This window comes from Peromyscus leucopus, chromosome 7 (assembly GCF_004664715.2).
Source record: "Peromyscus leucopus breed LL Stock chromosome 7, UCI_PerLeu_2.1, whole genome shotgun sequence".
NCBI classification, from domain to species: Eukaryota; Metazoa; Chordata; class Mammalia; order Rodentia; family Cricetidae; genus Peromyscus; species Peromyscus leucopus.
This window is the reverse complement of record NC_051069.1, coordinates 112,494,548-112,782,905: the sequence shown is the minus strand read 5'-3', so window position 1 is coordinate 112,782,905 and position 288,358 is coordinate 112,494,548. Positions and strand designations below refer to the sequence as shown.

At 41.1% G+C, this 288,358-nt stretch overlaps 7 protein-coding genes across 11 annotated transcripts in view; 4 read left to right on the top strand and 3 right to left on the bottom strand.

Moving 5' to 3' along the window:
• Positions 1-1,041, bottom strand: part of Ccr3 (C-C motif chemokine receptor 3) — a 12,580-nt gene extending 11,539 nt beyond the window's left edge. For both annotated transcript variants that reach the window (XR_005092061.1, XM_037208081.1), the window contains exon 1: positions 9-1,041. The gene's annotated coding sequence lies outside the window, so the exon portion shown is untranslated. The remainder of the gene's footprint in view (positions 1-8) is intronic.
• Positions 1,042-33,671: 32,630 nt separating this feature from the next.
• LOC114685948 (C-C chemokine receptor 1-like protein 1) lies at positions 33,672-43,391 on the top strand. Its single transcript, XM_028860580.2, has 2 exons — positions 33,672-33,894; positions 40,654-43,391. The coding sequence occupies exon 2, from the start codon at positions 40,721-40,723 to the stop codon at positions 41,789-41,791; it is 1,071 nt and encodes a 356-aa protein (XP_028716413.1). The 5' UTR covers positions 33,672-33,894; positions 40,654-40,720; the 3' UTR covers positions 41,792-43,391.
• Positions 43,392-54,954: 11,563 nt separating this feature from the next.
• On the top strand, positions 54,955-63,594 carry Ccr1 (C-C motif chemokine receptor 1). Its single transcript, XM_028860583.2, has 2 exons — positions 54,955-55,541; positions 61,197-63,594. The coding sequence occupies exon 2, from the start codon at positions 61,256-61,258 to the stop codon at positions 62,321-62,323; it is 1,068 nt and encodes a 355-aa protein (XP_028716416.1). The 5' UTR covers positions 54,955-55,541; positions 61,197-61,255; the 3' UTR covers positions 62,324-63,594.
• Positions 63,595-132,602: 69,008 nt separating this feature from the next.
• Xcr1 (X-C motif chemokine receptor 1) lies at positions 132,603-152,163 on the top strand. 3 transcript variants are annotated; one of them, XM_037208080.1, is made up of 4 exons: positions 132,609-132,705; positions 146,981-147,085; positions 150,055-150,590; positions 150,705-152,163. In XM_037208080.1, exons 2-4 carry the CDS (start codon positions 147,064-147,066, stop codon positions 151,086-151,088), a joined length of 942 nt encoding a protein of 313 aa, XP_037063975.1. In that variant the 5' UTR covers positions 132,609-132,705; positions 146,981-147,063; the 3' UTR covers positions 151,089-152,163. The 3 variants fall into 3 exon arrangements, with proteins under 3 accessions (XP_037063974.1, XP_037063975.1, XP_028716417.1); XM_028860584.2 differs by having other exon boundaries at positions 132,610-132,705; positions 150,055-152,163; XM_037208079.1 differs by lacking the exon at positions 146,981-147,085 and having other exon boundaries at positions 132,603-132,705; positions 150,055-152,163.
• A 1,870-nt stretch (positions 152,164-154,033) lies between these two features.
• On the top strand, positions 154,034-245,532 carry Fyco1 (FYVE and coiled-coil domain autophagy adaptor 1). The gene is given in 19 exon segments (XM_028860586.2): positions 154,034-154,723; positions 170,099-170,249; positions 172,800-172,906; positions 174,503-174,628; positions 182,063-182,169; positions 183,532-183,650; positions 183,653-183,674; positions 186,216-186,306; positions 187,362-189,728; positions 194,050-194,142; positions 194,577-194,695; positions 197,923-198,090; positions 201,601-201,750; positions 202,378-202,589; positions 205,912-206,056; positions 223,860-223,955; positions 236,936-237,146; positions 239,055-239,164; positions 242,509-245,532. Coding segments are annotated over 18 exon segments (4,374 nt in total). The 5' UTR covers positions 154,034-154,723; positions 170,099-170,194; the 3' UTR covers positions 242,585-245,532.
• On the bottom strand, positions 213,287-218,761 carry Cxcr6 (C-X-C motif chemokine receptor 6). Its single transcript, XM_028860588.2, has 2 exons — positions 218,575-218,761; positions 213,287-215,053 (listed from the first exon to the last, which is right to left on the bottom strand). Exon 2 carries the CDS (start codon positions 215,051-215,053, stop codon positions 214,004-214,006), a length of 1,050 nt encoding a protein of 349 aa, XP_028716421.1. The 5' UTR covers positions 218,575-218,761; the 3' UTR covers positions 213,287-214,003.
• An 8,043-nt stretch (positions 245,533-253,575) lies between the features above and the next one.
• On the bottom strand, positions 253,576-267,850 carry Ccr9 (C-C motif chemokine receptor 9). 2 transcript variants are annotated; one of them, XM_028860587.2, is made up of 3 exons: positions 267,455-267,850; positions 260,691-260,735; positions 253,576-256,207 (listed from the first exon to the last, which is right to left on the bottom strand). In XM_028860587.2, exons 2-3 carry the CDS (start codon positions 260,709-260,711, stop codon positions 255,116-255,118), a joined length of 1,113 nt encoding a protein of 370 aa, XP_028716420.1. In that variant the 5' UTR covers positions 260,712-260,735; positions 267,455-267,850; the 3' UTR covers positions 253,576-255,115. The 2 variants fall into 2 exon arrangements, with proteins under 2 accessions (XP_028716420.1, XP_037063973.1); XM_037208078.1 differs by having other exon boundaries at positions 260,691-260,732.
• Positions 267,851-288,358: the final 20,508 nt, after the last annotated feature.

Here is a 288,358-nt window from a genome sequence, read left to right as displayed (position 1 = left end):
AACAATACCTGGTGATTTTTGCTAAGCTCTTTATGAGTCCAGTAGTAGCTTAGGTCTCACTGACGATAAAGGAAGATAACGTTCGATCACATACACCAGTCAGGTAGTAAACAAACACAGCTTCCTGTTTTAAACAGGCTAGCTTCTCAGGTTTTGCAAAATTTCAGAAAGATATCAACTTGTTACAGTTCTTCCTTTTTGTTATTTACTGTGCATACTCAGTTCTCAGTAGAGTTATCTGGTTTGGACACTGCTGACATTCAGCAGCTATCTTGCAGGCTCTTTACCCATTTGGCACTGCTCATTTTTGATATGAAGTGAGGGTGACAACTTCCCAATAAATATTGCTTTGACCCATGAGCAGGCTGGCAGAAGAACAACATGGGGATTTCCCCATCAGGGAAAGATGAGAACAGCAAATTTGCTGGGAGCAACTAAAGATGATGAGGGCAAGCACATCAGTAAAGGTTTTGGCAATTCATGAAGACATGAATTTACATTTCAACTGTCGTTCCATAGTTGCATGACCTCAGGGTAATCACTGAGCCAGCCTTGCTGTACCCTAGTTTTCTCCTCTATAACTGCAATAGATATTTATGTCCTAGAACTGCCAGGAAGTCAATTAAGACAAACCTGGGAAGTTTCTATGTAAAGTGTAGAGCTCAATCAATGTAAAGTGTAGGTTGAATTCCACTGTGACATACCTTCCCAAGGCTGGGAACATACCAATACATAGGGAAGGTATGATGTGTTGATATGCCCAATGACTTAGTGTGATGCTAGATACTAGACCATTCACCTAATATTGATGGGAATAGTGCCAACTGTGTGGCATAATCTCTGATACTGACTAACTACAAGGTTCAAAGCACTCTCAGTGGAGACCACTGTTACTATTTTAACATAAACTAATTTAATCCTAAGAGTCTGCTCCTCTGGAGAACCTTGATTGTTTTAATCTGTAGTGTATTTGATACAGCGTAAGCACACTGGCTAAATAGCTTTCCCTTTGTGACAATTTCAATGTAAAACACAATTCTTATATCAAAAGGACTTGCCTATAATTTATTCTGGAGACAAATATGAATATCATGGGTTCAGATCATTATAAATAACATTTTCAGAGAGTAAATGGTTTAATGAGGCTTTTATAGTTAGAGAACAAAATTAAGTCATAAGTAGAGGCATTTTTGAAATATACTGGTGAGAATGTCACATAGGCAGGTTACAGCAAAGTGGGGAAAATGCTGCTATAGGTCTCAGGTGTAATTTGATGACATACTTAGCTTACAGATTGATGAAAGTTAGGATCTGTTAATGAAATCCAAAATGTTTCTCACCTGATAGTCACAAGAATGCTAAGTCAGACACAGAGATTTGCAATTAATTATTAAAGGCACTAAGATAGGCCAAGGTGACATGGCTCTAGATCTGGAACATTCTAACTCTCCACAATTATGAAGTTCTAACCAATCAGTCTTGTAGATAGAGGCTTTTTTTTTCCTGGGAACTTCAGTTTATAGCAGTAAGAGCTTATACTTTATTACTGAATGACTAGACTCAGAACTCATCGTGTGTGTGTGTGTGTGTGTGTGTGTGTGTGTGTGTGTGTGTGTGTGTGTAGACATGTGAGGGTGCTTATGCACAAGTTTATGTTTATGCATGAAGTCTAGAGATTGATGTCCTGTGTCTTCTTCAATTGTTCTCCACCTTACTTTTTCTGACAGGGATTTTTTTTTCTGGACCTGGAGTTCACATGTTTAGCTAGACTGACTGTCGAGTGAGCTCTAGGGATCTGCCTGCCTCTGCCTCCCTAATGCTGGGATTATAGGTATATGCCACCATGCTTGGCTTTTTATATTGGTGCTGAAGATCCAAACTCAGGTCCTCACATTTACATGACAAGCACTTTACCAGCTGAGCCATCTCCCCAGCCTCTCAGTCTCATCTTTACCGCTCAATAATGACATGAGCTTAGAACTATGAAACTCTGTGTGCTGCAGCTCTCTTTGTTAAAATGACGCATGCGTGCTTTGCAGCCATGATTCATATTTTTCATTATTCATGAGAAATAAATGAGTTGGAACTACATGCTAACCTGTGTGTATCAATTGATTCATGCCATAGGTTTAAATTCTAGTATAACATACTGTGTTCTAAATGAATGTATGGAACACCACATGCAAGTTCTTAGGAGTTCAGAAAACATGTCCATGTGGGTCAATAGAACTGGAAAGTTTTTTTCACAACAAAGCTAGGGTCTCTAACACACATAGAACTTCAGGTGGTAGAAGGAGGGAAAGTTTCCAGGAAAGGGTAAATAGACTTTCCGCAGCCAGGAGCTAGCAGGGCTTATCCTTGTAAAAAGTAGGCATGCAAATGACATTAGGGAGCAAATATACATGGGTCCTGGTACAGGGACTCAAATGTCAGTGAAATATACAAATGTATCCATATGTCTATGTCTATACATCCATTAACCCATCCATCCATTAGGAAAGATGCATATTCAGAAGCTCTACTATCCAGCAAATTCAGAACCACCAGAAGGTCTGTTCCATGGCAGATGGAATTAAGTGGTACCACTGTTGCTATTTCACTCCCCACACTTACATCGAGTTTTTATCTCTAGATTCAGTGAGACATCAACAAGTGGCTGATGATATCTCAAGATGGACGTGACAGAGACAAAGGGCTTGAAATGGAGTACAAAGAGATAAAATTGAATATTGACCTTAACTAGATTATAAATAGCTAAATAAGGTGGAACAAATTTTATAGAAATTGAGAAACTGCTAAAGGTTTTAGGTAACAAAATGTTTGACAGCTTACTTTAGTCACTTAATACACACAGGTTGGCATATAGTCCCAACTCATTTATTTCTCATGAATAATGAGAAATATGAATCATGGCTCCAAAGCACACATGTGTCATTCTAACAAAGAGAGCTGAGGCACACAGAGTTTCATAGTTCTAAGCTCATGCCGTTATTGAGTGGTAAAGATGAGAAACTGAGAGGTTGGGGAGATGGTTCAGCTGGCATCTCATCTAGATCTGTGTTGAGAATTTTCAAAGCATTTCTACAAACATTTTATGACAATAAAACCATACCAACTTTTGTTATACTGGGGTTATCATCTTCTCATGAGTGCCTCCATGGGTCACTCTATAGTGTACACAAACATTTCTTCCTGGAACTGTGCAAAACACCGAAAGGAGAAGCAAGATCTGGTAACCATCTAACTGCAAGTAAAGGAACCACAATCACACATAACTAAATAGTGAGGCCAAAATTCAGATTGCTTTCTCACCATTAGTGTGACAAGATGCTACAGACTCAGGACTAGTCAAACTAGACATGTCACCAGCATGAGATACTCAGTACAGTGGAAATTATAGCTAAAATGGAGCACAGGGCAGAGACTTGATAAGAAACTCCCACTGTCAAATGATCCCTCTGCAGAGAAGAAACTAAGAAACTGGAATTACCAAACTGTAGCATCTCCTTGAAAGTTGTAGAGATTTTAGAAACATTGGGAGATTTCTGTAAAGACGCTACTCTACAAGATTTTTGAAAGGTAATTAAAAAATGTTTTTAAAGTGTCTTCACTTAGATTTCTAGACTATGTAGGGAAAAAAAGGGAGAAAGAGGAAACATTTTCTGGCTCTTGAAAACAAAGTTGTTTGTTTTTAATATCCCTAGTTCTCAACAGTTCTTCAATTAACCATGTTTCAATGTTTTTATTTTTTATTTGTACTTATTTTGGTGTACAATTAAATAAATGTGACAGCGACATACATCCTTGCAATACTACCATAATTAAATACAGAGCACCCCCAGCCCTTTTGTGCATCCTCACTGGAACTTTCATGCTAAGCTAGCAGGAATGCAAAATGGTAGAACTGCTTTAAAAATGAGGTAGTTCCTTGACTTCTCAACCCTTAAACACCTTTTTTTTTAAGTTTCAAATGGTCCTTGGTTTTTGTTTGCTTGTTTTTTAATTGATTCTGATCATGGTTTCTTCTTCTCCACTCCTCCCAGACTTTTGTCACCTTCCCCTTTCTTTAGAAAGCAAACAAGCAGGCAAACAAAACATATTTTTTAATTAAAAATACAAGAAACACACATACATAACAAAACCCATAGAAACACAAGATTGGAAACCATAATGCATATACAAAAGACCAGTAAAGCAAAAAATGTCCAAACAAATCAATATGAAATTTAAATTCTACAAAAATAACATTGAATTCATTTTGTGTTGGCCATCTACTGTTGAGCTCTGGGTCTAACCTGAAGTGTGGTTAATATACCCAGTGAAACTCCTTTGCAGACTAGTTTTTCCTTTGCAAGCAGGTGTCAATCGCAGATAACATTTTGGTTAGGGGTGGGAGCCTGTGCCCACTTTCCCTTCTCAGTGGTAGAACACCATCTGGCTTGAACCTGTGCAGACCCTGTGGATACTACCACAGACTCTGTAAGTTCTTATCTGCATCAGTCCTGTTGTTTATGAAAGACACTGTTTCCTTGGAGTCATCTATCCCCTCTAGCTCTTAAAATCTTTCCCTCTACCTTCCAGATAGCTCCCTGAGCCCTGACGAGAGGGGTTTGATGAAGAAGTTTCATTTAGGACTGAATATTTTAAGATTTCTCTGTACATTGTCTGTTGTGGGTCTTTTCCTTCGTTCTCATCTACTGTAAGAAGTTGAGTCTCTGATGATGGCTGAGTGAGGCACTGATTTATGGGTACAGCAGAATGTCAACTAGCATCATTTTATTGCTATATTCCTGAAGCAGAACAACAATATTTGTTTTTTCCCCTAGGCCTATGGCCTATCCAGCCTAAGGTTCATGGCCACCTTGTCCTCAAATCCAATCAGAGAGTAGTTGGTTACTCACACAATGTCTGTGCCACCATTGCACTGGTATAACAAGTCTTGAACTGAGAAAATAGTTCAGTAAGTAAAGTGCTTGCCTCACAAACACAAGGACCTACATTTAACTCTCTGAACCCACATAAAAATGCTACACAGTAGCATACACTTATAATCCAAGTGTTATATATATATATATAGAAAGAAGGATCTCTGGGGCTTAGTGAGTCAGCCAGCCTAGACTAATTGGTAAGCTTCAGGCCAATAAGAAATCTTGTTTCAAAGAAAGTGTACAGTGTTACTGATGATGACACCCAAGGTTGTTCTCTAGCCTCCACATGCATGTACATACATACTGTAAAAAATAATAAACATAATATGGGTGGAAACAATAAAAATACATTACATAAATGTATGAAAATGTCTAAATAAAACTCATTTTGTACAACTAATACATATGTCTTAGTTACTGCTCTATTACTGTGAAGAGACACCATGAATACTCTTTTAAGATACAAACATTACCTTCATAGCTGGCACCAACTCAGAGAGTCCTCTATCCAAGAACCATGATATTGTCTAAGATAGTCTTTCTAAAAGTATATGTCATGGACTCATGAAATTTAAAGGAGATTCTCTTATATACTGTTGAGGAGAATTAACTTTGTGGAGATACATGATGCATTAAAATCCCTAAGAAGTCTTGTAGTAATAAACCTGTTTAAGACTTGGAGGGAAAATATGAACATCTCAAACAACTTCCAACACCCTCAAGACAAGGCTCCCTAGGAACCTCTGAGAGGTACTGGTTTTATAAATAGCTGAACCTAGTTCATATAATCCATACAAAGTGCTTTGGTCCAATAACCTCACTTTGTTAGAAATCCTGGGTTAGTAGAAGTGATCCTGCTGACTCTATAAGGATAAGGAAAAAGTGATTCAGAAACTTAGTAACTGCTACCAAGAGAGAAAGGCTGGCTCTCTTTCCTCCACTGTTTTATTATGGGCAGGTGGTGTCTGCCATCCTTTAGCTAAAGATGGCATCAAACCCAAAGGGAAACAGAACCCAACATTCCTTTCTGAAACTGAGAGTGGTTTATACTCTAGAGGCTCTTTCTAAACTTTCTAATACTTTCTAAAGTATCTGGAGCACTTATTTTGGAGTTGCATGCTTAGGACTCTTAGCTCACAGGGAAAACTAAGACAAATGGGAAATCCTGGACAAGATCTTTATACTCTCCAACCTTTCAATTATCTGTGCCACTTTTACACTAAAGCAGAAACATCTCTGGATAAAAAAAATCCCAAATCACAATATCATAAAAGACAGATTAGGTTTATAGGCGAATGTAAAGAGAAGGCTAACCTTCACTGTGGATCTGATGGTGTATATATGTAATCCCAGCATTCAAGATGAGTTTAAGGCTAACCTAGGCTATATTGAGGCTCTGTCTCTAAACACCCCTCAGAACTATGAAAAAGCCAGAACTTTCTTGCAGGAGAACCCAGTTCAAGCTGTAACCTTGAGCATGTGAAAGGAAGTAATTGCTAAAGCAGCAAGGAGAGAAACAGATCAGGGAGAAGTACAGTGCTTCCTTTGATTACATCCATTTTCTGTCATACAGCCCTACAGAGAAGAATTTTATGTCTACTTGAGACAGAAATGTTAGGATCCAGTCAAGATTTGTGCTTACTATATTTTTTCCCAAGAAAAGCAGTGAAAATTTTATGCAGATACTCTTATGCTTCCCCAATATTTCTGTGTTCCCCCTGTGCAAAGCACTCTAGCCTCTATGAAAACAAAAGAGCTGCAGCAAGTCTTACAAAAAAATTAAAAAAAAAAACCACTTTCCCACAGTAGGCCACTCTGCAAGAAAGACTAAGAATGTGGAAGTTATGCTATTATTTAGAGAAGCTGTGACTTTTGTATGAACTTATGATTTGATGATATCCCCATGCCTGTGCCTACCAGTAACTAAGCATGGAGGGGCTACTCAGTAGTATTGTTTGAGCAGAAAGTGTTCACCAAATAAGTTACATATTCAATGCTGGATCTACAATACAATATTTAGAGGCAGGGCTTTATAAGGAGGTGGAGAAGTGATTAGATCATAAGGGCACTGACATAATCAGTAGATTAATTTATTAATAGATTTACAATAGAAGGGCCACATAGGGTAGGGAGTTCAGAGAGTTCATTTCATTTGGAATGATGTTTCTCACCCACTCCCAAAACTAGACTAGGAGCTTCAGAAATGCATCAAAGCTTCTGCTCTGAGCAAATAGTGAATGAATTTTAAAATGTACTAAGGTGGCTGCTCTGAAAGACAAAATAAAAGAGCCAATGTGAAAGTGATGGAAAAGGGTATCAGTCTTGAATTCCAGGGGTGTGAATGCAGTCAAGCTAAGGAACTACACAATGACCAGAATAGATGAGGGCCTGAAGAAGGAAGTTTAGGGACTATCCATCCTACCAGAGATGCTGCCCAGTAAGCCTGTGAGGTAAGTGCATTTGTTTTTTACAACTTATCAGAAGAGGAAATGAGGCAAACTGTTAAGTAACAAGCCAACAATTACACACCAAGATAGGACTGGGGTTCAACTTGGAACAGTTTAGTCTGTCAGGTTCCAGTCCTCAGCCTCGAACTGCCACATGTGCTCCCTCAGTGCAGCTCTGAGCATGTACCAGGTGAAAGGATGAATGTGTAAGTGGCATGAGGCTGTGTATGACAGAGTGTTCTATGGGCTCCCAGACCTCCAATGTCCCAAGACCAAGTACCAAACAATTATTTTCAAGTTGGAACATTTTTGTTTTAATTCTACACTTATATTTTTTTAAAAATGATTAAAATTTGCATGTGGTGACTTTATTATAACAAAGAATGAGTCCTCTTTCCAGAGGAGAGAGTGTGCACATTGGCAATTCTCTGCTGCATTCTCTAGTCCTTCTGTTCATTTCTGGATGGCTTGGTCTCTGGATTATTGGGATCCTAGCTAAAACATGGAGCTAACTATGTTATTTTTTAGAGTTATTAAAATATAATGAGTACACACCAAATCATATCATTTAATCTCTACAGTTTAAAAAAATCTTGACAACTTCTCTTAGTTTGAGTTTCTATTGCTCTAATAAAATATCATGACCAAAAGCAACTTAGAGACAAAAAGGTTTATATCATCTTACAGCTTCTAGTCCATTATCCAGGGAAGTCAGGGCAAAAACTCAAGCTAGGAACTAATGCAAAGGCCATGGAGGAATAGTGCTTACTACTGGCTTGCTCTTCATCTCTTGCTCATCCTGGTTTTTTGTTTTTGTTGTTGTTGTTTTATCTTTTGTTTGTTTGTTTGTTTTGTTTTGTTTTTGAGACAGGATCTCTCTGTGTACTGCTGGCTGTCTTGAAATTCACTACATAGACCAGGCTGACCTTGAACTCACAGAGATCCACCTGAGGTATGTGCTACCATGCCTGGCTCAGCATGCTTTCTTATAACATCTAGGACCAACCACTGCTGCTGTGAGGACCAGCCTTCAGCAGCTCAGGGATTGGCAAGAATCCACAGAGTCAGCAAACTAAACACTCAACTTGATTTTAATATCTGAGAGAGTAAAACTTAATTCTCTGAGGCCAGAGAGGGAAACAAAACTCTCTGGGGTCAGTGTCGAAACACACACACACACACAGACACACACAGACACACACACACACACACACACACACACACACACACACACACACACACACCTCCACCATGTCAGGACCTCACCAAGGGTGCTGATGAATGGCAAGCCTTCTGCAGGTCAGAGAAACTGAAGAGGAGATGCAGAATAGGCAAACTACTGGACAAACAGACACATGAGGACTTTTCTGAGGGCCAACACTTAGTTCTTTATTTTATTATTCTTTCTGCTGCTTATTCTACTCTATTTTTCTTTCCTGTTCTCCTACCCCGATGCCTCCCTTCTGTCTATTGTTAATTTTTTTCCTTCTAACTAACTTTATTTTTTCCCTTACAGATTACATACCCTGGAAAAATCTCTCAAGCAGTATAAAAATTATAATGTGATTACATTCTATTTTAAGTGAATGATTACAATGAATACAAGTAAAAAGCAATATGTTTTCCATATTCCTTACATGAATAAACATTTTAAATATTACAGGTAAAAAACAAGTTGTCACAAGAACCCACATACATTCATCTCCAAGCAACTTGTTATAGATTAACAGAGTGTAAGCAAGCAAGGCATTTTTCTCAGTCAGTTCTTTTGGTGGCAGGCTGCATGTTGCAGTTACAAAGAAAGGACCAATTAGTTTATTATTTGTCTCAAAAGATAATCTTATTAAAAAATCTTAAAGGAATTACAAATCTGAACTTGTATGTATGAAAAACAGTCAGCTCTACTTTAAATCCTCAGGGTGCATACCCACTCAACAGTTTTTATATCAGGAATCTGAGGTCAGAAATGGGTACAAGGAATTAATCATCACCCTTGGTCACCAGCCCATCCTAGCAAGAAAGGTACATCAGCCAGCAATAGCTAGACTGTCATTGTTTCTGCTCCCTGACCTTAATGAGTCCCTCACTCAGCTATTTAAAGTGTGTCCTTCTGGATCTAGAAAATATCATCCTGAGTGAGGTAACCCAGACTCAGAAAGGCAAATATGATATGTACTCACTCATAGGAGGATACTAGAGGTGGAACAAGGATGACTGGACTGCTACTCACATCACCAGGGAGGCTACCTGGAAAACAGGACCCCAGGAAAGACACGAGGATCGCCCAATGACAGAGAAATGGATGAGATCTACATGAACAACCTGAACATGAGTGGGAGTAATGAAGGGCAAGGGTTGAGGGAAAGAGAGCCTGTGGGAGCGGGAGATCCCAGCTGGATCAAGAACAGAGAGGGAGAACAAGAAATAGGAGACCATGGTAAATGAAGACCACATGAGAAAAGGAAGAAACAAAGTGCTAGAGAGGCCCACAGAAATCCACAAAGATACCCCCACAATAGACTGCTGGCAATGGTCGAGAGACAGCCTAAACTGACCTACTCTGGTGATGGGATGGCCAAACACCCTAATAGTTGTGCCAGAAACCCCATCCAAGGACTGAGGGATCTGGATGCAGAGATCCATGGCTAGGCCCCGAGTGGAGCCCCGGGAGTCTAATTAGCAAGAAAGAGGAGGTTTATATGAGTGAGAATTGTTGAAACCAAGGTTGGATAAAGCACAGGGACAAATAGCCAAAGGAATGGAAACACATGAACTATGAACCAAAGGCTGAGGGGCCCCCAACTAGATCAGGCCCTCTGAATGGGTGAGACAGTTGATTTGCTTGATCTGTTTTGGAGGCATCTAGGCAGTGGTACCAGGTCCTGTGCTCATTGCATGAGTTGGCTGTTTGAAACCTGGGGCTTATGCAGGGACACTTGGCTCAGTCTGGGAGAAGGGGAATGGACGTGCCTGGACTGAGTCTACCAGGTTGATCTCAGTCCTTGGGGGAGGCTTTGCCCTGGAGGAGGTGGGAATGGGGGGGGGGAGCAGGACGGGGGAGAACAAGGGAATCCGTGGCTGATATGTAGAACTGAATGGAATTGTAAAATAAAATAAAAGGAAAAAAAAGTGTGTCCTAAACTTTAAATTGTTTTTCAAAATTTTCTACCTCAAAGCCATTAACAAAAACATCTTAACCTAACCTTAAGTCATTGTTTAAAGCTTTGTTTTAGCTATAATGCACACTGAAACCTGTGAACATACCTCCCAACATTAAGATTAAAATAATGAGCTAACTGGGCATCTGGGACTCAATTGTTTTTCTTAATCATTAACATAAGCCACAGTCTATAGGGCTACTCAAGAGGAACTAGCTGTGTGACACTTCCTTGTTCTTATTTTCTATCCTCTGCAGCCCCTGCTTTACCTGAGGTGGGAGCAACACTATAGCCTACGTTTCCCTGTACTAATTTTATCACTAAACTAACTTCTATCAATAATCTCTTACTATGTTTGTTAGAAACCCTTAATCATCAAATTTCTTTTTTTATTTAAACTATCACTATCATTGTATAAAATCATTCCTTCAATTAAACAGTACAACTTAAGAGGCAATCATCACCATAATAACCCACAGGTAAAAATGCCCAGTAGAATGGGATATTTCCATGAGATAATCACATTGAAGGCAGTGGGGTTCCCCCTACACCCATTCACACCATGCCAGATAACAGAGAAAAATGGCAGTGGCAAAGATGTAAAGGCACAGCAGCAGCAAGAGACATTCTGGAGCAAAAGCCCTCAGAGGGGCCTTGCTTGTCCAAAATTCACCCATCAGAGCTTTGCTTCCTGGTGGGCCCTCCTCCTGAACTTCATTTGCCACCTGCTGCTCCTCTGGTATGGCCCCAGCAGTCCACATATGTAGATGTAACCCACCGTCTTATTAAATAAGAAACACAGAACCAATGCAAAAAAGAAAGCCAAGAGGTCAGAGCTAAGAGCTAAAACCTTACCCTTCCTCCTGTGGTGGTCCTACTTCTTCGAACCAGAGCTACTTCCTGTGTTAAAGTCTTTATGTAGAGTTTCTGTTCTGCCTTCTCATTGGTTGTAAACCCAACCACATGACCGCCTCATCACGGCCTGTCTGTATAGACCTCCAGGTTTTCTATGATTGGTATTGAGATTAAAGGCATGTGTATCCAATACTGGCTGTGTCCCTGAACACACAGAGACTTACCTAGCTCTGCCTATCAAGTGCTGGGATTACAAGCATACGCCACCACTGCCCTGCTTTCCTATGGCTTGCTAACAGCTCTGACCCCCCGGGCAACTTTATTTATTAACATACAAATAACATTTTAATACAAATATAATATCACCGTATTTCCCCTTTAGTATTTTAATAAAAAGAAAAAAGGAAAAAGCTTATAACTAACATAAGAAAAACTATATACAAAAGTACAATAAATATATACAATATATACAAGTAATAAATACCTAAATAATGTATAGTTCATTTGTATTTGACAAATTCAAAGAAAATAATTCCGTTATCTATCCTATCTAATTCACTTTCTATCCTAATTAATCTTCAACTATAACTAACTAATCTTCAACTCCCTCAGAGACCCAAGAAGGAAATAATAATAGCTAACAAAAATAAAAACAGGAAGTACATGCAAGCAACTTCCAAAAAATTGTGAGTTGACAGAAACAGCCAGCTACTTGGACAGTCATCTGAAGTTTCTCCGCAGTGTTGGGGAATCATCTTCAGCCTATAGGCTTAGCATATCTGACAGACTCATTTGTGAAGTAGGATGTAAACAAGAACAACAGTTCAACCTCACATTGGGTGAGAGCAGTCTATTTACCAGAAACACCTGAATTCTACTAGTGTCATGTCATGATTCAGGATCTTAAATCCTGGAAATTGTTGATTATTGGGGAAAATTATAAAGGCCACTCCACGTAGTTAAAAGGAAGATTTATTTAGTGGATGACTTACAAATGAAGGAATGGATAGGTTGCGGGGGTCTGGGAAAGGTGTATCGCAATCCAGCGGTGTTCTCTGGAGCTCTGCACAGTCAATCTCCACCGTCCAGGGTCCAGGCGCAGAGAGCGCGCCCAGCGAGAGCGCTCGCCCATCCAGCTCTCGGGTCTCCAGCACCTCCCCTCGCCCCGCCTCATAGGCGTGACAGTTGCCAGAGTCTCAATGGGGGTTGGAACTTCCAGATTCAAGCTGGAATGGCTACCCACTACAGTTGATGTTTTTTGAATTCAGTTGTCCATTCTTCTTGGCTGTGTGTGTGGCTTCGTCTTGGCCTCCCATTCTTCTCCACATCCCTCTATTAAATGCCAGTCTACTGTTGAGAGGTGTGAGCTTAGTTACTCTTCAAGAATAACTGTTTCAGCTGCTGTTCTACTGCACATCAGAAGCCATCGGCCCACTGCCTGTTCAGAGGTCTTAGAAGAAAAGGACACTGTACCTTTTCTGGATTGCAAAGGCCACTTCGGGGATGGTGCCATATTGTCCTGGCCTCAGAGGATGCCTGTTGTTAAAACCACAACCACACTTGTCTTGGCAAGAATCAGTAGTCCTTTGTTTCATGTTCTGTCTGTTCTGTTTGTCAGCAGTTGATTAGAAGATACTTTGTTTTCCAGTGGCTAACTTTTGCCATAATGAAAGTTAACTCCATATGCAGTTTCTTCAATGCCCATATTTTCTCTGAAGTAGATTGGTACTGCCAGGAGCCAACATGTCTCATAGTCATGACAAAAAAGAAAAATTTTCTAAGTTATTAAAACATTTTAAATGCCATATTCTGTAGATCTCTGAAGAGTTTGAAGATAACCTGTCTATCTAAAATATATCTACTCAATCTTGAAAACATACCTAATATGACTACAAGTTCTATTATAATGTCTAACTACTAACTTTCATTTCTTTATATCCTAATAGTTGGTAATAACAACATACAAGGATCAGAAAATTACTTTACATTGTTAAATCAATGGTATAAGTACAATTAGAAATATACATATAGTATTTTCTAACAATATCAATTTTAATATATATAATTTGTATACAATAAAGTATTTACATTTTTCTTTTCTTTTCTTTCTTTTTTTTTAAACAAGAACCTTAAATCTAAGGTTCTTGATTTAGGTGCTTAGCCCTTTTCCTAACCCTTGACAACAACTTGTAACCAACCCCCCTACTCAATGAAAATTATCCCAGACCCAAAACCCATTAAAAGACCAAAAAAAAAAAAAAAAAAAAACCCGCCCCACACCACCTCTTTGGGAATGTGGGTGTCGTATTCTTGAAATTGCTTCCTGCTGGGTATAGGTGAAGGTATCTTTATGCTGAAAAGAAAAATTTTAGGTTAATTGTCAAATTCTAGGAAAGGTAACTATATCCTTTGTTATACAGTCTGTGTAAAATGCTAAAGTTCAGGGTTTATCTCAAATCCTTATTCAAGTAGTCTTTGAGACTGGATCATCTCAGCTAGCTCTCTCAAAATTGCTCTGAGCACTTTGTAGTTCAAAGCTGATCTATAGAAGATGTTTGTCAGCTTAGTGATGTTATTATTGTCCACGTAGAATTGTTGTTGTTGTGGGGCCCCATCTTCTTCCTGGAGACTTCAGTTGATGTTAGGCCTGGCCATGAATTCCTACAGAAAACTGATAAGAGACTCAAACACAAAGACATATATATGCAGCTAATTGAAGCCTTTTTTCTTTTTAGAATTAGTTAGTACTCTATATGATCATTCATATCTTAACAAAGTTTAAAATGTATATATCTCTCTATATATCTATCTTGTAAATTTGATATAAAATTCATACTTTAAGAAAAGTTTAAAGGATCAGAATAGAATCAAAGAGTTGATATTAGTAATAGAATAGTCCCTTAATTAATTTGGCTTTTCTCCTGTCCAATAGCAGAAGATGGCTCTTTTCTTTTGGCATGATACAGGGAGTTTGCATTTTCCTTTTAACAACATGCTTGAGTTTAAAGAAGGAGAGAGCCATTCTCCAACTCCAAAGTCAGCTTTAAATTTTAATTGAACTGGGACTATTAGAAGACCAATAGTGTTAAATCTTTAAAGAAAAGCCGAAACAAACATTTAGGAAGACATAAAATTTTTTAGATGATATACCCATACGCCATTTCACTCTGTTTCTTGGGATAGACGATTTGTCCCTTTTCTTCAGTTGTCTCATTTGTCCAGTGTTCTTCAAATTCCTTAACCTTCATTCTTCTAAAAGACAAAACCAAAAACCTTTCCCCAAGGTTTTTTGGGGATGTTCCTTTTGGGCAAGTTATCTGATTAAATGAAAAGGAGTTTAAATTGGATGTTCATGCTAGTTGATGAACTATCACCTCCTCTAATTAAGAGGTCTCTCTTGTTCAAATCAAACCTTTATCAATTTTAATGGTACCCACAGCTTACCTCGTCCCCAATGTAACACATATCCTGGTTTCCATTCTGAGGTTAGCACATCCTTAAAGTATATAGGCTGATTTAATTCTGTAGTTTTTTCTATTATCCAATGTCTCTCTGCAGCTGCTGTTCCTTTCTCATTGGCATTGAGAAAATTCAAAGTTAATAGACCATTATGTAGTCTATTCCTGGGGAGTTTTGTTACTCCTTTCTGTTTATTTAGCATATCCTTTAAAGTTCTGTTTGATCTTTCTATAACTGCTTGACCTGTAGGATTATGTGGTATACCTGTAATATGGTTTATATTATAATAAGCAAAAACCTGTTTCATTTTAACAGAGACATATGATGGAGCATTGTCAGTTTTAATTTGTGCAGGTATACCCATGATGGCCATAACTTCTAGCAAATGAGTGATTACAGAATCAGCTTTTTCAGAACTCAAAGCAGTTGCCCATTGAAGTCCTGAATAAGTATCGATGGTGTGGTGTACATATTTCAATTTTCCAAATTCTGCAAAGTGAAACACGTCCATCTGCCAGATTTCATTCCTCTGAGTACCCTTTGGGTTACATCCTGCTGGTAATGGCGTTTGATTGTAGAAGGAACAGGTAGGACATTTCTTTACTATTTCTTTGGCTTGGTGCCAGGTTATGGAAAAACCCTTTTTTAAACCTTTACTATTGACATGATGTTTTTTATGAAATTCTGAGGCCTCCAGCACATTTCCTATCAATAATTTATCAATCTCATCATTGCCTTGTGCTAGAGGGCCTGGCAGACCAGTATGGAATCGGATGTGAGTTATATATAAAGGATGACTCCTTTTCCTGATTGTATCTTGTAATTGAATGAATAGTGAAGTTAATTCTGAAGCATCAGGGATAAATTCTGTAGTCTCAATATGTAATACTACTCTTTCAGCATACTGAGAGTCAGTTACTACATTGAGAGGATCTGAAAAATCCATTAATACCAACACACATAGCGGTAGCAAAGACCACTGTGGGATTGGACCCACTCACATTAATTACCAATCAAGAAAATATTTCACAGGCTTGCCAAAAGGCCAATCTGATGAGGGCATTTCCTCAATTGAGGCTCCCTTTCCCCAAATGACTCTAGATTATTTCAAGTTGATATAAAAACTAGCCAGCACACAATTGTTTACAACTGTAATGATTCTTACTATAAACAAAGAATCTGTCCATCACACTAGGACATTCCTTACGTGTGGTGATATTTTATTTGTATGTCAATAAATAAATTTTGCCTGGAGAACAGAAGACATAGCAAGCCACAAACACAAAAGTCAGGCAGTGGTAGCACACACCCTTAATCCAATCACTTGGCAGGCAGGGTCTCTGTGTGTTCAAGGACACACTAGGGAACAGCCAAGTGTGGTGACACTTGCCTTTAATCCCAGTACCAACCATAGAGACCTGGAGGACTGTATGGACAGGCAGTGACAAGGAAGTGATGTGGCTGGACTAAGAGCCAATGAGAGGGCAGAACATCAAGGCAATAAAGGCTTGGGTAGACAGGAAGTCACTCCCTTTCTAGTAGCTGCAGAGCTGGAGAGGTAAGATTGGTGGCTATCACTATTTCCCTAATCTCTAAGGCTTTCATCCCTATACCTGGCTCCATGTTTTTTATTTAGTAGGACCATTTAGAAATTCGTTTAGACTTACGTTTTTTCATAGACTATCCTCTTTTCCATCTCAAACTCTAGATAACTACCACTTTCAGTCCTGAAGATAGGATTCCTTAACATTTAGTGAGCGTTACCTGTTTCAGTTTTACATGGCAGCCTCCCTCTCCAAGGTTATAATTTCTATACTAGTTAAGAGAATTCTAGGTACTATAGCAAATAAATTACAAAATGTAAAATGGCTTAAATATATAAGAGTATATTTATTGCTCATATAGCACTAATGAGGGTTTCTAATTGGTCAACAGTCTCTGCTGAGCATTATTTCAGAGATCAAAGTACCTTTCATGATGCAATTCTGGCATCACAAAAGTCAGTATGTAAGACCACATTTTTTTAATTTTTGTTTAAGAAGAAAAACTTTATTTTGGCTTATGGTTCCAGAGAGAGAATCCATAATGGCAAGGGAAGCATGGCAGAAGGTGACTGGAGCTAGAATCTGAGAGATCACATCTTGAACAACAAACACAGACAGAGAGAGTTAACTGGATACAAAATGAGGCTATAAACCCTCTAAGTCTTCTCCCAGGAACTGTACCTTTTAAGGGTTCCATAAACTTCCCAAACATTACAACAAAATGCCTTTTGCTTTTGTTTCAACTAAAACTTTTTAGCAGAAAAGAAATTGAGCATGCCCAGAAGTATCACTGCTCACCATTTTTATGATACAATCTGAATGTTCCCATGTGACATTTTAACTTTTTAGACATTTACTTTATGACTTCAAGCTAAGCATAGCCAGAAATGTGTCCCCTTCTTGAAGTGTGGCCTTAAACTGAGCATGTGCCTGTCACCCAAATGCTTTCTTATATGTGTAGTTGTAAGATGTTCTGTGTCCTGCCCGGCCCATGGTCGGGACAAATCTTTTTCACCCACAGTCCTGCAGCTGCTTATAAAATAACCACTCAGCAGCTTAATATTAATTACAAACAGTATGGCCTATGGCTAAGAATTCTTGCTAGCTAGCTCTTTCATCTTAAATTAACCCATTTCTATTAATCTATGTATTGCCATGTGGCCATGGTGTTACTGATCTACTGCCATGTTGCTCCTTGGGCAACAGACTGGCATCTCCTCTGCCTCTCCTTTTGTCCTCCTGTCTCTCTCTTGGATTTCCTGCCTGGCTATAACCTGAATCACCATAGGCCAGAGCAACTTCTTTATTAACAAATCATAGCAACACATATTCACAGCATACAGAAAGACACTCCACAGTACTTCCCCTTTTCTGTCTAATCGAAAAGGAAGTTTTAACTTTAACATAGTAAAATTACATATAATAGAACAGTTACTAAGCAAGAATTATACTTATAATATCTAGTTTATTTGTATTTGGCAAAATTAAAGAAAATATTCTATCATCTATCCTATATGTGTGAGTCTAAAGTTTCATATTTAATTTATCTTTTATCACAACCAAGGAAAATTATAACTATAACTATCTAGCCTTCAATTACATCAAAAAATAAAGAAAGATATATTACCTGAGTAAACAGGAAGTACATTGCAAGCAACTTTCATAATTCTAGAAATGACAGAGACATCTGGATGCCTGAACAGTCATCCAAAGTTCTTCTGTAACATTGGGGCATCTATCTTTAGCCTATAGGCCTAGAGTCTCTTGCAGACTTTTTAGTGAAGCAGGAAATTTGAAGGACTGTCTTGCCTATTGTCAGTTCATCAGTTGCTTCTCCCTGTGTCCTGCAGAATGTCTGGCAGTCTCCTCTGTGAAGCAGGAACCTAAAGGACCATCTTGTTCTGTTTAGGCAAAGTTTAGTGGTCACTTTTCCATGGGTCCTGCATGTCCAATCTATATAACATACTGTCAAGCAGTCCAGGCAAGAGCAGTTTCTTGCCCAAATGGCCAGTTTTGCCAAGAAGAAGGTAAACTCCATATGGAGTGTCTTTAATGCCCACCTTTCTCTTCAAAGCAAATAGGTGCTGCCAGAAGCAGATGTTTCTCATTGTCCAGAAAAGTCTAAGTTCTTAAAACATTTTAAATGCCATATTCTGTAGGTCTTTGAAGTATTTGAAAATTACTAATTGAAATATGTCTATGTATACCCAGAAAACTTAACTAACATGACTATAAGTATGATTATCATAGATGACTAATTATTAATCTGTATTTCTTAATTATACATTACAATTTTAAATGAGTTGATAGATATAATATCTTAAACAAGGGTAGAAATATATACAGTATAACAAAATTAACTTTAAATTTGTATCAATAAACTAAAATCAATAGCAATGTAAAATATTTTAAACAAGTTGTTGCTCTTTAAAAGTAGATTCAGGTGGTGGTGGTGCATGCCTTTAATCCTACCACTCAGGAGGCAGAGCCAGGCAGAACTCTGTGAGTTTGAGGCCAGCCTGGTCTACAGAGTGAGATCCAGGACAGGCACCAAGCTACACAGAGAAACCATGTTTCAACAATCAAAAAAAATTTTAAAAAGTAGATTCAATAAGCTACTATTTCATCCTATCATATCTATATCCCCCTTTATTCTTTAGAAAGAGATTACATTTATAATCAACCCCCTTTAAATAAATTTATAAAAGTAAACATTTATAAATAATATTTTGGGAATTTGAGCATAGCTTTTCACACATACTGCTTCCTACTGATTGGGGGCATTGGTAATCTCATGGGGATTCTGAGAAAATTAAGAATTATAGTTAAATCTTGGCTGTAGTAGTCTGTGAGGGTGGATCATCTCAGCCAGTTACTTTGAAGCTGATTTTGGATGTTGGATCATCTATACCATGACTGTCATTGGAGACTTACCTGGAGTCTTTGTTGAGCAAACCATATTAGCCTGGAAGCAATCCACAGGTTCTCATCTTCTGTGAAAACAAAAGCAGAACCTCTTTTCCAAAGCAATGTATTCTTAGACACAAATTTTGAAGTCAAGATACTTTTAAAATATATATATATATATTAAAATATATATATATTGATTTAACTTAGCAGCTTTAACAATCAAATGTCTTTCTGCAGTTAAAAATCCCAAAGACAATATAATCCAGACTCTTTGTGTAATTTTCATCTTTATGTGGCTTATTTTTTATATTACTTTTTTCTTTCTCTTTATAGACTTTATTTTTTAAAACTATCTATTTCATTATGTAACTATCTATCCTCCTTTTCCTCTCTCTTCCAAGCCTACATATATTTTTACATACGTTGTAAACCGTTTAGAGGTTTATTCCATCTGAATCTGTCTTTTGTGAATCTATAATCCTTCTCTGACCAAGAGAGATGTTAAACTGTTAAACTACATGGCTAGGACAAAAAGTGACAGCCTTGGCTGCTGACTGCCCCAGTCGGATGTACCAAGTTGTACTTACCTCCCTAATTCTGGGAAGCGGTATTAAATAGTATGACTGTTTTTATGTCCATGGCTGTGCTCTCAAGCCTGCAGGTATCAGCTGGGAGAAGCCTCTTTGTATTGCAGCCCAGCTCATCAGAGACTGGGAGACCACCACGTTGGTGTTGAAGCCTGCCGCAGCCAGTGGATGCGTTTCTGTACCACAGTCCTGCATGAGACCTGAAGTAGGAAGCTGTTTTTAGCTCAATTTTAGAATCTTTTTTTAAAGTTCTCTCAGACAGAAAGGGAGTGAATTTGGAGGGGAAGGAGCTCAGAGGAGTTGGTAGAAGAGAAACCATATCAGAATACATTGCATGAAAAAAAATCTACTTTCAATAAAAGAAAAATGGAAAAATTTTCTGGAAACTTCAGAAACATTTGTCAAAGCAATCTATGGGTCAAAAAGGAAATCCTGGGGCATGCCTTTAATCCTAGCACTTAGGAGGCAGAGCCAAGTAGATCTCTGAGTTCAAGGACAGCCTGGTCTACAGAGTGAGTTCTAGAACATCCGGGCCTACACAGAGAAACCCTGTCTCAAAAACAAAACAAAACCCAAGAACAAAAAAGGAAAACTTCAAAGAAAATAAAAATACATAGAAATATGGGACTGGAGAGATGGCTCAGTGGTTAAAAGCACTCACTGCTCTTCCACAGGACCTGGCTTCAATTCCCAGCAACCACATAGAGGCAGCTCATAGATGCCTGTAACTTCAGTTCTAGGGGATCTGACACTATCTTCCGGCCTCCACAGATATGAGACATGCATGCACCTGTTGCACAATCATACATGCAGACAAAACATTCATATACATAAAATAAAATAATTTTAAATACATAGAGCTCAATTAAGATAAAATTAACATTGTTTTCAAAATATCATAGGTATAGCTAAAACAGAGGGAAATATGCAGAAGTATTAAATGCTTATGTTGAAAAAGAGCAGCTTAGTTAAAAGATTAAGAAAAGCAATCAAAATCAACCCAAAGTCAACAGAAAGAGCAAAAAAAAAGGAAAATAAAAGCGATCTTTGTTGCTGGAGGGTTTCTCTCCAGGTTCCCCAAGCCCCACAGTCCCACAATCCACTTATAAAATAATCACTTAGACACTTATATCACTTATAAACTGTATGGTCATAGCAGGCTTCTTGCTAACTGTTCTTATATCTTAAATTAACACATTTTTATAAATCTATATCTTGCCACGTGGCTGGTGGCTTACCGGCATCTTTACATGCTGCTTCTCCTGGCAGTGTCTGCAGTGTCTCCCCTCTCAGCCTTCTGCTTCCCAGAATTCTCCTCTCTCCTTGTCCCACCTACTTCCTGCCTGGCCACCTACTTCCTGCCTGGTCACTGGCCATCAGTGTTTTATTTATATAGAACGATATCCACAGCATATCTTATTTTTTTTTAATTATGCAATGACTCTAATTTGTGCTGCACATGTACTGCAGGGTATACGGCCAAACACTGGAGCATGGTCAACCTACCAGAAGCCACACTGTTAAAGAAAACTGGATTCTAGATGTGGAACAAGGATGACTGGACTGCTACTCACATCACCAGTGAGGCTACCTGTAAAACAGGACCCCAAGAAAGACACGGGGATCACTCAATGACGGAGAAATGGATGAGATCTACATGAACAGCCTGGACATGAGTGGGAGCAATGAACGGTGAGGGTCGAGGGAAAGAGAGCGGGAGATCCCACCTGGATCAAGAACAGAAAGGGATAACAAGGAATAGGAGACCATGGTAAATGAAGACCACATGAGAAAAGGAAGAAACAAAGTGCTAAAGAGGCCCACAGAAATCCACATAAGATACCCCCACAAAAGACTGCTGGCAATGGCCGAGAGACAGCCTGAACTGACCTACTCTGGTGATGGGATGGCCAAACACCCTAATAGTTGTGCCAGAAACCCCATCCAAGGACTGAGGAATCTGGATGCAGACATCCACGGCTAGGCCCCGGGTGGAGCTCCAGGAGTCTAATTAGCAAGAAAGAGGAGGGTTTATATGAGCGAGAATTGTTGAAACCAAGGTTGGATAAAGCACAGGGACAAATAGCCAAAGGAATGGAAACACATGAACTATGAACCAAAGGCTGAGGGGCCCCCAACTAGATCAGGCCCTCTGAATAGGAGAGACAGTTGATTGGCTTGATCTGTTTGGGAGGCATTAGGCAGTGGTACCAGGTCCTAGGCTCACTGCATGAGATAGCTGTTTGAAACCAGGACTTGTACAGGGACGCTTGGCTCAATCTGAGAGGAGGGGACTGGACCTGCCTGGACTGAGTCTATCAGGTTGATCTCAGTCCTCGAGGGTGGCCTTGATCTGGAGGTGGTGGGAATGGGGGTGGGCTGGGGGGAAGGGGAGGGGGGCAGGAAGTAGGAGAACAAGGGAATCTGTGACTGTTATGTAGAACTGAATAGTATTGTAAAAGAAAGAAAAGAAAGAAAGAAAAGAAAGAAAGAAAAGAAAAGAAAGAAAGAAAAGAAAGAAAGAAAGAAAGAAAGAAAGAGGAGAGGGAGGGAGGGAGGGAGGAGGGAGGAGAAGGAAGGAAAGGAAGGAAGGAAGGAAGGAAGGAAGAAAGAAAGAAAAAAGAAAAAAAAAAAAAAAAAAAAAAAAAAAAAGAAAGAAGAAAGAAAGAAAGAAAGAAAGAAAGAAAGAAAGAAAGAAAGAAAGAAAGAAAGAAAGAAAGAAAGAAGGAAGGAAAGAAAAAGAAAACTGACTATTCCACTCCACAAAAGCCATCAACTGTCCATAGCTGTTCAGTTAGGGATGAGGACTCATGAACCCCTTCTCACTCTATGATATAATGTTGACTTTCTTGATCTTGTGCAGGTTATGTGTAAGTAACCATAGTTGATATGAGTCCATGAATGCAGTGGTCTTGCTATGCTTAGAAGATACAGTTTTGCTCCAGCCCTCCCCAACTTCTGGCTCTTACAATCTTTCCACCTCCCCTTCTACGACAGTTTCTGAGCCTTGTGAAGGGAGTGTGTCCTTGTGACTGAGCACTTCATTGAGCACTATTTCCTGAACTTTGACCAGTTGTGAGTTTCATTATCCTCTTATACAAAAACATTTTTCTAATGAGGTCTGAGAGATGTACTAATCAATGGATAAAGATGTGCAAATTTAGAGGGCAGTTTGACACAATGTCCTTTTAGTTGAGTAATAAATAGTAATTGGCTCACCTATGTGACCTGTGGACTCTCCAACCTTGAGGTTTGGGCCAGATTTACAGTACCAGAAATGTGTTCCTTCTGTGGAGCAGCTCTTAAATCCAATCAAGCTATTCCCATAATATTTATGACACTTTTGGACCAATGGTCATATCTTGCCATGCTGGTCATAATTGCATTTCACAAAGTTCCCAGCTGGATAAGATTGTTGCTAGCCTTTTTTTTTTTCACTCAGCAGCATGTATAGTATCTTCCAGGAGCATGAAAGCTACCCAGCAGGGAGGAAGCTTCCTGATCAGTACCAGTTTAATTTCTCCATTCCTGTGACCAACGTGTGTGGTATCTTCAGCAACAGGGCCTTATAATAAAGTTCTGGTGAACAACAATGAGAAAAAGAAACTAGTACTCACAATCAACTGAAAACAAAATGGATACAGGAAATCAAAAAGCTGTTTTTTTAAAAAAAATAATAAAAATAATAAACCTATAGACTACTGAGAGTGAAAAAAGGGAAGAGATAGAGAAATAGAGGAAAAAGAAAAGAAAAGAGGGGGTAGAAAAGAAAGGAAGAGAAAAAGGAGGAGGAAGAAGAAACTAAAATTATCAACATCAGTGTGATGGTTAACTTCAATTGTGAACTTGAGATATACAATTACTTGAGAGAAGGGCTTCAGAACATACATGGGATGTTCATGTCTCTTGATTGGGTTAACTAAGGCTGAAAGACATGATCACTGTGTGTGGAACTATTTCCTGGGCAGGTATTCTGATCTGTGTAAAAAGGAGAACAGGAACCAAGCAGACATTCACTGTTCTCTATTGCTACTTCCTGGACTTCCATACCATCATGAACTGGGCTCTGGAACTGTGACCCAAAATAAACCCTTCCTTCCTTAAGTTACTTTTATTGGGATATTTTATCACAGCAACAAGGAAAGTAACTAAGATAGTCAAGAATAAAACAAGGTACATCAACTATAGAAAGAGAATTCTATGAAAAAGTTCATGCTCATAAACTCAACACACACACACACAAGCACACACACACACACACACACACACACACATCTGTTTAGAACTAATACATGACTTCAGCAAAGTTGTAGGCATAAAACTGGCAAACATAAATCCTATCCATGGGTCAGCAGAATTGCTCAGTGGATAGTGAAGTATTTGGGCATAGGCTTGACCACCTGCATTTTATCCCCAGATTCTCCATGCGGGCAGGATAACTGACTCTGGAGAGTCCTCTAACCTCTACACACCATGGCACCTGTGTGCCTGCACATACACAAACACACACAGTTTTAAAACTTGCTGCCATGATTATACATGCCTGTGATCCGAGTGAAAGCAGGAGGATTGCTGAAAGTTTGAGGCCAATGAGTTCTAAGTCACCCAGAGTTACATAGTAAGACTATTTCAAAAAATTTTCTTTGATTTTGCTCAGTAAGAAAACTTAAAGCAGATAAAAAAGATAGCTGTAGACTCAGAGAAAATACTTGAAAATAGTATACCTAACAAAATGCTTTACTTAGAATATAAAGCACTTGTAAGTCTTAAAAATGAAGAAGTAATAAAATCCATTTTAAAATAAGGTAGGGGCTAGAGAGATGGCTCAGCAGGGAAAGGTGCTTGCCACCAAGCCTGGAGACCTGAATTTGATACCCAGGACCCACATGGTAAAAGGAGAAAACAGACTCCCGCAAGTTGTCCTCTGACCATGACACCATGGCTTATGTATGTAGAGATATTCACTATCATTAGCCGGTTTTTAAATGTTAATTAAAGCTACCATGACATAGTACCACATCATCACACTTAATAAGATGGCTGACCTAAGAAAATGGGAAAAATAAAATTCTGGCAAAGATGCCATGAAACTGATTTGTACAGAACTAAGAACATGCTTGCAGTGTGTGTTGATTAGTTTTCATTGTCAACTTGACACAACAGTCACCTTAGAAGAAGAAACCTCAGTTGAAGAGTTGCACAGATCAGATTGGCCTATGGCCAATGAGGAATTGTCTTGATTGTTGGCTGATTGTGGTGGGCACACTGTGGGCTATGCCATCGCTGAGCAGGTAGCCCCAGGTCGTATAAGAAAGCAGGCTGAGCATGAGCCAGTGAGTGATCCAGTAAGCAATGTTCCTTTGTTATTTCTGCTTCAAACGTTTGCCTTAGCTCCTGCTCTGACTTCCCTCAATGACGGATTGTGACCTGAAAGTATAAGCTGAAATAAACATTTTCCTTCCCTAAGTTGCTTTGGGTCATGGTTTTACCACAAGAACAGAATGAAAACTAGGGCAATGTAGCCCATAAATTTCATTCATTGGAAATTGATTTTTTTTAAATGTGCATGTGTTTGTATCCTAGGAGGAGGGCATTTGACCGTCAGAGGTAGATATCAGGTATCTTCCTTGGAAGCTCTCAATCTGTTAGTTTTGGGGTTTGTTTGTTTATTTTATTATATCTTTTATTTTATTTTTTAACATAATTCTTTGACTTTGGAAATATCACATCATATACCCAAATCCTACTCACCTCCCAGTCCCTCCATATCTGCCCCTCACCCCTACATCATGCCTCCCAAATTAATTAAAAACAAAACAAAACAAAAAGCCAAAAACCCACTGCACTTCTCCATCTCTCCAACACCTCTTCTTTCATCTTAGTGGCATCAGGAGCTGCAGTGTCTCAAGCAGTATATCCTTTTGTCCAATCAGTTCCACTTGAAAAATGTTCATTGCAATGAGTCATTGGTCTGGTTTAAGGCCTCTGTCACACCATCATCATTGGGTCTTAACCCAAATGTCTCTCAGATATCCTATTGTTGACCTGAGTCATGGAGATCCTGTGGTCCCTTTGCACACTTCAGCAGGTCATAGATGAGGCATATATTAGGGTGGGTCAACCCAAGGCCCAGGATGTGGGTCTAGGTGATAGTTGATCTGGTCAGTCTGGGCCAATGGGATCATACCCTCAGGCAAGAGGCAGAGCCATGCCATTGGTGGGCAAGCCTGTGATGAGGGATGGGGCCATCTCTCTCATCGGGGGAGGCGGTGAGCTCTCCCATGGGGTGAGTGGGACCAGCTCTCCAGCTGCAGTGTCCAGAAAGAAGCAGGGCCAGTGAGGGTCAGGGCTGGCTCAGTATGGTCCTTGGATTTCAACACATATAGTTCCTGTGAACCTCTGTGGTAACATGAGTCATGGACATCAGTCCAGACCCTGTCTGCTGAGGGGCCACAGACCCAGACATGGCCCACAGCAACAACTTGGGCCTGGCTTTGTGTGGTTGCACAAGCCACTCCTCATTGGCATGACCCCTGTAGCAGCAAGGCTCTCAGACACCAACATGGCCCCAGGTGTTAACCTGAACTGAACCAAGAGGAGAAATTTCTAGAACACTTCCTTGAGATACTCTCTCCTTCCTCTTCTCAGCATGGGGGTTTCTTGGCAGCTTTATTGAACATAGAAGGCACTTAACAGAAACCTACAGGTTTGACTGAGGCTTGGGGTGAGGAAATAAACAGATGCATAGTTCCTATTCAATGAGCACCTTATAAGTGCAAGACATATGTATTAAACCACATTTAATTCCTGCAACAACTCTGAGGAGGAACTATTGTGGGCCCTGTAAGGAAACTGAAGCTCAAAAAAGCAGTAAAGGAAACTGCCCACAGTCAGATGGCTAGCATCTGAGGGAACCATGAGTTAGTCACATACTGGTGTCCTAGAGTGCATGCAGCCTGCTGCAAGATGCCAGTTTTGCTCTTTGCTTTCACAAATGGTCATGCAAGAGGCCTGGGCACTCAGGAAACAAGGCTGAGAGCCAGGACCTAAGGCACCAAACCACTAGTGCAAGACCCAAGTGGCAGCAATAAGGAAGAAAATCTGAGGAGATGGAATGATATAACCAGGTTTTTGGTCAATCCCAAGGTATGATATGGAATCCATCACAAGCCCAATGTAGCTGAATATTCATCTGCTTCAGAAAATTCTTATCTGTCTAGTTCCACATTGCACCCAGAAATACTCTAAACAAGCCAAACTCTGAGCACCAGCAGAGATGAGATTACATGTTGATGTGAACTAGTGGTACTGTCATGACCCATTGTCCTTCTTCTGTTTCACTGGCCCTTCAACTTGGAGAGTTCTAACCTCCATTATTCTAAGGAGTCAGACTGGGAAGTCTGCTGGTGTGACTGAGAGGCTCCTACTGGAAGCCAAAGGGCATTTTTGATATCACACTACATGTAGAAAGCCATTGCTTTCTCTGGGTTGAAGAGAGGGGCTGTCATGAAGGACAATGGTGATTGTGGTCTTTTGAATCATCCTCTTATCCCTATATTCCAAAAGGGCTTTCCACAGACTCTGTCTCTTCTATTTGTGGTCATTGTTTCAGTGTTCAGAATCTCAGTGAGCTATTCTAGAAACTCTCCCCTACATGAAGGACTTGGTCTCTTGTCCCTTTTCCACTGCTCAAGAAGGAAAGACCTAGAGCAAGAATATCCCACCAATTTCCAATCTCAGAACTACTCAACTTGAGAAACACTCCTCCCAACCAAAACCTTTATAAAGACTCTGGGACCCTGTAGAGAACACACAAAAGTGTGTACCCAACAGCTCCTGGATGCAGGAAGGAGCTTATCATGGGAATTGATATTTAAAAGGGGGGGTGAAAGAGATGGCTTGTTGAAGAATATTTGTTTACACTGTGTGAAAATGTGTCACTGTGACAGGTTTAATAAAGAGCTGGCAATAGCTAGGCAGGAGAAAAATAGGTAGGACTTCTAGGCAGAGAGAGGAACTCATGATGAATCTAGGTGCATGAGAGACAACTGCCAGACACTGAAGAAGCCAGATATACAGTACAGAGGAGAGGTAACCAATGTAGATTTATAAATATGGGTTAGTTTAAGTTATAAGAGCTAGTTGAGAAAAAAGCCTAAGCTAAATGCTAAGCTTTCATAATTAATAATAAGTCTCCATGTCATTATTTGTGAGCTGGCAGTCCAAAGGAAAGCCCAACTATAGCAGTGATTGTGATTGTGATGTCTATTCTTGGTTGTAAGTTTGACTATATCTGGAACTAAAATCCAAAAATGGAGGGTACACTTTTGAGTTGGGAAAAGACATGCCTTTAATTTGGGCTACATCTTCTGCTGGAAGCCTCTATAAGGATATGGAAGAAGGAAGCATTTTCTCTTTGCCTGCTTGCCCTCAGCTTGCTATCCATTCCTTCACTGGCATTAGACTCTAAATATTAGAGCCTACTTGTTCGGGATTCCAATGTATATTAAAGAGCAGCTGAGACAACCAGCCTTGTGGACTGAACAATTACTGGATTCTTGGACTTTCTGTTCACAGCAGCCATTGTTGTATTGTTGAATTAGCTGGACTGCAGCCTGTAAGTCATTCTAATAAATAATATATATATATATATTATATATATGTACTATATATTATATATATGTCTGACTAATATAGTGGTTAAGAGCTCATATTTCTCTTGTACAGGATGAGAGTTCAGTTCACAGAACTCTCCTATGTGTAACTCCAACTCCAGGGAATTCAGTGCTCTTTCCTGGCCTCTGTGGTCACTATACCACATGCACAAACCCACACCCAAACATATACATATACATATACATATACATATACATATACATATACATATACACACAATTGAAAATAAAAATAAAATCCTGTTTGGAGGGAGGAAGAGAGGGAGGGAGGGAGAGTCCTAAAGCAGGGAACTAGAAGAGGAAGGCAGGCAAAGATAAGCATCAGAAAATGGCTAGGTCAGCACCCAGGAATACATACATATCCCATCATGATGCTATGGCTTCTTTATCTTCGTGCCTTGGTTAGCAAGCATTACACACACAGGATTATCTTCTAGGAGATCTAAACACATTTCAATGATGGGGAAACAGTCAGGAGGGAGCTAAAGGAGATGTAAAGCTTGAAACAAAGGCCTGAAAATAAAATAACATATCTCTGTGCCCTCTATAACAAAACTTCACAAAAGGAAAAAGAGAACATGATCAAGAATACACAATCCAGAAAACCATAGATTTAGCATAAAATGCCTCAACTGAGAACACAAGCAAATAGTTTGAATGTAAAGTCTTGAAATTGAGCCCAGCCAGGAGATCAGAAAAGCAAGCTAATACCTCATCCCATGAAGAAGCACTAGGCTGTGGTAAGCATACAAACAGGTGGTTTCAGCATGTGAGGGAACTGGAAAATACATATACTCAAGTAAAAGCAAGGTTCTTTCCAAACTCAGCAGCCAAAGATGTTATTGTCATCAGATCCTCTGCCCAGAGATAATCAGGCAAATGCAAAAAATCTTCCTTGCATGGGCAGGGCCTGGAGAAATCCTGTAGAAGTGTACTGCAAGCAGTATAAGACTGGCTTTCTCTAGAAAGGACAAAAAGGAATAACTTATAGATAAATTATGTATATGTGTGATCCCTCAAGGATCCTTTGAACACATTTTGAGAACTGTAGTTAGATAATAGTTACACCTGGTTCCAAAGTCAAATAGTACAAAATAATGAACAAGTCTTTATCTCTTTCTTTCCCACTCATCAGAGACCACGGCTATTAGCAGTTTATTGGGTTTTCTTCAAGAGATACCAGAGACACCTCAAAGTGGAACTCTACTCAGGAACTTGCTGAAGAATCACTTTGCATTTGTTCATTTTTCTGGCCTTCTACCCTATTTTGAGTCTGAATAAAAGGTTGTGTAGTGTTTCAAGTAAAACTAGACAACACTTACACACTCCCAGCAAACATCCTTTCCTCACAACCTGTAATTTGTAAAATAAATTCCTAAAGATTTAATTGTTGGAGCTAAATATATACCCACTGCATCATAGATAGAGTCCAACAGCCCCTGTGGCAGGAAACTTAATTTGCACTTTCATCAGCAAAAAGAAGATATGACATTTTCTGCATGCATGTGCATACTCACACGTGTACACACACACACACACACACACACACACACACACATAAACATACCACTCAGAATTCATAACTGACTCCAGGACTCCAGTGGCCCACAGTAAGCATAAGAATAGGCCCTAGAAGTAAATATCTATCTGTACAGTGTAGCAGGAATCTTAAAAGTTCTTATTAATAAAATCAAATCTGAGCCAGTTATTGAGGTGAATGCTGGAAGATCAGAGAAGCAGAACAGGCCACAGCCACCTCACCTCGACAATTCCTCAGCTGATCCTGTTTCCTCAGACTGGAAGCCTCTGAGTCCTCATCCAGAGTGAATCTCAGCTGAACTGCTGCTCCAAAGCCTGAAACCTTAACCAGCTAAAAGCTGCTAGTTTCTGGTCTTCACACCTTATATATCTTTCTGTTTTTGCCATCACTCCCTGGGATTAAAGGCTCACTTCTTGGGATTAAAGGCGTGTGTCATCATGCCTGGCTGTTTCCAATATGGCCTTGAACTCACAGAGATCCAGAGAGACTTCTACCTCTGGAATGCTAGGATTAAAGGTGTGAGTGCCACCATTTTCTAGCCTTTGTATCTAGTGGCTGTTCTGTCTCTGACCCCAGATAAGTTTATTAGGGTGCACAATATTTTGGGGAACACAATACCACCACATTTCACCTTATTTTGTCTAAAATTTAAAAAAAGCTTATAACTAATACAAGAAAACTATCCAATAAGTATATACAATATGTACAGTCAAAAATTACACTAACAATGTCTAGTTCATTAACATTTGACAGATTCAGACAAAAAACTCCATTATATATATTAACAATGTTCATTCTAGTAACATTTGATAAACTCAGACAAAAAAAAAATTTCATTACTTATCCTATTTAAAACAAGTAGTTCCTTTTTAAAAGTATTTTTTCTTTTCATAATAGATTCAGTAATCTACCTTTTGTCCTTTTATATCTTCCCCTTTTTCTTTTTAGTGTAGATTCAATGATCTACCCATTTATCCTATTAATTCTTTATCTTTTTTCTCAGGGTAAAGTCAATGATCTACCTCATATCTATATTCTCTTCTTTCTTTTTCCTTTTTTTAAAAAAAACAAAACCGCTGAATCTATCTCCTTGTTCAGCTTTTTTCCTGACCATTAACAATTAACAATTTGTAACCAACCATCATAAACAATGACAATATTCATAACTCATTAAATGACCAAAAAACCATCCACCCCACCTCTTGGGAATGTGGGCGTTGTTTTCTTAAAATTACTTCCTGCTTTCTGGGGGTGAAGACATCTTTAGGGGATCCTGAAAAGAAAATTTTTGGGTTAATTGTCAAGTCCTGTATCATTTGTCCAGTCACTGCATAATGAGAAAGTGCAGGGTTTGTTTCAAGTCCTTGTTCAAGTAGTCTGTCAGGCTGGATCATCTCAGCTAGCCATTTCAAAATTGACCTGAGTAGTTTGTAGTCCAAAGTCGATCTTTTGGTGGTGTTAATCAGCTTAATAGCTTTACCATAGTCCTTGTGGAATCATCATTGTGGATTCCTGTCATCTTTTTGAAGATTTCAAAGTCATTGATAGGCGTGGTCATGGTTCCCTGCAGATTTTTTTTTGTGCCTCCTCTGTGGTTTGGAGTAATCAGTCTGATAAATGTCTGTCTCTCAGAACCATGAGTGTTCTTCCCTAGAAGAGAAAATCTTCACAGCAATTTCTCCCCACCATTTGTCTTGCCAAACTTTTCCAAACTGACGTTTCCCTGTGCTTTCTTGTAACACGATGGTCCTGGCAATTCTTCTCTAAACAAGCAGTAGTAAAAACTTTGTCCTAGGTAGCAGCATCACTGCAGTCACCAACATGGTGAGAAGCAGCCAGCAACTCGAAGCAGCAGCTGCTGCCTCCATGATCCCGCTGCCACCATTTGTGCCTGGGCCCTGGCCAAAGCTTCTTAGCAAGCCTCCTAGGCTGCCCTTAAACTCAGGATCCCCCTGCCTCTGCCTCCTTCAGCAAATCCAACCAGTGTGCTTCACCACAACTGGCTGAGGGTACCTCGAGTGTGAGTTGGGGCCTGCAAGGTCACAGGCAAGCAGCTTTTTTGCGAATTCATACCATGAACATTGGGTGCCAGATTATTAGAATTATTAGAAGATCTTGTTAATAAAATCAAACCTGAGGCCAGTTGTGGTGGTATTGTGTTCCCCAAAATATTGTGTACTCTAATAAATTTATCTGGGGTCAGAGAACAGACAGCCACTAGATATAAAGGCTAGAAAATGGTGGCACTCACACCTTTAATCCTAGCATTCCAGAGATAGAAATCCCTCTGGATCTCTGTGAGTTCAAGGCCACATTGGAAATAGCCAAGCATGGTGACACACGCCTTTAATCCCAGAAAGCCAGCCTTTAATCCCAGGGAGTGGTGGTAGAAAGCAGAAAGATATATAAGGCGTGAGGACCAGAAACTAGAAGATTTTGGCTGGTTAAGCATTCAGATTTTTGAGCAGTAATTCAGCTGAGATTCATTCTGGATGAGGACTCAGAGGCTTCCAGTCTAAGGAAACAGGACCAGCTGGGGAACAGGCAAGGTGAGATAGCTGTGACTTGTTCTGTCTCTCTGATCTACCAGCATTGACCCCAATAACTGGCCTCAGGTTTGAGTTTATTAATAAGAACTTTTAAGATTCCTGCTACAGCCAGTTATTGGGGTGAATGCTGGAAGATCAGAGAGACAGAACAGGCCACAGCCACCTCACCTCGACAATTCCTCAGCTGATCCTGTTTCCTCAGACTGGAAGCCTCTGAGTCCTCATCCAGAGTGAATCTCAGCTGAACTGCTGCTCCAAAGCCTGAAACCTTAACCAGCTAAAAGCTGCTAGTTTCTGGTCTTCACACCTTATATATCTTTCTGTTTTTGCCATCACTCCCTGGGATTAAAGGCTCACTTCTTGGGATTAAAGGCATGGTTCATCATGCCCGGCTGTTTCCAATGTGGCCTTGAACTCACAGAGATCCAGAGAGACTTCTACCTCTGGAATGCTAGGATTAAAGGTGTGAGTGCCACCATTTTCTAGCCTTTGTATCTAGTGGCTGTTCTATCTCTGACCCCAGATAAGTTTATTAGGGTGCACAATATTTTGGGGAACACAATACCACCACTGTACAGTATAGTGGGTCTGTCCTTAGGTCCCACATCCAATAATAAATTATTAATAAACATCCATATCTGACTGTACCTAACTCCCTATTCAGAATCTGTGGTTATCTCTTGCTCCCAGATCATCTAGCTGACTCCAACATGTCTTACTAGACCCTGAATGAGTGCTCTGTACTTTTTACTCCAGCCATCTCTCTCCTAGGTGTCTCTTGAACTCTATGCAGACTTATACCTCATTAAACCATGATACATTCACATAGCAATGTGTAAACAGGTCCCCAGGGGATCAGGTGAAAGTGCAGACTTCCATTTAGTAGCTTGTGGGACAGCTCATGTTTCTGATTGGTCCTCAGGTCTTGCCATCACTGAACGCAAAGGTCTAACAAAGGATTCTCAAAGTCTAACATAAATAAGAAGCACTCGGTGAGTTTATTAGGACAGCTCCTCCCCCTGAGAGGGGCTGGACCTAGAAGCCTATATGTCCAGCTAGCTCCTAATGACACTGTTGCACCACAACGTCACCTGGAGCAACACTAGTTCCTGGCTTTGTCTGATTCATACTTCCTAGGACTCCGTGGAAGACACATGCACTTCAGAGACATGACATGCTTCTCATAAAGGGGAGCAGATACCAGATACAGCAGGATCCAGCTATATCACAGCTAGCTTTCAGGTATGTGCACTAGACTGTCTGAAGCTTGAGCTTGGGGTAGAAAAGACTTTCATCATTTTATCAGTCTCCTTTTTCCTCCCTGCCCCTTCACTAGGCTCAGACTACAATGTGCTGCTGTTCTGGTAGGCAGCCTCTTTGTAGCTTTGTGGTCCTACTCTGTGGCCTTTGTCAATAGGAGCCATCACACAAAGCACAGAGGACACAGGAAAGGAAAGAAGCTGGGAGCCAGAACTGTGCTCTTCCTGTATTCATAGGCTCTCAAATCCTGCCCCCCTGTGTCTGTTTTGTGCATTTTGCTGTGGCTGAAGGTTTGAAAGGAGGAATTTGTTTCATACTCCACACTGCCCTGCAGTGGGCATGGCCAGGGCAGATGCAGCTTAGCATATGTATACAGTGGAGTGGTGTCTATTAGATGAGAGAGAAACCTGTAATGAGCAATGCCTGCTCATCTATTTTCTTAGTTAGGTAGGTAATTGTAGAGCTCAGGCTAAACCCTGCCCTCAATTACTCTGAAGGACTAGAGACTAGAGGCTATACAAATCATTGACAGGCAAACAACTAAGGGAGTGCTCACAAATAAATAATAAATATGGCAAATTTCTGGCTTCTTCCTACTCCTTTTATCCAATCTGATTCTCTCTTTCATTTTGTGCAGGATCCCAGCCTATTCATCCATTCAAGACCACAATCTAACTTTTTTTCTGTCTTGCTATTTTTTAAAATGCTGTAATGCAGTGGTTCTCAACCTTCCTAGTACTGCAACCCTTTAATACAGTTCTTCATGTTGTAGAGACCCCAAACCATAAAATTATCTTTGTTGCTACTTCATAACTGTAATTTCAACTGTTGTGATATAAATCTCTGATATGCAGGATATCTGATATGCAACCCCTGTGAAAGGATCATTTGATCCCCAAAGAAGTCATGACCCACAGGTTGAGAACTGCTGCTCTAATGGATGATTCGTGAGTATACATACATATACTTCTGTCTTACTTATATCCACCTAGGAAATTCCCTTCAAAGTGACTGTTTTCCTACATTATCTGCCCAGGATGCCTCATGTCTACCAACTGATAAGAGAAGAAGTGTTTTCTCTGTTGGGTTTTATCACACCTGGTTACGAACTCCACTAGCAGCTATATGGTTGTCCCAAGTGAAGCTGGGCTGAACAGGGCAAGGCCGAAAGACTGTATAGGGAGAATATGGGTCTCAGATGGAGCTGCTCAGTTAACCAGCTGCCGTGCAGCCAAATCTCTAACTTGGGATTTTTAAATGTTCCTATTGAACATATATCATGTGAGTTATATACATGAACAGAAGAGAGACCATTCCAGCTTCTCACAACTCATGTTCATTGGAGAACAGTAAACAAGTAACTAAATTATATTTTTGTATGTTAGGTAGTGATAAGTTAAGCAAGCAAAGGACCACAATTTCTACTTTAAATAAGATTGTTAAAGACTACCTTACTGAGAAAATAGCATATACTTAGAAATGAAGGAAGTAAGAGCGCAGACTCAAGGACTGTGCCTGGAGCACACAAGGCTTCAAGTTAAGACATTAAACAGGAACCAGTAGCAGAAACTCAGTTTCAGAAAGAACAGTGAACAAAAATAAAGACAACTCTTTCAAGTAACTATAGTAATGAAGAGTGAGGAAAAGGAATGTCTGGAGATGGAAATAGCATCAAGAGAGAATTTCTTTCTTTGATACTTGTTTGTTTGCTTGCTTGCTTAATACAGAGGTGTGTGTGTGTGTGTGTGTGTGTGTGTGTGTGTGTGTGTGTGTGTGTACTCAGAGAAATAATCCATTGGGGCATTGTAAAAACTAACAAGACAAAAAAAAAGTTAGGTTGTGGTCATAAATAGGTGAAATAGGCTGGGACCTTGCACAAAATGAGAGTGAATTAGATTGGGGTTATAGAATTTGTCTATGAAACAGGACTGAACGCAGAGCTAAAGTAAAGAGGAAAAAGTAGAGAAGAAGCTGAAAGTTTAGATCCTGTTTTTTCAGTGGAATGGGAAGCAAGGTTGATGAGTGGAAATGATAGTGGAGAATTAAGATACAGGCAGAAGATTCTAAGTAATGATCTGTGGACAGAAACACAGCTGATAGACATTAAATATGGCTTTTTAATAGACTCTTTTAAATATGTCTCATCCATAGAGTGACACCAGTCCTTATGGCTATGTGACTTTTCTCAGTAATATCCAATTTCATTGGTTCAGGAAGTTAGATCTAATAAAGTCTGAGATTTTGTTAATTGAACATGACAAGAACATAAAAAGGTAAGGCATTTGAGAATTTATGTAGAGCATTGGTTTTATTGTCCACTCTTGGGTTTTAGAATGATGGATTAAAAATATATGGGGAGACTGAAAGTCTTTGGAAATTTTGAACATCTGTGCATTCAGGTCCTACTAGTGTCAAAGGCCTTTGGCATCAAGGTGCTACAAAATATGGACAGTGAAGGGAGTGGTCAGGGTCTAGGATTCTGGGAACAGAGATTGTGAAATGCTGCAGATATTGGAAATAGAAAGATCCAGGAGCTGATCATGAGAATGGAAGAGTTCAAGGAATTCCTTGGCTAGGGACCTGAAATAAACTTGAGCATTGGGGTAGAAGGTAAATAGTGGTCTTAAATCTTCTCATCCTTGTACAGACTTTTACATGGTGACTCTATAGCTCTTCCTTGAGTGTGGATTGATTTTGTGAGTTTCTCTGGTATTAGAATGCAGAACAAGTGATAGTGACATGTAAGAAGTGTACCTTCAGAGGCTAGTATACTAGCCTGAGGCCACCATGTAACAAAACCTTAAATCCAACATCCACAAAGAGTTAAGTTTAGGCACACCACACATAGCAGAGCAGAAAGGACACCTCAAAAAATGGAAAGAAGATCTGGAGACATCCACTGGAGGGATGGGATTTAAAAGCATTTTTGGGTGACCTGGGATGTCCACATATGTTGGATTAGTCAACTTGAACAAAGAAAAGGGCTGATAAGTCATCAACTTCAGATATACATGTTCATGAATGGCTTTATCATATCTGACCAATCTGGACCAGTCAGCCAGAAGTAAGTCCCTGCTGGCCATTGTCTCAGATCAGAAGGATGAAGAAGAAACCAGAAATTTGCCATATTTGTTATGTTAGCCCTTTACTTACCTGTTTACATGTCAAGGATCTGTCTAGCCTCTAGTCCCTCAGAGTAACTTACAGCAGGGCACAGTCTGAGCTCTATAATTACCTGACTAACAAAGAAAATATATGGGTAGATATTGCCTTTTACATGCTTCTCTCGCCTAATAGACACCTCTCCACTATATACATATGCCATGGCAAAACTAAGGACTGTGCATGTGTATATGTACATGTAGGATGGGGTCTGTTCTACCCTCTTGAAATGACATGGATGATACATGATATGGGTTTGGAAAAGAAAAAAAGTAACACTACCCAAGCAAAAAGTCAAGAGGCAAAGTCTTTTTGACCCTATCTGGATATACTGGGAAAAGAGTGCATGAGACTCAGGGACAAAGGCTCATAGAAAGTATATATTTGTGATAACTAAATATAGGCATGCCTTAGAAGTCTTTGGAGGGAGTGTTAGATTTTTCAAAGAAGAAATGGAAGTTTTCATAGACAACATTTATTGCTCCTGTAGTTCCCCCATTAGGATGCATGACAGTTCTGGGTAATTCAATCAAAAAGACCTGGGTAGTGAGTTGATAGGAAATACACAAAACTGGCTTCTCCCTCAAATAGAGAGCCCTGGTTGGTAATGTTTGTTGATTTCTATGGTGGCCAGTTACAAGTTGTCCACATGCTGTGTGGACATGGAACAGATGCACACAATTGAATCTTACGAGCCACAACAAACATCTGGCATCATCTGGGCCTGGATACTTCTTATCATCTCTTCCCAGGCACTTCACAAATGAGCAAGCTACAGGACACTATTACTGGAAGATTCCAGCATCTAGAGGTATACCTGAGCACTGTGAAAGGGCCCTGGGGCAGACTTCTACAAGCAGCTATTCACAGGCATGGGAGAATCAGTGATAGCATGGGCCTTCTGTTTCTCCTCCAGCCTCAGCCAGGGTCATGTCTCCTTAGCAGCAGTGTGCACTGGAACTGTTGCAACCTAACAACTTAGAGAGAGCAGATAAAGCTGGGGTCCCTCAGTAGGCAGATGGTGCTGAATATGGCACCTGACAGTGCTGAACTCAACCTGCCTTCACCTTGTGAGAATGCACAAAGATCTGGGCTCCTGAGAACCACTTTGCCCAAGATGATACTGCTCCCAAACTTTTGTTTACTCTGCTATAAATCTGCCAACCTAGCTAGAAGTCCTGATTGCCAAGCTGAGTGTCTTCCCCCTTCAGCACCAGCAGGAGCAGCAGAAAGCAGAAATCTCTGCCTTGGTCATCCCTGATTGCCAGCTGAGTTTCCCCAGTGAGGGCTGACAGTGAAGAGGTGAAGGGGGGGACCACAGAGACAGAGCTGATAGGAAATGAAGGGACCCCTCTTGACAAAAGGGAAGCAGAACAGTCTTTCCTTTTCTGTCATGTGCCTTAATGTCCAAAGACCACTGTTCAGGTGTGGATTTTATAATCAGGAAACATTCTCTAAGGACCCCAGAAGGGAGCAAAGTAGAAGCCCAGGGTGATTACAGGATTGATGGAGCAGGTACAGCATGCTTTACTGATAGGTATCAGCTCAAATACTAAACTCTGATCAGTAACAACTTACTGAAGTGTTTACTTATTTTCTAAGCTTTTAGGTTCTATTTGACATGTGCCACCTCTGCATATTTAAAGGATACAGGGGACATTTCAGTACATGTGCACAGCGTGTAATGGTCAGCCAGAGGAATGGGATGTCTCTGGGTACCTGGATACCTCGATAATCCTCTTTAGCTATTTTGAAATATTCAAGTAGGTGTTATCAACCACAGTCACCTTACTATATGTGCTATAGAGCATGAGACTAGTCCTGCTGTTCAGTTCAGGACTATCATGTTTACTATCCTTTCTCCACCCTCCTCCCAAACTCTCCTCAGGCTCTGTAGCTACAATTTGACTTTCTAATTCTGTAAGTCCAGCTTTCTAGAGATTTCATAGCATGATTCATACGGAAGAACTGTCATTGACAATCAAGAAAAACCACTTTCTATGTTACCTAGAAGAAACCTAGTAGGGAGAGGAGGAATACAAACATTGTGGTCAGAATATCTGGTAATGACAGACTTTAGAGCAGGACCTCTGCATGACAGTCAGGTCCCTGATATTCACTGTCTGGGGATGAAGGGACATTTTTCACATAGCTTCATAGCATCTTTTCAAGGTAAGCATTCATTAATCTTCTTGGTTTCAGATTAGGAATTTAGGCTCAAAGAAACAGGTTAATTCATCCAAGGTCACAGAACTAGTATGTTACAACAAAGCCCATATCCCTTTTGGAGGATTCTTCAAAAAGCTAACTGTAAAGAATTCAAAATGTACACAATCATACATGGTGTGGAAAAAGTTTCTATAGTGGTAAGCTATCTATTGGGTCTTTTGTTTATCTCAAGGCAATCCAGGTTAAAAAAAATAATACCTCAGAGCTCATTGCATTAGAATCCCATCTTCCATCTAGCTCCTATGAGGTGTCACCTTTTGGATCTCAGCATCTCTTCCTCCTTGAGCCCATTTTTCATTTCTGTCTCCAGGTCATGCCCTCCTTTTAGCCTTCTCATGGTGCTCACAGAGGGATACTGAGTTAACTGTAAAGCTACCTATACAAATAAAGGCCATGTGATATGAATCAGCCTAAGTTAAACAACCAACCTGGTACCTTGAGTCTTAACCTATAAAGTGATAGGTTGTTCTCGTAGGAATTCACTCTCTCAGCTATAATAGAGTCAGAGAGGGGGAATTTCTTCATTGCAGAACATTCATGGCTCTATCTATCAAATGACAGTTGTAGCCTGATTTTTAGGCAACAGTAATAGAAGGAAGGTAGGTAGGTGGGTATGAAGCAAGGAAGGAAGGAAGGAAGGAAGGGAGGGAGGGAGGGAGGGAGGGGGAGAGGAGGGGAAGGGAGGGGAGGGGAGGAAAGGGGAGGGGAGGGATACCTTTTCAAGTGCTGACAAGACCATTGCTCCTCTCACTGAGAATCTTTATAGAATGAAATTCATGAAGCTGTTAAGTTTTTTAACTCTTTGCCAAGACTGTCCCTCTTCCTAGAAGGTTTGTAGAGACTCCAGGAGCAGAGCCAGCACTTTGTTTAGAGGTAGGAAAGTCCAACAGTTGCAGGGCTGATTTTGAGCATCCCAGGTTTCAATCCAGCTCTCATTCTCATCATTCTGTGCCCTGGGTCACAGTTCCCACACTCTGCACCTCTGGGTCATCATCTCTAAAATGAGAATTAAGTGGAGCCTCTAGAGATTTGAATACTAAGTCCAATGTCTAAGCCCTTGGGCAGTGGGGGGTCACTTAGGAATCCTTAGTTTGCACAGTGTGATAATATGTTCTTATATACTCACCCTTTTGTGTTCTTATATACTCACAGCTTAAATCATTGAGTAAATTATTTACACACTTATTTGTTTGTTCTGTGACTCTCTTAGATTACTGGGTTAATGTGGGCAGAAAGGACATTGGAACCCCTTTTTACTATTTCAAGTTCAGATTTTGATAAACTCTAGGTACTAGTAAACAGCTCAATTGGTTGAAGAAATGTATCCACTTACTTGTCTTTGTTTTCCAGAACCCTATGCATTTGATAGCGAAGTAAATATAGAGGCCATTTTCCTTGATCCGTAGAAGAGTTCACAATGGATATTTCAGCCATTACAGAGCCCTACTACAACACAGTCACCAAGAATGACTACATTCCCGGTATCTTATGTGTGAGCATGGATGTGCGGGCATTTGGAGTCACAGTGCTGACCCCCCTGTACTCCCTGGTATTCATCATTGGTGTGATAGGCAACATCCTGGTGGTTCTGGTGCTCATGCAGCATAAGAGGCTTCGGAGCATGACCAGCATCTACCTATTCAACCTGGCCATCTCTGATCTGGTCTTCCTCTTCACATTACCTTTCTGGATTGACTATATAATAAAAGGAGACTGGATTTTTGGTAATGCCATGTGTAAGTTCCTCTCTGGGTTTTATTACCTTGGCTTATACAGTGACATGTTTTTCATCACGCTGCTTACAATTGATAGGTACCTAGCTGTCGTCCATGCAGTGTTTGCCCTGCGGGCCAGGACTGTCACTTTTGGCATCATCACCAGCATCATCACCTGGGTCCTGGCCATCTTGGCTTCCATTCCTTGTTTGTATTTCTTCAAGGCCCAGTTGGAGTTCACCTACCATACTTGCAGAGCAGCTTTGCCCCAGGAGAGCCTGAAACATTTTTTGAGGTTTCAGGCTCTAACAATGAACCTCCTTGGACTTATTTTACCTCTCTTGGCCATGATCATCTGCTACACAAGGATCATCAATGTTCTACACAGAAGACCCAATAAGAAGAAGGCCAAAGCTATGCGTCTGATTTTTGTTATCACACTTCTCTTCTTCCTCCTCTGGACCCCCTATTACCTGGCTGCATTTGTTTCGGCTTTTGAAGACTTCCTATTCACCAGCGGGTGTGAGAGAAGCCAACAGCTGGACCTGGCCTTGATGGTAACTGAAGCAATTGCCTACACGCACTGCTGTGTCAACCCAGTCATTTATGTCTTTGTGGGTGAGAGGTTCCGGAAGTACCTCCGGCAGCTGTTTCAAAGGCATACGGCCGTACCATTGGCAAAATGGCTGCCCTTTCTCTCTATGGACCGTACACAGAGGGCCAATGCCATGTCTCCATCCACAGGGGAGAATGAGATTTCTGCTGGCTTCTAATTCAGACCCCTGCATGCCAACAAAGATCTATGAGAGAGTGAAAAGACAGTGTAACTCTCCAAGACAGATACTGTCTGAGGATTCATCATCTTGTAGATCAGAGGGACCTTGTAGGTAGCTTAGATATAAATCAACTCTTTAATGTTTGCCTTGATCTTCTACCTGTCAGAAAGAAGATGTATGAACAAATTGTAACATTCCAAAGACTGGGTCAACAAGTTCCAGGGAAGGACTTAGGCCCCACAAGAGGTAGAGTTTGTGACCATTAGGATTGTCAAAAAAGTGAACCCTACTCCCAATGATTGTAGAACCAGTTAAGCCTACAACTGTGTATACTCTGAATCTGGAAGTCAATGGCAGATCACAGATGCCTCCTCCACTGCACCCCCATGGCATGGCCTGAACTCTTGAAAATCCTGGAATTCAAGGTCAAAGTACTTGAGATCTACTGAGGCACTGCTTTATCTTTTGGGTAGGAAAGTCCTTAGAGAGAACTTTATATTTGTTAAGGCCAAAGACTTATGGCAAGTAAATAGGGAAGGACATTCACCTTTCCTGCTTATATTCTTCTCCCTAAGGGAAGAGGCCTCTTAGTATATATTATAACATAATATAATATAGTATATGTACTGTATATTAACCTCCATGTTACCCTTTCTAATCCTGCAAGTCCTCTGTATCTAGTCTAGAAAAATACTTCAAAGTGCTTTGTCTTTGCTTAACAGCAGGGCCAATATGTGTGATGTGAGAATCATTTTACCATGTTTAACCATGAAACTCGGTTCACCTAGTGGTTCCATTTTCAGTGGCTGCCACCTGCTTCCCCCAGAAGACCTCCCTTAGTTTGATAACTTCATTTACCACTCTTATCTCATGATGGAAAAGAGATATACTTTCATTTTGTAATGCTTTATTCATCACAAATGACATTTATCAACTTATTACTTCATTGATGTTACACTATATTGAATAGGAATCCCTAAAATTTTGAAGAGTTTTGTTTGTTTGGTTGGTTGGTTTGGGGGGATTATTTTTGTTTGTTTGTTTGGTTGATTGGTTTAGGTAGCTTCAGCTGTCCTGAAACACACTCAGTAGACCAGACTGGCTTTGAACTCATAGAGATCCACCTGCCTCTGCAGTGTTGGGATTCAAGGAGTACGCCACTACTGTCTGGCTACAAATACCTAATTTTGATGTCATAAATTTCATATTTTTTTAAAATTTTGCTTCTGCTATTTAAATATTGTGTAAAGGTTTCATAACCCCATCTTTTCTAATTTGTCCTATATTTTCTTCTGTTACTGCAATATTTCATTTCCATTTAGATCTTTACTCTGACAGGTAACTATGAAATGCTACTCAACTTTTCAGAAATCAATGATTCCAATCTTTGAAGTGTTGATGATAGTGGCATTTGCCTGTCAGGGTTGGCATGAAGAATAACTGATAGTATACACGAAGTGCTGATATGAGTGTCTGCCACATAGTATCATGCAAATACTTTGACTATATAGTTAAAATAAATGTGTTTAGTTATATTTCTGTAAGTCATAGAGTATGTGAAGATGCAGCAAAAAAAAAATAAAGGTGATTCTAATAATTAAAGTTTCAGAAACATCAACCAGAAAAAAATGAAACTTTACTTTTTCATAATTAGCAGTGTCAGCAAGGGCATTTAAAAAGCCCTGATGCAAGCTATTTTTTTTCTTCTCTGTAGAGTTTCTATGCAGTGCATGGATTTGGTCTTTGCAGCTCTGTGTACTCTAAAATTGCCCAATATTTGTTTTTAGTCTTTTTAATTCCCATTCTCACTTTCTAGAGTAAAAGCTAATTGTCTAAAAAGAGCTGGTAGACTGTTGCTCTGTGCCACATCTGGATACTATTTTCCTAAAAGCATTGCTCAGGATGTTGCTTGTCTCCTGCCATACCTCCATAATGGGGAATCCATCAAGCATCACCTTAGCTAGAGTGACACACCAGCTATCTTGCCCACCTGGAGCATCTTGGTCCCTTCATTTTCATGGACAAATATACTTTGCTCTGTGTATTAGTGACTTTTATAATCACTATGACAGAATATCCAACAAAAGAAACTTAAGGAAGAAAAGGCATATTTGGTTTACAGTTTGAATTCACAGTCCTTCATGGTAAGTGTGAGAGGTGGCTGGTCATAATGCATCCAAATAAGAATCAAATAGAAGAATGCTAGTGTTCCAACTTCTCCTTTATATTTAGCCTAGAACCACAGCCCATGGAATAGTTCAATACATATTCAGGGATGCTTTCCCACCTCAGTTAAACCTCTTTAGAAACGGCCTCATAAACATGTCCAGAATGTTGTATTTAAAGTGACTCTAAATCTCATTGGGGTGAAAATATTAGACAGCACAAGTCTATCCCTTATCAAATTGACAACGTTGGGCCCTAAAGTCTCATATTCAACTCATAATACACAGGGTACTTTCCATATCCAGAAGTCTCCAGCATCTTAACAAATAGAAATTTGTTCAAAACTGTAAATTCAGAGTCTCTTATATGTCTTAGTCTACCTCTTATGTGTAAGCCCCCTGTAAAATAAAAAGTGAGTTATACCTTTTTTACAAAAAACTTTATATTACATATAGAAATACAATTTATATATTGAATTATACTATAATACATAGGTGGAGTTTTTTGTCAGGCCCACTGGCTCCCCAGTAAGTACACAGAAACGTTGTTAATTATAATTGCTCGGCTAATAGCTTAGGCTCATTGCTAACTAATTCTTACAATTTTAATTAACCCATATTTCTTATCTACACTCTACCATGTGGTGGTATCTTTTTTCAGCATGGCATTATCATCTTGCTTCTCTCTGAGTCTTGCTGGCAACCCACCTTCTTTCTTTCCCATGTTCTCTTTTCGTCCACAAGTCCCATCTAAACTTTTCCTGCCTAGCTATTGGCCATTCAGCTCTTTATTAAACCAATGAGAGTAACAAATATTCACAGTGTACAAAAAGATTTTTCCACAGCAATAGAAAGGCTTGATATGGTTTTAAGTAGAAAAAAAGGGGGAAACATTTTGGATTATAAAAGCACTCCCCCCAAAACATATTTTTTATCACTTTTTCAAAATTGGTTGATGCATTTTCCAATATACAATGGCATAAAGTAAACATTCCAATTCCAAAAGTTTAGGAAGAGAGAATAAGGAGAGAAGACCAGACCAAAGCAAGACTGAAACCTAGAAGGGAAAACACCAAATGCTGCAGCTCCATATCGGGCACCTAAAACACATGATAGAATCATCTGATTTCTAATAGCCCTGGGAAGTCCCGTCCTATAACTTCTGGGCTGCCTCTGCCCTATGCCTATAGTTTTCCTCAGTGCATGTACCGCAGTACTGACATTGCCTTCTTCCTGAGGTCTCCACTGAAACTCAGGTTTCACTTGCATAGTTTAGTGTATGACTTCTCAAGGACTCCTTTCAGGAAATCTGATCCTTCCACATATTACCTGGCCTCACAAGCCTTTGTTCTCTCTGGAAACTGATCTTCCAATCAGTTTCCAGTATTATAAGGAGCCAGGTACACACAGACCTTGTTTGCTTTTTGGGGGGTGAACTGAGTGATGACAGTTTTATAGATAGGGAACTGAATCATGAAGATGAAGCAGCCTAGGAACACAAGGAAATTCAAGAGAATGTGGGAAGGAAAAGGGGCCCCTTACTATTGTGGGCTAAGATTCAGAAAAATCTTACAAACAATACTTTGAACTATGTTTATAGCCCAAATGTACCCTAAGTTCCTTGTGATCTATGTACAGCAAGAATTTATTTGATGGCCTTTTATCTATGTTTTATCTTATTAGCCTATAAAACTGTACTTTAGAAACCACCTTAGGATTTCATTTACTAAAGGAAAGTTTCTGAGCTGATGAGATAGTTTCACGGGTAAAAGCACTTGTTACACAAACCTGAGTTAGAGTCCAGAACTCATGGTAGAAGGATAGAACAAACTCGTGGAAGTTGTCCTTACACATGCTATGACATATGTACACCACTCCCACACAAACACATAACATAAATATACGATACATAATTTTTTTAAAAAAAAAAATATATAAGGAGAAAGATTCTTAGAAGAGAATAAGTATACTGAAACATTTTTACTTAATTTTTTTCCATCCCCTGAACAATGTAACTCTAAAAGCTACCACAAACCCTGTAGGCAGCTAATGTCAAGACACTTATGGGGCTGAGGATATAGCTGAATTGGGTACTTATCTAGTATGTACAAAGCCTTTGGTTTGATCCTTAGCACCACATAAACATAACATGGTATCACATGCCAATAATTCCAAAACTCAGGAGGCAGAGGCAGGAAGATAAGGAATTCAAAGTCAACCCAAGCTATGTGCAAATGTCTCAAAAAACAAGATTGAGATGAATCTCTGGGTAAAATGCTTGCAGCACAAGCATGAGGACCCGAGTTCTGATCCCGAGGACCCATACAAGTCCATATAAGTCCCATATAAGTAACGTGCATCTATGATCCCAGTTCTCCTACAGAAGGGCAGGAGGCAGAAACAGAATCTCTGGAAGCTTCTGAGTCAGTTAGCTTGGTATATCCACCAATGAACAACAAAGAGACACTGTCTCAAGCAAGGTGGAAGTCAAGGACCAACACTCAAGGTTGTCCCCTGATGCCGTGCCCTGGTCTATCCACACTCACACACATGCCGGTACATGTATATTTGTGTTTAAACATGTGCATGCACACAAACAAATAAACAAATAGAGGTTAAAAAACTAATAATAACACATTTTCCACAGTGATTGCTAACTAGACTGAGCATATGGAACACACCTGTAATTCCATAATCCCAGAAATTGGGAGGATCAGGCATGAATATCATGAATGTGAAACTGGCCTGAGCTATATTACAAAATACTGTCTCAAAAATGTTTCTTTAAAAGACAATTTAATGTGATTATTCCCTTCTGTTGAGCAGTCATACCCACTCTAGGGCATGTCCTGCTGTCCTGTTACATGTCTGTCCTCCTCTGTGTTTAATTCTATATACCACGAGCATGTTATGTCAGGAATAAAAAGACATACCTGTGTCTCTCCAAAATATCAAAATTTATTGAATAAGCAATTAAGTTGTAAGTCATATCAGTTTGTTGACTATAATTTGCCAAATAACCCCAATATTGCTTTGATAGCTGATGGTTATCAATAACAATAATATCAATAACTCCTTTATTCCAATAATGTATGTGTTCATATGTGTACAGTTACTTGTGTGTTTATGTATGCACATGTGCATACACACATGTGGAGGCTAAAAGCCTCGATATCCTCAAATACCATCCACCTTTTTAAAAATTCCTTTTCTTTATGTATGTGAATGCCATGGGGTTGGGGGGGGGTATGGAGACCAGAAGAGAGCATAGCATTGCTTGGAGCTAGATTTACAAGTGGTTGGTTGTATGTCACACATTGTGGGTTCTGAGAACTGAAGAGCAGCAAGCGCTTTTAACCACTGAGATGTTTTTTGAGACAGGGTCTCTCATTAACCTGTATCTCACTAATTAAACTAAGCTGGCTAGCCAGTGAGCCATAGGGATCTGTCTGTCTCCTCCCCCTCAGCACTAGGATCACAAACTCATGCTAATACTCTCAGCTTTTTTAAAATATGAGTTCTGAGGGATCAGCTCATGTCCTCATGCTTGCAAGGTAAGCACTTTACTAACTGAGCTCTCATCCCAGCATTTTAATTATTAAGATCAGCTCTCAGATCACACATTAACACAATACAACAATATACAAATATTCAGGTTACAGAACAGTGAAGAAAGTGTTAAAGAGGCTTCAGAGTTCAGACAGGCTATCCTGAAGTGTGAGGTAGAGAACTAATACAGGTACAAGGAAAAGTCTATAGGGACCAAATAAAAAGCCTTCACTGCAGGCTCATACCTGTTCAAGGGCAGAAATATCAAATGGAGGTCTCAATGGCAAGCCAGTTAAGGTTCAGATTAAAGTGTACTGTGTCACTAAGCTTAAGTTGGAACAAGAAAAGAATTAGGGGTCCTTCACTGTGGCAATCTTCTTGGACCAGGCTCAAGATGACTGACTAGGTAATTAGTCAGCATGCTTGCCACATATCAGACTCGGGGTGTTCTTTTTTTTATTGTACAAGGTAAAGTGATTTCATCTACTGTGGTTGATAAGCTCATGTGTCTGGTATTTTTGATATGATGTGGTATATTCTGAAGAGTCATTATTTATTGGTACAAATAAACAATAAGTTTGTGCCTCCTGGTATGCTGGCAAGGAGTGATTGCTTACTTATATAAACATAATGTGGAGTCATTCTTACTTGGTATTTATGCTCAAAATGGAGTAACTCCAGCCAAGGCTGTGCTGTATAAAATGACATCCTGAAAGTCAATACGACATAGAGAAATCAGAACAGGCTCAGCCTGTTCTTACTATATGAAACTTTTTTTCTTAAATTCAAACTCTGCTTCAAACCAGCTCATCCTGAAATTCTTTTCTGTGAGATATTCAAGATCTCAGTCTCACCTGAATAGAGGTCTCTGAAAAAACTCCTCGGCCTGCATAACCTACAGTGTGCAGTTATAATCTCACTGACCAGTGGACATTTTCAAAGCACATTGTCATTTATAGTTTCTAAATCTTGCTTTGCAGTGAGGAAGGCTAGGAGAATTCCCACTTCAAAGACACACAAACAAATGAGAAAAGTGATGGTTGCTGTGTCACTGGAAGCACTATTGTTCAGACTTTATTCTTTTTTACTTAAAATAGATTGTTTTCATACAATATATTCTGATTACAGTTTCCCCTACGCAAACTCCTCCCTGTTCTTCCCTACCTCTCTTCCTATGCAGATCCGCATTCTTTCTGTCTCTCAGTAGTAAACAAACAAGCCTCTAAGGAATAATAATAAAATAAAATAAGATAGAACAAAAACAAACAAGTTACAATAGGACAAAACAAACGAACAGAAGAAAAAGAAAAAGCACAAGAAACATATAGATACAGAGACACACATGTTACATACACAGGAATCCCATAAAAACACAAAACCAGGAGCAATAAGGTATATGCAAAGGGCCTACTAGGTAAATAAATGATTAAACAAATGCCCTGGCACAAAAATGTGAGACAAAGAACCTCCAAAGATGCCACTGAGCTCATTTTGAGTTTCAGCATGGGGACCTACCCTTCAGGGTCTGTTTCTCCTGTGAGACTCTGTTTTCATTTTCAATTGGAGATAGCTTCCGGTTTAGGAATGGGGTTGGGCGTTCACTTCTCCTTTTGCCTCTAGGACCCCATCTGGTGAAGACTTATGCAGGCCCTGTACATGTTACCACAGTCTCTGAAAGTTCATATGTGTGTTGGTCATTCTGTGGTTAGAAAGCCTTGCTTACTTGGGGGTCTTCCAATCCCTCTGGCTCTTACATTCTTTGTGCTTCCTCTGCCACAGAGTTCCCTGAGCCCTGAGGAGAGGTAGTTGATGAAAATGTTCCAATTAAGGCTGAGTGTTCCAAGATCTCTCATTCTCTGTACATTACCTGGCTATGAGTCTCTGTATTTGTTCCTGTCTGCTGCAAGAGGAAGTTTCTCTGATAGTGGCTGAGTCATTTTATTGCTATGTTCCTTCACCACAGTGGTTCTCAACTTTCCTAATGAGGTGACCCTTTAATACAGTTCTTTATGTTGTGGTGTCCCCAACCATAAAATTATTTCATTGCTATTTCATAACTGTAATTTTGCTACTATTATGAATTGCAATGTAAATATCTGATATGCAGGATATTGGATATGCATCCCCTGTGAAAAGGTCAATGGACCCCAAAAAGGGTCACAACACACATGCTGAGAACCCCTGCTTTGTGAAAACAGTAGTATTTGGTTTTCCCCTACATCCCTGGCCTATCTAGTACAGGTTCTTGGCTACCAGAGAAGTGTTGGATATGGGTTCCATCTCATGCAGTGGGCCTTAAATCAAAGCAGATCTTGTTTGGTTACTTCCACAAGCTTTGCGCCACTATTGCACCAGCATATCTTGTAGGCAGGTCACCATTGCAGACTAAAGGGTTTGTGGCAGTGTTGGTTTTTACCTTTCTCCTTTGATGGCATATAGAGTACCTTCCAGTACTATGAACATTAGTCCATAGGGGTGAAGGCTCTAGGTAGACACCAGCCATGTTCAATGAATTGTGTAGGTGTTGTCTTCAGCAATAGGGCCTTACTACCAGTTTGTGGAGAACAACCAAAGCTTTGGCAATGGACTGGGTTGTTTGGGAGTTCCAATGAGAGCTCTTTGCCCAACAACTCAATTATATGTAAACCTTCCAGGTACTGGAAACTTCATTTGGTGACAAGAAATGTCCAGCTGTGATTCTGTCTTCCCTTTATTTGGTGATTTCATTTAGACCAACTTCACGTGTATATATTTTAGGAACCTACTACTGTATTATGTTTCCATATGACCCCTTGAATGGCCCTCAGTTTTTGATGTTCTTCTTCATATTCCCCACTTAATTCTCTCTTCCCTCCCCTTTCACATTTGATCCTCCCAGCCCAGCCCAGCCATCATCCATCCATAACTATCTATTCTTTTCCCCCTTCTTAGGGAGAGTCATATCTTCCCCTAGTCCTTTACTCTATACATAACGTTTGTGGTTATGTTGATTGTAACTTGCTTATCTTCCAGTGGCCATGTCAGAGGAGCAACAGGTGGTAGTTGAGGTTATTGGTGAAATTATTAAGGCCACTCCACATAGTTAAAAGGGAGGTTTATTTAATGGCGTAACTTACAAATGAAGGGATAGGTAGGTCGCAGGGTCTGGGAAGGATGTAGCACAGTCTGGCAGTGTTCTCTGGAGAACTCTGCCTGGCCCACCTCCAGTGTCTAGGGTCTGGGAACCAAGAGAGAGTGGAGCATCCGGATCTCCAGTCTTCAGGGCCCTCTCTTGGCCCCGCCTTGTAGGCATGATAGTTACCAAAGCCTCAATGGGGGTTGGAACTTCCAAACCAAAGCTAGAATGGCTACCTACTACATGAGGTTCAGGAAGTCAGCCCACCAGGAAGCAAAGCTGCAATGGGTGAGTCTCAGATAGTCAAGACCCTGAGAGCCTCAGCCCCAGAATGTCTTGCTACTGCTGTGTCTTTACATGTTTGTCACTGCCATTTTTCTCTGGTATCTGGCATGGTGTGAATGGGTGTGGAGAGATCCCCACTTCCTTTAAAGTAGTGTGATTATCTCGTGGAAATATCCCATTCTACTAGGCATTTTTTACCTGTGGAGTATTATGAAGATGATTTTCTCTAAGCTGTACTGTTTAACTGAAGCAATGATTTTATATAATAATAGTGTTAGTTTAAATAGGGTTTTGATGATTAAGGGTCTTTAATAAGTACTGTATTATGATAGAGGTTAGCTAGTGAGGAAACTAATATGGATAAAAGCAAAATATAGTGTTGCCTCCCACCCCTGATAGAGCAGGGGCTACAGACAATAGAAAAAATAAGAACAAGGAAATGTCATACAGCTGGCTTCTCATGAGGAGCTATATAGACTGTAGCTTAGGTTAATGATTAAGAAAGACAATTGAGTCCCAGAAGCCCAGCTAGCTCAAGTTCTTTCAATCTTAATGTTGAAAGATGTGTTCACAGAGTTTGGTGTCCATTATAGCTAAAACAAAACTTTAAAATATAACTTAAGGTTAGATTGAGATCTTTCTGTTAATAGCTTTAAGGTGAAATCCCCAAAGAAATGATTAAAAGTTTAGAAGGGCACATAATTGAGTAAGAGACTCCTTGAGGTCAAATAATAAGAACAAAGGAGCCCAACTATTAGATGATGTACTTTTCTTGGTTGCTGATCAAAGATGATGACTCCTTGTACTCATTTCTGACCTCAGCTTCCTGATTAAAAAAAAAAATGTTTACAAATGTGTATGAACCCTGAGGATTTAAAGTTTAGAGAAGACTGATTGTTTTTCACATATAAAAGTTTGGGTTTGTGATTCTTTTAAGATTCATTATAAGATTACCTTTTGAGATAAGTAATAAAATAATTGATCCTTTCTTTGTAACCACAAAATGAATGAAGCCTTCCAGAGAAAGAACTGGCTGAGAAAAATACCTTGCTTGCTTGCTTACACCCTGTTAATCTATAACAAGTTGCTTGGACCTGAATGTATGTGAGTTCTTGAGACAACTTGTTTTTCACTTGTAATTCATAAAATGTTTAATCATGTAAGGGATATAGAAAAACATTTTCTATCTATATTCATTATAATCATTCACTTGAAAAATAGAATGTAACCACATTGTAATTTTTATATTGCCTGAAAGATTTTACATGTATAAGCTATAAGGGAAAAAATAAAATTAGTTAGAAGGAAGACATCAAGAGAGAGACAGAAGGGCTACATCTGGATAGAGGTAAGAAAAGAAATAAAGAACAGGAGAGAGAACACAGAATAACCATAGATGTGAGTGTGTATGTTTTCCCCATTTTTGGTGGCCCCAGAGTTAAATTTAGGCCCCCTAATCAGCCACTGAGAATTAAGTTTTACTCCTTCAGATAGAAAAGTCAGGTTGAGTGACAGTCTGCTGACTCTGTTGTCTCCCCTCAAACCCTGAGCAACTGAAGGTCGGTTCTCAGGGTAGTGGTAATTACCAATGACTTAACAGCTAACATCCACATATAAGTGAAAAAATACCATATTTTTCTTTCTGTGTCTGAGTTATCTCACTCAGGATGATTTTTTTCCTGGCTCCATCCATTTATCTGCAAATTTCATTTTTCTAATGGCAGAGTGATACTCTACTGCGTAAATGTACCACATTTTCTTTGTTCATTCATGTGTTGATGGACATCTAGGTTGTTTCCAATTTCTAGCTATTATGAATAGAGCATCAGTGAACATGGTTGAGCAATTATCTCTGTATTATTATATAGAGTCCTTTAGGTATATTCCCAAAAGTGGTATAGCTGGATCTTGAAGTATATTGATTCCCAGCTTTCTGAGAAATCACCACATTGATTTCCATAGTGCCACATTGCATTTCCACTAGCAATAGATGAGTGTTTTCCTTACTCCATATCCTCATCAGCATGAGTTGTTGTTTTATTAATCTTGATCATTCTGACTGGCATAAGATGAAATCTCAAAGAAGTTTTGATTTGCCTTTCCCTGATGGCTAAGGATGAATATTCCTTTAAGTGCCTTTCAGCCATTTGAGATTCCCCTTTTGAGAATTCTCTGTTTAGATCTGTACCCCATTTTTAAACTGGGTTATTTTTTTCCTTGATGTCCTGTTCTTTGAGTTCTTTATATATTTTGGATATTAGCTCTCTATATTGATGTGTAGTTAGTAAAAATCTTTCCTTATTTTGTAGCCTGCCTTGTTGCACAAATGATTGTTTCCTTTGCTATACAAAAGTTTTTCTTTCATGAGGTCCCATTTGCCAATTGCTGTTCTTCGTGTCTGTGTGCAAGTGCCTGTGCTTACTTACTGTGTTAAGGTCACCTGAAATGACATTGAGGTATGAAACCAGGCTTGGTTGGAGTGACCACAGCATAACTGAAGCTGTGGCAATTTTATGAAGAGCAATGAGACTTTTTATATCTTTATCAGAAACAGAATATAATGGCAATTGCCAGGATCAATACAGTTGTAGTTGCCAGGATACAATGAAGTTTGCAAGCTATACAGGGTATACAAGATTAATGTCTAAAACCAATTGTCCTGTCAAGTTTCCATGCTTCCTTGACTACTAAGGAAACATACAGAGAAACACAAAGAGGCCTGAATGCTTTGCTGCCTGAGGGAGTGCATCAACCTCTCAGGAACTGGAAGGCACATTGTGCCCCAGGAGCCATGGACTCTGACCTGTAAAAAAAATATGACAAATGCCTCTCAAGGCAGCTACACCAGGCCAACTCCATTGTTCCCTGCATCTGTGTGATCAGTACTCTGTTCAAAAGGTTTTTTCCTGTGCCAATGAGTTCAACCTATACCCCACTTTTCTCTTCTATCAGATTCAGCATATCTGGTCTTATGTTTAGCATATCTGGTCTTCGATATATTTGGAGTTGAGTTTTGTACAGGGTGATAAGTATGAATCTATTTGTATTCTTCTATATGCAGCCATCCAGTTTGACTAACACCTTTTGCTGATGATGCTGTCTTTTTCCAATGTGTATTTCTGGCTTCTTTATCATTGTGCCAAACCCTCTGATGTTCTTTATGTACTCTTTAACCTCCTGCCCCTGCTATGAGCCTAAGTTCTCAGTGCTCTCATTTGACAGAATGGGACCTATGACTCAGAGAGGTGTAGGGACTTGCAGGGCTTTGCATTTGGACCATGTTTGGCCAATGCATGCTTAAATCAAGAGTTTCAATAAGTGTTCAAGATATGTTCATGTGTGGTTTGTTTGTTTGTTTTTTAAGACAGAGTCTCTCTATGTAGTCCCTGCTATCCTGAAACTCACTATGTAGACCAAACTGGCCTGGAACCCACAGAAATCTTCCTACCTCTGTCTTCTGAGTGCTGAGATTAAAGGCATGCACCACCACACCTATCAGAAAAGGAAGGGGAAACAGTCTATACTCTTATGCCAGATATCCTTGGGAGGAAATCATCCTTTGAGGTTTGGTTGGGAAGAGATTTGGGAGCAGAAGAGAGGTATGGAGAGCAGTTAGAGTACAAATAGAAATAACATCAGTATAGAATCCCAAAGAGAAGTGCTGTGGGATGGTCTGTATGTCAAATTGCTCTGACTGGTCAATAAATAAAACACTGATTGGCCAGTGGCCAGGCAGGAAATATAGGCGGGACTAACAGAGAGAATTGAGAAAACAGGAAGGCGAAGGGAGACACTGCCAGTTGCCACCATGACAAGCAGCATGTGAAGATGCTGGTAAGCCACGAGCCATGTGGCAAGGTATAGATTTATAGAAATGGATTAATTTAAGATGTAAGAACTAGACAGCTAGAAGCCTGAGCCATTAGGCCAAACAGTTTAGACAATATAAGTCTCTGTGTTTACTTAGTTGGGTCTGAGCAGCTGTGAGACTGGCGGGTGACAGAGATTTGTCCTGACTGTGGGCAAGGCAGGAAAACTCTAGCTACAGAGAAGGGGATGCCTTTGTAGGTCCTCATTCTTCAGCCAGATGATTTTGAGGAACAAGACATGGGGCTCTGGTTTAGACCTTTCCATTTGCAGTGTTAAAAAAAAAGGCTCCTCACTGACCACAAGAACTCTGTGACCAGCCCCCACATTTACACGCCCACACTTACACATTCAATTGCTCCATGAGTCCTGGGGAACAGCTCACTGTCACTCACATAGTCCAACTCAACTCCACCCAACCACACACTACGCAATTCTTGTAGGGTAGTTGTGCTCTTTCTGAGAAGTCTAGAACTTTAGTGGAACGGTAGTAGAGAGGACAGAGAAAGTACCTATAGTGAACTAGGACCCCAGGAATTAGCCACTGGTGGGCATTGTGGTGCTTCATAGGCAGCCAACCATACAAAAAGAAGAACTTTACATCCTTCTTGTCATTTTGAAAGACTGTAAAACCAGAGTCAAATCTTCATCATCTCACAGGAAGCCAAGAACTTACTACTTGTACAGGACCTTGAACAATGAATTCATAAAGACTCTTAAAGGCCCAGAAACAAAGTCCATGCAGACAAAATCCTCTGGAAGCAGAGTAAGTGATACTTTTCTTTTCTATGCTGTTAGTTACCATGAAGGGCAATCTTAGAGGCATGAATGAGTGCAGCTCGGGGATCCTGAACAGTGGGAAATGCTTTGAGAACCAGATAGATCCTACTTAGCCTATTGCTGTATCTCTGCAGTTAATACTCAAGAAATGCTGAAGATGCTGGATGTATTCCTAAGGCTGGATATTCAGGGGGAAAAATTTTCTAGAAAGTGATCTTGACAATTTGTTGTTGATGATTAAGAAAGTAAACATGTATAATGAGACAAGAAGTGCCTTTCATGGAACATTATTTTAAAAGATATCCTTGCCAAGCTTCCTGACATAAAGACCAACAAAATATGGTATATGAAGAAAAGTCAGCAAAGAATATAAACTAGTCAGAAAAATCATTGCACATGCAGAAGTGACAAAATTCTGAACCAATTTCTTAATATTAGAACTAAAATCACAAAACTAGGACTACTATCTTGGAGGAGGTGGAAAGTCACCACCCAGAGGTATCAGATGGACACCACCCAGAGATATCAGATGGAATCTTGTTGTATTCTACATCTGCTGTATTCTAACATGACGTGAGTTGGTTTCATGCAGAAGAGAAATGAGTAGAACTGGTACTAGCAAATGCATATTTTGCTTTTCCTTCCATGGGTTGGGAAAAGGTGGGCCAGCTACAGATTTTTCAAAGAACAAGAAACCCTTAGATTTTCATAGCCATTCCTTTCTGATCTTAAAGTTCTCTACACACCACACAGCAAAAAACTCTGGAATTCCTAAACCACTGAGACCATGAACTTCTGGGAAATAAGGAACAATGGCCTGATATTACGATGTATGACAGCTCAGGGTTATTCAATCAAAAAGACCTGGGTAGTGAGTTGATAGGAAATACACAAAACTGGCTTCTCCCTCAAATAGAGAGCCCTGGTTGGTAATGTTTGTTGATTTCTATGGTGGCCAGTTACAAGTTGTCCACATGCTGTGTGGACATGGAACAGATGCACACAATCGAATCTTACGAGCCACAACAAACATCTGGCATCATCTGGGCCTGGATACTTCTTATCATCTCTTCCCAGGCACTTCACAAATGAGCAAGCTACAGGACACTATTACTGGAAGATTCCAGCATCTAGAGGTATACCTGAGCACTGTGAAAGGGCCCTGGGGCAGACTTCTACAAGCAGCTATTCACAGGCATGGGAGAATCAGTGATAGCATGGGCCTTCTGTTTCTCCTCCAGCCTCAGCCAGGGTCATGTCTCCTTAGCAGCAGTGTGCACTGGAACTGTTGCAACCTAACAACTTAGAGAGAGCAGATAAAGCTGGGGTCCCTCAGTAGGCAGATGGTGCTGAATATGGCACCTGACAGTGCTGAACTCAACCTGCCTTCACCTTGTGAGAATGCACAAAGATCTGGGCTCCTGAGAACCACTTTGCCCAAGATGATACTGCTCCCAAACTTTTGTTTACTCTGCTATAAATCTGCCAACCTACCTAGAAGTCCTGATTGCCAAGCTGAGTGTCTTCCCCCTTCAGCACCAGCAGGAGCAGCAGAAAGCAGAAATCTCTGCCTTGGTCATCCCTGATTGCCAGCTGAGTTTCCCCAGTGAGGGCTGACAGTGAAGAGGTGAAGGGGGGGACCACAGAGACAGAGCTGATAGGAAATGAAGGGACCCCTCTTGACAAAAGGGAAGTAGAACAGTCTTTCCTTTTCTGTCATGTGCCTTAATGTCCAAAGACCACTGTTCAGGTGTGGATTTTATAATCAGGAAACATTCTCTAAGGACCCCAGAAGGGAGCAAAGTAGAAGCCCAGGGTGATTACAGGATTGATGGAACAGGTGCAGCATGCTTTACTGATAGGTATCAGCTCAAATACTAAACTCTGATCAGTAACAACTTACTGAAGTGTTTACTTATTTTCTAAGCTTTTAGGTTCTATTTGACATGTGCCACCTCTGCATATTTAAAGGATACAGGGGACATTTCAGTACATGTGCACAGCGTGTAATGGTCAGCCAGAGGAATGGGATGTCTCTGGGTACCTGGATACCTCGATAATCCTCTTTAGCTATTTTGAAATATTCAAGTAGGTGTTATCAACCACAGTCACCTTACTATATGTGCTATAGAGCATGAGACTAGTCCTGCTGTTCAGTTCAGGACTGTCATGTTTACTATCCTTTCTCCACCCTCCTCCCAAACTCTCCTCAGGCTCTGTAGCTACAATTTGACTTTCTAATTCTGTAAGTCCAGCTTTCTAGAGATTTCATAGCATGATTCATATGGAAGAACTGTCATTGACAATCAAGAAAAACCACTTTCTATGTTACCTAGAAGAAACCTAGTAGGGAGAGGAGGAATACAAACATTGTGGTCAGAATATCTGGTAATGACAGACTTTAGAGCAGGACCTCTGCATGACAGCTAGGTCCCTGATATTCACTGTCTGGGGATGAAGGGACATTTTTCACATAGCTTCATAGCATCTTTGCAAGGTATGCATTCATTAATCTTCTTGGTTTCAGATTAGGAATTTAGGCTCAAAGAAACAGGTTAATTCACCCAAGGTCACAGAACTAGTATGTTACAACAAAGCCCATATCCCTTTTGGAGGATTCTTCAAAAAGCTAACTGTAAAGAATTCAAAATGTACACAATCATACATGGTGTGGAAGAAGTTTCTATAGTGGTAAGCTATTTATTGGGTCTTTTGTTTATCTCAAGGCAATCCAGGTTAAAAAAAATAATACCTCAGAGCTCATTGCATTAGAATCCCATCTTCCATCTAGCTCCTATGAGGTGTCACCTTTTGGATCTCAGCATCTCTTCCTCCTTGAGCCCATTTTTCATTTCTGTCTCCAGGTCATGCCCTCCTTTTAGCCTTCTCATGGTGCTCACAGAGGGATACTGAGTTAACTGTAAAGCTACCTATACAAATAAAGGCCATGTGATATGAATCAGCCTAAGTTAAACAACCAGCCTGTTACCTTGAGTCTCAATCTATAAAATGATAGGTTGTTCCAGTAGGAATTTGCTAGATCAGATATACTAATCTTGGCATAGAATGATGTATCTAGAGTTTTCCTGCCTTACCCACAGTCAGGACAAATCTTTGTCACCCTCCAATCCCACAGCCGCTCAGACCCAACCAAATAAACACAAGGACTTATATTGCTTACAAACTGTATGGCCGTGGCAGACTACTTGCTAACTGTTCTTATAGCTTAAATTAATCCATTTTTACAAATCTATACCCTGCCACACGGCTCGTGGCTTACCAGCATCTTCGCATGCTATTTGTCCTGGCAGCGGCTGGTAGTGACTCCTTCTGCCTTCCTGTTCTTTCTTTTCTCCTCTCTGTTAGTCCCACCTATACTTCCTGCCTGGCCACTGGTCAATCAGTGTTTTATTTATTGACCAATCAGAGCAACACATTTGCCATACAGAACATCCCACAGCACTCCCCCCCCTTTTTTTTTTCAAAAAGGAAGGTTTTAACCTTAACAAAGTAAAATTACATATAATTTGGGAATTTGGGCATAGATTCTCTTACTACTTCCTGCTGGAGGGGGGCGCTGTATCTTGTGGGGACACAAAGAAAATTTTAGGATTATGGAATAGTCCATGTGGCTGTATTGTCTGAGCCAGTTGCCTTCAAACCATTCTGGATGTTGGATCATCTGGGCCATGGTGTCATCGGAGACCTTTTAGGGAGTCTTGGCTGGTCAAACCTGATGTATCTTAATCTGGAACAAATCCATAGCCTCTGGCTTTCTGTGGGAACAGAAGCAGAGTCTCCTTTCCAAAGCAACACATCCTTACATCCAAATTTTGAAGTCAAGGTATCTTTAAAATATACATATTGGTTTAACTCAACATCTCTTACGATCATGTGTTTTTCTGCAGTTAAAAATTCCAAAGACAACACAATCCAGATTCTCTGTGTAATATTCATCTTTACGTGGCTTATTTTTTATATTAATTTTATTGTCTCTTTAAAGACTTTATTTTTTAAAACTATGTATTTGTTTATATAACTGTATATATCACCTTTTTCGTCTCTTTCAAACCTATGTATATTTTACACACATTGTAAACTATTACATCTGAATCTGTCTTATTGTGAATCTATTGCTTTAAACTGAAGCATTTGTAAGACTGACACAGCACTATGGCTGCTAGCTTTGCCCACCTCAGCTTCCCAACATGGCAGTGGTACGTTTACCGCCAGCTCTGGGAGCTATCGTGGGTCTATGCTTTTATCCAAGCAGCGTGTAGCCCAGAAACCTCTTTTTTTGTTTTGTACTAGCAAAGGCTAAACCCACGATGCAGCTTAATGTGCCACTTGCAGAGGCCTCATTCCCGCCATACTGCAGGTCGAGCGCGCATGCCAGGAACCCACAAGTAGCTCAAACCGGCAAGCTGCTGCTCATTTGAGAGAGACAATTAGGAACCTGTTTTTAGCTCTGTTTTAGAATCTTTTCTCAGGTTTTAAGTGGAAACTCTTGCTAACTCGTTGGGCACCATTTGTAGCTAGAGTTTTCCTGCCTTACCCACAGTCAGGACAAATCTTTGTCACCCTCCAGTCCCACAGCCGCTCAGACCCAACCAAGTAAACACAAAGACTTATATTGCTTACAAACCGTATGGCCGTGGCAGGCCTCTTGCTAACTGTTCTTATAGCTTAAATTAATCCATTTCTACAAATCTATACCCTGCCATGCAGCTTGTGGCTTACCAGCATCTTCACATGCTGCTTGTCCTGGCAGCGGCTGGCAGTGATTCCTTCTGCCTTCCTGTTCTTTCTTTTCTCCTCTCTGTTAGTCCTGCCTATACTTCCTGCCTAGCCACTGGCCAATCAGTGTTTTATTTATTGACCAATTAGAGAAACACATTTGCCATATAGAACATCCCATAGCCGAGTGATTTTTTTCATCAAAGAACATGCATTGTCTCATTACCAACTGAAGGTAGCATCTTCTAGTTTCTTCGACAACAAGGTAAATAATAATATTCTATAGCTATGAATGTTTTGTTCTTAGCCATGACTGTCCTCCTACCCAGGCTTTCATGGAGACTCCAGTGGCAGAGCCAGCACTGTGATTAGAGGCAGGAGAATCAAATAATTTCAATGCTAGATTTGAACAACACACTCGTGTCTTTCTATCTTAGCTCTTATTCTGTGACTTGTGCCACATTTCAGTAACTTGAGGCAATCTGGACCTCTGTGTCATCACATTTAATGTCTTGCACACACTATAGTATCCATGCCAATGTGCACCTCTGATTCATCACTTCTAAATGAGATCAACTTGCCTCCTTAGTAGATGTTGAACATTAAGTCCAAATTCAACAGCTTGGGGTCACTTAGAAATCCTTGGTTAGAACAGCAAGGTAAGTCCTCTTATGTGTTTGAGCCATTGACCTTCTTACACAGTCACTCCTGAAATAGTTAAATGAATTATTTGCACACTCATTTGTTTGTTCTGTGCCCCTCTTAGACTATAAGGTTCATGTGAGTAGAAAATGCAAGAGCTCCTTGCCCTCCATTTCATCCCTAGGATTTTGTAATTACTAAGCTTCAATGAGCAGTTTATTGGTTGAAGAAATGTAATCATTGTCTTGTCTTTGTTTCCCAGAACCCTCTCTCTTTAATAGAAAAGTAAATACAGAAGCCATTGTTCCTGACCAGTTCCTGATGGAGATTTCAGCTACCACAGAAGACTACTATACAACCACAGAATTTGACTATGGAGACTCCACCCCATGCCAAAAGGCTGCTGTAAGAGCCTTAGGGGCTGGACTCCTACCCCCCCTGTACTCCCTGGTGTTCATCATTGGAGTGATAGGCAATGTTCTGGTGGTTCTGGTGCTCATGCAGTACAGGAGGCTTCGAAGCATGACCAGCATCTACCTGTTCAACCTGGCCATCTCTGATCTGGTCTTTCTTTTCACTTTGCCTTTCTGGATTGACTACAAGCTGAAAGACAACTGGGTTTTTGGTGATGCCATGTGTAAGCTCCTCTCTGGGTTTTATTACCTGGGCTTATACAGTGAGATATTCTTTATCATCCTGCTGACGATTGACAGGTACCTGGCCATTGTCCATGCAGTGTTTGCCCTGAGGGCACGGACTGTCACTTTTGGCATCATCACCAGCATCATCACCTGGGTCCTAGCCATCTTGGCCTCCATTCCTGGCTTATACTTTTTCAAAGTCCAGTGGGAAGCCAATCACAATACCTGTAGCCCTCATTTCCCCTATGAGAGCCTGAAGCAGTGGAAGCGGTTTCAGGCTCTGAAGCTGAACCTCCTTGGGCTAATTTTGCCTCTGCTAGTCATGATCATCTGCTACACAGGGATCATCAGTATTCTGCAAAGACGACCCAGTGAGAAGAAGGCCAAAGCTGTGCGCCTGATATTTGCTATCACGCTTCTCTTCTTCCTCCTCTGGACCCCCTATAATCTGACTGTATTTGTTTCTGCTTTCCAAGATGTTCTATTCACCAATCCATGTGAGCAGAGCAAACAGCTGGACCTGGCCATGCAGGTGACTGAGGTGATTGCCTACACTCACTGCTGTGTCAACCCAGTCATTTACGTCTTTGTGGGTGAGCGGTTCCGGAAGTACCTCCGGCAGCTGTTTCGAAAACATATGGCTGTACCCCTGGCAAAATGGTTGCCCTCCCATTTTGTGGACCAACCAGAAAGGGCCAGTTCTATATCTCCATCCACAGGAGAGCATGAGCTCTCTGCTGGCTTCTGATTCAGACCCCTGGGTGTCAACCAAGGTCTAGGAGAGAGTGAGGAGATAGAACATGGCTCTCTAGGACAGATACTGGCAGCTGTCACAATGAGGATTCACAATCTTGTAGGGTGAGAGGAAACTTAAAGGTGGCTTAGGTATAAGTCATCTCTTTAATTTAACTTTCCTTGAATGTCTCTCTGTTGAAAAGTAGATGAATGAAAAAGTAGGATGTTCCAGAGACTAGGATAATGTATACCAATGAAGGGCTTGGGCCCAATAAGAATTAGGATCTGTGGTCATTAACAAACAGAGCTGAACTGAACTTTTACTGAATCCCACTCCTAATGATGTGATATTCTGAAAAAAATTCAAGAAAGTATTGTAATAGAAAAGAATTTTGTATACTTGTATATTGACATACATTATAAAGCATAAGATGTTATATCAAAAATTTAAACTGTAACAAACTGAAGTTGTTAATTTATTCAGTTATTTTAAATAATTAGCAAAGATACAAATAGATTACAGAATAAATGCAATAGCATTAGTATACAAATACTGACTACAAGGAAATAACAATAAAATACATAGTTCTTTTGGTTGCTAAAATTGGTGAAGAAATATTATTTCATTTTGTTAATGAAAATGCATAGTACAGGAGCAAATATGGCAAAAAACAGTCACAGACATGTGGTTTGAAACAAATGTACATTAGTGAAGTATTTCTGAAAAACAATTTTAAAAGTTCAATATTACTAAAAAGCTAAGTAGTCCATTTTATGGTAATATTAGCAGATACTAGTAAAATGGCATATCATTTAATTATTTCAGAAATATTATATGTTGGTCAATATGGCATATGACACAAACATTAATATTTTAAAGAATTTGTATTGATTTGGGAATATGTTCATAATATTATTAAATTAAAATGGAAATAAAAAGCTGGCAAGATGGCTCAGCTGGTAAAGGCACTTACCACCAAGCTTGACAACCTGAGTTCAATCTTAAGAACCCACATGGTGAAAGGAGAAAACTGACTCTAACAAATAGTCCTCTGATCTCCCTATGTACACACACACACACACACACACACACACACACACACACACACACACACACACAAATAAATTAATGTAAAAAATAAAAATATGAGATTCTTTCAGTTCACATTTTACATACAAAAAGAACAAAATAAAAGGATACACCAATACATTTTCCCTTGCTATAATAAATTCCCTAAGGCTAGTACTTTATACATGATAAAGGTTTATCTAACTTGAAGCTTTGGAGGCTCAACATGACATCCACCTCTGCTCAGCTCCCATGATAGCTGCATCACTACATCACCACACAGGAAAGGCTTCATGACCATAGCTCAGGTGAGAAGGCAAAAATCACATAGAATGACAGGAAGCTGAAAAGCTAAAAAGGCCCATCTCTTGTGGGAACCACCCAGGGTCCTCTGAGAATTCCCCGCCAAGAGTAATATTCCTGATAACATAATCATCACCCACTTGGCTCAGTGATATTAAAGGTCTTACACCCATATACTGAGAATCAAGTCACCAACATGAGTCCTTGAGAAGACAGCCAGTGATTATAGGTGTGGCAGAGTTTGATCCAACAGATAGATAATTGTGTAGTAAGCCACCACAGAACCTGAGACATGTTTCCATCTTTTCAACATAGCACAGCAGCCTTGGCTCCACTTTCTTCTATTCTCACATTAAATAGCTATTTTTGGGGCTGGAGAGATGGCTCAGTAGTTAAAAGTTCTTGCTGCTCTTGCAGAGGACCAAAGTTCTATTCTTAGCACCCACATCAGGCAGCTCACAACCACCTGTAACTCCAGTTTCAGAGAATTGAATATCTTCTTCTGGCCTCCCCTACTACATACAATGGTACACAGACAGACAAGCAGATACACACACATATTTCTTATTTTAATTTAAATAAATAAATAGCTATCTTGTGTATGCTGTTCTGGAATCCCAGGAAAGGAACTCTGGGGAATGTAGTTCTAATTGAATTAGATTGATATACAAACCTTCCACAATGAATGATGTTTATTTTCTATCCACTTCTCAACACTGTCCAACTTTCAACACAGCAATTCATAAGGAAAACCACTCTTTGTGAATAAAAAGAAAGAAAGAATGAAATGAAAGAAAGATAAAAGGAGAAAGGGAGAAAGTTGAGGAGGAAAGAGGGAAGAGATGAAATGACAAACAGGTTTTTCTCAGAAGAAAACACAACATGATCATTCCAAGATGAGGGTATGATATGAACACATCCTAGCAGCATGACACCCTTGGGTTATGGCACAAAGTTTGGTATAATCCCCACAGTGTATAGAGGAGCCTGGGTGCTAGGGAATGCAGAGTGGGTTGAAAAGCTGGATCATTGGCCTGGCAGGAGGTTGTAATAGACAGAGTCTGAATTTCCTGGTTGACTTACAACACACATTGAACACAAGCTTTAAAAGGACAGGTGTTGGGCTGGAGGTCTCTGCATCTGCTTCCCTCAGTCACTGGATGTAGGTTCTATGATGACAATTAGGATAGACACCAATCTGAGTACAGGGGAAGGCTAGTTCAAGCACCCTCTCCACCATTGCTGTGAGTCTTAGCTGGGGACAATCTTGTGAGTTCCTAGGGTTTTCTCTAGCTGCAGATTTCTCCCCATCCCCTTAATGATACTTTCTGTCAAGATATCTTTTTCACTGTTCTCCCTTCCCATTTCTCCCCCATGTTTCCACCTCCCATGCCCTCCTATCTCCCCTCTATTCCCCCCTCCCAGTTTACCCAGGAGATCTTAGCCTTTTCCCCTTCCTGGGGTGATCCATGTGTGTCTCTCTTAGTGTCTTCTTTGCCTAGCTTCTCTGGGGGTTGTTCATTGTAGCCTTGTTTTCCTTTGCTTTGTGTCTAATATTCACTTATGAGTGAGTACATACCATGTCCTGGAGCTCAGTTGAAGAGAGGGAGGAAGGATTATAAGGGCAAGGGGGGTCAGAATCATGATGGGAAAAACCACAGAAATAGCTGACCCAAGCTAATGGGAGCTCATGGACTCTGAGCTGGGGAGCCTGCATGGTACCAAATTAGACCCTCTGAATGTGGGTGACAGTTGTGTGGCTTGTGTTTGTGGGCCCTCTGGCAATGGGACTAGGACTTATCCCAGGTACACGAACTGGCTTTTTAGAGCCCATTCCTTATGGTGTGATGCCTTACTTAGCCTTGATGCAGGGGGGAGGGGCTAGGTTCAGCCCCAACTTGGTATGCCAGCCTGTGTAGACTATCCAAGGGAGGTCTTACCCTCTATGAAGAGAGGATGGGGTGGGATGGGGGTAGGTGAGGGGAGTGGGAGAAGAGGAGGGAGGGGTAACAGAGGTTGTTATATAAAAGGAAAGAAAAAATTTAAATAAAAAATTATAAAAAATAAAAATAAAGGACAGGTGTTTACAAGTCAAAGGACTGGAGTTGGCATTTTGATGTCTCTGAGTCTTCCTTTACAAATGGGTATTTAAAATAACAGTAGTTATAAAGACATTGAATAAAGGTCCTATCAAGTAGAGACAGGAAGTCAAACCAAACTGCCCCTCCGGACTCCTTTCACTGTTCACAGTTTTCCTCATCTCCCTGCCCTTACCTCTTCCCACTTTGTAACAAGTTATTTAAAGTTATGCACGCCCATAGCTGCATGTACATTCTAATACTATTTCTTAAACACATCTTCCCCAGGACTGAAAAGGAAACTCAGGTTCATTTCTCTGAGTCAGTGTCACAAATCTGTGTCTTCAGTCCCATGCATTGCTCTGATTCCTTCAGGAAGCAGCACTTGATATCATCTGGGTGCCTGTAGAGACAAATATTTTGCTCTTTGGCATTTTCTTAATTTCATATTTGATTCACAAACAGGAAGAAAAATAAGGGAAGGCGAGTCACCTTTGTAATTTAAATTTTGAATCAGTCTATGTGAAATTACAAAAGTTTGAGCAAGTTTTACTTCTCTTATCAAATGTTTTTATCTCTACCAGAAAACAAAGCTGAGCATTGTCCTGAAAGTAATGTCCTGAAAGTAAATGTGATAGATGAAACTAAACATAACCACAGAAAAGCTGCAGAGTCCATAACTATTTAAATATTTTAGGAGATCTAGAAACCCTGCAAGAGATCCACCTTCATTGGTAACAGGAGTAGATAGATTGCTTCTTTCCGTGCATGTTCTGCTCATTAAAAGTAAAAAGGGGAACAACACTAAGGATGTTAACTAAACAGATTCAGTATCCTGCTAGAGGCAGGATGAAGCAGTTCAAAACCAATGATGTGGCCTTTCCCACCTCCATGACTTGGCTTCCAGTGGGAGTTTGTAACTGAATATGTTTTGAGTATTTATATGAGAGAAACTGACAAATGCTCCAAATCAGGACCTTTTTTGGAAAGTCAGTGTCTTACCAGTGTTACATTATTTGCAATATCCTCATTAAATGAAGTATTAACCTACTATCAGTAATAACATAGAAAATCATTACATAATCATTACATGTATACACAAAGATGAACTTGGACCATCACTTATATCATACACAAGAATTAACTCAAAACAAGTCATAGCTTTTGCTTGCTTTTGGGACCCTTTTCCTCTGACTAGATTGCCTAGTCCAGCCTTGCTATGAGGGTTCATGCCTAGTCATATTGTAACTTGTTATATCATGTTCAGTTGATATCCCTGGGAGGCCTGCTCTTTTTTGAAGGGAAACAGAGGAGGAATGGGTCTGAGTGACAGGGAAGATCCAGAGCAGGGGTACTGGGAGCAATGGAGGGAGGAGAAACTGCGGTCAGGATGTAATACATGAGAGAAGAATTTTTAAAAGAGGGGGAAAAGAAAACAAATAAAATAAAAATGAGTAATAGATTATTTAAATGTAAAAGTTAAACAATAAAACTTTTAGAAGAAAACATTTAAGCAAATTTTTAAGACTTTAGGCTAGGCAAAGTTTTCATGTGTGTGCATGCATGTTTCATGTGTGTTCATATGTATATGCGTACACATGTTTGGGAAAGTTTATGTGTGTGCATGTGCATGGAAGTGAGAGGACAACCTCAGGTGTCATTTCTTTTTTTTTTTTTTTTTTTTTTTTTTTTTTTTTGGTTTTTCGAGACAGAGTTTCTCTGTGTAGCTTTGCGCCTTTTCCTGGAACTCACTTGGTAGACCAGGCTGGCCTCGAACTCACAGAGATCCGCCTGCCTCTGCCTCCCGAGTGCTGGGATTAAAGGCGTGTGCCACCACCGCCCGGCTCTCAGGTGTCATTTCTAACAAACCCTCCATTTTATTTTGAGATAGGATATCTCACTGGTGCTGAACTTCCCAATTAAGAAAATGAGTCCCTGGAATTACAAGTACATGCCACCAAACCTATATTTTTTTTAAAGATGGCTGATGAAAATCAGACTCAGGTCCTCATGCTTTCAAAGCAAGCATTTCACAAGCTGAATGACATGCACATATCTTTAAATGTTTGTTTAAAGATTTGTTAAAAAAAAAAAAAAGGAGGCCACACCAGTCAGAAGAACATATGAATAACACATTTGCCAGCAGAACTGCCCAACTCCCTAGATTCTGTTCTTAAAGACCCATTCCAGCACTCAAGCTGTCCCACATCATCATTCTCCCCACCACCAGCCCTTCTACCCCCTCCAGCAACTTCACCTGCTCAGAGGCAGGCCACACCAATCAGAAGAACAGAGACTCCCTGCTGCAACAAAGGCCAAGCTAACCACAAGAAGGCTAGCCACCAACTTGGACAGACACCCTACTTGATCAGAGGTCATGCCAGCCACCAGAAAGCCACAAAGACTAGGAGGCCAAATGGGAAACAGAAAGCAAGGAACAAAACACCCATCCAACAGAGACAAACTCATAAATCTGGACCTAGACCTAATCATCCCAAACCCAGATGCCTAAACACCAGTGTAAGAATACAGTCAACAACAGCCAGGGCAATATGACACCACCAGAGCCCAGCTATCCTACAATAGCAAGACCTGAATATTCCAATGCAGCCAAAGCATGAGGAAAAGAAAACAACCTGAAAAACAATTTTATGAAGATGATAGAGGTTCTTAAAGAGGAAATGAAAAAACTCCCTTAAAGAAAGTGAGGAAAAGAAAAACAAAAAATTGGAGGAAATCAATAAATCCCTAACAGAATGCCAAGAAAAGTAAACAAACAGGTGAAGGAAACAATTCAAGATTTGAAAATGTGAAAATCAAAATAGAAGCAATAAAGAAAACACAAACTAAGGGAATACTAGAAACAGAAAATCTGTGTAAGCAAACAGAAACTACAGATGTGAGCATCACCAACAGAATACAAGAGATAGAAGACAGAAACTCAGAGATTGAAGATTTGACAGAAGAAATATATTCATTGGTCAAAGAAAATGTTAAATCTAAAAATCTCCTAACATAAAACATTCAGGAAATCTGGGACGCTATGAAAACAAACAAACAAACTAACTAAGAATAATAGGAATAGAAGAAGGAGAAGAATCCCAGCTCAAAAATCCAGAAAATATATTTAACAAAATCACAGAAAAAAATTTCCTAAACTAAAGGATATGCCTATAGAGGTACAAGAAGCTTACAGAATACCAAATAGATTGGATCAGAAAGAAAGTCACTGCACCACATAGTAATCAAAACACGAACCATACAAAGCAAAGTAAGAATATTAAAAGCTGCAAGGGGACAAGGCCAAGTAACATCTAATAGTAGAGCTATTAGAATTACACCTGACTTCTCAATGGAGACACTAAAAGTCAGAAGGACCTGAACAGGTAGGTGTCTTGGAGACTCTAAGAGACCACAGATGCCAGCCTAGACACTATACTCAGCAAAACTCTCAATCACCATAGATAGAGAAAACAAGGTATTTCATAACAAAGTCAAATTTAAACAATATCTAGCCAAAATCCAGCCCTACGGAAGGTACTAGAAGGAAAAGTCCAACCCAAGGAAGTTACCTACCCTTATGAAAATACAGGTAATAAATAATCTCACACCAAGAAAACCCAAAGAAGGGACGGGGACACACACACACACACACACACACACACACACACACACACACACACACATGCACTACCATCAACAAAATAACAGGAATTAACAATCATTGGTCATTAATGTCTCTCAATATCAATGGAGTTAATTACCCAATAAAAAGACACAGGCTAATAGAATGGATATGAAAATAGGATCCATCCTTCTGCTGCTTACAAGAAACACACCTCTATATCAAAGAAAGACATTGTCTTGGAGTAAAGGATTGGAAAAAAAGGTTTTCCAAGCAAATGGACCTAAGAAGCAAGCTGGTGTAGATATCCCAATATCTAACAAAATAGGCTTCAAGTCAAAATTAATCAAAAGAGATGGAGAAGGACATTTTATATTCATCAGAGGAAAAATCCACCAAGAGAACTTTTCAATTCTTAACATCTAGGCCCCAAACACAATGGCACCCACATTTGTAAAAGAAACATTACGAAATCTTAAACCACACATCAAACCTCACACATTAATAACGGGAGACTTCAATACCCCACTCTCACCAATGGACAGGTCATCCGGACAAAAACTAAACGGAGAAATAAAGGAACTAATTGACACATACTCAGTCATAAAGCAAGTCTCAACAGACACAAGAAAATGGAAATAACCCACTGTATCTTATCAGACCACCATGGATTAAAGCTGGTTTTCAATAATAAGAGAAAGCCTAAAAAGTCATGGAAACTGAACAACTCTCTAGTGAATGACCACTGGATCAAGGAAGAAATAAAGACAGAAATTAAAGACTCTCTAGAATTCAATGAAAATGAATGCACAACATACCCAAATGTCTGGAACACAATTAAAGCAGTGATAAGAGGAAAGTTCATGGCATTAAGTTCCTGCATATATATAGAAAGAGATCTAATACTAGCAACTTAGCAATATTCCTGAAAGCTCTAGAACAAAAAAGAAGCAAACGTACCCAAGAGGAGTAGATGGCAGGAAATAATCTCAAACTCAGAGATGAAATCAATAAAATAACAACAAAGAGAACAATACAAAGAATCAGTGAAACAGATTTGGTTCTTTGAGAAAATCAACAAGATAGATAAACCCTTATCCAAAATTAACTAAAAGGCAGAGAGAAAACATCCAAATTAACAAAATCAGAAACAAAAATTGGGACATAACAACAGACACCAAGGAAATCCAGAGAATCATTAGGTCATACTTCAAAAACCTATACTCCACAACAATGGAAAATCAAAAAGAAATGCACAATTTTCTCAATAGATACCTCTTACCAAAGTTAAATCAGGATCAGATAAACAATTTAAATAGACCTATAACCCTTAAGGAAATAGAAGCAATCATTAAGAGTCTCCCAACCAAAAAGATCACAGGGCCAGACAGTCTTAACTCAGAATGCTTCCAGATTTTCAAAGAAGATATAATAATACTAATACTCCTCAAATTATTCCACAAAATAGAAACAGAAGGAACTCTGGAAATTCATTTTATGGAACCATAGTCACCCTGATATCCAAACCACACAGATTTAACAAAGAAAGAGAACTGCAGATCAATTCCCTTCATGAGCACTGATGCAAAAATATTCAATAAAATACTCACAAACCAAATCTAAGAACACTACGAAAGATCATCCACCATGACCAAGTGGGCTTGATCCCAGAGATGCAGAGGGTTCATCATATGAAAAAAAATCTATAAATGTAATCCACCATATAAACAAGCTGAAAGAAAAAAAACAAATGATCATCTCATTAGATGCTGAAAAGACCTGTGACAAAATCCAACACCCTTTCATGATAAAAATCAGGGAGAGATCAGGGATACAAGGAACGTACCTAAACATAATAAAGGCCATATATAACAAGTCTATAGCCAATATCAAATTAAATGGAGAGAAGCTTAAAGTAATCCCACTAAAATCAGGGACAAGACAAGGCTGCCCACTCTCTCCATATCTATTCAAGATAGTACTTGAAGTTCTAGCTAGAGCAATAAGACAACTAAAGAAGATCATGAGGTTACAAATTGGCAAAGAGGAAATCAAAGTATTACTATTTGCAGATGATCTGATAGTATACATAAGTGACTCTAAAAATTCTACCAGGAAACTCCTACAGCTGACAAACACCTTCAGTGAAGTGGCTGGATACAAAATTAACTCGAAAAAAATAATCAGTAACCCTCCTATATACAAACAAACAGCCTAAGGAAAAAAAATCAGGGAAACAACACCCTTCACAATAACCACAAATAATATAAAATATCTTGTGGTATTTTCAACCAAGCAAATGAAAGACCTATTGATCAAACTTCAAGTCTTTGAATAAAGAAGTTGGAGAAGATATCAGAAGATGAAAAGATCTCCCATGTTCATGGATCAGTAGAATTAACATAATAAAAATGGCCACCTTACCAAAAGCAATCTACATATTCAATGAAATTCCCTTCAAAATTCCAACATAATTCTTTACAGACCTTGAAAAAACAATATTCAACCTCATATGAAAAAAAACTAAGGTAGCTAAAACAATCCTGTACAATAAAAGAACTTCTGGAGGTATCACCATCCCTGATTTCAAGCTTATTACAGAGTTTCAGTAATAAAAACTGCACAGTATTAGCATAAAAACGCACATATTGATCAATAGAATCAAATTGAAGACCCAGATGTAAATCTACACACCTATGTGGATGCTTGATTTTTTTTTTATAAAGAAGCCAGAAATATGGAAACAATGGGGAAAAAAAGCATTTTCAACAAATGCTGCTGGTCTAACTCGATTTCTGTATGTAGAATAATGCAAATAGATTCATATCTATCACCTTGCACAAAACTCAAGTCTAAGTGGAACAAGGCATTAACATAAAACCAGATACACTGAACCTGATAGAAAAGAAAGTGGGGAATAGCCTTGAACACATTGGCACAGGGGACGACTTACTGAACAGAACACCAACCCAAGTCTTCTACAAGAGTAGCAAGTATCCTACCCAACAATGAAAAGCAGTAAAATACTGACATCTGTTGCGTGGTATAAAAGCCTCTGAAATATTATATTATGTGAAAGAATTCAGCCACAAGAAACCACCTCTTACATGATTTCATTCATGTGCAAAGTCCAGACAGCAAATATAGAGACAGAAAATAGATCATCTTGAAATAGCCTGGGCTGGAAACATAGACTAAATTGTGAAGAGTATGAATGAAACTTTTTAGAGGGATGGTAAAAACAAACTTAGGGTGATGGTTGTATCAAGTAACATTAAAATACCACTGTATCTTATGCATGGAATGAATATATTTTATGATATGCAGAACATATTTCATAAAGTTGCTAAAATTTATGTGATTATTTTTAAAAAACTTTTTATTTTTCAGTTGTGCGGTATATGTGAGTACATGCAATGTTCCCAGAGGCCTGGAGAGTATGTTGTATCCCCATGAACTGGAGTAATAGGCAGTTGTAGACCTCCTGACATGGATACTGGGAATCAAACTCAGGTCCTATGCAAGAGGAGTACATCTTCTTAACCATTAAGCCATCTCTCCATCCCCTAAAATGTATGTGATTTTTATTCCTAAAGAGTATTTGAAACTTATAGAAAGTACTGACAAAGAAAGAGTTCTACATTTTTAGCACTCAGTGTTTAATTTGGTTTGTGATAATTATGCACGATATGTGATTTATATCACCATTTTATGCAGAGCATTTCATTATAAAAACTTCATAAATAGTATTCTTGTCAAGTGTACAATATTCTAGTGTAATATCATCAATTATCACCTCCCTAAGAAGTCCCAGAACTTAAAACATAGAATATTTTTGCCAAGCTATCAGGACTCAGAGCTATCAGAGTGTAGATGTTAATGTTCCCAATAATGCTGGTAAAGACTAATATATATGTATAACTTCCAAAACAGTGTCTTCTATTATATTATGCTCTGTGCAGAGAGGAACAAACACCACTCCCTCCTACTTCCTCTGGAATGCTTCTCCACAATACTTAGTCTTGAAAACATGAATGCCCTCAGAGTTGGTTTCACATATGCTTGGTCAAGCAAAACTGGAGTCATCATCTGTTTAATAAGGAATTCGTGTGGGATCTTATATTTTAATAAACATGATGACTAAGTAATAGAATAACCACTTAAGATCTTTTCAGAGCTTTAAATTAGATGTTTTCTTCGATCTGACGTGTTGTTGTTGGTTTTTAATGTGTGTGGCTTTTAGAAGATAACTTTGTTTTCTCCAATTAAAAGGGATACAACTGATATTCCTCAAGGGATTTCTCCCTTGGACATACCACTCTCAGAGATGTTTCAGTAGAACACTTGTTGCAACAGGAAACAAAACAAATGTGTACACAGTACTAAACTGCTACAGTCTAGTCATCTGGCATGTCTTACAGAGTGTTGTGAGTTGTCATCACATTAACGCCATTACAGTTGAATACTTTGCACTCCCTACACTCTAACAGACTCTACCTCTCTGTTGTCTGTTTGACCTTCTGTAGTGGAAACCTATTCTTATAATGACAGCCATTCACAGTATGCCCAAGAATGAGCACCTTCTACCCTCTTAGAAAGATACTGTCTAAGTAATGGCCTGTACAGGTAACTGGGTCTTAAATAGAGATAGCAGAAGGGACTTTGCAGCTAGGCTTAAGTCAAAGATCGTGAGATTTTAAATATATAGCAAAAGTAGCAAAGAGGAAGGTAGAGAAGATTGAATTACTGAAAAGGAGAAGGCAAAGCATCCCAATATCCACAGCCAAGGAATCCTGCCAGCCAAGAATAACTGAAAGAAACAAAGAGCAGATTTTCCTATGGAGTCACTAGAAGAAGGCAGCTCTTTCACCCCAGTAATGGTCATTTGAAACCTCTGACACCTACACTGTAGGAGAAATACATCTGTGTTATTTTAAGACGTCACTGCTGTGGGATGGTCTTCCTGTATGCTGTGAACATGTGTTACTACTATTTGGTTAATAAAGAAGCTGTTTGGGCCTATGGTAAAGCAGGATAAGAGCCAGGTGAGAAATCCAAGAGAGATACAGGAGAAGAGGGTGGAGTCAGGGAGACACCATCTAGCCACCCAAGAAGCAAGATGACAGCAGATTGGTAATGCCACAGCCACGTGGCAAAATACAGATTAATAGAAATGGGTTAATTTAAGATGTAATAGATAGCGAGCCATAAGCCTGAGCCATAGACCAAATAATTTGTAATTAATATTAAGCCTCTGAGTGATTATTTTATAAAAATGGCTCCTGCCCGGGAGGGACCCAGAGGGACTGAGAAACTTCAGTCTACACCCCACATCTATGTGAAACGTTATAGTAGCTACAGGAAAATTGTATAGACAACATGGTCACAGTTTTACCTTTCTTATAGCCAATCACCCAACCCAAAGGGAGTTGACACCTGTCCCTCATGCCTTTCCCATATGGACACCTGATCCCCAAATGTCTTCATGGTCTCTATTTTGTTCTTGATAATGTTGTTTTGTTTTTGAGACAAATTCTTACTATGTAGCTCAAGCTACATAGTAGCTCAGGTTTGTTATGTACTCACAATGGATTCAAGTGCAGGGATTATAGATATTGACTTTAAAGTTTGGTTGTATTTTTCATATTTAAAAACCCATCTCAAGAATATCTTTATAACCACTAAGATAGATGTTGCAAGATTAGGTTCACTTGCAGTTTTTCAGTTCCACACAAAAGCTTAGAGAGTTCATAGAAGGTTATTTCCAGGTCAGGAATCCCCCTATGGTAGGCCAAAAGAAGGTCATTGTCCCTCTGTGCTCCTCTAGCAGCTTTCTTTCCTCTAGGAACATGCTTTCTTCCAATAACTCTCAAGATTAGTCTTCACTAATTCTAGGTCAGCCAACCTTGGACCGACCTACACAGTGAGAACTGGACAGCAAACAGCACAAAGAGCAGCTGGAGAAGATCAAGATCAACCCCTACATCCATAAGCAATGAGAATCTACTAAGTGAAGTGAGCTTGCCAGATTCTATGGGTAATAGTCATTGTATGTGTTTCCTAACTGGTTGTTGGTCTCACTGAGACATAACTTAACCATAGGGTTGTTTTGATTCTTAAATGTTGGTTATCCAAGTCACTTGTTTTCTAAGCCCAGAGATAATTAGATCCTTGTGTTCAGTTTTCTAGCAAGTGTCTCAAAATTGGTTTTGATTGACTTAGTTTACTATAGGTCTTTCCCACTTACAACCTAGCCACAAAAGTTTTCTTTGAACTGCTATCCATCATAGTTCTTACTTTCTGGTTCTGTTGCACGGCTGATTCATGAACAGAAGCATTAATTTACTTTCTTTCCTTTTAAATTTCATCTGTTAGTCTTGGTTCAGTGGCCTAGTCTGTGAAGATCTTTCTGAACCTCCTTTCACTGCTGCCATTTATCTCTGCATTTGTGTTCCCACCTGTTCCTTCTCAAATTGATAGTATATGGTGCATGGTACCCTATTTTGAAAAGGATGATAAAGTAATTACTATAAAAGAACTACAAATTTAGCAAGCACTGTTAAGCTCTGTTTATTTATTTTCCTGATAAGGCCAAAGGTCATAAAAGCAGCACAAAATTACTAGAAACCATTGCTCAGAAGTGGTTGGGCAGAGAGGTGAGTCCCAGGTCATGAAGTCTGAAATGTGCTCACATGAGGACATAGCTGTGTGAAATGAAAAGGAGGAGTCTGCATGAATCATTAAGAAAGAATAGAAGAAAAGATGCCTAGAGAACAGAACTATCTACATTTGAAGAAAGCAGGGGTGGAAGAGTCTTTGGGATACATTGTAATTACTTCCACAAAGTTTATCTTGTTATCAGAGTCACATTCCTTTATGTTTGAATAGTCCTTGAAAAGGAGCCTGTATTTTAGTTTCTGTGGCATGAAGGAGAAAAATAGCCCTTCAAAGAGGAAGCAGCATCAGTAAAAGCTTGATGTTGATGAAATTCTAGCAGCCGGGCAGCAGTGGTGCACGCCTGTAATCCGAGCACTTGGGAGGCAGAGCCAGGCGGATCTCTGTGAGTTCGAGGCCAGCCTGGTGTACAGAGTGAGATCCAGGACAGGCACCAAAACTACACAGAGAAACACTGTCTCAAAAAAAAAAAAAAATCAAGCAGTGGAGGAAAAAAAAAGGTGGCACTTAAAACTCAGCTTGGACATGTAGGCAGGGTTTCTTGCATCCAACAGGAGTCAGCAGGATGGCCTAAGAGAAAAGCACACTTATTTCACTATGTACATGACACTTCTGGGAGGCTAGCAAATGTGTAGGTAGAGGGATCAACAGATGCAAAGATGTTGAAGTGAAAAATAACTGGTTTCACTGAAGGAACTGAAAGTAGCCCACAAGGACAGGAACACAGCATCGGTTGAATGAGGAGGAAGACGGAGGAGACTGGAGTCAGCAAGCACCAGACCATAACACACTTTGTAAGCCACACTTAGGTCTGCACCAAACTCAATCAGCAAATGAGCCAAATTTAAAAATGACATAATCTTATTTCAAGTTTAGAAGGAATATTCTGGATGCAACCCAAAAAGTATTAAGAGGGGATAATGCAGGAGAGAACTGTCAGAAGAAAGTTGTGGACTCCAAGAAATGAAATGATAACAACTCAACCTGGGAAAACTGGCAAGGAGGAAGGAGGAAAATAGGAAAGCACTCAGAAGGAAGAGTCATCAAAGCTGTACGATTAGAAAGGCGTGGGCAGAAATACCAGCAACCTGCTCCTGGCATTTTACTGGAGGGCATTGTCATGAGCTGAGATGGTGAGCCCATGGAGAAGAACATTGTACTGAGCTTGGGTCTGGATGCATCATACTTGCCCATCCATACCTAGAGATAAGCTTTCAAATGGTCTTCTAAATGCCAGCATTTGATAACCAGATGGTTTCAAATAAAATGTAAGTTCCTTGCTCTTGGAGAACTAGAACACTGGGCCACCCTAAGTTTGAAATTTCCAGCCAGAGGTCAATAGGTAACAGAGTACACACACAATCTGTCTCTTGGTCTTTGTTGTACCAGTCTGGAGCTAATAATGACTTTTAGAAAACAAAGAATATCCAACAGAAATCATACATGGCTCATGGTTCATCATCTGTTTCTTCACAGAAAAAGTTTGCCAAGCAGGCTGTGAGCATGAATCTGCCTTTTGTTGGCATGTCCTCTCTGGCTTCTTGATCCTTCCAACACTTGCTTCTTTCCAAGCCTGCATTACTTGAGCTCATTATTCTTAATCCTAACTTAGAGTGGCAAGATGAAAAAGGGCCAAGATAAGAGAAGAAAAATTTTTAGGAAAAGGCAGAGATAAAACAGTGAAGTAACAGAGAAGTGGAGGAAAACAAAGAGAGGGCTGTTTATTATTTTCTAAGGCAAAGAAATTAAGTATTTCAGAAGACAAGTGGAGGCTTAGGGTTGTAACAAGATTCTTAAAGGGTCTTATTAATAAAAAAAAAAAAAACATGGGAGCCAGATATTGGGGTGAATGCTGAAAGATCAGAGAAACAGAACAAGCCATATCCAACCTCACCTTGCCAACTTCTCAGCTGATCTTGCTTTCTCAAACTGGAAGCCTCTGTGTCCTCATCCAAATGGATCTCAGCTGAACTGCTGCTAAAAGCCTAAATAAAAGCTTAACAAAACTCTAGTTCCTGGTCCTCATGCCTTATATACCTTTCTGCTTCCTGCCATCACTTCCTGGGATTAAAGGCATGTGTCACCATGCCTAGCTGTTTCCAGTGTGCCTCTGAACTCACAGAGATCCAGATGGATCTCTGCCTCCCAAGTGGTAGGATTAAAGGTGCGTGTGCCCCCATTTTCTGGCCTCTATGTCTATCTAGTGGCTGTTCTGTTCTCTGACCCCAGATAAGTTTATTAGGGTTCACAATATACTGGGGGACACAACATCACCACACAGGGTCTTTCTTCAAAGACAACTGAACATGGTAGCTTGCAATTAGTTTGAATACAGTAATAAGCTCCAAGTCACAAATAATCCATTGGTGTCACGTTAAGTAAATACGTCGAAGTACTTCACTTTGGTGTCATTTAACAAAGAGAAAACACAGATTTGAATTCTCTACTTCATACTCCCTGTGTTTTCTGTCCTTTGCCTGTTGCATAAGTCTCTCTATCTGTGCATGCCTGAAGGCTGTTTTGTGAATCTTTCCCTATGCCCATGTCTGTCTATTATATGACTCTGTGTCTCTAACAAGGATTTTGCTCTGTATTTATTGAACAGCACAGAAAGTATCATATGGAGAAGGAATGAGTGATACTTTACAGAAATTTAACATAATTTTACAAGAAATTAAGTCACTGATTCCAACTGATCCTGACTGACCCATGTAACAAACAGTACTACAAACATCATTGTTTATCAAGGACCAAATACTGTATTCAACGTTTATAGAACTGCTTTGAATTTCTATCTTTGCTGCTTTCAGTAAATGATTATTAGAACTTGGATGCACTACTCTTGGTCAGGAGCATAGAAGAGTACATAACTTAAGAATACAGCTATGCATTAGCTTAGGTTGTAAAAGTTGGATTATGTGGGGAATATAAGGCAAGTAAGGTTGATTGCTACATTGTTCTCTTAAAGACAGGTTAAACAAATAGATTGAGTACACAGTAGAATATCAGTCTTAAGTCTTGTGTGACCTCAGATGTATTATTAACTCTGTCTGTGAGGGCATCTCCACAGTGGCTCTCCCCTTCTAATTCTAGTATTCATGAATCTAAAGCAGAAGGATTGCTTTAAGGCCACTGTGGTAGTTTGAAAGAAAATGGCCCCCATGGGGAGTGGCACTATTCAGAGGAGTGGTTTTGTTGGAGTAGGTGTGGCCTTGTTGGAGGAAGTCTGTCACTGTGAGGTGGGGGGTGTTCTGTGCTCAAGCTATGCTCATGGTATGGCACACACACTCCTGCTGCCTACAGATCAAGATGTAGAACTCCCAGCTCCTTCTCCAGCACCTTGTCTGACTGCACACCACATCCCACAATGATGAAAATGGACTGAACCTCTGAAAATGTAAGCAAGCCCCAATTAAATGTTTTCCTTTATAAGAGTTGTTGTGGTCATGGTGTCTCTTCACAGCAATAGAAACCTTAATTATCAATCCCAGCAGAGTCCCAGACCAGTAAGGACAGATGAGTGAAGTGCCTGCCAGCCAAACTTCCCTACTCCCTAGATTTCTCTTCCCCTCTACCCATCCCACAGTCCTTGACCCCCCACTTGATCAGCACTGCTGCTTATGGGCCATGCCCCCAAATCAGCAGATTCCTTTGGCTCAGGTACAGGCCACACAAGTCAGAAAAACATATGAAAGACCCACCTGCCAGATGAACTGCCCAACTCCCTAGATTCTGTTCTCAAAGGCCCATTCCAGCACTCAAGCCGTCCCACATCATCATCCTCCCCACCACCAGCCCTTCTACCCCCTCCAGCAACTTCACCTGCTCAGAGGCAAGCCACACAAGTCAGAAGGACAGGTGCAGGACACACCAGAATCAGTGAAACAGAGAGTTGGTTCTCTGAGAAAATCAACAAGATAAGCCCTTATCCAAAATTAACTAAAAGGCAGAGAGAAAACATCCAAATTAACAAAATCAGAAACAAAAATAGGGACATAACAACAGACACCAAGGAAATCCAGAGAATCATTAGGTCATATTTCAAAAACCTATACTCCACAACAATGGAAAAATCAAAAGGAAATGCACAATTTTCTCAATAGATACCTCTTACCAAAGTTAAATCAGGATCAGATAAACAATTTAAATAGACCTATAACCCCTAAAGAAATAGAAGCAGTCATTAAGAGTCTCCCAACCAAAAAGATCCCAGGGCCAGGCAGTTTTATCTCAGAATTCCACCAGACTTTCAAAGAAGATATAATAATACCAATACTCCTCAAATTATTCCACAAAATAGAAACAGAAGGAACATTGAAAATTCATTTTATGGAACCATAGTCACCCTGATATCCAAACCACACAGACTTAACAAAGAAAGAAAACTACAAACCAATTTCCCTCATGAACACTGATGCAAAAATACTCAATAAAATACCCACAAACTACAAAATAGATCATCTGCCATGATCAAGTAGGCTTGATCCCAGAGATGCAGAGAGGGTTCATCATATGAAAATCTGTCAATATAATCCACCATATAAACAAACTGAAAGAAAAGAAAACACATGATCATCTTATTAGATGCTGAAAAGGCCTGTGACAAAATCCAGCACCCCTTCATGATAAAAGTCTTGAAGAGATTAGGAATACAAGGGACATACCTAACCATAATAAAGGCCATATACAGCAAGCCTATAGCCAACATCAAATTAAATGGAGAAAAACTTAAAGTAATCCCACTAAAATTAGGGACAAGACAAGGTTGCCCACTCTCTCCTTATCTATTCAATATAGTACTTGAAATTTTAGCTAGAGGTATAAGACAACTAAAGGATATCAAGGGGATATAAATTGGCACAGAAGAAATTAAAATATCACTAGAAGAAATCAAAGTATCACTATTTGCAAATAATATGATAGTATATATAAACGACTCCAAAAATTCTACCAGGAAACTCCTACAGCTGACAAACACCTTCAGTGAAGTAACTAGATACAAGAAAAACTCGAAAAAATCAGTAGCCCTCCTGTATACAAACAACAAACAGACTGAGAAAGAAACCAGGGAAACAACACCCTTCACAATAGATACAAATAATATAAAATATCTTGTGGTATCTCTAACCAAGCAAGTGAAAGACCTGTTGATAAAAACTTCAAGTCTTTGAAGAAAGAAATTGGAGAAGATATTAAAAGATGGAAAGATCTCTCATGCTTATGGATCGGTAGGATTAAATTGAAAAAAAATGTTACTGTGGTGATATATTGTGTACCCTAACAAAGCTTGCCTGAGGATCAGAGGACAGAGCCAGCCACTAGATTAGACATAGAGGCCAGACAGTGGTGGCACACACCTTAATCCTATCACTTGGGAGGCAGAGATCCATCTGGATCTCTGTGAGTTCAAGGCCACACTGGAAACAGAGTCAGGCAGTGATGGCACATACCTTTAATCCCAGTACTGGGAAGCACACACTTTTAATCCCAGGAAGTAGCAGCAGAAAGGTATATAAGGTGTGAGGAAACAGGAACTAAAGCAGTTCAGCTGAGACCCTTTCAGGTGAGGACTCAGAGGCTTTCAGTCTGAGGATTCATGGAAACAGGATCGGCTGAAGTGTTGGCGAGGTGAGGTTGGCTGTGGTTTGTTCTGCTTCTCTGATCTTTCAGTGTTCACCCCAATATCTGGCTCTAGGTTTTTTATTATAAGACCCTTCTAGATTTGAAAACAGGCCACCTTACCAAAAGCAATCTTTGAGTTCAACACAATCCCCATAAAAATTCTAACACAATTCTTTACAGACTTTGAAAGAACAACATTCAACTTCACTTTATCTCATGACCCTGGCATCTCCAACATCTTGGAGTCTCCAAGACAATCCAAATTTCTCCTTCACAGTTTCACATAGTTTCCCTGGGCTTCCATTCAAGGACGCCCCTGACACATGCCTTGCCTCAGTGGATTCCCTGGTCTTGGAGCAAGATTCTGTAACTCCTTTCTTTTACCCTTGACTCTAAAGCCAGAACCATGTGGCCAAAGCTGACAAGTACTACTGCTTGCTGGATCTGGAACATGGCCCCTTTGTTCAATTACATTTTAACCAACTTTCACTGCCTAAGCTTGGCTGTCCTGAAACTGGATCTGTAGACCAGGCTAACCTCAACTTGGAGATCTGCCAGGCTGGTATGAGACCTTATCTAAACAAAACAAAAAACAACAGCAAAAACAAGAGCCCTTTCATCTAATCTCATTTTTAAACTAATGCATTAACAGGTATTATACAACGTATTTCATGGATCTTGTTGTTTTGATTTAGTTTGCTTTTTTTTAAGTGTCTTGCTATGATTCTCCCAGGCTGTTAGGGAGATTCTCCTCCCTCAGCCTCCCAAGTACTGGAATTTTCTCCCAAGTACAGGTATTTCTGATTCACCTAGTAGTGCCTTGAGTTTTTTTTTTAAGTGAGTATTCAGGTTAACTGACCATTATGGGTTGTGTAGCAATGTTTTCACATTTCATCTCAAACAGCAAATCAGTTGACTCGAAGATACACCATGAACCCACCCTATAAGGAGAGGCAAGGAGAGAATGGTGCCCTTGATGTTGGGTGCCTGTTTCATTAAACTTGCAGATTCCATAGTCTCTATGTGACCTTGGACACCTGCTTTACATTCTCTCAGCCCTTTAGTTCTCTTTTGGAAAGCAAGTGTTGACAGTGGAAATAGTTTTAAAGGAGACTCAGTTGCAGGGAGGTTCAGGGAGAGATGGTTTGGGGCAGTCAACAGAGACTGTTTTTTTTGTTTGTTTGTTTGTTTGGTTTTTTTTTTTGGTTTTTTGTTTTCTTTTCCTAATTGGAGCAGTGGGGGAAAGGGAGGGTTATTCCAGTCTGTGATCCTCAGCCTAGCTTTACAACCAGCTTTGTGACTCAAGCAGATAATACTCCCTTTCTGGGTTTCAATTTCCATATATGACCTGAAATCATTGGAGTTAATGATCTCTAAAGCTTTTTCCAGCCCCAATATATGTGAAGCCCAGGTCAGAAATTTGTAGATTGGGCAACAGTAATCATGGATAGCTTGGTTTCAGTTATTCAAGTTATTCCAAGATACGTTGATTCAGTACAAGTTATCCTGTCTTTAAATAGCTTCTACCTCATCTTCCAAAGACTTCTTTTTAATCCCCACCTCACTCATACTGATTAGTTTAGAGCATGTTTTCACAAAATACCCTATGACTTAATAGCTTAAAATAAAAGTAGATTCTGTGTTAACTGGCTGGTTCTCTCCACAAGGTATTGACCAGGGTGCTAGGAGAATGGAAGACACTGGCCTCCCTTACAGAGCTGCCAGTGGTTTATGACTGTCCAAGCAGGACCTCAGCTAGGCTGCTGATCAGGAACTCTATCCTCTCTAGACTGGACTTATAGCTGAAGCCCTAGATCTCCAGAGAGAGCAGGTGAGGTAGAACACAGAAACTGCCAGGCCAGGCCCTAAGGCTTGGAAGTACCAGTGCATCAATGCCATCCTTGGCCAAAGCAGCAATAACACCATCCCAAATAGGAGGAAATGAAAAACATATCCAGTGCTTTCATGTATACAGGGAAGGACAATGGAGCTGATGGGTATTGTGGAATACTGTCCTCCAGGCATGACATGCCTGTTTGCTCTCTTGAAGTCTCAGCAGCTGTGATTACCCACAGAAAAGCTGCACAAGATTGATCCTATTAACTTTTCATCAAGGAGAGAGGAGTTCAGGAGGTCCTGCCCCTCCCCAAAGATTTATAGGCAGTTAACAGTTACTGGGAGAATTTTTTTTCAATAATGTTGTCTATCTATAAGTTACCCGTGTTCCTGCCAGTAATCCCTCACCTATGCTCCTGTAAGTATCCCCAGTTGAACCCATTGGCTTACCCAGGTACTTTTAGGTAGAATCATTTGTTTTTATGGTTGTTTCCCTATCTGGAGTGAATAAACATTTGTTTACATCTTCTCAAAAGAAGTTCACTCAGCAAGGGAGAACACCCTTGGCAATGATCTACCACTGAGTACAAATTCATCATCTGTAGTTTATCAACTAATGATTCTAGACCTCCACAGGACTTCCCATCTAAGGCATCCCACTTGAACAGGTGAAAAAAAATCCCTAGTAACTGAGTTTGAGTCTTTGCAATCTGATCTAGGAGGGATCTGAACAGGCTTTCTAGTTGTCACTGCTCTGTTCTAGCACATGATCACCATTGAAGCCTTGATTGTGACGATAAGGTAAGGTCATCATTGTTCTGACTCTGTCCAGATCACTCCAGCAGGGTCACACTCTAGCCTCCAAGACTGCAACTTCTTCAACTCACATATGCTCAGTCATTGGCCCAAAACATAGCTCCTACTAAAGTTGCTGTTGCAAATGGCTCTTGGCCTCACTGAGTGTGGGACAAGAACCCATCCCAAACCCTACAGCCTTGAATATAGTTCAAGCTGCCTTTGTTCTCACATGTTATCTTCCTAGGTTTCAGGGAGGTACCTTTAAGAACTTCCACAATACTTCAGTGCACATTTACTAAGTACAAAGATATTCTCATACACAATCACAGAATAACGATCAAAACCAAGAAATCTAGTTTCTATCAGATGCTCTGTTCCAAAGTCTATGTCCACTATTCTTGCTAGTACCCTGAAACTGTTCTCCTTGAGCTCTGTCTTCCCAAGTCTAACCTAAGTAAGGACCTTGAACCCAACTGTTCCATCCATCCATCAAGCTCTCTAGTCCCTCTATCAAACTCTCTAGAACCTCTATCAAGTTCTGCTTTCCTTCTCAAGCTTTCCTACCTCTCAAACTCACCTTCCCCTAGAGAAACTCTTGCTTGCCCTGTTTCATGGTAGAGCCAGAGGTGCTCAGAGCCCTTCACCTTCAAAAACACACCTGCTACTTCTGTGGTTAGTTTCCTGGCTTTCTTTTTAGTCCTCCCTGAAGCATACATTTACCATTCTAGCAGGAAGCCTGCTGAACAATCACTGGGAGTATTCTCTGGTGTTTCTTATGACTTCTCTACAGCCAGGAAAACGTGGTTCTAGTAACTCCATGCTTGTTCTCCTTTTATAGTAACCACATTTTATCATAAAACAACATGCCAGTCATTATAAAAATAAATTTCTTGAAAAGGAAGAGAGCATAATGTAATCCTGCCTTCTTTCCATGTATAGGTCCAAGGATGCATTTTACATGGTGAAAGCCTTGGTGCTTTGTTAACATACTCTCTCTCTCTCTTTCTCTCTCTCTCTCTCCCCTTGCCTCCCTCTGCTCTTCTCTCCCTCTCTCTTTCCCTCCCTCTCCCTCTTTCTCACTTTATTTGTTTTTGTTTTTATGAGATAAGGTCTCACATTGTAGCTCAGGCTAGCCTACATCCTCCAAGTAAGCCAAACTGAGCTAGAACTTGCAGCAATCCCCCTACCTTTGGCCTCCCAAAGGCTGGGATTACAGGCATAAGCCATCACACTTGGTCCTTTCACAGTCTCTAAGATGCAGACTGTCCTTGTCACTCACTGTCTTTTACACACAACGCTCGGGCTAAAATGCTCATGTAACAATGCACCATCTGCCCTCATCTTCTGATATGTAACTCTTCTGCATGCAGAAAGCTACTTCTTGCTATGGCACCCACCTGATGAGCCTTCCCTGAGTATTTAACTTCTACCTCCCTCATGACCCTGGCCTCACCACCATGCTGGTCATCCCCGAATGGCTGGCCCCAACAGCTGTTCTCACTCTGTACTGTAGAATCACTTCTAGGTCTGCCTTCCTCACTAGTCTGAGCATTTACTGAAGGCAGCACCTGTGTTTGATTTATTTGTCCCCAGTACCAGACACAGTGCAAAGAGATACCCAAACATCTGGAGGTTAATAACACAGCTGTAAAGTCAAACCCCACTTTCACCTGAATTTCTCTTCTAAGACTTATTTACAAAGGCCCTTTTCCATGGCAAACCATGACAGCTGCCTGAATACTTTCTCTCTCTTCTTCCTTGTAACTTCTGACTTTGCTGTGTTTGACCCATGTTCTAAATATCTTTATGGATGTCAAATTTGGCTCAAATCCCATCACTCAAAATGACTTTGTGATCTAGGCAAATGACTTTACCTTTCTCCTTATTTATTGAGTTCAAGTCCTCATCTTCCTCAAACTTCATCTACACATACTGCAAAACTTGTCATCCCCAGGATCTGCCTTACCAAGCAGTCTTTGCCATCACCCTTTCTGACCTGAGCTTCCTAAAGTTCCTAATCTCAAATATCTCCTTACCTCACACTCACATGTTTTCTTTCCCATGGAGCACCCTCTGGCTGCTCTGGCCCACTATTTTCCCTGAATATTATCATTTTTTGTTGGTATGGCTTAATTTTTTATTTGATCAAGCCACCAGCATGTCAATACCTTCCACTGACAACCTAAGAGGCAGTGCAATGGCCTCATTACTCTGTGCACATCCTGTTTCTACTAACATACTTGTCCTGGAGAATGCAGCCTAGCTCTGTCTAAACATTGAACTCCTCTTGGTTTTGCCAAACCTGCTAAAGAAATGTGTGAAGGTACCACAAATTCATGATGTCCAATTTTACCCAAGAAGACTGGACTATAGTTAGGAACCATGGACTTCTATGTAATAGAAAACAGGCTGGGCTCTCCTCTCCCTAGTCAATGCTCAAGCAAACAAAAGTTGAAATTCCAAAATCTCATAACATAATGCACTAGCTTTTTAGGACTTGGGAGAGGGGAATATCTACCTGTTTGCCTGTATGTTTGTTTGTCTGTTTTGAGACAATGTATCCCAAACTAGCCTTAAACTCACTATGTAATCAAGGATGACCTTGAACTTCTGATTCTCCTACCTTAACTTCCTGAGTGCTTGGATTATAGACATGTACCAGCACATGTTTTATGCAGTGTTAGGAATCAAATCCATGATGTTGTACATGCAAGGCAAGCACTCTACTAACAGAGCAACATTCCCAGCCCCCTTCCAGGATTTTTGTCTGGAAAAAATATATATTGAATTTACTATTTTAGCTATTTTCAAGTGTAGAGTTGCAATTGCAACCCTCATCACCATTCCTCTCCAGAACTTTCTTAGCTTTCCACACTGAAACTCTTCTCTTTGAACACTACCTCCCTACCACTCCTTATCAGCTCCCACAACCACCATCCAGACGCCTCTTTCTGGGAATGTGGCACCTTTTATAGGTGCCTCACATGAATAGAATAATAGCACAAGACTTTTCTTTGTATTATTAACTTATCTCACTTAGCATCACATCCTGTGGTTCACCATTCTGAACTCTGTAAAATTCTCTAATTTCATAAACCTTGAAACTACAAAATGGAGGTGAAAGAAGCCATATGACAAACAGATACTCTGTATCCACTGATTCAAAAACTCAACAAAGGGGATGGCTCATCAGTTAAGAACACCTGTTGCTCTTGCTGAGGCTCTGAGTTCAGTTCCTAGTACCCATATCAGGTGCTCACAATTGCCTATAACTACAGCTCTGGGGGGATCTGATGTCCTCTTCTAGCTTCCAAAGGAATCCATATGCATATGATGCACATGTATACATGCAGACAAAACACTCATGTGTGTGTGTATGTGTAGGGGGGTGTATGTGTGTATAAACTGTTTCATGGAACAAAAATAAATTTAATTTCATCCATGTCAAATTGCTGTGGGATGGTCTGTACATCAAATTGCTCTCATTGGTCAATAAACAAAACACTGATTGGCTAGTGGCCAGTCAGGAAGTATAGGCGGGACTAACAGAGAGGAGAATTGAGAGAACAGGAAGGCAGAGAGAGACATTGCCAGCCGCTGCCATGACAAGCAGCATGTGAAGATGCCGGTAAGCCACAAGCCACGTGGCAAGGTATAGATTTATGGAAATGGATTAATTTAAGATATAAGAACAGTTAGCAAAAAGCCTGCCATGGCCACACAATTTGTAAATAATATAAGTCTCTGTGTTTACTTGGTTGGGTCTGAGCCGCTATGGAACTGGCCAGTGACAGAGATTTGTCCTGACTGTGGGCCAGGCAGGAAAACTCTAGCTACATCAAATCTCTTTCTTTTCTATAGTTTGGGAGAAAATCTGTAAACCACATATCTGAAAACACCTGTCTCCAATACATAAAACCCTCTCAAAACTTAATATTAGAGCTGAGAGTGTGACTCAATGATAGAATACTTGTCTAGTATGTACAAGGCTCTGGGTTCAACCCTCAGGACCATAAAATAAAATAATTTTTTTAAGTTTAATATTCAAAAATCCAATTAGAAAACAAGCAAAATTTATAAGGAAATATTTCACTAATGAAGCCATAAAGGGGCTGAAAAGGTGGCTCAACAGGAAAAAGCAAGTGTCATGCAGGCCTGACAACCTGAGTTCAACCCTGGACCCCATGGTGGAAGAAGAGAACCAAGTCCAGAAAGTTGCCCTCTGACCTCTGTGCCATGGTATTCAGGCACCTATAGTCACATCATATGCACAAGCTAACAAATACAATTAAAAGTTTAAAAAGAAACCATAAATATAAACCAGTAAATATGTTAAAAAGATGTTTAGAAGCACCAACCACTAGGGAAGTGCAGCTGCATTTTACATCTTGCTGGCCAGAGGCTGGTGAGAAAGTAAAGTGTGAATAGCACTTTGTGAAAAAGATCTCTTTAATCACTGGATGTGCAAATACCCTTTAACACAGCAAACCCTGGGCATTTGTCCTATGGGAACAGAAACTTAACATTCACACCAAAAACCCATGTGCAGTTTTATTTATAATAGCCCCAAATCGGAAACTGGTCCCAATGGTCCTTCACTTGTAGACTTGAATAAGAAACTGATTATCCAACTATAAAATTTCACCCAACAATTGGAAAGATTAGGCTACTAAGATACACTACACTTTGGATGCATCTGAAGGGCAGAGTTGGGTGAGAAGACAATCTCAAAACATTTTATGTTCTGTGATTCTGTTTATATAACATTGTCAGATGACAAAATATAGAGGTAGAAACAGGCTGGTGGTTTCGGGGCTAGGGATGGAGGCTAATATGTTTATCAACACATGATATAGGAGATCTTTCTGATGCTGAAGTGACTCTGCATCTTCATTGTGATAATTAGTAGAGTCTACATCTGACAATAATAACAAAGAACTGTAGAAACGTACTGTGACAAAGTCTAATCCTGTTATGATACCAGACTGCTATGAGACTTCCCCATGCTTACTATTCACTACTTGAGACTCTTTATCTCAATAGTTCAATTCAAAAAAACTTCTTTTGAAAGAATAATAGCTTTAGAATCAGAGAAACCTATGAGGAAAAGCACTTCCCTCCCTCTTAAGTTGCTGCTCAACTTACTTTCCTCTGTGTGGTAGTTTGAATGTAAGTGGCACTATTAGGAGATATGGCTTTGTTAGGGTAGGTGTTGGAGAAAGTGTGTCATAGTGGAGGTGAGCTTTAAGGTCTCATATATGCTCAAACCACACCCATTATCTCAGTTCATTTCCTTTTACCTGTAAGATGTAGAACTCTTAGCTATCTCTCCAGTACCATGTCTACCTGCATGCCACCATGTCCACCATGATGATAATGGACTGAACCTCTGAACTGTAAGCCACCCAATTAAATATTTTCTTTTATAAGAGTTGCCATCATCATATTGTCTCTTCATAGCAATAGAAATCCTAACTAAGAAGTTGGTACCGGGGACTGGAATATTGCTGTGAAAGGCCTGACCATGCTTTTGTTCATAGAAATTTGAACTTTGCAAGTTGTATTAGGAAATCAGTGGAATGCTTTAAACACTGCTTAGTGGACCATATTATTAGGAGCATGGAAGACCGTGGTGCTAAGAATGATTTGAACCATGCAGGGACTGGCTCAAGAGATTTCAGAGGAGAAGAATTTTTATTATGTTGCCTAGAATTGTTCTTGTGATATTTTGGTGAAGAATATGGCTGCTTTTTGCCCTTGTCCAAAGAGTCTTCCTGAGGCTAAAGTGAAGAGTTTTATACTAATTCCATTGGCAGAGTAAATCTTGAAACAGCCTAGTATAGACTCTGTCATGTGGTTATTAGTGTTAATGTTATGAAGATTTATAATGAAAAGAGCAAGAGTAAATAAAAATATAAAATGTACAGGTTGAGAAAAGGGACACCAGGAAGTGGAAGAGAGCAAAATACTATGTTCAAGGAGATAAACAGATTAAGAAATAGCATAAAGGGAGTGGTGGTAAGATCCCACCCATTTAAGTTTCCAACTTGTGAAAAGCAATTAAAGAAAAGCTTAGAGCCAGGTACAGTGGTGCATGCCTTTAATCCCAGCACTGCAGAGGCAGGGGCTATCAGATCTCTGAGTCTGAGACCAGCCTGGTAAACAGAGCAAGCTCAAGGATAGCCAAGCTTAGGCGGTGAAGGAAACCACGCAAAACAGAAAGCTAGATGTAATTAAGGGGGCTATGTTATAGACCCAGCAAACAGAAGAACTTGGCAGCTTTGGCCACATGGTTCTGGATTCAGAGTTAAAGATAGAAGAAAGGGCAATGGAATTTCCTCCATGACTAAGAAAAACCACGGAAGCCAGATATGTGTCAGGTGTGTCCCTGAATGGAGGCCTAGAGGGGCCATTGTGTGAAGCTGTGAAGTTGAATCCTGGATTGCCTTAAAGACCCCAAAATGTTGGAGATGCCAGAGCCATGGGATACCTGCCAAGGAAAGCTGCTAGAAGCGAGTGGAAAGCACAAGAGAAAGAAATGTGTTGCAGTCAACAAAGCTGAAAGGAGTTGGAGATCTGAAGAGTGTTTTGACATTAGGCATGCTACAGTATGTGATTTGTTTTTTATTTTTATTTTATAGGGGATTACAGCTGAGATTGCATGAATCTCTGAAGAGACTTCAAACTATGGACTTTAAAACATTGTTGAGACTGTAATAGACTAGGAACTTTTGGAGTTGGAATCAATGTATTTTGCATTATGATATTCTTACAAGTTTATGGGGACCAGAGAGTGGAATGTGGTAGTTTAAATGTAATTGGCTCCCATAAGCTCATTGAGAGTGGCACTTTTAGGAGGTCTGGCTTTGCTGGAGTAGGTGTGGCTTTGTTGGAATGAGTATGTCACTATGGAGTCAGGATTTGAGGTCTCGTATATGCTCAAGCCACATCCAGTGTCTCAGTTCACTTCCTGTTGTTGACTGCAAGATATAGAACTCCCAACTACCTCTCCAACATCATGTCTGCCTGCACACCACCATGTCTCAACATGATGATGATGGTTGGGCAATGCTAGCACACACCTTTAATCCCAGCACTTGGGAGGCAGAGGCAGGCAGATCTCTGTGAATTCAAGGCCAGCCTGGGCTACAGAGCAAGATCCAGGAAAGGCATAAAGCTACACAGAGAAACCCTGTCTCAAAAAAAAACAAAAAAAAATGATGATAATGGACTAAATCTCTGAAACTGTAAGATGCTTCAATGAAATGTTTTCCTTTATAATAGTTGTGTGGTCATGGTGTCTCTTCACAGCAATAGAAACCCTAACTAAGACATTCTGTCTCTCTCCACATTCTTGACCCTTAAAGTGTGCTGCCCATTCTCTTCCTCCACACCATGGCCCATGAGTGTTCCCATCACTCAGCTCAGCACTCTGATGGCAACTTGAAAGTTGCAAAGTACATTTAAACTGCCCAGGCCCTGTTTTCCTCAGTTAGCTAATATTACAGCATACTACCTTGATACTTTCATCCCTCCTTGCTTTCCTTCTGCTGTCACTCTTTATTTTTACAACCCTTCTACCCATCCTGATGAACCTTCTGATTTCTACTTTCCTGTGTCTTCATTCCACATACTTCCGTTAGCAAGTTCAGCTACAGAAGAATGCAATGATTTCAATGTTCCTATCGCCTACCAATGAGCTTCAAATTCAGATGTTCTAAACTAGCTGAAGTCATTGTCAGTTCTCTTGAACTTTCTCTTCCCCAGCATCCTCTAGCCCTGATCAGGGTTCCAGCATCCAGATTCCAAAATCAATAGTCTAGATATTCCTTATTCCCCATACCCATTTAGATCAGGCAATTGCACCTTCTTCTTAAAGCCTCTGGAGCTCCCCCTCTCTTCTATTCTTCTCTCCACTCTACTGTATTAGCCCAGATACATGGCTTTGGGGCCACCCTGGTAAAGTCAGTTATTGTGGTGTTATTATATTCCCCAGAATATTGTGCACCCTAATAAAGGTATCTGTGGTCAGAGAACAGGACAGCCACAATATTAAACATAGAGAATAGGCAGTGGTAGCACATGCCTTTAATCCTAGCATTCCAGAGGCAGAAATCCTTGTGTTCAAGGATACAGCCAAGCAGGGTGACTCAAGCCTTTAATCCCAGGGAGTGAGGCAGAAAGCAGAAAGACATATAAGGCATGAGGACCAGAAACTAGCAGCATTTGGCTGGTTAAGCATTTGGCTAGGTAAGCTTTTAGGCTTCTAGCAGCAGTTCAGCTGAGAGCCATTCGGATATGAGGACACAGAGACTTCCAGTCTGAGGAAACAAGATCAGCTGAGAAGTTGGCTGGAAGAGGTTAGCTGTGGCTTGTTCTGTCTCTCCGATCTTCCAGTGTTCACCCCAATAACTGGCCTCAGGTTTGATTTTATTAATAAGAACTTTTAAGATTCCTGCTACAAGTTATCCTGATCCTTCATCCAGCAGCCAAACAGAATTGTCTAAAGTAAAAATCTGACTGTCCCTCTCTAATCCAATATTCCTTCCAATCTACTCCTATTCCACAAAACTTTATTATACACTTACTATGCCTCAGAAACTATTCTAGATGTGGTAAATGGACTGCTAGATAGATTTTACCTGTTAAAACAACAAAAAGCAATATCTTTTACTTCTTGGAGCTTATATTTTACTAGACAGCAAGATAAGAGATAGAAAATAAATGCTAGAAGAAAATTAAACCAGAATTAAAAAACAAAGTGACAAAACAGCATACTATGTTAAACAAGAATTCCTTCCTTCATTTCTTCCTTCCCTCTCTTTCTTTCTTTCTTTCTTTCTTTCTTTCTTTCTTTCTTTCTTTCTTTCTTTCTTTCTTTCTTTTAAGGTACTGGAGGTTAGATCAAGGTCCTCATACATGCTTGGCAAGCACTCTACCACTGAGATCAGTCCTCAGCCCTCTTCTTGCTTTTTATTTTGAGACAAATCTTATCACGTTATCTGAGCTGATAGCTCACAATCCTCCTATTTAGCCTTTCTAAAACAACTGATATTACAGGTCTAGGCCACAAGGCCTGGCTATGTTATCCAAATTTGTCAGAGGATATCTATTATAATTTAGATATGAAATATTCCCCCCAAAAGTTCATGTATTGAAGGATTAGCTAGTGGCATTAACTGGGAGGTGACTAGACATGTGGGCTCTGACCTAATCAATGGATTAATGTGTAATGAGTTCATAGATAAATGAGCTATTAAGACATAGGGTCTGGTTAAAGGAAAGTGGTCAGTGAAACTCTATATTTGAAAGGTATATTTTGCCCCTACCCTTTCCTTACTGTCTCTCTACTTCCTGAGTACTATGAAGTGAGAAATGTGTCACACTAGCCCCTTCCACCATGGTGTTCTCATCATGGGCCAAAACTACAAAGCCAGTAACCATGACTCAAAACTTCTAAAACCATGAGTTAAAGCAAATCTTTCTTCCTTTTAAATTGTTTTGCTTGGGTATTTATCCCAGTGATAAAAAGCTGACTAACACTCTATCTCACAATGTTGTAAAATAGGAAAGCACTGAGATAGCTTAACAATCTATGGTCTCACGTGTATTAAGCTGCATTCACGCTCCTCTCCAAACAAAGTAATAGGTTATTCTAACTCTAGCCCCTCTTTAATAACACTTCTTTTGTGGCTAAATGCATTCTGGAATATATCACGGAACTAAGGACAATTGATCAGTCCACCCTGGACTAGTTTTGGTTGTATGCACAAAGAAAAAAGTTGTATCCTCTGAGTGAATTTTTCTAGATAACCCCCATCAACCATCTTATTCTCATGCATGATTTGGCATGACTAGATTAAAATAAGATGCATCATGGGAAATGACATATGCAGTAAACGAAGACTTACATAGTCCAAGCCTGTCAATCAAAACAAAAAAATCACTCATACCCAGCCTTTAGCAATGAACTCTTCCTTTTCTAGACCCACAAAAGGAAAACACAGGCAATCAATCAATCTTGAGCTGTATGCTTCCTTAGAGTCCATTGCTCACTTACAGTGTATGGACTCTGTATTTTTACTTTGTTTCTGAATAAAATCCCTTGCACTATATGTGTACACTTTTTCAATTATTTTAATAAAACATAAGAACCTGGAAACACCAGTCCATACAGAATGCCCCTACCTCAGTGAAAATCAGCCAGAGACCTGAGAAAAAGAAGAAAAACGTCATACATATGCCTGGAGGAAGAGCAATCTGATTAGGGAGAAGCACTTGTACAAAGGTCCTAAGGTGGAAAAACACTTGAAGAACAGCAAGACCAATGTGGCTAGAGGAGAGGGTTTGGTTGTGGGAATGTGTAGAAGATATAACCAGAAAGGTGACAACACCACATCACCTGGGTTCTTATAATGAGTATTAACTCAGTGCAAAGCCATGCTAAGCTTTTCATGACTTGGACTTTCTTAACCAGATTTTCTTGCTTGCAAATTCTTTCTCAGGTCCCTTCCATGGTGCTCCCAACCATATATTCTGTAGTCAGACTGTCCTACAGTAAACTAGAACCCATGCTTCTGACTGACAAGGCTTTCTTATTAAACATACCCTGGACAGGGAGGTGTCCCTGAAACCCCTGGCCACAGAGTCATCCCATCTGTGTTCTCAAAAGTGCTCTGTAAGAATCCTGAGTTCTCTAAATTGTCATTTTTTCTAAGTTGGTCTTTTTTGTGTTCCCAGCTCCAGGACCACTGAGTAGCTAGTGACAAACACTGAGAGACGTGAACTTCTTTGGCCTCTCCCAAACAGAGGCAAATGTTCCAGAATATTCTTTTGCTCTAAGTATCAGCACAGTCAGAATTCTGATGTTACCAACTTCTCTTTCTAGCCCTGAGTTTGGTTTGTGTAGCACTATTTTGCCCAGGGCAAGAACAGCGTTTTTGAACTGAGACTTTTTTTGTCCAAACATAATTCATAAAAAAAATTGGCAATTCTATATTAATAAATTATTACATACCTTTCATCTTTTTTATTTTTGTTTTGTTTTGTTTTGTTTTTCAAGACAGGGTTTCTCTATGTAGCCCTGGCTTTCCTGGAACTCACTCTGTAGACCAGGCTGGCCTCGAGTTGCTTCCCAAGTGCTGGGATTAAAGGCATGCACCACCACCACCGGCCAGACTTTTCTTCTCAATATATGCTTTTTCTATATTTTGTATTCTCATCTATATGTAATATTGTGCTGATCCAATGAAATTGACTAAGATTGAATTATTCACTTATTTCAACAAAAGTGTCTAGGTTGGGGTAGGGTGTGGAAGTTGTAAATCAGTTGGTAGTGTACTTGCCTAGCATGAAAATAAAAAAAAAAATCAGCATTGCACAAACTGGTGTGTGGTGGCATAAGCCTATAATCTCAGCACTCAGTAGATAGAAAGATCAGAAGTTCGGGGGTGTCCTCAACAAAAATGTGTGAGGCCAATCTAAGACACAAAAGAGCCTGTCTCAAATAAATAAATAAATAAATAAATAAATAAATAAATAAATAAAGTGATAAAAATGGAAAACAGCTTCATTTCAGTTTCACCAAAAAGACCAGAAATATTTCACAATATAAGTAGTTCCTGCTGACTTACAATGGATGAGATTCTGTTTCTATTTTTATTGCATTTCTCCAACTTTCCTATAGTAATTATATGAAAATAATTTTAATAGTAATTTTACAATGCTTCACACATTTAGAACTACAGATAATATTAACAAATATCCACTAGGTCCACATTTATGGACATTAATTTTAGATTGACTATATATCTAAATATGAAGGCAAAATGGACAGTGTGAGAATATAGAAGACCCTCTATGATCTCAAGGCAGGGAGGATGCTCTTTAACAAGACATAGCTTTAAAATACTATTGCCTAATAAACCAATACATGGATTAGTGATTTGAAGCCCAACTAGCTGTTATCACTGAGAGTTCTGAAGGTCACCATCTGAGCCAAGGTTAACTGGGCAGTTCTGTGGTCTTTGCTAAGGCCACTTATGAAGCACCATCTAATCTCAGGTTAAGTGGGTTTGGCTATTGGTGGGGTGATCAATATCTTAGTCTTACCATCCTATAGGCTCATTTGATCTTATTGACAAGATGGCTGTTAGAGAACAAAGGCATGATGCCTCTGTGTTCAGAGCCAGCACAGTATCATTTCCCTCTTTGACAGATGGGAGAAAGAAAGAGACCCACACTAAGTTCCCATGATACAAACCTATTTTCTTTACCTTTCAAAAATAATGGCTCCCAAACCCTGAAAGCATTCCAGCTGGCAAGAAGCCTGTTTAGCTTTTACAAATATTTAACTACAAGTCAATGAACTAACAGAAGAGTTTCCAAACAGCTTGCTTCCCAGAGGAATGCTCCAAGAAAGGAAAGGGGAAGATCTTTTCCATTTGTACACTGGAAAATTTACTGTTTTAAATTTACCCTAGCATATGATGATGAGATTAAAAACAGTGGGTAAGGCATGAGTCTGTGTCCTGATTCTGTGGGAAATTCACAGTCATTCTGTTTCCAGAAGGAATCATCTGAGATCAGGCAAGTCACTGATCTTCAAGAGATGGGATGGAGAGCTGCTGTCCTAAGGGTCGTCTTGCCCAGAAGGGGTTAGGAAATTCCAGAATGTTACAAGTACACTTTGGCGCCATCTCTGGAGAGGGAGTCTGAAGCACCCTAGTCAGGATCCCAGCTGGATCAAGAACAGAGAGGGAGAACAAGGAATAGGAGACCATGGTAAATGAAGACCACATGAGAAAAGGAAGAAGCAAAGTGCTAAAGAGGCCCACAGAAATCCACAAAGATACCCCCACAAAAGACTGCTGGCAATGGCTGAGAGACAGCCTGAACTGACCTACTCTGGTGATGGGATGGCCAAACACCCTAATAGTTGTGCCAGAAACCCCATCCAAGGACTGAGGAATCTGGATGCAGACATCCACGGCTAGGCCCCGGGTGGAGCGCTGGGAGTCTAATTAGCAAGAAAGAGGAGGGTTTATATGAGCGAGAATTGTTGAAACCAAGGTTGAATAAAGCACAGGGACAAATAGCCAAACGAATGGAAACACATGAACTATGAACCAAAGGCTGAGGGGCCCCCAACTGGATCAGGCCCTCTGAATGGGTGAGACAGTTGATTGGCTTGATCTGTTTGGGAGGCATCTAGGCAGTGATACCAGGTCCTGGGTTCACTGCATGAGATAGCTGTTTGAAACCTGGGACTTATACAGGGACGCTTGGCTCAATCTGGGAGGAGGGGACTGGACCTGCCTGGACTGAGTCTATCAGGTCGATCTCAGTCCTCGAGGGTGGCCTTGATCTGGAGGTGGTGGGAATAGGGGGTGGGTTGGGGGGAAGGGGAGGGGGGCAGGAAGTAGAAGAACAAGGGAATCTGTGGCTGTTATGTAGAACTGAATAGTATTGTAAAATAAAATAAATAAAAATAAATAAATAAATGGCAAATAAAAGAAGTGCTTGGCCATATGTGGAACCCATACTAATCCATTTTTGGGGTCTTTTCTTATGGGCTCAGAATCCTCTTAATGGAGGCCCTTCTTGATACCTAGGCCATAGGAAAATAAATACTTACAGTAATAGAAAACTGCAGACATTTCCAGTTAGCTTCTGCAAACCTCAGAGGTTACCAGCAACATCCCCATTTCCACTTCAAATCACAAGTATCTCTGAGTCCAGAGTGATCTGAACCAAGGAAACATAACTAGGACAGACAGCCCCAGAACTCCCATCCAACAGCAAAAGACAGATTGACAGAAGAGGCTTGAAAAACAACTCAAAATAGGGAGCAAAGTTCAGGAAAAGACTTGCTAAGAAGCAGCAGAGACTGTCTTCAATTAATAATTTATATTTTACCATGAAGTGAACTTTAGTATAAAACAAAATTTAGAAAATGAAGATTTAAAGATAGCATAGAAGACAATATCATTTTTAATAAGAAAGATCTCTAAATTTCATAGCCCTGTAATCACCATAGGATGGAGGTGGAGGCAGTCATAGAACACACTAGAGGTGAAGGCAGAAAGATTGGAAGTGCAAGGTCATCCCCAGATACACAGTTAGGTCAAGTTCAGCCTGAGCTACTTGTACTTGAGCCCTTGTCTCCAACAAAAGAAAAAGATAAATGAAAGAAAGAAAAAGAAAGAAAGGAAGGGAGGGGAGAGGGGGAGAGGGAAGGGGAGATAAGGAGAGAAGAGAAGGAAGGCGACACTCTTCCAGAAGCTCAAACCAAAGACCAAAATAGAGTCATGCTTTGCTTTGCAGAGTGCAGCCAAAAGCAGAAGTAGAAAGTCAGCAGCAGCAGCAGCAGCAGCAGCTGTTTTCCCCAGACACTGTGGATGGGAATGGGGAGGGGATGGAAAATGTGGACAGGAAGCTAAGTGACCATATTCTGAAAAATGTTGCTTAAATCCACAATTCTATCCTGAATATTTCCCCCAAGTGTTTTCAACAGTACAAGTAATGTATCAAGAAACAACTTTTGTGAACCAGTGAGATGGCTCAGTGGATAAAGGCACTTGACATCAAGCCTGATGGCCTAAGTTCAAACTCTATGGTGGAAGGAGAGAATTTACTCCTGCAAGTTATCCTCTGACCTAAACACACACACACACACACACACACACACACACACACACACACACTAATTAAAGATAAGAAATTTAGACAATAGCAGCTCTCTAGTCGGACTCAATAAGCACTCAACAAGAGAGAAATCATACCTGGAAACCTAGCCAACTATCCAGGGCTGTTGAAGTCATGAATCTCAGAGGAAAACTTATAATCGCCACTTTACTAGACCAGCACAATCCCTAACTACATTATAAATATTTGTCCTTATACACACAGGTAAGTGTAGTACTCACCCCTTATGAAGGAAACTTCTCTTTACAACAAAAGGAGACTGTTACAGAAAACCACAACCAATAAAAATGCAGAGTTGTGGAGCCCTGTACCAACTGATACATCTACAATACAATTCCTGAACCTAAGGCTCAGGGATCATTGCAGAAGAGGAGTCAGAAAGAGCCAGAGGACCGTGAATTTATTGTGAGATGATGTTTCCTAGGAATGTTAGAAGCTACACCAATAAAATCCAACCAACCTTCTGCCTAGATGTGAACTGAATAAAGACAACAGCAGTAGATATGCTTATGTGGGGGTGGGATCCAATGAGGCCTCAAGCCTACAAAAAAAAAAAAAAAAAAAAAAAAAAAAACTACAGGCAACTAAGAAATGCTGAGGGTGGGAAAAAACAGTCTTTCCCAAGGAAGAGCACACCAACTGATTAACCAATATCAAATGGTCAGTAATATTATAAAGACTGAGAAGGGTGTATTTATGAATTTTGGAATGTATACACATAAACATATATGTTTATTCATATGTAACAACAATTAATGAAAATGAGGTCATGAATTTAAAAGAGAAAAGGGAGGAGTATATGGGATATTTTAGAGGGAGTATATATAGGGAATGGGGAAATTATGTGATTATTTTATAATCTCAGAAAATAGAAGAATAATAATTTTAAAAATTAAAAAAATTAAAGAAACTACTTTGTATCTTTTATACTTCCTTCAGAGACATCCTTTGAAAAAATCCAAATATAACTGGAGCATATTTTCAAAAGGATATATATATATATATATATATATATATATATATATATATATATATATGACAGAGAGAGAGAGAAGGAAGGTCTAACACTATACCTCAGGTTAGCCTAGAGCTCATTTCACATAGCCCATGCTGGCCTCGAACCTGTAGTAAATTTACTGTCTTAGCCTCCTGGATAGTACTAGTTTTGCAGGTGAGAATTTGACCTGGGCATATCATCCCAGCACCTGAGAAGCTGGTGCAAAAGATTTTGAGTTCAAGGTCATACTACAAAAAAGACTCTACAGGAAGAGAAGTAGAGAGAAATGGAAGGAAACGAAAGAGATTTATTTTAAACAATTATATTTAAATTAAATGTATTATATATAATTAATTTAAAAAAACAAAATCCAAACAAACAAAGACTATTTGAAAGTCATAATCCTGGCTGGCCCCACTCTAGCCTGAATCCGCAGTGGATACAGATGATGTTCCCCCAGACTTTTGAGTCTGCAGCGGCCACAATTAACTATCAAGTGTCATCATACCAAGTACTGCCCAGGTCTCTAGGCCCAGGCACCCGAGAAAGGAAAGGCAACAGCTCTGCATCATCCCTTGTGACTGGGGTGAGCAATACTCAACCAAGTGCCACCTGTGAACCAACCAAGAACCCTGGCACTAGGCGATTGGTCACTATTGTGGTGAGATTGTACAGGGTGGTGAGGTGGGAGAGAGAGAGAGAGGAGAGAGAGAGAGAGAGAGAGAGAGAGAGAGAGAGAGAGAGAGAGAGAGAGAGAAGAGAAAGAGAGAGAGAGAGAGATTCGTAGGCTGGGGAGAGAGACAGATCTGGAGAGGTGAGGGTGGTGAGGAATGAACTGATGTGGATGGCCAACTGGCCATCCGAGTCCAGGGAGATTTCTGGGCCTGGACTATGACCAAGGGTCAGGTCCTGAGCCCAGGCCCTGGAGCAGCCTAGGGGGCCTGTGTTGATGTCTGTGGCTCCTGTGGTCACTAGGAGTCTGTGCAGGAGCCGGTGGTCTGAGCCTCCACCTGGGACCCCAATGGTGTCGGAGGACCATGCTGCTGTGAGGGCCATGCCAATCTGGGTGACAACCTGGCCCAGATTGTTGCGGAGAACACGTCTGCGTCTGGGTCTGTGGTCCTGAGGCAGCCAAGGTCTGTGTTGATGTCCCTGGCCCATGCTGCTGCCAGGGTTCACATGGATGCCCCGGGTCTGGGCCACAACTTGTGGCCATGAGGATGTCCAAAGGTAATGCTGCCACCACAGACATCCTAATCTGAGTGGCCCGTGCTTTCACCCAGGGCCATGGTGTCATCCGGGCCAGGGTTGCTGCCTAGGGCCATGTCTGGGACATGTCTAGGACTCCTAAGGAGGCCAGGATCTGGGGTGGTGTCCTTTGCTCCAGTTGCCACTAAGGGCTCTGCAGATGCTCCGAGTCTAGCCAGCCACCTGGGTCTGTGGTCCTATTGTAATTAGGGTCTATAATGATGTCCATGCCTGTGTTAGCACAGGAGTCATTGGAATCATGCTGTGCTGAGCCCACCCAACCCTTCGTTGGCCTGGGAAGGCTGATTCTGCTCCTCAATTGTAATCAAAGGTGTTCTCCTGTCCTGAGCAGCCCGTGGTCCTGTAGTCACTTATAAAATAATCATTCAGAGGCTTAATATTATTTACAAACTGTATGGCCTATGGCAGGCTTCTTGCTAGCTAGCTCTTATATCTTAAATTAACCCATTTCTATTCATCTATGTTTTGCCACGTGTTCCATGGCTTTACCAGTCTGCTGGCATGTTGTTCCTTGGGTGGCAGGCTGGCATCTCCCTAGACTCTGCCTTTCTCTTTCCTGTCTCTGTCCTTGAACTTCCTGCCTGCCTGTAAGCTGACTTGCCATAGGCCTTATTTATTAACCAATGGGAACAACATATATTCACAGCATACAGAAAGATATCGCCCAGCACTTCCCCTTTTCTATCTAATCAAAAAGGAAGGTTTTAGCTTTAATATAGTAAAATTATATATAACAAACAGTTATCAAGTAAGAATTATAGTTACAATATCTAGTCTATTTGTATTTGGCAAAATTAAAGAAAATATTTTATCATCTGTCCTATATTTGTGAGTCTAAAGTTTCATATCTAATTTATCTTTTATCATAACCAAGGGAAATTATAACTATTTAGTCTTCAACTACATCAAAGACCCCAGAAGAATATAATAATGCCTAAATAAACAGGAAGTGCATTGTAAGCAACTGCCAAAAATCTAGGATGACAGAGACAGCTGGCTGCCTGGACAGTCATCCAAAGTTCCTCTGTAATGTTGGGGGATCCATCTTCAGCCTATAGACCTAGAGTTTTTTCAGTTGCTTCCCCCTGTGTCCTGTAGAATATCTGTCAGTCTCCTCTGTGAAGCAGGAACCTGAAGGACTATCTCACCTTGTTTTGGCAAAATTTAGTGGTCAGTTTTCTATGGGTTCTGCATGTCTAGTTTATATAACATACTGTCAAGCAGTCCAGGTAAGAGCAGTTCTTTGCCCAGCAGGCCATTTTGTGCCAAGAAGATGATAAACTCCATATGGAGTATCTCTGATGCCCATCTTCCTCTTTGAAGCAAGTCAGTGCTGCCAGGAGCAGATGTGTCTCACTGTCCAGAAAGCCTAAGTTTTTAAAACATTTTAAATGCCATATGCTGTAGGTCTTTGAAGTGTTTGAAGATTACCTACCTAATTGAAAGCAGCTTATTTATTAACCAATAGGAACAACATATATTCACAGAGTACAGAAAGATATCCCCCAGCACTCGCTGGTTATTGTAGCAGGTGAGCTGGCTCTACACCTCAGGAGAGAGCTTGCCTCACACTCAGAAAAGGTGGTTCCACCTCTCACCATATGCATGAACCTCACCTAGGAAGCACACTAGAGCTGACCTTGTAGTCAGGAACACAGGTGAGCCAACCCTGAGAACATGAGAGCAGGAGAACTGACCCTGCCCCACCACCTTGTCTGCCATGTGGTAGCATGAGTAAGGGAAAGATGCCCTCCCCGCCTCCTCACCCATTACCACCTGTGGCAGGTGAAAGAACTGGCCGTGGGGCCATAAGAGTGGAAGAACTAGCCCTGACCCTCACCAGCTGCAGCCTACAAAAAGCAGCCTTTGCTTCCCCTCTGGGCAGCACACTAGAGCTGATCCTATTGTTGAGGATGCATGTGAGCCAGCCCTGAGGGCATGAGAGCAGGAAAGCTGATCCCACCCTCATATACCCCATACAGCAGTCAGGAAAGAGGGCTCTGCACCAAGCTTGCCTGGACAAAACAGTAGAGCTGACCCTGGCAATATGAATTAGGGGGACCCGGATCTGAGGGCTCAAGAGCAGGAGAACTGGCCCTGTTCCTTGCTATAGGCTGCTTTGGACAGTGCTGGATAGCTCATCTGGGTTGTGACAATGACAAAATCCAAGGAGCTGACCAACTCAGCTACCATCCAGATACAGAACCAGGGCTGAGTTGGTCCACTCCAACCAACATTTACAGAATCCATGAACTGTTAGAGCATGTTAAAGGGATGAACCTACAGATTCAAAAGAGCAGGATCTCCATGACACAGGACAACAACATGATATCCATAAAGAGCCCCAGTGGTGTAGCAGAAACCAGAGGCCTCGAGCCAGACCAATTACTCATGGTAATGAACACTTGCAAGTAAAGATGAACAGACTAAGGGGTAAACTGTGTGTCTCAATGGGCCACACTACAGCTTCCACGAGATAATGATGGTGATGATGATTATACTTTTTTGGTTTTGTTTTGGTTGGTTGGTTTGGTTTTTGGTTTTTCTTTTATATTTGGTTTTGATTTGGGAGGAAGTTTGCAAGGGCAGAGGGTAGATTCAAGGATATAGAGAGATAAGTGGGATCGGAATACATGATGTGAAACCCACAAAGAATCAATTAAAAAAAGTCATAATCCTATGATTTTCTGTGATGGTCTCCATTTGTTGAAAGAGAGGCAGACTTCTTTGATGAGGGATGGCAGATACTTTTATCTGTGAGTATGAAGATAAGATTTAGAATATTTTCCAGTACCAGCATGATCTTCTTCCTGTTGAGTAAGCCTTAAGTTCAATTAGACAGTTGTTGGTTGCCACCATGTGAGTGTCACTTATTACACTTTTATGCATAGCTTGTCATAGTGGTAATTACTGAGATTCATAAGTGTGGCAGGTGTTTAATTGTTTCCCTCCCTTGGCAGTTTGCATAGTATTTCTGGAACCATGGGAGCCAAGCTGCAGGAAAGAGACTTTCAGGTCAGGTACAGATCAAATCATCACAGTCCTGTATCCTAAGTATGTGATGCCTTCAGCAATAGGAGCCCATCTCAACCCCTGATAGGCAACTAAATGCTACATCTATAATTTATATTTTGAGAGGAGTCACTTGGTCTACCATGACCAACTATTTGAAAGGAGGTTTCTTATGCTTGGTACTTGGATTTTTGTTAGACTATGGTTCTTGTGGAGAATACTGTCAGCCCAAGTAGCTTAACTTCCTTTAAGATAGAGAGATAGATCCTGCCCCAAACTTCCCTTCTGGACCAGAGGCGAGTGTCTGGGCTCAGCCTAGACCCCATCCCTGGGCACCAGCCACTCCAGGGAAGACCTGCCCAACTTGGCCCCAGGTTCTGGCCACTGGGCAGGTTCCCTTCTAGCCCTATCAGGAAGGCTCCCCTTCTCCAAGACCCCTGGCAGACCCTGCAATCTCCACGCCCTGCCCCCACACCCATCTGCCCGAGACCCCAGCCACTTCCTGAGACTTAGAGACCAGCCCCCAGCTCCCATCCTGCCCCTGAGTTCCCATTTGGACAAGAGAGCTCCCATCTGGACAAGAGAGAGAGACTTCCTGAATCTGTCAGCTCTGTCTGAACCAAGTGTGCTGATAAGACCAAGAATGAACCACAAGGAGATGGGCAAACGTCAAGGCAGAAGTACATACAACAAAATGAAGAGCAATACAGCATCACCAGAACCTAGCCCTCCTCCAACATCAAAAATTGAAAGAAGCAGAAGAAAACAGCCTTATGAATAACATCATGAAGAAGGTAGAGGCTTATATAGAGGAAAAGACAAAAAAAATGGGAAGAATGCTATAAAAAAAACTAGAGGAAAGGACAAATAAAGTAGAAGAAAACAATAAAGCACTGAAAGAAAATAATGAAACAAATAAAGGAAACAGTCCAAGACCTAAAAAGGGAAATAGAAAAAATGAAGAAGACACAAGCAGAGGGAATGCTGGAAATAGAAAATCTGAGTAAACGATCGGGAACTTCAGATGCAAGTATAACCAACAGAATGCAAGAAATGGAAGAGAGGATCTATGGCATTGAAGATACGGTAGAAGAAATAGATTCATCAGTCAAAGAAAACACTAAAGCCAACAAAGTCATGAACCAAAATGTCCAAGAAATTTGGGACACCATGAAAAGACCAAACCTACGAATAATAGGGATAGAAGAAGGAGAAGAATACCAACTCAAAGGCACAGAAAATATATTCAACAAGATCATAGAAGAAAACTTTCCCAACTTAAAAAAGGAAATGCCTATGAAGATACAAGAAGCTATAGAACACCAAACAGACTAGGCCCCCCAAAAAAAGTCCCCTCGCCACATAATAATTAAACAACTAAATGTACAGAATAAAGAAAGAATATTAATAGCAGCTAAGAAAAAAGGCCAAGTGACTTATAAAGGCAAACCCATCAGAATAACACCCGATTTCTCAATGGAGACTTTGAAAGCCAGAAAGACCTGGATAGATGTAATGCAGACACTAAGAGACCATGGATGCCAGCCTATACTAATATACCCAGCAAAACTTTCAATCATCATAGATGGAGTGAACAAGACATTCCAAGACAAAGCCAGATTTAAACAATACTTATCCACAAACCCAGCCCTACAGAAAGCACTAGAAGGAAAATTCCAGCCTAAGGAAGTCAGATACACCCTTGAAAACACAGGCAATAGATAAAACCATAGCAGTAAATGCCAAAGAAGAGAAGTACACACACACTACCACCAAAAAATAACAGGAATGAACAATCACTGGTCATTAATATCCCTTAATATCAATGGACTTATTTCACCTATAAAAAGACATAGGCTTGCCGGGTGGTTGGTGGCGCACGGCTTTAATCCCAGCACTTGGGAGGCAGAGCCAGGTGGATCTCTGTGAGTTCGAGGCCAGCCTGGGCTACCAAGTGAGTTCCAGGAGAGGCGCAAACCTACACAGAGAAACCCTGTCTTGAAAAAAAAAAAAAAGACATAGGCAGAATACAGAATACAGAATGGATATGAAAGCAGGACCCATCTTTCTGCTGCATACAAGAAACACATCTCAAATTCAAAGACAGACACTATCTAAGAATAAAAGGCTGGGAAAAGACTTTCCAATCAAATGGTCTTAAGAAACAAGTGGGTGTAGCCACCCTAATATCCAGCAAAATAGACTTCAAACTAAAATCAATCAAAAGATATCAAGAAGGGCATTACATCCTCATCACAGGAAAGATGCACCAAGATGAAGTCTCAATTCTTAACATTTATGCCCCAAACACAAGGGCACCCACATATGTAAAAGAAACATTACTAAAGCTTAAACCACATATAAAACCCCACACAGTGGGAGACTTCAACACCCCACTTTCACCACTGGACAGATCTCCCAAATCAAAACTTAACAGAGAAATAAAGGACTTAACTGATGTCATGACTCAAATGGATTTAATCAATATCTACAGAACATTCCATCCTAACAAAAAAGAATATACCTTCTTCTCAGCACCCCATGGACCCTTCTCTAAAATTGACAATATACTTGGCCACAAAGCAAATCTCAACAGATACAAAACAATTGGAAAAACCTCCTGTGTTCTATCAGACCACCATGGTTTAAAGTTAGATTTCAACAACAACAAAAACTACAGAAAACCTACAATCTCATGGAAACTGAATAATGCTCAACTGAATCACCAATGGGTTAAGGAAGAAATAAAGAAAGAAATTAAAGACTTCCTAGAGATCAATGAAAATGAAGACACCACATACCCAAACTTATGGGACACTATGAAAGCAGTGCTAAGAGGGAAATTCATAGCACTAAATGCCCACATAAAGAAGTTGGAGAAATCTCACACTAGTGACTTAACAGCACAACTGAAAGCTCTAGAACAAGAAGAAGCAAAGTCTCCCAGGAAGAATAGACACCAGGAAATTATCAAAGTGAGAGCTGAAATCAATAAAATAGAAACAAAGAGAACAATACAAAAAATTAATGAAACAGAGAGTTGGTTCTTTGAGAAAATCAACAAGATAGACAAGCCCTTATCCAAACTAACCAAAAGACAGAGAGAGAGAGAGCATCCAAATCAACAAAATCAGAAATGAAAAGGGGGCATTACAACAGACATTGAGGAAATCCAGAGAATCATGAAGTCATACTTCAAAAACCTCTACTCCACATAACTGGAAAACCTAAAAGAAACAGATAATTTTCTGGATAGGTACCACATACCTAAGTTAAATCAAGACCAGATAAACTATTTAAATAGTCCAATAACCCCTAAAGAAATAGAAACAGTCATTAAAAGTCTCCCAAGCAAAAAAAGCCCAGGACCAGATGATTTCAGCACAGAATTCTACCAGATCTTCAAAGAAGAGTTAATACCAATACTCTCTAAATTGTTCCACACAACAGAAACAGAAGGAACATTACCAAACTCCTTCTATGAGGCTACAATTACCTTGATTCCTAAACCAAACAAGGATACAACAAAGAAAGAGAACTACAGACCAATCTCCCTCATTAATATTGATGCAAAAATACTCAATAAAATACTGGCAAACAGACTCCAAAAACACATCAAAACCATTGTTCACCATGATCAAGTAGGCTTCATCCCAGGGATGCAAGGGTGGTTCAACATACGAAAGTCCATCAATGTAATACACCATATAAACAAACTCAAAGAAAAAAAACACATGATCATCTCACTAGATGCAGAAAAGGCATTTGACAAAATCCAACACCCCTTCATGATAAAGGTCTTGGAGAGATCAGGAATACAGAGAACATACCTAAACATAATGAAGGCAATTTATAGCAAGCCAACAGCCAACATCAAATTAAATGGAGAGAAACTCAAAGCAATTCCACTAAAATCAGGAACGAGGCAAGGCTGTCCGCTCTCCCCATACTTATTCAATATAGTACTTGAAGCTCTAGCCAGAGCAATAAGACAACATAAGGAGATTAAGGGGATACAAATTGGAAAGGAAGAAGTCAAGCTTTCCCTATTTGCAGATGACATGATAGTATACTTGAGTGACCCCAAAGATTCAACCAAGGAACAGATACAGGTTATAAACACTTTCAGCAACATAGCAGGATACAAGATCAACTCAAAAAAATCAGTAGCCCTCCTATATACAATTGACAAAGAGGCTGAGAAGGAAATCAGAGATATATCACCCTTTACAATAGCCACAAATGACATAAAATACCTTGGGGTAACACTAACCAAGCAAGTGAAGACCTATATGACAAGAACTTTAAGTCCCTGAAAAAAGAAATTGAAGAAGATGTCAGAAAATGGGAAGATCTCCCATGCTCATGGATAGGCAGGACTAACATAGTAAAAATGGCAATTTTACCAAAAGCAATCTACAGATTCAATGCAATCCCCATCAAAATACCAACACAATTCTTCACAGACCTGGAAAGAATAATACTCAACTTCATATGGAAAAACAAGAAACCCAGGATAGCCAAAAGAATCCTGTACAATAAAACAACCTCTGGAAGCTTCACAATCCCTGACTTCAAGCTCTACTATAGAGCTACAGTAATAAAACAGCTTGGTACTGCCATAAAAACCGACATGTGGACTAATGGAATTGAATTGAAGACCCTGACATTAATCCATGCACATATGAACACCTGGTTTTTGACAAAGGAGCCAAAACTATACAATGGAAAAAAGAAAATATCTTCAACAAATGGTGCTGGCATAACTGGATGTCAATATGTAAAAGATTACAAATAGATCCATATCTGTCACTGTGCACAAAACTTAAGTCCAAGTGGATCAAGGACCTCAACATAAATCCAGCTACTCTGAACCTGCTAGAAGAGAAAGTAGGAAGTAGTCTTGAACTCATTGGCATAGGAGATCACTTCCTAAATATAACACCAGTAGCACAGACACTGAGAAAAACAATCAATCAATGGGACCTCCTGAAACTGAGAAGCTTTTGTAGAGCAAAGGATATGGTCAACAAGGCAAAGCGACAGCCTACAGAATGGGAAAAGGTCTTCACCAACCCCACATCTGACAGAGGACTGATATCCAGAATATATAAGGAACTCAAGAAATTAGACATCAAAATGCCCAACAGTCCAATTAAGAAATGGGCTATAGAACTAAACAGAGAATTCTCAATAGAGGAAACTCGAATGGCTGAAAGACATTTAAGGAATTGCACAACATCCCTAAGTATCAGGGAAATGCAAATCAAAACAACTCTGAGATACCACCTTATGTCTGTCAGAATGGCTAAGATCAAAAACACTGAAGACACCTTATGCTGGAGAGGATGTGGAGCTAGGAGAACTCTCCTCCACTGCTGGTGGGAATGCAAGCTTGTACAACCACTTTGGAAATCAATATGGGGTGCTTTCTTAGAAAATTGGGAATCAATCTCCCCCAAGATCCAGCTATACCACTCTTGGGCATATACCCAAGGAATGGTCAATCATACCACAAGAGCACTTGCTCAGCTATGTTCATATCAGCATTGTTTGTAATAGCCAGAACCTGGAAACAACCTAGATGCCCTTCAACTGAGGAATGGATAAATAAAATGTGGTACATATACACAATGGAATACAACTCAGCAGAGAAAAACAATGACATCATTAGGTTTGCAGGCAAATGGATGGATCTAGAAAAAAATCATCCTAAGTGAGGTAACCCAGACTCAGAAAGACAAATATGGTATGTACTCACTCATAGGAGAATACTAGATGTGGAACAAGGATGACTAGACTGCTACTCACATCACCAGGGAGGCTACCTGGAAAACAGGACCCCAAGAAAGACACAAGGATCACCCAATGACGGAGAAATGGATGAGATCTACATGAACAGCCTGGACATGAGTGGGGTAATGAAGGGCGAGGGTCTAGGGAAAGAGAGCTTGGGGGAACAGAAGATCCCAGCTGGATCAAGAACAGAGAGGGAGAACAAGGAATAGGAGACCATGGTAAATGAAGACCACATGAGAAAAGGAAGAAGCAAAGTGCTAAAGAGGCCCACAGAAATCCACAAAGATACCCCCACAATAGACTGCTGGCAATGGTCAAGAGACAGCCCGAACTGACCTACTCTGGTGATGGGATGGCCAAACACCCTAATTGTCATGCTAGAAACCCCGTCCAATGACTGAGGGAACTGGATGCAGAGATCCATGGCCAGGCCCCGGGTGGAGCTCCGGGAGTCCAATTAGCGAGAAAGAGGAGGGTTTATATGAGCAAGAATTGTTGAGACCAAGGTTGGAAAAAGCACAGGGACAAATAGCCAAACGAATGGAAACACATGAACTATGAACCAATGGCTGAGGGGCCCCCAACTGGATCAGGCCCTCTGAATGGGTGAGACAGTTGATTGGCTTGATGTGTTTGGGAGGCATCCAGGCAGTGGGACCAGGTCCTGTGCTCATTGCATGAGCTGGCTGTTTGAAACCTGAGGCTTATGCAGGGTCGCTTGGCTTGGCCTGGGAGGAGGGGACTGGACATGTCTGGACTGAGTCTGCCAGGTTGATCTCAGTCCTTGGGGGAGGCTTTGCCCTGGAGGAGATGGGAATGGGGGGTAGGCTGGGGGTAAGGGGAGAGGTGCGGGAGGTGGGAGAACAAGGGAATTCGTGGCTGATATGTAGAACTGAATTGTATTGTAAAATGAAATAAAATTTAAAAAAAGATAGAGAGATAGATAAATAAATGATAGGTAGATACATTGATAAATAAACATGATAAATAAAAGATAGATGATAGATAAGTGATAAATAGAGAATGTTAAATAGATTATAGAGAGATAGATGATACATACATACATACATATATGATAAAGATGGGTAAATAGATATATGTATAATAAAATAATGTTTCCTTGAGGATTTGTCAAACAATCTTGGTGTTATTTTCCCTAGTCCCTCCTTCTTCTTCTGTATTGACTTCCCTCCCTCCTTCCCAGTTGGAGGCCACTCTAATTTGATGCAAAGATCAGCAGATTATGGGGACCTCAGATCCAATGGTTTTATCTACATCAAAGCATCTGCATCTATGGTCCAGGTAACATTGAGGAAGAGGAGGTAAAAGATAAGAAGGGTCAGAATACCAAAAAGTATGCTGTAGAACAGTCTCTCCTAGAAATAGCTGCATAAACAAGACCAGAACAATGCAGTATCAATACCCATGTTAACAGGAAGGGGGTAAATTTGTGGGCAATAATGACTGCTGGGAGAAGGAGAATTAGCCTCTCCCAGGGATGAGCCTCCTTGTTGGTTGTCCAATGCAGAGTGGTCAGTCTTGAAACCATTTACACACAAACAACAAAAAGGGACTCAAGATTGTGTTTGAATATATTTGTGCATACACATAAATACATAAGTATATGTGTGGAACAATAATAATCAAATAAAAAGAGGCTACCTGATATCTTGCCTAGCAATCAGTCCAATGTGGAAGGGAAGAAAGGCTTATCACACACAAAAAAAGTCAGTGAGTTGACTCCTTTACATTTGTTTCTTAAAATAAAAACTTTTTATGATGTATTACCCCTAAATGGGATAGATATGCAACTTAAAAGGACACAACAGAACTAATACATATATGCACTCAGAGACTGTGACTGTATGCATAAGACACGCATAAATTCAAACCAGACAAAAATCCCATCAAGAAGGGGAAATAGACACAAAGTCTCATCCCTAACCAAGAAGCTATTTGAAAATGATAAATGAAAGGGAAAATCAGTTTTCTCCAATGGAATGTCACTGGGTATATCAACCACACTTCAGGGCAGGCCCGATGCCCAGGAGTAGTTGGCCAACACAAAAATGCACTACTTTTTTTGTGTGCACATTTTATTTTCTGTTTGCTTGGTTGGTTTGGTTTGATAATTTCTGTCTTAGTGATTTTTGTTTGTTTTGAGGTTTTGGAGTTTTTTTTAATGTATTTATTATGCTGGCCTGGCTTGTGCCATCTCATCTTTTTTTATTTTTTTTATTCATTTTACATACCAACCATAGATTCCCCTCTCATCCCTCCTCTCTCTCCCCCCCCACCTCCTCCCTCCCACTCACCCCTAATTCCCTGCCTCCAACAGTCTAAGTTCTCCCATGAGGCAACAGCTAAGCCTGGTACACTCGGTTGAGGCAGGACCAAGCCCCTCCCCGCTGCATCAAGGGTGAGCAAAGCGTCTGATCATAGGTAATAGGATCCAGAAAGCCGGCTCATGCACTAGGGATAGATCCTGATCACTCTGCCATGGGCCCCTCAAACAGACCCAGCTACACAACTGTCTCCTGTATGCAGAGGGTCTAGTCCAGTCCCAAAAGAAAAAACATGGAGTTGAGTGAGTAGGGAGGTGAGGCAGATCTGGGGGGATTTGGGAAAGAGAAAAGAATATGATGTAAATATAATATGTGGAAAAATGTTAATTAAAAAAGAAAAAATACAACCAGGCTAGAAAGGCATTGAAAAGAAATACCAGTACAGATGGAAAATCAACCTCAGCACAGATTAGGACATTGCTGAGTCTTGATAAATTATATAATTCAAGATTTGGAAGGTATTTGCAATGTTATAAAGATGTGTTCTTCTATTATAAATCTGTTAATCAAAAAGTTCTCAAAACCCATAAGCTATAAATGTGTTTATGTGCCCAAGCTTTGTGTTTGTGTTTGTGTGTATGTGTGTGTGTGTGTGTGTGTGTGTGTGTGTGTGTGTGTGTGTGTATAACTGTGTATATCTAAATGGGTTTTAGAGTTCTTGGGGCCTGTTAAGTTCTAGCAGCTTACAGATTTGAATGTGCATTTCTGTCAAATGTGAGCATTACCACTAAGATAATATGACTCAGACCATTCTGGCTACAAGAATATCTGGGTCCTACTTTCAGTTGTTGAGAGAGTGAACAAGATCCCTGCTTTAAATCCAAGGCTGTGAAGTTCTGTGAGCCTCATGTTTCTCTAAGAGCATTGCAATAGTCTATTCTGAAATCTACTCATATTAACTTTGACATACATAGACCCAATACACTGAGGGACAACAATGTGCCTTGAAGAAACTTGCAAGCATTTGGGCTATGGCCTCCCACAAAGAGATAAGCAATCAGTGTTTTGCAAGCAAAGCAGGAAATATGTTGAAAGTCATAACCACAGCAAAACTGCCACATTAGGCTAAGAGATGTCCCCTAAATGTGGGCATAGTACTCAACACCAAGGACCCAGATAGGATCAAATCTTACTGCCTGTAGACTTAGATGTCTAAATACACCTTGGTCAAAATGTAATCATCTAATCCAGTGGTTCTCAACTGGTGGGTCATGACCCCACAGGGATTGTATATCAGATATTTACATTACAATTCACAATAGTAACAAAATTACAGTTATGAAGTAGCAACAAAATAATTTTATAGTTGGGGGTCACCACAACATGAGGAACTGTATTAAATGGTTGCAACATTGGGAAGGTTGAGAAATACTGATGCAAAATGTAGTTCTATATATAGCAAGTTATTCACAGAATAAAGGCAAAGAAACCCCACACCTCACTTCTACAACATGAGATGCACAGTGGTGATATGGTATAATAAATGGCAGTTTGTTGCATAGTGTGGGGTCAAAGTTTGAAGATAAGTGGTAAAAGCAAAGAAGTACCCATAAGTCTCTATCCATGCTGTTGTCTGTGATGGTCAGCTGTCTCTAGGGAGTGGGACATTTCATTTGATTAATCAAATGCAGTTAGAAGCGTGTCAAACCTTGGAGTCCACAGGTTTAATATGTGGGGAAGGAGCCTCCAAGCCACATCAGAAACATTATAAAGAAGCTTTTATGCCTGCAGACTCAGCAGCACCCTATTCTCAAAGCCTCCAAGTGATACATCTAGAAATTGAAGTGTCAGAGGCACTGATGTGGAAGACCTGGAGACTCAGTACATCTATCTACAACCCAAACTACTGTCAGACCTCATACCTGAGCCCAGAATAAAACCCCAGGGAAGATGTGAATCCAGGCATTCATCTGAGAAAACCTAGTTTAATATCAGAAGAACTGTTTATTTAGAGGTCAAGAGCACAAAGTGAAAACTTTAATTCAAGATCAAAAATTCAAGGTCAGATCAGCAAGATAATTCAGTGGGTAAAAGCACTTGCCGCACAAATCTGATGACCTGAATTTCATTACTGAATCACATAGTCAAATGAGAGAACTGATTCCCAAAAGCTATTCTTGGACCTCTATTCATGTGTAGTGGTATGCGGCTGGAGAGATGGCTCAGAGGTTAAGAGCACTGACTGTCCTTCCAGAGGTCCTGAGTTCAATTCCCAGCAACCACATGATGGCTCACAACCATCTGTAATGAGATCTGGTGCCCTCTTCTGGCCTGCAGGCATACATGTAGACAGAACACTGTATGCATAATAAAGGAAATAAATCTAAAAAAAAAAAAGGAAGAAAAAAATGGTATGTGCATACATGGACACAGAGAGAGAGAGAGAGAGAGAGAGAGAGAGAGACAGAGACAGAGAGAGACAGAGAGAGAGAGAGAGAGAAATACTTTTTAAAGTTAAATGTCAAGGACTTGAAACCAGACTTTGAAATTTCTATTCATGCTATTGTCTATTATGGTCAGCTGCCTCTCAGGGGTGGGACATTTCATTTGATTAATCAAATACAATTAGAAGCATGTCAACAACATTTTTCAGAATGCTATCTTTAGGAGATGCTTCTTTGCCCACCCTTGCATGACTCCTCTGGGTGGGTATAGGTGTGATGGAAGGGTCATTTCCTTGGATTTTGCAACAGACCATTTGAGCCACTTAAGCAATCAAGTATGAGTCATAGATAGGGTAGATGTGACAGTCAGCCCAAGAGTCTAGCTTAGAAATGCTTGTTTTAAAATAGAAGCCCTGGCTTCTTGGAAGAATGTCTCAAGTTTCAGAATGACTAGAAAGCCCCCCATCTGCCTTCTCCAAGCTAAGCATCATCAAATACCCAGAAACCTTACTAGAAAGTCACACATATGTGCAGAGGGAAGACGTGGGAGGACCCAGTAGTGAGCTACTCAGCAATCCCTCCTCTAGTCTTATACTTTCAGGGACCCCACATGGGTATCACATAGTCTATCTGCAACAATTAGGTTCCATGGGCTGATATAGCTCAGTTGGTAGAGTGTTTGCCAAGCAGGTGTAAACTCCTGGATTTGATCCCCAGCACCAAAGAAACTGAGCATAGTAGTGAGAGCTGAAATCCCAGAACTTAGGAGGCAGAGGCAGGAGGACCAGAAGTTCACTGCCATCCTTGACTATATAAAGAGTTTGAGGTTAGCCTTAGATACATGAGATCCAGACTCAAAAAAAAAACATTAGCTGCTAGAAACAGAAAAATCTAATAATAGTTGTAAGTAACAATAAACTAGTGCTTCTCAAGTCATCATATATGCACGAAACACCTGAAGATCTTGTCAAAATTAGTACTCAAAGGTCTGGTTTGTCTCTAAGGTTTGGAATCTCTAACAAGCTCCCACCAGTGCCGATGTTGCTGGCTCTTAATCAAGGCACATGTTTATTTCTCACTTAGGTGTAAGAAACCTAAAATCTGACCCTTCTGGAAATATGGAGATCAGTAGCAACGTCAAAGATGAGAACTCTGACTTCTGCTTACCCATCTTTATTCTGTGACTTCCATACTTAAGATCACCTTGTGAACCAAGATGACTTCTGGAAAACCAGACCACTCATGCTCCAAGCAAGTAGCAAGAGGCAACAAGAGAGGGGAAAGTAATATTTTGATGAACCATAGCAGCTCTTTCAAAGGTTATTTTTGTAATGGTTTTATACCTGCTACTTCATCATTTGCCCACCAAAAAAGCTTGTAGAGACTAAGAAAGGTTAAGTTTTCACTGGAACCAACATGCTAAGCTTTAAAATGTAAAGTTACAATGTCAACTCCATCTTCCTATCCTGCTGCTTCAGGTTATACCACCTGCCAGAAGGAGTATGGGTTTGGCACTTCTCTCCAGTTGTCATTTGGAGAAGGAAAAGGCTAGGTTCCATTGTCATTACCTACATCATGACAATGGACCAAGCAGAGACTTGGCCTCTTCTGTTAGAACCAGACAAAGAAACTGGAAGACATTAGGCCCTGCTTTGAAAACTAGCTTTAGTCTTGCTTTTAAGATTTGAGGCCCATCTTATGCTCCAAAGGCCTTTTCTCCTGGGTCTGGAGCTTCTTTTGGTACTTAGAAGAGAATCATCCTCTGTAATACTCTGGCTAGACTACCTACTTCCCTTCCCCTTCAAAGACTTGATAATCCTGTGCCTACTTCAGCTAAAGTCTGTATCTATGGTTCCCTTTTACTTTCAGTAGAACCTCTTGGATGTTTCACCTAAGGCTGACCCACTAGCAAAATCTAGTGTACACTCCTTGATGTTTTAGGTATTTTTTCCTATACTTAATGTTTGTTTTAGCTAAAACTGTCTGTATTACAGCCTTCTGACTTCACACATAAGGAAGGAAGTTCTGGGATAACTTTGGGTAAAAAGCACTGATGTGATAAGGGATGATCTCTCATAAACCACTAGTACAAGGGAGCTGCCCAACCCAAATGGCAGCATTAACTAAGTGCTATGGTTTAGGTATGGTTTAAGTATGAGCCCCAGATATTCATGCTTTAGAGGCTTGGTAGTCTATATGGTGATGTGGAAGAGGACAAGACCTTTAATAGGTGGATTTTAATGGGAAGTAATTAGGTCAGTAGGGTTGTTGGCCATCATTTCCTGGAAGGAACTGATGCAATTCTTTTGGGGTCCTCCTTCATTCTTGAAAGAGGGTTGTTACAAAAGAGCAAGCCCCACCTCCTGTCTCTCCCTGTGATCTCTCCTTTTATGTTAGCCATCAGAAGGGCCTCACCAGAAAGCAAAGACAATGTCAGCCTCCAGAACTACAACCAAAAAAAATATCTTTTCTTTATGAAGTATCCAGGTTTGGGTATTCTTATAGCAAGATAAGCAGATAAACATATTAAGATAACTAGAGTCCCTCACCAGAGAATGTGGCAAGAAGTCACAGGGAAACATTTATTTGTCAGCAACAGTACAAAAAAAGAGGCAGATTGTGAAGCCACAATAAAATATATTAATAGTGTTATAAACTCCTTATTTCCTTTGAGTTAGCATCTTGTTATAAGTCCAGAGTGGCCTCAAACTCATATCTCAGCTCCTTGAATGCTATGCAGGCAGGTGCCTCCATACCCAATTCCCCCAAATTCCTTCTAAGGCTTCCAAAGCTTCATACAATGACCAGAAAAAAACCATAGCTGTTTTCTATTCATATCCTGAAAAGTGTGGCATCCCACAATGTGTGTGATTAGTCCATGCAAGGTGCTTATTTTGGTGCATGATGTGCTAGTTATCCATTCCTGGCTGAGAGTGCCCTTCCAGCAGCCCTAACATAGGAAAGAAGTGTCATTCTGCTTTCTGTACAAAGGTGACATTGATCTAGCCAATGTGAGCATCAACTCTAAGGAGCTCAACCATAATATTTCCAATTGAGGCTGATGGCTTGAAGGCATTAATGGTTTCCTGAATGTCATAATTATTCAGCCACCATAATCAAACCCCTAAGAAGATGGCTAAAGCAGACATGCTCACTTTTTTCTCATGTAAAATGTAAGCTAGAATGACAGCTCCATTCTGAAAAAGTGTAAGAATGTCAGGTTCTTTCCATCTTGTTGCTCTGACAATTATAGTGCTGTCCTCATCCACACTGTCAAAAGTGTCTCAGCATATCCACATTGAATCAAGTAGGAAAGTTCCTCCTCTCTAAAGGTATCACCTGGAAGTTGCATGGATAGCTGTCACTCAAATCCCATTGACCAATACAAGTTGAGAAATGTAGGTAAGTATATTAATCCTATTCTAGGAAGCTGCGTGACCAGCTCAAAATCAGAGTTATGTTACTCTGAGAGAGGAGAAAGTGATAGAGAACATTTCTAGTTCCTGCTGGAGAAATCAGACCTTGGTCTTCTTGAAGAAGATAGAGGGATGTCATACAGAAAGTACTGTAGCTGCAGGTTTATAAGAGAAGAGACCATGAACAAGCCCCAACATCCTGTGAGGCCAAACATCAGTTAGCACAGCTCTTACCAGTGGCATCCTGACAGAAAACCCTGCCCCCAGTCTTAGAGGGTACAATACCCAGAAGTCTTGGCTGCATCTAAAAAATTCAGTCCTATTGGACAGTGGTGCCTTCTATAGATAGGAAATGGAATCTTAAGTGCTTCATCACCTGTCTTCAGGCCTTTGGCCTTAATAAATTAAAGAAGAAAAACTATATCAGAATCTGTTGCTTTTTGCCCTTGCTCGATGGAATAGAAATATACCATCAGTAAGCAATGTTATCTAGCTTCCTTTGTGTGGAAAGTACAGATAGAGATCATGAGGGTCCTTTGACTATGACCACAAACTCAGGATGTGTGGGCCATAATAATTCTTCAGCAGATGAGCTATGGGTCCAATGTTTTTCACTGTGCACAGCATAGCCAGATACACAGCTCCCTGTGTTATCAGGATTGTTGAAATTCATAGCTCAGTTAGAAAGTAGGGATTGAGGCCAGAACCTGACATGCAACTGGCTCTGAGGGGATGAACTCAGGTTGCTGGCAGAAAATCCTCTCAGGAGGCAAAAATGGTTTCTGAAGGCTATGGCTATGGCTAACAGGACTCCTTGTCCAGCAAATAGTTAGTTGTCCAAACCACAGAGACGTTTGAAAATAAAAATCCAAAATCACTTAATGGACCTTATTAGATCTGCAATATTCCTGAGCCAATATTGGGCAAGCTCAGAGGTATGGACACCCTGATAACCTTAAGAGTGGGCATCTGCCAGTCCAGAAGCAGATTGTACCAGAACAGTAAGGGTCCTAGATGGCCCTCAAGTCAAGATTAAACATGTCAGACAGCATCAGGAGGTCAGAGGCCAGGGTAGGGATTACTGTGGTCCTTGCTGATAAGTAACAACTGAACAGAGATTGAGAAATGAGTGAAAGTTCAGCCCTATGAAACAACTACTGATAGTAAATTCATCAGAAACTCAACTCAGGCCAGCTTGAGCAACAAAAATGGGGGGAGGAATCTGTGGGCTACATAATCAAACTACCCAGAATTTAAAGGTACAGATGGACTCAGAGACAACTGAATTTAGAGATTTAAATATTGTCAGGACTTTCTGTGGACCTACATCTTCATCAGCTCAGCCTCATATAATGAAGTGCCATAGACTTGGTGGCCTCCACAACAGACATTAATTTCTCACAGCTCCAGAGGCCAGGAAAGTGATAGCAGGTTTGGTTCTCAGTAAGGGTCCTCTTCCCACTGTTGGTTAAATGGTACGCTGCTCGTGGCTGGCCACTGCCCACGGTGGCCATGCCGGTGGAGGAGAGTGCTGGTCAGAAGAATCATAAGCCATAGTTACCTTTTTAGAGCTTTATTGGGAGAGAAGGGGGAGACAGAGGCGGGGGGACAGATGGAAAGAGAGAGTGGAAAGAAAAGAAGGGGGGATAGACAGAGGAAGAGAAGAAGGAAGGAGCAGAAAGAAAAGAGAGGGATACACAGAGAGCCCACCCACTTTTTAGGCCGGGATGCCATCGAAGGCTGATGACGTAATTAAGGACCAAATCCTTACATCCCAGACTTTCCCTTATTATAAAAAAGCAGGTAGATGGGACTAGGGGTGTTGTTCCTCTTGAAAACTGCTTCCAGGGGGAGTCTTCCGAGGTAGACAGGCATTGTGAGATGCTGTCTGTCATCCATTTGCTCTGGAGACATGTATCCCTCTTGGCTGTGGCTGGGAACTTTTTGTATGACAAGATGCTGGTGACACAGAAAAAAAAAAACTTAGATAAAAGAATCATTATTATTTTATGTTGACATTTATCTGAGGTAGATCCAGCCTGTCCCTATGGATTTTGAAACATGTTAAGCTCTATCAGAGACAGATTATTTTAAAGCACCTGTTTCCTTTACTAGTTCGGAATCTAGGAGACAGGTGATCAATTGCTAAAAGCATCTCATAGTAATAGTTTTTTTTTTTTTTTTTTTTTTTTTTTTTTTTTTTTTTGGTTTTTCGAGACAGGGTTTCTCTTATGTAGCTTTGCGCCTTTCCTGGAACTCACTTGGTAGCCCAGGCTGGCCTCGAACTCACAGAGATCCACCTGCCTCTGCCTCCCGAGTGCTGGGATTAAAGGCGTGTGCCATCACCACCTGGCAGTAATAGATGTTTACATTAAAGTCTTTTTGTAGCGCCCAGATATTTTTAGGTCTGGGGGTGTAAATACCTTTAGTTGTTATAGTTTCTCACTTGATTATCTCTGGACTCCGGTTCTGTGGTGGCCCTGTACCATTAGCTGAACAGTGAGTTAGAACAGGGAACTGGGAAGAGAAAAGCTTGTGGTGCATGAGAATTTATTTTTTGGAATTAGGGACAAGGCAAAGAACAGGGCCCTGTCTGTATACACGTGAGAAACACAGGCAGTGGATCTGGAGTGAAGCAATGAGCTCTTATCTTAGCTGGAAATCTTTTTCCATTAAGTAACTCTGAAAGTGCAATTAAATCTGGTGAGGTGGGTAAGGCTGTCCTCTGTAACCAATGATAGAGAAAGGAGAGGTAACATCCCAAAACTCCCAGGACCAAGTCACTGGCTCTGGTGTCCAGAAGGAAAGAAACAGATCACTTCCCTGCCGCATTCTGGGTTCCCTGTCATGTCTGTAGCCAAGCCTAGGTCTGCTGGAAGTCTTAGCTTGATGTACCCATGCGTCTTGGCACCTGGGGGCAGTCAGCTGACTGGTTGTCTTTCTAGGTGGCACTTTTAACAAGGTTGTTGATGGCCTGGCAGGACATTCACTAGCCTGTGGCCTTTTCCTCACTTAAAACAGGGACCCAACAACAGCTTTTGGGAGTCAGCTAGTGCCAGCACTTGGCAATTTTGTTTTTGGGCTTTTATCTCTTCCTTGGCACACCTTAAATGCCACAGATGACTCTCTCACCTGTGGGGTCAGGAGCCTTGCTCTCCAGATGCTTAAATTTTAGTTGGGGAGGTCTGAGGAACAACAGACGGATTTTACTCCGTGTCCTGAATTTTTTTTTCTTGATGATTGGTGGCTTAAGGACAGCTTTTGGAAGATCTGCCAGTAGGCAGACTATAAACCAATTCTTTTGGAAGACTTGTCTGAGACTATAAGCTGATCATGGCACCAATGTTGGTTAAATGATGCACTGCTTGTGGCTGACTGCTTGTGCGCTGCCTACAGTGGCCATGCAGGCGGAGGAGAGTGCTGGTCAGAAGAATCATAAGCCATAGTTACCTTTTTAGAGCTTTATTGGGAGAGAAGGGGGAGGGGGGACAGACGGAAGGAGAGAGCAGAAAGAAAAGAAGGGGAAGAGCAGAAGGAAGGAGCAGAAAGGAAAGAGAGGGATGCACAGAGAGCCCACCCACTTTTTAGGCTGGGACGCTGATGACGTAGTTAAGGACCAAATCCTTATACTTACCTTATAGATAGGTGCAGATTTATGCCTGCTTGTTCATAAATGTCTGTCCTGTGGGAGTAAAAATCAGTCTGAAGTGCTGTTATGGTAACTAGAGTGAAGTTACTAACCAAAGCTGGCCCTGCCCTTCTATGACTAATGGTAGCTGCTAGTGTTAACTGAAAAGGCATCACATTGAACAAACCAGAAAGTAGGAGGTAGCCTCAAAAGCCTACAGTACCAACAGTTTCATCAAAAGGCCTGTCAACTGCCAAAACTCAGTATTCCAGTCACTGGGCTAGAGTCTGAGGCAAAATGGTTTAAAGTTCAAGGGAGGGCCCATTCTAACAAAGTACTGGGAATCAGCAGTTTCTAAGAGGGATGGAGAGAAGGAGATCCAGCGGGACAGACAAGGGGTGAGAAACAGAGAAACATAGATCTGAAACAGAAGATGCAGGGGATTTCCACAGATGTGAGCCTCAGCTCTGGGATGGGGTCTCACAAACCACAGTCAGGAAAACAGCATTCATTGTGGTGATAAGGAGGCTGCAGAAACAGGAAGTCAGACAAGCTTGACAGCCTTCCAACCATCCCAGCAGCATCCAGAACCAGTATGAGGACATGCTGGAAGTTTAGAACTTGGGATGCCTGGCCTTAATCAAAAACCTTGAGCTATCACTGTTCTGTAATGATCAACATTTCAAGGTTATCACATAGCCTACGGCAAAAATGTCTTTGTAGCCATTAGCATGAGAATTTGTTTGAAGAAGAAAGGTCGTTGAGAAATCTACTTCCTGAATGACACTCCCAGACTGGGCTTTGGGCAGCTCTTAGATTTTCTGCTGAAGGATGGTCCATTTCTTCACCACAAAGGAGGAAGGAGGGGGCAGAGCTGGTGTTGCAGGTAAAAGGCCACAGGAGATCCTTGCTGTAGTCAGAAATATTTCAAGGAGTTTCTGGGACTTACATGTATGAGAATTGTTTTCTCTAAGTCTCCTTACTGAAATCTTTAGAAAACTTCCACTGATCACTTGTGTGTGCTCACTTCCTACTACCAAGGTGTTGGAGCTGAACGGAACCACTCTAATTACATATGATGTTGCAGTTCCTTTCAGTAAATATCAGAGGTTGTGAGTAGTTAAAGAAGTTGAGGTTCACCTCTGTAGCTGTACTCTAGGTTACCCCAAAAGCAAGTCTCAGAATGAATTCTGCCCCAAATACAGATAGCTGTGAACAAGCAGACAATGCCTTAAAGCACAGGGGAGGACTCAAACAAAAACCACAAGCAAAGAAGTGTGCACATGTTAGTAGTAAATGACACAACTGATTTAAACATATTTACTTACATACAACTGGTATTGTAGTCAGATACTCATAGGAAGTGGGGTCTACTATTTTTGCTTTCAAAGTCCCCGTGTAATCAACTCACCCAAAGAAGCAGAGAAATAGGACCAAGTCTGATCCCTGAGTGCATACCAAGGAGACTTATGCAGTAAGAAACATAGAGGTGACTCTTTTTCAGTGAAAGTGTAAATGTTACAAGTGGAGGTACATTTTGTGTCTCCTAAACCAAACATTTCCATCCAAGGTTTGTAAGGTTTCTACCAGGAAGCTCTGCACCAAGGCACCTTCAAGGAGGAATAGGGGTAATTGTAAGTGAGGCAGGGTTCATCCATCCAGCTGCAGGCATCAGAAAGATAATGATCTAGTATACAGGACCAGGTGTCTGGAATCTTCATAGTACAATAACAGGAAAAAAACCAGGTGAGCAGGCACTGGGGTCTACCCAGCCTTGGATGAAAAATCAAATAACTCAACAAGGAGGCTCCTAGGAAAGCAGCCATTCTCTCACATCTAGGAAGACATCTGAGACATAGCTTGTGGTGTGACTGTAACCACTGAGGTGATACTTTGGAAGAGATTAAGACTCCAGCCATGAGTAACCATTGAGAATGATATGAATAAAAGCAACAGGTTCTGGGAGATTCAGCCATTCTCAAATATGAATAGAGAGACTGAGAGGAAATTCCAGGTGTCAGAAACCAGATTCAAGTCAGGGAACATGTATAATACTTGAAGATTAGGCCTGGAATATTAAGCTAAGTCTCCTTAAACATCCCTTCTCAAAATCAGAATTAGTCCCAGAAGTAGGAGCATTTCCATTAGCATTTACAGGAAACTAACTTCAAGTAGCTTAAACAGTAAAGTGATTATTGAACCACAAAATGAGAAGTTGGCAAAATAGGCCTATAGCTAGCTTCATCCAATTGCCCCAACTCAGTTTTTCAGTGATTGCTTTGACTCTGCCTCTCTCTAGATGGCTGAGTGAGGGAGTCATCTGTGGGTTAATAGCAAATGATATTCACTGTACTGACCCTGGGTGTGGATATATCTGCACATCAGGGTCCCTGAGTGTAAGGATTCAGCCTGCAACGGTGTCCCAGCCTAAAAAGTGGGTGGGCCCTCTGTGCGCCCCTCTCTTTCCTTTCCACTCCTTCCTTCTGTCTGCCCTCTCCCTCCCTCTCTCTCTCCCACCACCTCTCTCCCAATAAAGCTCTAAAAAGGTAACTATGGCTCATGACTCTACTCCAGCACTCTCCTCTGTTGGCATGGCGGCTGTTTAACCAACACTGAGTATACATAAGCCACAAGGTATAGTGAATATCTGAACAAGATTATCTTTTTCCAAAAATTTTATTGATATATATATTCATTGTAAATAGTAAGTCATGTATATTGATCATATTTGCCCCATGCCCTTTCCTTTCTCCCCTCTTCCTCTTGTTCCTTCATTCTCCCAGTCATGCTTCTAATCTCATGACATATGTGAATGTGTGTGATTTTATGTATTTATTTCAAATATAGGGTACAAAAATGAGAGAAAACATGACACTTGTCTTTCTGAGTCTTGTTTCATTTAATATGATGATCTGTCCAGTTGCATCCATTTTCCTCCGAATGACATAATTTCATTCATTCATGACTGACTAAAAGACCATTGTGTATATATTCCGTTTTATTTATCTATTTGTCTGTTGGTGGATAATTAGACTGTTTCCATAACTTGGTTATTGTGAATAGTAGAGCAATAAACATGGATGTGCACATTTTCTATACTATGTCTGCTTAGAAACTTTTGAAAATATTCTAAGAAATGAAATAGTGGGGTCATATGGTAGTTCTGGTTTTAGTTTTCTGAGTAACTTTCATTCTGTTTTTTGTAGTGTCTAGACTAATTTATATTCCCACTAACAGTGTATAAGGGTTCCCTTTCCCTTTGTTTTCTTAATGATAACACTCCAATTAAAAGTGTATAAGAATTCCCTTTTCCCCACATATCTATCAGTATCTGTTGTTATTCATTTTCTTAATGATAGTCATTCTGACAAAGGTGAGATGAATTTTAATTTGAATCTCCCTAATAGCATGGAAGTATGCCGATTTGAACATCCAATGCAGTCTAACTGGCAGATAATGAAGCCTAAGTTGACATCCTACTGTAACCATGTGAGAAATCCCACAGACAATGAATTTGGCAGAGACACACTTGTTATCACTGCACCAGGGAGACCGAAACAGGAAGATTACAACAGGTTCAGGGTCAACCTGAGCTACATGACAAGTTCCATGCCAGCCTGGGCTACACAATGAGACCTTTGTCAAGAAGAAAGGAAGAAAGGAAGGAAGGAAGAAGGAAGAAAGGAAGGAAGGAGGGAAGGAGGGAGGAAGGGAGGGAGGAATAAAGGAAGGAAGGAAAGAAGGAGGGAGGGAAGAAGGGAGGGAGGGAAGGAAGGAGAGAAGGAAGGAAGAGAGAAAGCGGGAGGGAGGGAAGGAAGGAAGGAGGGAAAAAGAGAGAGGGGAGAAGAAAGAAAGAGAGAAAAAAGGGAAGAAAAGGAGAGGAAATGGAAGGGAAAGGACAGAAAGCAGGGGGAAATCCAACAAGTGAACACCTCAGCTGAGCATTCCTGAATTCCTATTCATAAAATCATAAGCAGAATGGAATGGTTGCTATAGTATCTACCTATGATATGGAGTGATTTATTACACAACTGGGATGATCAATGCACTATTATAGAAGAGTATGCAAAACCAGGAAAGAGTCAAAATCAACTTTAAGACATAGTCTAGCCTGTTATACATAGTTCCAGGACATCCAGGGCTACAAAGAGAGACCCTGCCTTAAAAAAAAAAAAAAAAAAAAAAAGTATTTTATCATTGCAAAAAAAAAAGTTACCTAAAACTTCTTTGTGTGACTATTTTAAGGAATCAGTGAAGATGTTGGGAAATTACATGGAGTCTTGCCAAGTCTTGATAATGGAACTATACTTGTTGGCATTCATGAAGAGCATGTGATCCCCTCTGAGTCTCAGAGCTAAGGGCTAATACATAAGTCAATCTCCACCTTGGATCAGACCTTCTCTTAGAATGCCTGAAATTTAGAGAGAAGACTAATGAATTATCAAAACCAGCCTTGGGTGAGCACTCAAATGTGATGGGCAGATTTTCTAAACCATCTTAGTTTTTTCCATGTTGTCTTCACACAAGGACAACAAAGAGAACTAGAGATCCCGGAGCTTCCAAACCCTGTGTGGCACTTCCTCTGATGTCTCAGGGCCCAGCTGTAGCAGTCCCCTTAGCAGCTGTTTTTAGCAATTGCAACCTCTGCACAATTGTTGGTTTTATTGCAGTGGCTCTGTTAAGATTTAATATGAAATGTCTTCCTCAGACTCATGTATTAGAGTCTTAGGTGTCAAGCTGATAGACACTTGAGAAGTAATTGTATCCTTCAAATTCTGACCTGATCAATGGACTCATCCCTTGGTAGATTCATAATATGATAGCATTATCAGGAGGCAGCCAAAATAGGAAGTGGCACCCAGATAGAGGAAGCAAGTCATTTAGGGTGTGGCCTTGAAGACTGTTTCTCTCCCCCTTCCTCTTTGTGGCCTTCCTGTCTTCTTCTTTGACTTATGGCCACTGTGGGGTGAACAATCTCTGCCACACACTCTTGCCACCACGGTGTTCCACCTCACTGAAGGCCTAGAAACACCAAGGCAAAGGGTCAGGCACTAATCATCTGAAACTATAACCAAAATAAATTCTCTCTTTAATTTGTTTCTCTCAGATATTTGTCACAGTGGGAGAAAAAATCTAATACAGAGTATGTATACAAAGCCTCAAAATGGGGCTGTTGATATAATTCAGTTGGTAAGGTGTTTGTTTATCACCAACAAAATCCTGAGTCCCATCCCCAGCACTGCATAAACCAAGCATAGTGTTAGACATTTGTAATTCCATCACTCAGGAAGTAGTAGCAGAAGGATCAGGAATTCAAGGGCATCCTTGGCTATATAGGAAGTGTGAAGCCAGCCTAGGCTACATGATACCCTATCTCAAAACAAACAAATAAATAAAAAGCACTGACATGAAATAGGCAGAAGTGGTATTGCTTCACTGTGTTAATAAACTTCATGATAGCTTACACTTCCTGGTAGTCATTTCCTTGACTTGGGCTGACCTTTGTAACAAAGAGAGTACAGAAAGAACAGTTTTCTGTCTTGCTGTCTTACATTGCTGCTGCTTGAGGCCATGTCACAGGACTCTGAGGCAGTAGCTGGGGAGGCTCATGAGATAAGGAACTGAGATCTCTGCTAGCAGAAGGAATGAACACCTGTAAGCAATCAAGTTCCACCTCCAGCCAAATCATCTAATGATGGAATAGACATTTTTTTTCATCATCAAAGAAAGACTGTGGCAAAACTACCCCATTAAGTTGTCTCTAATTCCCAACCCACAAAAACTGTATGACACAATACATGCTTCTTGTTTAAGTCCTGGTGTCTTATGGTAATTTTTACTAGCTATATGTAATATATTCATCCTTCAAATAAAAAAGTAAGCTCAAAGACAGTAACCAAAGCTGCACAATAGAGAGCACCCTTATCCTGTGACCCCAGAACACATCAGTTTGGGATCTCTCAAATTCCCATGGTTCAGTAGCCCTCCCATTGACTACAGATGAGAGAGGTAAGGTTGGAGGTACACTGAAGCCATTTCCAAGCAAGGTGGGCCACCAGATCAGGTCCCTTAACTGGCAATCCCAGGTAAAAGAAGATGACTCCGATTCTTTTCTCCCCTTGTTTGGAGCCTCCATGGGCAGAGCTCTTCTCACCTAGGCAGACCAATTGACTCGTGCTTCTGTGCCTGGACCTCCACTGGTGCCACATAAGGAACAACCACTGACTCATGGCTATAGTTCTGTCAGCTACGCCCAAGAAGAGCTATGGTGCAGGGCTTGCACCTGGGATCACTTTGGCCTACAACTCTGGCCTTGCTTCCCAACTCCCCATTATTGATTCATAGGGTCATTTTTGAGAAGTTTCTAGGGGAGCTTTTGATATCCACATGAGTCACTCCCTGATCATGTGAACCCCAATGACCCCTGTATAGGCAGGACTATAGATTACTTGAGCTCTCAGGCATGAGCAGAATGTGATAGTCACTGAGTAAGTGAACAGTAAGTCCTGCTGGTTCTGTCTTTTCATCCTTGAACAAATCCCTTCAAGCATTACTATGGCCCCTAGACACAACTTGAATTGAGCAAGTCAAAGAGTTTTAGACAAGGAGGCCAAGAAGTTCTGAGTAGCCTACTGCCAGTTTTCAAAGGTCTCTAGTCAAGAGAGACCTGAGATGGTGAAACTTGCTGATAAGGTACACTAAAATAATAAAAGCCTAGGTCTTCATGTGGAACTCAGGGACTCAAGCATAAAAGAGAAAGAAATAGCAGGCAAAGTATAGGATATTTGGGTTCTAAAGTAAACTCTATAGTCTCTAGTGGGATAAGTAGGATTGTGTTGCTACCCAGTCTCTGTCCCAGTCTCCTCAACCTGCTCCTTTTCAGACTGCATCTTTGGATCTCTGGTGCTCTTCAGAGTTACTTTGGAGTTTGACACTGGGAAAACCTACTGTCTGATAGAAATATGAAAACTGGCCACACACGTACTTTTAAATCTTTTTATAGCCACACTGTTGTTTTAAAAATCTAAAATAGATAAAGAATGTAGAGTATTTAACTAGTATGTGCAAGGTTCTAGGTTCATTCTCTGAGAGACCGGGCAGCAGGGGGCTGGGCCTGAAAGGGGTTGAGAAATTAATTTAATGATACCTTTAACATACCTAAACCATTTTACCATGTAATTAGTTTACTACATGTACTAAGACACTTTACATTTTTTATTGTACTATCTTCAAAACCTGGTGTGTCATTTGTACTTAAACACATTGTTGTTAAAAATCAGCACACTAACAATACACAACAGCTTCAGTCAGAACTGTGTGCTTGACCTGTGATAAGGAAGGAGAAATTGTCCTTAAAAAAAAAAAAAGGAGATGGTCTCCCCCTGGTGGGAAAATCTGAAAGTGCAGTAAGAACCAAGGAAGCCAAGGAAACCTATCAAGCCTTTCACACAGTTGAGTCCAGTGAGTTAAGAAAATGAGTGTATCGACAGGAGACTGAGAGTCACTTGGCCTTCATGTGGCATTTGTAACATCAATTTCTCTACAAATATCCTCAGATGGTAAACTAAAATACAAGAGACACTCTGCTCTACAGCCAGGCTTGTTATAGCCTGGGCATAAAATGAAAGTAGAAAGCCAAGCATGATAGTACCACACCAGAGGCTGAAGAAGGAGGCTCACCATAAGTTCAAGGCCAGATTGGGCTACAAACTGAATTTAAGACCAGCCTGGGCTATAGAGACTCCATCATCAAAAAGATGACCATCACTTAGTGCCCTAAAGCAGAGGCTGTAGAGCTTACTGGCTGGGTCTTAGTCCAAGATCTACCATTCATTCTATGATAAGCTGAAAGAATTTGTACATCTATATTTGTGCATGTCGAGCAGTACTTCCCGCCCTTCTTTGTACATGCCTGCTGGTCTTCCAACCAAGATCTGGAGTTTATTTCCCCTCCCTTGAATCTAGAATGACCTTGGCATTTGTCTTGACCCATACAATGTGATGAAGTGATCCTGCTTTACCCCACACTCAGCCTGGGCCTCTACAGTATCATGCTGAAAGGAAGCTAGAATGTGGAGAAAAGGGGGTCAAATGGGAAGCTAAAGGCACTAAACCTGGCTAAATCCTTCTTAATCTCCAGTGTGAAGCCAGCCACCAAGTGGATAGAGCCAAGAGAAAGGGAAGAGAATAGCCTGGAAAAGTTTTGGTGGCCTACCCTGAAGAATTATGAGAAATGATCAGTTGTTGAGCTTCTTAGAGTGTAACACAAACTCAAACTATATGTGATCTTGATAGTATTTATCCCACAGCTATATGAAAAATGAAAAAGAAAGGTATAAGAATCACAATGTCTGCGATAAACACTTGTTCAATATTAAATATTATTGTTATGGTGGTGATGAGTACAGAACTTGGTATTCGTTGTCTCCTCTTGATAATAGAACATGCTTAAGTCATATAAGCCAGACTCACCCACAAGTCCATCAAATTAAAACCCGTGTCTTTCAATAGTCATTTCATTCCAAGAACATCATAATCAGAACTCTGGGAACTGAAAGTAGGTGGTGACTGTGATCATCTGGCAACATGAGCATGTTCTTAAGATATTTCATTTCTAGTTATTCAAAGGACAACATAATTTCATTGAAGGGCTGCTGTGGGATGTTCTGTATGTCCTGTGGGAGCCCTTCTTGGGCTCTTTGTGGCGTTACCCAGCAGGTCCGCATAGAGGATGATTAGGACCATGGGCCTGAGTGCAGGTGTTTGAGATGGTCTGCACTTGGCTGTGCTGGGGGATGGTCTGTATGTCAAGTTGTTCTGATTGGTCAATAAATAAAACCTGATCGGCCGTGGCTAGGCAGGAAAGATAGGCGGGACAGAGGAGAAATAAAAGGACAGAAAGGCAGAAGGAGACGCTGCAGCTGCCGCCATGACCAGAGAAACTGCAGCCGCCGCCATGACCAGAGATATTGCAGCTGCAGCCATGACCAGCAGCATGTGAAGACGCCGATAAGCCACCAGCCACGTGGCGAGGTATAGATTTGTAGAAATGGATTACTTTAAGATATAGATTTATGGAAATGAATTAATTTAAGATATAAGAATAGTTAATAAGAAGCCTGCCACGGCCATACAGTTTGAAAGCAATATAAGTCTCTGTGTTTGCTTGGTTGGGTCTGAGCGGCTGTGGGACTGGCGGGTGACAAAGATTTGTCCTGACTGTGGGCAAGGCAGGAAAACTCAGGCTACAAAGGGCTGTAGACATGTGATAAGATTTGAGAAATACTACTGAGTATGACAGCGGGGGAGCCCCTTGAAACTTCCGGTAGGAGAATGACACAAAACATTGCACACATACGTGTGCAAGGTGGGACAGCACAGTGACGTCAACAGAGTACCCAGTATAAACTGGAATAAATGAGACCTACAGTCTAGAGTTTAAGGGCAAGTGCCAGCCATTTCTAGATTAGAGGAGGTGTAGGTGGATGGGCAGGAAGAAACAAGGTGAGCAGGGAAGACTGTGAAGTTCAGACTGGGATGAGTAAAGCTTTGGTGGAGCTATCCTTGTGTCCTGGGCAGGGTTCCAAGAAGCAGGGCTTAGAAAAGAGATTATGTGCCACAAAATGTTCTGAGAAAGTCTCAGTGAAAGCTGAAGGGAGTGAGAGAGGCAGGGTGCAGAAGAGGAGTTGGGGCCAAGGATAAGTCTGACATTAGCAGTACCCCCCTTCTAAGACATGGAACAAGAAGAGTCTACAACAGATAAACCCTCAGCTCAGTGCAAGGGAGAGTGGCATAGACCTTCCAGGGCATTTAACACTAAATGCTTGGAGCCTAAACCAATGACTTGTGATGCATTATATAAACAATTAGAACCTGAGCTAAATAGTTGGCTCAGCAGTTAAGAGTACTTGTTCTTACAAAGGACCCAGGTTCAATTCCCAACACCCACATGGCAGCTCACAGCTATCTGTAACTATAGTTCCAGGGGATTATGTGACCTCTTCTGACCTCTGTAGGCACTAGGTACTAACATGGTACCCATATGTATGCTCATATGCATAAAATAATAAAGTAAACCTAAAACACATTTTAAAAACAATTTTGAATTTATTCTCTGACAATTTCATATACCTATACAAACTACTTGTTTATGTTCAATTTCCTTCTGCCATCTGACTTCTTCTGGACCCTCTAATATACCCCTTACAACATCATATCCTCTTCTTTTTATTTTTAATAACCTACTGAGTCCAGTTAATAATGTCTGCATGTGCATTGGTATATGACCATTCACCAGAGCATATGCAATCTACCAGGGGCCACACACCCTTAAAAAAGAAAAGGTTCTTCTCCAGCAGTCATCAACTACCAATAATTCCTCATCAGCTTGGATGGGACCACATGAACCCCCTCCCCCTATCCATGCTAGAAAGCTGACTGACTTGATCTTGTGCAAGCACAATTTGTGCTGTGAGTTCATGAGTACAATGGTCCTGTCATATCCAGAAGATACTAGTTTGAATTAGTCTTCCACAAACTCTGGCTGTTACAGTCTTTCCATTCCCATCCATTCCACAATGTTGCCTGAATTGATGAGAGGGGAGTGTGTGTGCGCGCGCGTGCGTGCTTGCGTGCGTGCGTGCGTGCGTGCGTGCGTGTGTGTGTGTGTGTGTGTGTGTGTGTGTTATAGGTATCTCATTTAGGCCTGAGCACTCCACAGTCACATGTTTTCTCCACTTTGACCAGTTGTAGGTCTGCATTGCTGATGTCCACTGCAATAGAAGCTTCCCTGATGAAGGCAAGTGCTGCCTGCACTAATGTGTCGGTATAAAGGTAAGTATTTAGAAGGCATTTTGATACTATGTCCATTTAGCAAACTAATAGTAGTTGTTTCTCCCCCCGCAAGGGCTTATGTCCTCCCTAGTCATGGGTACATATAGTCCAACTTTTAAAGACCCCCAATGGATATTAAGTTCTGTGGGATATAGGTAAGTCATATTGGCATCATCTATTTAAACATTTGGAAGAACCTTCTAATTGAGCTCTGTTGACCTGGAAATGCCTTTGTTGGGAGATTTCAAATTATGAAGTCAATTCCCTTAATGGTACAAGTCTAGGTAAGTGGTTGTAGTCTGTGTTTTTTGATGAATTCATTGGTCTTATCTAAGTTGTATGTATAGACTTGTTCACAATATTTGATAAATATCCTTTGATTTCTAAGGTTTCTGGAGTAATAATATATTTCATGCCTTTTACTGAGCATTTTTCTGTGTTCCTTCTTTTTTGTCAGTCTTTCTACAGGTTTATCACATTGTCTCATGTTTAAGGAATTTTTTGTTTTGTTTCTTTTGCTTTTATGTTTATTCAATCCTTTCTTTTTTCCTTTTTTCTACTTAGCTTACTTTACTTTGCTCTTCTTCTAAATGTTTCAGATAAGACTTTGGATTTCAAGTAAAACACAGTCTTTTTTCTAATGTAAGCCTTTAGTGGTGTGACTTTCCCTACCAATATGACTTACCTATATCCCACAGAACTTAATATCCAGACTTTCAGTTTTATTCCATTTGCTGTCCTTTTTATCTCCACGTAAGACTCCCATAATCTTAGATTCTTTATAGGCCTGTTTACCAGTAAGACTTGATGAAGATTTTCAAGAACATTTAGTTTGCATATATATATATATATATATAACTCTCTCTCTCCGTGTGTGTGTGTGTGTGTGTGTGTGTGTGTGTATCCTTCTATACATGTCCATATATAGATATAGAGATATCCTTCTTTTCGTCTGATAATTTTGTAGTGTTGGAAGGAGAACCACACCTGTAGATAGATTTTTCTGTCCCACCAGCCAGCTCCCAAATCATGACATGGAGATTTCTTATTAGTTAGGAAAGCTTGGCCAATAGCTTAGGCTTTTTTTTTTTTTTTTTTTTTTTTTTAGCTAGCTCTTATAACTTAAATTAACCAATTTCTATTTGCCTATGTTTTACCATGTAGCTTTTACATCTATCCCATTTTGTGTGTCCAACACATTCCATGTCTGTCTGTCTGCTCTGCTCTTCTGCTCCCCAGTGTCCTCAATGCCTGGAAATCCTGCCTAGCTATTGGCCATTCAGCTTCTTATTAAACCAATCATAGTGACATATCTTCACACAGTGTAACATAATATTCCACAACAGTTCCCCCTTTTGGTCTATATGAAAAAAAAGGAAAGGTTTTTAACTCTAACACAATAAAACTATATACAATAAGAAAAATTATCAGGTAATAGTTACATTTACAATGTCCAGTCCATTTGTATTTGCATATTTGGAGAAAATACTCCATTATTTTTTTATCTTGATGAGTCCAAATTTCTGTACCTAATTTGCCTTCTATCATAACTAAAGAAAACTGCAACTATAACTTCCTCATCTTCAACTCCATCAAAGACCCCAGAAGGATGTACTATTACCTGAGTAAACAGGAAGTGCATAACAAGCCACTTCCAAAACACACAGTGTTAAGGAATATTCCACAACACATACCTTTACTACTCAAGGAGACTAGAACTTTGTTAGTTAACTTGTGTTGTCATGAAAGCATTATGAACTGTGCAGTCATTTGCACACACACAAGCACATACATATACCCATACATGTGCACATGCACACATATATGCCCATAGTACACTTATACTCACACATAATCAGCAGAACTCAAATACTCATCTCTCAAACACAAAGCTGCTAGCAAACATTATGGTAAATGAGAAACAGGAAAAGGAAGTTGTTTGGTAGGGAAAGCACCAAGTCAGCTTCGCATCTTTAAAAGAATTAGGCCAAACCAAAATTTGCAGCGGAAATATCAGAGACGGTGTGTCAGAGTCTGGGTTAGCAGATACACTGCATTTAAGTTGACAGCATTTACCTTCTAACCCAATCTTGTAACCACTTCCTATCATCACCACCTCATTTTAACAAAGTTAAAAAAAACTAATTCTACTTTTAAAGCCTGAAAAGGAAAAAAGATCCCACATTTAATACAACAGTAAAGTGAAAAGTCCAGGAACAAAGGATGTATTAAGAAGAAAACAAAGCCAAGGAGGAGAGGGAAAAAATTAAAGAAAGAAAACTGGATCTTGCATAGTAATTCAGTGGCTGATAATAGCATTGCTCTTCTCGGATGCTACATGCAACATATACAAACATATAAACTACATCTTCTTCCATCTGCTAATTATTAATGTCTTCTGGTTTTGGTTTATCTAGCTGTGTGTTGGTTACTTAAGGAAGATAGGGTTTATTTTATCTCATGGTTTAAAAAGAGATGTAGTCCACCATGGCAGGGAAGGCATGCCAGCAGAAGCATTAGACAACTAGTAACATCCACAGTCAAGGAAGTACAGAGATGAATGCTGAAACTCATCTTGCTTTCTTGTAAAGGTGTGTCTCCAAAGCAATTCCAAAACCAGCCAAATTGACAATCAAGGCTAACCATCATAATCTGGAGTACCACAAAACTATAGTTTTGCAAAACATTTACTTATCTGGTTGTGTCTTATGTCTCTTAGCAGTAGTTGAAATGGGATACTAGATCTTTGGGCTCCAACTGGATTTCCCCTATTTAAGCTAAGAGCACTAGATCAGTTTAGTCCAGGATTCCTCAACCTCGGGGATGTTGACATTTTGGTAATTTTCTTTTGTCATTTTTCCTGTTTAGCAGAACCCTGCTTTATTCCCTACTACCATTCAGAAAACCTTTGAACCACAGAGTCCTTTCAAATAGCCTTGATTTTTTTTTCATTTGTTGATCCCCTCAATGTCACATTCTTCCTCCTCTTCCTTCTCTGTTCCTACTACATGCCTTTCAAAACAGTCCATTCCATCACTTCCAGCGAGTTTTCTCTAAGTATCCATGTGGCAGTACCCAAATTGGAAAACATTCCATCAAGAGTGGCCATATACTCCTGAATTAGGAATGTGGGCCTCTGTAACATTTCATAGTTTTGGGAATCAAAGCAGTCCATGATTAACTAATCTAGGAAGGACTGCTGTTCTGAACCATTACAGTGCTAAGTGTTAAGCTGTCCAGGATTGAAATAGCCCAACTCTCCTAAGTCAGCAGATGCTGCTTCTCTTTCCAGCCACAACCTTGGTGCCTGTGCCTTTTATACCCCCATACTTTACCCATTCAGAACCACATTGTGGCCCAGAGAAAACCCACAGACAAAAGTTACCTCCACATCTAGCATTCAGCCCCCTCTTCCTGGATAACTCTTACTCATCTTCTGATTGTCCTTTGATATACCTTTCCCAAGAAGCCTACTCTGTTTCTCCAAGGCCTCTTAGAGCACTTAGCACACTGGCTTTGAACATTCCACTTCCACACCTGTGACCCTGTGAGCCTGTGAACATCATAAGGGTCCATGCTTTATTTATTTATTGTGAACCACCATGACATAGAGTAATGTCAGGCTCAGATGTGAAGATGGGTTTTATAAAATACCATCCAATGACAAAACTCTTGGCCTCCATTCAACAAACATACCAGAGGTATACAGCTTTGTTATAGGTGTATATCCAGGTCCAGTGACACCTGCTGGGATTTCGAGGCTCTTCTGTGTCAGAACAATGAATTAAACCAAGGACACATGGATAGTGGTCGAAGCAGAGACTAATTACTAAGAAAGAGAGAACTTTCAATGAAGAAAGTTTGCCAGAGCTGGGGAAAAGGTCAGAGGCCCAATGGCAATTGCTATCCAAAGAATTGGCAAGTTTATATCCCAGTATCATTAGCTTTCAGATCATTCACATGGTGTGATTTTTTTTCCTGGGCATACTGTTATGTATCTGTAGATGAACGGTCTTGTTAAATAAGAAACACAGAGCCAATGCAAAGATGAAAGCCTAAGAGGTCAGAGCTAAAAATCTTACCCTTCTCTGCTGCTGTTGTCCTCTTCAGCAAGAGACCTACTTCCTGTCTGTAAGTCTTTTTTATAGACTTTCTATTCTGCCTTCTCATTGGTTGTAAACCCAACCACATGACCTCCTTGTCACTGCCTGTCTGTACAGACCTCCAGGTCTTCTATGGTTGGTATTGAGATTAAAGGCGTGTGTCTCCATGCTGGCTGTATCCTTGAACACACAGAGATCTGCCTAGCTCTGCCTCCTAAGAGCTGGGATTAAAGGCATGCACCACCACCACCCAGTTTCTGCTATGTCTTGCTATTAACTCTGACCTCCAGGCAACTTTATTTATTAACATACAAATAAAATCACATTTCAGTACAATTAAAATATCACCATATGTATCAGCCTTGTTAGAGAGGATCTAGTCTTTCTGTCTTTTTTTTTTCGGGGGGGGGGGGGTTGCCTGCTAATTTTGACTTCAGTCTTTGTCCTACTCTCCACCCACAACTTCCTGCATTGCATCTGCCATGTTCATCCAGGCATCTGGGACTAGTAGGGCTGTGCATTCACTAGGCACTTTTCCAATTATTTGACATATTAATTCATTTAATCCTCACAACTCTGTGAGGTTGGTGCTGCCACTCAGTTGTGGAAGGCCAGCTCCCACCTTTTCCAGGGTTCCTATGAGAAGGAGAGAGGGATAAGAAAATATTAGATAGAAAGATAAGGGAGAACAGAAAGACAGAAACACAGGACAGCTTCGGGAGGACCTGGGTCAATACCCAACAGCCTTTTCCGTTTATTCATAAGAGCCTTTTATAACAAGGCCAAGGGGTGGGGCAAAAGACCTCCTAGATCAAAGCACAATGCACAGTCAAGTGTAGACCCTTCCAAACACCTGGTAACCACGCCCATGGTCAAATCATCCCCTTACGCAGCCCTGCTGGGTAAAGCGAGCTCAGATTCTCTGACCCTGAGTAATTTGGGCCTCCACAATCTGTAGTTCAGAGAAACTGAATTGTTAAAATTATATAAGTACAGAGTCCTGGAGTCTGAGCTTAAACCTTGATAAATTAACTCTAGAGATATGACATTAACTTGAATTTGTTTGGCTTCCTTCTCCCACACCAAGCTCCTCTTCTCTTGGGTCTGGGTTGGACCTGGCTAAGTGAATCTTTCACAAGAGAATCCAAGTGTGGCTACAGCTCTCTCCATTTTCTATCTTAATGGGCCTATTTCTTCATATCACAGACATGCCATATACTGACTCCAACTCACTCCTCTTCCAGGAATCCTGTCACCATCTTTCATTCATCCTTTCTATATGTTTGAGGAGCAATGGCAGACAGAAGTAAAAAAGGGCGAACTATTGCCATTGGACCATCCTCTCAGAACAGTTTTGGCAGAGTTTACATTATCCTTTCCAGAGTTCCTGCATCAAAAGAGGCCTCCTGCTTCTCAAATATATGTTTAGTTTTGCTGCTATCAGAAAACATGAAGACTCTATCCAGAGCACCCATAGAGTTCAGTAAATTCCAGGAGGTTGTTTTGTTTGTTTGCTTATTTGTTTTTGTTTTTGTTTTTGCAAAAGAGTATCTTGGAATGGGGTCCAGGGAATGTCACAAAAATCATACCATACAACAGACCTCACACAAAAGACTTACTGGGGAAGGGTGAACAAAAACTGGCTGCCCCTGAATGCAGATGGAAACACGTAGCAATAGACCAGATCATGACAGTAGGCTTTATAGGGGATATGGAGCATGCATATAGGGAAAATTCACAATGTGGAATGTGTTACCTTAGTTGGGCCATTGGCATTGAGTCATTAAAGGCAGAAAGGAACCTGATTCTGGAATATGGGTAGTTCTTAGTTGGCTAACAGAGACAGGCATGACATGGAAAGCAAGTGGAGCTGCAACAGCCATAAATAGGCAGCTGAGTCTCCTCAAGACTAGAGTAATTGTATCTTACTAGGCTGCACAGGTAGGGTAAGAGGACAGGCTTCAAAGGAGAGCGCCTCTAACCAAGATACAGAAATTTTGCTGTCAACCAAGATTGACGGGTTACCCTGTGGAGCTCTGGTTGATGACCCAAAGTTGCAAGACCTTTTCTACAGAGCAGGCAGGCTTACTCTAATAGAAGCCCAACTAAGAAAAGTCACCTCTCTTACAGCCACACTGAAGGCAAATTTCTGAAGTCATCAAGGCTTTATGGAGGCCTTGATGGGGTGGCCTGGGGTGGGGGGACTGAGATGAGAGGTGAGAAGGGTAGGCACATAGATTGGGAATATTTCCCTAATTTATTGTTTTATCTATTGTTATGTTACAAGTATTCCAATATATAGAGGTTTGAAAATAATTGTTTGATTGTATGTCGTTATTGTATAACTTACAAACTTGAGCAGAATTTGTCTGGGTAACTTTTCTGTGTGTCAACATCAGAAATTCCTTGGTTCCATTGAGATGGCAAATGAGATAGTCGAAAGCAGCTTCCTTTTTGTGTCTGGTTCAGCAGAAAAGGATGGAGATCCAGACTCAGACTCTCAGCCAACCCTATGCATGGCCTTATCAGCACAGCACTGTGAACTGAAGTTTGCACAGGTGGGGGGAGCCACACCTCTGTAAAGACTCCTCAAGGTTGAGTGAACTGGTTGATTGATTAATTGATTGATTGATTGATTGATTAGAACATGTGTAATTAGGGAGGAAAATTACAAGTCTAGATCCAAATTATCTTAAGCTATCTTTACTCCTCTTAATATGTCATTCATTGCCTTGCTTTGTGTTTGGCCTAACAGCTGTCCTTACGACTATTATTAGATAAACCTTTTTGTACTGACAGACCCCTAGCTTCCAGCAACCCAAAGGCTAAGAATGCCATAAGACAGCATCTGAGGCCTATAGCAGAAATTTCTCTACTTTGTTATTTTCACCAACTTATTTGAAAGGTGTCTTGATTTATGATGTTCTTTATTCTCTTACTATGAAAACTTCATGAAACTTTTATCACATTGGTATTTGGAATAACCTCATGTCTGTGTTTCCAGTCCACAGTCACCCATATCTAGAATAAAATATGTTTCATTCCCTTTGAGGTGAGATCTTTGTTTTGTATCAATAGTGTCCTCACCAGCATAGTGGCATCAGATAGATGACTTCATAAGTGATGGCTTAGAGCACCTAGAGATAATGTTCTGGGGAATCTGGATAGAAGCTGTAAGACGTCTTATAATGTCTTTTTAAACACATTCTATTAATATAGCAAACACTGTAAACAGTCTTGCTAGGAAACAATCTTTGTACACTATAATATGTATTGCTCTCATCATTTATAAAAAGCTTATTGGTTGATAGTTGGGCAGGATTTGGGGGACAGAGAGAATGCTGGGAAGAAAGGCAGAGTCAGAGGAGTCTCCAGAGATGCAGAGAGAAGCAAGATGAACGTGCCATGTTAAAAAAAGGTACTGCCATGCAGCAGAGGGTATATAAGAAATATGGGTTAATTTAAAATTTAAGAGTTAGTAGCAAGCCTGAAGTATCAGCTAATCATTTATAATGAATATTAAGTCTCCATGTTGGTTATTTGGAAACTGGCATTTGGGGGAAAAAGTCTGCCTATAAATGGTGCCCAAACGTCTGGCACCTACGTCTACATAAGACCTGAGAAAGCTTGAAAAAGGTTCTAAACACACAAAAACAGAGCCAAACATGGCTTCCTCATCTTGTGTCTCTCATGCTGGCCACAGTACAGGACATTTCTCCAGGCAGCTGCCAGAACACCATGAGCTAAGCCGCATGGTGGGTTCCCACAGTCTCTCACACGAGCTATGGTACAGAAAGGCATCTCCCAGCTGCTGCCTGAGTGCTTGAGCTGCCAGTGCAAGCTCTGCCAACGTGCTGCATGGCAGGTTTGGGGCTTTGCTCATGTAGACAGAAAAGGTTACAGTTGCTCAGTAAAGACAGATCCAGACAGAAAAAACTCTCAATAGGTTACAGTGTGTTTAAAAATGTACAAAGGCTTGGGAGAGAAAAGAAAAAGGGTCATAGACAGTCATATATATGTATATATAGTTTTAAAATAATAAAGTAAAGTCCTTAAAAAGGGAGTAATGTATTATAAAAAAAAAAAAAAGGCCACATAAAGATGGAAAATTCACAGAGTCTGGATCCTGTGTTCTTGTGTTGTCTTTAAATTTTTGACTGCTAATGAATGAGTAATAACTGCTAAGAAACATTGGATTATGGAAACTGCTAGATTAAACCACCCTATATATTTAAAAAAATCTTGAATTCAAAATGGAAGTCAAAAGGTGTGTTACTTTAGGAGAGAGGCTATGCTTTTATTTCTGCAGGAAATGAGAGACTGTGGAATTATTCCAAGTTAAAGATGATCCAGTTTGATTGAAGAAGATCACTTGAAAATTCTGACTATAGACATAAAGAAACAAACCTAAAAAAAAACCTACAGAAATACATAACATATATTTTACCTGCTCAAACATAAAACAAAAAAAAATCATCTTTGGCTAACTCGTGTACAACACACAGTCTATACTTGTACTCATACAGATATGTACGTTACCTTTAAAAGTTTATGTGTTTTCTAAGCAAGGGGACCAGACACCAATGTAAACAAATGGCCAAGGTGATACAGCATCTCAAAATGCCTCTGTTGGAGTTTTCTTGGAGTTCTGCATCCAGAACAGCTTCAAGGCCGCTGGCTGAGATGGTTTAGCCTTACAAACTATTCCAGTCAAGACTTAATCATTATCCTTCGTTTTCTCAGTCTCTCCAAATATTCCAACACCCCCAAACAACAGTAAGTAGTCTACACAGAAAGACATCCACATTCCCAAAAGATGTGTTATGGAAGTTTATTATCATTTAAGGGCGGTCAGTTACAAGTTGTTTTTGGTCATAGTCAGAAAAAAATAAAAGCTAAACGAAAGAGTTAAATTCAAAGATCTCTTTCTAAAGGAAAAAAGAATGATATGATATAGAAATGATGAGATAATAGGGTAGATTATTGAATCTACTTTAAATCCAAAAAACAACAATTAATCTTAAAATGTTTTATATTGATATAGATTTTGGTTTATTGATACACATTTAAAGTTAATTTTGTCATACTGTATGTATGTTTCTACTCTTGTTTAGGGTATTGTATTTATTCAGCTCATTTAAAATGTAATATATAATTAAGAAATACAGGTTAGTAGTAGTTAGTCATCTATAATAATCAAACTTGTCATATTAGGTATATTTTCAAGGCTAAGCAGATATATTTAGATGAATAGATGGTCTTCAAACACTTTGAAAACCTATAGAATATGGCATTTAATATGTTTAATAACCAAAGCTTTTCCTGACAGTGAGACACATCTGCTCCTGGCAGCACCAGTTTACTTCAGAGAAGATGATAGGCATGGAAGAATCTCCATGTGGAGTTTGCTTTCTCCATGGCAAAAACTAGCCATTTGGGCAAAAAACTGTTCTTGTCTCAATTGCCAACAGTATACTGTCCAAAATGGACCTGCAGGACGCAAAAAAAAAAAAAAAAAAAAAAAAAAAGTGACTGTCAAACTTTGCCAAACAAGGCAAACAAAATTTGCCAAACAAGTCCTTCAAAATTCCCTGCTTCTCAGAAATGTCTGTCAGATATACTAGAGCTATAGGCCAAAGTTGGATGTCCCAAAATTACAGAAAAACTTTGGGTAACTATCCAGTCAACCAGATGTCCCTGTCATTAGGTAACATTTTATCCTTCTGCAGTCTTTGATGGAGTTGAATAAAGTGTGATCCTAATTAGTCTTAATTAAATAAAAACATGGTGTCAGATATTAGGGTGAAAGTTGAAAGGTCAGAGAATCACAGCAGCCATCCACCAGAGACTCTTACCTCCATGAAATCTCAGACCAAATTGAGGGGGGGGTGTTCCTGTCTCTACAAATCCTCAGACTGAATGGGCTAAGATCCTGTCTCCACCTCCCTAGTGCTGGGATTAAAGGTATGAGCCACCACCTCCTGGCTCTGTTTCTCTTTAAGACTGTTTCAATCTCTCTTAGTTCAGGATGACCATGAACTCCTAATCTTCCTGCTTCCTCCTCCCAAGTGCTAGTAAAGGTGTGTGCCACCACTGCCTGGCCTCTATGGTTAACTAGTGGCTAGCTCTACCCTCTGATCTCCAGGCAAGTTTTATTTGTCAGAACACAAACAAAATATCATACAACAGTTGAAGACTAGACAGTCATAGTTAGTTTTCCTTAGTTGTAATAAAAGTAAAATTAGGTATAAAACTTTAGATAATAGAGTATTTTCTCTACTTTTGCCTAATACAAATAGACTGGATATTGTTAACTGTAATTCTTACTTGATAACTATTTTTGTTTTATATAATTTTACTATGTTAAAGTTAAAACCTTCCTTTTTAATTAGACAAAAAGGGGGGAATGCTGTGGAACAATCTTTGAACACTGTAAATATGCATTGCTCTCATTGTTAATAAAAACCTGATTGGCCAATAGCCAGGCAGAATTTTCGGGCAGGGAGAATGCTGGGAAGAAGAAGGGCAGAGTCAAAAGAGTCTCAAGAGATGCAGAGAGAAGCAAGATGAACATGCTGTGTTAAAAGAAGGTACCACCACGTGGCAAAGGGTAGATAAGAAGTATGGGTTAATTTAAAATTTAAGAATTAGCTAGCAACAAGCCTGAGCTATTGGCTGAATATTTATAATTAATATTAAGTCTCCATGTCAGTTATTTGGGAACTGGCAGGAGGGAAAGAAAAGTCCATCTACATAGCCTAGATTCCAAGAAAGTAGAATTCAACCTTGTATCTCAATGGAGAGGTGTTAAAGAATTTCCAACCATGGGACAACAAGAGGCCCAGTAGGTAAAGGTGTTTACTACCAAGTCTGATGATCAATCCTTTGGTCCCACAAGGCAGAAGGAGAGAATGGACTTCTGAAAGTTGTCCTTTGATTTGATTTTTATACATATGTCATGGGACACACAGACACACAATCACAAAGTTTTTTTTTTTTTTTTTAATCCCATCATGTTGAATTTCCCACATAGCTAGGAAGGTATGTCAGTCATACTGTGGGATTTTTTACTCTACACATTTGTGTTGAGTTCTTGAGGATACAGGCCACCTGTGGCCCTATGCAATAAAATACATACACACACACAACCAGAGAGATAAATGAGTAAGACAATTTCATGAACAGTATAGTGATTGGAAAGTTCACAGAAAGTATAGACTAGAATAGGCTAAAAGAATAGTTACACTGAGGGGTAGAGAGATGGCTCAGAGGTTAAGAGAAATGACTGTTCTTTCAGAGGACCTGGGTTCAATTCCCAGACCCACATGGCAGCTAACAACTGTCTGTAACTGCAAGATCTGACACCCTCACACACCCTCACACAGACACACATGCAGACAAAAACTAATGCACATAAAATAAAAATAAGTAAATTTTTAAAAATAGTTACACTGTGCCTGGCATATGATGAGAACTCAAAAAATGTTGTCTATAATTTGTATACAAACTTTGTCATAACCCCAGCAGGTGGCTTTGATGTCTAGTTTCATGTCAACTTTACACAAGCTAAGTCATCTAAGATGAAAGAACCTCCGTTGAGAAAATACCTCCATAAAATCTGGCTATAGGCAGGCCTGTAGGACATTCTCTTAATTACTGATTAATGGGAGAAGACCCAGCCCCTTGTGGGTGGTGCCACCCCGGAGGCTGGAGTCCTGGGTCCTATAAGAAAGCAGGCTGAGCAAGTCAGAGGAAGCAAGCCAGTAAACAGCAAACCTCAATGGCCTCTGCATCAGCTCCTGCCTCTGGGTTCCTGCCCTGCTTGATTACTTGTAACTTCCTTCAATGATGGACTGCAATTTGCAAGTGTAAGCCAAATAAACCCTTTCCTCTCAACTTGCTTGGTCATGGTGTTTCATCACAGCAATTATAACCCTAACTAAGACAGTGGCATTATCTATAATACCAGCATGTAGGAGATAGAGACTGTGTTAGCAGAGAATGCAGGTCCCCCTTTGCTGATTCTTAGTCTCATAGATAGAAGAACTTAAGAGAACAATTTTAGGGTTTGAGAGGAAAAACAACATGGCAGGTAACCTGTAGAATTTGGTACCTTCCTGGGAGAGATATAAAAGGAAGACAAAAGGCCATGGTATTTGTGTTGGAGATCAGAAAAACAGACAGCCTCACCAATAGAAGTTGGCAAGAAGCTGCAGGGTAGGATAGGGGAATCTTTAGAAAGAGTGAGAATGTTCAGAGGGAAGTGAAAAGAAGCTAGGGACTCTTTCCTCTTTTTGCCATAAAAAGTGCGAAATGGTATGTTTGCACTGCATACTATGCTATATAGAAGTCATTGTAAAAAGTCTACCTAACTATCCCTGACCCTGGAAATTGAGAGCTGAGACTTTCTTAAATCAACCAGCAAATTCAATGAGTATAAATTGAAATCTGGAGGCTTAAACTCATAAACAACACAGCTGAGAGTTGGGATATTCTGTGGTGGTATTGTGTTCTCCAAAATATTGTGCACCCTAATAAACTTATCTGGGGTCAGAGACAGAACAGCCACTAGATACAAAGGCTAGAAAATGGTGGCACTCACACCTTTAATCCTAGCACTCCAGAGGTAGAAATCCTTCTGGATCTCTGTGAGTTCAAGGCCACATTGGAAACAGCCAGGCATGGTGACACACACCTTTAATCCCAGAAAGCAAGCCTTTAATCCCAGGGAGTGGTGGTAGAAAGCAGAAATGTATATAAGGCATGAGGACCAGAAACTAGAAGCATTTGGCCTGGTTAAGCATTTGACTGGTTAAGCTTTCAGGCTTCTAGCAGCACAGTTCAGCTGAGAGCCATTCAGATATGAGGACACAGAGGCTTCCATTCTGAGGAAACAAGACCAGCTGAGAAGTTGACCAGGTGAGGTTAGCTGTGTCTTGTTCTGGTTCTCTGATCTTCCAGCTCACCCCAATACCTGGCTCAGGTTTGATTTTATTAATAAGAACTTTTTAAGATTCATGCTACAATATTCATTTATTTTTTCACAAAGAATGAACCATCAGGTGCAATGCCTAATGTTCTTTTTCAATAGTACCAGTTGTTAGTTATTTAGCTGCGTTGTGTTCTTACCCTGCAAGGAAGTGTCACGAAACACGACAGAATCCGCTTATAAGAGTTTATTAGAGATAAAGGGAAGAGAGTGCGCAGGCCTGTGGGAGAGACACGTGTGTGGAGAAGAGGAAGAGGAGAAGAGGGAACCGGGAACATGGCGCTCTGCTTTAAAACCGGCTGGGGGCGTGGCCAGGTCACGTCACCACTCCACGCGTGTGCGTAGATCACATGGTCACGTTGCGCGCTTACGTGGCCATGAAATGTCACAGATCCTAGTTACGCGAGACGCCTTGACCCGGAACTTGCTAGGCGGAGGTGTCCAGGTCCGCCGGGTATCCTGGTTACAAGAGACGCCCTGACCTGGAAATGCCTATCCTGACCTGGAATTGGCTAGGCGGAAGTGTCCACCTGGTATATGCGACCGTGGGGGCGTGTTGTGAACCCTTCACCAGTTCCCTTCACCAGTGGCCCAGAAAGAAGTTGTAGCACTGGAGCTGACAAATTTTGTTAAGTTCCTGCATACCATGTGGACTCACCTGGAAACCAGAGACCCCTGTGAATGCACCAAAAAGTCAGGCCCAGATGTTATTCCCAGAGGTCTCAATGCAGCAGCAGTACCTTTTATTTTGTGGTCATTTGTTTGGATGTTCAGACAGGGTCTTGTTATAGCTCAAGCTGGCCTTCAACTTACTATATAGGTAGCTTTATCTAAAGTTTGATCCTCTTACCTCCATCTCTAAAGTTCTGGGATTACTGGGAATGTACCATCACACTTAGAAGGCTGCAGTTCTTTGTGACAATATGTCCACATCTGGTCTCATTTTGCATGGGATTGCAGCATAAACAGAGTTGATTGGCTGGACAATTAGACAAAAAGACTCCCAATGCATGTCTAAACAGTGTTTTAGAGCTTTATATTTTAGACTAGAGAAACTGTGTGCTGTTCATACTGAAACCACGCATAAGGAAATATTAAAAAATTAATTCTGAAACGTCATCCTTAATGAAGAGGAAGTTTAAGGCCAGTCTAGACAATTTAATGAGAGCTATATCAATCACAGGTTATCACCTAGCATATGTGAGGCTCTAGCACTTGAAGAGGAAAACAAAGGAAGCACAAAGCATACAGACTTGAAAAAGTGACATGGAAAGTGGTGCAGACTCAGGTGAGTTCCTTTGCATACATTTTAAACTTACATTTTCTTCATTTAATAGCCTGCACCAGGGGTTCTGAAGTTTGGTGATCATCAGAACCACTTAGCAGGCTAATAAACTTTCAGAGTTCTGAGGCTTGCCTCTGAGACTCAGATTCCTTTCATATGGGCTTTCCAAAGAATCTGTGCTTTTAGAGAAGGCAATCTATGAATCTTTCCTTGAATAGAACAGACATATAATGTTTTCCTTGCTGAAAAAGTGGAGGGTTTTGTTTGACTCTAAGTTGCCATGTAAATTCTTATTTTTTGATGGCTGGGTAACTTAGAACTGTTTCTCAATCTATATTATCCCATGGGGCAAAAACTAAATTCACTCCCTTAGAGTTAAATCATGGGGATGGTAAGGAGGAGGGACAATAGAAAAATGGAAGCCAAATTCCTAGAATATGTTAACATAAAATAACAACTTCATTTTAAAGAATATAGCAGTTTACTTTATGCCAAATATGAGTGATCATGACCCAGAACATGGAGTTAAGTTATCTTGAGAGACCTGGTGTACTGGGGACAAGGTTACATGATATTTTGTTTTTTGAGACAGAGTCTCACATAGCACAGACTGACCTCAAATCGGCTGCATTGCTGAGGATGGCCTTAAGCTCTTAATTTTCCTGCCTTTACCTCCTGAATGCTGGGATTACAGGCATACACCAACACATCAAGCTTTTACATGAACTTTTACAGTTACAGAACAAAAGAAAGTTATAAATTAAGGCCTTGACTAAGTATATGCTACGTCCTCAGGTAGGCAGCTACACGTGACATAAGGATTTCCTATACAGGTCTGACTGAGATAGTGTGTGTGTGGCCTTCTTAGCTTTAGTGCTGGTAGGAGTTGGGATATTACACCAAATACAGAAGCTGATAGAAACTGGATATTACAAGACTTCAGATAACTTTGGCTCTTTATTTGCAACATTCCATCTCTCCACAATCACAAAAGCCTAGTAAGCTAAGGACAAAGTGTCTTTAGGCTCCAATATGCAGCAACTTCTTTAGAGAACTTCAGTTCACAGATGCTACTCAGGAAAACTTGGAATTTGCCACCCTTCTCCTTGGAATCCCAACTTTTCCTAGTACAGAACAGGATTGCTTCCAAATTTTCCAAGAAAATTGAGTAGTCTTGCAGATGCCCAATATCATTTTTGTTTCTAACTTGTTGAGAGCTTGTTTTGAAAATGGACGTTAAACTTGGTCAAATACTTTTGTACATTTAACAACAAAGATGAGATAGTTTTTATTTCTGTTCTGTTAATATGGTGGCCTAAATTGTTTAACATTCAAATATTTATGCAACCTCAAATTTCTAGGACAAATACACTTGGTTATGTTATATTACCTTTTAAAATACATTACTGGGCTGGGTGATGGTGGTACGCGCCTTTAATCCCAGCACTCAAGAGCAGAGACAGGCTGATCTCTGTAAGTTCGAGGCCAGCCTGGGCTACAAAGTGAGTTCCAGGAAAGGCTTCAAAGCTACACAAAGAAACCCTGTCTCAAAAAATGGAAAAACAAAACAAAACAAAACAAAAACAAAAACATTACTGGGGCCAGAGAAATAGCCCAGTAGACAAAGATGCTTGCACCAAGCCTCATGACCTGAGTTCTATCCCAGGGATACACCTGGTAGAAGAAAGCTAACTTCCACATGTTGTCTTCTGACCTCCAAATGCATACCATGGCAAGTATGTGATGCATACACTCATAAACACAAATAAATAAATAAATAAATGTTATAAATATTTTAAATGTATTATTGAACTTGACTCAACTTACATTTTGGAAAGAATTTTTATGTTGAGGTACAGATGTAGCTCAGTTGGTAGAACATTTGCCTAGCATGGACAAAGCTCCGGATTTCGTCTCCAGCACTGCATAACATTGGTATGGTGTTACAGGCCTTGAATCCTACCAGTCTCAAAATAGATCCAGGAGGATCAGAAGTTCAAGAGCCTTGGCTATATAATGAGTTTAAGACCAGTCTCTTTCAAAAAGTAAAAGGAGAATTTTCGTGTCTGTCTTCATGAAGACTATTAGTCTGTAGTTTTTGTGTATTGTAAATTTTTTTGTCTGATTTTGGTATCATAGTTATATTTGCCTCATAAAGCAAGTTGAAGGGGATCTATCTTCTATTTCAGATATTTGTCCAAGGTTAGTGTTGTTTCTTCCTCAAATATTTGAAAAACAAATGCTAACACTAAGCTCTGACTCCCCTGTAGGGGGCAGCACTTAAAATATCAATTCTTTCAGGTACTACTAGCACACTTACGGTTAAAAGATAACCATTTGAGCAGAACATATGGACAAAATATGGAACTTTCTATCTTTTTTTTGTGATTTATACTCCCACTTTTCAGTATTTTTAGTTGCCCCAAACCTGGCTATCTGGTTCTTCAAGACAGGAAAAATAAACAATATTTGTACAGCTTATTTCATTTAACACAATGATCTCCAATTGCAACCATTTTCCAGCAAATGACCTAATATCATTTTTCTTTATGGGTGAATAAAACTCCATTGTGTTATATCTTAGTTACTGTTCTATTGCTGTGAAAAGAAACTATGATGAAGGCAACTCTTGCAAAAGAAAGCATTTAATTAGGGACCTGCTTAATAGTTTTAGAGAGCTAGGCCATGATCATCATTGTGGAAAGCAAAAAGGCATGATACTATAGTAATAGGTAAGAACTTTACATTCTGATCCACAGACAGCAGGCAGAAAGAGAGAGAGAGAGAGAGAGAGAGAGAGAGAGAGAGAGAGAGAGAGAGAGAGAACCTGGCTTGCACTTTTGAAAACTCAAATCCTACTCTCAGTGGCACATCAACTCCAATAAGGCCACACCTTACTTTTTTGTAACATGGGTCCTAATGATTTCTATTCAAACCATATGGATTTAAACCCCACACGTCTATCATTTCAGATGCTCTCAGTATCTCTGCCTCCTGGGTCCAAATGGAGTCCTCTACAGCCTTTGAGAATATCACCTTTTATTATGATGATACACCAAGTCGTCTATGTGAAAACAAGACCATCTTTGCTACCTTCTCCACCATTGTCCTGTACTCTCTGGTATTTCTCCTCAGCCTGGTGGGTAACAGCCTGGTTTTCTGGGTCTTGGTGAAGTATGAGAATCTAGAGTCACTCACCAATATCTTCATCCTCAACCTGTGTCTCTCAGACCTTATGTTCTCCTGCCTGCTGCCTGTGTGGGCCTCAGCACAACATTGGGGTTGGTTGCTAGGTGATTTCCTCTGCAAGGTCCTCAATCTGATATTCTCCATCAGCCTCTACAGCAGCATCTTCTTTCTCACCATTATGACCATCCACCGCTACCTGTCTGTAGTGAGCCCCGTCTCTACTCTGGGTATCCATACCCTCCGCTGCCGTGTGCTGGTGACCATATTCGTGTGGGCAGCCAGCATCCTGTCTTCCATCCCTGATGCTATCTTCCACAAGGTGATTTCCCCAAAATGTGATTATTTTGAACTCCGTGGGTTCTTGGCCTCAGTCTATCAGCACAACATCTTCTTCCTCCTCTCCATGGGGATCATCCTGTTCTGTTATATACAGATTCTCAGGACCTTGTTTCGCTCAAGGTCCAGACAGAGGCACCGGACAGTCAGGCTCATCTTCACCATTGTGGTGGCATACTTCCTCAGCTGGGCTCCCTACAACCTCATCCTCTTCCTAAGGACACTGCAGGAAACTGGAATCATCCAGCAGACCTGTGAGATCAGGCAGCAGCTGGACATGGCTATGATCATCTGCCGCAAGCTGGCCTTCTCCCACTGCTGCTTCAACCCAGTGCTTTATGTCTTTGTTGGGGTCAAGTTCCGCAGACACCTAAAACGTCTCCTCCAGCAGGTCTGGCTGTGCCGGCAGAAGACATTTAGCCCTGTCTCATCCTCCTACTCCCCTGGTGCCTTCATGTATGAGGGCCCCTCCTTCTACTGAGAGGAGAGGGCAGCCACACAGAGGTGACTAAGGGAGTTGGAGGAAGGCAAGAAGTGGATCAGGAAGGAACACTGCATATGACACAACAGTGGAGATGCCAGCAACTACTGCAGGGGTGTGGAGGAAAGAAATGACAGCTGTGGAAAAGTGGCTTCCAGATGGGCAATCCAAAGCAATACTTCCTGGACTCAGCTCATCATTCATTCTCTCACTTAGACATAGATTGTTTATCAGTGGTTGGTCAGAAGATCCTAAATGGAAGAATTTCCAGGCTTTGGGAGAGCTCAAAGCTCTCAGTATGTGCTAATTGTGCAATGAGGTTTCTGGCGCATAAGGTTGTCCCAACTGATCTTTTTCACTTTGGTGGTGGCTGGTTCTGTGCTTCTTTGCAGCTATTGGAGAAAATGTCTCCAGGACAAGAATAATTACATCCTCAAATAAGTGTAGCCACAATGAAGTCTAGACCATAAAAATCCCACTAAACTGAAGATAGTTCTGTATTGTGACAACAGCTGCTAACACACAAACTAGCTTTTAAATATTCACCCTATAATTGAATGCAATATGTGCTACCATCTGCACTAAGTAATTATTTAGACAATACAAAGATGAATAAGAAAATGTTGCTAATTTCTAGATGACACCAATACATCCATGAAGGTTCAGATAAGCAAAGTCTATTTAACAAAGGCATGTTGAAGATTCCTCTGTCATTTTCTCTCTTCTAGATTGAGAGAAAGCTGATTTCCTACTATCTGGATGATAGTGCCAGCATTCCCCTTTCAACCATTCTCCAAACTGAATCCTCCTCAAGCACTGCCTTCCCTTTCCCTAAGCTCGCAGAGCCAGGTCCTGTGGATTCTGCCTTTCCAGCATCTCTCTAGCTCATGATAACATACCCATGACTTTATCTCTACAATGGCCTGTACTCCACAGTGTCTTCCTGTTGCTTCTTTTTATTCTCTGTTCCATCTTCCTCCTCCGGAAAGCTACCTGTCTGTGATTTTTCTTTGATTTACAGCTTGTTTGCCTGGTGTTTTTCTTTAGAGCTTTAATAAAATTGTCATCAAGTCTCCTTCTGAGTTATTTCTTAATTTTTTTTCTGAAGCTAAGGACCAAACCCAGGGCCTTGTACTTGCTAGGCAAGCATTCTACCACTGAGCTAAATCTCCAACCCCTCTTAAATTCTTTTATTAATGAAACTAAGAACCCCAAGAGAGGACCCAGATTTCCCTGGTAATATGAGGTGACTCCACCAGAATGCCCCTTTGGGGCAGTTTAGGTTGTCATGTCTGCCAGAGGTAGAACTCAGATCCTATTCTTTCAATCAAAAATAAATAAAATCATATCACAGTAATTTTAAAGAATTAACAAAAAATAAAAATAAAGCAATAAAAATAGCTATGATTTATCAGGAAAAAGCAACTTTCAAGGAGATAGGGAGATGGTTTAGCAGTTAAAAGCACTGACTACTCTTCCAGAGGGCCCAGGTTCAGTCCCCAGAACTCACATGGTGACTCACAACCATTTTTAACCTCAGCTCCAGTGTTGGGATAATCTTTTTGTACACTGTGTGAAGATGTGTCTCTGTCCTTCCTCACCTGCCTGAGACAGGCACCTTTTGATTGATTTAAAATAAAGAGCTGAATGGCCAATCGCTAGGCAGGAGAAGATAGGCAGGACTTCCAGGGAGAGAAAGGAACTCTGGGAAATAGTCTGATGAGGGGGATTCTTCAGCAGACCCAGAGGAAGCAGGACATAAGCTACTGAGGAGAGGTTAACGAGCCATGTGGCAGAACATAGATTAATATAAAGAGGTCAATTTACATTTTAAGAGCTAGTTGGGAACAAGCCTAAACTAAGGCCAAGTTTTCATAATTAATAAAAAGTTTCCCTGTCATTATTTTTGGGAGCTGATGGTCTAAAGAAAGACCAGTTATACTCCAGGGGAATCTGTTGCCCTCTTCTGGCTTCCTTTCCTTTGTAGACAAAGCTGAGCAGTTCATATACCCGACAATGTCTTGAGTAGAGATGCCTTGGGGACCTTCTACTCCATCCTAGTTTACAGCTCTGTCCATTAGACAAGTGAGTTTGGTATTCCTTTACTTCTCTGAGCCTCAGTCTCCTCAGTTTTGAAGTACAGAAGTAACTCCTACCTACATCACAGAGTTGTGTTGAGTTTTAAACATAATGCTATATCGATTTTTGGTTAGGGTATGACATATTAGGTTCTTACAATCATCTGCTGCACAACATTTTGGTCAATGTTGAACCAAATATAACTGTGATCCCTTAAGACTAAATTGTCTAGTGATGTCATAGTCATCTTAATTTGTGTAACTATACCCTAGATGAAACGCCTAACTGAAGTTCTCAAAATGTACCATTACCCTTATATAAAACACCACTGTTTGAGGCCTGTCTTCTTCTTCTCTATAAACTTATTCAGGGTCTAAGTTTCAAATAAGGGTGCTTGAAATCTCTCTCATCCTTAATATCCCAAAGCTGTTCAGACTGTGGTTGGAGCAAGTTTTTCTTACTCCATTATTTTGATAATTCTTCATTTACGTTGTCATCTCCTCCCACATCTCCCTTTTCTTTTTTGTTTTCCTTTGTTAACAGAAAAGGGAATCATTTCTATCAGGAGGATCCTTTTTATTCCCATCCACAAACTGCCAACTCCATCAAGTTAATATGTTATCTCATATACATCTCACGTAAAACATGAAATTAATTAAGAAATCTTTGTCCTTCCTGTGTGACTCTATCCTGAAAACATGAAATGCTGAGGCCTGGCATATGCCACTAATTAGCCAAGTTCTGTGAGGCAGACAGGCATTTCTAGCTAAAATGGTTTAAAAAAAAAAAAAAAGTAAGGCAGAGTAAGTAGTGGCCAGCCAGAGCCAAGGAACAGAACCTAGTCACAGGCTGACATCTTATGTACTCCCCCTTTTCTTTAGCATGTTCATCGATACTGGTCTTGGAATGCAGTGTTCTATTGCATTAGGCTTCAGGATGCTTTTCAATGCAACAACAAGCAAAAACACAGGGCTGAGGAAGATAAGCATGGTAGGTAGTTCATTAGCACATAATTTCAAACACTGATTTATGTCTCTGCTAATGAGCAGAACCGAAAACTGAGAATTTAGGTCCAGCAATATGTAATGGGTTCATTCTTTTAGTTCAGTAAGTAAAAATTAATAGCGCAAAATATTAATGAGCTATTTTTACATTGGGGGATTTTTGGATCAGATACATTATTTTATATTTATGGCTCACGCACAATTCAAAGCCAATCAGCCGCATTGCGAGTGGTTAACAATTGTAGCCAACAACCCTAGCTCAGGAGTCCACACAGACAACTTCCGGCCCTGAACCGGGTATGCAAAGCTTGTTCAGGTTATCCCAAAGGAACGCCACTTCGTGGAGCATGCCGGGAGTTGTAGTTGGTGTCCATCGGCCCGTGGCACCCGATGGGGGTTGTAGGCCATCTGTGTGGAGCATGCCGGGAGTCGTAGTCCGCGCGCGCCCTTGGTGTACTGTGCGCTTCATGGCCGCTGGCAATACGCTCTCCTACTCTTCCGCTCGGCCTTAGAAAGTTTCGTTTCTGCCCGGCGGTGGACCCACGAGCGTGTGTAAGTGCCGCGGGCGGCCGGCGAGACTTCGGGGACCCTGGGGCCGTTCTGGACCCCAGCGCGGAGGCTTCTCGGGGCCATGGGTAGTCACCTGTTGCTGAGGCTGTCCCCTCCAACCCAGGGCGCCTGCCGCCTCGGGAGAACCCTCTGGCCAGAGGGACTGGCTCCAGTACTCACGCTGTCTGTCGGGTCGGCTAGAAAGACCTTCAACATTGTTCCAAGACCTGAGCCGGCAGAAAGAGGGGCCACCCAGTGGAACCTCCTGGTGAAGCCGCCCTGTAAGGCGGAGCTTTGGCGGTACACCAGAAACTCCTGGCACAGGAGCTAAACCCTAGAGTTCTCGAGGGCATTGGGATTTAGTCTTCAGGAAGCCAACTCCTCCTCTTTGCAAGACTCCTGATGCCCCTTCGATCTAGGAAGGATAGTTTGTTCCTTTCTGTGTCCTCGCTGACCTTACACCCACTTTCTTTGTGCCCAGGTGCAAGATCTCAAGGTGAAGTTTCTGGAAACACCTGTAGGACAACTTAGTATATCGAATGTGATGGTAGCACTAAGCAGTGAGAGTTTGTCCTGTTGGCACCTAGGCTTGGGGAGTGGGGAGGGGGCGGGGCGATATCCTATTTTCATAAAAGAAAAGAACATGTGGTAGCTCCCTATTAGTGCACTTAGGATACCTTGTGTCACTCTTCAGTGTCCCCACTGCTGCCTCCTGCAGAAAAACAGCACTTGTTGATATTGCCTATGTTGACCAGAGTCTTTCTGTGCCTCTGCTGGCCTGACTTACCACGGTGGTTTTCTTTCCAGAAAGAGAAATGGGTCAGGGGCTTTTAGGGGCAGAGGATCAGGGCTTAATCTACTTACAGCCTCTCTCAGCAGTGGGCCTTGTGGTGTGAGGCAAAGTTAATTCCTCTGCCATCTGCCTGCTGCTGCTAAATGCAGGGGAAGGATGTTGAGCTACAGGTTTGTGCTTTTAGTGTTGTGACTTTCTTGATCGAATTGCTGCCCCTGACCCTCTCATTCTGTGACAACCAGTTCTGCTGTGTTGAAATGCAGAAGACTAGTTATGGGGCAGGATTGTTAGCATCCTGGAAATAAGCACAGTGCTGATTCTCAGCCTCCTTTCACTAAAAGGATCTGAAAAGACCATAGCTTTGGGAAACAGGGTTTATCTGCTTTTTTTAGTGTTTATCTCTGTATACCACTTCATTTATTTTGAAAATTGTTTATTTTATAAGAAAATAGGTAAAGTATACAGTCCTGCAATGTCATCCATATGTGTTTGTGTATGTACATATATATATATATATACATATATGTGTGTGTATATATATATATTCTTAATATTTTACTTTATTTTTGCAGTTGCTTTAGAATTTGGAAATGGTCTCAGGTTCCTTTGCTTCTTAGGGTTGGAGCTAGCATACCAGAATGGCTAAGAGCCAAGTGTTTAGCCCAGTTCTTTGGGGTGAGATAAAAGATATTGCTTATATTAGCAAAATTATCAATAACATCTGATGGCCTTGACCTATGTTGGTTCTTGAGGCTGGAGGCCTGCTGCCTTCAGAATACAGAGTACTCAAGAAATATCAGTCTCTAGTCCTGGCTTCCCTTTCTTTATAGGGGAGGATTGGATGGTAGGTTACCTCTGATTTTTGGAGATTCCAAAAGCAAGATAATTGATAACTCAAGACTGGAGTGTATCAACCTGAGCTAGAGGAAGTATGTTGACTACCTATGATCTTATGTTGGAAACCACTGGTAGAACTCAAGAGTTAGGTGTCACATTCTCTGCAAGCATTCCTAGCAGCAGAAAGGGTCGTATCTAGAGTCTATAAACTCAGAGGTACCTATAAGCAGAGGACATTTGTCTGTGGCCATGTTGACATCTGGTCACCTAGGTGGCTATTGTGTTCCTGCTTCTCTCAAGCAGCATTTGAACCTCAATTTGAGCAGTTACTATGGGGTAGAAATTGGGATGTTTCTGTGAGTCTACACTTGGAAAAATACTACCTACTTTCTAGTTACTTTTTGATGAGTCACTAGAATTAACTAAAGTATCTATATTATCCTAGCTCATTCAACTCCCATTCTCCAACATTGGAACCACTTAGCCTGGTGGTTATAGTGGCCACCGATGGTCTTTTTGTTCATGAGGCTCTCTGGCATTTGAAAAGCACCAAGGGGCCATTTTAATTTGGTTCAGATCGCAGTGGTAGGGATAAGGACATATGCACATTGTGGTTCAGAGGGAAAGTGTAGGAGAATCTGTGGTTTTATACCAATACTGTGACCTAGTTTAGTTTCAGTACCTATGGGCTGGCCTATACAGTAGCCTGAGGTACTGCACTTTTGGCCTGAGGGGGGACATCACATTTAGGGATTTCTTAGCATCCAAAAACTTGGTCCAAAAGAACCGTCAAGCAAAGTTTTCATGTGCTTGGAGCTAGCCAAGAGCAAAATTCCCACAGAGATTTAGTGTAAGTCTGGACAGCTGAACTAGAGATGGACAGTTGAAATGAAGCTGTAAGGAATTTGCTGAAGCTCTAGCCCTGGATGTGTTTTGGTTTTGGTTTTTTGAGACAGGGTTTCTCTGTGTAACAGCCTTAGCTGTTGTGGAACTCGCTTTGTAGACCAGGTTGATCTTGAACTCACAGAGATCCTCCTGCTTCAGCCTCCCAAGTGCTGGGATCAAAGGTGTGTGCTATTACACCAGCTAGACCTGGATGTTTTTTCCAGGACAACTGAAGACTTGGTCAGGAATATGGAGAAGATACTTTAAATCTTAGCTAAAGTTAGCCATTGAGAACATCTGTTCTTCCCCTTTCCTACTTTCTTAATCTTAATTCTTAATCTTCATGTGAAAGAAGATAAAGGTTCACCACCCCCCATATACACACTGCATCTGAAAAACAAGATAGAAAGTGGTCAGATAACTTCAAGTAAGCTAAATGTACATTGAGTCTCACCTAACCATGCTGTGATCTTCATCACATTCTTCATTGAATAATAAAGTTCACATAAATAGTCTAAAAGTCTGAACAAGGTACAAATTGACAGAACTCACCTACTCCTGCTAAGGGAAAGTGTTGTGTCCATTGCTCCTAGCTCAAGCTTCCGCCACCCTGGGTCTTAGTTTTATTCTTTTCCTGTCATGTCCCAGGGGCACACCAGAACCTAGACTTCAGACACCACCCCACCCTAGTTTGCCTAGTTGATATTGTCAGATCCACACATCTGGGAATAGAAAATGGCTCTGGGGAAATGTGTTGCCTGTTAGGCCACCATGACAAAATGCCACAAATTAGGCTTAAGTAACAGAAACTTCTTTTTCCACATCTCTGAGGTCCTAGATAAAGGCTTGCCTGGTCCTGAGACCTCTTTTCATTTGCATCTGGCCACTTTCTCACTATATTCATGTATCTGTAGTATCTTGTGTGCTCATAGTTCCCCTTACAAAAACAAATCAGATTGAATCAGGACCTATCATCAAAACTTCATTTAATCTCATATATCTTTTTACTAAAGACTCTGTCTTCAAATACAATCATGTTCTAAGATATGGAGGTTAAGAACTTAACCTAAGACCAGGTAGTAAACACAACATTGCCCCTAACAAGAAAGTTAGGTTACTAGGGACTAGTGGTGGGTGTACTAATTATTGTTCTGGATCAAGTAATGATTTCTGAGGAAGACTTTAGAGAACAAACTGATGCACAATTCTTTCTGTCCAAAGTAAGACCAGAAAGACTAGAGGAGTTGGTTGGGGGAAGGTTTAGGGAGCATGAGGCAGAGCTCAGCCTTGATAAAGGGCACAGAACATTGAAACCTGGAGCCAGAGCCTTGGCTCTGGATAGTCCAGGCCAACACAGCTAAGAAAGGATTAGTGGACAGTCCTGTCACCCCAGAAAATGGGACCTTATGTCCCAGACTAAGATGTGAACAACAGGTCCTAGAGAAATCCCCTAAGAACCCAGAACACTGTGGGTCTGTTTATACAGGCTAGGATAGAGGACATAGTCCTTGTCCATCTCTGAATTACGTTATTCCACTCATTCTTGGAATAGTAGTTCTGGAAGAGTCTCACAATAAGGACAATATAATCTCCACAATTACATGGTAGATTATTTATGCACATAATTTGTGTTCAATAAAGAAACATTTTAAAATTGAAGAAATAGAAATTTCCCTATTTTTTATTTTATTTTGAGATTCTAATATAATCACATTTTCCCCTTCCATATACTCCCTCCAAACTCTCTCCTATATCCCTCTTTGCTGTATTTTAAATTCATGGCCTCTTTTTTCAATAATTGTTGTTACATGGCATATGTTCCTAAATATAACCTGCTCAGTTTGAATAACATTACTCATAAGAATGTTCTCAGGGCTGACCACTTGATGTTGAATAACCAGTTGGTGTGCTCTTCCCTGGGAAAGACTGTTTCCCATTCTCAGCACTCTCTAGTTGCCTGTAGTTCTTTGTGTACAATTGAGGCCCCATGGTCTTGGTCCACTTTGACATGTTTTTTGTTGTCCTTTTTCAGCTCACATTAGGCAGATTAGACTATTGGTGAAAAACTGTTGGTGTAGCTTCTACGTCACTAGGAGACACAGTCTCACAGCATACTCCCAGATCCCCTGCCTCTTATAATCTTTCCACCCCTCTTCTGCAATGTACCCTGAGCCTTATGTTCAGGAGTTGTTTTGAAGATGTATCTGTTAGGACTAGGCTCTACAACTTTGCATTTTGATTGGTTGTGGTTTTCTGTAGTGGTCTCCATCTGTTGTAAAGAGAAGTTCCCTTGATGAGAGATCAAGACTACACTTATTCTTGCGTATAAGGACAAATTGTTGAAAGCTTGCCCATGTTTCCAAAATATTTGAAATATTTTTATTATTTACTTTTTGACATATTTTAATTCCTCAAGGTTGTGTTTGGTTTATGTACTAAGTATCTATATTCTGTTTCATTCATTTGGCAAGTGACTTACTGAGGATTCTTCATATACTTGAACTGTACTAAGAACTGGGGAAATAGGAACAGTAATGGAGTTATTAGGACAAGTAGAAAGAATAATGATTAACAGATAAAGTACTGTGATATAAATAGTACCAAGAACCATAGAAGGAGAATGTTAGACTCTGGAACAAAGGCTTAGAATAATGAGTGCTGGACAGTTTGTTTTCATCCAAGTATTTATCAGGCCTCTAATGATTTTTCTCATTTGTAAATTTATTGGAGACATGTCTGTTTTTCCCATTTTGCTAAATTCCTAGAAGCCAAGGCTCCCCACCACCACTGTTGTTCACAGTTACAACATCCCTATTCCTGAATGAGACCTTCTTCCTTTATAATGGTGCCCAAAATACCTTTTGTCTGGCTATCAGCTTGTTAGCCCCAGAGGTTACTCAAGCTTCCTCAAGGCCATGCTTAGTGGCTGTTGTGGTTTGGATGTGAAATGTACCCCCATAGTCTCAGGTGTTTGAACCCATAACCCCTACTTGACAGGGCTGTTTGGGAAGGTTGTGAGTCCTTTGGGAGGTAGAACCTCACTGGAGGAAGTAGATTACTTAAGGCAGAACTTGAGGTACCCACTTCTTGTTCACTTTGCTTTCTAAATGCTGACTGGCCCTTCAGGTCATACTGCCATGCCTTTCTTGCTATAATGGAATATATCTACTTGAATTGTAAGCCAGAATAAATCCTCCCTTAAGTTGATTTGGTGAAGTGTCTTCTAGTAGCAATGAGGAAAGTAACTATGAGGGACTGTGTCATATACTATCAAAGACTCAGTTTTTAAATTACAGTCAACTACTCTGACTCATTGACATTCTGGTCCAGCAAAGACCCTGGAGGTAATAATGCCTTTGCCATCTGCCATTTCCTCATCTTGGTGGCATGTATCTTTGTTGGGGGCAGTTCATTGTTGAATTAGTTGTTCTGGAAACATGCCTCATCTTTACCTCCTAGATGTTTTCTTTGGGCTTTCCAGCAGTGGAACTATGGTTCCAGCCCCAAAGTTAGACATGTAGCCTTTTCCTTGGAACCACTGTTATTTTCTTTAAAAGACACCTAGAGGAACTAGAGAGATGGCTCAGCAGTTAAGAGCACTGGCTGTTCTCCCAAAGTACCCAGGTTCAATTCCCAGCACTCACATGGCAGCTCACAGCTGTCTGTAACACCAATTCTAAGGGATCTGGCACTCTCCTACAGACATATGTGCAGGCAAATACACCAATGCACTAAAAGTAAATAAGACACGTGGATTCTCTCAAGTTCAGGGCAACTGCCCTGGGCTTGGATCTTTCTTACCCTGTTCTGAATCCATGGGCCAAATTGTGGTTGGTTGGTTTGTGATCTAGGGAAATGACTAAGGAACCTCATAATTGTTGAGAGGGAAGGGGCCAAGAGAAGGTTCAAGGAACAATGGCAATGTCATAAATCCTCATACCCTTTGAAAGATAATTGGAAGAGGGAGGGTTCAGAAAGATGACCCAGACATGCAGCTTGGAAGTACTTTAATTATAGGTCCAAGGAGTTGGATCACCTAATGAGCCTTTGTTCACATGGGCTGAAATGCCTGCCTCTATGCTAGGCTCTGGAAGCCCCTACGGAGTACCATAGTCTCTTAGTGAAATTCTAGTGAGTGTGGCCTGCCTGTTCAGCAACAGTTTCCTGTTCAAGCCAATGGGACTTCCTGGTCTTCTAATGTAAAAAGTACAAATCAAAGGCACCCATCTCTGTTGTTTGTGACCAGGTATATACTGCTGGGTGTGTTGACCCAGGTCAAGGCTATTTACTCTTCCAGAAAGGCCATCTGCCTTTTGATATCATGTATTTGTTTTGATTAAAGTGGAATTTACAGTTGTTTCCCTTTGTTTGGAACTGGGGAGGAATCCAGATATACCCTGTTCTCTCTGGGTCACTTCTTAGTTGTTGTCTTAGGAAAGCATAGCAAGGTTGATTTCCACATCCTAGCTGCCTCCCCTTATGATTCTTCCTGGTGTGGCTCCTCAGACACTGTGTTGTTTATGCCTGAGCCAGTTTGCAGGCAACATTGTGAATACTAGTCATTTGAACAATGGTGTAAGTAAGCTTTAGTGAACAATGGTGTAAGTAAGCTTTAGGCTGAGTGTCTTTGTTTCTTAGTTTGGAATTAATATACTGTATGTGATGTGTAGGGCATCTGGGCAAGTGTAGAGTTAATTTGGAAATCAGAGAACATCCTTCACCTCTTAAAGAATACCTTGGTCATGAGTAGAAACTCAGTACTTGGTCCTAGGTAAAAGTAATAAAATTTTTAAACAACATATTTAGTCTTTTCTTCTTTGCCAGGAAGTTGAATGGCTTAAAGTATTTGGATAAGCTTAAACATAATATTGAGTTGTTGACAAGAAAGACTATAGCTACATGTGTGGAAGCTTTGGTATTTTCTGATTTAGGGGAACAGTCTGCTCAAGAGTTGTAGACATGAGAGCAGACTTCATCATTCTAGAAGTTGCGTAGAGACACAAGAAGGAAGTTGACCATGGTGTGGAGATTGCCCCCTTCTGTGTCTTCTCTTGTTAATAAGTCTCCAGATCAAGGATACAGTATTCCAAGGAATTCCATGGAAACAGTATTGTCGGGATAGCAATGTTCTCCTCAGGGAGTTTTGATGTTCTTCCTGAGTCACTGAGGTGACTGCCCAGAGTGTAGCCTGTTTTGTTGTTGTTGTTTTAAGCTCATTGACCAGTGGTCCTCAACATGTGGGTTGTAACCCCCCATAGGGGTCATATGTCAGATATTCTGCATATTAAATATTTACATTATGACTCATAAGAGTAGCAAAATTACAATTATGAAGTAACAATGTGATAATTTTATGGTTGGGATCACCACAACAGGAACAATGGTTCTTAACCTATGGGTCGAAACCCCTTTGGGGAGGGTGTCAAACGACTCTTTCACTGCAGTTGCCTAAGACCATCAAAAAACATAGATATTTACATTATGATACATAACAGTAGCAAAATTACAGTTATGAAGTGGCAACAAAAATAATTTTATGGTTGGAGGTCAACATGAGGAACTGTATTAAAGGGTCATAGCATTAGGAAGGTTGAGAACCAGTGGTATTAAAGTGTTGTGGCATTAGGAAAGCTGAAAACCACTGTCATAGACTCTGGAAAATTAGCATGTGAAATCAGTAATGGGGAACAGTTCACCCTGTGACCTGGGAACTTGATAACAGCCAAGTACAACCAAAATAAGGTCCCATAGAGAGTGCCATGGACATGTTATTGTGCCATGAACAACGAGCAGCAGTTCTCAAGCACCACAAAATTTGGTTGGTGTGTGTGTGTGTGTGTGTGTGTGTGTGTGTGTGTGTGTGTGTTTAAGACTAGGCCTCAGCTGGGCAGTCGTGGTACATGCCTTTAATCCCAGCACTTGGGAGGCAGAGCCAGGCGGATCTCTGTGAGTTCAAGGCCAGCCTGGTCTACAGAGTGAAATCCAGGACAGGCACCAAAACTACACAGAGAAACAGTGTCTCCAAAAAAACCTAAATAAATAAATAAAATAAAACTGGGTCTCACTATATAGCCCTGGATGGCCTGGAATTCACTATGTAGACTAGGTCTGATTCTAACTCACAGAAATATACTTACCTCTGCCTCTTGAATGCTGGGAGCTCAGCTACAAAATCATAAAAGAATCCATTTTTGTATGTATCCATCTTCCTTGTGCCAAGATCTTGATTTAATTGGCATACATCTTTTCCTTAAGGCCAGACTCCAAATAGCTAGAATCTAGAAATTTCACTGGGTTGTATGATACACACATGCTCCCATCCCAGCCTGGATGTTAGCTACAGTTGCTTGTTCTAGCCTCTTTTCCAAGCTCCCCTCCCCCAGGAGCATGCACCTCAGCCTCTTTTTAACACTTATGTTGCCTGTGCATACAGCCATGGGCTTCATGGATTAAGGGTGCAGTCATCTTCCTTCATGATTGCATCTGGAAGTCACATGCCCTAGGTTGGTAACAATGGAATGAGTAGTGCAGGAAAGCTGTAGACTTCATCTTCACTATACCTCCATCTGGCCTCTCTTCTACCTGCTTCTTTTCAGGGACATACTGGCAACTCAGTGGTCATCACAGGGAATCTATCACTCTTTCCTTTTAGCATACAGAAGTAAATTGTTCCTTTGTGAGCTCCCATCATGTTTAAAAAAATTATCACACTTCTTCTTTGAGGGGAAATATAATTCACAGTTAGGTGAGTTTTTATTTATTATCATTGGGGTTTGTGTTTGGTTTTTTTTTCTGATTTGTTGTTGTTTAGGGATTTTGGTTATTTTTGTTGTTTTTGTTTTGGTTTTGGTTTTTGAGTACTGGGGCTTGAACCCATGCTTTGAGTATCCCTAGGCAAGCACTACCAGTAGGGCTACAACCCTAGCCCTCTGGTTTTTGTTTTGAGATAGAGTCTTACTACATATCCCAGCTGTTTATATAGAACAGGCTAGATTTGAACTCACAGCAGTCCTCTTGTTTCAGCCTCTCAATTGCTAGGATTATGGGTGTACTACCAAGTCCAGCTCATTGTGTGAATTTTAACACATGCCACCATAAACAAGATATAGAGCATAGTTGTTCCATTTCCTCTACTACCACATGCCCTTTTGCAGTTATACCCATCTGTTCCTCATTTTCTGCAACAAGTATTCTGGTTTCTCTTTGAAAAAAAAACATTGTATTAACATAAGCATAAAATATATAACCTTTCCAGGGGTTTCTTTAAACTCAGAACAACACCTTGAAGGCTCAATGCCTGGTTGTAATTTCTATGACTCATTTCTCTTTATTGCCAAGTACCTAGGAGTTGTTATCTATAGCCCTGCGTGGGCCACTTGTATTCTATCTGGATACCAGATGTTTTTCTCTTGTTCTCCTTGATAGTTAGCTTCTTAGTAGTTACTGTTGCTATAATATTTCACCATGACCAAAAACCACTTGAGGAAGAAAGAGTTTATTTGGCTTATACTTCCACATCATAGTCTATTACTGAAGGAAATCATGGCAGGAACTCAAACAGGGCAGGAAGCTAGAGCTGATGCAGAGGCCACAGAGGGCTACTGCTTATTGGTTTGCTCCTCATGGCTTGCTTACCCTGTTTTCTTTTAGAACCTAAAACCCCAGCCCATAAGTGGCCCCATCCACAATGGTTGAGGCCCTCCCACATCAATCACTAATTAAAAAAATAATCTACAAACTTGCCTACAACCTGATCTTTTGAAGGCATTTTCTCAACTGAGGTTCTCTCCTCTCAGATGACTATAGTTTGTGTCAGGTTGACATAAAACTAGCCAGCACAATTGACCCCTTGTCAGCTTGACACACAAACACATCATTGTTAAGCTACAACCTTTCCTTTCTTGTTCATCCCCATGGTCACACATTAATATTAACATCACAACATAAAACATTTTGCAAACTTAAGAAGTCTAATAGTCTTACAAATGCCAATACTTTAAAAAAGTTGTCTCTAAAAAAAGTTGAAGTTTCCCAATTGCAGACTCCTATAAAATCAAAAATAAGTTAGATACTTTCTTACCTCAAGAGCAGTGAACCAGAGCATAGTCAAAATCTAAACAAAGCAAAGCCAAACTCCAACTTTGTAAATAACTCAGTGTCCAAGGTCTGGAATCCACTCACAGTCTTCTGGGCTCCTCCACAGGGCCTGGGTCACTTCTGTTCCACTCTGTTCAGCACACATAGCTTGTCTCCTAAGCTCAAGCAGACTCCATTCCATGGCTGTTGCTGTACTTGGCAGTCAACCCATGGTATTGGCATATCCAAAATGCTGGGGTCTCTTGTTGCAGCTGAGCTATACTTTGACCAGTAGCCTCTCCTGTGCTCTCTTCAGGGACTGCAGCCCTGCCACATAGAGCCAAGCCTCAGCTACTCTCTATGACCCTTTCATGTCTTCAGCCTATACCACTTGGGTGACTCTTACACAGCTAAGTTCAGCTCCAGCATGAGGTAGAACCTTGGCCTCTCCTGGAACACAGTTTCTGTCTGCTGACCCTGAGGAAACACTTTCTAGAGGACTTCACCTTGATGATGCTGGTCTCTTAATCATAGCTGATTCTTCAGCCTCAGCTGACCAGCATCCATTGTCCCAGCAATGCTGTGGGATGGTCTGTATGTCAAATCGCTCTGATTGGTCAATAAATAAAACACTGATTGGCCAGTGGCCAGGCAGGAAGTAGGTGGGACAAGGAGAGAGGAGAATTCTGGGAAGCGGAAGGCTGAGGCGGAGAAACACTGCAGCCACCGCCAGGACAAGCAGCATGTGAAGACGCCGGTAAGCCACCAGCCACGTAGCAAGGTATAGATTTATAGAAATGGGTTAATTTAAGCTATAAGAACAGTTAGCAAGAAGCCTGCCACAGCCATACAGTTTGTAAGCAATATAAGTCTCTGTGTTTATTTGGTTGGATCTGAGTGGCTGTGGGACTGGCGGGTGACAGAGATTTGTCCTGACTGTGGGCAAGGCAGGAAAACTCTAGCAACACAGCAAAGCAAAGGTTTCACTTTAGTGTTTCTGATCTCTTGTTAATCACAGCCAATTCTTCAGTACAGCTGTCTAGAACCACAGGTTCTTAGTCCAAAATAGCAAACGGCATTAGTGGAGTCTTTAAGGAACTCTCACCAGGCCTCTATCATCAGCATTGTTCTCAATGTTGTCTTCCAAGCACCTACAGAACAGCCCACTGAAGTCTCAACACTCAATGGCTTTTTTAGCCCAAAGTTCCAAAGTTCTTCCACAATCTTCTCCAAAACAGCATGGACACAACAATAACCCCACTTCTGGTATCAGTTTCTGTCTTACTAATCTGTCAGTTAGGATTAGTATTGCTATAATGAAATACCATCACCAAAAGCAACTTGGGGAGGAAAGGGTTTATTTGACTTATTCTTCCACATCACTGTTCATCATTGAAGGAAGTCAGGACAGGAACTCCAGCAGAGCAAGAAGCTGAAGGCAGGAAATTATGCAGAAGCAATGGAGAAGTGCTGCTTACTGTCTTGCTCCTCTTGACTTGCTCGACAGTTTTCCTATAGAACCCAGGACTAGTAATTCATGGGTAGCCCACCCATAATGAGCTGGACCATCTCACATCAGTCACTAATTAAGGAAATGTCATACAGGCTTGTATGGAAGCATTTTCTCAATTGAGACTCCCTCCTCTCAGATGAGGTTAACTTGTATCAAATTGACATAAACCTAGCCAGCATTGTTGCTCAGCTTCAGCAAAGCTGGACTGTACCTTATGAGCCTCTCTGCCTGCACAAAACATCTAATAAAGGGTGATGATAGGGCCACATGTAGATAGTGATGATACAGAGTCATTCCTACCTCACCAATAGGGGCTGTACTGGTTAGATTTCATGTTTGTTTGTTTGTTTGTTTTGTCAGCTTGACACAAGCCAGGGTTATATGGGGAGAAGGAACTTCAATAGAGACATCAGATTGGCCCAGAGGCAGGTTTTGGGGGCATTTTCTTAATGAATGCTGTGGGGAGGGCCCAGCCTACTGCAGGCAGTACCTCCCTTGGGCAGATGGTCTTGGCTTGAATAAGAAAGCAGGCTAAGTAAGCCATGAAGAACAAGCTAGTAAGCAGTGTGCCTCTATGACCTCTCCTTCAGTTCCTGCCCCTGGGTTTCTGTCACAAGTTCCTGCCCTGACTTCCTTTCATGACCGACTATAACTGTAAACTGAAATAAACCTTTTCCTCCTCAAATTGCTTTTAGTCATCAAGGGGTTTTTGTTTTGATTTGGTTTGGCTTTTGGTTTTTCAAGACAGGGTTTCTCTGTGTAGCCCCAGCTGTCATGGAACTTGCTCTACAGACCAGGCTGGCCTTGAACTCAAAGATCCACCTGCCTCTACCTTCTGAAGGCTGGGATTAAAGGCATGAGCCACCACCACCCAGCTTGATCATGGTGTTTTATCTCAGTAATAGAAAGCAAACTAAGACAGAGACTGTCTGCCTGGGCCTTGTGTGAAGAGGCTAGGGGCTGAAGAGATGGCTCGGTGGTTAAGAGCATTGGCTGCTTTTCCAGAGGTCCTGAGTTCAATTCCCAGCAACCACATGGTGGCTCACAACTATATGTAGTGAGATCAGATGCCCTTTTCTGGGGTGCAGGCATGCATGCAGATAGAGCACTTGTGTACATAAAATAAATAAGTAAATTTTTTTTTTAATTAAGGGGAAAAAAGGTTAACTGAGCATAGGCTTTGGCCCTCTCTAGAGCTATGACTAGACTCTACCTGGTCTCTGTGTTCAGCATGTGACCTAGGAGAAACACTGGGATGAGAAGCAAGCTTCTCATAAACCACTCCTGTCCCCAGTCTATTATACTTGATGAATGGTACCAGTATTTGTTGGGGGCCTTTATAGAGTGGTTCAAGAACTCCTGAACCTTGACTCTGTGAAGTTCTGTGTCATGCATTAGTGGGACTGTGGTCTAGCTGAGTTCCTGGCTCTTTCTTCCTGGGCTTGAGAAGTCCTCTATGTTTTCACTGAGTCACAACTGTGTTGGCTTGTGAGTTAAAAATAGACAAGCCTATGCTGACCTGACCAGTCACCTGACTGGTCACTAAAATGCTTATAAATATTTGGAGTTGTTTATGGCTAAAGCCATTTCCTTTCCAGGGCTTCCTTGCCCCATCTCCTGAAGCTAGAAGGAAGCCCAACACTGAATAAGTAAGAGCTGGCACATGTTAGATAGACTTAGTGTGGCATGTTATTGGGAACCACTGAAGTTGAAGGTAGTTCCTAGGAGCCAGTAGAAGAATTAAGTCATTTTCTGTAGTGATGATTGTGCTGTCCTAAAGGTTCAGCAGGATTTACTGGGAAAACCCCAGGCTTGAAATCACATAGAAGAGTAATAAAGTCAGCTCTACTCATTGACCTTGGGCCTTAGGTTACAGAACATCAGATTTTCCTTTGTAAACAGGAAGGTGTTTACCTTACCATGATGATTGTGAAAAGTAAGTGCTCTGTGTAAAATAGACCAGAGCCCTGAGCAGGCTGTCAGTAATCTGACTGCTACTGTCCTTATAGTAGACATTGCACCTTCACACAAGATAGTTAAAGGGTAAATTAAAGCATCTGAAAGGTCTTGAGTCCAAATGCATAGTCATAACTCCCTTCCAGGTGCTCACATTCCTTTTTGTTGGTCTTCAGACACTACTGTGTCCTTAAATGACATTAACAGCTGCCCAAGTAGGGGACTCTCCAAGCTGGAGAAAACTATGACTGAGCTTAAAATAGTACCTTATCCTGGGCTGGAGGGAGGGCTATGTAGGCTCCTGGGTGGCAAGTCAAGGAGTATTTTCACCCTCGGGTTTAGCAGAACATGGGACAGAAGAGGCTCAAACCACTGACAATGGAGGAGCCACTTTCTACTAGACAGGCCATGCTGTCCATGTCAGAAGCAAGGTATGTATCCCCTGCCTCTTGCCCTCCCCACCCCCCAACACTGCCTAACTAGAAGTTTCTGACTGTTCCTTTGAAAGGAATATGAGAAAAGTGCCTCTGAACAGAGCTGGCTCCTCAAGGTTTAGGGATGTCAAAATTTGAAATAAGCAGATTTGACCTCTGGAAAACAGTAAGGGAGTCACTGAAGACTTTTTTTTTTCTGAGGATGAAATATGAGGCACTTCTGTCCCAAGAGACAGAATGGGCAGCTTAGAAATAACCAGTTATTGCTATTAAGTTGATCTTGCTTCTTGCTAAGTCTGTATTTTAGTTAGGGTTTCTATTACTGTGATAAAGACTGACCAAAAGCAGCTTGGGGAAAAAAGAGTATATTTTATCTTAAAACTCTCCAGTCACATTCCCATTACTGAGGGACACCAAGGCAGGAACTGGAGTAGAAGTCATAAAAGAGTGCTGCTGACTGAAATGTTCCTCATGACTTGCTCAGCCTGCTTTCTTACACCATCCAGGACCACCTGCCCAATGGTGGCACCAACCACAATGGGCTGGGCCTTCCCACATCAATCACTAAATAAGGAAATGCTCTAGAGGCTTGTCCACAGGCCAGTCATAAGAGGCATTTTTCTCACTTGTGGTTCCCTCTTTGATAACTCTAGCTGTATCAAGTTGACAAACAAAACTAAACAAAACGTATCTTGTGTCAAGTTGACAAACCAAAGAACAGTTTAGAAGCATGTCATAGTGTCAGAGTATAAGCACTTCAGAAGCAAACTTGAGAGTACCTGCTAACAAGATTCACACAGAAAAGGTCAATCCATCTCTTCAAGGAAAGGGCCTAGAGTGGAGGTCCTCTACATTCTTTAAACTGTGGTCTTTTCCCTGTACAGGTGTCACCATGAAGTCTGACCACTGCTGACTGGCAGCCACACAGCACTGAAGTGATAGTCTGTCTTGGACCTACACATCCCAGAAAGGGGGACACCATGGCTTCTAACAGCGCTGAGACCCAGCTCCAGAGGATCATCCGTGATCTACAAGGTCTGCTTGAGTGGCTGGTGAATTGGGCTTGGTTTTGAGGAACTTGGGCCTGTGCCCTGGCTGTTGATTGTCAGAATTCAGCCCTTTCCTCTTCGTTCACACATAGTACGCATCATATTAAAATATTTGGTTCTCAGATAGCCAGCTTCTGTGCAATGGGAGGGCTTACTTTATACTCCTCTCATAGCAACACAGCTAGTTTGTGAACAAAATCAAGTACCAGTGAGAGGACTGGGGCTAGTTTCAGCTCTTGTGCTTTAGGCTGCCTAGTTGCCTTTGGTGGAGTCACCCCCATCCCTTGTTGGACTTCGGTGAGCTTGACTTTATGGGGAGGAACATTCTCCTGTCTTCAAGCACCAAGGCAGGTGAGGTACTTGGAGGTTTCATGTTGCATCTCCCAATACCAGCCCCTAGCCACTGGTGGCCATTGTCCCATGCATTTTAGTACGAGGTCTACTACCTCCAGGCTTCTTGAGGGAGTCACTTGGGTTTGTAGTCCTTCCCTATTGGAGAAAGGCAGGAAAAGGGAAACAGACAAAACCACAGCTAAACCTTGACAGAATAACAGCATTTCTGTGGACTGCAGAGTCCAAGTTTTACCCTTTTAGATGACTTCCCAAGGACCAGATTTTAGTAGAACTCTCACCCCCAACTCTGCCTGGCTTGATTTTTATAATCCTCTGGAGTGCTAGCACATTTGTAACTGAGCTGTGCCTGCAGAGGTCACAGTGACACTTCCCTGACAGCCTAGAAATCCAGGTTCCTGACTGCTTAGACTAGACAAACAAGTACAAATCTTATAGTAAAAGCCTTTAGTCTGGGATACCTTCAGTGCAGTCCACAGTCTGCATCTGAGATCCAAAGCCAACAAGGTCCAACCCGTTTTCTTAGATTTGCTTTTTATAGTGCTTTGGGGCCTCATATTTTGTATGGTGTTTCATGTACATAAGACACTGCTGCGCATACATGTTACCAATAGTAACGTATGGAATCTTCTTGTTTGGTCCTATGAGGTAGATGCCGTTGCTGCTACCGTTTTTGCAGTGAAGAAAATAGACACAGTGGAGTATCTGCCTTTCTTACTATCACAGAACCAGTACGGAACAAAGCTTGGGGTTATACATCATCAGTCTTAGCTCGTGACCACATTAGACTTTCAGCTAAAATGTTTAGTGTTTTTTGTTTTGTTTAATCTATACAGACATATAGAGAAAATAAATGACACTTTGGGCAAATCTGTGTTTGCCATTGGCCTTTAGAAGTTTCACCACAAGATAGTCTTTTCTATGTCACAGTGGCTAGTTTTCAAAGAAAGCCTTATGAATCTATATTAGCCTCACAGAAATCTCACAGTTGATTCAATAGTCTTGAAACCTACATCCTGTCACCAACCCAACCGACAAACAAGGGGAGCAAACTGCTCTCCGGAGAGGTGAAGGGACCAATGTCTGCTTAGAGCTCTGCTGTTTGCCAACAGGATCTTAAGCTGAGTCTCTGGCCCCTGCATACTTTAAATGTAAAATGGGGATGATAATAAGAGATTTCTTAGCTTCTATATCGTATTTAATTTTTCATCTTTTCTCAGTGCTAAAACTAGAGTGCATACTATATAACATTTCAGGCTTATTGAAATAAGGCAGATACTCCATTAATGAAAAATACATGAGAAGGTCTGACCCCTTTTAAGCATCCAATTAACAGAAACAGCTATTATTATCATTGTTACTGTTACTTGTACTTACTGATGCTCTGAAACCTGTATTCAACCTGTGCTGATAGGGTTGTAAGTGAATGATACAGTTTGTGCTAGAAGCTTGGCTCCCACTGTTGGAAAGAAATGGAACCACTTTAGAGTCTAGTGACAGGTGATTGGGTCATGACCACCCTGAAAAGAACTCAATGCTGGTTTCACAGAGTCGTCTTTTAGGTATGGTTTAATTCCTGTGGGGACAAATTATAAGAGGGAACTTCACACTATTAAATACCAGAGACCACCATTTGGGGCCTCCAAAATTGATGCCTTGTTTTTAGGTGTGTTTCTTGTTTAACACACCATTGCAGAGAAAGTATTGCCTTATTTTTCAACACATCTAACATGAATCCTAATTCCAGGGCTGCTAAAATGTTAAATAAATATTTTTACTTTGTGAATACCCAGTATTGGGTGTTTTGTTTTGTGACACTGCATGATTAATCCACATAGTAACCATTTGTTGACTGGCTGTGTATACATAGTGCTAGCTTGATGGTGGATCCACAGGGATGAATTTTAAAAAGTGTGCCCAGTCAGCAAGCTGTTGCAGTGTCTATGGGATCTTAGTACATTTTGACTCTCCTACCTGAAGTTATATCACTTGAATATTTACAAGTCTTGTGTGTTTCTAAGGTGACCATCACTGACCACTTATCCTTGTGCTTCCTGTTGTTATTTCTGCTTTCTCAGACTTACTTTTCAGTACATCTAAGATGCACGCTAATTTAAGGGCTGTTAAAATGTAAAATAGACAGATATGTCTCTCTAGTCCTATGTTCCTGTTTGTTGTCTTAAAGATGCAGTGACAGAACTAAGCAATGAATTTAAGGAAGGAGGAGAACCAATCACAGATGACAGCACCAGCTTACACAAGTTTTCTTATAAGCTTGAGTATCTTCTGCAAGTAAGTGGCTCCTGTTGTGTGTTGGTTTTGTCACAGTTGTCTCTTGTTCCCCATTTGAGTGACTTTTATCAGTTTCCAGGATGTGGTTCAGAAAGCACAATGGAACAATCAAGCCCTTGTGGTGAGACTAAGAGTCAGAACAGTCCCAAGAGCTCAGTCCTCCCATATGAGTCAGGATGTTCTGGGAACTGAAAACATTCCTCCAAGATTTAAGCCATCTTAAGGCAAGTCACAGGCCTGTCCAACAAAGCTCTTAACTGTAGGGTAGGGTAGTTACTTACACCCTTTGAAAACTTGTTGAACCCTGTAGTTAGGTGTCTTACCCTTACAGACACACTATATGTACACAAGCCAGGTATAAAGGCGGTTTCCAAGAGAGCAGACTCTGGAAGATCATCAAGGCCAATTTCAGAGCCTTACTCAAGCATGGTTATTGTGTATATGGCTATTTATAAATCAGGGTTAGTCAAGCAAACATTCTTTTAACATTTTCGTGGTGTAACTTTTGTGTCTGCTTAATTTGACTCAGACAACTGTGCTGATTTGGGAATCACATACTTTTGAAATAGGCAGGAAAGAAATGGACCTGCAGTCATTTTACCACAATTGTATGAGGCATTACTGTTCTCCTGGGTTTTGTTTTGTGTTGCCTAGATTTGAAAATAGCACATTTGAATCTTGTTCCATAACCAGGGAGAAATTCTCTAAATGGTATAGAAAGATACCTACCATACTTTTTACAGTATCACATCCCACCAGAGAACATAGGGTGAGAGAGCTGCTAGAAATAAAGACAGGCATGGAAGGACTTACCTTATGCCTCCAGCTGGTTCTTTGACACCAGGTGGTTATGAGGGTTTGCTTTGTTTGTTTGAGTTTTTTGTTTTGTTTTGTTTTGTTTTTTTACCTTTTCCAGTTAAGCCCATTTTGGTTTTGAATGTGAAAGTACTCAATACTGACATTCATTTGAATTTTTCATGTATTTTAACATAGTATTAACTCTTGAGAGTTGAGTAATGGATAAAATGTCATTACCTCAGTTCCCTAAGTTACAGCACAGTTAATACTCTGAATGTTGACATAAGAATCTTCACTTGAATTTCCTTATCACACTGGAGGTTTTCCACCAAACTATGGTAGTAACCCTTAAAATAAATCTCTCTTCTTCTTTTTTCTTTTTATCACTTTCCTTTTATCATTCTTGCCTTTCTTTCATCCTCCTTTCTACCTCCCTTTTTTTCTTTTTCTATCAGTCAGTCACTCTAGTTTGCTATACTAGAACTACAACTCAGGCTTTGTATATGCTAGGCAAGTACCAAGAGATAAATCTTTTATGATAACTATTATTCCTAAATCTTACTAGTTAATATGACCTTGAACTGGTATTTATTAGCCTCAGTTTCACATCTAAAAGTTTGTGAATTAAAACACTCTTGTTTTGAGATTAAGATACTCTGGTATGCCAATAAGTTAAAGTAAAAACAGCAAGAGACCTCCCTCAGTGCCTATCCCCAGGAAGCTAGTAATGTTTATTGTGTTAATGGAGCATGAATAACAGTGGGCTCAGACTTCCTCTCTGTTCCTTTCTTTGCTCAGTTTGATCAGAAGGAGAAGGCTAGCCTCCTGGGTAGCAAGAAGGACTATTGGGATTACTTCTGTGCGTGCCTAGCCAAGGTGAAAGGAGCAAATGATGGGATCCGATTTGTTAGGTCCATCTCTGAGGTAAGCCAAGCCATGAAGGGAAGGGCCTGTAGATGTAACCAACCGTCTTATTAAATAAGAAACACAGAAACAATGTAAAAGAGAAAGCCAAGAGGTCAGAGATCAGAGCTAAAATCTCACCCTTCCTCCATTGTGTCCCAGCTTCTCGAAAGAGAGCTACTTCCTGTCTGTACGTCTTTTTTATAGTATTATTGTTCTGCCTTCTCATTGGTTGTAAACCCAAACACGTGACTGCCTCGTCACTGTCTGAATGTACAGCCCCCTAGGTCTTAAAGGCATATGTCTCCAATGCTGACTGTATCCCTGAACACACAGAGATCTATGGGATTAAAGGCGTGTGCCACCACCGCCACACTCTGTCTATGGCTCTAATAGCTCTGACCCCCGGGCGACTTTATTTATTAACATACAATCAAAATCACATTTCAGTACAATTAGAATACCACCACAAGGGCCACCTGTCTTCCATTGGCCTGCCTAAAGTTTCTTTGTGAACACCTCTTCTATAAATAGCTAGATATAGCATGAAGTCTATGGGTGACCAAGAACCCAAGAAATCCAGTCCAGGCACATTGGGCACCTATTATATGATTCAAGCTCATGGAAACTACCTGAGTTTAGACTAAGCAGAAATGGTCAGAGTTCTAAATGTTACTTCCCAACTGGGCTATCCACACTGGAAAGTCTCTGTTCATGGTACTCTTTGGAAGTGTGTAACACTGCCTCCCTCTTTTAAAAAAAAAAAATCATTTTCTTTAGTTGCTAGTTTCGGGGGGGGGCTGCTGGGAACCATGCTGGCATGCTGCGCAGATGCATCGGCAGGCTGGGCAGATGCATGCCATGCAGGTATGGCCCTGGCAGCGGCCAGCAATTCACAACCCAGATGCTGTATGCACATAGAGAGTTTATTCTAATAGAGAGATGAAGAGAAAGTTAGAAAAGAGAGAGACAACAAGAAAGAGGAGGTTCGAGGGGTCCACACCTTGTGTGAGGAAAAGTGAAAGAGAGAGAGGAAGGGGCAGAGTTTTTCCTTAAAAAGAGGCTTCTACATCAGGAGGCAGGGCAGCCCCAAGGGACAGGATTTCAAAGGGTCGGGATTTCAAAGGGGCAGGATTTCAAAGGGGCAGGTCAGAATATTAACAGGCTTGCACAACAATTAGGTAAAGACATTGGCCATCATGCCTGATGACCAAAGTTTCATCCCTAGAACTCACATGGTTGAAAGAAAGAACAGACTCCTGCAGGTTAACCTCACTACATGTGCCATGACATATACATGGCCTGGCATACATACACACACACACACACACACACACACACACACACACTAAATGAATGAATGAATAAATAAATAAATAAACCAGAAAAATTTTTAGAGTTTCTAGGCTACTTAGATTTGAAGTGAGGAGAGTAAGAATCTCAAGGATATATTTTTTTTTTTCCTTTCTTCTTCTTTTTTTTTTTTTGGTTTTTCAAGACAGGGTTTCTCTTTGTAGTTTTGGTGCCTGTCCTGGATCTCACTCTGTAGACCAGGCTGGCCTCGAACTCACAGAGACCCAGCTAGCTCTGCCTCCTGCGTGCTGGAATTAAAGGCGTGCACCGCCGCCGCCGCCGCCGCCGCCACCGCCACCACCACCACCACCCAACTCAAGGATATTTCTTATCATGCAGAGCTGCTAAGTAACTTCTTATATCTGGTTGGGCCCTCATTCAGGAAGAGCTGAATGCCCTGGCTTTGACTTACTATAAACTTCTAAAAAAACACACAAACATATCATACCACCTACACACCCTTCTTCCTTTGTGGATCCTAATTTATAGTCTGTCTCAAGATCTCTGTGCAGTTCCTTTAATCCATTTATCTTGGCTCCTTTGCACCAGAAGCTAGAAGGTCCTGTGTTGAAGCCCATAGCAGAGTCTGCTCAGCACACCATTTTGTGAGTAACTAAACCTCAAATGATTTCCTTCATACCTTTCTCCCATCTCCATTCCCAATGACTCTCTCCCTCTCTCATCACCCCAGTCAACCCAGAAGTGAAGCACACATACATGGGGAACAAGTGAACTGGAAATTTGAAGAAGAGTTAGAAAAGTTTGTGCATTTTGTCTTGTCAGCATCTCTGACAAGTATAGAAACACTTTAAAATCAGCACATAGGCTCTTTGGCTGGCCTCAAAGGCCACAGTATTAGAATGTGTTGGGTGTTCTAGCAATAACATTCCAGGCATACCATGGTGTTTCTTCTTATAGATGGAAACAGTATTAAGAACACTAACATCAAAGGCTCAGTGATTTCTACCAACTGCATCCTCTGACTCTGGGCAAGTCAGGAAAGGTGGCAGTTCTGAAGTTTTTGTCCTGTGTATATCTTTAATGTCACTGTGGTGTGAGTTGGTCTTGTGAGAGTGGTAAGAAACTCAAGTTCATGATGTAGAGCAGTGTGTAATGATGTACCAGGAATCTCTTCTCCCATTCCTCACCCATTGTACCAGCACTGAAGCCTTCAATTGTATGACTTTGGACAAGTAAAGTCTAACAGTAAGTTAGTCTTCATTCCTAGAATCATGAAGTGTTTTCTAAAACAGTCTACTTTTTAGCTGTTTTTCTCCTCTCCTCATAATGTATTCATACCTTTTGAGGCCATGCAAATAGACTTCAAAGAAGTTAAGAAAGCTGTGTGCCGACTTCTGGCTTGCTCCTCTGTAGCTAGAGTTTTCCTGCCTCGCCCACAGTCAGGACAAATCTTTGTCACCGCCAGTTCCACAGCCGCTCAGACCCAACCAAGTAAGCACAGAGACTTATATTGCTTACAAACTATATGGCCGTGGCAGACTTCTTGCTAACTGTTCTTATAGCTTAAATTAATCCATTTCCATAAATCTATACCTTGCCATGTGGTTTGTGGTTTACCGGCATCTTCACATGTTGTTTGTCATGGTGGCGGCTGGCAGTGACTCCTTCCGCCTTCCTGTTCTCTCTTTTCTCCTCTCTGTTAGTCCCGCTTATACTTCCTGCCTAGCCACTGGTCAATCAGTGTTTCATTTATTGACCAATCAGAGTAATTTGACATACAGACCATCCCACAGCACTCCTCCAGGTTTTAGTGGCATTGTAGGTGATTTCCCGTGGGGCCCAGTTCTTTAACTATGGCTGAAAGCTCTGTTCTCTGTCTTGGAATGTTACTAGGTGGGAAAACTTCTATTCAGTTACCCTAGTACTCGGGTGTTCTTTTGGGTCTTCAAGTGTGACTAGAATTTAATGGGTCATAGCATTTCTAGGAATCCTCAGGGCCTTTTGGAAAGGAGATAGCCATTTGGGCTAATATATGTGAGCATGCTAGTAAGCCACTTCTAGAGACTCAAAATGGGCTCTTCTGGGACTGTGTTTCCCTGAAGCATGTGGAGGTCAGCTCTGCTCTAGGCTCATGGCACAGTAGTCTGGTTTAAAACAGAAGCAACCCATGTTCCTTGCAGGTCTCCTGTCCTGTGCTGCTGTTGTGTTTTTAATGTGGTGTATATGGGATGCTAAGAAAACCGGGAATTGAGAAGTGAAAGCTGACCTATGATCTAAAACACTTTTTTTTTTTTTAATTACAAACTGTATGGCCTATGGCTTCAGCTTTTTTTTTTCTTTAATTTTTATTTATTTACTTATTTATTTTTCTATTATCAGCTTGATACAGTATAAATTCTTATTCTAATAGTGATAGTGAAATGTTTCATTGAAGCTTGCCCAGTAATTCAGTAAAACCAAAACTTATTATAAGCCACAGTCATCCTAGTGTCCCCCCTGCTATATAGCCTCCCTGGTTCTGTGGGTTGCAGTCTGATTGTTCTTTGCTTTATATCTAGTATCCACTTATGAGTGAGTACATACCATGTTTGTCCTTCTGGGTTTGGGTTACCTCACTCAGGATGTTATTTTCTAGTTCCATCCATTTGCCTGCAAATTTCATGCTGTCATTGTTTTTCTCTGCTGTGTAATACTCCATTGTGTATATGAACTACATGTTTTTCATCCATTCTTCCGTTGATGGGCATCTAGGTTGTTTCCAGGTTCTGGCTATAATGCTGCTATGAACATGGTTGAGCATGTATCTTTGTGGTGTGATTGAGCATTCCTTGGGTATATGCCCAAGAGTGGTATGTCTGGGTCTTGAGGTAGATCGATTCCCAATTTTCTGAGAAACCGCCATACTGATTTCCACAGTGTTTATACAGGTTTGCATTCCCACCAACAGTGGAGGAGTGTTCCCTTTGCTCCACATCCTCTCCAACATAGGCTGTCATTAGTGTTTTTGATCATGGCCATTCTGACAGGTGTAAGGTGGTATCTCAGAGTCATTCTGATTTGCATTTCTCTGATAATTAAGGATGTTGAACATTTCTTTAAATGTCTTTCAGCCATTTGTGATTCTTCTTTTGAGAATTCTCTGTTTAGCTCTTTAGCCCATTTTTTAATTGGATTGTTCAGTATTTTGATGTCTAGTTTCTTGAGTTCTTTATATACTTTGAAGATCAGTCCTCTGTGAGATACGGGGTTGGTGAAGGTCTTTTCCCATTCTCTTGGCTGTCTTTTTGTCTTATTGACTGTGTCTTTTACCCTACAAAAACTTATCAGTTTCAAGAGGTCCCATTTATTAATTGTTGTGCTCAGTGTCTGTGCTGCTGGTGTTATATTTAGGAAGTGGTCTCCTGTGCCAATGCGTTCAAGAGTACTCCCTACTTTCTCTTCTATTAAGTTTAGTGTAACTGGATTTATGTTGAGGTCTTTGATCCACTTGGACTTGAGTTTTGTACATGGTGACAGATATGGATCTATTTGTAATCTTTTACATATTGACATCCAGTTATGCCAGCACCATTTGATGAAGATGCTTTCTTTTTTCCATTGTATAGTTTTGGTTTCTTTGTCAAAAATCAGGTGTTCATATGTGTGTGGATTAATGTCAGGGTCTTCAATTTGATTCCATTGGTCTGTATGTCAGTTTTTATGCCAGTACCAAGCTGTTTTTATTACTATAGCTCTATAGTAGAGCTTGAGGTCAAGGATGGTGATGCCTCCAGAGGTTGCTTTATTATACAGGATTCTTTTAGCTATCCTGGGTCTTTTGTTTTTCCATATGAAATTGAATATTTTTCTTTCAAGTCTGTGAAGAATTGTGTTGGGATTTTGATGGGGATTGCATTGAATCTGTAGATTGCTTTTGGTAAGATTGCCATTTTTTACTATGTTAATCCTACCTATCATGAGCGTGGGAGATCCTTCCATTTTCTGATATCTTCTTCAATTTCTTTTTTTAGAGATTTAAAGTTCTTACCAAACAGGTCCTTCACTTGTTTAGTTGGTGTTATCATGAGATATTTTATATTATTTGTGGCTATTGTAAAGGGTGATGCTAAAACATTTTTAAAGGAGATATGTAGTTACTTTCATTTGTAGTACAAAGGAAATATTTCTTTTCCTGAAAGACATTTACAAATCCCTTTGAAGTATGCAGCTAGCTCCCTTTATATATTATCATTTGTTCAGCTAATGAGCTCAAATGTTACCATTTAAGAAGTTTTACTGTCATGTAGGAGGAATAAGGACTCGCTCCTGCTCTTAGAGCTTGCAGACAAGAGTGGTTTTGGGGGGCTGGAAAGATGGCTCAGATGGTTGAGAGCACTGGCTGCTCTTCCAGAGGACCCAGGTTCAATTGCCAGCACCCACATGGCAGCTCACAACTGTCTATGACTCCAGTTCCAGGCCTTCTGACACCCTCACACAGTCATACATGCATATGAAATACCAATGAACATAAAATAAAAATAAATTATATTAAAAAAAAGTGGTTTTGTGGGCAGAGGTCTGATTAAATTCCACTATTACTCCAGTTTTAGGGTATGTGGATGGGTACCTTGCCTAGCTTTTCTTGGCTGCTCAGATGTCCCTGTTGTCCCCACTGAGCACTTTGTTCTCACCTCATTCATCAGAGGAGAAAGTGTTTGTGCATCTCTTGAGATAACTATTTGTAAGCATACTGTAGTGCTTTATATCAAATCAGTCTTCTGCCCACCTCCATTTCAACCGTTGTGACTATGCATGGAGAAATGTCTTATGGCTTCCATAGTTCATGAGGTTTCATGTCTTTTAAAATCACCTTGTATTATATTATTTCTCTGAGTCATCAGTAAGAATGACTCAAAGTAAGAAATATCTGAGTTAAAGGTGTGAACTGCTACTGGGATGTTTACAGCATAATTGGTGCCTTGGTGGCATGCCACTTACTTCCTGTCTCATTCCAGGGCATCTTAATAGTAAGACTCTTTTTTGACAAAACTACTGTCATCCCTCTCCTACCACATTCTGACCTTTAAGGGGCTAAGAGAGTGTTGGCCCTGCCTTCTCTACTCAGATCCAGAACTTGTGCCAGTAGATACCTAGGGTAGATTCAGTGTATTTTGAATGCCTGACTGCTTCTGGGACTAATATATTAAGATTATGAATCTTAATTTTCAAACTAGTCTCAAGTGTCCTCTATTGCAGTTCCCTTTAATCCACTTGTCTTGGCTGCCATGTGCCCACAGCTAGTAAGGCTCTGTATTGCAGCCTCATTACAGAGTCCACCCAGCCTACTGTAAGTATGCTGTAAATGACTAAACCTCAGATGGATCCCTGTATGCTTTTAAATAGTTTTGTCATCATCATCATTGTAGAGTTATAGACACCTGGGCTTTTCTATGACATTTACTTCCAGGTGACAAGATTTCCTGAAAAGCCCTATTCTCATCCATAGCACATTGACTAAATGCAATGAGTTGGCTTATCTGAAAAGAAACCAGCCCAATTAGGAAAGCATGAACAGATACATGGGGATTTGATAGTTTTATGGAGACAAAGGAGACTGTTATACATCTGGCAAAACCTTTGCACAGCTCCACTTATACAACTCCACTCTTTCTGCTCGTCCCCTTTCTACACATGTTCCAACAAAGCCACCGAGGCCTCTCTCTCTCCCTACCCCCTAGTACCTTGGGCCCAGCACCAACCAAGTTTACTATCCCTTCTTCCTGTAGCTTCTATGTGAGAAGCCATTCAGTTACCTCCAGGTTTCACACCTTACTCCAAATTAAATCAGGGAGTTTCCTGTCTGACTCAGAGATTCTAGTAGGAAGAAGAGCAAGAGTGACTCCATTCAATGTACAGGTGTTTGATTCTCATTCATATATCTTTCTTCTCATGTTTGCAGAGGGTTCTCAGATAGAGGCCTGAGATAAGCCCACCCACTTCAGGTTTCACCCTAGAGTGACAGTGCCAGATGTTTTGTGTCCTTTGATGGGTATAAGAGCTGCCAGTGTCAGAGTAGCACCGGATGGCATGTTCTGTCCTATACGTGGCCTTTTGCTAATCCTCCATGAGGCAGGTGTTGATCTCGATGTAATTTGTTTTCAGCTCCGAACATCTCTGGGAAAAGGCAGAGCTTTCATTCGCTACTCTTTGGTGCACCAGAGGTTGGCAGACACTTTGCAGCAGTGCTTCATGAACACTAAAGTGACCAGGTAATTGCAAGACTGTGCTGGGCTTAATCCCATACCACCGAGGAACAGAAATTATGTCAACCAAACCAGAATGTCAGTGGCAGGTGCCTTCAGTTTCTTTTACAGCCATTATTCATTGTACTTTCTACTAGTCTTTGAGCATGTAGGGTAAATGTGGTAAAGAGGGGGAAACACTGCTTTTCTCTAGTTCTCTCATGTGCTCAACTGTGATACTAGAGCTGAGCCAGATCTCTTAACTCCTGATGCCATGTCTTTCCCTGATGAGTGGTGGCTCATTGAAGCCAGTGTTTCTTAGCTTCCCAGAAGAATTGCCTGTGGTTCTCCTTTACTCAGCCTGGGCCCTACCTGCCACAGAGCCAGTACCCATCAGCAAGCATATCATGGCTCCTTGGAGACTGAAGGGCAACTGCTATGAATCCAGGTTGCCCATATGTCAGCCTTTGTATCTCGTAAATGCTACAGCCTCACCAGGAAACGGAAGGAGAGAGGCAGGCCTGAGTGAGTGAAGGTAAGGGAGCATCAGATTAGGAGCTGCAGATCTGGGGCCCACCAGCTGAACCTCATTGGATTGCCCAGCATTTTTTTTTTTTTTTCTATTTCTGCTCTGCCTCTCCCTAGGTATTTGAGTTAATGAAAGAAAGGACTTTTGAAATAAAAAATAACAGGCAGATGTTTATCTTTATTTTGTCACTTTTAAGGCTGATTCACATTCTTACACATGTGACAAGCTTATGAGTTAAAAACATTTGCACATTTGATTTGAAGAGTATATTGTTGTAGGTATTTGGTTAAAGACTGCAGTAAACAGTTCAGCATCACAGACCACAAATATGAGCTGAGTAATTCTTTAAACCCATTAGTACTATCTTTTTAACTTCTTATTGCTTCATGTGAAATGGATAAACCATAATAACAGTGTGTATATAACATTTCTGGATAGACTTTGTTTCTTGGCTTTTAATGTCTGAACAGAAGTTAAAAGTGAGCCTAGTGTGTCTTGTTGGATTCTGTGAAAGGAATAAAAGCTAAGGTTATCTTCTCCAAAGGAACTGCCCTGTCTCCAATAGTTGCCCTTTCTTGGCAAGTCACTAAGATTTAAGTATCTCAAATTCTTTAGAGTAAAAGAGATATTATATAAATAATAAATATCCAGATCATTGCAACAGTTTCTTTGAAGCAAAGAAAGCTTATTTGAGAACCCATGGTCCAGCAGTGAAAGATAAAATGGTTTGCTTGTTTTCTGATTTAGTAACATGAGTTACTGGATTTGATGAGGTAGAACCACACAGGACAATCTTGAGTAGATTCATTCTTTGCTTATTCTTATTTCTCCTCAATTCACATAGTGTATGTTTTCTGCAGTGACTGGTATTATGCAAGAAGCCCCTTTCTGAAGCCAAAGCTGAGCTCTGACATCGTGGGACAACTATATGAGCTGACTGAGGTTCAGTTTGATCTAGCATCAAGGGGCTACGACCTGGATGCGCCTGGCCGACATTTGCCAGGTACTTTGGGAAATTGCTTTTTTTTAAAAAAAGTAAAGGAAAGAGATGTTCAATGTTTTGAAGATAGCTACCCATCTGCCTAGCCATTTTGCTTGCTCAGTAAATTACATATAGCTTCACAATTATTTTTTTCTGCCTTCCCCATTTATTTATTCATTTATCTCAGTATTGACTCTGGTGAGGGGGTTGTTGTTGTTGGGTTTTTGTTTTTGTTTTGAGGGGATTGTTTTGTTGTTGTTTGGTAGATTACGTTCTGCAGTTATTTATGACCTTAACTTACCCATATTTGTCCAGTGGGAGAGCTTTCGGCCTAATACTTATAGGGTTTCTTTCTTCTATATGATACATTCTTTTTTTTAAGAAATAAAATACTGTAGATCTAACTAAGGCCCCACCTTTCTGCTGTCTTTTTCCTTCTTCCTTTCCAGAAGTAAACACAGCACCATGATTGAGGCATGTCAATAGCAAGACTTTATTTTCACTATATGCATATGTAACCATAAATAGTTTATGATAATGTTATATATATTTTCAAAATGTTTTGCACAATGAATCATGAAAAAGCTATTAATTCATACTTGCCTTTTTCATTTCATATTGTTTAGTTTTACCTGTGTTTACACTTGTGGTTCTATAGCTGTAGGAGTGACGCAACTTTGCTTGTGTATTCTATGACAGATTTCACACAGGAGTAGTTGTGATATAGACTATTTATTTCACAAGCTCAAACTATTCAGAACATCTACAGTGTAGAATATTCTACTGCATGAGTAACCATAACCAGGTGTGACACCCTCTGGTGGAGTTAGGCTTATTCCACCTTTCCACAGTGATAATGTACCAAGAGTTTCCTTCCTCCATCCTCACACTACACACACGTGTGTGGTTGTGCAGCACTCTTGACTAAGGTCCTTGCTAAGTTGAGAGGGCTAATAGGTTTGACAGTTCAATAACTATAGGTTAATTCTGGTAGGGTAAAAGTGAGATTAGATCACAATGTTCCTGTGAATTGAGAGTTATCATATAAGCCTCTATATTTCAGACCCACACCATCCAGTAGAACTTTATTCAGTAAAGGAGACTTTGTATATAGTCCTGTCCAGTATGTCCACATGAACTGCAATCATGACTTTAGCCACATTGTAGATGAACCTCTCAGCACAGTGGGACTTTTTTTTAAAAACTAGGTTGAATGTTGCTTTTTCCTCATTGGCAAATAGTCTGTGACAGGCACCTAAAACTCAAAGAAACAACCAAAAATTGGAAAATGTATCTACTTGGGATTTTTTTTTTTTTTTGACAGTGGGAGAAAGCATTTAAATTCATTTGTTTATATGTGTGTATATGTGAGTGCATGCATGTGTGTATGTGCATGTGCATAGATGTCAGAGGAGGGCACCACTCTATTACTCTAGTCTTTTGAGGCAAGGTATCTCCCTGAAGCTGAGGCTCAAGTTTTCTCCTCTAAGCTAGAAGCCAGAAAACCCCAGTGATCTCCCTGTCTTTACCTCTCTTGGAGATGGGATTTCAAGGGTATCTGGGACACCTGGTTAGTTACATAGGTGCTGGAATGTAAAAGCCAGCACAACAAGCATTCTTAACTGCTAGGCCATCTCTAACCCCACACCATGATGTTTAAACTACAGCAATGGAGTACCTGCCACAAGCCCATGGAGATCTGCTCTTGGAGAGAAGTGTTATGTTTTCCTCTTTATGCTCCATCAAGGAAAGAGTACTCCTGCATTCATCCATTGTTTACTGTAATGCAAACCGGAAGCAGACTAACTTTATAAATAAAAGACATTTCTAGTCTGAGGATATGGCTCAGCAATTTAAAATGCTTCCTGCTTTTCCAGAAGACCCACGTTCAAAACCAGAACCCATGTCAGGCAGCTTACAATCACTCCAGCTTCAAAGAATATGGTATCCTCCTCTGGCCTCCCCTTCACACATACACCACACATAAAAGTAAATCTTTAAATTTAAAGAAAGAGTTTGAAAGTCTTCCTTTTAGGAGGAAAAAAAAAGAGGGTGGTTTGTTTAGTTCACAGTTTTAGAGGCTGAAGGTCTGATGGATCAGGCTCTGGCAAGGAATCCCCTTGACTATCATTTTAGAGCATGTGGAGAGGAGATGGGGTGTATTTTATGCAGAAGTAAGAGATCACACACATGTCCCAAATAGTAAGACAGAGGTTAGAGTACCATAGTGCCTTCAAACAGCATATCCCCAGTTGATCTAAAGGCTTATATTGGCCACACTTTTTAAAGGTTCCACCATTTCTCAGTACCACCATTCTAAGGACCAACATATGAACCCTTTAGTAGACATACTCAAATGATATACAGACCATATCCTACTGCCCCTGGTTGCCTAGTAACTGTCAGCACCACTGTCTCTCTCTCTCTCTCTCTCTCTCTCTCTCTCTCTCTCTCTCTCTCTCTCTCTCTCTCTCTCTGTGTGTGTGTGTGTGTGTGTGTGTGTGTACACTTGAGTTTGTTTTCTCATCTGAATACAAGTGTGTCTGTTCTGTGGCCCCACAGGAGGACACTGGCCACCAGCTCTTTTGCTTACATGTGGAAACCCCCAAGCCGAAGCTCCAGCATGAGCAGTTTAGTGAGCAACTACTTGCAGGTAATGTCAGGAAGGCTGGAGTTAGCAGACTGTTAGGGTGACCAGGGTATGTCTTTTTCCCTAGCAATTCAAGGATAAGCCTTTCAAATACTTGTTGTTCTAAGCAGAGTGATATAACCCCTCAAACTATGTCCTCTATGCCCTGGAATTTAGATTTTTACAGCCAGATAAAATTTAGATGCTTTTAAAACTGAACTCTTAAAATATTTTTTAAAATATCTTACAAGACATAGGTTAGAACTGAGGTTAGAATTGACCTTGCCACCTACCAGCATTCAAATAAGGGGAAATTACTTAGAAGCTTCAACGCTTTCTTCTTAAGAGGAGGTAATGAAATCATCCTGGTCCTAAGTGGAGGAGCAAGCAAAAGGGTGCTTAAGAACAAGGGATCAGGAAGTACTAAAAATGTGAACCTATTATAACTGTATAATAGAAATTTATTTGCAGTACAAAAATGCTCATTATGTATAAAGAGTATTCAAAATAGAAAAGATGAGCTGGGCATGGTGGTACATGCCTTTAATCACAGCACTCAGGAGGCAGAGCAGAGGCAGGCAGATCTCTATGAGGCCTGCCTGGTCTACATATTGAGTTCCAGGACAGCCAGGGCTGTTACACAGAGAAACACTGTCTCTAAAAACCAATAGATAGATAGATAGATAGATAGATAGATAGATAGATAGATAGATAGATAGATAGGACTACTCTTTGACCTTTTTGTGATTTTTGTCACGCTATGGTGCTATGGGTATAATACAGTGGGTTAACCATAATTTCAGTGTAACTGAGTTTAGATTTTCTAAGAACCAATGTCCTTTAAACTCATAAAGCTGATGGAGGCTGGATAGAGATGTAAGTCTGCTTATCAGTGGGGTTTGTGGAACCTTGAATGTGCTCAGACCTTTGTGGCAGATGCTTTGAACACGGCTCTAAAAGCTTACCTTAGGTTAGGTAATACCTTTGTTTTTACTTTTATTTTCATCAAATAAAAAAACTTATCCAAATAGTTGGGCAGCTTCATTCTAAAAAGCCTCCTGTCCTTTACTTCCCCTTAGACTCAAGAGATGACCTCCAGTTTTGACCTAAATAGTTCTCTAAACAATGAAGCACTAGAAGGTTTTGATGAGATGCGACTGGAGCTGGACCAGTTGGAGGTTCGGGAGAAACAGCTACAAGACCATGTACAGCAGCTAGACAGGGAGAACCAAGCACTTCGAGTGATGATCAGCAGGCAAGGGGAGCAGCTTCAGGTAGAAAAGGAGAAAGGGTACCCTACAGTGGAGGATACCATTGGCCTCCTGGGCCTGGTGGCAGAGCTCCGGAAGCAGGGGGAAGTCACCATGGCTACAGTGAAGAAGCTACAGAAATGTCTGCAGGCCTCGGAGCTGAATGTAGACAAGAAAGAGAACAGCCACTTAGCCCTGCAGCTTGAGACCATGGCACAGGAACTTGAGGCTGTGAGAAACTCTCTGGATAGGAATAACCAGCTTCTAGCCAGCCTTTCAGATTGCCTAGCTGGGACTGAGAAAGCAGCAAATCCAGCTCAGGACACAAAGTTTCTTCAAGAGCCAGTTCCTGCCGACATGGCCCTAAAGTTCCAGGAACTGAAGGGAAAACTTGAAGCCCTAGAAGGAGAAAACACCAAGGCCCAGGAACTCAATAGGCAGCAGAATATCAAGCTAGAGCAGCTGGCCAAGGAACTACAGCTGAAGGAGGAGGCCCGAGCTGGCCTAGAGTACTTAGTGAAGGATGTGGCTCCACTTCAGGAAGAGCTAGCTGGGAAGAAGCAAGAGTCAGCTCAGCTCCGGCGACAACTACAGGAATCCCTGGGCCACTTGAGCTCTGTGGAGGAGGAGCTGGCAGAAGCCAGGCAGCAAGAAAAGCAGCATCGAGAAGAAAAGCAGCTGCTGGAACAGGAGGCCAAGTCTCTGACATGGCACCTGCAACTTCTAGAGACCCAATTAGCACAGGTGAGTCAGCTTGTGAGCGACCTGGAGGAGCAGAAGAAGCACCTTATGCAGGACAGAGACCGTCTCAGCCAGAAAGTGGGCACACTGGAGCAGCTAGCTGAGGTGCATGGGGCCAACAAGAATAGGGAGGCTCTGGCCTCCTTAAGCTCTGTCCCACCACAGGCTGGGGAGATTCCAGAAGAGGGGCAGCAATACCTCCAGGAAGAACAGCTAAACAATACCACAGTGCCAGGGGGAGATCAGGAGGAATTGCAAAAGGTCAACCAGGAGCTACAGAAGGAGCTGCAGAACATGGCTGTGCGCAACCAGCTCCTAGAAGGAAAACTTCAAGCCTTGCAAACAGATTACAAGGCACTGCAGCAGCGAGAGACAGCCATCCAGGGCTCCTTAGCCTCCCTGGAAGCTGAGCAGGCCAGCATCCGGCACCTGGGAGACCAAATGGAAGCAAGCCTCTTGGCTGTGAGGAAAGCCAAGGAGACTATGAAGGCCCAGGTGGCAGAGAAGGAAGCTGCCCTGCAGAGTAAGGAGGGTGAGTGCCGGCGGCTGCAGGAAGAAGCAGATCAGTGCCGGCTTCGGACAGAAGCCCAGGACCAGGAGCTCAGGGCTCTTGAGAACCAGTGCCAGCAGCAGATTCAGCTGATTGAGGCCCTCTCTGCAGAAAAAGGCCACCAGGGACTCAGCCTACCACAACTCAACACAGCCCAACTGGCCCTGTCTCAAGCACAGCTAGAAGTTCACCAGGGGGAGGCCCAGCGGTTACAGAATGAGGTGGTGGACCTCCAGGCCAAGCTCCAAGTCGCCTTAGGTGACCGAGACAAGTTACAGAGCCAGCTGGGTGTGGCTGAGGCGGTCCTGAGGGAGCACAAGACCCTGGTGCAACAACTGAAAGAGCAGAATGAAGCCCTCAATAGGGCCCATGTTCAGGAACTGCTACAGTGCTCAGAGCGAGAAGGGATACTGCAGGAGGAGAGCATCTACAAGGCCCAGAAGCAGGAGCAAGAGCTACGAGCTCTGCAGGCAGAGCTGTCACAGGTGAGGTGCAGCTCTGAGGGAGCCCACCTGGAGCATGCAGAACTACAGGACCAGCTGCATCGAGCCAACACAGACACAGCTGAGCTTGGCATACAGGTCTGTGCCCTGACAGCCGAGAAGGATCGGATGGAGGGGGCTCTGGCCAGCTTGACCCAGGAGCTCCGGGACTCCAAAGAGGCAGCACTACGGGAACAAAAGGGCTTGGAGCTTCAAGTGATGGGACTAAAGCAAGAGAAGGAGAGCTTGCAGGAAAAGCTTAAGGCAGCTGAGGAGGCAGCTAGTTCATTCTCTGGTCTACAGGCACAGCTGGCTCAGGCTGAGCAGCTGGCTCAGAGCCTCCAAGAAGCTGCACACCAGGAGCGAGATGCCCTCAAGTTCCAATTAAGTGCTGAGATTATGGACCACCAGAACAGATTGAAGGTAAGCCCAGCTTTAGCCATCTCTCAAGGTATACCTGGTGGCTCCACAATTAGATGGCCCTGCAGCAAGAAAAAGGTGAAGACCAGAGAATGTCCTGGTTCCATTCAACTTTGGTAGCTCACATTTCTTTGCAGAAACACATCAGGCAGAGCATTGGAGAGTAATAACTCCACTTAGGAGCCTCCACTTTGGCCATGGCAGATGTTGACCCACACAGAACTTTTTAAAAATTTGTAGCCAACATTGACAGAACTGATGTACACAAATTCAGTTTTGTGACTTTGTTTGAATTCTCAGCAGATCTAATAGCCCATTTCCATATCTCCACAAGGTAGCAGGCAGCAACAGCTCAAAGAGTGCATACACCCTTCTGCTGCTCCCTCTTTTGTGTGTTTGTGTATAGGCCCTTCCACACATAAGTTCCAGCCTCTAGCCCTGCCTTATATTTTGGAGCCCATCCTTCATAAGGTCACCAGTCTATGACATCTTGAGTCCTGACTCTAGTCCTTGCTAAATAATCAGCTTCTGTGGATCCTATTCTGATGGCTGACAGGGTGTATGGAACTGGTTCAGTTTAGAAAAACAAGGCCCTTAAAGCAGACAAATCTGAGACCCAGTAGACCATGAATCTTTGATACTGCATGAAGAAAAGGGGCTAAAGAATGGTAGATAAGAACATGGACAAGTAGCCACAGTACTTTGATTTCAGTATGTATCCTAGTGGGCCTGTACCTAGGCCTCTGTGCTCTCAGGCCACTCTGCACTCTTTCCTACCCTTTCCTAAGAGTGCCCTCCCCACCCCATGAAGCCCCATGAGGCTTATGGGCTACTTTTTTCTCTTGCAGAAATTAATTCTGTTTGAGGAACAAGGTGAGACTCTTTCCCTTGTAAACTTGAAAGTATTTTGTTACCAGTAGAGAAGAAGCTTGTTGAAGAGCCACTTTGGGAAGCAGTGCAGTTGTGTTTCTGGAAATCATTTGGGTGATAAAGGTGAAGGAGTCTCAGAGTAACAACCTCTCTCTTATGATGCTGTAGGTGGAAGTTTCTCTCTCCCACTTGCCTGTTCCCAAATACCCGGCAGCTGCTTCTTAAATAATTGACTCTGAGGCTTATTATTATTCATAAATGCTGGGCCAGTAGCTCAGGCTTATTACTATCTCTTACTCTTAAATTAACCCTTAATTCTTATCTATATGTAGCCACGTGGCTTGGTACCTTTTCTCAGTGTGACATTCTCATCTTGCTTCCTCTGTGTCTGGCTAGTGACTCCTGACTCTTTCCTTCCTCCTCCCAGAATTCTCCTAGTCTGGTCACCCCACCTATACTTCCTGCCTGGCTAATGGCCAAACAATGTTTTTTTTTTTTTTTTTTTTTTTTTTTTTTTTTTTTTTTTTTTTTTTTTTTTTGGTTTTTCGAGACAGGGTTTCTCTGTGTAGCTTTGTGCCTTTCCTGGAACTCACTCAGTAGCCCAGGCTGGCCTCAAACTCACAGAGATCTGCCTACCTCTGCCTCCCGAGTGCTGGGATTAAAGGCGTGCGCCACCACCGCCCGGCCAAACAATGTTTTATTAAAGCAGTTTGAGTGACAAATCTTTACAGTGTATAAGAGCATTATCCCACAGCATTTCCCCTTTTTTGTCTAATTAAAAAAGAAAGTTTTAACCTTAATATAGTAAAACAAAAACAGTTATTAAGTAAGAATTATAGTAACAATATCCAGTCTATTTGCATTTGACAAAATTTGAGAAAATACTTCAATTACATTTCTTATCTTGGTGAGCCTAAAGTTTTGTATCTAATTTACTTTCTATCATAACTAAGGAAAACAATAGTTATAACTATTTAGTCCTCAACTCCATCAAAGACCCCAGAAGGATGTAATGTTACCTAGTGACAGGGACATCTGCCTGGACAGTCACCCAAAGTTTCTCTGTAACATTGGGGCATCCATCTTCAGCCTACAGGCCTAGCATATCTGACAGCCTTATCTTTGAAGCAGGATTTTTGAAGGGCTGCCCCACCTTGTCTTGGCAAAGTTCTGCAGTCACTTTCTTTTGTGCCCTGCTTGTACAATTTGTACAACATACTGTCAACAGTTGAGGCAAGGGCACTTTCTTTGCCTACATGACTAGCTTTTGCCATAAATAAAACAAAGTTCATATGGAGTTTCTTTGATGCCCATCATCCTTTTGAAGTAATTAGTGCTGCTAGGAACAGATGTGTCTCACTGTCAAGAAAAGTCTAAGTTCTTAAAACATTTTAAATGCCATATTCTATAGGTCTTTGAAGTTTTTGAAGATTGCCTGTCTATCTGAAATATATCTCTATATGAACTTGAAAACATGCCTAACATTACTATAATTTTGCTATTATAGATGACTATTAATCTGTATTTCTTAATTATATATTACATTTTTAAATGAGCTACATAAACACAATACCCTAAACAAGAACAGAAATATACATACAGTATAACAAAATTAACTTTAAATTTATATCAATAAACTAAAATCCATACCAATGTAAAATATGTAAGATTAATAGGTTTTTTTTTTTTTTGGATTAAAGTTCTACCCTTTTATCCTATCATTTCTGTATTCCGTCTCTTCTTTTCAGAACAAGATCCCTGAATCTAATCTTTGTTTAGCTTTTTTCCTGACCATTATCTATAACTACTTGTAACCAACCCCCCTAAATGATGACAAACATTCATAATTTGTTTTTGGGAATGTCGGTGTAGTTCTCTAGACTATTTCCTGCTGCTTGAGCGGCAGGGGGCGGGGTGGTGGTGGTAATCCCTGGGGAACACTGAGAAAATTTAGGGTAATGGTTAAGTCTTAGCTGGAGTAGTCTGTGAGGCTGGATTATCTCAGCCAGCTACCTTGAAGCCTTTCTGGATTCAGAACTCAGAGGAAACTGCAACAGAGGCACCCCAAAAGGTTGGATCATCTGGGCCATCTGTTCCCATTGGAGATTTTTTCAGGGAGTCTTCCTTAACCAAATCTGATTTTTTTTTAAACACAGAATGAATCCACAGCGTCTCATTTCCTGTAGCAATAAAAGCATAACCTCTTCCCCAAAGTAGCATATCTCTTGACTTATTTTGAAGTCAAGCCATTTTCAAAATATATAGGTTGAATTAATCCAGCAACATTTATAATCAAATGTCTCTTATCAGCTGTTGCTCATACAGCAGTCAAACAATTCAAAGACAACACAATAACATACAGTATCCAGACTCTCTGTGTATCTTCCATCTTTATGTGGCCTTTTTAAAATATTATTTTACTTCCTTTTTAAAGACTTTATTATTTTAAAACTATATATTTCTTTTTTATGACTGTCTATACCTTCTCTTTTCTCTCCCAAGCTTATGTATATTTTAAACTGTGAACTGTTTAGAGGTTTTTTTGTTGTTGTTGTTTTTGTTTTTGTTTTTTGTTTTGTCTGATTCTGTCCTTACTGCATATCTCTGTCTTTTTCTGATCACATGAGCATTTAATCTGCTAAGCAGGCATGACCAGGACTAAAGTGGCTGGTTCTACCCCATCCCTTGGCTTCCTGAGAGTCTAGCTTCATGGCAGAGGTACTGGCAGGAGCCACACACGTGTATTGCCCCCAACTCTGGGGAGGTTTTAGGTCCACATCACGACCACTGAGTTGCAGACGCCAGCTGCTCATAAACACCATATAAGTGTTTGGCAGCAGGGCCTCTAAAAGAGCTGTGCAGTTTTTGCCGCTAACACTTAGTCAGGAAGCCATCTCTTAAAGGAGCCATGCCTCTGCTCGCCACCATCAAACAGAACCCACCAGAGAAAAAGTGGTTACCAAGAAGCTGAGTTTGACTCTGTTTTTGTGTGCTTAGAATCCTTTTTTAAGCTTTCTCAGGTTTTATGTGGAAATTCTTGCCAGCCATATGTTGGCAGAAGTTTCTCTCTCACCTGCCTGTTCCCAAATACCTGGCAGCTGCTTCTTAATTAATTGACTCTGAGGCTTATTGTTACTTATAAATGCACAGCCTGTAGCTCAGGCTTATTACTAACTAGCTCTTCTACTTGACCCATAATTCTTATCTTTGTTTAGCCATGTGGCTTGGTACCTTTTCTCAGTGCGACATTCTCATCTTGCTTCCTCTGTGTCTGGCTGGTGACTCCTGACTCCACCCTTCCTGTTCCCAGAATTCCCGTAGTCTGGTCCCCCTGCCTATCCTTCCTGCCTGGCTACTGGCCAGTCAGCATTTTATTAAACTAATTCAAGTGACAAATCTTTACAGTGTACAAGAGTATTATCCCACAGCATGATGTCTTTCTCATTCTTTCCAGACAGCCAATGAAGAGTGTGGGCGCCTCAGGGCCCAGCTAGAAGAGCAAAGCCAGCAGCTACAAATGACTCAGGAGGCTATGCAGGAGCTGAAGGTAGGTCTGGCAGGGTTGCTATCAAGGGGATCTGGTGTGCTTTTTCTACACTGTTGTCAGATGCTCCTCAAAATGCTGCCAGTTCTCAAACTGAGACTGTCATTGGTTAGAACAATGTCCCAAGTCTATGTCATGACTCTTTTCCCTCCCTAGACTTTGGGCTAAAAGGAAATTGTTCTTAGTCACCTCTGTTGACATTCTCTAGTACCAGTGAAGTGACACTGGTCCCACTGGTAACCTCACTCCATGTCATTGCACGCTAGCACCCCACTGAAGATCAGATCATGCCCCATAAATAGATTTCTGACCTCATGAGCACAAAACCTTCCCCTTACAAGTGGCCCTGTCAGGAAGTGTGAGTAGCGTACCAGTCTCTTCTTCCATGGAGGGTAAGCTTTGTAAGTTTGTGTCTTCTCCTGCATATCTTACACCAGGTCACCAAGGCAGCCATGGAGGAGAAGCTGAACTGTACCAGCAGCCACCTTGCAGAGTGCCAGGCCACTTTGCAGCACAAAGACGAAGAAAGCACTACTCTTCAAATAAGCCTAGAAAGGTCAGTCACTGGGTCACCCACACAGCCACTGGTGATCTTCAGGGAGTAGGTAGGTGCACTCATTTTAGAAAGTCAGCCACTTGTACTAGATGGGGAAATCGTGCAAAAGTCGTGCCAGTGGAAAGCACAGGGGCCGGAAGGCTTGCCACAGAAAAGTCAGCTATCTTCCTGCCATAGTTCACAGGAGGCAATGTGCCTTTTATCTGCTGCAGCTTTTTACCTCCAGCAAGGTACACACTAACTGCATGTTTCCAAAAAACTAAAAGCAAGCACAGTTAGAGCATGAGAATAATGGGAATAACAACCAGCATTGAGTCCTGCTTGTAGTATGGCTTGTTCTAAATGCTGCTTGTGCAGGCTGAGCATCTTTAGCTGAAAGGCTTGGGAGCATAAGGGCATTGTTTTCATATTTCAGAGCAGTTTGGATTTCAGATTTTCAAATTAGGGATGTTTAACCTATAATTACCTATTTAGTCTTCCCAACAGTCCTGTGAGAGGGTTTAGTTTCTTCTCAGTTAGTTTATCACTTTCAGCTTGAGGCCATGTGGAGTTGTAAACCTGAGCCTGCTTCTGGAGATGGGGCCAAGATGGTGTAGCTAGGACCTGCTAAGAACAGTTGATCAGGAAGAGGATCCCTTGGGTGCCACCAGCAAAAGTAAATTTATCAGATTGTCCTGAGCCTGTACGCATGCCTTTTCTCCTACCTCCTGCCTTCCTGCTTAGGTCTGGATTCAGTGAAGAAGCCCAGTGACAGCTCCTAGCCAGGTCTTGTTCATGTGATTTAAACAGAGGACACATTTGAACTGCTATTTTTAAATGCTGTAAGAATGAAAGCTAGGTACGCTGGCATATTTTTTAAAACTTTATTGATTCTTTGTGGATTTTACATCATGCATCCAATCTCACTCATCTCCCCATCCCCTCAACCCCATTTTCTGCCCTTGTGACTCTTGGTGACTCTTCCCACCCACCCACCCACCCCACGTGGTGCACCAAAAAAGTAAAAGTATAGCCTCAAAACAAAAAAGAAGAAGAAGGAAAAGAAAAAATTTTGGTGTGGAAGCTGTAGTGTGGCCCAGTGAGTCACACAGTATACCCATTAGTTCATACATCTTTACATGTGAGTGTTTGCAGTGGATCACTGGTCTGATTCAAGACCTCTGGCTTCTACTACTCTACAGATACTGGGCCCTCACTGGGACTCCTCCTGAATATCCTGTTGTCTTGTGTCATGAGGATCCTATAGCTTTGGATCTGCAGATCCAGCCCTTCCAGCAGTTCATAGATGAGGTAGATGTTGGGGTGGGCTACTTCATAGCCCTGTTTCTGGGCCTGCATAATAACTGGGTTGGTCAGCCCACTAGGTTTCTCTCATTATCACCACCAGGGCGCTCCAGCACTGCCCCAGCTAGTTCACCCAAAGCAGCAGGCAGCAGGACCAGTTCTCCTGCTCTCATGCCTTGCTCACCCACACTCACATCACCAGGGCCAACTCTACTGTTTTGCCTAGGCCAATTATATGTCCCAAATGCTGCAGTTGGTAAGAGATGGGACCAGCTCCTCCGTTCTCTTGCCCAGCTCTCTTGCCTGCTGCAGTTGGCACTGTTCCCCACATCCACATTACCACATGGCATATGAGAGAGGGGCAGGTGCAACTGTCCTGCTCTTACATCCACAGAACTGGCTCACCCAGACCCCCACCAGGGTCAGCTCTAGTGTGCTCCCCAGGTGAGTTGTAGGGCCTGCTCCCTTATGTGCTGCAGCCAATGAAGGGCAGGACCAGCTCTCCGGCTCTCATGCCCCTAGGCTAGGTGGCAAGGGGTGATGAGGGATATCTTTCCCTCATCCATGCCTCCACATGGCTGATGGAAGTGTCAGCTCTCCTGCTTTCATGCCCTCCAGGCCAATTCACCTGTGCCACACCCCCTCACCTCACCCCACTCCAATAGAGTCAGCTCTACCAGTAGTGTATGGGTGAGGTACAGTGCCGAGTCTCCCATTCTCAGGACCCCAGGAACAGCTCTCCCACCCACCACAGGTGGCGAGGGGAGAGGGGAGGTATTCTCTCCCTTACTCACTCTACCATATGGTAGAGGAGGGGTGGTCCCAGATCTCCCATGCACTTTCACAGGGTAGGAAGGGGGAAGGGGGATTACCTGCAGGCCTGTCAACAGGGTCAGCTCTACTGTGGTAAATGCTTTTAATCCCAGCATTCGGGGGAGCAAAAAGCAGGTGGATTTCTTTGAGTTTGAGGCCAGCCTAGTCTACATAGCAAGTTCCAAGCCAGCCAGAGCTACGTAATGAGACCCTATTTCAAAAAACAAAACAAAATGCTGTAAAAATGGTTATGTGGAAGATCTCAGAAGATTTGTTTTAGCTGCTCAGAATTGCACAGTTCATCTGCCTAGGATTAGACCTCCCTTGATGTTTTGTGTTATGTACCCTGAAATCATTTTGTGGACATTGAATAATAAATAACCCCTGATAGCTATGTATTAGACTTGACTGGAAAGTATGCAAACAATGTAGACTTTTCATAGAACCTCTATTTAATGGAGTTCTTACAAATACCTTACTGGGTCTTGGGTTTTTTTTTTTAACATCCTTAGAAATTGCCACATAAGGGGATAGTTAAACTACATGTGGAATGCATGGGGTTGGACAGACAGACAGCTCCACCAGCCCCCTCTGCCATATGCTAAGATTCCACGGGCCCAAGACAGAATTTCAGGGGATTGGAGGACTTATCGGATAGAAGACCTACTAAAGGCCCAGCACCCTCCTCAAGGCAGAGTCCTAAAGACACCTGAGAACAAGGTCCTTCTTTATAACCACCTTTGAGAGACCACACCTCTCCTTTATGTCCTGACTCTTCACCCCTGTTCATCCTCCATTACCACCCCATAAGCCTTTTCCCATCTGGCGCCTGCCAACCTCAACTCTTGTCCAGAAATCCCTACAGGAATGTCATGTCTCACTCACTAAATATGTTAGCATCCTGGAATGTCTCTGCCATCTCAGAATACCCCTTCATGTTTGAGGGGGAGGTAGGGAGAGTCTCAGATTGTAACATAATGCATAACCAGTGAGCAGGTAGGTCATGCCTCATCATGAGAGGGAAAGGCCGACAGGACAGCAGAACCTCTTATTGAAGGCCAGGAGAGCCCAGAGATTCCAGGAAGCTGAATATCAGAGCTAACCAGGAAAAATTATTTCTCCTTTCCCAGAACTCAGAAGGAACTTGAAAAAGCCACATCAAAAATCCAAGAATATTACAACAAACTCTGCCAGGAGGTAACAAACAGGGAAAGGAATGACCAGAAATTGCTTGCAGACCTAGACGACCTGAACAGAACCAAGAAATACCTTGAGGAACGGCTGATAGAGCTGCTCAGGTGAGTGTGAGGCAGTTGGGGACCCTGTCTAGGATTGGCTTTTCTCAGAAAAAAACATTTCTGAAAATGACAGTTCAATGGAAATGGGCCCTTCTCCTCAAGTTCTGCCCAATGGTGTACTGTCAGGGAGCCATATGTCTGCAGGATCCAGCTAGGCTTTGGCAGTCTTGAAGGCTGGATCTCCCTGAATGTACCAGTGGTTTGGGTTTTCGTGTGGGTTTTTCGCAGGATTATGTTCAAATTCTGGATGCCTGGCAAAGAATGACAATAAAATGACATTTAGTAACTTTGGTCATTTCCCCATCTCCAGTGAACCTTCTCCTCTTGTACTGTCCCACTTTCCTAGGATTGGGGCTCCCTGTAGGGACCTAGCAGCAGTGTCTATGTGGGAACCAAACTAGAAGGGACTCTGAGGGACCCAGCCTGTTCCACTCTTGCCACTCAAAAGTAGCCATGGTGCCTTACTTCCCAAGACAGATGTGGGAAGCTGGGTTTTTATGTGAAATGTCTTGGTTGTTAAATGCTTACAAGTCACTCACAACTTTAACTTTTTCTTAAAGGAATTAAAAATGCAAGATAAAATACTATAACTGTATCTTCCTTCCTTCCTTCCTTCCTTCCTTCCTTCCTTCCTTCCTTCCTTCCTTCCTTCCTTCCTTCCTTCCTTCCTTCCTTCCTTCCTTTCTGTGACAAAACATTGACAAAATCAACTTAAGAGAGGAAAGATTTATTTTGGCTCGGAGTCCAGACAGTTTCAGTCAGTCTTGGCAGGCAAGGCATGACAGTGGGATTGGTTCAGTCCATGTCTTAGCAGATGAGAAAGTAGAGACTGCTAATAACCCACCTCCACCAGCCATGCCTTCCATCCCAAAAGTTCCATGGCTTCCTCAAATAGCACCACAATGTAGCTGGAGGGCTTCTCTCCAGGTTCCCCAAGCCCCGCAGTCCCACAATCCACGTATAAAATAATCACTCAGAGGCTTATAATATTTATAAACTGTATGGCCATGGCAGGCTTCTTGCTAACTGTTCTTATATCTTAAATTAACCCATTTCTATAAATCTATACCTTGCCACATGGCTGATGGCTTACCGGTGTCTTTTCATGTTGCTTGTCCTGGCGGTGGCTGCAGTGTCTCCCCGCTTCTTCCTGTTTCCCCAATTCTCCTCTCTCCTTGTCCCGCCTATACTTCCTGTCTGGTCACTGGCCATCAGTGTTTTATTTATATAGAACGATATCCACAGCACTTCCCCTTTTCTTCTTTTTTTAAAAAGGAAGGTTTTAACTTTAACATGGTAAAATTACATATAACAAAACAATTATCAAGCAAGAATTACAGTTACAATATTAAAGAAGATGTCCTATCTATCTTATATTTGTGAGTTTAAGGTTTTATATCTAACTTATCTTTTATCATAACTGAGGAAATTAAAACTATCTACTTTTCAACCTCATCAAAGACCTGAGAAGGAACATAATGGTACCTGAGAAATGGTAGATGGTTGCAAGCAACTTTCAGGAATCTTGCAAGAGTAGACCAAGATAGCTGGCAGCCTGGACAGTCACCTAATGTTTCTCAGCATTGTTGGTGCATTTAAATTGGCTACAGGCCTAGAGTATCTGACAGACCATTTTCAGAAGCAGGAATTCTGAGAGACCATCTTACCCTGTCTTGGCAGAGTGCAGTGGTCGCTTTCCTTGTGTCCTGCTTGTCCAGAAAGGACAGCATTATATTTGTACTGTCAGCAGTCAAGGCAAGGGCAGTTCTTTGCCCAGTAGGCCATTTTGTGCCAAAAAGACAAACTTCCCAATGGAAATGTCTTAGAAGCCCAACATTCTCTCGGGATCAGTTGGTGCAGCCAGGAGCAATTGTGTCTCATGTCAACAGAATTTTAAGTTATTTAAATGCCATATTCTCTAGGTCTATGAAATGTTTGAAGATTACCTATCTATCTGAAATATATCTATGTATACCTAGAAGACTTAACTAACATGGCTACAAATATGATTATCATAGATGGCTAATTATTAATCTATTTCTTAATTATCCATTACAATTTTAAATGAGTTACATAAACATAATACCTCAAACAAGAATAGAAATATATATATACAGTATAGCAAAGTTAACTTCAAGTTTGTATCAATAAACTAAAATTTATAGCAATGTAAACATTTTAAACAAGTTGTTCTTTAAAAGTAGGTTCATTAATCTACCCTTTTATCTTATCATCTCTATATCCTCCTATATATCTATATCACCACAAGCTTTGGGGGGGGGGCAAAGAGATCAAACACATATTTCAAGCTCAAGTTATAACAATTCTGCATCATTCAGCCTCAACAGGAATCAACCCATGACCACTTTTGTTTTCCCACCTCTAGATTGCTTTGAAGCAAAACCCAGACATATTACTTTATCTATGAACACTCCATATCAAAAAAGACAAGGAATCTTTTTGCTTTGTTTTGCTGTATTTTATGTTAAGACAGGGTCTTACTATGTAGCGTTGGCTAGCCTGAGACTCCCTATGTAGATAAGTCTGGCCTTAAACTCACAGAAATCTACCTGTCTATCTGCCTCCTGAGTTCTGGGATTAAAAATGTATACTACCACACCCAGCTTCCAAGACAAGAGCTCTTACACAACTATACCTTGAAAAATGAATGTGTCAAGAGACACTTGATAAAACCCAAGGCAGATAAGATCTCACTCACTTCTGCTTGTGGTGGTAGCAGTCATGAGTATACCATGCCTAGACCTACTCACTCATTAGAATTCCAGATATTTTCTTGAGGAATGTGGTAGAGAAACCAAGTAGCATTCTCACATTCGAGGGTGTGAGTATCTGGCTTCCTAGGGACATAGAGGTCAGATGCTGTGGACTAGCTGGAAGAACAAGCTGGTCCAGAAGATGAGTCAGCCTGTCTTCTTACAATTTAGGTATCTGTGAAAAAAGCCAGCCATCTCTATGTTCCTAACCCTTAACCACTTCCAGAGGACCCGGGTTCAATTTTCAGCATCCACAAGGCAGCTCACAACTATCTTTACAATCCTAGGGGATCAGATACCCTCTTCACACTTCACAGGCACTACACACACATGGTACACAGACATACATGCAGGCAAATTGCTTATTGCATGCACACTCATAGTATGCCCATTATCAACTTGATAGCATACTACTACCAGTAGTAATTTGTTTTTGGTGTTAGATACCTGAATGATATATCAGTGCTGGCAGTTCCTTGTGGATGACACAGCCTTGTGTATATATCATGTGCCTCTTACATGCTCTCACATACATGGGGTCAAAGAACCAATGTTTGGGGGCTCCTTTGGAGATGTCAGCAGAGAGCCTGTGTTTTGGATTCCTGTGTTTGGGGAAGGGTCATTTACAAGGAAAGTGATTTAGCTTCTACGGCCTGGAACATTTGATATCAGCTTTCTAAAATGAAGCAGGGGTCATTCTCTGCTTCTCATGGATTCTTAAAATGTATTATTGCAGGGACAAAGATGCACTCTGGCAAAAGTCTGATGCACTGGAATTCCAGCAAAAGCTTAGTGCTGAAGAGAAATGTCTTGGGGACATGGAGGCCAACCACTGCCATGACTGCAAGCGGGAGTTCAGCTGGATAGTGCGGCGGCACCACTGCAGGTTAGCAACAGACAACTCACCAGATCAGGACAGATGGCTCTGGTGAGGGATCTGAGATAAGTGTGGGCACCATAACTATCTATCTAGGAAAAGCACTTTGCTTCCTAGCAGGACACTCAAGGGCCCCTGAAAGGAAATGTGGATGGGATTAAGAGAACTCATAGGCATATGATATACTCAAAGACCAGCAACCCTTAGCTATTCTTAAGCCTATGTGGGAATGCAGATGGTGCCAGAGAACACAGATGATATCAGCACATAGGAAAGATAGGTAAAGAGAAAGGGCAGATTGGTAGTTGGGAACAGGTAAGTGCTCTCTTAGAGACTTACCACTCCCAACAGTAAATGTGGAATGCATACCTGTAGCCTGATGTTAATCAGACCTTTTCTCCCTGCCTCGAGGACTTATGGAAGTAAACCATTCTCTACTAAGCTCATCATGATGGTTTTGTTGGAATCTTATGAAATGGGCTTACAGCACACTCTACATTGAGGGCAGAGCTAGGTCTGGAGAGTCGTGGGCCATCAGGAGCCTAACACAGAGACCTGTTGTGGTGCTTAGCAGATCTCAATGATGCACAATCCTTTGTGCACCATCCTCACAGCTTGTGCTTGTTTCATTCCCAGGATATGTGGCCGAATCTTCTGTTACTACTGCTGTAACAACTATGCTGTGACTAAGCCCAGTGGCAAGAAGGAACGCTGCTGCCGAGCCTGCTTCCAGAAGTTCGGTGAAGGCCCTGGATCCCCTGATAGCAGTGGTTCTGGCACAAGCCAGGAAGAGCCTAGCCCCATGGTTTCACCAGCTGAAGCAGGCCCCCAGGCCATAGGAAACCCAGGTCAGGCCTCTGCCTCCTGAGTTCATAGATGTCACTGCTTTCTCACTATGCTTTCTCACTTGAGCAAACTTCATTCAATACTTCCCAAACTGAGGTGTCTAAGAGATGCTAAATATATACTACCACCAGCCTAAAACTTTCTTATATTACTGGGGTTGATAAGTGAGTAACTTTTTCCTGCCATGGTTGAGTGTGATTTAATATGAGTGTGTTTACCAGTGGAATACACTCCATACATTGAAGAGTCAGTCCTCCAGGACCTCCTTCCTGATATTCATTATCTGTTGTATGGTAATGTAAGACCAGTAATTGTACCTTTTCAAAAGTTAGTATCTTTCTCCCTTTCTCTTAATGACCAAGGAGAATATATTCTTTATTTCCTCCATCTCAGCCAGGAAACAGACACAGGATTTAATTACTGCTAATTCTGCATCCAGATCACCCTAATAGGTGACCCAGGCTGTCTACTAGACAGTAGCCAAGGATCAGAGCTGAGATGGCAGAAATGGGACTTCTCTCTGTTCAGCCATCACTACTGGCTGCAATTAATCCTTCTGAACTCTCCTTTGATCTCAGCTTGGATGCAGGCTAAGAAACCTTCAGAATCCTGTTCCTCTCTTGTTTAAATGGATCAATGGGCCCTACCACTCAGGAATGGGATTTTTCACACACAAAATTGGGGTCTTCAAATCTTTCTCAGTCTTTTAAAAACTGAAGTTTGCAAGTCCTACATATTCTGTATATGCATTCTTTATCAGATATGTTTTATAAATGTTTTCTCCAAATTTACAGCTTTTCTTTTTGAAGAGTAGAAATTGTAGTTTTGATAAAGTAATATTTATATCATGTGTTTTTTTGTTTTGTTTTGTTTTTTTTTTTTTGGTTTTTTGAGACAGGGTTTCTCTGTGTAGCTTTGCGCCTTTCCTGGAACTCACTTGGTAGCCCAGATTGGCCTCAAACTCACAGAGATCCGCCTGCCTCTGCCTCCCAAGTGCTGGGATTAAAGGCGTGCGCCACCACCGCCCGGCCAATTTTTTTATGTATCTAAGATTGTATCTAATTTTGCTTACCCCTGTATTCAAAAGGTTTTTTTTTTTTTCTTTTAAAAGTTTTGGGTTTGGGTTTTTTTTTTTGGGGGGGGGGTTGGTTGGGTGAGTGGGTGGTTGGGTGAGTAGTTTGTTTGTGACAGAGACTCACTTTGTAGCCCAGCTGTCCTGTTACTCTAGGTAGTCTCAGCTGGACTCAAACTCAGAAATCTGCCTGCCTCTGGTACCTGAGTGTTAAGATTAAAGAAGTGTGCCACCACACCTGGCTTCTTCTAGTTTTTATTATTTTAGGATTGTGTGTGTGTATGTGTGTTGTGTGTATTTGTGTGTGTATGTGTATGTCAGTAACCTGTTTTGAGTTAATTTGAGCATTAGATGATAATTTAAGTAGAGTATGGGGTGGTTTTATCTTTTGCTTTGAACACCATTAGTTAAAAGTCTATTTTTTTTCCTCAGAATTACCTTTCTATGGGGGCTAGAGGTAGAGTGATTGCTTAGCATGCACAAGGCACTAGATTAAATCCCCAGTCTCTCTCTCCCTCTCTCTCTCTCTCTCTCTCTCTCTCTCTCTCTCTCTCACACACACACACACACACACACACACACACCACTTTTGTATATTTGCCAAAAGCCAATTGAAAACAACAACCAACAGAACAAAAACTGACCTCATATATTTGAGTCTGTATCTAGACTTTCTTTCATTCTGTTCATCTGTGTGCCTTTTCTTTTCTTTTTTTTCTTTTTCTTTTTCTTTCTTTCTTTTTTTTTTTTTGGTTTTTCGAGACAGGGTTTCTCTGTGTAGCTTTGCGCCTTTCCTGGAACTCGCTTTGGAGACCAGGCTGGCCTCGAACTCACAGAGATCCGCCTGCCTCTGCTTCCCCAGTGCTGGGATTAAAGGCGTGCACCACCACCACCCGTGTGCCTTTTCGTTCCACCAATTCCTTACTGTATGGTTACCATAGAGTGTATGGTTTTTTGTTGTTTAGTTTTTTGGTATTTTTAGTTGTTTGAGACAGAATTGGTTTTTCTATGTAGCCCTGGTTGTCCTGGAACTCACTGTGTAGACTAGCTAGCCTCAAACTCACAGAGATCCACCTGCCTCTGCCTCCGAAGTACTGCGATTAAAGGCGTGTTTATACTATGTCCAGCTGGTTACCATAGATTCTTAAGGCATCTTACTGACAGGCAAAGAAAGCCCTCCAATTTTGTTCTTTATTGAACATATAAATTTTAGAATAAGTTTCTCAGTTTCTAAAAATAAATCATGATGAGGTTTTCATTGGGGGTTTCATTGGATTTGGAGAGATTTGACATCTTAATAAAGTGATGTCCATTTCAATCCATGAACATGATATAGTTTCTGTTTACTCTGGTCTTTGTTAGTCCCTTGGTGAACATTCTTTTGTATTTCCCTTGCCTATTTCCCATTCCTTTGTCAGCCTCAGAAAACAAATTCCTTTTTGTCAGTTTTTTCTTCTTGTTCTCTGTTACAGAAACTTGAGAGGAAAATCATTACCTCTAAAGCAGAGGACAGCTAAACTGTTCTTACTTAGTAGCCTAAGTGCCCTTGCCCTATCTCACCAGTAGGTATTCAGCAATGACAAAGTGATACTGTGTTAGGGTGCTGAGATTGCTTGTTTTGATTTCTTTCATTTTCTGTCTGCTCTTTTTTTTCTTCTGCCTCATACTTACCCTTATATTAAACACAATACATATTTATGGGTAGCTGTCTGGCACAGTGGCCTTCAGATTGAGTGGTCAAGGTCAAACACAAGACCCAATGCCTCCTGTAGCTCCCTGGATAGAGAGAAGCTCTGTTCTGCCCAACAATGAACTGGAAGTGGGGAGGGGATGCAAGTCAGGTAATCTCCTGCTTCAAATTATTTCTGACTGTATCTAATGGAGCAAGGTCTCATTGGATCCATATATTTTCTTTGTTAGTTTCTTTTCTGATATAGTTTTGATAGTTTTTTTTTCCTTCTAAATAAGGGTCCTAGAGAATGTGGAAGTAGCTGAAATTTCTACTTTGCCTTTGAGAGAGATCTTAAGGCTGTATATTCAAAATCTTCTGTAGTCCCTCTGTTCTCCTGTAATGTCCTAGTGGTCTTTGTCTCATACCTACATAGAAGAGTAGTCAGTTAAAAAAAACATTTAAAATGTATTCTATCAGCTTGTTCTCCATAGCAGCACTGCTAACTTCACTATGTTATCTCCAGTCTTATGCATAATAGTATGTATGTCTTTTTCTCTCCTGCTTTGCCTCCACCAACCAGGAGCAAATTCAGTCTGCAGACCACCAGATGATGCTGTGTTTGACATCATCACTGATGAGGAATTGTGCCAGATCCAAGAATCTGGCTCCTCCTTGCCTGAAACACCCACTGAAACTGATTCAATGGATCCAAATATGGCTGAACAGTGAGTAGATATTACCTCCATTTCCTAAGTACTCATTAAGTGCCTGTTCCTTGTACTTTCTTATCAAAAGACCAGGAAAATAAGATCATAGAAGCAGGATTAGCTGTCTCTGGCGAGGGAAAATGCCCCAGCACAGTGTTCAGAGTAGGGCGGTTCTTAAAAAGTGACAGGGTTCAGGAAACATTCAGGAAGGTGCTGTGTCAGAAATTTCCTGGGAAGTGTATGTGTGGTGCCAATTCAGCATCTTCACTAAGGCCAGTCTTTGGCTTGGACAACTGTATTAGCTCAGGCTGCCACAGCAAGAGACCACCGATTGATTGACTTAAACCATGGAAATGAAATTTATTGCTGTTCTGGAGGCTGGATACCAAAGATCAAAGTACTGGCAGAGATTTCTTCTCCCCTGGTTTGCAGATGGCCACCTTCTTGCAGCATCTTTACACAGTCCCCTGTGTCCCTTAATCTACATTTCATGCGAGGACACTGGTAGATTTTTAATCACCTCCGTAAAGGCCTTTTGCAATTAAAGTCAAACCTTTGACATACTGAGACTCTATGAATCCATAAGCCAAAATACATCCTTCTACCCTTAAATTACTTCTGTCGATTATTTTGTGATGAAAAATGATAGTTATTGCAGAAAATTGGGGTCGTTGTGATTAAATCTGACTATGGTTCTAATACCTTTGTGGAAGACTGTGGAAAGGTTTGGAGATTCCAGCCAGCAAGCCGTAGAACACTGTAAGCAGAGCTTAGTGAACTGTTCACAAGGCCAGAATGCCACTAGAAATGTGTACAATATAGACTGTGCCCATTAAAGTTTTGGTTGGGAACAAGGACTTTATCAGGAATTGGAGTAGAGGTCATTAGTGTTACATTCTGGCTAAAAAATTAGCCATGTGTCATTTGTGCCCTGAAACTTTGAGTGATGCTGAACTTAAAAATAATAGACTAAGGACTGGAGAGATGGCTCAGCAGTTTAGAACACTGACTGCTCTTGTAGAGGACCCAGATTACCAGCACTCATATCAGACATCAGATAACCATCTGTAACTCCAGTTCCAAGGATTAAGACACCCTCTGACTACCATGAACACCTACACACACATGATATGCATAACCTCATGTAGTATCCACACATATACATTTAAAAAAATAAATTTTAATTTATTTATGTTCTGGCCTGTGCTCTTTGTTTCCTGATCTATGCCATATGAACAAGCATCTTTCTCTCACTTTACACTCCTACCAAGCATAGCATTCAGGCTTACTATTCTCTAATTTTAACCAAGTTTATGAGCATCAGAGAAAAAAAAAGCAGAACAGCAAGATATAAAAGTATTTAGCTTGGCAAGGAAAGAAGCACAATTGTATCTGAAGTTGTATACAAAGTAACTGTGGACAAAGTAGATAAAACTGTTAAGAGATTAATGCCACTAAAAGGAAAGAACTGCTTTGCATTGGGACAGTAAGAAATAAAAGGACCTTAAGGGAAAGAGCCCTTTCATCAAAGGCTTCAGAATATAAAAATCTAAATGCTTTTGACTTTCCTTTAAAAAGAGAGCCACACCTAGAAAGTATTTTTCCAGGTTTCACTACATAAACACTCCTACTTCAGCTGTGGTCCAAGAAGACCCAGCTACTTATCAAGCTGGCAGCAGAACTTGACATTAACCACATGGTGCTGGCATTGTAGGCATTGCAGAATGTAAGAGTTGCAAGTCATGGACATTTGCACTAAGAATCTAGAGAAAAGAATGGGAGGCCAGGCAATGTGTAGTAGGGTCAGATTCTCTGATAGTCTATTAGTGGGCTATGCATGCAAATTTGAGGAGAAAGCCTAAATTGCAGTGGAGTCCCCAATATATTGGAGATAGCAGGAATGTAGAACATTTACCAAGGAAAGCTACAGGCACCTAAGTAGAACCAGTCCAAAAGAGACCCTATATGTGCATCAGGCAAGAAGGCCCATAAAGGTAGGGCTAATACCAAATGCTAGACATGAAACTAGGATGTAATGTTTTCACTGTTGTCATGTCTTTCTTTGCTCTACTCTCATACCTCCATTTTAGAGTGGGAGTGTCTTTATATATTAGAAGCATATAGTTTAAATTTTGATTTTACAGGATCTCACAATTGAACATGCCTTAAGTCTCAAAGGGGACTTCAAACTTTGAAGTTTCAGACAGTGTTGAGGCTGTTAAGACTACAGGTCTTTCTTTGAAGCTGAACTAAGTACATTTTGTATTGTGAGATGGCAGTGAGCCGTTGGAGGTCAAGGGCTAAATGTTACCTTCTGAATCTGAAATGTCCCTGGCAAGTTTGTTTTGAATGTTTGGTCCTAGGCTTGTGGCACTACTTTGAAAGCTGTGGAACATTTAGAAGGTGTGACCCAATGTCATGTAAATAAGTCTAGATGGGGCTGCTCTACCATGCTTTCTCTGCTATGATGGACTGATACTCTCTGAGCCAGAATAAATCCTTCCTTAAGTTGCTCCTGTCAGATATTTTATAAAAGCAAAAAGTAGCAAATACAGTCTCAAAATTGCTTGGCCAACATTTCTTCAGGTGAAAGACTTCTGTGAGCTCATTCTGACTCACAGTGAGATCTCTCTCTCCTACTCAGAATCCAAAATAGAGCCAGGAGTTACCTGTCATCTTTATCATGTCAATTTCTGCCACATGGGAGGGGCTGTACTTAATCTTCATGAGGCTGTTAGCCTAGGTTTTAGGCTTAAGTGTATCTCCACACTTGTGTATTCTCTGACCAAAGTCACTGAATTCAGCTCATGAACAAACCTCCTCACTGCCAAACCTAAGATAGCTCCTATTCACTGTTGCTTCTATGACTTTGGACCAGTTCCCTCCTTCCTTAAACAATTCTCTGACACATACTGGTCAGTAGTCATCGGTGTTCACCCTAACCCCCATGACCCAGTGTTCCCCAGGGTATCTCCTCTTCCTTTAGCAGTAAACTACATTCTGCCCTTGGTACCTGGCAAGCTGCATAGACAGAAGGGTGAGTAGACTAGGAGCTAAGAGCCCAGAAGGATACTATTGATTTGAAAGTGTCTTCTCACAAACACCTGTAACCTGCATAAAGTGACTGTTCTCTAGCTTCCTCCCTCATCCTTTCACCTTCCTCTTTCTAGTAGGAACAGAAACAGAAAGCTTCTAGACTACTGACCTGTATGTGTAGTTTTTGGTCATGGGAAATCAGGAACTGTTCCAGAGAAAGGAAACTGCTAGCATGCTGGCCTGTAGCCACCAGCACAGATCTGGGACCGTCTGGTGGGAATCTATGGTCCTTATATCTCACCTATGTGAACAAAGAGCCACCTTTCTACACTATAGGTTGTGTGTTAGTATAAGAGTTTTTCCTTAGCATTTCTTTTATTCCCATGTTTAAAACTCAATCAAAGACCGCAAGAGTCTGAGAAAGTATGGGAAAGAGAGCCTTGGACTTGCACCAGCATCCCTCACAGGAAAGTTAGAGGGAGAGGTAAGCAATATAAGGAACGCAATCTGAGGAACAAAGTAATGAAAGAGGAATTAAGCTTTGACCCTTCCTGGAAATGATAGAACAAGGAAAAGTCTCCAAATCCAGCTTCACTCCCACAAGGAAACCTAACAGGATTTCCTGGTGACAACTGCCTTTTCCCCAATTCCTGGCTTATCTTGATTGGTGATACGTAGCAGGAACACCGCCCTCACCTGTAGCAGATGGATGTCCTTTATAATCTTTCAGACTTTCCTGCAGCCTCTCTCTTAGTGTCCTAAACACCACTACCCAGATTTCCACTTGTTCTCAGAACTGAGGTGATAGGTAGTTGGCTCCCTTGGCCTGTGCCCAGCTCACACACAGCCAGTCTCCACAACCTGGCCTCTTCTCTAGGTACCAGATATACCGGCCATTCAGGGTGAAGAGCTTAAGCTCCAGACCCAAACAAGCTTCCAGGCCCTGTGGCCATGGCAGTGCAGCCTCTAAATGCAGCTCCTTTAGCTGTTCAGGAGAGCCTAGAATACCATCTACCCCTCCCTAAGAAAAGCGATAGGAGAAAGGATCTGGGCCAGAAACCTCCTGTGGAGATAGGTGATTTTCCTGATGTTGATGCTGAGTTTTGATGTCAGCCTGGGTTGTACATGTCTACTGTGTACACATGCTTCTCAGTACCTCAACTTGTGGCCTCATTTAAAAAAATAAATAAATAAAGGCCTTCAGGTACCCAGATTACATGAAATGATCTGAAACCTGCTCTCAGAGCCTGCATGCCAGCAATTGCTTCAAAACCAGGGCTTTCCGGCCAGAGTGCTTAGTGGGGGAACTGTGGTCACCAGCCAAGAGATCTGATACCTGCTATCTCAGAAACAAAACAAGGACAGGATATGGTGATCATGGTTAAAGTTCAAAAGCCACCTTATGCCTGCATTAACCCACGACCTCTGACTACAGAGGAGTACAGAGCAGGCAGGCCCTCTGTGGTATAACACCTGCCTGAAAACTCTGTGGCCAGTGTTTAGGGGCAGAGAGGCTGCTAACAAGGACCAGCCCTCACTCAATTTTTCTCTGAGAAGTTGAGGTGACAGTACCAAGCTGCCTGTAAAACATCACTAGTGACTATGGACCTGAAGAACCAAGCAGCTGGCCAAGGTGCTACTTTGAAAGCTCTGTGGAAGCCAGAGTGACCGACAGCTTCTGGATTCTGTGTTCCCTTTTCTGCCTTCTTGTGGTACTATCTCCTCATCCAAGACACCAAGAATTCCTGGTTGATCAGATGCCTCTAGAAGGGAGTCACCATGCATTCACTTCTCAGAAGACATAGCTATCTATGGCCTTCATATGTCTAACTGAAGCCAGAGCCCATAAGCACTTCCACCATCCTCAGAAATAGGGAGCCCAGTGGGAGGGGAGCATACAGTCTTTGCTGTCAGGCTCTGAAACATATCTAGGACAGTCTGAATTCAAGCAGGGTCCATGTTCATCCAGCTCTTCCCCCAACTCCACCATAGCAACCTGGCCTTTGATATGATCTGCTGCTATGAGCAAGAAGGGGAACCAAAAGTAGGAAAAAGTGATGACTGAATGCTTGAGACTTCTAACACCTCTAAGGGAATGGAGCATGCAGCAACAGCCTTTCCTGGGCCATGGTGCAGGTAGCTTGCAGGCCAGCACAAGCCGTCTTTAACTAACATATGCTGGGGTTTTTGTTGTATTTTGTTTTGTTTTGTGTGTGTATTTATTGCTAATGGTGGTGTACATACAGGAGGAGATAGTAACATTCCCCAGGTGGAAATAAATTGATGCCCAGAGAATAAGGCAAATAGTGGCTGAGGAGGCAGACAGAAGGAAGGTTCTATTGATATTTTTTCCTGGCAACAGACAAACAAGCTTCTCTTAAGCTGCATAAAGGCCAGTATAAACATTTCTGTGGGAAGCCGGGAAGAGGGCATGATCTAGTAGGTTCTCCCATCTTATCCGATTTGTTTGTTGGACAGACAGCTGGTCAGGGATGGTCCAGGGAACACTGTCACCTGACACTGTGAGTTGATGAGCCAGGCCTTGGAGAAGCTTTCTAGGATTGGCCTAGGGTGGCACTGTCTCTGAGTGTTGAGTGCCCAGCCCTGCCTCTCTCTAGAATACCTGTGTAGATAGCTACAGGGCCCTGATACCTGATTCATCTTCCTTCCCATTTAGAGCCTTTATCTCTTGAACTGTAATATTAGGGAAATCAGGGACTCAGGCCCCCTCCATCAGCAGTGTTACAAATAAAGATGAATGCACGGAAGGTTAGCCTTATCACCCTGTATAGAGCAGGCTAGTTGTTTGAGTAAGCACTTGGTCTTACATGTCACTTGTACATAGCAAGGAAGTGTATTATAGCCCTTATGTGTATGTTTGATACAACAGTGCATGGGACCATGTGGGTACTCCCAGGGGTGGTCACATTTTGATGAGCTGAAATTCATGGGGCATGCCCTGCATGTCCAGAAAAAAGTACACAACAGCCTAGTCACTCCACCCACTCATAGGGATGGCATAAGGAACCTCTACTAGATATCTAAGAAATAACTGCTACCAGTTTGGAGACCTTCTACCTACAAATAGATTGTGCTGTGGGGTGATTTGATTTGATTTGACTTTGTTTTGAGACAGGGTCTCATGAAGCCTGAGTTGGCCTCAAACTTTCTCTAGATGAGAATAACCTTAAACTTTTGATCCTCCTTCCTTCACACTCAAATATTGGGATTATAGGTGTGTTTCAGCACACCCAATTTTAATGTAGTGCTGGAGTCCAAACCCAGGACTCCATGAATGCTGGGCAAGCATCTACCAACAGAACTACTTCCCCAGCCCATTGTGCTAGGTGTTTCATATGTGTTATCTCAAGTCCTCCTCAAATCAACTGAGAGACATGTGCCATCTCACTAAAAAGACATGGCCAAAGGTTAAGAGATTTGTTCAGGTCAGGTGTGCTGGCCTGGCTTTAACCCAGCACTTGAGAGTCAGAGACAAGTAGATTTCTGTGAGTTTGAGGCCAGGCTGGTCTACACTGCAAGTTCCAGATTGGTCAAGGCTTATAGTAAGGGAGGAGGGAAGGAGAAGAGGGAGAAAGGAAAGAGACGAGACAAAGGGAAGGGGCTATATCATGAGTGCAAGCATGTTGACAGAGGTTGAGATGCATTTATTCCAGGTCTCACCTAGTGAAGGGCAGGGAGGCAGCCCTAGGCTGCTCTCTCCAGCCCCTGAGCCAGGATTAGCTAACCTTCTATGCATTCTGGTCAGCCTTTTTAGGTAGATGTTGATATTTAGGTAAATGATTTGGAGATACAAGCACCCAGCAAGCACCTATAGGGCTATTCACCTGATTGTCAGGGTCTAGTCAGTATCAGTCTAGTCTGGCATATAAAATTACCTCATCCTGGAGCTGTATTATAGAGTTAAACAAATGCTCCCCACATCTTGGGCAGGAGCAGGAAACCACCATGAAAGCAAGGTTGTTACCACTGGTATAGTCTATTTCTTTCATAGACCACTGCCCCCCAAGTTTAATTTTAACTTATTTCCTTTATTCTAGCTGGATTGTTTTTGTGTTGTTTGTGAGGGTTTATTTTGTTTTGTGTCCCAGGCATACAAGATTAAAATAGAATGTACCTAAAGGTGAAAGCAGTTTGAAAACTTTTAAAATGTTTTATTTCTTAGCCATGAAACTCATAATATTTGATATATTTGTGTGTACATATTTATTATGTGTGGCAGGCATTGGAAAGTTCTGTTTTTATTTTTGTTTTTGTTTTAAGATGAGCAAAGCCACCAGAGTTCCTCTAATGATGCTGCTTAGATTTGTTATAGTCTTAAGCTCCTTTTTACACATTTTTTCTAGCATTATATGGACTACTGAAATTCAGCTATTTATCCTGGCCTAATTTCAGTCTCTTATGCTGTACTTTCAAAAAATAATCCAAGAAAATATAAGCATTCCGCCAATACAAAAGTCAGACCCCTGGATGAATCAGAGCTTGGTCTCATCCTATTAGGTGCCCAGTGACCAGCACTTGCGTTCTCCACTGCTTGCCCATAGAAGAATCTTCTGAGCTCAGGAACCTTGCATGACACCTGCCATCAACAGTTTTGTTGATGCAACTCCTCTTCAACTTTTAGCCCCAAAGTTGGTAAAAGAGAACCTGAGGTCTCTAGAATTAGCATTCTTAGGGATGGAAAAGAGAAAGTGCTTAAAAAATAATAAGAATTTCTCCTTTGAACATTGAGGCTTAGATATTAGGAACAGGATATGTTTATATCTGAGAAGCTTTGTATACCAGCCACAGTTTTCAGTGACTTCTCCACAAGAGTCCAAATACTATAAGCAACGCCTTTCTTGTTGCATCCAAAGGACATAGCCATGCTCCTAAGAATTTTGATGCTAGTTTCTCCAAGTCTGGCCAGGCCTACTGCAATTGGAACATGCTGGTGGTCTCTACATTGTGGGAGGCAGAACAAGTCTTGGAACTGTCCTCAGAAGATTTCCACTGACTTGAGACTCCCAAGTAAGGGAGGCAGCCAATGTCCTTCGCAAATTTCCATAGGTTCTTCCGGAACTTTAAGCCAACAAAGGCATAGAGCACAGGATTGAGGCAAGCTCGAAAGTATGCTATAGCCTCTGTCACTAGGATAGCATACTGAAAGCTGGTGATAATATAGTGCTCCCAGCTTGTGCTCTGGATTAACATGGCAAGGTTGAAGGGTGTCTGGGTCAGCAGGAACACGGCCACTACAACGAAGATGATCTTTAGAGATTTGTGCTTCTGGAAGCCTCGAGCGTGAAGCAAGGTCTTGATAATGCCTGAGTAGCACATAATCATAGTGAGCAGTGGCAAGAAGAACCCCAGAGTCATCTGCGTGGCAAGAACCACAGTAGAAATCGCCTCATTGTGGTACTGACAGATAAGCTTATCAAAACGTTCAACATTACCATAGATGATCTGTGGCAAAGAGACCAACAGGGAGACCACCCAAATGAGCAAGCAAGTGACCTGGCCCCAGATCTTCCACTTAGCCTGCTGGTTAAAGACCTTAGTAGCCTGGACCACCACAATGAAACGATCCACCGTGATGCAGGTAAGAGTGAGCATGGACACATAGAAGTTTACTGTATACATGCCTCGAAGAGTTTTGCACATGACTGTGCCAAAGACCCACTCATAGGTGCCTGCATAGGCCCAAAAGGGCAGAGTACAGACAAATACCAGGTCAGCCAGGGGCAAGTTCACCAGGAACACATCTGTCAGACTCCTCAGTTTCTGGTAGAAAATGTATATAATCAGAACCAGGGAGTTCCCTACTAGTCCAAAGACAAACACCATCAGGTACATGCAGGGGAGAAAGATCTCCTTGAACTTTAGGAAGTATTTGTGCTCCTGGCTGTTATCACTGGAATTGTTGGAGAGCCAGGGATCTGCCTCGTAGTCCTCATTCATGGCGTCTGTTGTGGCAAACATCTGTGAGTCAAAACCCAAGAGTTATATTTGGTTCTGTCTGAGTGATGCTTTTTCTTCCCACTGTCCTTATTAATTTCATTTAGGAAACAAATTATCATCTCTAACCCCACTCGTTATCATGCTCAGTGATAGCAGTGTGCTGAAGGTGGCCATTTCCCATGGGAAACTGCTCAGACTCTTCATTAACCCTAAAAGTCTCAGACTCCTCCCATGCATATCCCATAAAACACTGTGCTCAATTGTTTTAAAAAAAGATACCATACAATCAAGTGGACACAGTAGCCCTTTGATTTTTTTGTTTTATTTTGTTTTGTATTTTATGTGTTTATGTATTTTATGTGTATCGATGTTTTGCCTGTATATATGCCTGTGAGCTCTGTGTGTGTGCAGTGCTTACCAAGGCCAGAAGACATTAGATTGCCTGGGAATGGAGTTACAGATGGTTGTGAGCAGCCATGTGATACTGGGATTGAAGGCCAGATCCTCTGGAAACTGTCTGGTCTTAACTGCTGAGCTGTCTCTTCAGGCCTACAACTGTTTGGAAACACAGGCTGCTGTCTATCAGGGAGGCCTGCTTCCATCTTCTTGGGTTCATAGCAGGTGCCTGCCACTCTCTGCCCTGTGCTGGTCAATTTTATGTCAATTTGACGCAAGCTAGAGTCATTTGAGAAGGATTCTCACTTGAGAAAATGTCTCCATAAGATTGGCCTGGGCGCAGAGCTACACAGAGAAACCCTGTCTCGAAAAACCAAAAAAAAAAAGATTGGCCTGTAGGCAGGTCTGTAGTGCTTTGTGTGTGTGTGTGTGTGTGTGTGTGTGTGTGTGTGTAGTGCATTTTCTTAATGAGTGATTGATGTGTGAGGGCCCAGCACATTGTGGGTGGGGACACCCCTAGTCTAGTGGTCCTGTGTGCTGTAAGAAAACAGGACAGGCAAGCTAGGGAGGAACAAGCCAGTAAGCAGTACTCCTCCATTTGTGCCTCTAGGTTCCTGTTCTCAGTTCCTGATCAGAACTGTGATCAGGACATGTGAGATGAAATAAACCCTTTTTTCCCAAGTTTGATTTGGTCATGATGTTTTATCACAGCAACAGAAACTCTAACTAAGATAACCACACTTGGTGTTAAAAATTATGAAAGCCAAATCAAATGCCCCTCCAAAGAAGCTTCCTTACTGGTATCCTCAAGGGTTTGGGGGATGACAAGAACTGTGTCTGACTGGGGAGTTCTTCCTGTGTACTCTTCTCCAACTATATGGTGTAAAGGGCAATTGATGGAGCAACAAGGGAAAGAAAACCCCTAGGTGCCCAGAACTTTGACTACCAGGGAATAAAGGTGTTTTCCTGACTCCCCAAACCAAACTTTTCTATTTATCATCTCTTCAGTTTGTGGCATCTATGCTGGAGTCTCAGATCCTGGAGAATTAAAATGGTGCATAAAGTAGGGTGGCTGCTAAATAGGTTTGTAGCAAAGACGACATGCCTACCTTTCTTGCCCAGGACTTCATCTTCCATGGCCGTCATGTCTGTGACCCTGCTCTTCCCTCTCACTTTACCAAGGACCACAAGTAGGACATAGGGTAATGTAACCTGTGGCCTTACTGTAGGGGCCAGGCTAACCTTGCCAGTGTCCTGGCTACATATCCCACTAGTGTGGGTTCTAGAAGATGTCTTAAGATGAGCAAGTGTTTAGGTAGAACCTCTAAGATTTACCAAGACAAAATATTCCCTGGTCAGATGAGGGCATGTGAAAGTTGAAGACATCCTCTTTTTTTTAATTCATGTGGTCATTTCTTGCCCTGAAGTTGAGTCCTAGGAGGAAACAGTGTCCACTGTGATGGTTCTGCAACCTCTACCTTCCCTAAAGCCATAATGCCTTTTCTCACCATCAAGGAAGGACTGTGCCTTTAAGGCTACTCATAGTCTCCAAGCCTAGACCTCAAGGCTAGGTATCTGGTCTTGATAGGCTGGAGTTAGGCATCCTGCTCCACAGCTTTCTGAGATGCTAAAATAAGGTCAGATATTGGTGTGTATGTTATTGACTCACATAGGGACAATTTATTTTTCATCATTTATAATACGAAATAAACAGCTTTACTTTCCTAAGGATATCATTCAGTTCTCTGTTGTTACCTGACTTGTATTTGCTGTTTTGTTGTACCTGTTTTTTCTGGATCCAACCCTAGCATGACTCTTCAGAAAATGCATAGATTCATATTCAATGTTATATTGGCAGATAGGGGCTAGAACGTACAAATAGAGTATTGAAAATCATTGGACTAGGGAGATGGGCATCAGTAAAGTGCTTGCTTTACAACCATGAGGACCTGAGTTAATTCCCTAAAACTCACATTTTAAAGAAAGGTGAGCATGCTGGTGTACACTTGTAACCCCAGCACTACGAGGTAGAAACATATTCCTGGGGCTCACTGGTCAGACAGTCATACGAGCCTATAAGGTGAGTTCCAGGCCAATGAGAGACCTTGTCCCAACAAAAAAGGTGAACAGTGCTTGAGGGAAGACACTTGCTTACGTATGCACGTGTACCCACAAATACACAAGTATACATGCACACACACAAAATCACTGCCCCTTATACAAAATGTTAAGAACATTTCTTTATCTATGATCAAAATGTTGATTTATAAAAATGAAAAGTAATAAACTTGGGACATGATGTAAAAGCCTGATAATAAACTATAATTGTATCTGAAGCATAAAATGTAACTCAAATATTTAAAAAGTACTTTTAATTATTTTGTAAGTTTCATTGTATTTAAATTACTGAAAACAGAATAAATAGAAAAACATGCAAAAAAAAATCATGAGCTATTATGGTTACAACAAATAGATGGCACCCTCTAATCTTCCTGCTTCCACCTCCCAAGTGCTGGGATTGCTGCCACACTTAGCTTCTTAACTTTCTGTGATCACAAACCTTTTTATGAATCTCATTAAAGCTGTAGATCTTCACTGAGAAATAAGTAAAGGTCTATAATTCCAGGACTTCATGAACCACATATTCTATAGACTCTTGTTTAAGAATTTTATAATTTTGACTACAGTCTTAAAGGACCAAACTCTGTTAGCATTGGCCTTTGGCTGGCAGAATTTCAAATTACTTAATTCATCTCCTTTTTATTTTTCTGTAGTCTCCAGTGTCTGTAGTTTCACAATGATTCATAGTGAAAAAGAAGTGAATGGTAATTGAGGATTATAGCTTGTTTTGTAAGATACAAAAGAACAGAAAATAGAAAAATTATTGCTAAAAATAGGAGACCAGCAACTAGACTGCTTTATGTTCCTGGGTGGATCTGGTTACTCCATTATTACCTTTCTCATTCTTTTATAAGCACTTGCTGTATGCCAGAACCAATAAAGTTTTCATATTTCTCTAACCCTTACAGCAACCATGGGAGTAGGGGGTAGAAGCCATGTGTAGCTGAATTCAGTAGCTTGCATGGTGTATAAAGGTCATGCTGCAGGCAGGAATCTAAGAGAACCAATAAAAACAAATGACTCACCAATAGGGAAGCCCCAGTAGCTTTGTTCCAGAGTGAAGTATGCTCACTCAAGGTCTGCCTCTGCTTCTCTATGATGTGTGATCTGTGTTTCCGTCAAATATTTAAGAGCTTTCAGCTAGTGACCTACCCCTTTCTCTATCCCACAGGCAGAATCTACATGACAGTCTTGACAAGCCCGCCCACTTAATTTGAGAGTCAAAAATGAAGCATGATTCTGATGCTTTATACTCCCTTTTTCTTGGCTTGGCACATATTCTGATGTTAAAACCTGATAGGTTTCCATTTGTTAACTAAAGGGGAGCAGTAAGTAGATTTGACTTTTGTCCACTGAAGATGGTGGACTTTGTCCATTGAAATTACTTTGTTTACTGGTCACACATATCTTTGGAACACTTTGCGTCTAGGTCAACACAAAGTCCATGCTGTGGACTAGGCTGTGTGTGAATATCCAACATGTACCACAGATGTCTCACAGCAACCCTGAGGGTTCCATGTATAGATGAGAACATAGAAACCAGAGTTAAAATAACTAGTGAATTCAGAGCTATAAGCTCAGGTTTCTGGTCATTCCCAAACCAGTGGACCAGGTTGCTTATAGGTGTCTGGCTGTGCTGGAGGGCCTGGTGTAGCTCTGCAGTCAGCCCCACAGGTCCCTGGCAGGCAGTGCCCACTTACCAGGCTTGTCTTGTTTAGAACTGCCTGGGGGTTGCCCTCCTGGACCTTCTCCATGTAGTAGATATGATCTTAATGCAGTCTGGTTATTAGTTTCCATGAGCTAACATTGCTGACTTCTCTGGGAGATTACCCTAGAAGTCAGGAACTGGGAGTAGGACCAGAATCTAGAAACTAATATTCAATTTTGCTGTAAGACAGGTGTGCCGGATGATTCCATATACAACTATTGGGTTTTGCTCACTTCCTCATGGATACAGTGAAAAATGAACAACAAATGAATAAATGCATAGGCTGCACCAAATACTGAGAGGGATGTAGTTGAAGCACCTCTCTTAAAAGAACCCTTTGGGGGCTGGAAAGATGCCTCAGCAGTTAAAAAGCACTTCTTGTTCTTGCAAAAGACCCAAATTTGCATTTACAGAGTAGCACTAGAATGGCCTGAGCTTTGTCAAGCTTTGCTACATTCTTCTCAGAAATCATTTGTCTCCCCCAGTGAGAACAGAGTCCTATCTCAACCCTTTGTGATTGTGCATGAACATCTATAGGAACATGCATGGGTGAATGTAGGAGATTGGATGTGTGTAGTTGAGAGGGTGTGGTACTTTTGTCATAGCTACACTGCAAGGAAAAGTTCTGTATAAAACAAAAGATTTGCAACAAAGCTCAAGAAACTAGTTCATTTGGGACCACTTTACAAAAAAAAAAAAAAAGCCTTTTACTATTTATATTTGTAGTATAATTGTTCCAAGGTCCTTAAGTTCCTTTGAATCAAAGATCTAAACTTCTCAAGAGTGAGTACCCAGTTGTTTGTGTCTTGCATTTCCTCTGGAATACTTGAAGATCTAAAATAGAATTGAGAAGAGAATGGAGGGAAAGTGGTAGGCACTCTTGAGGCAGTCTTATTTTAGAAGTCAGTTGTGCTAACCTGTCACCTTTTAGAGAAACCTGGCATTCTCAAGTCAGAACTCTTGGATATCACTTCCAGGACCCAAGGTTTTTTACATTTCCTGCTATTTGGGGGAGAGGTTAGCACAGGGCACTAGTGAGTGGCAGAGCTGTGGAGGACAAATTCATGGCTGAATATCCCTGAGGGAATAGCCAGCCATTTGCAAGTGAGCCAGGAATGGCTTATTTATCAGCAACTGTTACTGGTCACAAGGGTGGGCCTGCAGGTTTGTGTGTTGTGATCAGACTATAGGAACCAAGTCTTCAGAAGCCAAGATCTTAGAAGTACTCTTGTTGGCTTGGTTGTTACACAAAAAGGAAGTCAGTTACTATGGTGCATGTGTCCTATGCCACACTGTGTAACACCAGCCTGTGTGGTGACTGAACCCTTGAAGTATAACTAGTGCAAACTTGGATCTGAAATTCTAGTTTATTTGATTTTGATTAATGTAAGTTTGGACATTGCAGTCTGAACTGAAGACTCCCAGTCCCCTGCTGGAGTCTGGGATTCAGTGAAGCAAGTGACAAAATGGAGAGAGACCTCCAAGAAAGACCATAATAAGCAAGACATCACAGGCTGCTAGGCATTCCTCAGGTGGAGCTTCTGTTCTTGGCAGCCTAGAGAATTGTTGTCTAATAATAAAATGAAAAGCAAGTTAAAATATTCAGACTTGTAAAAAAGAAATGCTAGAGGTCTAACTGGAAGTACCCAGATGACTGCTTGCCCAGAGAGGTATGAGCTTTTGATCACTTTAGGGGTAGGGAGGGCCCTTAGCCTCTGCCTTATTTCTGCACCTCTCTATTCCTTTTTACTTCTTAAGATTTTTATGTGTGTAGGTATTTTGCCTGCATGTATGTATGTGCACCATGTGCATATAGTGTCTGTGGAAGCCAGAAGAGAGTGCCAGATCCCCTGGAACTGAAGCTACATAGAGTTGTAAACCACCATGTGAGTACTGGGATCCAAACCTGGATCCTCTGGAAGAGCAGCAAGTGCTCGTAACAGCTGAACCATCTCTCCAGCTTCAAAGATTTATTTATTATTTAGGCACAACTGTGTATGTATGTGCATGTGAGTGCTCATGCCTAAAGAGGCCAAAAGAAGGCAGGGCGTTGGATCTCCTGGAGCTAAAGTTATAGGCAGTTGTGAGCCACCTAACATGGGTGCTAGAAACTGAATGTGGGTCAATGATTAGCAAGTACTCCTAATCATTGAGCCATTCTTTATTCTTTAGTAAATTGCAGTATTGATTACATCCACCTTTGATGGCATTTGGGATAGGGAAGTCCCTTACACTGAGGCTTATAATGCATACATTTGTTAAGCATAGACTGTGTATGCAATGAGATTCCTAGGGAACACTTGAATCATCACCTTAGAGCAATGTTTCTCAACCTGTGGGTTGCAACCACTTTGGGGGTCACATATCAAATATCCTGCATATCAGATACTTACATTGAAATTCATAACAGTAGCAAAATTACAGTTATGTAGTAGCAATGAAATAATCTTATGGTTGGGTGTCACCAAAACATGAAGAACTGTATTAAAGGATCACAGCATTAGGAAGGGTGAGAACCACTGCCTCAGAGGGAAGAACATATCAATGGACTGGTGGGCATGTCATTCTAAGAATCCAGAGAAGCTAATAGTAGGCCCTACTGCTGAAGCAAGGAAGGGAGAAAGGTCTCTTGAGAATACCGATTTTAGGGACTTCTGAGAAAACTGCTTCAGTAGTAAAGAAAGGACATGGCTATAGAAGGAGATAGGTTGCCCTCTAGTGGTCCTGCTTGTGTTTCCTGCCATTGTCAAATTTGCTTTATCCCTTAATGCATTTACATGACTACCAAAGTTCCCAAAAATGCTGCAAGGCTTTTGAAACCATGTGAAGCTGAAGTAAACGTGCCTGAGGTCCAGGCAGACAGGAGCCTTTGGTGAGAGGAGAGTTTGAGGCATACTGACCATATCCATGGAGCATTTCAAGAGAGTCCCCCAGAACTCTTGAGACTAGTTTACAACATTTGGGGGAAATCATGCTGGGCAGGAGACCTTCCTAACTAAGGCCTTCACTTGACAGCAGACTATTTCTTTTGGGGCATAATTGTCAGCTGAAGTTGGTTAGATTATGAGACCCCTGAGAGCTACTGGCCAAGCTGGGTGTAGAGTCCTGGGTGGGAACACACTAAGCTGCAGTCTATTCTGCCTTGGAGAAATAGCTAGGGCTTGAGTACCCATCCAGGAACTTTTATTTGCCAATGTGTTTTGAGAGTCAGTAATTTTTCAGGTGTTCACAATGTTCTGTGGTCAGATAAATACAAGAACACAAGATAAGGGCACTAACAAGCAAAGAAACTTCCATCCAAATCTAGCTTGAATCAGTGAATTTAATGGTGTTACTTACAGGTGTATGGGTAACATGGGGAAATGACACACCAAAAAGCACAATCTAGAATAGGTGAGAACTCATAATAGCTGCATCTCTGGAGTTCTCTGTACAGCTTTCATATGGTTCCACGAAAAGAGTCTTCTCTCTCCGCCAATTATTTGCTGCTTTAAAAGTGGGAGTAGAGGAGTAGGGGGGTGGGACTTGTGAATCTTGTACCTTTCTTCTTCTTTCCTTCCTTCTTTCCTTCCTTCCTTTTTTCCCTTTGAGACAGGGTCTATTTATGTAGCTAGTCCTGGATGTCCTAGAATACTCTGTAGACGAGGCTGGCCTGGAACTCAGAGATCCAGTTGCCTCGGCCTCCCAAGTGCTAAAGACATGTGCCACCGTGCCAGGCAAACTCAGTTCTATAACTTTTATGCACTTCTGTCATTAGCTTACTGGGTCTTAAGAGCTCTCTCCTCCGTCCAGAAGGGAATGTTTGAGGAAGAAAAAGCTAGACAGCTGCCTAAATTCACTGACTTTTTAAGAGAGAGACGTTATATGTGACACTTGCTCCCTGTGTATTGGTGGTCCACAGAGCACACTTTGGAAACTGGGACAGCCCCAGTGCTAATGCAGCTCCTTCTGTACTCCTGATGGTGCATTAGAAAGGAAAGAAGAGGTAGGTATTCACCCTGTCCTCTTTGTATATGGCCCTGTCCCATCTCTGCCTAGACCTATTCTTGTACTGACTGGGCTGCAGTCAGGGTATCTGATTCTGGAACCAACTTTGCAAGGGCTCTAGTTCTTGTGCCCCATGGCCAGTACAAAGGAGGAAGGAGACAGTGGTGCTGGTATCATGCCTCCCTCCCCTATGTATAATAATGAGATCTGGTGCCCTCTTCTGGCATGCAGGGATACATGCAGGCAGAACACGAGAGAGAGAGAGAGAGAGAGAGAGAGAGAGAGAGAGAGAGAGAGAGAGAGAGAGAGAGAGAGAGAGAAAGGAGGAGGAGGAGGAAAGAAGCAAGGAGGAGGAGGAAGGAAGGAAGGAAGGAAGGAAGGAAGGAAGGAAGGAAGGAAGGAAGGAAGGAAGGATGGATTTGCTGATGTGGAAGAGGAGAGTGACTCATTGGTGTGATTATACTCACGCACACTCCTTCCTAACAATCTCTTACAGCCCGTTGTCTTCCCTCTGCTGTCCCCACTGAAGTCCTTACATGACTCCATTATAGACTTCAGGCTACATGATTTTGTGTGCTAATAGCTAATGGCTTGTTCTCCTTTGTGATGTTTCAGAGATACCACATCAAACTCACTAACCCCTGAAGACACTGAAGACATGCCAATGGGGCAGGATGCTGAAATCTGCTTGCTGAAGTCAGGAGAGCTGATGTAAGTGGCAAGCTGCTAAGTGGACCTCTTGTGCCAGTGGAAAGGAGTCCCAGGAGAATGGAGTATGGAGGAGGGACACTGGTCCTATCAGAGCAGGAGCTGGCCCCACCCAGTGCTCTGTTTTACCACCAGTGGAATGATGCAGATCTTTGAGTGCAACGAGGCCTTTCTCAGCCTAGATGTCTGTGATTCAAAGACTCAGATGCCAGTCAGTCATAACCAAAGGACATACATCCAGCCAAATGGGCAATGATTAAAGACACACATATAGGAGTAAGTAAAGCAAAAGCAGGCATTGTTCAGAAAAGTTAACAAAAAGTAAAAAAAAAAAAATTAAAGAAAGTGAGAAGAGTACTAAGAAAGGAAAAAACATTGAGCTGTTTTCTGGGAGCAAGACTTGTAGCAGAGAACTAGACAAAGACTGAGGTGATTTCTGTTGACATAGGCTAATTCTCTGAGCATATCACAGGCCAAGCCAATTGAAGAATCCCATACTCTGCATATATTCTTCACCCAACTGAAGAGATAATTGTGTGCTCTTCACATGCTGCTCACACAGGGTAGTGATCACATTTTGAAGTGTTCTGTTCATCTCTGACTAGCTTTGTTAACTGTTTGGTCTTGACTGTTGCTGGCTACCAGCCCGCTAGTTGTTGATTTTTACAGGTGTTGCTGGTCTCAGAACTTGGTGGAGTCTGTTGGTAGTTCATTAAATTATTCTCTTTGTTCTTACTTATATGTGGCCAGTTTGTAGAGCTTGTTTCATTTTGTTGTTTTGTTGTAGTGCTTGGAATTGAACTCAGTCTCATGCATAATAGACAGGTTCTTTACCACTGAGCTACATCGCAACCTCACTGGCTTGTGGTGTACTTGTTTGTGGAGATGTAACACTAACTCTGTCACACCTACTAAGATCTAGCTGTACTTTTTCTGTGTTGCCTCATATCCAGCTCTTTGTTTACAGGGTGACCTGGGGTGGTCTCCTCTTTGGACTAGGTGGAAGAATCGTGTTAGGAGCTATTCTTTACCCACAATTCAGTCTGTTGCAGCTAGCTGAATTAGAAGCAAGAATATGTGAAAGGGCAACAGTGCCTTGTGTTGTGTCCCTCAGAGCCATTGTGGAAGTAGGAACTAGCCAGAGACTTATATATGTCCCTCAGAAGGGCTGTTGTGGAGAAGGAACCAGCTAGTGCCTTGTGTATATCCTTCAGCAAGCCACTGTGGAAATGGGAACCAGCCAGAGCATACAGACACTGGCTTTTTTGCCCAGAGCCCTGTCCTACCTCTTCTGTGGTCACTTTGGCTATCTCATACCCGGCTGTAAGCTCTTTTTTCCCCTTCCTAAGTGTTCCAGGCCTCTCTATTTGAACACTGATGTCTATTTTAACTGCATCAGGAGCTTCAGTTTGTACTTTCTACTTTTAAAGCACAATTTATATACATTAAGATTTGTCTTTTAGCCGAGCGGTGGTGGCACATGCCTCTAGTCCCAGCACTAGAGAGGCAGAGGCAGGTGAATCTCTGAGTTTGAGGCCAGCCTACAGTGCGAGTTCCAGGACAGCCAGTGCTACACAGAGAAACTCTGTCTCAAAAAACCAGAAAAAAAAAAGACTTGTCTTTTAAAGTGTATATTGCTTAGATGTTAACAAATAATATGGTATCATAAACAACATAACCACAAAATCAGTCTGTCACTGCAAAGTTCCCTGTGTTTCTTTATAGTCTTCCTTCCCTGCCCTGTTCCTTTTTTTTATGTTAATTTTGTTAATGGCGGGGTTTTTTTTTTTGCTTGTTTTGTATGGGTGTTTTACCTACATGCTTATCTGTGCACCATGCACAAGCCTGGTTAGTGCCCACAGAGGCCAAAAGAAAACATCAGATCCCCTGGAATTAAAATTACAGACAGTTGGCGGTGGTGCGCAGCTTTTAGCATCGGAGCAAGTAGGCGGATCTTGTGAGTTCGAGGCCTGCACCAAGTGAGTTAGCAAAAAAAAAAAATCTAAAAAAAAAAAAAAAAAAAAAAAAATTACAGACAGTTGTGAGCTGCCAAGTAGTTGCTGGGAATAGAGTCCTGCTGAGCCATCTCTCTAGCCCCTTTTGTTGTTGTTGTTTTTATTATAAGAGCAATGAATTTTTGTTGTAGAAAATAGAAATAATCAAACTATTTTGGTCTACCTAAATACCAAACAGAAACAGTCTCCAAAGATTATTAAATTTATTTGGGAGTAATACTGCAATGGGAATGAAATACCTAGTAAGCTGTATGACAAAGTAATGTTGTTAAAAAGACAAGAGGAAGACTACTGTTTTGAATCCTTAGCTACCATGATCCATAAAAATGGTAGTATCAGTCCACGATTGGACACATATCCTTGCAGATATGTTATGTGCAATTTCAGGGCCCTTTGTGAAAGTTTGTAATTCTGGAAGACTTTTGTGTTAGCTCTTGTGAACAGGCATCATAAGAATGAGATTCCCTCCATTACAACCTGCTGCTTTTTTTTTTTTTTTAAGTTTTGGCAAAGGTGACTCTTTTGTTTGTTTGTTCGTTTGTTTTAAGACAATACATGCTTTTATTTGGGAGAGAAAAACCTGCAAAGGGTTGGAGTCTCTGTAAGAATCAAAATTAGATCACACCCTCTACTTATAAGCTGGGATAGTTATAGGGCAGAAGGGGTTGGGAGTAGGGGAATTAAGTTGCTAAAATGGACAAAGAATGGTGAGTAAAAGAATAAAAAGTGAAAGATAAATATCTCTTGTGGACAGCCATTATCAGGATTCTACAGTGGGTGTGAGGGACAGGAATCTAGCTAGGCTTTAGCTCTAGAATGCTAATTACAGTGGACTGAGATAATTGACTCAGTTTTTATTCTCACTGCTTTCACCAGAGCTGTCTATTTTCCTTTATATGAATATATACTGGTAGTTTTTTTTACATGAATATTCTAAGTTTTCTTTTATGTTATTTGTTTCTTTGTTTTGTTTGTTTGTTTTTGTTTTTGTTTTTGTTTTTGTTTTTTTTTTTAAGACAGGATCTCATATAGCTCAGTCCTAAAACTTGGTATGTAGCCTGGGCTGGCCTTAACCTACTGATCCTCTGCCTCTGCCTCCAAATGTGGGTTATAGCATTTAAAGTCTTCAAGTTTTTCTAGCTTTAGTATAACTTGATACCGTAGAGTTAGTTTTTCCAGTGTGGATTCCAGTAGCTGCATTACCATTGCTGAAAGAACCATTCACTCATTTGCTAACATTTATTCATTACTACATCAAGCTCATTGGGCCACAAAGACAAAAGACCCCCCTCCTGGGGGCAGATTTTATGTTATACTGAGTAATGGCAGACAATGAACAAGGAAAATGAGCAAATAAGAGAAATAGAAAAATGTAACTGAAGAGTAAGATTAGAGGAGAGGGAAATTTGCAATTTCATGTAGACTGACACTGTGGTGTTAAGACTTGAAGGAAGTGAAGAAGTTGCTAGATAGCCATCTGAGAGAATAATATTTCAGGCAGAAGGAATAGCCAGGACAAGGCCTTAAGACAGGATAGTCCCTAGCAAGTTCAAGGTGTTAGAAATAAGTTCAGGGATGCAAAGAAAGAGACTACCACTCCAGTTGAAGTGTCTAGACAAGGCAAACTTTATTCACACTAATTTTGTTTTGTTTTTAAGGTTTATTTTAATTTTTTGAGTGCGTGTGTCAGTGTACGTGTGTGTGTGTGTGTGTGTGTGTCTGTCTGTCTGTCTGTCTGTCTGTCTGTCTGTCTGTCTGTGTGCCGGTGCCTATAGAGACCAAAGTTCCCCCAGGAGCTGGAATTACAGGCAATTGTGAGCTACTCTACATGAACTCTGAGAACTGAACTGCAAATAAAAGGGTAATAATAGTTTAGGTCAGACCTGAGAGAATCTGAGTCAGATTTCACAGTTATCTTGAGTTTTGTTTTTTTTTTTTTTTTTTTCAAATCTGTAGAATGGGAACAACCATGTTTTCCTCACATGTCCATTGTGATAACACTAAAGATTGTGGAGTTGAGGGAAAGCCTTGCAAAGGTTAAGGAATTGAACCAGGGTACTCAGCTCCACTTGAAGGCCCTGTTCCCATAATCCTGAGTTAAACTTGCTGCCTTTGAGTGACTGAGAAGAGGAAATCTACTCAGCTAGTCGGCACCTGGGATGAGTGGCAAGGATTCCCACCTAGTCAAGCTCATTCTCTGATGTCATCTCATGCAATATTTGTGGCTCAGTCTCAGACTGTCACAGCACTGTCCCCCTGCAAAGTGGATCCAAGGATGCTTGCTTATTGAGGTCAGAGGCTTCCCCTCAGCTCCACAATCTTCAGGGTTATCACAATGGACACGTGAGGAAAATGTGGCTGTTCCCATTCTACAGATTTGAAAAACAAAACTCAAGACAATTGTGAAATCTGACCCAAGTTCTCTCAGGTCTGACTTTTCAACCCCTCCAACCCCTCTCATATAAATCTGCAGAGAGACTGTGGGAGGTGTATCTAAATTGGGTGAAAGGAGGAGGCAGAACATAAAGGGGAAGAAGACGGTGGGCTGAGTTGTGGACCAGCCTCACAGGTGTGATAAGACTAATCATCACACTCACATCCTACCCATAAGAGACTCAGAGCAAGTCAGACTGTCCCCATAGTTTCCATGTGGGCAAGGACTTCCTGTGTCTTTGACAGCTGTGACTTGCTACCAAGAACTATTCCAGCCATGTGGTAAGCACTCAAACCAAAGCTTCATCTCATAAATATGTTAGTCACAGGTGCCCATGCTTATCCTACCAAGAGTCTCAAATCTCCAGTTACCTTAAAGTCTCAGACAATCCACTGAACTGTGGGGCGTTTACCCACCAACCCCACAGCTCCCCAGAGTTTTCTTGAGTACAAGCAGCAGGAAATATTAGATAGAAGGATTTATTGCAGAGAATCTTGCAGTGATAAACAGATAGAAAATAAAGGATAGCCTCGAGAGAGCCTGGAACCTTTTCCAATGGGCCCTGACTGTCTCTGCCCCAGGGTTTTTATAGAGACGCCAAGGGGTGGAGCAAAAGACCTCCTCCCCCAGCACAGCCAAGTGCAGACCATCTCAGACACCTGCACTCAGGCCCGTGATCCTAATCATCCTCTATGTGGACCTGCTGGGTAAAGCCACGAGGAACCCGAGAATGGGCTCTCACACGTCCCCCTTTCTTAACATATAAAAAATAACTATTAATGGCTTACAGCAATCTCCATAGCTGTTACACCTACCAATATGGGAGTAGAGGATGATAAAGATGGCATTTCTCTTTTGAGTTAGGTCCAAGGTGGCTACAGCAGTCTTAGCTGCCTCAAGCCCTTTCTAAACGAAAATCTCTTAAGGCAACTACAAACTTAAAGAATCCCTTAGCTTCATCATTACCATTAACAGGTTAACATAAATATTGCTATACATAGTCACAATTCTCTCAATCTTACAACTCAAAGCTAACTCTTAACAGAACCATTTGAATTAGCATATATGGTGCTATATATAGTTAACAATTTTCTCTGTCTTCCAACTTTAACTCAATCGTTTGAATTTTCTTGTTAACAGAACATAGAAAAACTTCGATGTATTCACATCAAACTTAAATATTTCCTTAACTCCACAAAACCAGGGTGCATTAATATCAATAGGTTTCTGCGAACATAATTCAATCTCATAACTCCTCCTTTTCTTTATACTTTTTTAAACAAAATCTCAAACCTAGAGGAACCCAAACTTACACAATTCCTACAAACCCATATTGAAAAGCAATATTTTCAATCTAACCATTAACACTTTGAAAATTTTTAGCAAGACATCCAAAAGCAGTTTCTTAATAAAACTCTTTACACACTTTAATAGTCTTAGTATACCCCATTTGCATTTCTTACTAACAAAACATGACATTAATCCACTCAAATTTTTTAAATTAAATAGGCTAAGGAATATTAACTCTCCCTTTTCTTTATAATTTTAAGCAAAATCTCAAGCCTAGTTAGAAAACCCAAACTTTTCTGTTTAAACAGTTCCATTTGTAACACTAAACCAGTTCCATAAGTAATTCCATTTTTACATAAACAGTTCCACAAAACAATTCATGAATCACCAGTTAATAAAGCATATATGCATACACAAAACTGCATCTTGATTCTATGTAGAAATAAATTTCTTCATTTAAACAGTTCCATTTTTAACCCAATTCCAGAAAACCGTTCCTAGGTCATTAATCAAAATTGTCCCATTGCAATGAAATCTCTATTGTTTATTTCATTTCTTAAGTCTTAAAATTCAAATGATAAATTCTGGTACTAGCCTTACAAATATGAGAAATCCATAACCAAAATCTTTACAAAAAAACTACAGTTTTATCTCATTTTAAGTTCAAAAGTTCAAACAAAAAATAAATTCTGGTATCAGGCTTTCACTTCAGAATATGAAGAGACGTTTTACAACCAAAACTTTTTGTAGTTAACAATTTTAGTTCTGAACTTTTATTTTCAAGCCAGAGACCTTTTTAGGTACAGTAGTATTCTAAACCACACCGTTTTTGATGTTAGCTCAGGTTTTTCTGTGTTGAGTCGATTTTCCACGGATCTTAGCTGAGGATGCCTTGTTGTGCTGGTTCTGGCATCCGCCATTCTTAGCTTCTTAGTGGCTTCTGGAGCCTTTGAAACCATTCAGACTGTCTGCTTTGCAGTCTACTAGGACACTACCTCCTGTGTCTCAGGTGCTTTCACCATATACATTAATAGACTCACACTTAACATTTACACTTTTTTACAAACTCACATATAACATATTTTGCCTTTCAAAGCATTTAGACTCACATTCAACATTTACACGTTTTTACAAACTCACATACAACGTATTAACATCTACTTATTTATACTCCTTAAGAAAACTACAGAACTACGTTAGCAAATATATTTCTTACTACTTATATACTTATTTCATTCCATCTTATTCTTATTTAAAGTTACATTTACATTTACATTACAACTAGCATCTTTACTTCTTACAAGCTTATTACTACGTGTCTTAGATACTTCTTGCAAGCTTAAAGGAACTCTATAGATCTGTTTTACAAACTTATATAGGGCTACCATTAGCATATATCTAATTTAGCCAACACCTAAAGATTTCTTAGCACAGAGATCTAACAAGACAGAATAATTTCTGCACAAACTCACATATCTTATTTTCATCTTTTTCTACTTCATACTCTTAATTATCATCACTATCTGTATTAGATTCTCTTAACTAGACAGGAAGTACATGCATCATTTCTAAAGTTTAGAGTTTATAGTCAGCTTTGCTATAAAGCACTGGGATTTAGTGAGTGTTGTTATAGAACTGTGATAGTTGTTGTGAGGGGACTGTAACCTTCCCAGGATGACGCCGCACTCTAAAGTTGCCAGTTCTCTCAGCCGTTCCAGATCAGCAGAGATGCACTGTCAGCGGTAAACGGTCTTTAACTAGACTAAGTACTTTAATTCAGACAATCATTTCTTTTTTTTTTTTTTTAAATGTGGACAGGTATTTTATTCCTTGTTTTTCTTTTTATATATATTTTTATTTATTTATTTTACAATACTATTCAGTTCTACATAATAGCCACAGATTCCCTTGTTCTCTCCCTTCCTGCCCCCCTCCCCTTCCCCCCAGCCCACCCCCCATTCCCACCCCTCCAGATCAAGGTCTTCCCCGAGGACTGTCCTTGGGGCAGACAATCATTTCTATTACAGCAGTACTTTTGGTTTGCTCTACCAAAAAATTTCACTTCACACTGAGGGTGAAATTACCGTATTTAGCTGCTGTAAAGCTCTTCGCCAAATACTGCACAGCTTATTAGGTGATATATAAGGTATTTTTCTAAAGAAGCTAGTAAAGCCAAAAGTGGCACAGCTCCAAACTCTCTTTCCTCACTGTTTGCATTAACCAATGACAAAACCTCAGAAATACTAATTGAGCCACTTTCATTCTGGTTCCTTTATAGGAAACGTCATTGGAGCTGACTTTTCTTAGTTCCACGCTCCTTTCTAGATGCTCCGGTAACCACCAAGCTTCATTCTCCTCTTGTGAAAAAACACAAACATGTCCTCGACCCCATATTAACACAGGATCGGGACCCTTCCATAATCCCGAGCAGGGATCTTTCCATTTCACTTGAGCAAAAGTCGCTTGGGTGCCACTGTGCCAAAATCTATCTGCAGCAGACTGTTCATAGACATCCATATTCAAAAAGTTCAGAACAAAAAGAGCATGATTTAATGCATTATATGGCGATTGAGGGTAAATTTCTTCCTTTTTTATATTTATTTTTTGAAGTTGTATTTTAAGACTGCTATGAGCCCTTTCCACAATACCTTGTTCCTGAGGATTATAAGGAATACCTGTTTTATGTACGATTTCCCATTGGGTACAAAATTGTTGAAATGCCTTACTACTATAGGTATACCCATATATGAAAAACACTTCAAGCAGTACATAATTACATATTTTGTAGCTTCCCCAGGTTGTGCACTAGCCATTAAAAATCCTGAATAAGTGTCAATGGTCACATGTACATATCTTAATTTGCCAAATTCTACAATATTTGTAACATCCATTTGCCATAGATGATTAGGAAGAAGACCTCAAGGGTTTACCCCTAAGTGAGGAACAGGAAAATATTTTGGACTTACCCCACATCATTTAACTATTTGATGAACTGCTTTGGTAAGATTGAATTGCTTTCTTAAGCTTTTGCTATTTTGATGTAAAGCATGTGACTGTTGAGCCATTTCCACTTGGGATAATGCTACTATCTTTGTTAACAGCTATTGCATTACCCTCTGCTAAAGGACCAGGAAGATTGGAGTGAGCTCTAATATGGCCCACAAAGCATGGCAGTTTTCTTTTGTGGATAGTGTCTTGAATTTGTTGAAACAATTTGACTTGATTGTTGTTAGTTCCAATATTTTCACCAAAACTGTTACTATTCAAAGGAGTCAAGAACATAGATGTTCTTTCATGAAACATATCCTTCATTAGCTTACTTTGAGAAAAAGCATTTTCAGGATTTAGTATTTTCACTTCATTAGCTTTAACTCCTGATGTTATTAGCAGCTGTAATATTTAGCATTGGTTTCTTATAAGGAACTTTCAGGTGAAGCAACTCTTTTTTAAGATAGCTAGATTTTCTGAAGTTTGTTTCTCATCTATAAAGCAGTCATTTCTTTTTTGAATGCTGGTTTCCTTGTCTCCTTATTAGATTTGCAAAGGAATTACTCATTGCAGGCAGTTTGTTCAAAAGGCAAAGAATTTTAATTTCAACATAACTTTCTTCATATCTAAGACAACATTCGGTGTATAAACTGCTTTCCCTTGTTTTAAGGATTTTAAAGTGGCTTGTTTGCTCTTACAGGTAGCTTTTTGTCTTCCAACTACCATAAAAACTTTGCACAGCTATTAGGGTAAATAAGGCATTTTACCAACAGAGCCCCAAACCATGAAGCACCTAGTTCCATATCCTTTCAATTTTTCCAATGGAACTGACACTTAAACTTTTAGACGATTTTCCTGCTTATTCTTTTAAAAGCTGTATTTTAATTTTAGAGCTGACAAAAGTTTCAGGGCAATGTCTCTATCTTTAGCGGAAAAACTACTTTTCCCAGAATGCATTTCCCTTATATCAGTCCCTTATTGCAAGCTAGCTTTTGGACTTCATTTCCCATAGTTCTTTTCCGGTCTGAGAGTCAACTGGTTCTCCTTTACCAGACTTGCTTACAAATTCTTGCTCAGGAGATTTGAACAAAGTTTTTTACTTTTACAATGGGAGATTTGAACAAGCATTTTACATTTTCAACTATGGCACATTGGGCGATTCCTATTCTCTTCTCAGCTGGCTTCAACAGATGTCTCTCCTTCATTTGACACTGGCCCCAAATCAGAACTGCACCTGCCTCATTAGCGAGCATTGAGGCTGTAATTTCTGATAGCAACTTTCCTCGGGGCTTGTGTTTGCCTTAGCCAGTCAGTGAAAAACATTTACAACAGAGCTTTTCCATAGCTCCTTCAGAGACTTTCTCCCACTAATTTTATTCTCATTTTGCCTGTTCCTCTCCCCACCCCCACCCCCACCCCCAAGTGCAGAGCTTCAGGTATCTGTCTGCAGCTCTGTACTTCTGCTAGCTGCCTTTGGAGGTAGGGGCTTTTCTCTCTCCCCGAATCTGCCTCAAATTCTAGCAGCTTTTTCAGGTCATATTTTTCTGGGGAGGATTATGTCCCTTCTGTTTCTTCAGAGTCTTTCTCCCAGACAGTTCCCAGTTTGGTCTCAATTTATCCCCTCTACCCCAGAAACATTTCCGTCACTACAGTGGCAGCTTTCCCCACTACTGAAGGTAGGGGCTTTTTGTCCATTTCTGTTTTCGAGGTCTGAGGTTTGTGTTCAGAAATCAAGCTTAGCAAGGGAGGTTTTTGCCATATCTAAGCTTGCATTAGGACAGGTGTTTTTCCTTCAGGCCTTTCACCTGGCCCAGTTCCCCAGTGGGTTGCATTTGCTTGTCTGGGTGCTCAAGGACATAGCTTATACCAGAGGCAATCACCCCTTAGGGCTACACTCCCTCATCTCATCAGAGTCAGTTGAAACAAAGCTTTTCTCAAAGAGATGCTTTCTCTGACTGAAAAGAAAACTTTACTCCTGGATAGTTCTATTCTGCCCTGGCTGGGCTCTTTCCCCAGACAGCGTTCTGACTCACCAGCACGACTGCTTCAGACACAGTTCAGCTTTACTGTTTTCCCAGAAAGGTCCTTACTCTGATAGAAAAGCTTTTCTCAGATTTCTTTTTGCAGCTGTGGACCTATCAACTGGGACTTGTAGGAAAGCGGACACATTCCTACTGGCTTTAGCTTTGGTTTTCATTAGCAATCTTCCCCTGGGTCCTGCACCTTCCTGCCTCAGCTCTGTGCTCCAGGAAGTTTACAAAGGCAGGAACCCTAGTATCCCCTAAATGCACTCAAACTCAGAGATGCTGGCCAGTCACCTCTGGGTTTTTGGTCAGAAGCGAGGATACAATGCTAACAGTTTGCATTGCTTCAGGGGATCTTTGCATTAGGACGGTTAGGAGCACCTTTTCATAGCTCACTCAGAAACAAAACCCTTGATGCCTTAGCTCGGCTTTAACTGAAAAGCTTGGCTTTTTTGCTTTTCTCAGGTAGTTTTCTGCCCTTTTGGGCTCTCTGTAGCTCTTTACCTGCATTCTCCCAAGCGTTTCCCTCAGGGTACTCTGACCCACTGTCTTTTACTAGCTTGAAGAGACAGAGCTTAGAAGAGGTTTTTAGAAACTTGTTCCTGCCTCCTGCATTGCAGGGAGGATTGTTAAAGCTTGAAAGAACTTAGAGAGGTTTTGCTGTCTTAAGTTTGTTGTTTTCCCTTAGAGCTAATCACAGGTGGTCCCCATACTAATATCTTCAGGTGATCTAATTTTTGCCCTTCTGAGAGAGAAAGTTAAAGACTTTAGTTTTTAAGTTTAAGAGAGCTTTTGAGAAAGATTAAGGCTTTTAAGAGAGATTTTTTTCCCCAAAAAATTTTCCAAGAAAAGCTTTATAGTTTAAGAGAAAGATTTTTCCCCCCCAGGTGAAAGACAGACCAACTTTTCCCAAAACTTCCCAACTTTAAACTTTGACTTCTTACACTCCCATTTTTGCCTCAGGGAGAAAACACTTTCTCCTGCCACTTGGACTTAGCATTTCAGCTGTCCCCAGGTCAAAAGCTTCCATAGGAAACTTTTTCTTCCCCATAAGCTCAAAAAAGAGTTTTACTACCCATAAAGCCCAAAGAAAGATTTTTTCCACCAGTTTGCTTTCATAGCCCCCAAAGTTAGAAAATTGAAGAGTTTTTCTGTCTAGTTGCCTTATTTTTTCCTACACGATCTTACACTTATAAGTTTTTCCTACACTATATTACTACCCTATACCTTATATTTTTCACAGGGAGAAATTGAGAAAGGGATAGAAAATAGAAAATTTTTTTTTTTGTTTTTTTTTTTGTTTTGTTTTGTTTTTTGTTTTTTTTGGTTTTCGAGACAGGGTTTCTCTGTGTAGCTTTGCGCCTTTCCTGGAGCTCACTTGGTAGCCCAGGCTGGCCTCGAACTCACAGCGATCCGCCTGGCTCTGCCTCCCCAGTGCTGGGATTAAAGGCGTGCGCCACCAACGCCCGGCCAGAAAATAGAAAATTTTGACAGAAGAGAATTTTGCGCTGCAGCTTTGGAATCCTTTCAGTCCACTTTCCTTTTCTCTCGAGGATAAAACCCTTGCCTCTCAAATATATATATATATATACATATATATATATATATACATATATATACATATACATATATATACATACATATATATATACATATATATACATATATATATTTCATAACACCGGTATGCCTTTCCACTGGCAGGGCTGACTCAGTACTTTCGCCAAAAACTCTGTAATAAAACTATTATTTTCCTTTATCTTTAGTCCCTATTACTTTGTCTTTAGTCCCTGTTCATTTGTCTTTAGTCCCCCCTTTTTTTCCTTTTTTCTTTAATCCCTGTTCTTGGCGCCATTCTGTGGGGAGTTTACCCACCAACCCCACAGCTCCCCAGAGTTTTCTTGAGTGCGAGCAGCAGGAAATATTAGAAGGATTTATTGCAGAGAATATTGTGGAGATAAACAGATAGAAAATAAAGGATAGCCTCGAGAGGGCCTGGAACCTTTTCCAATGGGCCCTGACTGTCTCTGCCCCAGGGTTTTTATAGAGATGCCAAGGGGTGGAGCAAAAGACCTCCTCCCCCAGCACAGCCAAGTGCAGACCATCTCAGACACCTGCACTCAGGCCCGTGATCCTAATCATCCTCTATGTGGACCTGCTGGGTAAAGCCACAAGGAACCCGAGAATGGGCTCCCATACTGAACCCGGTTTCTCTTTGCATTTTTGTTTTAGGATCAAATTACCCCTCACAGTGGATGAGATCACCAGCTTTGGAGAGGGTAACAGGGAGCTGTTTGTGAGATCCAGTACCTACAGCCTGATCCCCATCACTGTAGCAGAGCCTGGCCTCACTATCAGCTGGGTATTCTCTTCTGACCCCAAGAGCATCTCCTTCAGTGTGGTCTTCCAAGAGACAGAAGACACACCGCTTGACCAGTGCAAGGTAGGCCAGGCTCCCTACTAGGGTCCTTAACACACACTCCAGGTGCCTGAGCAGACCTTCCCCAGAGCAGGCAAAGCACCTAAGACTTGATTTGCTTGGGTAAACAAGACCCAGAAGTGAAGTTCAAGAGAACTGTCTTCACATGGCTGAAGGTTACTTCTGTGCTTCACATGTCCCATTTGATCATGGGATAGAGCTGTAGGTAAATCTCAGAGACATGTAAGAGATAAGATTATCACAGAGGAAAAAAAATGAGAGAGAAAGGTGTCCTTCCTGGGTTTAATAACCACCATTGTCTTGTCCCACAATGAACACAGAGGGGGAAAAAAAAAAAAAACCCTGTCTAGGATACTTAGCTGTTCTTCTGCCCTTCCAGGCCCAGGTCACCAGTCAGCTATAAAGGATGCTATTTTCTCTGCCTGTGGTTCCCTGAAAAGTCATGAACCTAAATAAGCCTATTTCTAGGTCTACATCTTTAGTACCTAGTCACGGGACTTCTCACATGCTCTTGACCAGCCTGTGCCTTTCAGAAAACAGATGGCCATATATAGGTCTCATAACAACACATAGGAACCTTGCTGGATCCTTGGACAACTAATAGTTGAGCCCTTGCTATGTCCCGCATTCTGTAGAGTCTACTAGGGACAAAGAGATACAGGATGACACCCAAATCTGTTCTTGAAGCATTGTAAGGATAAACAGAGAGAGACCTGAAAAAATAAACACTTATGATTCCAGCTAGAAATCACAGTGTGGGTAGGTAGGCATTATAGGTACAACTGGAAAGGGACCCCTGTGTCTACAGTGAAGGCCACACTGAGTGAGACTGTCTCATTGCAGAGTAAAAGGGGTGAATAAAAATAGTCACTTCTGATGTCATTTGCTAAAATTAGGAGCTTAAAGTGGTAGAGCTGATGGTCTATATAACACTTTATGTGTAGGCTTTGCTAAGTGAACAGTGTAGGGCACTGAGGGAGACACCCTCTAAGATGGAAGAAAGAAGGAAGGAAACAAACTAGAATACTGGTCATCTGTTCCTGTCACATCTTCAGTTTTGTTTTGTTTCACTTTATTATTGAGGGGGAGGGGGAATGCATTCATAGCTTGTACATGGAGATCAGAAGAAACCTTTATAGAGTCAGTTCCCTCCTTTCACCTTTTTACATGGTTTCCAAGTTTCAGACTTGCAAGTCAAGCTCTTTTATCTACCAAGCCATTTTGCTAGCCCATATAACTTCAGTTTTAAGTTTAGCCCTGTGCTTTAGCTGATAATCAGGTAGAAGACTTTGCCTCTATGGGGATGATGTTGACCATCCAAGGACTAGCCCTGGTCCATACGCTGTATGCCCAGATTTGCCCTTAGGGGATAAATTTGTGATTTTTGAGAGAATACACAGGAGGCTAAGAATTAGGCTTGGAAAGATAAAAATCACATGGACCAGCCAAGACCCATCCAAGAGAAGGGCCTGTGGTGATGCCATGTGAGAGATCATGGGTGGATTCGGGGCTGTCTTTCCTGGAGGAGGGTGGGCCCAGCAGGTTTATAGAGAGCCTGAATGTCATCATCTGGAAAGAGGACCCAGTGTTCTAAGGACAGCACTAGGACCTACACAAGGCAACTGGTCAAGTGGACATTTAGAATGTCTTCCTAAAAGCATGAAAGTTCAACTTCTCCAAATGTTGGAATAGCTTGGCACTAGTGTGGTCAGGGATGCTGGGGACTGGTTCATGATTCTGGAAGAAACGCATACCCACTGTCTCCCCACAGTGAGTGGGTGGGTGACACCCCATCCTGGCTGGGGCCAAGTTTTAGTCCCAGCCCTCTACAGCTATGACCTCATTCAGCTTGCGTAGAGGACTCACAGGCCCTCAGCTTCTCTGATACCTTCTTATTGCTCTCCCTGCCAGGTCCTCATTCCCACCACCCGGTGCAATTCCCACAAGGAGAGTATCCGGGGCCAGCTAAAGGTCCGAACCCCTGGCATCTACTTGCTTATCTTTGACAACACCTTTTCCAGGTAGGTACCTCAGTCATGGCATCTCATGGGTCCACCTGTCTCTATGCATCATTGCTCCTGTTCTCTAGCACTGAGGCAGACACTCAATATCAAGACTTAGTTGTCAAGGTTTTTTGTTAGTGATTCTATAATTTAGACTCCTGCTGTTTTCACCGCTCATGGTAGGTTTTATAAAGCAGGTCTGTCAGTTACTTTCCTGTTTCAGGATAAAACACCATGATTAAAGGCAACTAAAGAAAGAAGGTGTTTAACTGGACTTTTAGTTTCAGATGGAGAGTCCATAATGGTAGCAGGCAGCCAGGACAGGAAGTTGACAGATCACATCTTTATTCACATGAAGGAAACAAAGAGAGCAAACTGGAAGTAGAGCAAGGCTACACATTCTCAAAACTCACCCCACTGACATACTTCTTTCAGCAAAGCCTTACTTCCTGAAAGTTCCACAACCTCCCTAAACAGCACCACCAACCAGGGACCAAGTATTCAAATATGTGAGCCTATTAGGGGCATTTCTCATTCAAACTACAGCCATAGGCCAACACTTACAGGTTCTTACCATATACTAACCACTCAACTATTGACATACAACTTCCTCCTTTTCTACGGGGCCAAGGACTGGTGTATGGAATAGTGACACTCCAGGTCATATGGCCAACTGGGGGGGGGGGTGCAGACCTGAACCAGGCACCTGGCTCTAGGCTCTGCTCACCTCTCTCAGGTTAGTTCCCACTGCCCAGCCATAAAAGGACCCTGATAAATCCAGAGGAAAGGCTAAGAGTGCATGAGTGAAAAAGAAAAAAAAAAAATGAGACAAAAAAAAGACAAAACCTCTAGGCCATATGTCGTTGGATGAAGCATGATCTTATCAATAAAAACTAGGAGTCAGATATGGGGTAAATGCTGAAAGATCAGAGCAGAGCAGCAGCCACTAGAGACTTCTTACCTTTATGAATCCTCTGACCAAAAAGGGGGTGAGAGCCTGTCTCCACCCACCTTATATTCCTATCTCCACCTCCCAAGTGCTGGAATTAAAGACGTGAGCCTCCCAAGTACTTGGATCAAAAGCATGAGCCTCCTAAATGCTGGAATCAAAGGCATGAGCCTCTCAGGTGCTGGGATCAAAGGAGTGAGCCTCTACCACCTGGCCTCTATGGTTAACTAGTAGCTAGCTCCACCCTCTGATCTCCAGACAAGCTTTATTTGTCAGAACACAAACAAAATATCACATAATAGCTGGGGTTTTTTTTATTCTTTGGGGGCCTGCTATCCAGCACCCAAATAAATACATGAAGACTTATTCTTACTTAAGAATGCCCAGCCTTAGCTTGGCTTATTTCTAGCCAGCTTTTCTAACTTTAATTATCCTGTTTCTCTTTCAGTACATTTTGCCTCTGGGCTTTTTACCTTTCTTTATTCTATATAACTTTCTTTCCTTCTTACTCTGTGCTTGCTGTGTGGCTGGGTGACTGCCCCTGGCGTTGTCCTCTCTTCCTTTTTTCACTCCTCCCTTTTCTGTTCTCCTTCTGTTTATTCTCTTTGTATGCCAGCTCCACCTGTTTCTCGCTCCTGACTAGCTAATGGCCATTCAGCTCTTTATTAGACCAATCAGGTGTTTTAGGCAAGCAAAGTAACACAGCTTTATAGAGTTAAACAAATGCAACATAAAAGAATGAAACACATCTTTGCATCATTAAGCAAATATTCCACAAACATAAGCAAATGTAACACATCTTAAACTAATATTTCACAACAGCCATGTTGTATGTCACAGGAGCAACCTTTGCCATCTTGAGCTCCTCAGTTACTTCAGGCAGTACTGAGGGTCAGCTGAAGGCTCAAGGGGGTCTGATCTCAGGAGTAGTCAGCATGAGAATATAAAAAAGAATGGTAAGCAGATGGCTAGAAAAGGGAACAGGACAGAGCAGCCATACAGACAGCATCTGTCATGTGCACAAGTCGAGACATCTGTCCCTAGGAATGGCTTCTGGTTTCCAGATAGCTTCTTCACAGGGGCTTGTAACTGAAAGTTTTCCTTTGCCCGCCCAGTTCCTGCGCCTCACGGTCCCGCAGCTGCTCAGACCCAAATGAACACACAGAGGCTTATATTAATTACAAACTGTATGGCCTCCTGGCTCAAGCTTCTCGATAACTAGATCTTACATCTTAAATTAACCCATTTCTATAAATCATGTGTCTCATGGCTTACCGGTATCTTTACATCTTGCTTCTCATGGTAGCAGTTGGCAGTGTCCTCTGTTCTGCCTTTCTCCTTCCTCCTCTCTAGTTAGAATGTCCTGCCTAACCCTATTCTGCCTCACCATTGGCCAAACAGTGTTTTATTAAACCAGTGTACAAAAGCATTATCCCATAGCACCTTTCTTGAAATAGACCTGTCTAGGCTGTGACTACCTTCTCCCTCATAATCATTTGGCTTTTAATAGAGTGACTTGATAGGATACTCTAGGCAAAGGTATTCCAATTCTACCCCAGCTCCTCAGGTCCTGAGCTCTCAGGCCCGTGGACAGGGTTGTATACAACCCAAGAGACTGGAAGTAATCTTCCCACTTGTTCTGTGTTGCCCTGGGTAATAGAACTGTGCCTAAATCTGTAGGACTTTAGAGTATGCTCAGCCTTTCCAGGAAGCTGTCTGTGGAGTCTTCATCTGGGTGAGCAGCACTAGCAGTAGGGGACAGGGTTAGGAGAGGGTCAGTGCCTATGTAGCCAAGCCCTGTTCTTCCTGATGCAGCTCTAGTTAACCATTTCTTTTTCTGTAATGACCCTAAGAACTATCAGTGCATCACTGAGCCTGGCTGTGGGTCCAGAGAGAGGTGTGACAAGGGCCTCATGAAGTCTCTAGCAGGCTCCTGGAAAACCTGGAGTAGTATAAAGCTCTGGAGAATGATCTCTGTCTATGGCATATGGAAATCAGAACTGATACAAACGTCCAGTGGGTTTGACGTACATTTTGGCTTTTGCTATGACCTCCTATGGCACCCAGTCCATCTTCCCATGCTGTTCTGACCACTGTCACCTCAGAGCAGCTAGGGAGAAAAAAGACTTACAGCCCCACTCTTCACTCAAGCCCTAGGAAGCCCATAATGACAGTACTTGGACCTCCTGAAGGGAGAGAACTTTGCTAGACTAGACAGGCAGAAGATGGGGATAGGGAACCAAGGAACACTAAAACGGTCCAGGAGTTGCCCAGTTCCCAAAAGCTGTTTCTCTGGAGACTTTGGCTTCTACACCCTGCCAAGCCCAATTAGTGACATGAGGCCACAGTAGCAGCTGCCACCCTTGGTCTTCACTAAAGGTAACACCTTCATTTTCCGTTTTTGTTTCTTCAGATTTATCTCCAAAAAAGTATTTTACCACCTGACTGTTGACCGGCCTGTGATCTACGATGGAAGCGATTTCCCATAACATCAGTACCTGAACTTTGATAGCTCTTCAACATCCACAGAAAACACTACTACTCCTCACCCATCTCATTAAACATACATATTCACACACACACAAAATTTTAAAAATTAAAAAATTAGAAACAAAGGAAAGAAAATCAGCTGTACCCCAGCTCACCAGCTCTGGCAGAGGCCTTGGGCTGCACCTCAGAAACCGCTCTGCCAAGGTTCACAGGGTACTTGGTTCCATGCAGCCATCACTCTCTGTTCCCAGGGCTCCCGAGGACCAGATATGAGACTCAGCTATCTTCTCACCCAAAGGGACATCTTGCCAAATGTTTATACTCTGGGATACCATTGGCCTCACTTGGGATCACAGTTGGTAACAATCTGCTGTGGTATTTTTCAGGCCAAGATTCACTTTGTGAATCATTTGGTAGTCCCAGGAGAGAAGGAGGCCGTAGGGCCATCATGTAAGAGATGCCCCTTTCCCTTAATTTATCCATAAGTAGAGGCTGCTTCCCCCACTCAGCAATTTTGGGGAGGCCTGAGCTGTGCTGTTTTTCTGAGCCTTTGTCTGTTCTGGGCCTTTGCTCAGCCTGGCCACTCAGCAGCTCTAAATTCTCTCTCTCTCTCACACATACAGACACAGGAACCAACTAGAGGTCTAGGAAAAAGCAGCCACTACCTGAAGGCTTCTGCTCTGCATATTGATTGCAGGAGTAGAAAAATGGGCCAAGTTCCCTATAGTGAACTCAGGTTGGCCTCAGAGCTCATGTGTCAGCCCATAGCCTATCTTTGTATATAAACACCAGAGTTTCTGCCCCACCTGAAGACAGCTGTTTACTAGTGAGTAGAGCCAGTTAAGAACCACTTTCAATACCTGGAACTTTTCTAAAAAAAAGTCTTTGGTATCATAAGAAGCAACATAGCAGAAGAACAAGGTATAACTTCCTTTTGGCCTCCATCTGCTAGTCACTCCCTCCCCATTTGCCTACATCCTGCTCATGACCTCATATCTGATACTGCAGACAGCTTACTCTTTCCTTTTCTAGGACAGATAGCTTAGATAGCTTTCTGTTCTCTGTGGCCCTTTTTTACTCCCACTACCAATTTACCTTTGTTGGCGACTTTTTTTGATGTGAGGCCAGCATATGCACCTGAGTCTTTGAAGATTGACATGGGTCCTTGTAGGTCTGTATGTGGCCTGAGATTGCTGAAGACCAAATCTTCTTGCCTTTGAAACTTCTACCCTCTTGCAAATGGAATACTAAAGCCAGCTTGTTCACTAGGCTAATAGCATCCAACCACCAACTAGGATCTCATTTTTATTACTTGGCTTTTCCAGGGTATGTTGGAGACACTGGCCAAGCTCATGGCCTTATGCTGGTGTTACTGCCACCATCTGCATCAAGAGCCACCCTTCACTAAGTTGCTGTTGTATTGGTGGCCTGGGAGGGGCCTGAGGCCTTCCATCTGAGTTTATCCTGAACCTCTGTCACTTACCAGGAGACCCACATGGCTCTTATGAAGCCAACTCAGAACGGAGGTGAGAGGCTTCAGTGCTGACTGCCTAGTGCTCCAGTAGGCGCTTTCCAACTCTTTATCTTTGATAGTATATTTATTTTTGTGCTGAATGGACTTTGTACTGTATTCTCTATTAGTTCACTGTTAATGCTCCCGAGCACTAGGTCACCAGAGAACATTTGGCCCTGTGTAAGTGTGCCTTTCACACATAGCTTTATTATTTTAAGTAGTTCCCAATTTTAATGAGGTTTAGTAACTTTAATGAGTGACTTTTTTAAAATGCAAATGACAATTGAAGGATCACTAAGGAAGATGGTGGCCCAGCTGGACTTAATTACACTAAAAATCATAAGGAAACACCCTTGAGATCCTGGGTCATTCTTTTTCTAATAACTCAGCTCCCTCATAACAGTCATGTTAGTAGTGTTACCAGCTGCCTGTTTACCAGTGCCACTGAAGCCATTACTAGACTTCACTCAAAAAATAAACCAGCCACCCAGACACAGGGAAGCATGTCTGAGACAGAGTGGCCCTCCATGTCTGAGTGTACTTGGAGAGCATTGCTGGCATAAGCACCCTGGATTCCAGCTAGCCCTGGACCAAGAAGGCAAAGGGATTCTCAAGTAGAAATCTAGAACTGAAAATCTCCATATGGTTTGGGAAGTAGAAGTGAAGAGCCATATATAAATAAAGGTGTTATTTCTGAATAACAGTTTCAGTTGTTCCCCAGGTCTCAAGCCACTCCTGGCCCAAAAAGAAATCTTGCAGATATGGTTTGATGTTCATGGGGTTTTGTTTTCAAACTCAGACTCAGTGGTTCTATCTGTGAGAATTCTTTATACTGAGAAAACATTCTTAGCTCAGAGATTTTGGAAAAGGAGGCAGAGAAGAGCCATCTTTGGTGCTCAGAACCAAGGAATGCAATACAAAGACCATTGAATGCTGTTCACATTTACAAAAACAAACACTACTTGGTAGAGTCTTAGCACAATTTTCTCATCTCACCTAAATCTTCTAACAAAACAGGAAAGTTAATTCAAAATTTCCTTTTCATTCTCAAGCACTTTTTAAGTTTCAGGAGACCTCTCTGATCAAGGGGCGTTTTTTTAGAGCTTTTTGATGTGTGTTTAATCTAGGTGTTCTGCTTTTGGTGACTGCAGTGACACTGAGCCTCTATGGGAAGGCTTAACAATTGGAGTGCACTTTAAATCATTAATCCTCACTTTGTGTGGCCTTATGAGATAACGAGTCAGGGAACCCATTTTATTCTTATCTGCCAAAGAGTTACTCAGAAGCACATCAAACACCAGCACTTCATCTGCACAAAGGGATGAGACTTCAGTATCATTGAATATACTCCTTTAATAATATCTGCTATGCCATTTGGAAATGTTTTTTAACCTCAGGTTTTAAATAAAGCAAACACTGTGGCATTTGGAGTAACATTGTCTTTCATTCCTCTGATAAGAATAAATCATAAAATGAGTGACAGAGCTACCCAGCAGGAAGCAGGACATCTCACAGGAACCCTGCAGAAGAGAGTGTAAGTAGCAGATGTCTTCTAGCATTTGATACTCCCTAGTCCTCTCTGGGAATGGTACTGAGACCTGCCTAAACCTGCAATTCCTCCACCTATCCTCCTCTGCCATTCATATGGCTCCAGCTCCTCCCTAATGGTATCAGAGTACTCAAAGAACCAACTTTTTAACCTGCCAAAATAATGAAGTAAAAAAGGCCATGGATAGCTTTTAGCTTATTGCTAGTAAGCATGTGGCACTGATGCCTTGCAGAGAAAGAACAGCACTCCCACCAGTGTGTGTGCTACATTTGCTCAACAGCAAGGAGGCTAGAGACAGGCCGAGAGAGTGAGAGCTGCTCACTCCTGAACTGTTCCTGAACTGGTGCTCAGCTCCTTAACTCTTGAGATGACCAGAGACCCCATCTCTTGAGAATCCCATGCCTCAAAGAACACTGCCAAGTGCCTGTCTCAGTCCCTCCCTCCAATCTTCCCCTCCCCTAGATTTCCTCTGGTTGCTACTTGAATCATTGACGTTTTCTTTTTAAAGATTTATTTATTTATTATGTATACAGTGTTCTGTTTGTATGTATGTCTCCACACCAGAAGAGGGCACCAGATCTCATTATGGATGGTTGTGGGCCACCATGGGTTGCTGGGAATTGAACTCTGGACCTCTGGGAGAACAGTCAGTGCTCTTAACCTCTGAGCCATCTCTCCAGCCCTCATTGACGTTTTCTATAACTCTCTGGTTCTCCCTTGAGGGCAAGGAACTCTGTCCCATTCATCTTTATTATCCCCCACCATCTGAAGCAATAAGCTCAAAAAAGGAGGCTAAAAAAACACTGCACCAACAAAGATCCTAGTCAGTCCCAATGCCTTAGGTTAGCAAAAAGGTTTTCAACAATCACACTGGCCAACCAACTCTGCTGGAGACAACTGAAGAAAGACTGTGGGAAGAGTGAGCATGGTATTGTCACTTACTAGTTTGTGTGTTTGTGTGTGTATGTGTGTGATGACAGGGTCTCAATGTGTAACCAAAGCTTGCCTCAAACTCCCAAGTGCTGGGATGTAGCTATATACCATCATACCTAGCTCCACTGAAGACTCTTACATTGAAGATGCCTTCAAACCACAGCTCTAACTGTAGTGACTGTGTGAAGTGGAAGGCAGGTTTATATAGGTGCCTCAAATGAGACAGCAGAGACATTCCTTGGCTAAAAGAACAGTGACTTGGACTCTGGGTTGGGGACTAGAACATGGACCACACAAGGCACCCAGTCTTGCATGCTGTATCTGGGATGTTCAGGTCAAAATGCTCATCCTACCCACCACACAGCTAAATAACTACAGTGGCCAGAGTCTTGCCTATTAAATTATTCAGTAGTTGTCTTTCTGTGTTTAGTTCTTTTCAGTTGTCATAGTGTCCTACAGACTCATCCAAGTTACAAAATATTGGTTGAAATATTAAGGCAACTCCACTTAGTTAAAAGGGAGATTTATTTTGTGGGGTAACTTACAAGTGAAGGGATAGGTTACAGGGTCCAGAAAAGGTGAAGCACAGTCCAGCGGTGTTCTCTGGAGAACTCTGCTCGGTCTACCTCCAGCGTCCAGGATCCAGGAACCAAGAGAGCCAGCACTTCTGGATCTCAGGTCTTAAGCACTCCTGTCTCAGCCCCACCTCTTAGGCGTGACAGTTACTGGAAGCCTCAATGGGGATAGTACTTCCAGGACAAAGCTGGAACATCTACCCAGTACAACCACAGCTCTTTTTATTTCATTATGTAAATTTACCACATTTTCTGTATCCATGCATATGTTTGTGGATACCTAGGTTGAGTATGTATCTTAGCCATTATGAATCCTGCTTCAATAAACACAGAAGAGAAGATAACTCTTTCAAATGGTAATTTCAACTCCATTAGATATATATCTAGTTAGGCTATTAAAACAAATACATTAAACAGTTAAAGTTACAGTATTTTTTTTAATCAGCATATGGGACTTGAGAGTGGTAAAAAGCACTTACTGCTCTTTCAGAGGACACATGTTCAATTCCAGCACCGATATGGTGGCTCACAACTATACAAATCCAGTTCCAGTGAATCCAAGGTCCTCTTCTGACCTCCATGAAAATCATACACACACGGTACATGTACATGCATACAGACAATCAGATCCTTAAGTACATTTTTATATTATTTTCCTAAATCAACATAAAATTAGAATTTTGGGTGGAGTAGCACATGCCTTTAATCTGGAGGCAGAGGCAGGTAGATCTCCATAAATTTAAGGCCACCCAGGACTACCTAATGAGAACCTGTCTCTTTTTAAAAAGTAGTATTTTTATATGCAAATAATAAATTATCTGAAAAGAAAATCAAGAAAGTGAATCTTTTTACACTAATTACCCAACAAAAGAGCCTAGTAATAAAAGTTAACCAAACAGATAAAAGCTCTCACAATAAAAATATTAATGGGAGAAATTGAGGAGAGCACAAGTAAATGTTCATAAACTGGGAGAATGACTATTGTTGAAATGTTGATACTACCCAAAGTAATCTGTAGTATTAATGTGATCCCAATCTCGGTGTCAACGACTCCTATAAAAACAGAAAGCAGTCTTAAATGTATATGGAACTGCAAAAGAGTGCATATGTCCACAGCAGAATATACAGAACAAAGCTGAAGTCATCACACTATCCAACTTAAAAGCCTATTCCAAGCAGGGTTCACTCTGTGCATATCTGCAGACCCAACCACTTAGGAAGCTAAGGCAGAAGGATCACTTGAGTCCAGGAGTTTGGGAACAACCTAGACAACATAGCAAGACATCCTCTCTAACCAAAACACAAAACAAAGTACTACAAAGAAATAGTAATCCAACAGCATGGTGCTAATGTAAAAAGTATAGATACAATGGCACAGAGTAGAGAACCTAGAAATAAACCAGTGTATTTACATCCAAATGGCTTTCAACAAAATTTGTTCTGAACTGTAAACTGGGCATACAAATTTAGGGAAGGACAATATCCGTAAATAGTTCCAGGAAACTTAGTGACGTGTGGAAGAAGGAAAACTGCTGCTGCCCAGGGGATCAGCCTCCAGCAACATAGGGCTCAAAGGAACTCGGAGTCGTTGTACTACAATGTTTTTATCTGAGGGGGTAAGGGAAAAAGACACACACACACACTCTTGATGGTTTCCTTCAGACTTTTTCTTTATTCTTCTTTTGCATTCTCTATTCTTTATTTGCCTTGTGATTGCCTTCTCTTATTCTTGATGTTTTCCTTATCTATTTTTGATGTTTTCCTTCTAACTCTAAGTATCTTTTTTCTTTCCTTTACAGCTTATATACCCCAGCAAAATCAGGCAATACAAAAATTACAGTGTGGTTACATTGAATTTTTCAAGTGAATTATTAGAATGCACACAATTTAAAAACAGTATGTAAGTATATCCCTTACATGATTAAACATTTTACATATTACAGGTGAAAAACAAGTTGTCTCAAGAACTTACGTACATTCATATTCAAGCAATTTGTTATAGATTAACAGTGTAAGCAAGCAAGGTATTCTTCTCAGCCAGTTCTTTTACTGGCATGCTGCGTTTTGTGGTTGCAAAGAAAGAACCAATCACTTTATTTTTTATCTTAAAAGGTAATCTTATAAGGAATTTTAAAGGTATCACAAACCTAAACTTTTATGCATGAAAAATAATCAGTCAGCTCTACTTTAAATCTTTAGGGGACATACCCACTCATCAGTTGTTTTTTATATCAGAAGATTGAGGGCAGAAGGAATTAATCATCACCTTTGGTCATCAACCAATCCTAGCAAGAAAAGTACATCAGCTAATAATAATCAGGCTGCTTTGTTCTTGTTCCCTGACCTTAATGAGTTCCTCATTCAACTATATGCCTTTCTAAAACTTTAGATTGTCTTCTTGGGTTTTTCACCTCACAGCTATTTGACAAAAACATCTTGATCTAACTTTAAGTTATTTTCAAAGCTTTGTTTCAGCTATGGTGCACTCTGAAACCTGTGAATATACCTCCCAACATTAAGATTAAAAGAATTTGAACTAGCTGGGCTACTAGAACTCAATTGTTTTCCTTAATCGTTAACCTAAGCCACAGTCTTTATGGCTCCTCAGTAGAAATCAGGTGTTCTAGCTGTGTGACACTTCCTTGTTTCATTTTTTATCCTCTGCAGTCTCCACTTTATCAGAGGCAAGGGCAACATTTTACCCTACCTTTACCTATGTTAATTTTTCCACTAAACTAACCTCTATCATAACCCCTTACTATATTTATTAAGATCCCTCAATCATCAAAATCCTATTTAAACTAACATTATTATTGTATAAAATCATTGTTTCAGTTAAACAGTACAGTTTAGGAAGAAATCATCTTCATAATAATTCACAGGTAAAAATGCCCAGTAGAATGGGATATTTCCTTGAGATAAAGACACTACATTACAGGCAGTGGGGATCTCCCCACACCCATTGACACCATGCCAGATACCAGAGAAAAATGGTAGCAGCAAACATGTAAAGGCACAGCAGAAGCAAAAAACATTCTGGGGTCTGTAGTCTCAGGACCTTGCCTTTCCAAGAGTCACCCATCCGGAATTTGCCTCCTGGTGGGCTGACACCTTGAATTTCAATTGCCACCTGCTGTTCCTCTGACATGGCCACCAGCAAAAATCATCTCTTACCATATACAAAATCAGTTCAAAATGGAATAAGGACTTACATGCAAGACCCAGCTATTAATGTCTCTACATTCCCAAGGGGGTCACTTACTCAGCAAGCTTGACAGCATGAAGAAACTCAGTAAGGTTCCTGCTCTCTTTCTTATGGAATAGTCCACATAGAGCCATCCTGTTCTTCTGACTTAGAGCCTGTATGGTAAGAGAGCTACACCCCACTGATGGGTATACTGTAAACTGACCAGAAGAGCTAAGTGCTTTTTAAAAGCACTTCTTCCAGGATAAAGTGCAATAGAGTCTCCACAAGGTCAAGTATCACAAAGGTGTAAATTGATCTTCTGGTACTCACTATGTCTTGGAATAAGTAACCGAGCCACTCTGTGCCGAAATATGACAGCTATTATTACTTTATTTAAAAAAAACTACACCTACTATCCCCCTCTCCTTGCTTCTGTCTCTTTCTTTGCATTAGTGGATGAACAATTGGGAAACACAAGTATTGAAGTCAGTGAGTAAGTTAGCATGTGATAATTTTAAAATATGTCCATTACTTCTCATAGTATTGAAAGGTTCTTTGGAGGTTATGCAGAGTAGGAGAGGGGAACCAGGGACAGAGAGTCATCAAGTCTTACCCATCTGTGAACGTTATGAACTGCAATAATGACAATATATTTCTGTAAATGCAGTATTGGCACAAATACTATGGGAGTAACCAACTACTTTCTGATTAGATTTAAGGCCCACTTTACAAGAAGAAGCATATGTCTGGTCCTGTAAGTCTGGCCAAGGACCTATATTTTGGGAGCTCACAGGCCTCAGGGATGAGCCTATCACTATTATTCTGCTAAATGGACAGTTTCAAACTGGCCTGTAAATTCATGCCTCCCTACCCATGGGCTAGTGCAGCTCTCAGACTTCATCAGAAAATTTTCTCTGTGCATTGGATGGTGGTTAATGCAGAAACTACTGGTCAAAATACAAAGTATCAGTGGAGTGCTCCACCATAAAAGGGGTATCTGTATCACCCCCCTCCCTCAAGGCTCAGGGATGTAACATGAATCTTAAAGGGTCTTATTAATAAAAAAAATGGGAGCCAGATATTGGGGTGAATGATGAAAAATTAGAGAAACAGAACAAGCCATATCCAACCTCACCTTGCCAATTCCTCAGCTGATCTTGTTTCCTCTGACTGAAAGCCTCGTGAGTCCTCAACTGAATGGATCTCAGCTGAACTGCTGCTAAAAGCCTAAAAGCTTAAAAGATTCTAGTTCCTGGTTTTCACACCTTAATATACCATTCTGCTTCCTGCTATAACTTCCTGAGATTAAAGGCATGTGTCTTTCCCAAGCAAGACATGAGATCTCAAGTGCTGGGATTAAAGGTGTGTGTCACCATGCCTGGTTGTTTCCAGTGTGACTTTGAACTCACAGAGATCCAGATGGATCTCTGCCTCCAGAAGGCTAGAATTAAAGGTGTGTGTGCCACCGTTTTCTGGCCTCTATGTCTATCTAGTGGCTGTTCTGTTCTCTGACCCCAGATAAGTTTATTAGGGTGCACAATATATTGGTGGACACACTATCACACAAGGATCATCTCAGAAGATATAGAGGAAAGACTGTAAGAGTCAGAGATTGCAGAGGACCAAAGCAAAACAGTGTCTTCTGGATATGACAGAACCAGTGCACTCATGAACTCATAGCAGCTGTAATTGTCTGCGTAAGACCTGCACAGAATCAACAAGCAACATTCTAGCATAGAGTGGGAAAGGATTCATGACTTAGGACCCCACCCCAACTAAGAAGCTGGGCAATTGGTGACTTCTGGGGGAGAGAGTCTGTTTTCCTTAAGGTTGTGGCTCCTAGTTTATCAGTAATGCTCGAGTGGGTGACCCCACACCTAGAGCAAATGGGCAGCACAAGTTGGAGTCCGTGGTTTATTTTTTAAAAAAAGACAGTATGAAGCTGGGGTGGAGGGTAATAGAGGTGGGAGTGGATCTGGGAGGAGTTGGAGGAGTGGAGATGATGTGATCAAAATATGTTGTATGAAAATCCCAAAGAAATAGTTTTTTTAAAGAAACATGGCAATGTTGTTTTACTTGACCCACTTTTCATAAGAGGTTCTTCCCTTTGACTTTAGATTGGCCCTCCCATTCAAGCCTCAAGTGGCCAAAGCCCTAACCTTTATTTGACTGTAGCTGCATGAGATACCCCAAGCTAGATCTATGCAAGTGAGTCCTTTCATAAATTCCTTACCTACAAAACAGCAAAGGGAAAGGGCTGTTGTTTATGCCACTAAATTTAGTGCAACAATAATTGAGACTCCTGGCATAGTGTTGTCCACATGCTCTTTCCACAGCCTTGTGTCTTGTTTGTATGTACCTTAACTGTGGGGCATTTACCCACCAACCCCACAGCTCCCCAGAGTTTTCTTGAGTGCGAGCAGCAGGAAATATTAGATAGAAGGATTTATTGCGGAGAATCTTGCAGAGATAAACAGATAGAAAATAAAGGATAGCCTCGAGAGAGCCTGGAACCTATTCCAAAGGGCCCTGACTGTCTCTGCCCCAGGGTTTTTATAGAGACGCCAAGGGGTGGAGCAAAAGACCTCCTCCCCCAGCACAGCCAAGTGCAGACCATCTCAGACACCTGCACTCAGGCCCGTGATCCTAATCATCCTCTATGTGGACCTGCTGGGTAAAGCCACGAGGAACCTGAGAATGGGCTCCCACACTTAACCAACCACAATCTCTTTGATTATGCATCAGTGTCATTGGTTTGATTGCATTTGTAATAAACTCTGAGTCACCATGTTTCAGTGCATTAAGGAAAGAAATCAAAGCCCTTCCCCTTGGTGTCATTTTACCAAGAGCAGGTTCAGATTTTAATTCTTTGTTCTCCCTTTCTCTTTGCTCCTGTCTCTGATATGAGTCTGAATCTGTGCCTGCCTGAAGACTATCTTTTGAACCTCCCTCCCTCACCCACTCGTGTGTGTGTGTGTGTGTGTGTGTGTGTGTGTGTGTGTGTGTGTGTTGTGTCTGTCTGTCCCAAGTAAAGGATTTTGCTCTGTATTTATTAAACAGCATAGAAAGCATCATCTGGGGGAAGTAATGAGGGATACTTTATAGGAATTTTTAACAGAGTTTTATTTTTTATTTATTTATTTATTTATTTTTGGTTTTTGCGAGACAGGCTTTCTCTGTGTAGTTTTGGTGCCTATCCTGGATCTCACTTTGTAGACCAGGCTGGCCTCAAACTCACAGAGATCTGCCTGGCTCTGCCTCCCAAGTTGGGATTAAAGGTGTGCACCACCACCACCTGGCAATAACAGAGTTTTATAAGGGAGGTCATAGACTCCAACTGACCCAGATAACAAACAGTATACAGCAAACATCATTGTTTAACAGTCCACATGTTGTGTTCAGAGTTTATGGCGGATATTCTATTTTTGTTGTTTTCAGCAAATGATTATTATTACAAACATGCAATCATACATGCATTACTCAGGTCAGGGGTATAGAAGAATACAAAGTTGTAAAAGTTGGTTACATGGGCAATCCAAACAAGTAAAGGTTTACCACAGTCATACCCTTTACAATTACTGTATTTCTGTCTGATATTTAATTGCCCACAAATATAATATTAAGAAAGGGTATAAACAAATGGCAAGTGATAGACATTTTAAAATATACATTATAAAGCACTTTTCCAGGATATGCAATGATTTTTTTCCAATGTGAGAAATTTGACAAGTAGTTAAAAACATAGGTGGAAAGTGAATTATATTACATATTTTTCTTAATCTCTCTAAAGTTAAAATTTTGTAAGCTGTTGGCACTACAGAGTAAGGAAAGGCAGCCAGGAGGCAGACACCCTTCTGGAAGCCTCAGAAGGAAAGGGCATGTCACTGACAGGGAGAAGATGGGAGAATCTGCAGCAAGTGCCTCTCCCCTGAAGAAGTCCCAACAGAGCAAATGCTAAGTCCCCATCATCCAAATATATTTTCAGACTTAGTCTATGAGGGCCACTTTATCACACCAGGGAACAGGCTAGATCCCTTCCTAGATCGAGCCTGCAGCTTGGGTTTGGACATGGCATCTCCAGCAAGACACAGAAATAGGCTGAGAGCAACAGACAGTTGATGTTGTGATGTGGTCAGCTGTGTATGGGCCAACCAATCTGTCTTAAAAATGGCTCCAAAATAGGAACAATGGTTCTCCTTGGCCCAGAAGAGACCAAGGAAATCAGAAGGGTATTCAACCTCAGATTGTTTGAGTGTATTCTAGATTTAAAAATCTGTAAGTAATGAGATTTACAAACACAGTCTTCCCACCAATGGGACTAATGAGAAAATATACCAAGGTGGGAAATGTCACTAAGCCTTCCTTTTATGGACTATGGCAGTGGCCAATGCTCTGCTACCTCTGGGGAGAAGTAGCATCAGATCTGAAGTAACAGAAATGTGGAGCACTGTAGAAACTCAAGAACCCAGCTGCACTGATGGTCAGAATGTGTATGGCTCGGGTGCCCTCACTGCTGCTCAAGTAGCCTCCTAAGAATTGCAGTTACTACAACCTAAAACCAGCTGGTGCCCTTCTGGTATAGTCAGTTTTGAAAACTTTGTTTGGCATATCCTGACTGAGTTTGATAAAGCTGTTTAGACTCATCCTAGTTTGTTTTGTTTTCTCATTTACTTATTATTTGCTTTCTGTTTAGTCTTATCAGTGAGGAAACTATGTTGCGTCTATGTATCTCATTATTTCCAAAAGGACCATTGGTCTCAGTGAGAAGTTCTTTCAGAGGGAAAGAGCCCCCGAAGTTGTCTCCAGTAGCATGGAAGAAAGTTTCAAACTACCCTCTCTTCTTGTGAATGAAACCCACTGGGCCTGGCTAATGCATCCCAAGTTCTTCAGGGTCTTCATGAGATCCCGGCGGAATCTCTCACCCACAAAAACATAGAGAACTGGGTTCAGGCAACTGTGGAAGAATGCAATGGTCTGAGTGACCTGGAAGCAGATGTCAATATTGGTGGAAATAGTGCAATTGGAGATAAACATGGTGTAGGCATCAACAGCCTGCACTACAAGAATGGAGTTGTAGGGGAACTGAGACATAATGAAGACAGTGAGGACAGTGATGGTCACCTTTAGGGCTTTGTGCTTGGATGACTTCTTGGCCTGTACCAGGGTATGAATGATGATAGTGTAGCAGAAGGCCATGACCATAAAGGGAAGGAAAAACCCCAAGGTGACCTTCAAGATCAAGACAGCTGATTTCAGCTTGGCATTCTTATCCTTAGGGTAGACCATGGTACAGATGGCAATGCCAGATTCCCCACTGATTTGGCTGTACAGGATTTCTGGGGTGCAGAGCACAGCTGCAATCACCCAGATACTAATACAGACCATCTTGCTATACAGCAGCCTTTTCTGCCTCCAGATCTGAGCCTTCATGGCCTGTACAATGGCAATGTATCTGTCCACACTGATACACATGATGAGTAGCACACAGCTGTAGAAGTTCATCTTATACATGCTGTTCACAACCTTGCACAGGAAGGTCTGGAATGTCCACTGGCCAGCAGCAGCAATAGCCCAAAAGGGAAGAGTAGCAAGAAAGAACAGATCAGCAATTGCCAAATTCAAAAGGAACATGTCAGTCATGGTCTTCACTCTTGTGCAATACCAGTAGACAAGGATAACCAGGCTATTGCCCAGGGTACCCACAATGAACACAAGCCAGTACAGAGGTGGAAGGAAATGGCTCGCAAACTGCCTGACATTGTTTTTCTTACAGAAGAAGCTACTACTGAAGTTGAAATTCATGTAGTCATCTGTGGAAGCAGTGGAGTCATAGCTGTAGTCATCAAACATACCAGGAATACGGCTCTGTAAAGAATATAGATTTGCTCAATCAAGGATAACTTTTGAGTGGTCTGATCTGATGGTATAGAATAACCTGATCAAATGCCAAGTGCCAAAGCTCTGTGATAAAGCAAAAAGAATGTATGTGTTGGACTGTGCTATGATTTCATTTGGTTTGAGTGTGTACAGTTTATGGAATACTGATCACCTACTATCATGGTTTGAGGTGGGGCCTACTGGTGGTTATGCAATGGGGCACTACCATGGAAGACATTAATGAGTTCTTTTTGGACCCCAGTTCCTGCAGTAGCAGGTTGTCATAAAAGAGGGGGATCCTTGCCCTCGAATCTCTCTGACTTCCTGTCTTGCCATATAACTGTGTATTTCTCCTTTTATGTTGCTTTCTGCCATACTGTGATATAACAAGGAGACCTGCACCAGAGGTTGACCAGATGAGGCTGCCCAATCTGGGAGACCTCCAGCCTCCTAACCTGTAAACTGAAGAAGAATTTCTTTATATATAAACCAGTGTAAGATGTATTGTTAAAACAATAGAAATTTACCAGTGAAAGAAATGTTTATTTAATAAATGTTTACTGTCCATCTCTAAGTTGGTTACTGTGCTAACTGCTAAAGATACCAGGTAAATGAGTCTGGTTTCTACTTTCATAGAACTTAACACTTATAAATGAAGGATACAGAGAAGCAAATGAACACTTGTAGTGTGGATGACAAGTATTCTGATATGATGGAAAAGAGAACTTTGGGACCACAAATGGGCACTTACTTGAACTGTGTGAGTGACTGTGACATGTGACAGTACTTTTCCCCAACTGTTCAACATTTGCAAATATAAAAATCACCAGGAGCTCTTAAACGTACTGGAGTCATGGCACCTCTGAGTTTCCTGAGAGCCCCAGAAGTAAACATGCAACACAGCACTTATCTGTACACATGCATTTGCACATACACATGGTGACACTCTCAACTACACACATAAATGTGAATGCTGTAGAATTTCCAAGGACCCTTGCTGAAAAAAAAATATTAAAAATTTCAAGATAGTGAGCATTAAGTCAAGTATGAACATTCTTTTGTTTGTTTGTTTGTTTGTTTAGATTTATTTATTATGTATACAGTGTTCTGCCTGCATGCCATAAGAGGGCCCCAGAGCTCATTATAGATGGTAGTGAACCACCATGTGGTTGTTGGGAATTGAACTCAGGACCCCTGGAAGAGCAAGCAGTCAGTGCTCTTAACCTCTGAACCATCTCTCCAGCCCCAAGTTTGGACATTCTTAAATCCATGACCCCTGTGTGACCACAAGGGCCACACACCCAAGGCACTGGTTCTGACAGGCACACACAGTCACACACAGGGGGCACACATGTACTTGCTCACTCTCATATGCATAAACAGGCCCACCCTCCTGCCCACATGAACATCTACACACTCATTTACACAAGTACACATGCATAAACATATCTATACATATATGTTTACGTGTCATTGTACTTTCTGTGTGTACAACTGCTAAAGGAGAGGGATGAATGAAATCTGGACAGGCAGATAGCAGATATAGGAGAGTGACATGTCCAAAGCATGATAACTGTTGAATTGTTGAAGCCTCCATTCCACACCCACATGATCTCACCTCCTACCAGCCTCTCTTTGGGGCTCCCATTAGGCTTTATAATTTCACAGAGACTCTTAGCCATCAGTGTCTTGCCCTGAGGGACATTCTCTGCATTTCTTTTGTGAGAGAACAATCTCACAGCATTTCTTTTCCTTGAGATAAGTGTAATAATTTTTCAAGTCATTTGTCTGTATTGAAATAGACATAATCTCTGTGAGGGTTTTGTTTTGCTTTAGGTAGTTAATATTAGTAAATATGTAAGTACAATTGGTTTTTATGTACTTAAATACTCATATTGAATAATAAAATTCCTCTGCTTTCTGTGTTACCTTTGTCTGTATAGCTCACATATGCTTCTGATGGCCAATCAGCCTTTCCTAAACTATGCAGTTGTTAAATATTGGAGAATCTGAATATTGCATTTTCATCTTTGATAGTCACAATTATCCCAAGTGGATTAATCTCTGAAAAAGTCCTACAGAACTTTTTTTTCATTTTAATTGCACAATAAAAGGCTCTTGAGATGTCCTTTAAATTTTTCCTTAGCAATGTTTCCTTGAATATTTGAATATGGAGTAATAATTTCTGTGTATGTGTGCATGCACACATACATATGCACACATGTATATTTGGTTCTTATTAGATACCAGGACATACTAAATCAGCTGATTAAAAGCAGTAGATAAGAGGAGGTTGATGCAGAATTATGAAGCTCACACTGCTAAGTCCAACCTACTTGGACCCTGGCTGGCAGGAAATAGCAGGAGAACTTCATAGGTGTCCTCTTAAGAGCTCCTTGTGAAAAGCTGAGCAAAGCTCCTCTCTCTGTTTTATATATGTTGGTCCCCTTGTCTGGGACACAAATTCTAAATTTAAATTTAACTTGTCTCCATGCAGTCATCTGAAAACCCAGCATCAAAAGGACCTATCTCTAGTGCCAGAAAAGTCCTTGCTAACACTGGGCATGGGACTAGGTAAAAAATCTCAGCTCCCTCGGAAAGCCAGATGAAGTTCCTGAGTGGACTTTGAGAGAGCTTTGGGGATGAAATTAAACTATGAGAGCAGGTAGAAGGATAACATTTTAGAAGAATGTCAGTTAAACTATGAAGATGAGTAAGGATAATTGATAGTCCACACAGAATGATGTGAAATGTTTTTGTAGAGTTTTGTTGTTTAGGATTTTAGTTTTCTTACTTTTTTTGGTTTTGTTTGTTTGTTTTGGTGTTTTAAAATAGCTTTATTAGACTCTTAAATTGTCCCAAAGCTTGGAAGCAAATAGCAAACCCCTCCACACAGGCCATGGAGGAGGAAATTTCTCCAGGGCACACAGGTTCACAAATGCAGTATCCCAGGACAGAGGCAGATATTAATGGCAGAATGAGTAAGGGGTCAAAAGAAGGAAGGAAGAAGGAGGAAAGGTACATGAGAGAGGGGTCAGCTCAAGAGGTGGTCTGGTCTCTGGTGAGAAGCATGGGGAAGGAACTGGTGCCCTGGAGGAAACATGAAGTTGAGTAAGATGGGAAAGGTGGGTCCCTGAGCAAACACAGAGAAAGAGCTGAAAGCCTTCTGCAGATGCTAGAATACAAAGAGGAATGACCAACAGCCTGGGCCCCTAGGCCATCCAGATTTCCCCAGCACTCCTGAAGAGAACAACATGTTCGAAAGAGGCACAGGGAGCCAGGCTTTTGTTAGGCTAGGATTAAAATGCCTACATCTCTCATCTGCTCCTCCAATTTGCTTGAGATCTCGAATCCTCCATCAACTCTCTTGCAGCATATGCGGCACCTGAGTGGTAATGTCCTCAGAGAGGTAAGACCAGGATTTCATAGGCAGTACATTCAGTGTGGGAACCCCAGTCTCACTGAAATCCACCTGGCTCCTGTGGTCCATCAGGACTTCTCTGACCATGGAAGCTCATCACTGTAGAGAGGCACTTCTTTTATCTGGGTTGCCTTTTCAAGTTTGGCTATTTTCCAAAATCCCAAATGAGAAAACCAAGTGATGGATATATCAGAAGCAACCTGCTCATCATTGGTCCCTCAGCCTCAGAGCCCAGGAGCCAAATTCTACTACTGAGGATTAAAATTAGGGTTGCCTCCTCACCTTACAGGGATCAAATTAACAATATGTGCAACCATATAAATATTCCCAGACAATGCTAAGGACATATTGGTGTGTTATAGATAATTTTGTTGACAACCTAATTCAGCTGCCCCATTCTGTAAGCCTTGAAAACCTACAAGGTATTTTGAAGGAAAATTTGTTAGCCCCACTAAGGAAGCTTGGTTTCAATTATCTATATATAAAATTTACATTTTCCCTTTTACAGAAGAAAAATGCTGTAAGGTGCTTTGAATAGATTTGATTCTATAATTAATTCATCCTATACTTAATTACATTTTGTGCTAATTTTTTTTAAATCTAAATAATGATTTGACCTGCTAAACTTGGTTCAGTTCTTGGCCTCTCAGAGAAATACCTTTGTATGCTTTTGAAAGGGCTGTGTGATTTTATGAATGAAGGAGAACCTACCACAGGGCTTCTATTAACAAATCAAGTAGGTTCTCATTTGCTTTCTTTTGTGTGAGCTTCAGAACACACATGGGACAAAACCCATCTTAGTCAAAGACCACAAAACCCCTCAGCTATTAATAAAATCTAAAATTTAATGTCTTCACAGCCTGCCTCTCCCAACACTGACTCTGCATCCATAAAGAGAATGGATGTGACCAGGAATACCCCACATAGTGATGGGCACTGCTGACAGAGATCTTACCCTAGAGCACCACACAGGATTCCTTCCCCATGCAGGGAAGACTGAAAAGTATGAGTAGGTGTTTCTGAGGCACCTGAGGTCATGGCTATACTCACTGTGAGTTCTGTGGGTGTCATGGTGGGTCAGATGCCAGCCAACTTCTAGAAAGAAAGGGCAAAAGTCAGAAAGAAGACAGACTTACAAATGCACTCTGGGAACCAAACACCAAAGGTGGAGATTCAACATTAAACTTGTTTGTGCTTGTGAAAAAAGTCACAAAAAGACATTAGAATTCATGTCCCTTTTCAGACTAGAGCAGCATATCAGAATATTATTGAAAATACACAATGAAAGCAACAGTTCTGGAGTTACTGCTTACTTCTTTACTCTGTAGTTCCAGGGTTTAGTGCTTAATTTCTTTCAACTTAGATAACTAGCAAAACTTGTATATGTGAATGGGGAACCACAGGGGCTCTTAGGTAGTCTCCAGTCCATCCTTACCTGGTAGTTCATTCCCTCCTGGCTCAACTCCTGTAGAGTCTGGGAACTGCTCCTTCCTTCTCCACCCTCACCTTATTATATTGACTAGGCATGAGCTAGCAATACCAGGTAAGAGATCCCTGAAGAAGGGTGTCCAAGGCACCCAGCTGGGGAGAGAAACCCATATTTGTGTAACCAGAGTTGGACTCCTTCATGGAGGGGTCTGTGCAGTTTATACATAGCAGCTCCACCCCAACTCTCCATTAGTACCACATATCTTGGTGCTAGATCCAGTGTGCTCTGTTGCCTCCTTTCCTGTGGCTTTTCTTTCCACTCTGCCTGTCTCAAAGTACTGTGATTTCACTACACAAAATAAGGTGCAGCCATTCTAAAAAATAGTTTGTCAGTTTGGGGTGTGTGTGTGTGTGTGTGTGTGTGTGTGTGTGTGTGTGTAAGCATATGTGTGTAAATACCTGTTCCTGGGAAGGCCAGAGGTCAACATCGAGTGTCTTCACTCTCTAGCTTTTTTTTTTTTTTTTAATGCATATGGGTGTTTTGCCTGCACATATGACTGTGCACCAGAAACAGGCCCAGTGCCAGATGAGGCCAGAAGGGGGCATCAGATCCCCTGGAACTGGAGTTACGGATGTTTGTAAGCCACCATGTGGGTTCTGGGAGGCAAACCTAAATCCTCTGGAAGAGCAGCCACCAATACTCTTACCTGCTGAGCCATCTCTCTAGCACCTACTTTTTTTCTTCACCTTTTGTTTATTGTTTGTTTGTTTTGTTTTCTTCGTTATGGCAACACCTCCCACTAAGCCTGGGGCTCACTGTTTCAGCTATACTGATGCCTCCTCAGAGCTGGGGTTCCAGATGTCACCACTGCAGCTGACTTCTGTTGGTGCTGAGAATCCCAATGTGTCCTTGCGCTTGTACAGCAAGCACGTTAACACAGAGCCATCTCCCAGCCCACTGGAGAACAGTGTGCATCTTCAGAAAAAGTCAAACATATGCTTACCATACACCCAGCTATGCTACTCCTAAGTAATTACCTAGGAAAAATGCAACCCTATGTCCCCACAGAAGCTTGCACATGAATCTCCACACCAGCTTTGTTGGTGGCAGCCAAACTGTTCACATGACAGGAGAAGGAATGGATTGCCACTTCACACAAACTGGCCTCAATTTTTTTGTTTTTGTTTTCATTTTTGTTTTTGTTTTTGTTTTTGTTTTTTGAGACAGGGTTTCTCCATGTAGTTTTGGTGCCTGTCCTGAATCTCGCTTTGTCAACCAGGCTGGCCTTAACTCACAGAGATCCACCTGGCTCTGCCTCCCAAGTGCTGGGATTAAAGGCATGTGTCACCACCGCCCGGCCAAAATAATTTTATGCTGAGTAAGGAAGGTGAATCAAAAAGTATATACTGTTTGCTTTCACCTACATAAAACTCAAGATAATGCAGACTAGCCTCCAGTGGCAAAGGCAGATCAGAGATTTCCTGGAAAGAGGCAGTGGAGGAGAGGAAGAGAGCAGTCTGGATGCAAAGGTGAGTGAGGAAGTTTGAGTGAGAGGAGGAGAGAGACCTGTGATTTTGATAGTTTCACAGGGGTAGGAAGGTGTACAAGAACAAGTTCTTCACTTTACATGTTTGTGGCCATTCTTACTAAGACTCAACGAAGTTTCAAAATAAAGAGGAAGATAAGGTGGGGTTTTTCTTTCTTTCGGTAATCAGTCATCTCCATTATCAATTAGCCCACAAGAAGCTGCCAGAGCTCCCTTTCATGTCCTTCCTACAGCAGCTCTCCCAAGCACCTTAGCGCCTTGTGCTGTGCTTTGGAATGAGGGAGCCACACAAACTCACAGGTTTGAAGTATTAGAGTAGAGGGCGGGTGTGGTGATGCCATTCTGTAATCCTAGCACTTGGGAAAAAGAACAGAATTGAGAGTTCCAGACAAGCTCAGTCGACATAGCAAAACCATGTCTAAAAAGTAAAATTCTATTACATAGGTAAATGGATAGATGTACTGAAGATAAACAAATAAATACACACAGCCCCTGTGTCTTCTGTATGTTTGAAATTAGATCTTAAAAAGTTACCCCAAAAATATAGGGGGAAAATGCATTAGACATTGATTCCAAGACAGAAGGAAGTCTAGATTGGGGCTAAATCTGAGCCAGTGTGGCCTTGGCCACAGCCTCACTGAATTTCACTGTACCTGGTGGTAGCTGGGGAAATCCTTGTATTGTCTTTAAACATAGTTTTTGTTTTTTTACTTAAAAAAAAAACATTTTATGGGGCTAGAGAAATAGTTCAATGGTTAAGAGTATATAATGCTCTTACAGAGGACCCGCGTTTAGTTTCCAACGACCACATCAGGGAGCTCACAACCATTAATAACTCCACCTCCAGGCTTCCATAGGAATCTACACTCACATGCACATACTCCCACACATATACAAACACACCAAAAGATAAATCTTTTAAAATATTTAAATATTTGACAAATATACAAAAGTTGAGAGAAAAAACATTTGCATCTCCAAATAACTGATATCAACGTCTTACTTTCCTCCCTTGTTTCTAGGCACATATGAACTTTCTATTTTTTCTCTTTTTTTCCATCAAACAAATTACGGCATTTTCTCCATCACTAAGTATTCTTCTCCAACCTTCTAACGGAGGCTGGCCCATATGTTACTTAAACACTCCCTCTGGGAGTCTGGTAACTTGTTTCCAATTTCTGTTTATAATTACTTTAAAATACTTCTGGATGAATAGAAATGGGACATGCCTTTTCTTCAGAAAAATTATACTCTTCTCTTTTCTTCCTAAGTTTCAGAACCACAAATTCTCCCCAAGTTGCATTTCTAAATTATTCTGGGGTCATTGGCTCTTTGGGATTGATGGATTTCTGTTCAGTCATATCCCAGTTGTCATCAAGATATCACTAAGCCCCTGTTAAGATAGGAAATTCAACCTACAAACCTTTGGGGGATTAAAAATTACTTTCCCACTAAATGAAAAGTACCCCTAACTAAGCAAATGGCTTTGGGAAGGAGAGACGGACTTGGAGACATGAGTCAGAAATCATTCCATATATATTTCTAGTACTAGTGGCTTATGTCACCTGACTTGTCTTTGTATGAAGAGTTCTCAGAGCTGTGCTGAAAACCTGCCCTGTTCTCTCAATGCTGGAACATTTTCCAGAACAAAAGTCTGGAAACAAATATACAGCAGCTGGTCACATTGTGATCTGCCTACTCCAAAAACTACACATAGCCAGTTAAAAAGAAGAAGAGATGCTTCAAGTTAATAAAAAAAAAAAGAGGCCATTAAAATAGTTAGATTAAAATGTAAAATGTACAAGATTGCTTTTTTATCTTTTAAAAAATATATACAAGAGCTCATAGCCTTTGCTGCTGGTTGAAACAGAAGCTCTCCTGCAAAAGCCTGACGCATGATCACTAGTGAAAAATTAGACTTGGTTTTTCTTTTCTTTTAAATTTTGTGATGCACTAGAATATTTACCAAGTGTGTGAAATTGTAAAAGCTATCGTAAAAAATAACTTGTTAGCTTTTTTAAAGGGAGAGGGAGAAAGAAAGGAAAAGAAGTAGCAGTCACGGGTCTTCTGTTCAGCACACCTTCTTTCAAGCCTGCTCCAGCTGTGATGGAAAGCAGCGGCTCCTCAAGAGCCATGCCTGCCAGTCCACACCCAGGGGCCACCATTTGGGACTGAAATCCTGCACCAACTTCTCAAGAAGGTTAATTTTTCTTACATTATAAATCTGCTTCTGGCACATGGAAAATTTGTGCCAAAGGAGAAAACAAACACACACTCCACCCTGAAGTTGTGCGTGAAAACCACAGGCAGCCTTGGAGCTTTAAATTGATTTCTCTTTGATCTTTGTCCAGATACTTGTCAAATGCATTACTATACAGCCAGTCTCGGAGCCTGCTTTCATTTTCTTCTTGCCTTGAGAAGGAAAGAGGAGGAGGGGGAGAAGAAGAAGAAGAAGAAGAAGAAGAAGAAGAAGAAGAAGAAGAAGAAGAAGAAGAAGAAGAAGAAGAAGAAGAAGAAGAAAAGCCCACATAAAACAAAAACACATGGAAAAGAGACGGAAGGAACACAGCTGTCTCCTGGGAGTTAGAAGACTTCAACTCACCACTGACCTGTCTTCACTCTCCTTATGGCCTTCTTGTGGACAGTCTAGCAGCTGAGTCTACACAGTGGACTGAACAACAGGGAGAGCACTGGACCAGAAATCATAGCTCCTGTGCCTTTGGTTTATCCTTTCTGCCACTGGGGCTTGGCAACAAGGGACATGCCCTCGCCGAGTCTGGATTCCTCACCTGGGGAATGAGGGCAATGGCAGTCCTACCTGATCCCAGGGCTTGGGAGACAATCAAGTAGCAAGCTATGCAAACACTCTGTTCAGACATTAGCTTTGTGAGAGCTGAGATCACTTTCATCTCACAGTCAAGGGCCAGGTGTGCTGGACATTAGCTAGGCATATGCAAGATGTGCAATAATTCACACTCTCAAGAAGCCCACTTTCAAGATAAGTGGGTAAGTTAAGGCTGAAAATGACACAATAGTAATGTCCTGAGAGGTTGTGGGAATGAAGAAAAGGGAATTCTGGTTTCAGCACCAGGAGGGCTTCACTGAGGAGGTGACTCTTGCTCACCCTGGAGGTTTAAAGGGCATAGAGTCATGGGATAAGGTATAGGAATATTGCTCTGTGGCAGGAAAAATACATCAACTAAGACATAAAACTTGTGTTCAAGAGTCAGAGGAAAGCTGCTCTTTCTACAGAAGTGGAAAATGCCTGTGAGGTAGACCAGTCTGAAATTATGCTTACTCTGCCATTATTTTCCTATTCTCTGTTTTCCTTAAGGAACTGACAGAAAAACCAGATGGAGGTGCCTTGTCACCTCCCCCATCCAATGCTACTGCCGTTCACAGTAGCTACTGTGAACAGGAGTTAGGACCCCAGGTCTATACTTTGACCTTTGTCCTATTTGCTACTCATGATTTGAATCATCTCTTACGTGTGTGCGCGCGCGCGTGTGCGCGCGCGCGCACGCGTGCACACTCATACAGCTCTGTTTTTTTTTCCCCCTTCCTTCATTGGATCAGGGACTCCTAGCCATCTACCATAGGACCCATTCACCAAGCTTGGGTCAGGAGCTCATTTCCCTGGGACCTGTAAGCACAAGCCTAGAGTATAAGCAAGAGTAGACAGAAACTAGAAGAAGAGGGCTCTGAAACTCCAGGTGCTGGAATGGCCATTATTTTGGATTGTTTGGCAAAGAGAATAAAGAGACAGATTCCCTCAGACGATGGTGAGCTGTAGGTCCAGATCAGCTCAGCAACAGCTGCCCTGACCTGTTGGCTGACTATAGAACAGGCTAATTAAGAACTGAAGAAGAGAGGGGTGGGGGTCATGGAGAGATGGCTCAGCAGTTAAGAGCAGATACTGCTTTTGTAGAGATCTGAGTATGGATTCCAGCCATGTCAGGTGGCTCACAACCAACTGCCAATGCTTCAAACACCTGTTCTCCTCACATGTGCACATGCATAATTAAAAGTAAAATAAATCTTTAATTTTTTTTAGAACCAAAGAAGGTGAATGTACTGAAAAATAAAGGACACATCAATTTTCTATAGACAGGTCATTTAAAATTACTTGGCTTCCCTTCTGATCATAGAGGGATATTTTCACAATGCACAAAAAAGATTCAAAATCACAAATACACGCACACCTTATATATAAATGATTTAAAAATTAAAAAATCAAGTATACTTTTCAGTTTAGCCGATGTTAAATTTCTGAGGTATATCTTCTCACTTTTCTCTTTAACACCACACACTCTCTCAGTGAAAAGGTGATCACAACTTTTACATAGTTTTATATGTATGTTTTTAGTCAGTCTTTCCTTCATGCACTGAGTACAGTCATGACATGGGGTTAAACAACTGAGTACTTCATTGTCTGATGAGCCATAGTCCACTGCACTACTCACTTCTTGGTATCAAGTTTTGTTTCCAAGTTTTCTCTGCAGTATAAGTTCTTTCCATGAGCACTCAGACCCAAGAGTGTCACCCTTCTCAGACTTCTGGAAACCCTCTTGCTACCTGTCCCAACACTGTTTCTCCTCTCTTCGAGGTACAAATCACAAACAATAACCTTGAACCTGACCTTCACACTGTGTCAGGCAGGAGCCTCATGACCCACCCTACAAGAAGCCTGACCATAGGGAAGTTTATAGAAAAGGACATAGTGCACATGACATCTGATCAAATAAGTACAAGCATGGAATGCAGATTCCTCAGTGGCAGCATATAGCCAAGTACACAGATGACAGCCAGAGCATAGAGTCAGGGAAGGATGCTACTCACCAAGAGGGGAAGTGGAGAGCCTGGGTTTGGGTCTGTTTGGAGAGGGCCACTGCAGCTGTCTGGGATGAGGAGTAGGCTTCTGTGGGTTCTGAGCAGGCAGCTATCCGCTACAAAACACCAAAAAGGAAGCCAGGCCAACTCTGCCTGTGTTGTCACTGGTGGAGTAACCCAGAAGGGTGGGGAGCCACCTGCTGCAACTTCCAGCGACACACATCAATCATTTGCAGACAGAAATGCAAAGCTGAGAACCACTGGGATTAAGGAAAACTATCTTCAGTGTAGACAATGTGTATACAGAGTCTAAAAGCGATTGTCTTTCTAGGCCCCTGATACAGGGGCAAGAGACATGAGGAGTCCTGGCCAGAGGCATACATTTATAAGATTTCCTTGGGTAAAACTTCCTGCACAGGTTTATGTGAGGTGCCACCTCAATGCCATCCATCAAGATGTGTCCTTTGAGGCCTTGAGAAACTATGTTGCTCAGTCTTATAGCTACTAGCCAAATGTTCCCCCTGAAATGGAAACCACAATGGGAAGTAGTTCCTCAGTGACACTCAACACATGCACTAGTAGCTGCCTCAGGGGATAATGCAGATACCTAACATGTCTAACATGGCAGAGCATTCTGCAGATGGTATTACCTTAGAAAGCTGTGTATATGATAGGCAGCTGGGAACAGAGTATGAAGGATCAGGGACACCTTAAACGCATGGTTTTACACATATACATTTATATCATATACGTTAACATTGACAGTTGTGTCTTTATGAATCACAGGTATCTTGATGAAGTTTTGAGAAGTCTCATCATGAAATATCACATTTTTTTATAGATGCTCACAGATGATATCTTCTCAAAGGGCCACAGCTATAGTGAAGATTCCCTGTTGTCATTATTTTTAAAAACTCCTTTTTTATATTTAAAATATACAGATCACAGCTCATTCAAGAAGGCTAATTTCCTCTTCCTGTGGACTGAGTGCAGCGTTACTCTCAGTCACATAGCCCAGCAATCATCACCAGCTTGTACAGAACAAAGAGTTTCATAATTTGTCCTAATTTATATCTCAGTGGGAAAAGGCATATGAAAGGGAAAGAAACATGGGCAGTAAGAATGAAAGATGCAATTGATTCATCAGCCTCCAGGGAACCATGGTGTGAGTGAGCTAAGAAACTCCTTCCTTCATCCCACATTCATGAGCATAGTGTCTACAATGGTACTACCAGGCTCTGACAGTGTCCAATACTGACAGGAAAGGAGGGAGAAACAGGAAAAGAATGCTGTAGCCCTGATCCTTTGGCCACATCTAGGCAGAGACAGCAGTGAACTTGCTGTATTTGTACTGTGCCTTGAAAGCCTCCCGGAGTGGGGAAGACTAGAACTATTGGACTTCCTTCTCTGGCACCTGTCTCTTCACCAGGTAAGAGTATCCCAAGAAACCAGTGCTTGTGCATCAGACAGTCAGAAGAGCTGCTTCAAAGAAGAAAAGTGATGGAAGCAGTGAAAAATAAAAGTCAAAATGGCCTGAAGTCAGATTCCTTCTGAGACCCATGGTGCAGGAGAGGTCAAGTCTGGAAGAGGTACTGTGCTCACTCACAAATATCCTCGCCTGGGACATATGGAGGAGGCTAGGGAGTCAGGAAAAAGCAAGGACATCCCAGAGAGAGCTTCTAGATTCTCAAAGGAGCTCAGGGCTACTGAGGTGCCTTTTTAGTTGTTTAGTTTGGTTCATCCCTTGCAAGGAAAGCCCATCATCTTGTCACCTTTGCTGGACTTCCCCATTGGTGTTAGAATTCAGAACTGGGTGGCAGTAAGAAGTCGATGATCCCCTTTGCAAAGGATCTCTGTATTTTCACCCTGCTTACGGTGGATTCTAGAAAGCAGGACACTGTGCCCTCAGACACCCAGGCCAGCTGTTGTACCAATAACTGATGGTCTCTAGGGAATAACTGGAATCCAGAATTGCAGTCTACAAGTCCCAATCTCTATAACAGAAACTCAAGTTGGCCTTGCTGCTGAAGATGGACCCATCTGATCCCCTTTTGCTCCTTCTCATAAACAATAATCTAGAATTGTCTCTGGCAGAAAAGAAAACTCTGCTTTAGTTCTTTGCTCTCCAGGTACATTGACAGTCTGGCTCTCTTCTTCTTCAATATTTACACGTAAGGAAAGCCACATTGCAGAAGCACATAGGGGTCTTTGGAAGGACGATTTTGTCTGTCTCCTTTTCACTGATTAAGGTCTTTGCCTGGCCTGAAAAGACAAGGTATAATGAGTTAACAAAAAGCAGTTTGGTGGTAAAGCTCTGCTTGGTATAGCACAGAGTCCCAAGTCCAAATTCCTAGGAGTGTGAAAAGACCCTTCTGTCCCCATTGATCGTAGTGGACAGGGATCAGGTGGACCCTTGACCATAGTTGTGGCCCAGAAGTACACGGCAGGAATTTATTAAGCATTTTATGTATAAATTAGGGAAAACAGAAGGAGCCAGGTGCAAGTCCTAAGAACTGAGGAGAACTACCAATGCTTCAGCAGTAGTGGAGATGCCTCGAAGCCACACTGTCCAGCATGCAGCCACATAGAGTTGCAAGAAAATAACTCTGAAACTAGTGAGACTGAGAAACTGGTCTTTTAAAAACTGTCTTGGGCATGGTGGTGCAAGCCTTTAATCCCAGCACTCAGGAGACAGAGGATGACAGGTCTCTAAATTCAAGGCCAGTCGGATCTACAGAGTGAGTTCCAGGACAGCCAGGGCTCCACAGAGAAACCCTATATTGAAAAATCATCAATTAATTAAAAACTATTTAATTGCAGTTGGTTTAAATTTAAATGTGGCTCGTGACCATTCAGGGAGATCACATAGGTCTAGCTGACTTTTTTGCAGATACTAATGTGCCCACCTTAGCAACAGCCTCAATAGTGTTAGGTTGCCAGCTAGCCAGGACTCCTCTCTCTGGGAACAGGGAAATTAAAGGAAGTACCCCTTTCCCCAAAAAGGTCAGAGCCAGAGCTGGCTCTCCCTATCAGTTAGCATTCCTAGAATACCTGGACTCTTCAAATTCCTCATATTCTGTGGTTAACAGGAGAAAAACAAACAAAAACTAAAAACAAAAACAAGAAAGAATGCTTTAGTCACTCTACCTAGCCTCTGCTTGGGAAGCTGGACTAGAAGCAATGGTCAGAGACAAAGGCAATAACCACATGGACATCAACATTGGAACCTGTGGACCTGAAGGAACTGGACTCAGGGGATGACAAGTGCTCCATCAGAGACAGCAAGATTGTCGTAGGTTCCCTATAGTAGAGGTGATTATGAGTATGAGTATACTCATACGTGAGTATAAGGGGAAGTTGGTTAGCAGACAGTGGTGCTCTCAGCATTGGATGTGGCCTGGCTGAGGTGTTGGAGGCCCTGGGGGTGTTGAAAGTGTTTAATAAGTCATCAAACAGAGAAAGGTTAAGAGTTCAGCTGAGTGGATGCTGCTACTACTGCTATACAAGCTACTGATAAGGGGAAAGAGTGTCAGCCTAGCCTACTGTGGGATTGTGCTTGAAGTAGGTGAATCGTGAGACTAGTGCTTCCTCTGAAGATGATAAACCAGTCCTAAAGATGTGACATTTAGCACCTCTATTACATAAAATTCTGACTAATGTGAAAAGTGAAGTAACCACTCCCAACAGAAGGACAAACTTGGCAAGTCCTGGATAAGAAAGACCAATGTGGGGTACAGAGAGAGGAAAGAGAGGCCAGAGAAATGGGAGGAACTGACTACTTCAGGATATGAGGTCAGCTACCTTGGGAGATGATGTTGTTCAAAGCCAGTTATGTGGAAAGCAATGAGGGATTTATGTAACAAATATCTTCATATTTCTTTTCTCCTCTCCTCTCCTTTCCTCTTTCCTCCCTTTCTTCTCTCTCTCTCTCTCTCTCTCTCTCTCTCTCTCTCTCTCTCTCTCTCTCTCTCTCTTCCTTTTCTTCCTTCTTTCTTTCCAATTTTTGAGACAGAGTCTTACTATATAGCACAAATGGTCTTAAACTCGCTGTTCTCCTTCCTCCTCCCCAGGGATTACTGTTGTGGGCCACCACACCCAGCACTGAGTTCCATTTTCAATAGATCACTGGCAGCTGCATCTGAAGCAATAGAAAAAAAAAAACACAACCCCCAGGTTTCACTGCAGACACTCAAAGCAAGAGGGTGAATTATAGCTCTTTGTGGCTACCCAAAGGCAAGACCACCTCAGAAGCCTGTGGCAGTCCAGGCTGCAGCTATCCCTTCACCAAACCTGTAGGGAGGCAGGGGTAGATTCAGAGGCTTGAATCCCTCTGCAAGAGAAGCTGGGAACATTCATTCACAATGAGGACGTTAATTGTGCAGTGACATATGGGGATGGTAAATAGTCTTATTTATAGAGTAATTTTCAGTTAATAGCCAAAATTTGCCAAAGACAGAAAGTCCTGGTATGTCTTTCCCCATCATAGGCATCATCTTCCCACCAAACATTGCCCCGCAAATGTGAGAAGTGCACTTGTTACAGTCTTGTTCGTGTTACCAACATCAGCTGGTTCATCATTATGATACTGCGCTCTTTCTGCATAGATGTAAGAAAAAGGCTTTTTGAAAAGTTTGCAAGCTCCTTCTGTATATTCACAAAAGTCTTGTTCATTCTGTTAACTTTTTCATCCTTAATAATGTTTATCTTCTTAAGATTAATAGTAACTGGTTTTGCCTTGTTTGTAGCTTTGGATTTTTTTGGTTTTTTTTTTGTTTGTTTTTTTGCTAGCTATGTGAAATACATTCCTAGACTTCTGCCATTTTAATTTGTTCTTGGCCGCTGTCAAACTTTGGGAAATTCACACAGCTGTCGAGTTTCCCAGGTTTATTTATTTTTATTTTAATGATATCCAGTTTCTCAGTGATTTCCCTCATACACAGTACCTTTAGTGTTCTATCTACAAAGGTTATTTCAACCACACAGCCATGTGTTGTCAAAGGAGTCTTATAGTTTTTCATTTTACACTTTATTTATGGTCCATTTTAATTTTTGAGAAGATTCTGAGTTCCATGTTTGAACTCAGTGTGGGTATAGATAAGCACTTAATTAGCACCAAGTGCTGAAATACCATATTTTCTCTGGTATCACTTTTGGCCGTTTGCCAGAGACCAGTGGGCTCTATTTCTGTAGATCTAACTGGGTTCTCTGTTTCTGTTCCCTTGATCTACATTTCTGTCCTTTTGCCAACATCATACTGCCTTGATTACTTAAAATTTACTTTAAAAAATATTTGCCAGGTTTTTAAAACTCAGGAGCTTTTTGAAATGAAAATAACACCATTATATACTTATTTACCCTCTATAAATAAAAACTAGATACCACTTCTTTCTCTACAACCTCAACCTCTTTCCATGGCACTAACCTGTACAGATCTCTGCCACCAGGCTGCATGAGGCATGAAGGAAATATGGTTCAATGTGACTTAATTTTCTGGTGTTGGTTCAAACTTCTAGAGTCTGACCCTGAGCAGTTTATTTTAGCCACATTTAAGCACAGCACAGTTTTAGGGGAAAAGTTTTTCTGATGATAATTAACTTAATCCCATGTATACAACAAAGCTTAAGACATGTTTACATTGAGACTTTACAAAGTAGTATGGCCACCATAAGGTGGGTTCTGTTGACTCAAAAACAATGCTCAAAATAAGGGTCTAGGGAGAATGACTTAGGTTAACATAATAGCCTGAGGGAGTCAGTATTGGCCTGGCCCTACAGATAACACAGAAATTACCTAGGCTTTTATAAAGTACAAGTGACATCTCCCATGAGGACAGGTTTTATTGCCTGAGAAGCAATGCTCAAGATCTAGGGAGAAAGAGTCTGAGATAAACAAACATAATAGTCAGGGGGACTGGCTTGAGGCCTGGCCCTACAGATCACAAAATCACCAGGTTATAAACTATATCCAGTCTCAGCTTTCCTGGTGTAAAACAGGTAAACATCGCCTTCCTTTGAAGAGACAAGCCTCTTTGTTTAATATTCTTAGTTTCCCTAGTGTTTATCTGTGAGCACAAGGACCTCATGCCCTCTACACCAACCTTTGTAGTTCTGCCTAACCTTGTGCTGTGTGATACTTGACCATTTGTTCAAAAGTTAAAAGTTCAATGGCTAGTGTTTTTTAAAAACCAGAAAATTTCCACAGCATCAAAACAGCTATGTCAAAATATCCTCAGTTTTAAAATGGCCACATCAAAGTAGCCACATAAAGACCTCCAGGCCTGCAAAGAAAACCCAGAGTGGAGCTTCTTGGTAGGGGGGCTGCAGGCTGAGACTTCTGCTGGGACATTCTCTCAGTCCCATGGGTGCTAAGCCCACAGTACCAAAAGCATCCTCCTGGCAGGTTACAACATGCAGGATCTCAGACTCTAGTCTTTCAGTCATCACACTGCATGGGAACCATAGCTGTTGACAATACCTCTACATTTCAAAATTAGTGAGTAAATTTCAACTGCTCAACACACACACACACACACACACACACACACACACACACACACACATACATACACACAAATCAGAAAAGGTAAGGTATTTAACTAGTTAGATTTGATCTTTGTGTATATATATAACATATAAAATATAAATATATATGTAAATATATATATAATTCATTCATATAGTTAAGCATCACATCCCACTCCACAAATGCCTACAATTGTTGTTAATCAAAAATTATATATATAATATATAGAGATAAATAAAATAAACTATGCTTTAAAAAAGAAAGACCCCATCATGGGATTCATCTTACTCATGATGTTAAAAATAACCCAGTTTTCATATTAACCAGATTTGGAGTAACTGTGCCATAAAAATATCAAGCAGACTTCCTAAATTGAGTTCTACAACAGGATTGAGGGCAGGAGTCTCTGAGCAGCTCACCAAGTTTCCTAAATTCACATAAGAGTGGCAACTTGGATTAAAATCTAAGTGTGACCAATTTTAAAAGTCTCAGTCTCCCCCCTTTCCTTCCTATCTGTAATTCAGACCCTCAAGAATACTGTTCCACAAATTTAAATGTTTATGTTAGGGCATTTCTTCACCCACTGACCCAAAGAGAAGAAGAATAAAAAGCCCTCTTCTCTAGGTCAAACTAAAAACAGCAAGCAACATTAGCCTTATCTCACAACTTGTTATATAATCTTCACATGTATGTAATCTTCATAACAATCATGGAAAGTAGAAAACCTATACTCACACCCAAAAGATAATGAAATTGACACTTGAAGAAGTGAAGGGCTCTGTGGAAGTTCATTCAGATAGTGAGTGGTGGAGCCAGGTTTGAATCTAGACCTAATTCAATACCCTGCTCCCCCTCTGTCACCTTGATGTCAGATCCACCCCTTCCCAACATACAGCAACACATTAGCATTTATAAGTGTGTTCATTCACTCACTAAACAAGACTGGTTGAGAAATTACTATGCTCAGTCTCTATTGTAAATTCTAAGAACATAGGAACAAAACAGACAGGAGCATATCCTAATACAGCTCACATTCAAAGGGGTGATGGAAAAAAGAGAAAATAAGCAATATAACATAGTGATAAGTACTCTAAAAGAAGGAAGCAGGGTATATCAGTCAGTTCTTGCTGCATAACAAACTACTCTAAAAACAAAACAACTCACTTAAAATAATAATTACTAATTTCACTTACAGTCCTATAAGTAACTGAAACCTAAGCTGGGTTCAACTGGACTGCTCTTTGGTCTTGCTATCCCAGGTGTTTATGGTCATCTACAAAGTTGACTAATGATAATTGTTTAAGACAGCCTTCACTCTGGTTCAGCCTGTCTCCTATCTGCCAGCTTGCTGGCCTGTGCTTTTACACATAGTGATAAGTAGGTTCTGGGGGAAATAGAAATACAAAAAGAAACTCAACATGGGCTCTGAATTGGCACACCATCTCTTTTGTCAGATGCTATTGGTCAATGCAAGTCACAAGATTAGTCCAGATTCAAGCATAGGGAAATGACTACATCTCAAAAGGAAAATTGTAAGGTAAAGAGTTTGGATATAAGTGTTACATCTGTGAGGCAACATGATGTTAGATTTCTGAGGCAGCTTAAAGAGACAGAAAGCAGAAAGAAAGAGCTGTATTACTTCAGCAGAAGGGACTGTTTATTTCAAATAGGGAGAGGCAGACACAGCAGGCAGTGGTGGTGTCTGCTGAAGGGTTTATAGAGGAGGTTTGAGGAATGCAACTGCTGGGGTTACATGCAAGTCTGCTCTTTCTCCCTCCTGGAGTTGTTTGTTCAGAAAAGGCCATTTATCTTTAGAAACTGCCTTGTCCCAGCTATCAGGATATGGGTCATTTGGGGCAATTGTGTTTGGCAAGGACAGTGATAGGTAAGGGCCTTGGTCAGGGTCTGGCAGAGTTTGTTCAAGTTATGTTCTAACAATAAGGAGGCTACTAATTGGAGTTATTAATGACGTAAGTGTAGCACATTGGGTGACATGACAGAAGGTGGATGGATGAGTGGTGGGAAAAAGCTGCTTCAGATGGAGAACAGGGATAGAATTGAAGCATGAGAAGGAAGCACCATGACAAGAAAGAACAAAAAAGAGCATCTCCTAGGATTAAGTTATTAGAAAAGACACATTTTTTATAGCAAAAAACTCCTGCATACCCAACTGTAGGACCAGGAAAGGACTACATGGAAGTCACACAAGATAACAATGTACACATTCAAACTGTTCAGTCTTGCACCTCCTGGAACTCCAAAGTGATTTTGGATCCTTAAATAAGTATGGCTTCTAAAATAGAAGTGTAAGAGATAAGGAATGACTGGAGAGATGACTCTATGGTTAAGAGCTCTTGCAAAGGACTGAAGTTTGATTCCCAGACTAACATGGTAGCTCACAACCATCCATGACCCTAGTTACAGGGAACCTGACAAGCATACGTGTGGTCTATATACATGCATGCATGCAAAAAAAAATTAATAAAAATAAATCTTTAAAAAGAGAGATATAGAAGTAAGGACTTTTTGTTTGCTTATATGTTTTGATTGATTGACAAATTTAGGGGAAGATGTAAAGGAAATAGAGGTGGAAATCCTTCCAAAGGAAAGAAGACATCATAGATGTCTGTTACAGTGAACTTTGGAGGGACATGGAGAAATAATATTTTTATCTATATTTTTTCTTTATTTTATTTTACATACCAACCACAGTTTCCCCTCCCTCCTCTCCTCTCATTCCCTCCACACACCTCCCTTAAAACCCCCATCCACTCCTTCTCCCTCTCCATTCAGATGATGTAAGACCTCCCTTGGGAATCCACAAAGCATGACACATCAAGTTGTGGCAGGACCAAGCTCCTCCTGAACAAGGCAACCCACCATAGGGAATAGGTTTCAAAGAGCCAGCTCATGCCTCAGGAACAACTGGACTCCTGGAGCTCAGCCCAGTGCTTGGCTGTGGATCTCTGCATCTGTTTCCATCAGTTACTGGATGAAGGATTTATGATGACAATTAGGTAATCACCAATCTGATCACAGGGGAAGGCCAGTTCAGGCACACTCTCCACTATTGTTAGGAATCTTAACTAGGGTCATCCTTGTGGTTTCCTAGGAGTTTCATTATTTTTATTTTTTTTTTAGAAATGCTTTTTTTATTTTATTTTTATATATGAGTGTTCTGTCTGCATGTATGCCTGCATTATAGAACAGGCCATCAGATCCCATTATAGATGGTTGTGAGCCACCATGTGGTTGCTGGGAACTGAACTCAGGACCCTGGAAGAGCAACCAGTGCTCTTAACCACTGAGCCATCTCTCCAGCCCAAAATATGGTATTTTTAAAAGAAGATTTTAAAAAATAAATAAAGAAAGAATTATCTACTTTTATTTTGTGTGTATGAGTGTTTTGTCTACATGTATATCTGTACACCATGTAAGTGCCTGGTGCCCACAGAGGCCAGAAGGATATCTTATTCTCTAGAACTGGAGTTACAAATGGCTGTGAGCTGCTGTTTGTGTGATGGGAACTGAACCCTGGTGCTCTGGAAGAGCACCCAGTGTTCTTAAGGGCTGACTCATCTTTCTAGCCCCAGAAATAATACTTTAGGAAATAAGATATTGCAGAAAGAAAAGAAAAAAAACATTAGAAATGCCTAGAAAAACAAAAGGCTATATAAGCAATGAATTGTTATAACAACTTGCTGCATGGTTCTGCAGTAAACAACTATACAGTCACTATAACCTGTTTATTAGTATTGATAACAATGCTAATACTACATTGTAAAGATGAGAAGTGAGGCTAGAGTAGGAATGAGATCCTCATTTGTTATCACAGGAAGTAACTGAAAACTGTCTAAAATTGAGCCAGGCTTGGAGGAAACTATCTGTAGTCCCATGTGCCTGGGAGGCTGAAGTAGAAGGATCGATCACTCAAGTCCTGGAGTTTAAGATAAGCCTGGGAAATAGAATGTGATTCCATCTCCAAAATGTCTTAAAATGACCAAAACTTTCTGATGTAAAGAATATAAAGCATGGCCCACAGATTCTTCACAGTGTCTACTTTCCCTGCATGGGCCCTTAGCTTAGGTTAGAGTGGCCTTTCAAGGGCATCCCAGCTTGCTTTGCATGCTTTTAGAGCAGTACAGACACTGCTCCCCATCTCATCTGCAAATGTAGCTGTCAAAGGATTTGTTCTGAGTCTGTTTCCCCTCTCTCAACAACAGGAGAGGAGAGACCATGGCCACAGCTGCCTTCACAAGCTCCCACCATCTTTTTTCTCTCAAATTAAAAGTTTCTCAGGCAAGTTATCACTAACCCAACAGTCCTCAAAGCATATTCCCTGGGACAGCAGCAACCCAAGAACCATCACCCAGAAACTTGCCACAGCTGTGATGCCTCAGACCTTCCCAATCAGACACTGGTGGCCCAGGCTTTCACAACCCCTTCAGAAAAGTGATGTCTGCATGTCTGTCCCTGTGTTAAGTGAGTATGGGACAGATCTCACCTGGCTCTCTTAAGGGATAGGTTCAGCCTGCTAGCTGCTTCCATGAAGGTGCAGACATCACCTAAGCCAGAGCTGTTTTCTATATAAAACAGAATTTTAAATTGGTTATGTCACACATAGATCTCTTTTATCCATCTTATATCCCTCTTGTCTCCAGGGCCCTGTCAACACATATCAGAACTATCACAGAAATAATGACTCTCCTGTCACAGTTACCCTTTCTCCTTTCTCCTTCGCCCCTCAGCACCATGCCACAATTCTCTCAAGCCCCCAGCCTTCATCTTCTCCCTGAGAGATGTGATGACTGAGATAAGCTGTGCTGTGGTTGAGCGCAGTTCACGCAGGCCCTGGGCCCCCGCTACCACCTGGCTGCTTTTCTGCTCTGTACCAGAGCATGATGAGCCCCTCAGATAACTCCAGGAGGGGGCCATGAGCTTACATCATTTCCTTAGATGGGCAACAAACACTAACCTAAATTCCAAACTCCAGATACGGAAAGATTCCTATGGGAGAGTCCCCCTTAGATTGAACTAAAGCTTTGTGCAGGACACGAGGGTGGCTATCAGAGGCAGAAACCTACCCACTGGTACTCAAGCATGTGGTAGACTTACTGACTTCCCTCTTTCATCTTTGCCCTTGCAGTCTTGGGGGCTTCATTCCACTTGCTAAAGGTGTGTGGGTGTTAAAGTCACGCTATGGAAACAAAATATGCGCAAACACACACCACAGCTTTTTTTTTATCCTTCTATGTGAGCAATGTTTTTGTGACTTTCTAGTTCTATAGGTCCCTGCCTGCTTTTTGCAATGTCTATTAGAAAAGAAACTCAATTCCCACCAACCAAAAATAGAAGAATACCTAAATTTTAAAATGTGAAAAAATATGAACAGTTTTTTAATGAGAAAAGAAAAAGATCTGAAAAGTATAATTGTGGGTCTGGGGAGATGAATTAGTGAATAAACTGCTTTACACACAAGTGAACCCGAGATCAAATCCCTAACTCCCATATATGGCAGAGGTGTGGTGGCTCTCCTGTAATTTCAGTACTCAGGAGTCAGAAACAGGGGATCTCAGGGCAAGCTGGCTAGCTGTTTAGCTGAATCAGTAAGTTTTGGGTTCAAATGAAGGATCTTACCTCAATATATAATGTTAAGAGTGATCAAGGAAGACATTCATGTCAATTTCTGGCTTCCATATCCACACGAATACATATATGTGTGCTGTGGCATGGTCTGTATGTCAAATTACTCTGATTGGTCAACAAATAAAATACTGATTGACCAGTGGCTAGGCAGGAAGTATAGGCGGGACTAACAGAGAGGAGAAAAGAAAGAACAGGAAGGCGGAAGGAGTCGCTGCCAGCTGCCACCATGACAAGCAGCATGTGAAGATGCCGGTAAGCCACGAGCCATGTGGCAAGGTACAGATTTATGGAAATGGATTAATTTAAGCTATAAGAACAGTTAGCAAGAAGCCTGCCACGGCCATACAGTTTGTAAGCAATATAAGTCTCTGTGTTTACTTGGTTAGGTCTGAGCGGCTGTGGGACTGGTGGGTGACAAAGATTTGTTCTGACTGTGGGCAAGGCAGGAAAACTCTAGTTACATATGTGCACCTACACACACACATGTGAACATGCACACACTCAGGACACACACAAAAGTAGTAATCATGAAAGTAGAAATGCATGTTCAACAAGGATAGTACTTTTATCTTTCAAATAGATAACTTGTTTTGAGTTTAGTAGCAAATATTGGGGGGTAGGGAATCAAGTATGATCACCAACTCCTAAGAATGTGAAAATTAGCCCTGCCACATTGGGAAGGACCTTGACTACATCTGTTAAAATTTGAAGTTGTCTACCATTGGCTCACAGCATTTTTCTAATGTCCCATGTATGACAGCAAACTTGCACATGTTGCTGCTGATGGAAAATCACCAGAAGAGGATCACATAGATCATAGTACGTTAATTCTGTGGAATACCATGCACCAGTTACAAGATGTACTTGTACAAACATGGAAATACCCCTATGGTTTTGAATGATCAAAACATCTTGTCTATCATATGCTCAATGTACTGGCATTCTCAGTAGCAAAATCAACCTGTCTGGGAATATATGTGTTAGGGTTTCTTTTCTTCTTGCTATAATCAAATACCCTGACAAAGGCTACTTAAAAGAGAAAGTATTTTTTCTGGCTCACAGTTCAAGGTCCATCATGATGGAAATGTAAAGGTGGCAAGAACTTGAAACATCTGGTTGGTCCCATCAAATTCACTATGAATAGGAGACAGCAATGAATGAATACCTACTCTGTTAATGAGCAGGTCACATTCCTCGTTTATACAGTCTAGGATTCCCCACTCAGGGAATGGTCCCACAAACTATTCAGATAGATCTTCTCACATCAGTTAGCATACCTCCCCAACATACAGAAGACCATCTCCCAAGTGATTCTAGATCTTGTCAAGTTCACGTTAATACAAAGTTTGTTTATAATGGTACACAAAAGGCTTTGAGAAGGCTTCAAACCAAATGACCACAATGCTTACCTCTAGGAAGAAGTCAGGGTGGTGGTGAGAGGCAGTAAGAAAGAGTTTGGCTTTGTAATCATCGGTATTTTACTATGAGAGTATTCTGAGAAATAAATTACATAACTGTGTTCACAGTGTGGGGTGTTCAATACAATAACACTGAGCATTTTAAGAGTCTAATAAGTTTTCTATCTGGATATCACAAAATCTGGGATTTGTTTTAAATATTAAGTAGACTTTGTTCTTTAGAAAGTTGTTATAAAAATCATCCTGTTTGTTAATCTGTCCTTATTCATCAGATGCTTAAGAACAAAGATCAGTTCTCTGCACCTAACTATAGACACAGACACATACATACATATGACACAGAGACCATAACTCATCCTGGTGATGTGATTTCCACCTGTTGCCCCACTGTGCTGCCTTTCAGGATGTCTAAACCACATCCAAGCAGGCCTGGATGATTTGTTGATAGCTGAGTTTCCAAACTTCCGTGCCACCTGACTGTCAACTCATAATTTTAGAGCTGATGAAACCCAGAGACACCTGACTTGATGGTGGGGCCTGGACTGTGGGTGTCACCTGACAGCCAGGAACTTGGCTTCCTGACCCCAAAACCACAAAGCTTCCGTGTGGCCTTGTGAGTATCCTAGCCACATGCCATCTTGTCACTGCTGCCAGGCTGAGCTTCAGAGCAGGTGCTGGTGACCAGTGGGGCACCCAGAAGAGGGCTGATCCAGTAGAAGCCATCTCAAGGAACATGCTTGTTACAGCTTCCTAATTCATACACCTCACTGCTGCTTGATACAAAGACAGAGAGATTTGAAGGAAAGCACAAAGGAGGGCTGGAGAATTGTTGGCATAACCATACTCTTAATGAGTTGAGAAGAACCAGATGACGACTCTGGAGGAAACAGCCTCAGCCACTGGTTATATGATAACATAAATGTCACCTCAAGTTCTCCCAGACCTCAAAGCGGTCTCTTTTATCTGGGATAGACTTTTTTTTTTTCAATAAGATGGAGACTTAGAGGCTCCCAAGTGAAAGAAATTACATATTCTCTGCCAAGCTATCCCCAGACTTTATGCACATTGCTTTCTGGCACCGTCTCCAAAATAAGTGTTTATCAAAGATTAGGCAATTGCCGACTCAACATAAGTAGCATTTCTATTAAATGTCAAGTGGAGGCTGCGTCATACGTCAGGCAGAACTTGGAGGTCCAAGATAGCATACAAACACTTATTTCATTGAGACATTGACTGCATTTTCTAAGAGGAACGCAAGAGTACAAAAACAAGAACCAAGAGGCCCTTTGGATTTAGCATGGCAGACATGGCTTCCTCAATATCCTATTTTTGAGAAAGGTCAAGAGGCCCCAACAAGACAGATGGGTGACAATGTGCATGTCACATTATTGAGATAGAACTCCCCAGGTCAAATATACTGTGAGAGATGCCTGGAGGACTGGTGAGCCATAGGACAGTTTGGCATTAATCCTCCATCCTAAGTAGTGCTGGCATTGTCTGCCAGCAGTGGCCTGTGTCCAGTCCCCACTTCCTGCATATCTCTCTTCCCACACACTTTCTTTAGCTCCTTGACCAGTGTCACACAAGACCTTATCGCCTGAGCCCTTTGTCTCTTCTCAGTGGCTATGTCTCTTTGCCCTGGTCTCCTGTGCATTTGGTGACTGATCAAACTTTAATGGGAGGATCTTATTAAAATACAAATTCTAGCCAGGAATGGTGGCATATGCCTTTAACCCCAGCACTCAGGAGGCAGAGGTAGGTACATCTCTCTGAGTTCGAGGTCAGCCTGGTCTATAGAGTTCCTGGACTGCCAGGGCTATATAACAAAACCTTGTCTCAAAAAAACAAAACAAAAAACAAATTCTGAGATGACCAGTGTTGGGTGGAACCTGAGTCTCCCTTTCCAATAAGCATCCAGGCAATGTCCATGATGCTGGACTAGAACCATGCTGATCAGCAAGACAGCTGGGTGTACGGGAATGAGGCCTCCCTTTAGGTAGCCCTCCTACCTAAAGATGCTATAGGACTCCATGAGACCAAAACACAATGCCCTGCTGTTCTGTAGTGCACAAGGAAATGTTGTCTGTTGGTATTATTTATGTTATCTATATTATGTACTGTGGAATTAGAGAGAACCAGGCGTATTCTTCTCAGCATTAACTAACTAGGGGTTTGGGCAAGTTGCTCCTTTTTCACCTGTAAAAGGGAATTTTACATTTAAGTAAAGCTGTATTTGGAACTTTTCTGAATCTATGCATTTATTTATATATTAATATTCATTTTTCTCCTTGTTAATGAGCAAAGGTTCTCCCCACCTCTGTCCCTCTGTCTCTCTGTCTCTTTGTCTTGGTCCTTCTCTGTTTCTCTCTGTCTCTGTCTCAGTCTGTGTGTGTGTGTGAGTGTGTGTGTGTCTCACACAACATTTTTGGTAAGTGTGAGAATCCGAACTTGGCTGCTAATTCAGATGTTTTCTAAGGCTGTCAGAACTTCTCAGGGAGCCAGAATGATTTATGGTTTGCCACCACCACGCTGTGAAGATAGTGGTTTCCAGCAAGTTTCACTTGTACAGCTCTGAACTTCAGCAGAAAGCTGGGGAAAATCCACTTGAGAAAAAACTGCCCCTCTCCGTCCTTCAACACCACAGCTCTCCAGGGCACTGTGTGCAGTCCGCTCTAAGGGTTGACATTTATCTTTGGCTATGTTTTCTAAAGCAATCTGAACAACACTAACCTTCAAATCTTATTTAATTTCAACCTGTCTGGGTGCAGCTGACAGACAAACGGACACAGCAGGTTCCCAGAGGGAAAATCTTGAATAGGGACATTTTAGAGGGATTGTTAGCAGCTGCCTTTTCAAAGAAGTAAGGAGTCTTTTTATTTTTATTCATTATCATATTATTTCAAACCTTTTCTACACTAAATATGTATCACTCTTCCTGCACTCCCCCCTCCTGACTTCTACGCCCATTCAGCTACCGATTTCTTCCTATCATAGCTCAGTTTCTATTAGTTGAAATATATAGTGCTTATTCTTCTGTTGTCTGACTTATTTTTATTTATTCACTTTTTAATGTTTATGTTTTATTTGTTTTTTTTTTGAGGCAGATCTCACTACATGTCTGTCATTCTGTTCAAGTCTTTGTGTGGACATGTGTTTCTTTTCTGGGTTAAAAAAATTAATGGAGAAGCTGGGGCCTATGTGGACCTTGTTTAACTTTTTGAAAGACTGCTGTTTTCAAATAACTATCATTTTTATATTTCTACCAGGAGTGGATGGATTTCTTTCTGCTTTTAATTTTTTTTTTTTACATAGGGACTAAATGAATACATAAAATTGTAAAAGGAACCCCCAAATACAGGAATATACAGAGTAAGGAAAATGTTAAGTCCCTTTTATTCCAGCTCCCTTCTAGTTCCTCATATTCTTTAAAGTTTGGTGTGTGTCCCCTTTTTCTTTGTATGCTATGGTCACTGCGTGTATGTGTGTGCGTGTGTGTGTGTGTGTGTGTGTGTGTGTGTGTGTGTGTGTATGCATGTAAACAGAAGGCTTTGCTGGGTAAGCCACAGAAAACAGCCAGACGCTCGGCCTGAGGGCTGGGCTTCATTCTGCGAGTCCCCTCAGTGAGAACAAAGTCACCATTTCAGGTCAACTGTAAGTCCCTTCCTTGGTGAGGAGGAGGCTCTCGGGGGATTAGTCATTCTGAAAAGGGCAAAAGGGCTTCAACTTTTCAACTTTCAGCTTTGAAGATGAGTAAACTTAAAAGTCCTTATCATTGTGTCAGAAAACTCACCACATGTGCCAATGTGGTGAGAGAACCTTCTACCTTATGTTAAACTGACAACAATGTCACCCACTCAGTCAGCCCAACAGCTTTTTCCTGCCCCCCCCCCATATTCATTTTTCTCATTTTTTAAAATTAACAGCTGCTAGGGCCACAGAAAATGGCACTCCATCCTTCAGCAAGTCCCAAGGCTAAATCACCTGCCTTGCATAAAATTGGGACTGTGATACGACAGGGTTGTATGTCCCACATTGAACATTTTATCATGAACACAGTTTTGCGTTACTGAATAGTAACTCAAATGATAACTTCAACCCAAATTTTAACTGCCAATGACTCACAGTACTTCACATAGACATATGATTTGTTTAACCATTTCCTCTTGGTGACAGATTTATACTAGTAAATGAAGATTTGGGGTAGCACTAGTGGAAAAAGTTATTTCCATACACCATTTATGGTAATAGGTAGAAATTAGGTTCGGATGGCAACATTACCATGGTGTCATGCATTGTTCCCCCCTTTAACTTATCTTCCTACAATAACATCTTCCTTGCTATTTTGAACTCAATACTCTATGCCATTCTCTTTTCGCTCTTACTCTTACTCTCAGACTTCAACCCTCAGAAAACATACAGACTTTATGCTCAGTACTTAAACTCGTATTGTCTGCTGGTAACTGACAACTGTAGCAGATTGAACATCTGTGCACAGCTCATTCCCAAGGTGGCTTGGATGTCACAGTCTATTGCACATGTAATGTCTAGCCATGTGATGTATGCAAAAAAATAACCTAGACATATTGTGTTATTACCCTCTAATGCCTTAAAATGCATTTATAAAAACAACTTTATTATTTAGCAAAACAACTTTCTCATGTAAATTAATAATTATATTTAATCATCATCTAATAGCCAGCATATTCAATGTCTCCAGATATCTTTCAAATGTCCTTTCCAGCTTTTTCATCCAAACTAAGGAACCAAGCCCCAATCCATTGCACCTGGCTGTTTTGTCTGTTCTTTATCTCTTCTTTCCTTCCTTCATTCCATTTTATTTTTTTCAGCAGTGGAGATTGAATCCAGGGCCTTGCATATACTAAGCAAACTCTCTACGACTGAACTATATTCCCAAGCCCTCTCTCTCATCTTTTAGTCCAGACTCTACTATCTTTCCTAAAAATGTATCTTTATTGCAGCTATGGAGGCCCTGCATGGCTGGCTGGTGTTGCCCTTTAGTACGTTTCTCTCTTCCTACATTTCCTAGATGTTTCACCTACAGGTTAATTATCCCCTAGTTATGCATCTTTAATGAAACTGAATCACAAATGATGCTCGGCACAGAATGTATCACTCCACCACTACATTAGGGTGAATGCAGCCTGGTCCACCTGTTCTATGATTCTGTTTCATATCATGCTTATGTTACTTTGGCACCATATATGTGTCCAGATCCCAAACAATTTGATAGTCCTTGCCTGGGTCTACCTTCCTATTAGCCAGTACAAGGTCCTGATGCTCTAAGTCAGTTATCTTTCTTTTTTAGCTGGCATTCTGGCAGAACAAAGCTTGATCTTGTCCACTGGGGCTTTTCAATCACCTTAAATGTAGTTCCCACTCAAAGGGCATTAAATACACTTTCATGTGCATTATATACTGTCAGAGTTGATATGAGCTGCCTCAAATGAGTTTCTTTTTTTTTTTATGAGTATCATTGTGGACTTATGAATTATACACTCAGTGAATGTCCTTTTATTCAATTATTCCTGGATCTCATAATGATACTTTTCTCACCAGAAGCCAGTGCAGAGAAAATTGAGTTTCACAACAAGAGAGATTCCAAGTATAACAGGAGGCATTCTAGAAACAGGAAGCATGCCTTTCTCAGAGAACAATAGTCAAACCATCTAGCAGAGTATCAACCCTTATTTTGTAAGAACATTTTTTGTTACCTCTGGTCACAGACATCATAAAAACTTTATACATGTATATATCAGCATTTCAGTAGTGTTTATGTATTTCATGTGTACCTCAATAAAATTCTTCTTATTCCAATGTGGACCAGAGAAGCCAAACAGTTGAGCAGCCCTGAGGGATATCATTACTTTTTACTCTGTTCTGCCTGCATCAAGATACAAAAGATTTCCCCATCTGAAGGAAGGCTGCAAACCATGCTGGACTTCCCTAACCGCCAGTGACTGTACAGACAGTGAGTAGAGAAACTCAAGTCCAAGTTCAAAGGTACTTGGTTGGCCCGTACTTTAAGAAGTTCCAAGCCACAGAAACCATTTTTTTTCTAAGTTGCAGTTTGACCCAGTCTTGCCTTTCTTCTTTCCCATAAATCAAATAGTAGAACCAGAGAAACAGTGTCCCTTCTAGATGATTTCTCTAGTAAGACATTGTTTCCTCACTGTGGCTTGAGGGAAAAACACCACAGAGCCCCAACACTGTCGTTAAAATACCAGAATCCCATCTCTTCCACACCCTGCATGTCCTGATGGGTTTCAGTTTGACTGCTTGTATCACCCCTGCTCCCTTCTCTAAGGAGGTATGCCAAAGAGAGCCACAGCACCAGAGCACCTCTGCTTGTGCATAGCTCAGGTCTGTTCTTCTGTCATTCTGAAGCAAGGATGAAGCATTCTCTGGCTCTTCCATATGTTTCTGGTATTACAGATGGGGACTTGGAGGCCAAAGTGTATTTGTGAGGTTCTTCAAAGGAAAAGCAAAGTATAGAATCAGTGTGCAACTCACTTTACCTCTCAAGAGCAGGCACCTAAGTGTCCACCATTGTGACACCAAGCCTCAGATGGTGCTTGGCATGTATATCAGGTATGCAGTGTACATTTGGTGGACAAATTAACAAACTTGGTCACCTAAACTCCATAACTAGCCATGTGTGTTTTTTTATTTCTTCAGTCAAAAAGTGAGCTTCATAACAAAGATAATAATCACCAAGTGAGAAATAAAATATTTTGACAGGGGATGGCAATATGGATCAGCAGTTAGGAACATTTGCTGCTCTTGCAGAGGATCCAGATTTGGTTGTTAGAACCTAAATAGCAATATACAACCATCTGTAACTCCAATTTCAGGGTATCCAATGTCTTCTTCTGGCCTCTGAGGGGACCAGGTATATGGTACAAATACATACATGCAGGCAAACACTCATATGCATACAATAAAAATAAATTAAGAGGTATTTTGACAATGGCATGGTACCTCACAGCTTTCAGCTTCTATGAGTATGTTTCTTTTTTAGATAAGAAATGAGTAAATTCTTTCAGTTGGTTATACAGAAAGGTGAGATTCAAAGCCTTAGAAAATCCTGAACCTCAAACCAGTTGTCTGTTTTAGTTTGCACTAAAACCCAAGGTGAGAGAGAGTCTTTGTTATCAGCAATGTGCTTACTGAACTGTGATTTTGCCTCTGGCATCAGTATAAAAACACATGCATAAACATACCTTTGTATATACAGAACAGTCATATAAACTCCATCAATGCCAGCTTGCTTATCAGACTTTAAAATTTTTAATCTATCCTCCACCTT

Bases quoted from the DNA above. Each gene is read 5' to 3' on its own strand.
- LOC114685948 (XM_028860580.2), top strand. From the start codon at position 40,721: ATGGATATTTCAGCCATTACAGAGCCCTACTACAACACAGTCACCAAG.
- Ccr9 (XM_028860587.2), bottom strand. From the start codon at position 260,711: ATGACACCCACAGAACTCACA. The intron at 256,208-260,690 runs GTGAGTATAGCC...TATTCTTTACAG, and splicing joins TGACACCCACAGAACTCACA to AGCCGTATTCCTGGTATGTT.
- Xcr1 (XM_028860584.2), top strand. From the start codon at position 147,064: ATGGAAAGTGGTGCAGACTCAG. The intron at 147,086-150,054 runs GTGAGTTCCTTT...CTATCATTTCAG, and splicing joins GGAAAGTGGTGCAGACTCAG to ATGCTCTCAGTATCTCTGCC.
- Ccr1 (XM_028860583.2), top strand. From the start codon at position 61,256: ATGGAGATTTCAGCTACCACAGAAGACTACTATACAACCACAGAATTT.
- Cxcr6 (XM_028860588.2), bottom strand. From the start codon at position 215,053: ATGTTTGCCACAACAGACGCCATGAATGAGGACTACGAGGCAGATCCC.